This window comes from Phytophthora cinnamomi (assembly GCF_018691715.1).
Source record: "Phytophthora cinnamomi strain GKB4 chromosome Unknown Contig16, whole genome shotgun sequence".
NCBI classification, from domain to species: domain Eukaryota; phylum Oomycota; class Peronosporomycetes; order Peronosporales; family Peronosporaceae; genus Phytophthora; species Phytophthora cinnamomi.
In genome coordinates, this window is record NW_027150949.1 from 1 (window position 1) to 270,537 (window position 270,537).

The window sequence follows — 270,537 nt, forward strand, 5'->3', positions numbered from 1 at the left end:
GGGCTCCACAATCGACGCTGCCGTGCACCGCTTCCCGTTCTGCATCGTGTGGTCTCCCATTCCAATTCTCACGTGGTTCCTTCCCTTCATCGGCCATTTAGGCCTCGCCGACAGTAAAGGGTGCGGTATTAGCCCCAAATGAGCCCTTAGCTGTGGAATTGACCTATATTGACCAAGTTACTACTATTTTTCTGCAGGGTCATCTTTGACTTCTGGGCCACACTATCGGCCGCGACGACTTCGCCTTTGGCGCCCCCACGCGCTACTTGCAGTGCACTGTAGATCCTGAGGACGTGGCCAAGTGGGACGAAGCTGTGGCCGCAGGCTGCAAGATCTACGAGAAGAGGATGCACAACTTGTGCTGCGACAACTGCCACTCGCACGTGGCGGTGTGTCTGGAGCACGCCCACTACGCCGGTCGCAAGCGGTGGAACATGGTGGAGCTCTGCTTCTGGGTGTTCTCCAGGGCCAAGTACGTGAGCATCGCGGGGTTCGTCAAGTCCTGGCTGCCTTTCGTTCGGCGGGTGAGTTCGTGCTACTCGATATGAATTGTCGATAGAGCACCAAGCAGAAGTAGCAGAAGCGACCGGAGCTTGAACGGCCTTAGTCGAGCGACAACTTGAGAAGTTGTGGGCATCGCAATCTCCAGGTAATGCTAAGAAAATATATAATGATTGCATGCAAAGCAGAGGACTCGGTGAGGAGTCCAGTACATATTACGGTGTGTAGAGTTGTTTTCGCTACACCTAGAATTCTGAATACAGCACTTACTCGCTGCGCTCGAGGCTAACGTTGTCGTAGTGCCGCTTCCAGCTGCGAATTTTGTGGCGCTCCTTGTTGTCTACTCGTCCATTCGGATCACGCGCGTTCGCCGAGAAAATAGGAGGCCCGTACGACTGTCCGAAACCAGTGCCGCCTCCGTAGCACAGCTGAATACCGTCCACAAGACAGCAGTACTCGTTCAGGTGGTCGTGCCCGACGAACGCCGCCTTGACCTCGTTCATCCCGGACAAAGTCGAGATTAAGCGCATGTTCATACCTTGATTTTCGGTCCCTCGTACGTCTCTCCACTGCAGCCGTCGTCCGAGTAGACAAACTCCACGAGTGGGATGTGGAAGAACATGACCGCAGGCAGAACAGTTTTCGAGCTGCTGTGTCTCTCAGCACGCCCAGCCTCCGAGAGCTGTCGGTAGTAGTCGATCTGGCTCTGCTTGATCCAGTCGTACTGCGAGAACACGAATGGGTATTCCTTCGCCAGCGCATCTGCCCCTGAATCCAAGAAGTACATCCGGAACACGGTGTCTCCTGCCTCCCCAAGCTCCAGCAACTGGAGCCGTCACGTTGAGCATATAGTTGCCAACACCGTCAACAGTATCCGGCCCCGCGCAGTGTACGAGTGCTTTTTCTCCGACACCATTTCGACGATCTTCTCTCGGAAAATCTCCTGCATCGTCATGGTTCCGAACACCATTCCGTACGGAATGCCGCGGTCCTCGGCTGCTTTGGTCACAAGGTCGATCGCCACTTGCTGCCAGCTCGGGCCGTACACTTGCACGTTGTCTCCCGTGAACGCAATAAAGTCAGGTTTTTCCAGGTCGACCAACTGATCCACAAATTGGTATGTGAGAGCCTCGGAGCAGTTCTCGGCGGCCATGCCTGGTGGCACGCTGTTGCCACAGCCGACGGTAGGGGATCCCAGTACGTGCAGATCCGCAAGTTGAGGATCTTAAACACTAAGGTGTTGTCGGTGCTGCTTCGCGCCTGGATCGGCGCCTTCTGCGCGGATGATGCCCCGCTCAATGCAGCAAGCAGAGCCAAACACCACGTTGGTGGCAGTCTCATCATAGCTCAACTTCCGTTCGAACAGCTAAAATGGCACCTCCGAACAGCTAAAATGGCACTTCCGTTGTTGCTATTCGTTTCAAAGGAGAAGTGATCTCAACGCTGAATCCGAACGCGGCGTGTGACAGTCCTCGAAGACGAGGATAGAAATGAGCGATACTACTCGCCAACTTCACACCAGCACGTCCTGCTACACTTAGCTCACTTTGAGTTTAACCAAGGCTTTCGTTCCTCAGGCAAAATGCCGGCCCGTATTGCAGCCACGGGGCCCCAACTCCCCACCGCGAATACATTGTCTGGGTCTTCAACAGCTCTGACCACCGTTGAAAAGCGGCTGGATGCACTGAATGCGAGACTCGTGGTTCTACGTTCGCCTTCTGCTACTAATGGGTGTTAGCTGGCTCTTCGTAGTGCAGAGCTCGTGCTATTCGCCTTCACTCGACATCTTGTGGCCAGCGATATCGCCATGGGGACCAACGCTTGGGAAATTCTAAGCGTCGGTGTACCTCGGGGCAGCACTTGGCGGACCGCTTTTGGTCTCTTGGCAGACTTTCGAGGTCGACGCTCGGCTCTGGTGCTCGCTATGATTTTATCACTAGCAGGGTTGGCGCTATCTGCTGTAGCTACGACGGACTACCAATTGATCGGCGCGAGAATTATTGCAGGCGTCGGATTAGGTGGAGAGCTACCAGCAGCTATTGTGCTGGTGCAGGAACTCTCCCCAAAATCTATGCGAGGCTCCATGGTGGCATGGCTCGAGGCATTCGCAGGTGTTGGGGGTATTGTCGGCGTAGCTCTGGCGTTTGGATTGGCGCCGACTACCGGGTGGACAAACGCGTATTTGGCCGTCTGTGCCTGCGGGTTGTACGTGGGGGTACTGCGGTGGGCCATTCCAGAATCTCCGCGGTGGCTAGCGAGTGTTGGTAGAGTGAATGCAGCATTTAAGGTTATGGAGAAACTCGAACAAGAGCATGGCGTCCGGCCGCATTACGATACACTCGAGATGCAAAAAGCTCCGAAGCCTGCAGATGTGGAGTTTGTGCCTTCGGTGGCGAAAGCGAAGCCTTCTGCATTTGACAAATCTGTGCCTACGTTGATGATTTGGGTACTGTGGACGGTGATGGCGGTGTCGTCGTATGCGCTGGGCGTGTACATTCCAACGCTCATCAGCTTGACTGGATTCAACATGTACGTAAGTTGGGTTACCATAGTGCTGCTGCATGGATCGCAGGTTGTTGGGTGCATTATTGCTTCGTGGATGCTGGAGACTCGCGGTCGAATGAAATCTCTGACTTGCTTTGCAATGCTGACATCGGTAGCTTCGGTTGTGTTGAGCTACGCGCCGTGGCACCACCTCGTGGTGATTGTGGGGACCTGTTCCGTGTCATTATTGCTGGCGGGGGCGTGGTGCTGTTTGCTTGTGTGGACTACCGAAAACTACCCAACTGCTGTGCGAGCGCGCGGGATATCGTATGCATTTGGTTTCAGCCGTCTTGGTGCCACTGGAGGAGCGATGCTGTACCCTCAAATGTTCGAGGTGTGGCTTATGACGGTATCCTCTATAACCTGGGTCTTTGCTGGGATGTTGGCTGTGACGGTGCTCTGCGTTGCGCCTTCAACCGGCCCAACCGCGAAAACAGTGGCGGGTATCCACGAACACTGTCTTGGCGCCAAGAATGAAACCCGAACGCGAAAACTGCTAGTGGGGAGTGAAACGTAGTTCTGAAAAATTCATGATCCTTTGAATTGTCGCTTATTATATTTGTGTCCATGGTGTCTAACATCTTAGTTAGTTCGCCGCACAGCTCGATCGCATGAAACTCTGAGCCGTGGGATTCCGGTGGTTTCCAGCCTCTTGTCCTCACCACACTGCCACGACGCAGCGAGAGAAAATAGTCGACATGAAACATCCCAAACTGCACCTCTAGAAATAATCGCGTGTACATCACCACCTTCGAGCTCTTATGAGCAAGGACTCAGTCAAGCTTGAGCCAGCTCACCTCTTCATTCTCTAAAACATCGAGTCTCAAGCAAGCTACACTTCCCAGTCTCTCCACCAGGTTGCTCCATCAAGCCATGGTGTCTGCTTCATTCGCGCTCCTTGGCGCTCTGGTGCTCTTCACGTCGACCGCGGACGGCAGTAGACAGTTTGTTCAGAGACTTCCCAATGGCGGCAATGTTGAAGGCTACCAAGCCATTGGGCACACTGACGGTACAGGAAACAACCAAGCGACGAACGCTTTCGGTGACGCCTTCCAGAAAGCTGGAAATAAGTGGTCCCTGGGGCTGTGCCAAGCTGACACGGACGGTGACGGTCAAACGAACGGCCAGGAGCTCGGAGATCCGTGCTGCGAATGGACCCAGAGCTCGGGAAATTCGCCTCGATGGTCAAGTGGCGTCTCACACCCTTCTCTCAAAGACTCGACGTCGAACGCCTCTCTTTGGGCGAACATCAACTGCTCCGCTGTCACAACTATTTCCGCCACGTCTGGAGCGGACAGCTCGCTCACGGTGGAGTCGGCGACTTCCATGTTCGCCCTTGCGACTGGAATTGCTCTCTTATTTGCTTAGATCGTAGATAAAAGGTCGAAGGCATGCACTAAGCTTAACGAGTATAAACTCACACCCTACGTTCGTCGTTGAAGTTTGGCCTATTTCAACTATTTATAATATGCGAGCTCCCAAGTCGGCGTTGAGGTTTTGAAGTTTGTGAGTCACTAAAATTGTCACTCGTAGTGTACAATCGCATTAAAAGCAGGACGTGTCTCGGTTTCTCTTTAGATTAATGTGCCATCTTATGACGCACACCTAAGACTGCGAAACTTTTTTCAGCTTTCTTCGTGTGCAAATCGAGAGCATTCATCGTGTGCACCTGATCGGCCGAAAAGGGACGCCTATATTTGCCACAGGTACAAGACAAGGTTGCCTCTTGCCCTCAGCAGACTGTTGGAAGCACCAATTCACTGCTGTCACAGCAGTGAATCCAACCAGCACATTCGCGAAGTTTAAGTCACGGGCGCAAGTCATTCATTCCTCCGAGCTCCGACCGTCAATGGTGTCAGGTTCGCTCGTGTTAATCAGTAGCATGGCACTATTGATGCCAACAGCTCAAGGGTATAGCTACTACGTCCAGCGCATCCCGAACGCCGACAACGTGGATGGGTTCACGGCCATCGGCCACACCTCCGACAACGGGGATGACCCCCCAAACGCCTTCGGTAACGCATTCAAGAAAGCTGGCGCTAAATGGACGACAGAGTTGTGCCAAGCTGACACCGGACGGCGACGGCCAGACCAACGGCCAGGAGCTTGGCGATCCGTGCTGCGTGTGGACCCAGAGCTCCGGAGACGCTCCACGCTGGACAACTGGTGTCTCCCACCCTTCCGACGCAGCGTTAACATCCGACCCGAGCTTGTGGGCAAATATCAATTGCAATGCAGACACTGCCGCATCCTCTGCGTCGACCGCGACAAACTCGACCACAATTGCGACCAACTCGACCACGACCACGACCACGAACACTACGACGGGCACCGGCACTTCGGGCGTTGGCAGCTTCAAGGCGGCGCAGTCGCTCGCGTCTGCTATCGCCCTTGCCACCAGTATCGCTCTCTACTTCGCCTAGTCACTCTCAGGTCAAGTTGAAGTTGATGTAGCCATCTCCACCCGCTCTCTCTAATAGGTCAAAACTCCTTTCCATAATTTCATCCAATCCCCATCCTTCTCGTCTCTTTTCCTCTCCTCTTCAATTTCCCATACAAAATTCAAACGGAGATGGCGGACGTCGACGCCCCCCGCGATGCGTCGCTGTCTACGGCGATATCTCGCGCCCCAGAGCCGCTGGCGACGTCGCAGGCGATGCAACGCGTAGAGGAGACGCAGACGCATCTAACGCACCAAGAAGAACCCCTCGAGAGGCGCAGCTGGGGCTCCGAGGCGTCCCACAAGAGCGAGGAAGAGGAAGACGACGGCTGGATGGTCACGCCCATGGCTACGTTTGCCGCACGCGCCAGCTCCGAGGACATGACGGCGGCGGAGGAGGCGGACGTGGAGGCCAGCGTGCGCGAGGCGCTGCGGCTGCTGGAGGACTCGGCGGAGGGCGCGGAGAGCGAGGAAGAGCCGGAGGAGCAGGAGGACGAGGCCTGGAGGGCCGGGAGGACGGCGGAGGGCTACCTGGACTTCGTGCACGAGGTGATGGAGGACAGGTGGACGCTGGACGACAGAGGAGGACACTGGAGGACACATGAAGGACATGTGGACTCAGACGAGGAACAGATGGAGGACGAGGACGCTGAAGAAGAGGACAGACAACAACAGATGGACGGGCAGACGGTCCAGAAGGACAAGGTGGAGGACGCTGCAGCTATTTTTGGAGAGCAACACGAGAAGGGACAGGAGGACGAGTGGCAGGAGGCCTACACGGCCAAAGGGAGGGTGTACTACTACAACCGCCGCACGCGCGAGTCGTCCTGGAAGAAGTACGTGGACGTTGGGAGGGTGGGCAGTGTTGGGTGGTAAATTCTGACTTGGTGATTTGCTTTCTTGGGGGCTGTGTGCAGACCGAGTCACTACAATTCGAGCGAGAACCAGCCCCAGCCGCAGCCTGCCGCGGCTGCTACTGAAGAGGGGTCGGAGCTGCACCACTCGGTGCTGCGACAGAGTCTTGGGTACAATCCGGCGGCGTCGGTGGCGGCGTCGGCGTCGGCGCCTGCAGGTTCGACGATGGACCGCCAGGCGACGTTGTTCTGCAGCTTCTGCGGCGAGCAGCAGCCGGGCGATCAACTGGCAGCGCACTTCCATGAATGCGCGTCGGCGAAGTTCCACAAGCGGCGCATGTCGCCGCTGTACTTGAGCTTTGAACGGGCTCTGGACTGATGTCGGAGGATACGACGCTGCGCTCAATGCATTATGCTGCGTCTTTCCGGACCCCACGCCTCATGGACGACCAGGCGCTACGTCGATGCAGGATAGCCTATTGCTGTTACGTCCTAGACGCCGGCGTAGTAGCATGAAGGAGCCCGGCTCGACGGAAAGTACACCGCAGAAGTCGCGTAATGCTCGGAGTAGAATATTTGGCACGGATGACAACAGCTTGAAGAACTCACCTGATCGCCACGTCCAGCTAGACGCTGAGAAAGTGTCAGCTCGACGAGCTACTGATGTCGAGCCAGCTCGCCGAAGAAAGAAAGATGTTGGCAAAAGGAACACAGCACAGCCGAGTTCGTTTGGAGGTCCGGTAGCACAGCAAATGGAAACATGTCGGTACTGTAGCCGAAGCTTCGCAGAAGGTCGGCTAGCGAAACACGAGGCAGTTTGTCCGCGCGTGTTCGGCAACGAAGGCTCCTGGGGGCGCGGCACTCCATCAAACCAGGCTTCCCCGCCAAATCCCAGGAATGCACGAGTTGGAACGCCACCAAGCTCGACAGGTTCAGCGACATCCAAGCTACACAAGCTAAAGGATCATACTTTGCAACAAAGCTACAAGGAGCATCAAGCAACACTTGTGCTTTGCCCTTGCTGCCGTCGGAAGTTTGCACCTTCTGGCGCTCAACAGCATATAGCTATCTGCAAAGGTGTCCAGAACCGTCCCAAGAATCCCATACCGCTACTCCGCGACTACGCCATCGCTGGCTAGTGGATACCTAATGGCAATTGCAGTGAATGGCTTGAGATAAACGGTATGTGGTCATTCATTGATAGATATATAGATGAATGCAACTCAACCCTGCATTTCCTTGACTGCGTTGTTGTGGCCATTGCATTTAGGGTCGGAATCCAGCGTAAGCCTTCTCAAGAATTTCCTTGCGGATCTTTGGATAGTCTGGGTACTGGTCCAGCACCTTGTGGCAAACGTCAACAGCGAGCACAAGTTTCTTTGCCTTGAGGTAGTTGAACGCAAGTTTGAAGCCTATTGCTGCGCTGGCCTCGCCCTCGCAAGTCCAGGCTTCCTGGTAGCACTCAGCAGCGTCGATGTATGACTGTTCCTTCTCCATGACCAATCCAAGTAATTCCCAGGCTTTTCCAGAAGACTTGTTGTGTGTCAGTGCTCGTTTGCACAATTCTTGGGCAAGATCAAACTTGCCGCGGTTGATGTAGATGTCCGCAAGCAGAAGGTAACTGCGCTCGAATTCATCCGCGAGGATTTGATCGTAGTTCATTTTGGCGATGCGTTTGAGCTGGTTTCGGGCTTTGGGCTGCTGCTTCGTCAACATGTATCCCGTGGCGAGCCCAAGCAACGCAGGTACGTAGTCGCGGTCGACTGTCTCGAGAATCTCCATGAAGAGCTGGATGGCTTTGTCCAGCATGCTTTTGTGCGGACTGCAAGTACGGCGTAGGCTTCAAGCACGCGGAGTTTGGCGTCGCGCTCGTTTCGAGCCACGGAAGCTCGTCTAGCAGCGTGTTGGCAATGCGGAGGTTTTCGGTCTGCTCCTTCGTATTGCCTTCATTGCCATCGTTGCCTGCATCCCAGAGATTTTCGTTGTCTGGATTGAGATAAATCTCGATCATGTTGATGAGAGCCCGCTCGCCCCATTCTGGATCACGCCGTGCAAGGTTGAATTCGTCAATGGCTTCCACCACGTTGTTGCGGAAGCGTGCATAGAGCCCCTTGCAGAAGTGAAGTCCAGGCGCATGAGCTACGCGCACGTTGGTGCTGCGTTCTGCCAAGCGCAAGTATCGTTGAGCCAAACTACCATGTTCCTTGTCGGTGGACGAAGTATGAAGCTTTCCAGCACGACGTAGCATGACAAGGAAGCGGCTCAGTGCTGCGAAGTTGTCGGGACGACTGTCGAGAAGCTGCTGGAAGTGATAAATGGCGGATTCATTGTCTTCCTTCTGGAGCAAGATGTCGGCTAGCATGAGTGCAGCTTCTTCGTGAGCCGGGTTGAGGCGCAGGAGTGTTGAGCAGCGCACTTGGCACTGGTCCAGATCACCAATTTGCTGGTATGAGCGCGCTAGGAAGAGCAGTGAAGGTTCATGGGTCTCGTCTGATCGCAGAGCTAGCGTGCAGTATTTCACGACATTCTCGCGCTCTGTGTTACCAGACGTTGAGGCGTAGATGGCTGCGATCTGATAGCAAGTGTTGGCAATAGCGGCGCGCTGCTTGCTGAGAACATCGGGCTGCTCGTCCTTCTGGCGATCCAAAACCACTTTTGAATGGCGTAGGCCTTGAGCAATGCCTGAACGGCCATCTCATCGCTTCCAAGTCCACGGTGAATAGTTGGCAGCACGAGCTGGAGGTCTACAACCTGCAGGAGATGGCTCAGGGACTCGGAATCGTTGGACGGTGCCTGCTGCACGACACGCAGGGCTTGGTCGTAATGGCGCAGCTTGGCGTACAGCTCAGCAAGGTCTTTGCGCAGCACAAGGTTCCCGGAGCGAGCTTCAGCGCTGTCTCGTAGTAGTCCACAGCCTTGAGGTAGTCGTGCTTCGAGATCAGGACACGTCCAATGCGCCCAGCGATAGTTGGGTCACCAGGGCTTAGTGCTTTGGCACGCTCAAACGATTCGACCGCTTGATCCAGCATTTGATTCGCAAGTACGCCTCGGCCAAACTCACGTGTGGCATGGCAAGGGTTAATCGCTACAAGTTCCTGATAGCAGCGTGCGTACAGGTGCTTATCCTTGCGGTACTGGAGGTAGATATCAGCTTTGACCATTTGAGCTTTCGTGAAGGCAGGAGAGCTCACGGGCACGCTGCTGAGCATAGCAATCGCTGCGTCATAGTCCCCGCGTTTGATGGCAAGCTCGCTGTTAGCCACAAGCACGCGAACTTCTTGCGACGTGCCACGGAATACATCAAGCGCCTCGCGCACAGTCTTGGTAGCTTCGGCGATGTCGTTCAACTGCGATAGTACCTGAGCCAGGTGGATATACACGGAGGCCTTGTCGAAAGTGACACGCCGCCAGCGTTGTTCTCAGCTGACTGCTTTTGCCTACGGTTGCTGGTTCCAGTAATCATTGAGCCACCAGCACTCTGAATCATCTTCATCGCGGTTTGAAGCGTTTGAAGCGCCTCGCGGACATCGCCAGCATTCTCGAGAATACGCGCCTTAATGATGTAGTACGACAGTGATTGTCGAACGGAGAAATCGTAGCTGAGTGCTTGATCAAGACACGACGAGGCTGCTCGGAAGTGTTCGCGCTCAAGACTCACGCGGGCCTGCATCAAGTGGGCCTTGGAGTGCCCGGGATCCATTTTCAGGATCAGGTTGGTGACCTGGTAGGCGTCGTCCAGCTTCTGGGAGTCGAAGTATGCTTGTGCCAGCACATACTGAGCTCGTAGGAAGCCCGGGGATTTATTGACAAGTTTCTCCAGGATGCTCATGCCCTTAAGAACAGCATCGGATAAGCTGTCATTGGGGCTACCGGGCTGTGGAGTGTCACCTTGCAGAAACTCTGTAGCCACCTCGACGAGGAAAATTGGATTGAGAAGGCTCATCGTATCGTGGGTGGACACGTCAGGGCCTTGAATGGTCTCCTTCAGTTTGTCCATGTGGATCTGCATGGCTTGCTGCAGCAGCTTCACTTGTCTAGGACGGTCACGGTCTTTCTCCCAGCTTAGAAGTGCCTGAAGGAAGGCAAAGCTAGCACTGGCTCCGATCGATTCCTGGATCACACTGAGGAATTCCATCTGCTGCGAGGCGTCCTCAAGCTGACCTAGCTTGATCTGGCAGTAGATCATGCCATGCAGGGCCATCTCGTTGGACTCGTCCAGCTTTAGAGCTTCCTTGTATGATTCCATGGCTTCCGCATAGTCTCCAAGCAGTCCACGCTGATACCCGCGCTCGGCTCGAAACGCCCCACTGTCCGGGTTCAGCTGAATAGCGTGCTCAATGAGCCCCAAGCTACATTGAAGTACTTCCGAGTCACGATCAGATACGCGAGCTGTGCAGCGCGATATCTCGCAAAAGAGCTCGGGGTTGGCCGGTTCGACTCTTTTCAGCGCCTCCAACAGATCACGAACTCTCTCTGCAGCCTCGCGGGCGTGACCTTCTCGAGACAAGAGCAGCAGAATCGTGATGCGCATGGCCTCAATCTCCCGAGCGTTTTCACTCAACGCTCGCTCCACGCTGTCCATGCACTGGTCCCAGTTGCCCATTTTCAACAGCACCAAAGCCTTCTCGCTGAGTGAGTGCTTGAACCAAGGGAATTGCACCGTGATCTCGTCGAACGACTCCAAGGCGCGCGGGTATGCCTTCTTCATGTCGTAGTACTTGGCCATCCCAAGCACCAGCTCGGCATCCCTTCGCCTGACGAGCAAAAAAACACACACAAAAACATCAGCTAAAAGGTTAGCAATGGAAGAGCTGCACTAAACTAGCACAGGTCATGGCGGTCACGTACTCAGTCACTTGGTCGAAGAACTGGACGGCATTGTCTCGCAAGTCTGCGTCGCGTTTAACTTTGGGGTCGACAGTGAGGTCCACCCAGCCACGGAGAATGAGAGCTCGTTGACGGAGTGCTCCGTCCGAGCTGCTCTTCCCACTGCTGCTCAAGAGTTGGTCGAGGATTTTGCGAGCCTTGGCGTGCTCCCCTAAGTGCCAGAAGAAGGTTGCGCAGAGCATGAGACTCGCGCTGGACGCGTTCTCCTCCGCCATGACCAACTGCAGCTCCAGCTGAGCGACTTCGTCGTGGTCGACATGTTTGCACTGCGAGTGCGCGTAGACCAACGCGTGGAGACACGGCAGCTCCACGTCGCGGCCCGTTCTCTTGAGGTTCTCGAGTTCTCGGATGGCGGACGAGTAGCTGCGCTCCAGCACGATTCCGAAGGCGCGCCAGAACAAGATGGCCGAGTCGCTGCCCTTCTTCTCGAGAATCTGCTCGCATAGTCGCTGGACGTGGTCGTACCAGCCCTTGCGGATGTAGTAGTTGATCAAAGCACGCGGATCCATGGAGCTGCTCATGGTGCTTGGGTGGAGCTGAAGGAGCTTTGAGCGGACGCACGACTCTTGAAGATCACGCTGGACTTGGATCGCTCCTGAAGTTGAAGTTGTCTGCCAATCACGTGTATTAGCTCAGGGTTCGACTCAAACGCTAATGCTAACGCTAACGTTAGGATTTCAGCTGCCTACAATGGCTTGGCAGCCGTGAGGAAGAAGCGCTTGAGGTGGAAGATGGTGCTGCCGTCCCGTTGCTTGGGATACGCGGCAGCGATGAGCTCGCGATACTTCTGCTCGAACTGCGTGGCTTCCGTCGAAGGCTCGCCCAGAGCCTTCATGAACGGACGCAGCCCTGTGGAGCTGGTGAAGTCTGCTACAGGGTTGTCTCCCTCGAGAATGTGCGCGTACACCGTCACCCACACGTCCAGCTCGACGTCTTTATCGGCGGACTTGAACAGATCGTAGTAAAACTCCGGGTCGTGCTCGCACGTGACCGAACGCACTCCAGCCGCGCGCTCGCTCAGACCCAATTCAGCGGCTGCTTGCACCATGAGATGGTAGTTGGGCTGGAGACGCGTGTCTGGGATCTGGAAGGCGAGAACGCCCCCGGGCTTCAAGAACGAATACAACCTCGACATGATGTCCTTGTGCTGGTCCGCACGGGCCCACTGCAGCGCCGCATTGGAGAAGATGAGATCCACAGGGTGTCCGGGATCATACGTCTCGAAGTCGCCCTGCACGTAGCTGAATTGCTGCGAGCGGAGAGAATCGTTCTCCTTGTGCTCTTGTTGAGCTACCTCCAGCATGGAAGTTGCCGAGTCCACAAACGTCACGTGTGCGTTTGGCCACCGCTTTAGGAAGGCTGGGGCCATGTTGCCGGTCCCTGCTCCAAGGTCAATGATCTCGATCGAATCCTCGACAGCCGACGGGATTGAAGACACTCGAGCAAGAAGGTCAAGTGCCGGTCGCAGACGCTGTTGCTGGAACTTGAGGTATTTCTGCGGCTGCCATGTTTGGGTAGCGCGGATAGCACTCTGAGCCATGGCTAGTAGCTCCAGTTGTCGGCCAATTGGTAAGTTTGAAAGTGCAATGAGAGAATAAGCCTTGAGCTAGGACACTAAATCGCCAAGTTGTCCCCTAGTTCATCAATCGCTTTGGTTGATGTACACGTACGGATATCATTTCGTGCTAGTACAGCAGCATGCCTTCAACCAATCCGCTATGTTGTCTTTGGTGCACGCCTTGATTCATTTCGAGCCAACCGGAAGTGTCTCGAATATGTCCCTTAGGCGCGTTATTTGCGTGCAATGGCCATCTTCACTCGAACGTCACCAATGCAGGAGTGAGTTACGTGCGTACCAGACCTCTGCGGCATCGCTATCGACAGAAGTATTGGGTACGCGCTGGTTCCACTGTTTCTTGCGTCGTATTTCTCGTGGCGGCCCCCACCACTCGAGTCGGTGGTGGGGCCACCCGAGGGACTTCAAAGCCGCAGCACGGTACGTCGGCCTCTTCTTGCGGCTAGCATGCTAATGCTGATTATGGAAATTTTGTCCGTCGAAGCTCTCTCAATCATTGCTAGCTACCGAACAGCGTAGTTGCTGTGGCGACTGGGGAAAGTCAACGTAACCATCGCGGGGCTCTCGGTGGCTACGAACGTTCGGGTCGGCAATTGTCTTGGAGCAGTCATGCCCAAGAAAGCGGAGATGGTTAGAAATGTCGCGCTGGCAATGACCTTGTTACTTTCGCGACGTTGCTATACAGCCTCAGTGTTAAACCCCTTTACTGTTTCTCGACCCCAGCGAAAGTGCTGCCCTAGCTCGCACTGACGAGTAATAGTCCTAAAAAATGTTATTATGGGCTTCGATACCGGACGCAAAAAGACGCCCAGACATATGTATTTGTATGAATGCTGGTTACGTCATGTACGGTACTTACAACTTCAACTTGACAGAAGTCATGCACAGGCTTTTCGAAGTTGCCTTTCCGATTCTTTCCCGGTTACTGCGGGTTTCTTTGTGGAACTCGTTCCCCGGATAACACAGGCTTTATTGCGGAAAGCGCTCTGGCAGCGGAAACCTGGGGGCTTTCCGTCGTGGTGTGTTCATTTCCCAAAACGCCCCAAGTGCGAATCGTCCTCAATCATGGCCAAGGTTTCGGTGTTCATCTACGTCGCTGTGGTGCTAGTAGTTATTCTCAACAGCAGCACTGCAGTGGTTTCTCGGTACTTGAGACCGACCGCTGAAGAAAACGCTGCCATGCCGTGCACGATGCACCACCAGAATTCGAGCCTCAGCAGCAGCGACGGCACAGACCACGGCTCATTGCAGGAGGCTGACACGATCTCCATCGGGAGCAAGGTGTTCAACATCGTCGACGTCGACAACGGCAACACGATGAGCATCGGAAACAAGGTGTCCAACGTTGTCGACACAGCTGGCGACACGATGAGCATCGGCAACACCAAACTTAAAATCTCCGCTTAGGCGGACAACACCAAGAAACCAGAAAGGCAATGGAATTTATGTAAAGTTTTAGCGTTTCAATGCATTTTGAACTTACACAACAAGGATCGTACCGTATGTATCGTGTCTTCTAAGCTGTGCCAGACCGCTTCGCCAATGCAGCGAACACGGACTGTGGCCGCGCCAACAGCTCCGATGGAGAACCGAACTCGGCCACGCGACCCGCATCCATCACCGCGATCTTGTCGCAGTGCATGATGGTGTTGATACGGTGCGCGATGATGAGCACCGTCTTGTCCTGGAACGTGTCCTGGATGGTGGTCTGGATGAGCGCGTCCGTGGCCGTGTCGACGTTGGCCGTGGCCTCGTCCAGCACGACGACCTTGCTGTCCTTGAGCAGCGCGCGGCCGATGCAGATGAGCTGGCGCTGGCCCACCGACAGGTTGTCTCCGCCCTCGGCCACCTCGAAGTCGAGGCCCGCCCCCCAGCGACGCAGGTTGTCGGCCATGTGCACCTGCTGCAGCACGCGCCAGATGCGCTCGTCCGAGTACTCGTGGAACGGGTCCAGGTTCTCTCGCAAAGGGCCGCTGAACAGCACGGGGTCCTGCGGGATGATGGCCAGGCTGCGCCGCAGCTCGCGCAGGTTCACGCTCGAGATGTCCACGTCGTCGATGAGCACGCGGCCGCTGTCGAAGTCACAGATGCGGAAGAGCGCGACCATGAGCGAAGACTTGCCCGCGCCGGTGCGTCCGCAGATGCCGACTTTCTCTCCGGCGCCGATATCCATATCGACACCTTTGAGGACGAGCGGGAGTTCGGGTCGGTATCGCAGACACAAGCCTTCAAAGCGGACGGATCCACGCACCGGCCAAGCTGCTGCAGGCTCATTGAAATTGTGGGCGACAAGCTCGCTGGTGCGGCTGCCTCCGTCGTCTTCGACATCGATGGTTCGGAAATGGAGCAGCCGCTCAACACTGGTCATGGCGTTGTCGGTGCGGTCGAAGGAGCGCATGACCCACTGCATAACCGACGTCAGCATGAGCGAGTACGTGAGCGAGAGACCCGAGGTCATGGACCCGACCGAGCCGCGCGTAGTGACGAGGTAGAACGTGACCACGAAGATGACCACCACGGACAGCAAATCGAGCCGCGTGGAGAGCCAACGGTTTGCGGACCAGTACGTCATGAACAGGTTGGTGTTGGTGTCCACGACGTGGCGGTTGCGAGCCGAGAACTGCTCTTTCATTCCGAAGGCGCGGATCGTCGTCAGACCGGAGAGGGTCTCGCTGAACAGGTTGTACACGGGCGTGCGCGTGATGCCCTCCATTCTCTTGACTTCGCGCGACGTCTTCTTTGAAGTACTCACCGGTCCACACGAAGATCGCCAGAATGGGGATGTATGACAGTCCAATCCAGTAGGACGCGAAGGCTGACACCACTAGCGAGCCAAAACCCATGGACACGTTCTGGAAGAGTAGCTGGTACTCGCGAGGCAGGTTGGTGTCCATCTGATCGAGGTCGTTCGAGAAGCGGTTGAGGATCTGCCCCACGGGAGTCACGTCGAAGTATCTTGTCACGGGGGCACGCAGTACAAGACGGAAGAGCTCGTCGTGCAAGTGGTGCGACGTTCGGACGCACGACTCGATCATCATTAGCGCACGACCGACTGTCAGCACTGCGCAAAAGACAATAAGCCCAGCGTACCACAATCCGAAGGTGGTTCCCGAGTACGTGGGGTCAACACCGCGGCGTGGCATGTTGCGAGCCCAGTGTCCAGGCCACCAGTCCGTCGCAGTGCGCGCAGCTTGAGCCACTGCGTACGCGGCACCAAGCACCAGCACGACGACGAATCCATTGAACCCCGTTTCGTCAAAGTAGGCCTTGTACACACGGCTTCCAACAGACCCTTTCACGCGATCTTCCGCTCGGATCAGCTTCTTCGAGGCAACTGGAGCGTTTTCGTCTTCATGAGAGATCTCGGACATGATCTCGTAGGTGTGGTCGTCAATTGACGATAGTTTCTCGATCATAGGCAACAGGTCCGATGCGGGATCACTGTCCATTCGTACAGGCATAGCTTTGGCTGGGTGGGAATGAGTTGGTTCGTCGACAAAATTGCTATCGGTAGATGCTGTGGCCAACTCTGGGAACTCATTCACCACATCGTTGTAGCAACCCTGGGCTGCAATCGAGCCGTCCTGCACCACCACGACGTGATCCGCGCTAGGCAGTAAGTCGTAGTGGCTGTTAAGAACCAGTAAGCGGGTCTGTCTGGCTGCAAGACCGACGATACATTGTTCGAAAATGGCGTGCAACGTGCGGGTCGACAGCGCTAAGTGGGTCATCCAGGATCAAGATGTCGGTCTCTGAGCGGTACATGGCTCGCGCAATTGCAATGCGCGCCTTCTGTCCACCACTCAAGTTGATGCCGCGCTCGCCGATTTCAGTCGCGTCTCCGTGAGGAAGGGCGTTGAGATCCGTTGCCAGTTGTGAAGCTTCAAGCACGCGCGCATATCGTACTGGGTCAAACTCTTGCTCAAATAGAACGTTGTCTCGGAGGGTGGAGTTGCGGATCCAAGTGTCTTGAGTCACGTAGGCAATGCGTCCACCCATCTTGAGTTCACCCGACGTACGAGGCATTTCACCCAAAAGCGCATTGAGCAGACTCGACTTCCCCGAACCAACTTTACCCACGATCATCACGAGCGCACCCCTCTTCACCTGCAGATTCACATTGTCGAGTCGGAAGGCTTGGGTTGTAATGGAGCTGAGCTCGACGCTCGAAAGCTCTACGTCACCGGTAGCACTTTGCGTAGGTATCTTAGACTCAACGAGGACGCCAGGAGTAGCTGAAGGCCAGCAGAAGCATGCATTGCGGGCAGAAATGAATCCGGCTTGCTCGTCGGCAAAAGTAATCCAGCGAGGTTGAGAAATATCAGTCTGCAGTTGCGGGGTGTCGCTAACGATTTCGTCGCTTCCGAGGAAGTCGTCGATGCGAGCGAATGAAATCTTGGCCTTCGAGTACTCGGCAATGGCTTGGGGCAGTTGGTTGAGCGCCGTGCGGCAGATGTTGACCATCGCGATGAGCGTGAAGGACTCGACCACAGTCACAGTGTGGCGAATAAGCACGTACAGGCCCAGCGTAATGCCCGAGAGAAAGCTGGGCGTAAGGAACAGCATGACTGTGTTGATCACCTGGTACAGATGAAACTTTCGGAGAAGCGCCACTTCGCGGATGCGAAGCTTCTCAACACGCTGGGCAAGCGAATCCTCCCACGCGTAGTATTTCATGACTCGAATGCCTTGCAGCGCCTCGGAGGTGACTTTGACGCGCTCGTCGATAACTTCCAGCAGCTTCTTTTGCAGTCTGGCGATGCGGCCACCTTGCTGTACCGAGATGGTCATGACGACGATCAGTACGACAGCCCCTGCCATTGCGGAGTAGAAGTTGAAGAGGATGCCGATGAGCACGACCGAGATCACGAAGGACAGAGGCCCCATGATCAGCCACGGACCGTGAGCGACGAAGTTGAACACGCGCTCCGTATCGACACTCATGAGCGTCAAGATCTCGCCGGTGGTATATTGTTGACGAGCAGCACTGGAGAGCTTCATCGATTTGTCGTACACCAGTGCCATGCTGAGTGAACGCATGTTGGCCGCGACTCGAGACGATCGGAAGAAGAGGTAGTTGAGCGACAGAACTGCTACGGCCGAACTGAGAGTCATCATAGCTAGAAGACCGTAGCCGTTGGATATGTGGAACAGGTTTTCCTTTCCGTTGAGGAACTGCAGCAGCGCCTGAGCGACGTACGATTGCGTTCCCAATGCCGCCACGTACAAGATGCAGCCCACGAAGACGACTGTGAGCTCGCTGCGGAACGTCACCATGTAGGCAATGGCCAGCGGTGAAATCCCTAAGACAGACTTTGCGTTGGGATCGAAGACTCGGCGAAAGCGCTCTTCAAGCGAGTCGCACGAGTCGCTCGAGCACAGTGGCCAGATGTCTTCCATCTCCAAGACGCGTTGACCGCCAAGTGTCACCATCGGCTGCATCCATTGTGCGAGGACGACGGACGGGAACGAAGCCGTATCAAGTGGGTTGGGGAGCTGACTGAAGGTGGTGGTCTCTCGTTTGGGCTTTTCCTCGACCTGGGCTTGAAGCACGACTATTGATGGGGTAGCAGGCGTGCAAGGCCCCTGGACGTAGTCGTGGTGGTCGGAATCGCGAGGAATTGGCATCTTGGTTCACGCTGTAGACGGCAGTCAAATATTGCAGTGGAATGTGGAGTGGCTGGCGTCGACTTTTTGAGTTGGAGGCAAAATGGACAATGGCCAGTTGCTAAAAGTTCTGAGGGCAAACGACAACCCAGCGGAATCACTCGAAACCCCTGTACAGTCCGTCCGGCTCGCCAAGTTTCACGTGAGCCAATGGATAAGCCATCGTCCATCGTTGCAGCGACTGGGGGTAGATTCGTCCAACACACAGTGCAGGGCAAGCTGAGATGAGCCAACTTTAGTCGTGCACACGAACAGAAACCCAAGCAACATATGGTCACCTTGGACCTTGGATAGCGATGAACAACATCCCTTCTGAACTATTCGGTGAGTTCGTGTCCATTACGCCTGAAACGCGCTCTACAACACTGCGTCTGCCATGCAGCCATTGGTATATTGAGACAATCGTCTTCATTCATCATTTCGAAAGTGAACTAAAAGTCGTCGCAACCACTAGTTCGTTACAATTGCGCAGAATATATATCTTCCGCTACTGTGCAGCAGTAAATGGTAGATCAACCCTGGCTTACCTTGGAGATTCGTTTTGCAGCTGCTACGTTATCACCGAGATACTGTTGTTTACGTATGTACGGACTCGGCTAAGCAGTGCGCCGTGTCCAGTATGGACAGGCAGCTGTAACTGGGCGCGCCTGGCTCACAACAACACAAAGCATCGTATCCGATCTTTACCCGAAGCTATTAATTAGTAATGAGCTCTTCAACCTCAGGCACCACGAACACCCTTGCAGATGGTGACCCGAGTCACACGCTGAAGTGGCGGCAACTAGTCCTGGATTTTTCAGTTCTACGACCGAGACCCGCCGGAAGAGAAGCACGATTGGGGAAGCTACCAGCGCCCTCCATGGCTGTGTGGTTCACGATGTACATCCTTAGACGCAGAGCGTATAGCAGAATCATGGCGTGCGTGCGCCGAGCGCTCGTCCAATCCATATATTACCCCGTCTTGTTAATCCACACGGTTTCGCGGCAGTGCTAGTTGACACTGCGCTGCAGTAAAGTGGCAATAATTCACCCACATACGTTTTGAAAGCGATCAATTCTAGGCCCACGGCCGGACCCCTTATTGCCGTGACTCCAATTCGAACTTGCCGAATAGCCTATTTCAGCCTTCGCACGACTGCTCCGGATATGGCTGCACACACATAATCCCAAAGATTTGAAGAAACTGGACGGATCGATTAGTGAATCAAGCTCCTTTTCTAAGCAATACACGTCGTTTCATCTGGGCTGACGAACGTGTTCAACGATGCTGGACAAGCGATCTACGACAAAGCCTTGAAGATGCACAAACGCGAATCTACATGCATGTATTGCAATTGGCACTACTTTCGTGACAGAAGATCCACTGGGATCATGTGCTACGTTTTAGGTCTCGACGAGCCGCGATACGAACAGCGTGATGCTGTCGTACGACATGAAAATCACGCCTTGGCCCGGGACCACTCGTCCAAGTCGAGGGACCACCCCAGAGTAGAAGGAAGGGATTCCTTCTCTCAGAAGCAACTGGCGGAAGCAGTCTAGCGTGCTCGTATATTGCTGCGCCTGTGGTCCCTGCATTCGCGTCTTCACCACATCAAACGCTGCACACACATGTATATACAATGAGCCAAATGACGTACAAAATCACACCACTGCAATGACATCCAGCTGCAACGTACGATTGTTGCCAAAAACGCTGATGAGACCAGCCGTCATTCCACCGAGGAGGCCAAGAAGAGCTCGCTGACCTCCCGTCATGTTTTGGGCATCTCGGATGAGGCCGTGGCGCTCAAGGAACTCAGGGTTTATATGTTTCTGAAACTCGCTGAAGCACATGAAACGAAGGCCTTGGTTACTCGACTATTCGCACCAACAAGCACATGCAACCATCAGCATCAAGTACAGGCTTAATAAAAACGATCGACTGTGCGTACCTGTTTCAGGATAGTGGCAGATAAACCCTGGTATAACCCAAGAAAACCCTCCCTCGCCAGAATCATCCGAGTTCCTTCCCATACCCCGACATTGGCGCTGATCAACTTTGTCTTGAGCGTCTCAACCTGTACAACAAAATTCAGTAAGTATTCGCACATCGCTTTCTTGAGAATGCTTTACGTACTGGGGTCATGGCGAGAGCGGCCTCAACGCCACCTGCGATCGTGCCTGCCGCGAGGTTCCGCACAGTCGAGACTTCACCATTTTCGCCAGCCAGTGCTCGCTTCATGACGTCGTAGGCGCCAAACCGAATGCCAGCTTTGGGGATGGTGCCGACAAGCACGGGGGCGAGACCACGATACAGTGACCCGGCCCCATCCGCCTGTACGTGGTAGCGGAAACCGCCTACCATGCACGTGTACTGCGCACGCATTGTGCCTAGCTGCAGATTGGTCTTGATCATCTCCATGGGCCACACCAAAAGCGTCTCGATCACTCCAGCTACAGCCCCAGCCGTTGTGGCGACAACCGGATTCTTCGACTTGGTCACCATGTTGTTGGGAAGGTTGCTTGTTCGATCACGTGAAGGAATGAAAAATGTCTGCAGCCGGAAGTACTAGTATGTTGCGGTGAGAGGGGCGGGGTCTCTTTGTAGCCATACATTTTGCGATCCGTTTGGTTCGCTCTACGCGACCCGATTTTTTTTTCTTTTTCATGCGTTTGGGTCGTGCGAAGAAAATCCTGTTTTTGCTGTAAGATTCACGCACGATAGTCCGTCCTACCGGACCGCACCTGCGATTGCCATCTCGTGATTGCACTTACGGTCAGATTACGCTGTCCTTATGCCTCCACGAGCCGGAGTTGTTGAGTGTCCAACGGGCCAAAAGCCCAAGATTTGCAAAGCGGTATGGCACACGGGAACACGACGCGAAGTAGAAGTAGTTAACTTTTGCCTCCCCTATACAATTTGATAATTAGAACACTGATGTTGTGCCCGGATAGCTTGTCGAGACTTGACCGTCTCGCCAATCCCAGAGGGACATTACTGTATCGTATTTTCGCAGTGGGCCAATGACACAAGCACACGAGCGAGGTTCAGTAGATTTGTATGTGCCGAACCGACAATTAATAGCACTAAAACCATGTTAAAATACAAAATGTTCCATCTCGATCATCTCGTTTACAGTGTCATTGGTGTTTAAATGTTCCTAAGAAAATAAGAAGCAACGTATCTGGTTTTATTGTCTCCTTTCACCGCGGTAAACCAGGATAGGGGAGAAATTTGGCAGAGATCACAAGAATAGCGTGCGGCATTGTACTTCAAGCCACATCTTTGCTTATCCTCTTATTCCCAAAGCATACTATAAGAAGTGTTCATATTCTGATATTTTTTATCAAAAAGAAATCATGAGCTGCTTTGATGATAGTGGCACAGCTATCGCACCCGCACGCTTGTTTTCGGCAAGCAGAATTTGAATATAGTTTCGGGGCTCGAACTGCATTTTGATCTATTTCACTATTCTAACCCTGTACTGTGCCACAGAGGTCCGCCAATGCAGTATGATATTGAATTGGATCCACCGTCTGCCAGTAATAAAAAATGCAATTTCAAGCTAAACAATAATAAAAATGGCTGCAATTTATATTGTATTGGTACAAAAATGGTATAACTTATATCACTTTGCAGAGGGATACAGCAGTTGAGATCGCAGAGAGTAAGTTCAATCTATTGGTGCTAGCTGGGAGTTGAACGTCGTCATCAACAGGTTCAGGGAACCCCAAGCGGCGCAAAACTGTCCTGAACTCGTCACTATCAAGATTAAATTTGGTTGATCGGCGATAGAGGTGCTGGTAGTGTTGCCAAACGAGCAGCTCAAACAGGGAATGTGTGGGCTGATCGCTCGCTCACGTGGAAATAAATATCGTCCCGGAGACCCATGGCTGTGAGGATGCGCCATAAAACGAGAAGGATCTCACGACGATGGCGCCATTCGTCATGGGCGTCGCGGTCGGACGGGAAGGTCAGCAGCTTCCACCCCAGGGAGCATCGAAAAATCTGGAGCCCATGGTTCTGCCTCAACACCTGGACGGGGTCACACTCGAAGAAGCAATGCGTAGTAGCCTCTATAGCCCGGCAGCCAGCGCACACAGTGTTGCGCCAGCGGTGATACTGCACTCAAGTGACCCTGGTATATAGACTGGAGGTTTATTGGCTAGACTTTCGGTATTTGCCGGTGGGGGCACTTTTTACAAATTTATTGCCAATAATTGGGTGAATTTTATATTGTATTGAGGCCAGTGTAGTCCAGTAAAAAAACTTTATATTGAAAACAACTGATTATTTATTGTATTGTACTATTTTTCCGACCTCTGCTAGTGGAGCCTAATACCCTTCCAGCGATCCCGATCCAATAGTTTGGGATAAAGGTCGTCTTGAATATTTCAACGTTTGCTTCCATTGTGCAAACGACGATTTTGTGATTGCAAACTATCGCAAGAATGGGTGTACAACAGGTATACATTTAAACTCCATTCCTGCGTTAAGCTCACTGTAGGGCCTAAAGTACAGGTATCTACATTCAATAGGAGCAACAAGTTTGATAAACTCCCCCCACAATACTTGTTAACAACAACTGTCTTCCTCAGTCGCGCTGCTAAATACCATCGACATACAGAACATGCTGAAATAATTATTACCTGCCTATGCTGTACCCGACCTCTTCGCCAATGCAGCGAACACGGACTGTGGCCGCGCCAGCAGCTCCGACGGAGAGCCGAACTCGGCCACGCGACCCGCATCCATCACCGCGATCTTGTCGCAGTGCATGATGGTGTTGATGCGGTGCGCGATGATGAGCACCGTCTTGTCCTGGAACGTGTCCTGGATGGTGGTCTGGATGAGCGCGTCCGTGGCCGTGTCGACGTTGGCCGTGGCCTCGTCCAGCACGACGACCTTGCTGTCCTTGAGCAGCGCGCGGCCGATGCAGATGAGCTGGCGCTGGCCCACCGACAGGTTGTCTCCTCCCTCGGCCACCTCGAAGTCGAGGCCCGCCCCCCAGCGACGCAGGTTGTCGGCCATGTGCACCTGCTGCAGCACGCGCCAGATGCGCTCGTCCGAGTACTCGTGGAACGGGTCCAGGTTCTCTCGCAAAGGGCCGCTGAACAGCACGGGGTCCTGCGGGATGATGGCCAGGCTGCGCCGCAGCTCGCGCAGGTTCACGCTCGAGATGTCCACGTCGTCGATGAGCACGCGGCCGCTGTCGAAGTCACAGATGCGGAAGAGCGCGACCATGAGCGAAGACTTACCCGCGCCGGTGCGTCCGCAGATGCCGACTTTCTCTCCGGCGCCGATATCCATATCGACACCTTTGAGGACGAGCGGGAGTTCGGGTCGGTATCGCAGACACAAGCCTTCAAAGCGGACGGATCCACGCACCGGCCAAGCTGCTGCAGGCTCATTGAAATTGTGGGCGACAAGCTCGCTGGTGCGGCTGCCTCCGTCGTCTTCGACATCGATGGTTCGGAAATGGAGCAGCCGCTCAACACTGGTCATGGCGTTGTCGGTGCGGTCGAAGGAGCGCATGACCCACTGCATAACCGACGTCAGCATGAGCGAGTACGTGAGCGAGAGACCCGAGGTCATGGACCCGACCGAGCCGCGCGTAGTGACGAGGTAGAACGTGACCACGAAGATGACCACCACGGACAGCAAATCGAGCCGCGTGGAGAGCCAACGGTTTGCGGACCAGTACGTCATGAACAGGTTGGTGTTGGTGTCCACGACGTGGCGGTTGCGAGCCGAGAACTGCTCTTTCATTCCGAAGGCGCGGATCGTCGTCAGACCGGAGAGGGTCTCGCTGAACAGGTTGTACACGGGCGTGCGCGTGATGCCCTCCATTCTCTTGACTTCGCGCGACGTCTTCTTGAAGTACTCACCGGTCCACACGAAGATCGCCAGAATGGGGATGTATGACAGTCCAATCCAGTAGGACGCGAAGGCTGACACCACTAGCGAGCCAAAACCCATAGACACGTTCTGGAAGAGTAGCTGGTACTCGCGAGGCAGGTTGGTGTCCATCTGATCGAGGTCGTTCGAGAAGCGGTTGAGGATCTGCCCCACAGGAGTCACGTCGAAGTATCTTGTCACGGGGGCACGCAGTACAAGACGGAACAGCTCGTCGTGCAAGTGGTGCGACGTTCGGACGCACGACTCGATCATCATCAGCGCACGACCGACTGTCAACACTGCGCAAAAGACAATAAGCCCCGCGTACCACAATCCGAAGGTGGTTCCCGAGTACGTGGGGTCAACACCGCGGCGCGGCATGTTGCGAGCCCAGTGTCCAGGCCACCAGTCCGTCGCAGTGCGCGCAGCTTGAGCCACCGCGTACGCGGCACCAAGCACCAGCACGACGACGACTCCATTGAACCCCGTCTCGTCAAAGTAGGCCTTGTACACACGGCTTCCAACAGACCCTTTCACGCGATCTTCCGCTCGGATCAGCTTCTTCGAGGCAACTGGAGCGTTTTCGTCTTCATGAGAGATCTCGGACATGATCTCGTAGGCGTGGTCGTCAATTGACGATAGTTTCTCGATCATAGGCAACAGGTCCGATGCGGGATCACTGTCCATTCGTACAGGCATAGCTTTGGCTGGGTGGGAATGAGTTGGTTCGTCGACAAAATTGCTACCGGTAGATGCTGTGGCCAACTCTGGGAACTCATTCACCACATCGTTGTAGCAACCCTGGGCTGCAATCGAGCCGTCCTGCACCACCACGACGTGATCCGCGCTAGGCAGTAAGTCGTAGTGGCTGTTAAGAACCAGTAAGCGGGTCTGTCTGGCTGCAAGACCGACGATACATTGTTCGAAAATGGCGTGTGCAACGTGCGGGTCGACAGCGCTAAGTGGGTCATCCAGGATCAAGATGTCGGTCTCTGAGCGGTACATGGCTCGCGCAATTGCAATGCGCGCCTTCTGTCCACCACTCAAGTTGATGCCGCGCTCGCCGATTTCAGTCGCGTCTCCGTGAGGAAGAGCGTTGAGATCCGTTGCCAGTTGTGAAGCTTCAAGCACGCGCGCATATCGTACGGGGTCAAACTCTTGCTCGAATAGAACGTTGTCTCGGAGGGTGGAGTTGCGGATCCAAGTGTCTTGAGTAACGTAGGCAATGCGTCCACCCATCTTGAGTTCACCCGACGTACGAGGCATTTCACCCAAAAGCGCATTGAGCAGACTCGACTTCCCCGAACCAACTTTACCCACGATCATCACGAGCGCACCCCTCTTCACCTGCAGATTCACATTGTCGAGTCGGAAGGCTTGGGTTGTAATGGAGCTGAGCTCGACGCTCGAAAGCTCTACGTCACCGGTAGCACTTTGCGTAGGTATCTTAGACTCAACGAGGACGCCAGGAGTAGCTGAAGGCCAGCAGAAGCATGCATTGCGGGCAGAAATGAATCCGGCTTGCTCGTCGGCAAAAGTAATCCAGCGAGGTTGAGAAGTATCAGTCTGCAGTTGCGGGGTGTCGCTAACGATTTCGTCGCTTCCGAGGAAGTCGTCGATGCGAGCGAATGAAATCTTGGCCTTCGAGTACTCGGCAATGGCTTGGGGCAGTTGGTTGAGCGCCGTGCGGCAGATGTTGACCATCGCGATGAGCGTGAAGGACTCGACCACAGTCACAGTGTGGCGAATAAGCACGTACAGGCCCAGCGTAATGCCCGAGAGAAAGCTGGGCGTAAGGAACAGCATGACTGTGTTGATCACCTGGTACAGATGAAACTTTCGGAGAAGCGCCACTTCGCGGATGCGAAGCTTCTCAACACGCTGGGCAAGCGAATCCTCCCACGCGTAGTATTTCATGACTCGAATGCCTTGCAGCGCCTCGGAGGTGACTTTGACGCGCTCGTCGATAACTTCCAGCAGCTTCTTTTGCAGTCTGGCGATGCGGCCACCTTGCTGTACCGAGATGGTCATGACGACGATCAGTACGACAGCCCCTGCCATTGCGGAGTAGAAGTTGAAGAGGATGCCGATGAGCACGACCGAGATCACGAAGGACAGAGGCCCCATGATCAGCCACGGACCGTGAGCGACGAAGTTGAACACGCGCTCCGTATCGACACTCATGAGCGTCAAGATCTCGCCGGTGGTATATTGTTGACGAGCAGCACTGGAGAGCTTCATCGATTTGTCGTACACCAGTGCCATGCTGAGTGAACGCATGTTGGCCGCGACTCGAGACGATCGGAAGAAGAGGTAGTTGAGCGACAGAACTGCTACGGCCGAACTGAGAGTCATCATAGCTAGAAGACCGTAGCCGTTGGATATGTGGAACAGGTTTTCCTTTCCGTTGAGGAACTGCAGCAGCGCCTGAGCGACGTACGATTGCGTTCCCAATGCCGCCACGTACAAGATGCAGCCCACGAAGACGACTGTGAGCTCGCTGCGGAACGTCACCATGTAGGCAATGGCCAGCGGTGAAATCCCTAAGACAGACTTTGCGTTGGGATCGAAGACTCGGCGAAAGCGCTCTTCAAGCGAGTCGCACGAGTCGCTCGAGCACAGTGGCCAGATGTCTTCCATCTCCAAGACGCGTTGACCGCCAAGTGTCACCATCGGCTGCATCCATTGTGCGAGGACGACGGACGGGAACGAAGCCGTATCAAGTGGGTTGGGGAGCTGACTGAAGGTGGTGGTCTCTCGTTTGGGCTTTTCCTCGACCTGGGCTTGAAGCACGACTATTGATGGGGTAGCAGGCGTGCAAGGCCCCTGGACGTAGTCGTGGTGGTCGGAATCGCGAGGAATTGGCATCTTGGTTCACGCTGTAGACGGCAGTCAAATATTGCAGTGGAATGTGGAGTGGCTGGCGTCGACTTTTTGAGTTGGAGGCAAAATGGACAATGGCCAGTTGCTAAAAGTTCTGAGGGCAAACGACAACCCAGCGGAATCACTCGAAACCCCTGTACAGTCCGTCCGGCTCGCCAAGTTTCACGTGAGCCAATGGATAAGCCATCGTCCATCGTTGCAGCGACTGGGGGTAGATTCGTCCAACACGCAGTGCAGGGCAAGCAGAGATGAGCCAACTTTAGTCGTGCACACGAACAGAAACCCAAGCAACATATGGTCACCTTGGACCTTGGATAGCGATGAACAACATCCCTTCTGAACTATTCGGTGAGTTCGTGTCCATTACGCCTGAAACGCGCTCTACAACACTGCGTCTGCCATGCAACCATAGGTATATTGAGACAATCGTCTTCATTCATCATTTCGAAAGTGAACTAAAAGTCGTCGCAACCACTAGTTCGTTACAATTGCGCAGAATATATATCTTCCGCTACTGTGCAGCAGTAAATGGTAGATCAACCCTGGCTTACCTTGGAGATTCGTTTTGCAGCTGCTACGTTATCACCGAGATACTGTTGTTTACGTATGTACGGACTCGGCTAAGCAGTGCGCCGTGTCCAGTATGGACAGGCAGCTGTAACTGGGCGGGCCTGGCTCACGACAACACAAAGCATCGTATCCGATCTTTACCCGAAGCTATTAATTAGTAATGAGCTCTTCAACCTCAGGCACCACGAACACCCTTGCAGATGGTGACCCGAGTCACACGCTGAAGTGGCGGCAACTAGTCCTGGATTTTTCAGTTCTACGACCGAGACCCGCTGGAAGAGAGGCACGATTGGGGAAGCTACCAGCGCCCTCCCTGGCTGTGTGGTTCACGATGTATATCCTTAGACGCAGAGCGTATAGCAGAATCATGGCGTGCGTGCGCCGAGCGCTCGTCCAATCCATATATTACCCCGTCTTGTTAATCCACACGGTTTCGCGGCAGTGCTAGTTGACACTGCGCTGCAGTAAAGTGGCAATAATTCACCCACATACGTTTTGAAAGCGATCAATTCTAGGCCCACGGCCGGACCCCTTATTGCCGTGACTCCAATTCGAATTTGCCGAATAGCCTATTTCAGCCTTCGCACGACATGGCTGCACTCACACCATCCCAAAGATTTGAAGAAACTGGACGGATCGATTAGTGAATCAAGCTCCTTTTCTAAGCAATACACGTCGTTTCATCTGGGCTGACGAACGTGTTCAACGATGCTGGACAAGCGATCTACGACAAAGCCTTGAAGATGCACAAACGCGAATCTACATGCATGTATTGCAATTGGCACTACTTTCGTGACAGAAGATGCACTGGGATCATGTGCTACGTTTTAGGTCTCGACGAGCCGCGATACGAACAGCGTGATGCTGTCGTACGACATGAAAATCACGCCTTGGCCCGGGACCACTCGTCCAAGTCGAGGGACCACCCCAGAGTAGAAGGAAGGGATTCCTTCTCTCAGAAGCAACTGGCGGAAGCAGTCTAGCGTGCTCGTATATTGCTGCGCTTGTGGCCCCTGCATTCGCGTCTTCACTACATCAAACGCTGCACACACACATGTATATACGATAAGCCAAATGACTTACAAAATCACACCACCGCAATGACATCCAGCTGCAACGTACGATTGTTGCCGAAAACGCTGATGAGACCAGCCGTCATTCCACCGAGGAGGCCAAGAAGAGCTCGCTGACCTCCCGTCATGTTTTGGGCATCTCGGATGAGGCCGTGGCGCTCAAGGAACTCAGGGTTTATATGTTTCTGAAACTCGCTGAAGCACATGAAACGAAGGCCTTGGTTACTCGACTATTCGCACCAACAAGCACATGCAACCATCAGCATCAAGTACAGGCTTAATAAAAACGATCGACTGTGCGTACCTGTTTCAGGATAGTGGCAGATAAACCCTGGTATAACCCAAGAAAACCCTCCCTCGCCAGAATCATCCGAGTTCCTTCCCATACCCCGACATTGGCGCCGATCAACTTTGTCTTGAGCGTCTCAACCTGTACAACAAAATTCAGAAAGTATTCGCACATCGCTTTCTTGAGAATGCTTTACGTACTGGGGTCATGGCGAGAGCGGCCTCAACGCCACCTGCGATCGTGCCTGCCGCGAGGTTCCGCACAGTCGAGACTTCACCATTTTCGCCAGCCAGTGCTCGCTTCATGACGTCGTAGGCGCCAAACCGAATGCCAGCTTTGGGGATGGTGCCGACAAGCACGGGGGCGAGACCACGGTACAGTGACCCGGCCCCATCCGCCTGTACGTGGTAGCGGAAACCGCCTACCATGCACGTGTACTGCGCACGCATTGTGCCTAGCTGCAGATTGGTCTTGATCATCTCCATGGGCCACACCAAAAGCGTCTCGATCACTCCAGCTACAGCCCCAGCCGTTGTGGCGACAATCGGATTCTTCGACTTGGTCACCATGTTGTTGAGAAGGTTGCTTGTTCGATCACGTGAAGGAATGAAAAATGTCTGCAGCCGGAAGTACTAGTATGTTGCGGTGAGAGGGGCGGGGTCTCTTTGTAGCCATACATTTTGCGATCCGTTTGGTTCGCTCTACGCGACCCGATTTTTTTTTTTTCATGCGTTTGGGTCGTGCGAAGAAAATCCTGTTTTTGCTGTAAGATTCACGCACGATAGTCCGTCCTACCGGACCGCACCTGCGATTGCCATCTCGTGATTGCACTTACGGTCAGATTACGCTGTCCTTATGCCTCCACGAGCCGGAGTTGTTGAGTGTCCAACGGGCCAAAAGCCCAAGATTTGCAAAGCGGTATGGCACACGGGAACACGACGCGAAGTAGAAGTAGTTAACTTTTGCCTCCCCTATACAATTTGATAATTAGAACACTTGATGTTGTGCCCGGATAGCTTGTCGAGACTTGACCGTCTCGCCAATCCCAGAGGGACATTACTGTATCGTATTTTCGCAGTGGGCCAATGACACAAGCACACGAGCGAGGTTCAGTAGATTTGTATGTGCCGAACCGACAATTAATAGCACTAAAACCACGTTAAAATACAAAATGTTCCATCTCAATCATCTCGTTTACAGTGTCATTGGTGTTTAAATGTTCCTAAGAAAATAAGAAGCAACGTATCTGGTTTTATTGTCTCCATTCACCGTGGTAATCCAGGATGTGGAAGAAATTTGGCAGAGATCTCAAGAATAACATGCGTCATTGTACTTCAAGCCAATTCCATCGTATTCCAGACACTGATCGAATAATACACGACAAGAAAAGATAGCACTACTACTTAGCAAATTGAGAAGACCACTAATCGGTAATCGACCATTCTTGTTCTTGTACTTCAAGCCACACATTTGCTTATCATTTTATTCCCAACGCTTACTATAAGAAGTGTTCATGTTCTGGGGTTGACTTGATAAAAAAAATCATGAGCTATTTTGGGGATAGGGGGCACGCAGATATTTTAAAGGGCTCGAACTGCATTTTGAATTATTTCACTATTCTAGCCCAGTATTGTGCCACAGTGGAAACTAATACCAAAGTTTCGATAAAAATCGTCTTGAGTATTTTTAACGCTAGCATCCATTGTAAAAACGACGCTTTTGTGATTGCAAACTATCGCAAGAATGGGTGTACAACAGGTATACATTTAAACTCCATTCCTGCGTTAAGCTCACTGTAGGGCCTAAAGTACAGGTATCTACATTCAATAGGAGCAACAAGTTTGATAAACTCCCCCACAATACTTGTTAACAACAACTGTCTTCCTCAGTCGCGCTGCTAAATACCATCGACATACAGAACATGCTGAAATAATTACCTGCCTATGCTGTACCCGACCTCTTCGCCAATGCAGCGAACACGGACTGTGGCCGCGCCAGCAGCTCCGATGGAGAGCCGAACTCGGCCACGCGACCCGCATCCATCACCGCGATCTTGTCGCAGTGCATGATGGTGTTGATGCGGTGCGCGATGATGAGCACCGTCTTGTCCTGGAACGTGTCCTGGATGGTGGTCTGGATGAGCGCGTCCGTGGCCGTGTCGACGTTGGCCGTGGCCTCGTCCAGCACGACGACCTTGCTGTCCTTGAGCAGCGCGCGGCCGATGCAGATGAGCTGGCGCTGGCCCACCGACAGGTTGTCTCCTCCCTCGGCCACCTCGAAGTCGAGGCCCGCCCCCCAGCGACGCAGGTTGTCGGCCATGTGCACCTGCTGCAGCACGCGCCAGATGCGCTCGTCCGAGTACTCGTGGAACGGGTCCAGGTTCTCTCGCAAAGGGCCGCTGAACAGCACGGGGTCCTGCGGGATGATGGCCAGGCTGCGCCGCAGCTCGCGCAGGTTCACGCTCGAGATGTCCACGTCGTCGATGAGCACGCGGCCGCTGTCGAAGTCACAGATGCGGAAGAGCGCGACCATGAGCGAAGACTTACCCGCGCCGGTGCGTCCGCAGATGCCGACTTTCTCTCCGGCGCCGATGTCCATATCGACTCCCTTGAGGACGAGCGGGAGTTCGGGTCGGTATCGGAGGCACAAGCCTTCAAAGCAAACGGAACCTTGTGCGGGCCACGATAACATTGTTGCGCCAGAGTTCTGATGGTCCTCGGGTAGGAGTTCGTTGATGGTTTTGCCGGTGGAGTCCTCGCTTTCAATTTGGCGGAAGTGTAGGAGACGTTCGACGCTTGTCATGGCATTGTCGGTACGATCTACAGAACGCATGACCCACTGCACCATCGAGGTCAACATTAGTGAATATGTAAGCGAGAGCCCAGAGGTGAGTGAGCCAACCGATCCGGCGGTTGCTACGAGATAGAGTGTGACGACGAAGATAATGAGCACCGATAGCAGGTCCAATCTTGTGGCTAACCAACGACTTGCAGCCCAGTAGGTGAAATACAGGTTGGAGTTAGCGTCGACCACGCACCGATTCTGCTCGATGAAGTTGTCTTCCATGCGGAAGGCTCGAATGGTCGAGAGACCGGAAAGGGTTTCGCTGAAGAGGTTGTACACGGGGGTCCGGGTCACACCTTCGAGCCGCTTGATCTCACTGGATGACTTCTTGAAGTACTGCCCGATGTAGAGGAAAATGAGGAAGATTGGGATGTATGTGAGGGCGATCCAGTAGGAAGCAAAAGCCGAAACGGCAAGCGCTCCGAAAGCCAAAGACACATTCTGGAGCAGCAATTGATACTCCTGCGGTAGCATCGTGTCCATTTGATCCAAGTCGTTCGAGAAGCGATTCAGAATTTGCCCCATCGGAGTCACGTCAAAGTATTTTGTCACGGGCGCCCTCAAGACTCGTCTGAAGAGTTCGTCGTGCATATTTTGCGATGACCGAACGCACGACTCGATGATCATCAGCGCGCGACCGAATGACAGCCCGGAACAGAGGACAATGAAACCGAGGTACCACATGCCGAAGTTTGTTCCTGAGTACGATGGGTCCACACCGCGACGCGTCATGTTGCGTGCCCAATGGCCAGGCCACCAATCGACGATAGTGCGGGCTGCTTGGCCGGCGAGATAGGCGACAATAATGACGACAATCACAACGAATCCATTGAATCCGGTTTCGTCAAAGTAGGTTTTGTACACGTGACCACTTACTTTGCCCTTCACACGATCTTCAGCCCGGATCAGTTGTCCTGACGACTTGGTCGTCTGTTTCTGTTCTTCCGTCCCATTAACCACTTCAGTAGCTTCGTTGGACTTATCTTCCGCTGATCTTTGCGCCTGAGCCCCCGAATCTGACTCAACCGTGGATGCAGTATCGTTTCCACCACTCCCAACGCTTACAAGATCCATCGTCAACTGCGGGAACTGGATCAAAACTTCTTCGTACGAGCCTTGACTTGCAATCAAACCGTCTTGCATCACCACCACGTGGTCGGCATGAGGGCAGCAAGTCGTAGTGGCTGTTCAGAACCAACAAACGAGTCTGACCCGACGCCAAACCCAGAACGCACTTCTCGAAAATTGCATGAGCCACGTGCGGGTCCACAGCACTCAACGGATCGTCCAGGATCAACACGTCCGTCCCAGAACGGTACATCGCGCGCGCGATGGCCACGCGAGCCTTCTGGCCACCACTCAAATTGATGCCACGTTCACCGATCTCGGTGGCGTCTCCGTTGGGTAGAGCGCGCAGATCCATGCCCAACTGCGATGCGTCCAGCACTTGTGCATACCGCTCTTCGTCGTAGTCTTGCTCGAAGAGGATGTTATCACGCAGTGTAGCGTTGCGGATCCAGGTGTCTTGACTCACATAGGCTACTCGCCCGCCGACTTCAAGCACTCCGGAAGTTTGCGGCATTTCTCCGAGGATGGCGTTGACGAGGCTGGACTTACCCGATCCAACTTTTCCAACGATCATCACCAGCTTCCCACTTTCGACCTCGAAGTTGACGTTGTCTAGCTGAAAACCGCGTTTGCTAACGTCGTTTGCCGAAGCCGACGCTCTCGCATTCTGGCCATCAAGGCTGTCGGTAGGTGTTGGAATAGCCTTCACTTGGAGTTCTCCCAGGGTTTCATCGTCGGCCGGTGTCACCACAACGATTTCGCCACCAGTTAAATTTGCTGGCCATTCAAACGCTCCGTCTCGGATGGAGATGAACCCACGACTGACAGTAGAGCATTTTTCGACAGCATAGGTTGATAGTAGCGATGCCTTGTTTGATTCGCTCTGTCCAGTCGGAGCCGGCAGCACGATTGATTTGGAGGGAACCTCGCCACTGGCGAGAAATGCATCGATGCGGGCATAAGCAATCTTAGCCTTTGACAGACCGGCTACAGCTTGCGGTAGTTGGTTGAGCGGTGCACGACTAATGTTGACCATGGCGACAAGCGTGAAAGCCTCCACCACCGTGATCGTGTGCCGAATCAACACGTACACACCCAGCGTTGCTCCCGAAAGGAACGTCGGCGTGATAAACAACATGACCGTATTGATCACCTGGTACGAATGGAACTTCCGCAGCAGACCCACTTCTCGGACTCGCAGCTTCTCCACGCGCTGGGCCAGCGAGTCCTCCCACGCATAGAACTTCATGACTCGGATGCCTTGCAAAGCCTCCGACGTAACCTTGACCCTTTCATCAATTACTCGTAGCAAGTGTTTTTGAAGATCAGCGATGCGGTCTCCTTGTTGGACTGAGATGATCATAACCGCAGTGAGCACGACGGCTCCAGCCAGGGCAGCGTAGAAGTCGAAGAGGAACCCGATCAACACACACGACACAACAAAAGCCAGGGGACCCATTACGAGCCACGGGCCCTGCACCATCGCAGTGAAGACACGCTCCGTATCAACGCTCATTAGAGTCAAAATCTCACCAGTGGTATACTCCTGCCGGGCCGCACTAGACAGCTTCAGTGCTTTGTCGTAAACGAGCGACATGGTAAGCGTGCGCATGTTGGATCCGATACGCGAGTCGACGAAGAAGAGGTAGTTCAGCACACACACGGCCACGAACGAGCTCCCAGTCATCATCACCATAAGCCAGTAACCACTTGAGATGGAGAACACGTTCTCCTCTCCGTTCAGGAACTCCAACAGAGCTCTCGTCACGTATGTCTGAAGGCCAAGAGCCAGCACGTACACGACGCACCCAGCAAGCACAACTGCGAGGTCGGCCTTGAACACCTTCACATAGGCCATGAACACAGGAGACAAGCCGAACATGTATCGGCGGTGCGGCTCGTAGACTTGATGGAAGCGTTTCTCCAGTGACTCGGATTCGTCGCTTGGACACACGGGCCACATATCCTCAATCTCGAGCACACGTCGGTAGCCAAGCGAGATCATGGGCTGTATCCATTGAGCAAAAATGACCGACGGCAACGAGGCTTTTGCCAGCGGGTTGGGAAGCTGGCTGAAGGGTGTAGCCGAGGGCTCCTCCGCCTCATGTGCATCGGGTGCCTCCACGTAGTGACCCTGGTCCATAGTTGTTGACTCGGAGGTGGTCAGCAAACTTGTCAACGAGTGTTGTAAAACGCGAAATCGGAAATGAGTGATCCGCTCAAGTCAAATGACAGCGGCGGGCGGTCGTAAGACGGAAGGCCTACACGAGCATGAGTAGCCTGTCTCGTGGCATGTGTTGAGATGAACAAAGTTATCACTTGAATGGATTAGGAGGTGCCCTCTCTTTGCGCGTCGTTCATCAAGTTTTTGATCATCCTATCGATTTGTTGACGATGGTGTCTTGGGTGAAGGATCAATTTTTGCTGTCGTCGAACCTACATGTTGAGCAGTGCGGACGCCATCTCAATGGCAACCCCGGCTCGCCACTACTGGAGACTCATACGTCGATAATAGAGTTGACGAGCACCAAACCCCGCATTGAAAAGCCGCAAAAAAATGAAGCTAATACTGTAGGTCTATTATCAGGCTAAAACCTACACATCCCACCTACGTGTATGAATCTACACACTACCAGACCTCTTCGCCAATGCAGCGAAAACGGACTGCGGCCGCGCCAACAGCTCCGACGGAGAGCCGAACTCGGCCACGCGACCCGCATCCATCACCGCGATCTTGTCGCAGTGCATGATGGTGTTGATGCGGTGCGCGATGATGAGCACCGTCTTGTCCTGGAACGTGTCCTGGATGGTGGTCTGGATGAGCGCGTCCGTGGCCGTGTCGACGTTGGCCGTGGCCTCGTCCAGCACGACGACCTTGCTGTCCTTGAGCAGCGCGCGGCCGATGCAGATGAGCTGGCGCTGGCCCACCGACAGGTTGTCTCCGCCTTCGGCCACCTCGAAGTCGAGGCCCGCCCCCCAGCGACGCAGGTTGTCGGCCATGTGCACCTGCTGCAGCACGCGCCAGATGCGCTCGTCCGAGTACTCGTGGAACGGGTCCAGGTTCTCTCGCAAAGGGCCGCTGAACAGCACGGGGTCCTGCGGGATGATGGCCAGGCTGCGCCGCAGCTCGCGCAGGTTCACGCTCGAGATGTCCACGTCGTCGATGAGCACGCGGCCGCTGTCGAAGTCACAGATGCGGAAGAGCGCGACCATGAGCGAAGACTTACCCGCGCCGGTGCGTCCGCAGATGCCGACTTTCTCTCCGGCGCCGATGTCCATATCGACTCCCTTGAGGACGAGCGGGAGTTCGGGTCGGTATCGGAGACACAGGCCTTCAAAGCGAATCGTACCATGCGGTGGCCATGACGTCGCTGTCGTGGTGGTTTCCTGGTGATCGTGGGCGACTAATTCGTTGATTGTTTGGCCACCAGCGTCCTCGCTCTCGATCTGTCGAAAGTATAGTAGTCGCTCGACGCTTGTCATGGCATTATCGGTACGATCAACAGCTCGCATCACCCACTGTACGGCCGAAGTCAACATGAGTGAATATGTTAGGGAGATTCCTGATGTCATCGCACCGACTTGACCTTTTGTCGACACGAGATAGAGTGTGACAATGAAGATGATCAGCACGGACAGCAGGTCGAGGCGCGTGGCCAGCCACCGGCTCGCGCACCAGTACGTGAGATAGAGATTCGAATTGGTGTCGATCACCTCGCGGTTGCGCGCGGCAAACTGATTCTCCATGCGGAAGGCTCGAATTGTGGCTAGCCCAGACAGCGTCTCACTGAAGAGGTTGTACACCGGGGTCCTCGTGACTCCTTCCAGCCGCTTAATCTCGCATGACGTTTTCTTGAAGTGTTCTCCAGTCCAGAGAAAGATGATGAAAATCGGGATGTACGAAATACCAATCCAGTACGATGCAAATGCCGAGACAACAAGCGAACCGAGAGCCATGGTCACATTTTGAAAGAGAACTTGATACTCTTGTGGGAGGATCGAGTCCATTTGATCCAAGTCGTTCGAGAATCGGTTGAGAATACGCCCCATAGGAGTTACGTCGAAGTACCGTGTAATTGGAGCGCTGAGCACACGCCGGAACAGCTCGTCGTGGAGATTTTGAGACGTTCGCACACACGTTTCAATCATTATCAAGGCGCGGGCCATCGTCAGCACCGAGCAAAGGACGATAAGTCCGAGGTACCACATGCCCAGATCTAAGCTCGAGTAGCTTAAATCCTCGGCGTGGCGCTTGATAGTGCGTGCCCAATGTCCAGGCCACCAGTCAACAACCGTGCGATTACCTTGGCCGATGCAGTAGACAAGCACGAGCACCACGAACACTACGATGCCATTAAAACCAGACTCGTCGAAGTACGTCTTGTAGACGCGAGTACTCACGGTTCCTCTCACCCGGTCCTCGGACTGTACGAGTTGGCCTGCCGCAGCGCCGTCCTTCCCTTCACTCTCCTTCATATCACCTGGTTTCGCAGAGTTGCCACTTGCCTGCTCAAACTTCGGTTCGGCTTCATCGTGAGAATTCGATGTATACTTTTCAGTGTCGCCACGGCCATCATTCTGTGAACCAAAGTGCGGAAGGCGAGCGACGACATCCGCGTACGACCCAATCGCCGAAATAACACCGTCATCCATGACCACAACCAAATCCGCGGTCGGCAGCAAGTCGTAGTGGCTGTTCAGAACCAACAAACGAGTCTGACCCGACGCCAAACCCAGAACGCACTTCTCGAAAATTGCATGAGCCACGTGCGGGTCCACAGCACTCAACGGATCGTCCAGGATCAACACGTCCGTCCCAGAACGGTACATCGCGCGCGCGATGGCCACGCGAGCCTTCTGGCCACCACTCAAATTGATGCCACGTTCACCGATCTCGGTGGCGTCTCCGTTGGGTAGAGCGCGCAGATCCATGCCCAACTGCGATGCGTCCAGCACTTGTGCATACCGCTCTTCGTCGTAGTCTTGCTCGAAGAGGATGTTATCACGCAGTGTAGCGTTGCGGATCCAGGTGTCTTGACTCACATAGGCTACTCGCCCGCCGACTTCAAGCACTCCGGAAGTTTGCGGCATTTCTCCGAGGATGGCGTTGACGAGACTCGACTTGCCCGACCCAACACGGCCAACAACCATAACAAGAGCACCGCGCTCAATCTCCAAGTTGATGCCTTCCAGTTGAAATCCTTGGGTTTCACTCGGTTGGGGATGATCTTGAATGTCGGCATTTGTGATCGATTTGTCCACGTCATCGTGATTTTGGATCTCTGGAGTAACCACAACGAGACTTTCCAGAGGAGAAGCATCCGGCCATCGATAGCATGCGTCGCGAATTGATATAAACCCAGGTCTGAGAGGTGCCGGGATGTGCGAATGGGGCAAGGCCGCAGACTTGAGGGGTTGAGCGGAAGTTTCATCAGCAGCGAGATATTGATCAATGCGCGCGAATGAAATCTTGGCCTTGGAGTATCCTCCGATAGCTTGGGGTAGTTGGTTCAGAGCCGTACGGCAAATGTTGACCATTGCAATGAGCGTAAAAGCTTGGACGACCGTGACATAGTTTCGAATCAGCATGTACAAGCCCAGAGTGACGCCAGAGAGGTACGTCGGCGTGACGAAGAGCATTACGGTGTTGATGACCTGGTACAAGTGAAACTTACGAAGCAAAGCCACTTCTCGGACTCGAAGCTTATCAACACGCTGCGCAAGCGAGTCTTCCCAGGCGTAGAATTTCATCACTCGGATGCCTTGTAGAGCCTCGGACGTGACTTTAACACGCTCGTCAATGACTTTGAGGAGTTGCTTTTGCAGTTTGGCAATCCGGTCGCCTTGCTGTACTGAAAAGACCATCACGATAACGAGCACGAAAGCACCGGCGATGGACGAGTAAAAGTCGAAGAGTATACCCACGAGCATGATTGAAATTGCAAAACCAAGCGGACCCATGATGAGCCACGGAGCGTGGGCGACAAAGTTGAACACACGTTCGGTGTCGACACTCATGAGCGTTAGAATCTCGCCGGTTGTGTACTCTTGACGAGCCTCGCTCGACAGCTTCAACGACTTGTCGTAGACGAGCGACATGGTCAGCGATCGCATGTTGACACCAATACGCGCCGACAGGAAGAAGACGTAATTGAGCGACAGCACTGCGACCAGCGAGCTGCCGGTCATCATCGCCATGAGCCAGTATCCACTTGATATATGGAAAATGTTTTGCTCGTTGTTGAGGAACTCAAGTAGACCTTGCGCGACGTACGACTGCATGCCCAGTGCTACGACGTAGAGCAAGCAGCTCACCAGCACTACAGTCAATTCAGCTCGAAATGCCACAGCATAAGCCATCGCCACCGGCGAAATCCCGAAAATGTGGGAGTTGTTGAGATCGTACACTCGGTGGAAACGAGTCTCCAGAGCTTGACAGGAATCACGAGCACACAGAGGCCACATGTCCTCCATCTCGAGGATCTTCTTCGAGCCCAACGAGATCATCGGGTAGACCCATTGGGCCACCAGGATTGAGATCAGCGAAGCACGTTCGAGTGGGTTGGGCTGTTGACTGAACGGCACAGCCTCGGTTTCGGTAGTCGACTCTTTCACGGAAATGCCATCGGGTGTCGGAGGTGCCTTCACGTAGTCGGTCATTGGTAGTCGTCAAAGTCCAAAGTGAAGTCGCAATGTTCTCAGTGTGGAGTTCCCGGCAAATTCAGGAATGACCAAGTTCCATTCGGCGGTCATGGCGTTAAGCGGAGGATAGGTCGGCACTTCGGTCGTCGTTCCGTCTATGGCCATTGATTGATCGAGGACCTCGTACATCAAGCGAATCGATTAGATGGCTAGCCATCCAATCAGATACCAATGTCTTACATCAGCAACGACAACTACTGAGAAACGTCATTCGGATGCCTGACTGTACGGAGCTCGAAATTGCAATGACGTCCAGCAACCTTCAACATGCAAGACCCAACACGTCACAAAGCTGCTGGAGCGCTTCAATAACCCCAACAACCATTATTCAAGGATAGAAAATGACGGTTTTTCAACGAAAGCTTTACAAACTACGGCCACTACGCTTGGCTAGAGCTGTGAAAACGGACTGCGGTCGAGCCAACAGCTCCGACGGAGAGCCGAACTCGGCCACGCGACCCGCATCCATCACCGCGATCTTGTCGCAGTGCATGATGGTGTTGATGCGGTGCGCGATGATGAGCACCGTCTTGTCCTGGAACGTGTCCTGGATGGTGGTCTGGATGAGCGCGTCCGTGGCCGTGTCGACGTTGGCCGTGGCCTCGTCCAGCACGACGACCTTGCTGTCCTTGAGCAGCGCGCGGCCGATGCAGATGAGCTGGCGCTGGCCCACCGACAGGTTGTCTCCGCCCTCGGCCACCTCGAAGTCGAGGCCCGCCCCCCAGCGACGCAGGTTGTCGGCCATGTGCACCTGCTGCAGCACGCGCCAGATGCGCTCATCCGAGTACTCGTGGAACGGGTCCAGGTTCTCTCGCAAAGGGCCGCTGAACAGCACGGGGTCCTGCGGGATGATGGCCAGGCTGCGCCGCAGCTCGCGCAGGTTCACGCTCGAGATGTCCACGTCGTCGATGAGCACGCGGCCGCTGTCGAAGTCGCAGATGCGGAAGAGCGCGACCATGAGCGAAGACTTACCCGCGCCGGTGCGTCCGCAGATGCCGACTTTCTCTCCGGCGCCGATGTCCATATCGACTCCCTTGAGGACGAGCGGGAGTTCGGGTCGGTATCGGAGACACAGGCCTTCAAAGCGAATCGTACCATGCGGTGGCCAAGATGGACGGTCGTCGTGAGTGTCCATGGTGACTAGGTCAGTGATCATATCACCACCATCAGCTTCAGTTTCAATCTCTCGGAAATGTAGCAAACGCTCGACGCTGGTCATGGCGTTGTCCGTTCGGTCGACAGATCTCATTACCCACTGCACCACCGACGTGAGCATCAGCGAGTACGTTAGCGAGATGCCCGACGTGAGCGCTCCAACTTTTCCTCGAGCTGAAACCAAGTATGTGGTAACTGAGAAAATGATGACCACGGACAGCAAATCGAGACGAGAAGCAAGCCAGCGACCGGCACCCCAGTAGCTCAAGAAAACGCTGCCGTTCCGGTCCACAACTTCCCTATTGCGAGTCGAAAACGCGCGCTCCATTTTGAAAGCTCGAATCGTGGCTAGACCCGACAGGGTTTCGCTGAACAAATTGTAAACGGGGGTTCGAGTGATGCCTTCGAGGCGCTTGAGCTCGCACGACGACTTCTTGAAGTGTTCCCCCATGAACTCGAAGATGACAACAAGCGGGATGTACAACACAGCGATCCAGTAGGACGCGAATGCCGACACGACCAAAGTACCCACCGCCATCGACACGTTCTGGAACAAGAGCTGGTATTCTTCGGGGAGGACGGCGTCCATTTGATCCAAGTCATTAGAGAATCGGTTGAGAATTCTCCCTACCGGAGTCACATCGAAATACCGAGTTACCGGGGCCCCCAACACGCGGCGAAATAGTTGGTCATGGAGTCTCTGTGACGTACGCATGCATGAAGCTATCAAAGTGAGAGCACGTGCCATTGTCAGGACCGAGCAGACGATGATCAATCCAAGATACCACATGCCAAACGCGGTGCCAGAATATGACGGGTCAACACCGAAGCGAGTCATGTTTCGTGCCCAGTGTCCGGGCCACCAGTCGACGACTGTGCGCACGGCTTGGCTTACGCAGTATGCTAAGCTGAGAACCAAGGCAGCGAGCACTCCGTTGAATCCAGACTCGTCGAAATACGTCTTGTATATATGCCCCCCAACAGACCCCCTCACTCGATCCTCTTCGTGGATTAGTCGTCCAGTAGGCTCCGCCTCGCTTGCTTCAGTCACGCTTTGAATTTCCTCCTCACTTGTCAGCTCATCAGCGCTTACGGTCACGGTCTCCAAGCTTTCTACAGCTCCACTGCTAGGAAATATTCGACCGTGGTCATCAACACTAGCCGAGTTCAAGGTTGTGTCAAGACTGGGGAAAAGCTGCAACACATCTTCGTACGGGCCTTGACTTGCAATCAAACCGTCTTGCATCACCACCACGTGGTCGGCATGAGGGAGCAAGTCGTAGTGGCTGTTCAGAACCAACAAACGAGTCTGACCCGACGCCAAACCCAGAACGCACTTCTCGAAAATTGCATGTGCCACGTGCGGGTCCACAGCACTCAACGGATCGTCCAAAATCAACACGTCCGTCCCAGAACGGTACATCGCGCGCGCGATGGCCACGCGAGCTTTCTGGCCACCGCTCAAATTGATGCCACGTTCACCGATCTCGGTGGCGTCTCCGTTGGGTAGAGCGCGCAGATCCATGCCCAACTGCGATGCGTCCAGCACTTGTGCATACCGCTCTTCGTCGTAGTCTTGCTCGAAGAGGATGTTATCACGCAGTGTAGCGTTGCGGATCCAGGTGTCTTGACTCACATAGGCTACTCGCCCACCGACTTCAAGCACTCCGGAAGTTCGCGGCATTTCTCCGAGGATGGCGTTGACGAGACTCGACTTGCCCGATCCAACTTTTCCAACGATCATCACCAGTGAGCCACGTGCGATCCGAAGATTCATATCATTCAGACGGAAACCTCCAGGATCGATAGAATTGTGCCGAGAGAATGAAGTCTCGCGACCAGCATCCTTGGCTTTGGATTGCGGTGACGGCGCCTGAGCTTCGATGGCTGGTAGAACGACTACGAGGTCGTTTTGATTTGCTACCGGCCAGCTGCAACCCGCGTCTCGGATTGAGATATCCCCTCTGGCGATTAATCCAGCATCTTCGGTGTAGTCGCTCGAAATGAGTGGCTGCAGTTTTGCGTTACCTTCGTCTTCTTCTTCGTCAGACTCGGCTGTGTTTGATAATAGTGGACCATTCATGACAACTTCGTCACTAGCAAGAAAAGCATCGATGCGTGACAGCGAAATCTTCGCCTTACAGAAGCTGGAAATGGCTTGTGGGAGCTGGAAGAGCGCGGTTCTGCAGATATTGACCATAGCGATAAGCGTGAATGCCTCGATGACATCAATAGTGCTATGAAGCAGCACGTAGAGTCCCAGAGTAACCCCCGAGAGAAATGTCGGGGTGAGGAACAGCATCACCGTGTTGACCACCTGGAACGAGTGGAACTTACGCAGGAATGTCACTTCTCGAGCACGGAGTTTCTCCACCCGTTGCGCCAATGGTTCTTCCCACGCGTAGTATTTCATGACTCGGATACCTTGAAGAGCTTCCGACGTGACCTTAACTCTCTTTTCGATGACTTCCAGCAATCTGCGCTGCAGATGAGCGATGAGATCGCCCTGCTTGACTGTGATCCACATAACTACAACCAGCACCACCGCACCCGCCAACGCCGAGTACGCGTCCAGCAACAGTCCGATCATCATGATCGAGACCACGAAAGCCAGCGGGCCCATGACGTGCCACGGACTCTGCAGCATCGCAGTGAAGACTCGCTCGGCGTCCACGCTCATGAGCGTCAAGACCTCGCCGGCCGTGTACTCTTGCCTCGAAGCGCTCGACAGACGCAACGCCTTGTCGAACACGAGCGTCATCGTGAGTGACCGAATGTTGGCGCCTATCCGCGATGTCGTGAAGAAAACGTAGTTGACGGTGCACACGGCAACGATCGAGCTGACGGTCATAATTGCCACCAGCCAGTAGCCGTTGGTGATGCCAAAGATATTTTCTCGGTCGTTCAAGAACTGGAGCAGTGCTTGGGCGACGTAGGATTGCATGGCCAGCGCCACAACGTACAGGACGGAGCCGAAGATCACGACAATGAGCTCTCTTCGGAATGTTTTCGCGTAAGCCATTGCGACTGGCGAGATGCTGAAGATCTGCGGACTGGGGTCGTACACCCGACGGAACCGAACCTCCAGCACGTCGCACGAGTCGCTGGGTCCAATTGGCCACATGTCCTTGAGCTCCAGCACGCGCTCGGCTCCGAGCGACACCATCGGCTGGATCCAATGGGCCAGCACGATGGAGAGCAACGAGGCCTTCTCGAGTGGGTTCGAGCGCCGGCTGAACGGTAGGTTCCGTTCATCATCCGAGTCAATTGTAGACACTCGGCTTGATGGCGTGGGCGGCGCCGAGACGTAGTCGACCACCTCGGCCCACGTGACGTCGGGCATCGTAGCTGCAAGTTGAACGCAGATCGCGAAATGGACTGGTCCAAGATCGTCGTTGAGAACAGCCTTTCGATAAAGAAGGTACATGTACTGGTGAAAAGTCTTGTTCATCAGCCAAGATCGTTGATGAACGCGGTTCAATTAACTGAGCTACACGTAACAGGAGAAAGACCAGGGCACAAGACTGGCGTCAGACTGACGAGAAGCTCCGTCTCGGTATAAAGCCAAACGATGAGGAGTAGATACTAGGGACGCGTGTCATTCTGTCATTTCTAGTGAATCAATGCTCTGCGAGGACCATTCTTACAGTAGCTGACAGTCCACGTGTCTGTACAACCACGTCATCGTGACGTTATCGCTTTTCACGCTATCTGATTGGCTGGCTTGTGGTCCCTTGCAGTACATCAGCCCTGTGTGTGCGATGTACGGGCTTTTGCTGCGAATATCGCCGACGTCGAGTGAACACTTTTGAATTCACTGCTTCCCGGCTCACCATTCGACCATGGCTCAGCACGTCGCGCGCGCCACGCAAACGTGGCAACCGCAGAAGTACCTCAAGTTCCAGCGTCAGCGTCTTCGGCCCGCGCTGGAGCTGCTGGTTCGCGTGTCCGAGCTACCCAGCGACAACGAGTCAGTGGAGATCATCGACCTCGGCGCCGGAACGGGCAACATGGCCCCGTCCTTCCTGAAGCGGTGGCCGAGCGCCAACGTCACGTTTGTGGACTCGTCGGCGTCGATGCTGGAGGTCGCGCAGCGCGAGCACATGGAGAACGAGACGCTCGACACCCAGCGCTGCGCCTACGTGCAGGCGGACTTCGAGTCGTACGAACCAACTCGACCCGCGGACCTCATTTTCTCCAACGCGGCGCTGCAGTGGGTGAACGCCGATAAGCACAAGCACATTCTGCCGCGGCTGTACTCCTTCCTGAAGCCGGGCGGTGTTTTGGCCTTCCAGATCCCGGACACGCGACTGCAGCCCAGTCACCAGCGCATGGTCGACGCGGCGGAAGAGCTGGGTCTAAGTGACCGCGTCGCTGGTGTGCGATGGGTCACTTGCGAGAAGGACCCGAGCTTCTACTACGAGCTGTTCAAGGCTGTCGACGCCGGTGCCGAGATCGACATGTGGGCCGCGGTGTACGCGCAAGTCCTCGAGGGTGAAAACCCGGTCGCCGACTTCACGGGATCCACGGCGTTGCGCCCGTACATGGAGGCTCTGGGGGAGCCGTCGACTGAGGCCACGCAGTTCGAACAAAAGTATCGCGAGATGATCGCCGCCGCGTACCCCAAGCAGAGCGATGGCAACACGATTTTCAACCTCAAGCGCTTTTTCGTAGTGGTCACTAAGCCATAGTGCTGTCGACGTCACCGTTTTTAACGTCAGGTCACCGTTTTTAACGTCGGGCCACTTCGACGTCTGATAGATGTTATTGTTATGCATAGTAACACCCCCATAACACCACCCATTTCAGGCGATTTCATTGGTCAAAACATCGTGAAGAACAGGCTGCAAAATGACTTTACTCTATTTACTGAAATAGCCTCTGATAGTGGTATCCCATCGTTATGACACTGACGTCAACAAGGGTTTAGCAACCTAGTTAATGTTATCTCCGGTAGAAGTATTTAATAACACCTCGATAATCCACGACGTCGGCAGCCCTAGTAAGCCGCTGTAGCGTGCTCGCTGCGACAAACCATGACGTGCTCTTTCGCCGGAGTCATCGTATAGTTTTTTTGGTTGGCGTCACCAATGATGCGTGGATGCTGCGTTCCACTCACCATTTATCAGGGGGATTTAGTACAAGATACGCTAGTTTTGTGGAGGCTGTAGACGATTTTTTTGTATAACGATCGGGGATCGACAAATCCGCACCTAGCATTGTTTACCACACATCTGCAACCAAACGAAGCTTCGCCTGAACGCGTGACTCATACCGCGCAGACGATGTACCTACAAATGTTTTAGTCTCCGACAGACGTTCACTTTTGTTTTGGAGTCCTGAGGCTCAAATGAGCCTGCAACTTTCGCGTCACGACAAAAGTGACATCGGAGAGTCCTTCGTGAGCCTCTCCTCTCCGTCGCTTCCGACAGGACATGAATTCGATCGCTCTGATGAACCAACCCCGCAAACCTCCGAGGAAGTCAAGACGCTGCTCAAGCTCGTCGGTCCTGTGGTAGGCAGATTTTGTCTTGTAAGGACACTTTGATAGTCGTGGTCTCATGAAATTCTCCTTAACCGCAGATGATCACTACGTTTTTGGAATTTCTGCCGGGCTTTATTTCGATAATCCTAGCCGGCAACATCGATTCGCCATACGCGCAGCACTACATCGACGCTGCAACCTTCTCCATCATGGTACGACGCCTTCATTCAGGTATCACTTTGTAAGGATCGCAGTCTGACGTTGTTTCTTAATTTGTGCACCTGTAGCTGCTGAACATCACCTCGCTTTCAGTCGGACTGGGCCTCGCGTCGGCTTTGGATACGCTTTGCTCGCAGGCTTACGGGGCCAAACGCCTCGAGAAAATCGGCGTTTACTTCCAGACCGGAATTGTTGTGCTCACTACGATCCTTGTGCCGATGCTCTTCATCAACTCCTTCACAGAGATCATCTTGAAGTGGCTGGGGCAGGACGCCGAGGTCGCGTATTTGGCCGGACAATTTTCTCGGTGGATGCTCCCAGGTGTGCCATGCCTTTTCCTCTATGAACTCACGCGCAAGGTGCTGCAGGCACAGAACATCATGACTCCTCTCGTCGCCATTGCGGTAGTCGGCAACGTAGTCAACGTTGCTGTCGGCTACGGGCTCGCCTACCACACGTCGATCGGCTTCAACGGCATCGCTATGGGCCGAAGTATCGGCAACTTTTTCCTGCCACTGCTGCTTGTGCCGTATTTCATGTGGCGGCCGCACCACTTGAGGCAGTGGTGGTGCCAGCCCTGGGACCTGAAGGCTGCCACGCGCTATGTCGGCCTCTTCATGCGACTTGGGGTGCCCGGAATGCTGATGCTTGGGATGGAAATGTGGGCGTTTGAGGCGCTCTCCATCCTCGCTGGCTTGCTGCCAAACAGTGTCGTTGCAGTCGCTGCCCATTCTGTGCTTGTCAATGTAGACATGATCGTCTACACAACATTCGCGGGTTTCTCCGTCGCCGCCAACATTCGAGTTGGAAATTGTCTTGGAGCTGACAAGCCGAAGACTGCGAGGATGGCTCGCACCGTTGCGCTCACTATCACTTTTGCTTTGACGTTGTTCTTCACGGGGCTTGTTTTCGGGCTCAGCGGGTACATTCCTCTTCTTTTCCTCGACAAAGGCGAAAGTGCTGACCTGGCTTCGAAAGTGATGGCGATCATGTCGCCCCAGAAGATTGTCGACGGACTAAATGCTGTGACTCAAGGCGTATTTCGAGGTGCCGGCAAGCAGCGAGACGCTGCCATTGTCAACGCGGTGGCGTACTACATTTTCGGAGTTCCTTTCGGTGCACTATTAGCTTTCCAGTGCGGCCTCGGCATTGAAGGGCTTTGGATTGGCATGGCCTCCGGCAATGTCCTAGCCTTCACCACCATGGCCGTACTCATGAGACGCTACTGGAATTGGGAGAGCCTTGCGGACGACGCACGTGTTCGAACCAATTTCTAGACGAGAGTGTACGACACCCAGAAGAATTCGACAAATGTTAACAAAACATGCATCACTAAACTCGACACGAAGCATGTTTCAATCTCAAACCTATTGCTTTGATGACTTCGTTGTGAGCCCAGTGAACACGGACTGCGGCCGCGCCAACAGCTCCGAAGGAGAGCCGAACTCGGCCACGCGACCCGCATCCATCACCGCGATCTTGTCGCAGTGCATGATGGTGTTGATGCGGTGCGCGATGATGAGCACCGTCTTGTCCTGGAACGTGTCCTGGATGGTGGTCTGGATGAGCGCGTCCGTGGCCGTGTCGACGTTGGCCGTGGCCTCGTCCAGCACGACGACCTTGCTGTCCTTGAGCAGCGCGCGGCCGATGCAGATGAGCTGGCGCTGGCCAACCGACAGGTTGTCTCCTCCCTCGGCCACCTCGAAGTCGAGGCCCGTCCCCCAGCGACGCAGGTTGTCGGCCATGTGCACCTGCTGCAGCACGCGCCAGATGCGCTCGTCCGAGTACTCGTGGAACGGGTCCAGGTTCTCTCGCAAAGGGCCGCTGAACAGCACGGGGTCCTGCGGGATGATGGCCAGGCTGCGCCGCAGCTCGCGCAGGTTCACGCTCGAGATGTCCACGTCGTCGATGAGCACGCGGCCGCTGTAGAAGTCGCAGATACGGAAGAGCGCGACCATGAGCGAGGATTTGCCCGCGCCGGTGCGTCCGCAGATGCCGATTTTCTCTCCGGCGCCGACGTCCATGTCGACACCTTTGAGCACGAGCGGGAGTTCGGGTCGGTATCGGAGACACAGACCCTCGAAACGTACTGCACCTTGCGAGGGCCACAGGTGAGTTTTGTCGCTACTTAGGTTAGGATGTGAGGCAGCCAATTCCGTGACTTTCGTACCGCCATCGTCCTCACGCTCGATCTCGCGGAAGAACAGCAATCGTTCGACGCTTGTCGTGGCATTATCGACACGATCCACGGAGCGCATGACCCACTGAATCACCGATGTAAGCATCAGCGCGTACGTGAGTGATAGGCCCGATGTCATCGAGCCGATTTCGCCACGCGTAGACACGAGATAAAGCGTGACAACGAAGATGATCACTACTGACATGAGGTCCAACCGCGTCGCGAGCCACCGACTAGCAGACCAATATGTCAAGTACATGTTCGCGTTGGTATCCACGACTTGACGGTTGCGTGCAGAGAATTGCTCCTCCATACGGAACGCGCGGATCGTGGGAAGCCCTGAAAGGGTCTCGCTAAACAAATTGTAAACGGGAGTACGTGTGATACCTTCAAGTCGTTTGAGCTCACGCGAGGTTTTCTTAAAGTACTGGCCGGTCATGACGAAGATCACCATGAGAGGAATATACGATACTCCAATCCAGTAAGAAGCAAAAGCAGAGACCACCAGCGATCCGAGAGCCATTGACAAATTCTGGAAGAAGAGCTGATACTCCAGAGGAAGAGTTGTGTCCATTTGGTCCAAGTCATTCGAGAATCGATTCAGGATCTGTCCGATAGGTGTCACGTCGAAGTAGCGCGTTACCGGGGCCCGTAACACGCGTCGGAACAACTCATCGTGCATATGCTGAGATGAACGCATGCAGGTCTCGATCATTGTAACTCCACGAATCAGTGTGAGGATCGAGCAGAGCACAATGAGACCGAGATACCACATGCCGAAAGTTGTTCCCGAATATGTCGGGTCCACACCGCGGCGATGCATGTTACGAGCCCAATGACCAGGCCACCAGTCAACTGTTGTTCGTGCAGCTTGACCCACACAGTACAAAATACTAATCACCAGCACCACAACCCAGCCGTTGACTCCAGTTTCGTCAAAATACGCCTTGTACACATGTGATCCAACAGTACCCTTCACGCGGTCCTCAGCTCGAATCAAACGACCTGCCGAACTTTTGACGGCTCCGCCCTTCTTCTCTTCGTTTTCGGTTTGGACCTCTGCGCTTTCCACCTTTTCGACGTTGCCACCTTCTGGTAGTAGGGCATCGATCTCATCAACGTCATTGTCCGCAGACTGCTCTGAATCACGATTGGTGGTTCCTTCCATCGCAAGATGCGGGAACTGGGCCAACACATTTTCGTATGGGCCGTGACCAACTATCGCCCCGTCACCCATAACGACGACTTGGTCAGCACGTGCCAGTAAATCGTAGTGGCTGTTGACCACCAACAAACGGGTCTGACCAGAGGCCAATCCTACGATGCACTTGTCAAATATCGAGCGCGCCACGTGAGGATCAACTGCACTCAAGGGGTCATCTAGAATCAGCACATCAGTACCTGAACGATACATCGCACGGGCAATTGCCACACGAGCCTTCTGGCCGCCGCTCAAATTGATGCCACGTTCACCAATCTCTGTTGAGTCTCCATTCGGAAGTGACTTCAGATCCATCGCCAGTTGTGAAGCATCGAGCACCTGCGCGTACCGCTCCGCATTGTAGGGTTCCTCGAAAAGGATGTTGTCACGCAGAGTAGCGTTACGGATCCAGGTGTCTTGGCTTACGTAGGATACGCGGCCGCCAATCTCCAGTACACCAGCCGTGCGAGACATCTCTCCAAGAAGTGCGTTAAGGAGGCTAGACTTTCCAGAACCAACCTTGCCGACGATCATCACCAGCGAACCTCGCTCAATTTCTAGGTTAACGCCTTCCAGTTTGAAACCCTGGCTTTCAGCAGTGGGTTTCTCCACCGGGGATCCAATATTCGACGTCTTGGGGGCCACTTCCGCGGTTGTGCTTGGTGCCTGGCGTTCGCTTTCATCTTCCTCGGCAGTCGGTGTTACAACAACGACTTCGGTTTGCGAAGTTGCGGGCCACTCGAAGGTTGCGTCACGGATTGAGATAAATCCGCGGCCGATCGATGCACCACACGCTTCGTTGGCATCAGTGAGCAAAGGAGACTTGTTCGTAGGCGTGGCGGCCCCTTGTTCAGCAAAAAGAAGTGACTGGATTGCAACTTCATCGCTGGTGAGGAAGGCGTCAAGACGTGCATACGAGATCCTAGCCTTGGAGATGCCAGCAATGGCCTGGGGGAGCTGGTTCAGCGCCGTTCTGCAAATGTTGACCATGGCAACCAATGTGAAGGCCTCGACGACACTGATCGTGTGGTGAATGAGCACGTAGATGCCCAAAGTCACGCCGGAGACGAAACTCGGCGTGAGGAACAGCATGACCGTGTTTACCACTTGGTACATGTGGAACTTGCGCAGAAGCCCCACCTCCTTCCCGCGGAGCTTCTCGACGCGCTGTGCCAAGGACTCTTCCCACGCATAGTATTTCATGACTCGGATGCCTTGCAGCGCCTCCGATGTAACCTTGACGCGCTCGTCGATGACATTGAGCAGCTTCTTCTGGAAGTCAGCAATGCGTCGGCCCTGACCGGCCGAGATGGTCATCACAACCACGAGCACGACGGCTGCGCCGAGAGCCGAGTAGAAGTCGAAGAGCATGCCAATGAGAACGACCGAGATGATGAACGACAGCGGGCCCATGAACAACCACGGGCCCTGGATCATCAGCAGGAACACGCGCTCCGTGTCGACGCTCATCAGCGTCAGCACTTCACCCGTCGTGTAGTCCTGTCGAGCAGCACTCGATAACTTCAGCGCCTTGTCAAACACCAGCGACATGGTGAGCGAACGCATGTTGGCCCCGATGCGCGAGGCCGAGAAGAAGACGTAGTTGAGCGCGCACACGGCCACGAGCGAGCTGAGCGTCATCATGGCCATCAACCAGTAGCCGCTCGAGATGTGGAACAGGTTCTCCTCGTCGTTCAGGAACTGCAGGATGGCCTGGGCCACGTACGACTGCAGGGCCAGCGCGAACACGTACAGCACGCAGCTCACGAGCACGAACGCGAGCTCCGCCTGGAACGTGCGAGCATATGCGGCCGCCAGCGGCGACACATTGAACAGGTGTCGCCGACTCGGGTCGTACACCTGGCGGAATCGCTGCTCCAGCGACGCGCACGCGTCGCGCGTGCAAATTGGCCACACGTCCTCCTTTTCTAGCACGTGACGTGCGCCGAGAGACACCATGGGCTGGATCCACTGGGCCAGGATGATCGACGGCAGCGAGGCCCTGGCCAACGGGTTGGGCAGCTGGCTGAACGGTGTGGAGCCCTCCGACGACTTGGTCCGCGGCGTGGCCGGCGCCTCCGCGTAGCTCGAGTCCGTGTCGTCCATTGCTCCGCAGGTGACGCAAATCAAGGAATGAACAGCAGCACCCGATGATGGGGACAGCAGTCGACTTGTCGAACGTGGCAGATGTGTGTTCTTTTGACGAAGTGAGACCGTCCATGTTGAACCGTCTACAGCTCTATAGCGTGACAGATTTTGGGATGACACGCGGGTGTCGAGGTGTCGGTGACGTGCATGGCCACCGGAGCTGTTCGGGTCGCCATGAGACGGGGAATTTTGTCGGCTGTAGTAGAGTCACGCCTACTGCGTTGGAAGTGCCAAATTACACCTTGTATCTGTGCTCGATGGTGTATTCATTGCTCATTAGAAATTCTCGCTCACTAAACCACCTGCGCCTACTACCGTTGTCGTAGCGATGGGCTCTTTGCGCCTTTGAGGGCTTGCAGCTAATTGGGAAACCCCAGCTTGCTTCTTTGGCCAGACGCTCGAGATTTTCTCGCGTATCGCTTTGGCCATAGTTGATGATCAACTGCTGCAGCGCGGAGTCCAGTGATAAGGGACGAAAGGCGCCGACGTGAGAATTTCAGTAGTATTCTGTTTCGCCAACGATCGCACAGAATAGCTTTTTGTTGGAAAGTTACGATCAGAAAAACGTGAAATGAGCGACTATAAAACGTTGTCGCACTCAATCAAACACAAGCATCGAAAATTCAGGTGATCATCCGCGAAAATGTACACATTCTTCGCGGTAACAAAAAGTCTTTGCTGCAGAAGCTGGCGCAACACAGACTCTGTAAACTACGAGATGGGGACGCTCTCTCTATTTGCTGTCGGCGATTGTAGCCCGGGGTCGTCCATGCCTATTATCCTAGTCTCTTCAAAATGCTATTGTAATGTCCTCGCCGGAGCCTGCTACATCTTGCTCACCAGCGCCTTGTACGCGGCTTGAATCTTCTTGCGGTCTCCGGTGGCCACTTGCTCCGTGTACGGGCCCGCCAGCTCCGGCGGACAGCCCAGCGACGGCAGAAAGACGTCACGCATGAAGGTCAGGTACTCGACGCCCAGAGCACCAACCAGCACCGCCTGCATGTTGACGATCTCCTTCACGGCCAACATGGTCTGCATGTCGTCCACGTCGAAGTGGCGGAGCTTCGTCACGGCGAACATGGCGCGCGTGAAGTCCTGCACTGCAATCTGCGTGAAGCGCGCCTTGCCCTCTGCTGACAACTCGGCGTGCAGCTCAGCACGCAACGCCACGGACGCCGCCGACGTGGCTGCGGTCGCAGCTCCTGATGCTTCACTCGCCGGAGACGGAGCCGATCCGTTGCTAATCCAACGCTCAACCAGCATGCTTCCGATCGAAAAGCAGGCACGGTTGATATTCGCGTCCTGCACCTCGGCGCAGCCCTCCAGTACAAGACGCAGCATGTTCTCCAGCTGCGCGACATTCCGGGCGCTGATCAGCACCGCGTCTAGTCCGTGCGTGACGAGGTGGAGCAGGAATGTGTATAGATACTTCTGTGTAGCTTCACGCTCGAGCTGCGGGGCATCCTTCGTCTCGCCGGTCGCAAGCGCGCTCCGCTCCGGCATCAGAGCGCACAAGTGCTGCACAAACGGTAACGTAGTCTTGTCTAGGAACCCACCCAGCGCCTGCTTGTGCTTGATAATAAGCTGGTCCACCAGCTGCACGATCTCCACAACTTCGGGTTGCTCACAGCCCATCATCAGCGTCTGCAGAGGCTCCTGTACGTTGCTCAAAAAGTGTTCGCGATCCAGCACAGTAGTCAAGCGGTGCAGCGTGAAAATCACCTTAGAACGCACGCGCTGGCTGCCGGGCAGCGCACGAAGAACGCATGCCGTAGCTGTGAGCACCTGCGTAAACGTCTCCTGGTGGTTCTCCATGCAGTCTGTGCCCTTGAAAGCCTTGAGCACATGGGCAATAGCGTTAAGATGAGAGGCACAGTGCTCAGTAACGTAGTCTTCGTCAGTCAGCGCACCCTTTGCCAATTCATTCAATGTCGTATTCAAACCCTGCAGCAACGGGTCCAAGACAGCGATCGTGTAGCGGTACCGGAGCTCCTTCGCATTCATTCCTGTCTCCTCTGGGGGAAGCACGAGCGAAGCGATGATCTGACCAGCGAGCTCGAATAGATACAATTGGTCGTCATAAGCCAGGTACGTCGGGTTGCGTTGGCTTTCGATTTCTTCACGTTCAGTGGCAATCGCCAGGCGAGGCTGCAACGCTGTTAGAATACTGGAGGCATGCGGATTAACCGAAGCGCCAATCGCCTTCACGAGACGCAGACACAGGTAGCAAACACGAGAGCGCACGTGGGCAGCGGGGTGGGCTAGACCATGAGGTCCAAACATCATTTGCAGCACTGCTGGAATGAGCACTGATTCATTCTGCAACACCTTGCTGTAGCGCACAGCCAGATCGTAGTATGTAAGAAGAACCTGCGGATGCAGTGGCGCAGCACTGGAAGACGCTGAAAGCATGCTGCTGTGAATCTGGACAACCATAAGCGTGAGCGGGCTCGTGGGCTCATTGAATGGAACAGCCACCGCCTTCAGCGCGGCAAGACCTTCCTTAAACCGGTGCACCAACGACAAGAAGCTCTCAAGGTCGCGCGGGTCGATCTCGGCAAATTGGCCCGGCAGACTCTGCGCCAGATTGGTGAGGAAAGCAAGTGTGTCATGCGGTCGTTGGCGCACGATGTTGAGGAAGATGGTGTACAGGCTGCGTCGGTACTCTTCAAACTCGGCAGCGTCAGAGTCCGAATCCTCCGGAAATCGCGTCTGGCGGTAAATTCCGTGTAGGATCTGCGGGACGTACTCAGACGATCGGAACACCTCCGCTTCGCTCTGTGGCTTGCCGGCGGCCTGCGTCTCCGTGCGCAGCATAGCGCCTCCCACGGCGTTCACAATTTCAAAAACTTCCTCGGACACGTCCTTCGACTCATGCGCGAAAAGCTCCCATACCAGTGGCATCAGCTGGCACAGCATCGCGCCGCTGGCCTGAAGCAAGTCCGCCCGGTTCGTGTGCCGGAAGGCGTCCATGCACGTCACGAGCTCGAGCCCCACGGCATTAATCACCTCTCCGATTTCCTCGGCAAACTCGTCGTCCTCGCGAATCGGCAGGGCCGCGAGCATCTCTAGAATCTGCAGCTGCTGCAGCATGGCCAGCTTCTTCTCGGGCGTCATGCCCTTGTCAATCACCTCGAACACGCAGTTGGCCGCTGCGCAGCGGAACGTCTCGCTGCCTCGCAGCAGCTTGATCAGCAGCGGCCAGAGCGTGTCGTTCACCACGAGGCCGATGTCCACCCAGCTGATGTACCGCTTGAGCGTCTCGAGCGCGCTGGCGCTCAGCACGCGCATGACGTCGCTCGCGTCGGCGTTCACCAGCACGCGCGCGATGGCGTCGAAGCTCTCGCGCATGCACGAGCCCTCGCGCATGGCGTCCTTGATGCGCATGTTGTGCGCGGCCTCCTGCTGCGTGCGCATGGCGTCGAACTCGACGATCTCCTCGTTGATGGCCTGGAGGATGCGGAAGTACATCTCCACGATGGACGCGCCCTGCGGCAGCAGCGCCAGCAGCTCTGTGAAGGCCGAGGGCCAGCGGTCCGGGTAGTCTCTCTTGATGAGCAGCGTGACCACGACGGCCAGCTTGGTCTTGAGGTACGGCGCCTTGGCCTCCACGTAGGCCACGTGGCTCTGCAGCCAGGCCAGCAGCTCCACGCGCACGGCCACGGCCACGTCGTCCGCCACACCACCGGCCAGGGCCTCCTGCAGCGCCTGCAGCGCGTAGAACTTGACCTGCTCGTGCTCCGAGTGCTCGAAGAGCTGCAGCTCGGCGCGCCAGCCGTCCGCGCGGCTCTTGACGGCGGCGCAGAAGCTCTCGGCCTGCAGCTTGAGCGTCTGTGCCTGCTGGTCGCCGGCCGGCGCGCCCGCGTACTGGAAGGCGACGAGCACGGCGCGCTCGAACTCGGCCACGTCCGCCATGTCGCTGTGGATCTGCCCACAGGTAGATAAGGTCAGTCGACAGACGTTAGCTCGGGTGTAACGGGGAATCACGGGGTGAAATGCAGCACGTTGCAGAGAGCACACGCAGAGGAAGAGTATGCGCGTGCGGGCCGCCGCGGGCCGTACCTGGCGGGCGAGGCGCGGCGCGGCGAAGGTCGGAGAAGCGCTCGGCACCAAGCGATTCGAGCGAAAATGGCCACTAAACGCTGGCACTCTATGGATGCATGCTGCATGCGCTTGAGTAGGTCGTGAACATGAATTGTGGCGAAATGCTTTCTACTGTAATACACTCGTCGTTGGCGAATAGCCAGAAAACGGTAATATATGTAACATATATTACCGTATAATATGTGTCATACATGTTGAGCAGCTTTCATTCATTCAATACAGTACATGTACATGTACATGTACTGTACTCGCCTGGTTACAAATGCACAACGAGTTGATGTGAGATTTGCGCATGCGCGCGCTCGATGTCGACGCCCTCCACTCGTGAATTGGCCTGGCCGAGCACAAGTTTATCTAGGTTTGCAACCGCGTCGAAGTTGCCATGGGTGGGCGCGATCACTATGTGGAAGCCCCACCGACGCGCTCCAGCGCATCCGCGAAAGCCTCGCGGACCCCGTTCAGCCAAGTGCCGAATCCGCTGGCCACGGCCTCAGTGCCGTCGGTTGTGCTGGCGCAATGGATGCAGCCCATGATCTCGCTGGGCTCGCGGCAGGTTTTGGAGCTCGAGGACATGTGGCCCGTGTGTCCGGCCGACGCCTGCTTGGCGCTCGAGCAACGGTTCCGACGAGTGTACGAGCCGCACCGGCGACAAGTGTTCGGGCTGTCCCCGGTGTTCGTGGCGTACGTAAAGACTTTCCAGGCGCAGATCGCGGTGGTGCTGCTCGCTTGTGTGGTGTACGTGCTGGCTTTGGGGCTGCAGACGTACGTAACGAGGGCGCTACTGGAGTTCCTGAACGGAGAGGAGAATGTGTTCGACATTGAGAGCGGCTACTGGCTGGTGGCGATGATGACCGGAAGCTCGCTGGTGGCGGTGTGTGCATTAAACTACCTGTTCTTCGTGGCGTCGCGGATTGGATCCAACATGCGCTCGTTGACGATGTCGCTGGTATACGAGAAGGCGTTGAAGCTTTCGAGTGCGGCCAGGCAGGAGTACACGACCGGCGAGATTTTGACCCTGATGAGCGTTGATACGGAGCGTGTCTTCACTGCGATGGTGCAGGGCCCATGGCTGGTTATGGGGCCACTGGCATTTGTTGTGTCGTGTGTGCTGATCGGATTTCTCTTCAACTTCTACGCTGCTCTGGCGGGTGCGGTCGTGCTCACCGCTGTTATGGCCATTTCGATTTACCAGGGAGACCGCATTGCAGACTTGCAACGGAGATTACTACAGGTGATTGATGAACGCGTTAAAGTTACATCCGAGACTCTACAGGGCATCCGAGTCATGAAATACTACGCCTGGGAGGACTCCCTGGCCCAGCGCGTGGAGAAGCTTCGAGTCCGAGAAGTGAGCCTGCTGAGGAAGTTCCACTCGTACCAGGTGATCAATACGGTCATGTTGTTTATCACTCCGACGTTCCTTTCGGGAGCAACGCTGGGTGTGTACGTGTTGATTCGGCACACGATCACCGTGGTGGAGGCTTTCACGCTTGTGGCCATGGTCAACATTAGTCGAGCAGCTCTGAACCAGTTACCACTGGCAATTGGGGGTCTGTCGAAGGCGAAGATTGCTTACACTCGCATTGACGCATTTCTATCGAGCAGCGAGGTTGCGAGTATACCGGTGTTTCTCCCGAACTCAAGTAAAACGCTTGAATATACACCGACAAGCAAAGCGCCTCTTCTTTCGGCTTACAATGGGGAGGAAAGTGCCGCAATCGGTCGGGGGCACATTTCCATCCGAGATGGATCCTTTGAATGGCCAGCAAACGTGAATGGAGGTGATGTCATTGTGGTGACTCCAGCAGCAGACGAAATCCAGGGCGAACCACTTGAAAAGGTTGCTCCAGCCCCCAACAGTCCAGGAGCAAGTGACAACCGGGTTGCAGAACAGCAAGTATCTGTGTCCAGCGAAAAGCAAGGTTTCCAGCTACAGGGTGTCAATATCGAGATCGAGCGGGGCTCACTCGTGATGATCGTTGGAAAGGTTGGGTCCGGAAAATCGAGTCTGGTGAATGCCATCCTCGGTGAAATGCCGCGAACATCGGGTATGCTTGAGATCAGCGGACGCGTGGCTTACGTCAGCCAAGACACTTGGATCCGTAACGCTACTCTGCGTGGCAACATCCTCTTCGAGCAAGACTATGACGCTGAACTATATGAGCGTGTGTTAGACGCATCGCAACTAGCGATGGATTTGAAAGCACTACCCAATGGAGACTCGACGGAGATCGGTGAGCGCGGCATCAATTTGAGTGGTGGCCAGAAAGCACGTGTGGCGATCGCGCGGGCCATGTATCGATCGGGGACCGATGTGTTAATTCTAGACGACCCGCTCAGCGCTGTCGATCCGCACGTGGCACACGCAATTTTTGATGAATGTATCGTGAAGTTGGCTGGAGGTCAAACTCGACTGCTGGTGGTCAACAGCCACTATGACCTGTTGGCACGAGCTGACCACATTGTGATGATGCACGACGGAGCAATTGCTGCCCAGGGTTCCTATGCGAGTGTGCTCGCCCAGTTCCCACATTTAGCAACTCACGTCACCAGTGTTGAAAGCGGTAACAAGAACAGTGATGCTGAGCCTGTCGTGGGAGGTTCTTCAGAAACAAGCGACGAAGTATTACAAGTTTCTAGCGGCGAATACCAAGACATAAAAGCTGACACAAGCGAGATTGCGAAGGCTGATGTGGTGCGAGACTCTGAAGCAAAGGAGGGTAAAGCCGAAGGAAAGCTTATCCGAGCTGAAGATCGTGTAAAGGGAAAAGTGGGAGCGCGCGTCTACAAAGCCTACTTCGACGAAACTGGGTTCAACGGTCTGGTTGTGATCTCTGTTATCGTTTTAGCATATTGCGCAGGGCAGGCTGCGCGCACAGTTGTCGATTGGTGGCCTGGCCATTGGGCTCGCAACATGCCACGCCGAGGTGTCGATCCGACGTACTCGGGCACAAACTTCGGTATGTGGTATCTCGGCTTCCTTGTTCTTTGCGCAGTGCTGTCATTCGGTCGTGCGCTGATGATCATCGAGTCATGCGTTCGGTCATCGCAAAATATGCACGACGAGCTGTTCAGACGCGTTTTGAGAGCTCCTGTGACAAGATACTTTGACGTGACGCCAATGGGGCAGATTCTAAACCGCTTCTCGAATGACTTGGATCAAATGGACTCGATCCTGCCGCAAGAATACCAGTTGCTGCTTCAGAACGCATCGTTGGCTCTGGGTGCGCTTATTGTCTCGGCGTTTGCTTCCTACTGGATCGGGGTGGCGTATATCCCGATCTTCCTCATTTTCCTCTACATCGGACAGTACTTCAAAAAGTCTTCGCGCGAGATCAAACGGCTTGAGGGTGTTACGCGGACGCCGGTGTATAACCTCTTCAGTGAAACTTTGTCGGGCCTCGACACGATTCGCGCGTTCCGCATGGAAAGCAACTTCACGAACCAAAACCGACGAGTAGTGGACACCAACGCAAATCTGTACCTTACGTATTGGGCTGCGAGTCGATGGTTGGCCACACGACTGGATTTCCTGTCGGTCGCCATCATATTTATTGTCTCGCTCTACCTCGTAGCCACCGCCGGATCGGTTGGCTCACTCACCTCCGGACTCTCGCTTACATATTCACTAATGTTGACCTCGATGGTGCAGTGGGTCATGCGCTCGGTTGATCGCACAGACAACGCCATGACGAGCGTCGAACGTCTCCTACACTTCCGCCAAATTGAAAGCGAGGACTCCACCGGCAAAACCATCAACGAACTCCTACCCGAGGACCATCAGAACTCTGGCGCAACAATGTTATCGTGGCCCGCACAAGGTTCCGTTCGCTTTGAAGGCTTGTGTCTCCGATACCGACCCGAACTCCCGCTCGTCCTCAAAGGTGTCGATATGGATATCGGCGCCGGAGAGAAAGTCGGCATCTGCGGACGCACCGGCGCGGGTAAGTCTTCGCTCATGGTCGCGCTCTTCCGTATCTGCGACTTCGACAGCGGCCGCGTGCTCATCGACGACGTGGACATCTCGAGCGTGAACCTGCGCGAGCTGCGGCGCAGTCTGGCCATCATCCCGCAGGACCCCGTGCTGTTCAGCGGCCCTTTGCGAGAGAACCTGGACCCGTTCCACGAGTACTCGGACGAGCGCATCTGGCGCGTGCTGCAGCAGGTGCACATGGCCGACAACCTGCGTCGCTGGGGGGCGGGCCTCGACTTCGAGGTGGCCGAGGGCGGAGACAACCTGTCGGTGGGCCAGCGCCAGCTCATCTGCATCGGCCGCGCGCTGCTCAAGGACAGCAAGGTCGTCGTGCTGGACGAGGCCACGGCCAACGTCGACACGGCCACGGACGCGCTCATCCAGACCACCATCCAGGACACGTTCCAGGACAAGACGGTGCTCATCATCGCGCACCGCATCAACACCATTATGCACTGTGACAAGATCGCGGTGATGGATGCGGGTCGCGTGGCCGAGTTCGGCTCTCCGTCGGAGCTGTTGGCGCGGCCACAGTCCGTGTTCGCTGCGTTGGCGAAGCGGTCGGGAACCGCGTAGAATATGATGACTAAAATGCAACTCGGGGTATTACTCCGTGTGTTGTAGGCCGCTTACATCACACGAAAGGGCCTACAACACACGAAAGGGATCCTAGACATTGTTAATGGCTTATTTCGAAGTTCTCTTGGTAGTTTGCCTTAATGTGGATTCTATGAGGTCTCCTAAGATTTTTGTTATTTGTCCTCAATAGGTTCCACTACCTTCGAAATGCAGCACATCCCGGGCGTCCTGAACAAGCACGCCATGATTCTTGCGTTGAGGTTTACTAACCTCTTGTGGGTGGTGCAGAATCCAAAAAGCGTGGGCAAGAAAAAGAAAACTTTGGACAGCGTATGACTCAGCAAATCAGCCGCAAATTGATTCGTGGCGCTACCTAATAAGTTAGCTCGAATATCCGTTTTCAACGAGCACGCTCCAGGATGAGGATCGCCACAAACACTGATGATGCGGTGCTGCATTGATATTTTTAATATATATACGCATCTTGCAACGTGAGCCAGGGCTTTGCCAGCTGCCTGCGGCACTGGACACGATTATGACCGTCCAAAAGTTTTGGACCAAACCAGACTGCACGGATAAAATTGAACGCAGACTCGCGTGTATTTAATACTGTGGCTATCTGTAGATTTTCTTTTCCCAAAGTGCGATATACGGTATACCATATACCCCCTCACCTAGCAGGTGGCTGCGATTTTGGTGGTGCAGCTCCAGGTGTGACCCATCTCAATATTAAAACCAACTGCTGGTGTTTACATGGATCCGCTCGTTCGAACACCACAGGTCCAGCCCACGCCACCTTATCCATCGAGGAGGTGGTAACCGTGTAGGACCAACATCATCGCTGATTCCCTTCGCCATTCTACAATTTGAATTCATTCCCAGACCCCAACTTTACTATCGAAACGCTCTACAAAGTCTACAATATGCCGCGTGAAATCAACTCCAACGACTATTTTCAAGGCCCAGCAACGCCTATGACTCCATCCGTTGCAGTGCTACAAGCACCGATGGTCGATACACTCAAGTCCTGCAAAACCGTGTTCAGTCAGCAACCCAACCCGCTCGACACGGCTTCGTTCCCGTCCGTCGTCCTCGCACAATGGATGCAGCCGATGGTGACACTTGGCGGCCAACGCGTCTTGGAGATGGAAGACATTTGGCCACTGTGCTCGAGTGACTCGTGCAACTCGCTTGAAGAGCGCTTTCGCCGAGTTTTCGATCCCAACGCAAAGTCTGTCTTCGGAATTTCACCGCTGGCCATTGCCTACATGGTGACATTCCGCAGCGAGCTCACGGTCGTCTTCGTGGGCTGCATCTTGTACGTGGCGGCATTGGGGACGCAATCGTACGTCGCTCAGGCGCTGCTGCAGTTCCTCAACGGAAAGAAAAACCTGTTCCACATATCCAACGGCTACGGTCTTCTAGCTATGATGACTTTCAGTTCGGCCGTAGCAGTTCTGTCGCTCAACTACCTCTTCTTCCGATCGTCTCGAGTCGCGGCCAACATGCGTTCACTCAGCATGGCACTGGTGTACGACAAATCGATGAAGTTGTCCAGTGCTGCTCGTCAGCAATATACCACCGGCGAGATCTTGACGCTCATGAGTGTCGATACGGAGCGCGTGTTCAACTTCGTGGCTCACGGTCCGTGGCTGATCATGGGGCCTCTGTCCTTCGTGATCTCGGTCGTGCTCATCGGCATCCTCTTCAACTTCTACTCCGCCATGGCAGGGGCCGTCGTACTGATCGTCGTCATGACCATCTCAGTGCAGCAGGGTGGCCGCATCGCAAGACTGCAGAAAAAGCTGCTGGAAGTCATCGACGAGCGCGTCAAAGTCACCTCCGAGGCGCTGCAAGGCATCCGAGTCATGAAATACTACGCGTGGGAGGATTCGCTCGCCCAGCGTGTTGAGAAGCTTCGCATCCGCGAAGTTGCACTTCTCCGAAAGTTTCATCTGTACCAGGTGATCAACACAGTCATGCTGTTCCTTACGCCCAGCTTTCTCTCAGGCATAACGTTGGGCCTGTATGTGTTTATCCATCACACCGTGACTGTGATCGAGGCCTTCACGCTTATCGCGATGGTCAACATCTGCCGCACGGCGCTCAACCAACTGCCCCAAGCTATTGCCGAATACTCGAAGGCCAAGATTTCGTTCGCTCGCATCGACGACTTCCTCAAGAGTAGCGAGCTGGCCAACCACTCCGCGTTGGAATCGCAGCAAGGAGCTGCTCGCGGCGACATTTTCATTCGGAACGCGTACTTCTCCTGGCCTGACAACTCAATGGTTGCTGGTGTAGTCATCGATCCCAAGACGATTTCTCAGAGTGCTACTGGCGATGCTGACGAGGTTTCCAACGTGAACCCGTGTGCTGGTGCAATGGAGGTATTTCGACTCGACAATGTGAATTTGCAGGTGAAGAAGGGTGCGCTCGTAATGATCGTGGGAAAAGTCGGGTCGGGGAAGTCGAGTCTACTCAATGCGCTTTTGGGAGAAATGCCTCGTACGTCGGGTGAACTCAAGATGGGTGGACGTATCTCCTACGTGACTCAAGACACTTGGATCCGCAACTCCACCCTCCGAGACAATGTCCTCTTTGAGCAAGAGTTCGACCCAGTGCGGTATGCGCGCGTGCTTGAAGCTTCACAACTGGCAACGGATCTCAACGCTCTTCCTCACGGAGACGCGACTGAAATCGGCGAGCGCGGCATCAACCTCAGTGGTGGACAGAAGGCACGCATTGCAATTGCGCGAGCCATGTACCGCTCAGAGACCGATATCTTGATCCTGGATGACCCACTTAGTGCTGTCGACCCGCACGTAGCGCACGCCATTTTCGAGCAATGTGTCGTCGGTCTTGCAGCCAGACAGACCCGCTTGCTGGTTCTTAACAGCCACTACGACTTACTGCCTAGCGCGGATCACATCGTGGTGGTACAGGATGGTACGATTGCAGCCCAGGGTTGCTACAGTATTGTGGTGAATGAGTTCCCAGAGTTGGCCACAGCATCTACCGGTAGCAATTTTGTCGACGAACCAACTCATTCCCACCCAGCCAAAGCTATGCCTGTACGAATGGACAGTGATCCCGCATCGGACCTGTTGCCTATGATCGAGAAACTATCGTCAATTGACGACCACACCTACGAGATCATGTCCGAGATCTCTCAGGAAGACGAAAACGTCCCAGTTGCCCCGAAGAAGCTGATCCGAGCGGAAGATCGCGTGAAAGGCGCTGTTGGAAGCCGTGTGTACAAGGCCTACTTTGACGAGACGGGGTTCAATGGAGTCGTCGTCGTGCTGGTGCTTGGTGCCGCGTACGCAGTGGCTCAAGCTGCGCGCACTGCGACGGACTGGTGGCCTGGACACTGGGCTCGCAACATGCCGCGCCGCGGTGTTGACCCCACGTACTCGGGAACCACCTTCGGATTGTGGTACGCTGGGCTTATTGTCTTTTGCGCAGTGTTGACAGTCGGTCGTGCGCTGATGATGATCGAGTCGTGCGTCCGAACGTCGCACCACTTGCACGACGAGCTCTTCCGTCTTGTACTGCGTGCCCCCGTGACAAGATACTTCGACGTGACTCCCGTGGGGCAGATCCTCAACCGCTTCTCGAACGACCTCGATCAGATGGACACCAACCTGCCTCGCGAGTACCAGTTACTCTTCCAGAACGTGTCCATGGGTTTTGGCTCGCTAGTGGTGTCAGCCTTCGCGTCCTACTGGATTGGACTGTCATACATCCCCATCCTGGCGATCTTCGTGTGGACCGGTGAGTACTTCAAGAAGACGTCGCGCGAAGTCAAGAGAATGGAGGGCATCACGCGCACGCCCGTGTACAACCTGTTCAGCGAGACCCTCTCCGGTCTGACGACGATCCGCGCCTTCGGAATGAAAGAGCAGTTCTCGGCTCGCAACCGCCACGTCGTGGACACCAACACCAACCTGTTCATGACGTACTGGTCCGCAAACCGTTGGCTCTCCACGCGGCTCGATCTGCTGTCCGTGGTGGTCATCTTCGTGGTCACGTTCTACCTCGTCACTACGCGCGGCTCGGTCGGGTCCATGACCTCGGGTCTCTCGCTCACGTACTCGCTCATGCTGACGTCGGTTATGCAGTGGGTCATGCGCTCCTTCGACCGCACCGACAACGCCATGACAAGCGTTGAGCGGCTGCTCCATTTCCGCACCATCGAGGTCGAAGACGACGGAGGCAGCCGCACCAGCGAGCTTGTCGCCCACAATTTCAATGAGCCTGCAGCAGCTTGGCCGGTGCGTGGATCCGTCCGCTTTGAAGGCTTGTGTCTCCGATACCGACCCGAACTCCCGCTCGTCCTCAAAGGTGTCGATATGGATATCGGCGCCGGAGAGAAAGTCGGCATCTGCGGACGCACCGGCGCGGGTAAGTCTTCGCTCATGGTCGCGCTCTTCCGCATCTGCGACTTCGACAGCGGCCGCGTGCTCATCGACGACGTGGACATCTCGAGCGTGAACCTGCGCGAGCTGCGGCGCAGCCTGGCCATCATCCCGCAGGACCCCGTGCTGTTCAGCGGCCCTTTGCGAGAGAACCTGGACCCGTTCCACGAGTACTCGGACGAGCGCATCTGGCGCGTGCTGCAGCAGGTGCACATGGCCGACAACCTGCGTCGCTGGGGGGCGGGCCTCGACTTCGAGGTGGCCGAGGGAGGAGACAACCTGTCGGTGGGCCAGCGCCAGCTCATCTGCATCGGCCGCGCGCTGCTCAAGGACAGCAAGGTCGTCGTGCTGGACGAGGCCACGGCCAACGTCGACACGGCCACGGACGCGCTCATCCAGACCACCATCCAGGACACGTTCCAGGACAAGACGGTGCTCATCATCGCGCACCGCATCAACACCATCATGCACTGCGACAAGATCGCGGTGATGGATGCGGGTCGCGTGGCCGAGTTCGGCTCTCCGTCGGAGCTGTTGGCTCGACCGCAGTCCGTGTTCGCTGCGTTGGCGAAGCGGTCGGGCAATGCGTAAAACCTCGTAAAACGTCATATAGAATGCTAGTTGTGGTCTCGATTATATGAATAACATATAATGGTTTTGAAGTTCTGTGAATGCACCACCACCGTGTTTCCTGGATGTCACCACCTAGGTAGAGACCGAGTATGTCTTGGTGCTGCTCCTGCTGACATCGGAAACCTTGAATGTCTTGCCTCCGACATTAATCGTGCCATGGTCGTCCGTGCTGACGACGTTGAACACCTTACTTCCGATGGACATTGTCCCGGATTCTTGCAACGAGCCGCTGTCGGTGTCGAGACTGCTGTCGAGGGTCGAATGCTGAGGGTGCATCGTACACGGCGCAGCTGCGGTTTCCTTGACGGTCGGACTCAAGTACCGGGAATCCGGTACGGTGTTGCCGCTGACGCCAGCGATTGCGAATGCCAAGGTAATGCAGATGTAGACAGATACCTTGGTCATTTGTGTTGAGAGTTTGGGAGGACGGTGCGCTGATACGGGTGAATCGGAGAATGAACAGTGCTAGCTGAACACACCGGGATGGATAATGCCACAGACAATGTCCTGTTGGAGAACAACTTCCACAATAAAACCCGCACTAGCCGGGGTAGAACGCGTTCTACAAAGAACTATGTGGAGAATCGGAAAAAGGCAACTTCGAAAAAGGCTTCGTCAAGGGCCAATTTTTCTGTCAGGTTGAAGTGTCGAGTACCGTTGATACCATTAAAAACTACTCTACTAATAATTTTGTCTGGGCGTATCGTTTCGTTCAGTACAGTATCTGCTCAAACCGTCACTACGACGGAGCTGGAGCTGCAAAATGGACACCGAGCTGCTGCGGCGGGTGGGCTTCTTCTGCGCGTTGTGGACGTTGCAGAGCTGCGCGGCGGCACTGGGGGCCATCTCTCGGGATGCCATATTCTTGCGGTCGTACGCGGCGTCAAGTGTGGCGGCCCTGACCCTGACGCTGTCGCTCTCCACGGCTTACGCTCTGACAATGGCCACTCAGCTGCTGGAGCGGCTGGCGGCTCGTCCTGTTCGGCCTGGCGTGTACTACGCAATCAGCCCGCTGGTCCTAGGCTCGGTGCTATTATGTCTCACGCTGCTATCCCTAGCCGCGCCCCCATTGGCCCGCGGGACCTCGGTCCTACTGTATCTCTGGCTGGAAGTGTCGACCCAGTGGCTCACCCAGCAGTTCTGGGACCTGTGCGCCAAGGCTTTTGATGTCGCCCAGTCTAAAAAGTTCTTCGGGGTCATCACCTTTGGCTCTACCTTTGGAAGTTTATTGGCGAGCTTCGTGGTCCTGCCGGTTATCCAGAGCAGGCAGCTGCCGACGGAGGTGAACCTGCTGGTGTCCTCCGGGATCCTGTTCTTCATCACGGCGGTCCTGCTGGTCTCGGCCGAGTATTTTGCATCTGCAGGACCAGGACAGAATCCTGTCAAGGCGACGAAGAAGAGGGCCCAGGGGACTGCCGAGCCTGCAGATGCGTCCTCGTCCGCCGCTATCATCGGAGACATCCAGGCCAGGACCTACTTGAAGCACATCTGCTTCTTCGACATGATGGCCACGGTCATGCGAGTTTTGGTGGACAACACGACGCTGTCGGTAGTGTCGCTGCAGCCCGAGGAGGAGGTGAAGGCCTCGCTGTCGATGATCAACGGACTGCAAAGTTTCCTCATGATCCCCATGCAGTTGTTGTCGGGACCGTTCTTCACGCACTTTGGAGTGATGTATGGAATCGCGATGCTGCCAGTGTCGATTTTCCTGTTCGGAGGATCGACTTATGTTTCGAGTGTGAGTTTTCTGGAGTTTGTTTTGAAAGCTGCGGACAAGTTTTTTTTTACATATATATTTTGTTGTGTTTTATGTGTGTGTTGCAGTCTGCGTACTCGCTGATCTTCACGCGAGCGCTGTACAACGCAGTCTCGCAGGCGATTTTCAATCCGGCGCGGCAGTTGCTATGGCTTCCGTTTAACGAGAGCGAGCGGGGTCGTTTCCAGAATTTTGTTTGTGGTCCGTTCCGCTCGCTATCGCGGATTTTCGGTGCAGTTTTGTCGATGATTTTGACGGCAAGCATTGTCGTCCAGTTCATTGGAACGTCTTCTTCAAGGTATGGGACTGCTAGCAATGGCTTATCATGGGGAGCTAGCTGGGTTTAACACGAGCGGGTTTAGTGTGTTGATGATTGCGACGTCAGCAGCATGGTTCGTCGACGCGCTGGCGGCCAGGAAGTCGTATGCGTCGGAGTTCTACGCCTCGTTACGACAAGGCTACCTGGATTTGACCTCTCCGCTTGTTGACTTTACACCGGATCAGGTACGATGTTAAAGGCTGGACTAATTCCTCCAAACTACTTCTGACTGACTGAATGATATATCACTGTGCTACGGCGTCGATTCAGATATTGTTGGTGAAGGAAACGTTAGTGAACGGAGAGCAGAACCAAGCCAACTTTGTTCTGAGCTCGTTATCTCACGAGCATATCGGTCTTTTTTCTCAGGTAAGTCACCTTCGATATCATGGTTTGTTGTCGTGGCTCACGTGTATTATCTCGATAGGAGCTACGAGCGCTGTTTTACAAGAAAAATCGAGACGGCGTGCCTCTCACACTCATGCACACAAAGCTGCGACTGCTGAACCTTCACACAGCCGCGAAGCGCGAGTTTGTGCTGCATGCTCAAGAATCGTATTTGCTTCCTGACTCGAGCACGTTCCCGACCGGAATTTTCAACACGATGGATCTGATGATGTTGGTGAAGGACAAGTCGGTTGCAGTGCCGCGCCAGCTTCGAGTCGCGGCGATTTTGGCATGCGGCTACGAGAAGTTTAACATGAACGCGGATCAATGCACCGACACGCTTCACAAGCTGCTTCACAGTGGTGACGAAGACAAATCGGTCGTTGTGTGCGCCGCTGTGGCGTTGCTACGGCTGTCTGACTGGATGGATGAAGAGGCGAACGTTATCCTTCAGCGTTTACTTCATGAAGAAAAGGTTGACTCTTTCGATTACGGTTATTCCTACCACGAGAACTTACACGTATGTTGACTGTGTATAGGTGCTGGAAGCGCGAGTGGTGGGCCTGAAGATTGTCGGCAAAGAGTTACCAGAGTTGCTAGGTGACGGTTTCCTCGTATATCTACTTCACCACTCGTCCACTCAAATAATTCAGGCTGCGGTGGAGTGCTGCACCAACAGCTCGCGCAACTCTCGAATGCTCATCCCGGCACTGATGAAGCACCTGTCGAACTCAATGCTGCGCTCTCAAATTGTTGCCGCGTTGAAGGGTTTTGAGCCTGCTGCCTTGTGGGGGCCACTTTGCCAGTATACGGAGGAAATGCTGCAATTGGCGACACAAGGACTAAGCAACTATGCGCTAGCTTCTGACCGGATCCACAGCAAACGAGAGGGATTGGCAGGTGTGCTCAAGGTGCTTGACCTTGGCAATTTTCCGTTTGAAGACAAGCTTAACTTCCTGCTACACTTGGTTGAGACGTTGCTGGTGGCGTCTAAGTCACCGGAAGAGGACATCGGTGAGGCAACCAGCAATCCTGATGTCCTGCACCACCTCTTCGGAAAAGATGTGGTCATGGAGGAGCAGGCTGTCGACGCACTACTATCGCTGGTAAGTGTTGACTCGCTGCCTACCGTTTTCGTCGCGGAGTTGTAACATTTTTCGTGTATTTGAACTATGCAGATTTCATCGACGGACGAAAAGACGATGAACTCTTTTTCGCAGCTGATGGATCCTATTCATCATGCGTTGAGCATCAAGATCCGTGAGGCGCATGAAATGCGTCACGTGTTGGAGCTTTTCTTCCAAATTTGCCCGCGTACTGCAACAAACATCGAGGAAACCTCCCCACTGTTGTTACAGCACGTCGAGCACAGCTTGAAGGATACGCTTCGCCTTCTGCTGAAGTTGCTCTCTACAGGTTTTCCGAAGGAATTTGACGTCGCTGTCATTCTTGAAGGTTTGCAGTCTGATTTGAGCCAAGTCCACTCCGCCATTCAGGTATCGTCAATCTTTTCTTGCAATATTTTTGGATGAGCATGGCTGTTAATACTTGTTTCTGTAGGAGGTACTGGAAAATCTTCTTCCTTCCGCCTACAAAGGTTTGGTACTGCCTCTACTGTTTCCGAAGCTATCGTCAACAAAAGCAGCATCGAAGGTTTGTAAAACTTTATCCCGTTTTTTCTGTGCTGTCAGATACTAACACATTGTGATGTAGATGGCGAAGAGCATCGTGGCACTGTTTGGTGGCAAGGATGGCGTGGACATCTTGCTGGACGTCATGAAACACCAGGAAACAGAACTGGAGCTGTCATCCCTTGCCCTCCAGTACTTCCTGCATATTGCAGGCGATCATAGCGAGCACCTCAACGATGCAGCACAGCTAACGTTCCAGGATGAAATCATCCCGAGCTTGCTCCGTCACGAACTCACGAAGGAGCTGCTGATTGAAACGTATCACAGGTACAGTTTTGTGCTTCAGACCTCTTAGCGACGGTAAATCACTCACAGTTCGAATACTCTGTTGCAGTCGCCCGGAAGTTTTACCGTATGAACCTGTTACGGTTCTGAAGGATTGCGAACCCCCATTGCTGTCACGTATCGCGGTAAGAAGACAGGCAAATGTTGTCAAGCAGGAAGGTTTTACACTGACTTTTTTGCGGCAGGTGGCAAATTGCCTGCGAGTGTCGTCGTTATTTGAGAACGTGTGTGCGATCAGTATCTTGCGGGTGATATCGCATCATTTCTTGCCGACGTCTGTGAAGCGCGGAGAAACGTTTGCAGCCGAAGGAGATATAGGTAATGTGCTGTTTTTGCTGCTTCTCTTGAGGCATCACTTGACATTAGGCCCCTGCAGCTTCTGCTATGTACGTCGTAGCTACAGGCACCGTCCAGCTTCACAAGGAGAGAAGGATTCTGGCGGAGCTGGGCTTTGGCACTTGTGTTGGCCAGGCCGCCCTGCTACAACATTCACTTCACGCCGGAACCCATATTTCCTCCGCGACCGCAATTACAGACTGCACTTTGCTCAGCATTTCACGGGAAGAACTTGATGCTTTGATCAAGGAAACCCCGCAAGTGTCTCGAGGTGTACTGAATGCCGTTGCCTCATCTCTTCAGCTCTTGTACTTCGAGGTAAGGACTGAACGGAACTTTGCTGTGCAAGGGGGTGAGTATTTTAGCTAACCGTGCTGGTACCCTGCTTACCCAGCCGCTTCGTGCTATTGCCCAGTCGGGGAGTCTCCCTCGTCGTGACCGAAGGGCGTCCTTGACTGCGGAGACAACACACTCAGACACGGATGCTGCCCACCCGATGCTCAAGATGACCGAGTCGCTGACTACCAACATCAAGGCCGCTCTTTCTGTGGATCGTGCGGCTAAATCGTTCCTGTACAACGTCGGCCGTTCTCGAGCTGCGCCTCGAAGTGCGCCGTTGTCGTTGCCAGGGGCACGAGGCAGACACCGGAGTCTCAGCAACTCGCAGCCAATCGGCCGGAGCTTGAGCTCTGATACCTTGGCGTCCAAAGGACTGCTCACACTGTCAGATCCGGCAGACTACACAACATTCGAGAAGTGCATCCACTTGAAGGCGTCTCATTTGATGAGAAACCTTGACGACGACAAGGTTTCGCGTGTGGCGCAGTTGTCGCGGGTTGTTGTGCTCGGTCACGGTGACGTGCTCTACTCCAGCGGTGCGAAGGTGGAGAGTGTGTTCGTTATCATTGATGGCACAATGGAGATTGCCAGCGCTCAAGGTGATGCAGCGCACACTAGCTCGATCAAGCTCCATGATGGCGACTGCTTTGGAGAAGAGGTAGGAACTTACTGACACTTGCATTATTTACTGATTGTTAGTTAACTTTTAACCGGTGTTGCTGCCTCTAGTCCTTCGTACCGAACGCTACTGCCCATGGCGTAGCATCAGCGGTTGGCCGATGCACGCTCTTCGAGATCACGACCAAGGAGCTCATCGATTTGAGCGAGTTGCACCACGACATCATGCATGTTCTGTTGGCGTGGCTCTCTCAAACTCTAGCCGAGTCGACGAAGACGATGATTGCACCCCTTCTGTCGCCAACGACCCCCAGTACCCCCGCCGTGTTCTGGGAAGACGAAGAAGAAGCCTCGGAGCTCAGGAACCGTACAGGCAAATGGAGGGCGGAAACCGATTAGGTGAGATGTTCTAGGCTGCCCCAACATCGAGATACTTAGATTCAAATAGAAGAAGATTGGCTTCCTCGGTGCAGTTACTCAAAGGAGTGAATCCGACGATGGTTTGTCTTCGGTCAGTGGTGTTAGATAAAGATTTTCGTAGACTGGCAGGAATGATACGAAGTGCTGCAGCAAGTCGAATGTTGGGTCGCAGTAGAACGGAAGGCCGAAGCGGGCGGAGCCAGCGATGAAGATTTCGATACCTTCATCCGTCTTGGACACGCGCCCACCCAGCAAGAACTTGTTGTGCATGTTGAGCTTGCTCATTTGGAGCCCGAGATCCAGCTTTACAGGCGGGGTGGTGTTCTGAACGACCGAGTCGCCACACGCGTCTGCCACGAATGTGCACAGGTAATGGTCGTGCACAGCCTCCATGGAAATCTGCCACGAGTTTTCTTCTCCGTTATCGTCGCGAGTCGAACTGATAGCCTCCACGGTCGCTACTGCCTGCTGATTCATCTCATGCGAAAGCTGGAGCACTCGACATGACAGAGAACAGTCGGTCTCCTGGTGGGTGGTGATCGAGTCTTGCACGAGCGGCACGAAAGTACGGAAGATCTCGTCATTCTCAACGAAATTCCACAACGCTGTAGCTGCCTCTTTGGCTTTTGTCTCGAATTCAGGAGGAAGCACCCGATGACAGCTGAAACCCATGTGGTCGTTCAAGAGCGTCCCCGTCGCGAGATCCCACCCGTGTGACCGGAATTGCAACGGCAACTGGAAGGAGGGTTGGTTTTCCGATGCATCGCGCAGAAGCCTTGACGCGTTTTCTTGGCAAACAATTACTGCCGCTCGCAAGCGCTCGTTCAGTATCAAGCGAGAATGCGTGTCTTCTTTTGATTCCCCCCACCACTCGTGAAGCGACTGAAGACTGCGTAGTGCATTCGCATTAGGATCTTCTTGATCGCCGCCTCTCTCCACAGCCAAGTTGCGAAGCGGTGTTGTCTCCATCAAGCTGCTAACCCGTTGCAACCAGTGATCGTGCTCAGCCAACTTGCGCTTCATGGTGGCAGCAGTCTGCTTCGCTTCAATGCACTTTTTCCCGAGCTCGTGGGTCGACGTTGTCGGATACGAGGCCAGTCTCTCCTTCACCTCTGTGATTTCTTGCTGCAACTTGTCGATCTGCGCCTGGTAGTCGTTTGCATCCACCCTCTGCTTCTTCTGAGCGTGGATGGCTTCTGGCTCATACAACTCCTCGTCCTCCTCCTCTTTCTGCAGCCCAGTGCTGGCGTGTTCCTGCTCAGGTACATTCACACCCGCGACCTCTTCATGAGCTGTTTGCAACGTTTCCGGAGGCAGGCCATCTTGATTGTTCGGGTTCGACGATGACGAGAGATACTCCATGGTCGATCGAGCTGTTCGAGAACTGAGCCCATGAGGTCCCTTTCGGTGTACAGCAGCGATCTCTGGGACAAGCGGCTTGTAGTTGGGACGGGTACAATATCGTCATCGAAGGCTGAGTGATTGATGGACAACTACACCAACGGCTGATTTTGCACTGCAACACGGCCGGCCCCCCATCGTGAATTATCAGTCTCGTTTCGAGTAGGCTTGGTCGAATTCGTCCGGATTCGTCAACGAATGACATCAATCAGTTCATGACATCAATCAGTACAACGCCAACGGCGGCTCCCACGATACAAAGCGCTTTCAAAACTTGTATGCGTGATTCAAAAAGGGCCAAGACCGTCTCCCGCGCTCTCTTTCGATATCGCAAAAGTCGTTGTATGGGATTGCACAATACATCGCCAACTATCATATCTTAACTAATAATGCAGTTACTCGCGTTGCCGGAGGCCGACAGCTTAGACTGCTGCAGCAACTCCTCCACCTGTGCCTTGTCAGTGGCAGCCTCCTCTTCGGTACTAGCGCCGTTGCCGGTTGCATCCGGCGGTTGAGGAGGGAAAAGTTGCTCGATCACGACATTAGCAGTGTCACGTCTTCGATAGAATAATATGTACGCCATCGAGGACACAACCTCCTTCTCGTCGATGTCCTTGCACTGATGGTCATTGAAGCATTTCCACTTGCCGTCATGATCGCTCAGCACGTATGCGAAATAGTGCCCTCCTCCCAAAGCACCAACGTGGTTCACAACGGCATACAAATCGTAGAGAAAGCCATCATTGCCACGAACAGCAGCTGTGGCCGACGCTGGCGCATCCAGCACCGATGACGAGACGCGGCGGGGGCTTCCCGGTCTTGTTCGCTTGGAGCCCTCACTTGCCGAGGGCGAGTCAGTCTTACCTTCACTTGGTTCTGTCTTCAGTTTGCCGCCCAAGAACAGCCAGTACTCCAGGCCAGACAACCGGCCGCGAGCTTCGCGCTTCCGGGCAACAAAGTCGTCAAACTGTAACCCTTTCAGCGGAAAGTCCACCAGATGATGCAATTTGCGCCGCGACACTTGCGTAAAGCAAAATCGCTTCAGATGGATCACAAGCAGCGGAGGCAGACGCCATAAATCCATCTTCTTCGTGGCGGGGCGCAACGTTTTACAGTGCCCGCAGTACGCTTCCGGGATTGTTTCCTTAGCTGTGAACATCGCCATGCAATGTGCCAGATTGAGAGGTTGGTTATCCTGTCGCTGGTGTTGCTGCACAGACGCATCAAAGTCCATTTTACTTGCTTGAATCGGGTCGTACTCTTCTTTAAGAGTACGAATGTCCCAATCAATGGCCACGGTTTCCTCTGCTGATAATGGAATGACGGTCTGGGCGGACGGCATAAGTACGCAGCCCAAACACCCATCGAGCCATTCACAGCGAGAGCAGCCTTGTCCATGAGACGTGACAAGTCGCAAGCAGAACCCAAACTTTGTTAACGAAAGGTGTTCTCCAAGCGCCAGCGACGACGTATCCGTCCGAACACGCTTGCGCTTCAGCGTTTTATCATCAAAATCTGACGGAGGCGGAGGCTGTTGCCAGTTGAAAATGCGGCGTAATCGGTTCCAAACAAGCAAGTACAAATTGTAGGCCGTCGTAACGCGCAGCGATACACGAATGACCAATGGTGCTCCAAATAATCGCGTGATATGCGCATTTGTAAAACTGTCCGTCGATCGCTCCACTCGGCGGTGCACAAGGAATATGAAGGCATCATTCTGGCGACGCTCGATCACTTTCGACAGGGGGATATGATACCGACGGCCACCTGTCGGATATGCAACATTTATCGTGCCCGAATTTGAACTGCTCCCGATCACACGAGCAGCCATCAAATCCTTTGTTTTGTCAACACGGACATACACAGACGTCCCCACCGGCAATACCTCATCTTCATCTTCTTGTTCGCTTTCATAATTCAGCTCCTCTCGAGGCGAGTTTTGAGTAGAAGCACTTCGATTCGCATTTGACGATGCCAAGCCGTTTACAGGTACTTCATTTTCCTTCGTGGTATCGGCGTCCTCTGGGGCATCCAAAGGCATGATCGTCTCTGTGTTTGTTTTGCCAGCATCGCTGGTTCCTTGGTCGGTAATCGATTGCACGCTTTCAGTTGAGCGATCCACTGTCTTCGCTTCTGGTGATGAAGATAGTAGCCGCGGAGGAAGCAGGTCCTCATCACGGTCAAGCTGAAATGCTGTCAGCTGATCTTTCTCATGAATCTGCGTTAACGGCAGTTTATCATCCAAAAGCGTTTCCACAGTGTGCAGATTTGAGGTGCGCGCGATCACAACTCTCATCCAGGCCCCTTCATCGGTGGAATCTTCAGTGTTGTTGACTTCATCATCTGTTAAGTCGGGGTCCGCATTCTCCTTCTCGGTCTTCTTCAAAAATGCTGCCACCTGCTCCTTCATTTGCTGAACTGTGTCACCATTTTGTACTCGCACTGAAAAGCGCAGAGGTACACGGTCGGTACGGAAGATAATCGTCAGCACGATTGACCGCGAGCTGCTTTCAGGGAGGGACAACTGCAAGAAGGTAAACGGTTCGAAGCGTGCTGACTCATATCGACAAATTGAACACTCCAGCAGGCTCTTATACTGCCCAGTGAACAGCGCTACAATCACCGAGAACTCCCGTTTTTGGTGATTCTGCCACCACTCTTCTGCCACCAAAGCGTCCGGCCGACCATCGCTATCGGGTTGCTCGGTATAGGGCTTTTTCACAACTCGATTCAGATCTTCGCTAAGACTGCTGAGCAAACATGCTAGCAATTCCTGTGCGTCATGCTGGTCTGATCCTGCAAACTGCGGGCTGCATTTTGCAAGAACCTTTTTGAATTCATTTGGCGCGAATCTCTTGCGGTCGGAAGTCCAAAGAACGCGAAGCAGCTCGCCGAAAGCTGCAGTCAGTTTTCCGTTGGTGCCGTCACGATTACGCAGATTAATGTCCTTCAGATATGCTTCATTTTTGAAGTATTCAACCAGCAATCTCGTGTGACTCAAACACTGTAGTGCACTGCTCATGTAGCACGTGTTCCCAAGATTGTCAAGCCCCACCAAGCCTGGGCCTTTAAATGCGTCTTTTGTAAAACGTTTTCGAACAACAGGAGACGCAAGGACAGGATCCACTTCAATTGTCGGAGAGCCAGCATCGCTCCCAGGATCTACGTACATACAATACAATTCTGTGAGTTACCGGCATTGTTCCGGTGCTCTCGATGTAGTACCAATAATTGCACGTACCTCGCTGCGCCAAAGTCTCTCCAAGATTGCCTCGGGAACAAATGTCAGAAGTACGTAATGAAGGGCGATGTTCGCGCTGTCGCTTCCGCGAAGCACTGCCAGTTGTATCGTTTTCGATAACACGGCCATTGCCTTGTGTTGGTTGCCGAACACCGTTACTCGACGGTGAAGAAGTAATTGTGTCGCTGGTTTGAGAAAGTGGCCACGATCCATCATCGTCTTGCACTTCAAGCAAAAAGACACTGTCTTGAGTCAACTTTTTCAGTTCGCGCGAGTACTCGTCACGCAGACGAATTTTATGGTCTGGAGTCTTCTCGTTAAAATACCACAGCCGCGCTTTGTCGATTAACTTCAGTAGTAACAATGCACGGCAGGTGGCCTCAAGAAGACTAGCTGGTGTGCTCAATTCGCTGAGCAAAATCTCTTCCCCTGATCGCATGACGCTACCGTTGGCAGGATCAACACGTGCAACTCGCAGTACCAACGGGAACAATTCGAGTTGAAGCTCTGGCTCCGACATTGTAGGAACCTCGATGATAGACCGAACCAAATCAGGTCCGCCACTATACCACGAGAACAAAACTGCGTAGGCCGACGACGGAATCATCTGCAAACACAAGTCAAAAGTCAGGTTCGTTTTATCGATATCACCGCAACATCTCCGTAACGCTTACATAAAAGTCCCGCGCCAGAACAAGCTTCTGCTTAAGTCGCCGACTCCCGCTTTGCATTAGAAGCCCCCAATTTGCAATCGGCCCGGGCCTTGGTGGCCGGTTGCCGCCACCATCACCACTAAAGCTAGCGGCACGCAGGGCAATGTTCCCACGAATATTTCGGGCCACCTCGACGACTGTATTCGGGGGAATTTGCGGTACAGGAAGCGATCCATACGGGCTTCCAATTCTCGGATCCATCTTCACGTAGTCACACCACTTTCTCCACCACTCCGCACCTACTAGGTTCCACGTCTGGCCAGATAAAACAATAATACATGAACATCGCGCATACCTTCGTGGGTCAACTAGCAATAAAAACTCATTCCTGTAAAAAAAAATAAAGCACGTACTTGTCCGATGCCAAACACCCGAGTAGCTTCCTGCCAGTGCCACTCCACTATGCGCTTCTCAAGGAACGCCGACTCCGGCTTCAGGCCAAACACGATGCACGCTGCAAACGCCAACTGGTCAAGCAACCGCTGAACAGCAACAGCCCCGGCCGCCCACTGAGCGAACGCTTCTTCATCCCATCCTGCCTCAGCAGTCTGCGTCGCCGAGATCTGCAATCAAAACCAACCGCGTCAGCTCAACAACCCGAGAGAGAGAGAGAGAGAGAAAATCAACTACTGCAGTGCATCACCTCCTCAACCAGTCGTTCTTCCTCCTGCTCTGCATCAACAGTCGCCTCATTGGCGTCGCAATGCACTCCGACATGGATCAGCTCTTTCATCGCAGCAAAGTCCACCCTCACGGTCGTGCTCCGGTCACTGTAAATGTGGAAAAGGTGGTGCACTTTGCCGTCGCCTGCGCCTCCGCGGCAGAAGTCGGACAGGAACTGGCAGAACTCCTCGAACAGCACGAGTTCGGGCATGGCCGTGCAGGCACAGAACCTCTCCAGCATGGCCTCAGGGAACAGGCCTCTGGCGCTCAGCACGTCCACGAACTGGCTGCTGGGTATCCTGGTGCTGGCGCCGCCCTTGGGGTCGAACATCTTCTGGAACTGCCGCTCGAGGGCCGTGACCTCCGTGAGCGAGAAGCTCGTGGCCTGCGCGATGCGGCGGCGGATGGCCACGGGGTTGTACGTCTTCTCGAGGGCCAGGATGTGCGGGTCGTCCTCGGTGCCGATCCTGGCGGCCAGCACGGCCAGCCACTTGACCAGCAGCGCGTCGCCGCGCTCGTCCTGGAGCTGCACGACGCGGCGGAACGCGGCCAGGTCCAGCGCGGCCCGGCCGTCGAAGATGCGGCCCAGGAAGCGCACGGTGCTGGCGTGCCTGGCCCGCCTGCGGCCGTAGATGACGTCCATGAAGCGCTCCAGCACGTCGCGCGAGACGCTGCCGGCCGCGTCCAGGTCGTAGATGATGAACAGCAGCTGCACCTGCTCCTCGTACGAGCCGTGCTTGAGCCAGGCCAGGCCGCTCAGCACGTTGGCCAGGCTCAGCTCGCCCGAGCGCTCCGTGTCCAGCACCTCGAACAGGCGCTCGGCCAGCGAGTGCGGGATCGTGGTGAAGGCGCCCAGCACCTTGTTGCGGAAGAGCTTCTTGGCCAGCAGCGGCCCGTTGGCGGCGGCCGCGTCGCTGGAGGCTGCCGACCCGCTTAAGTTGCTGCTGTTGCCGTTGGACGCCAGGAAGGTCGATGGAGCAGGAGTGATGGTCCCTCCCGACGAGGACGACGACGAGGCCGAGGAGCGCGGCCCCTCCACGCGGCAGATGCGCCGGTAGCCGTCCGTGAAGCGCTTGACCTCGGCGTCCGACAGCCGCGCCACGTACGCGTCCATGAGGCGCGCGTCGCCCGCGGATGCGCCCGCGCCCGCGCCGCCGAGACTCAGCATGTTCCCCATGGCGGACGTGACTGATCTTTTGTATGAGGGCGCTTCAATACAGGAGGAAAAGAACGGCGTGCACATGAATTTGCACACCAGTTTCGTGTACAAATTGTGTACAAATCTAATGTACAGGTGAGGTGAAGATCGTGTACAGTTGGTGTAATCTTTTTTTTTAACACCTGGTGTTAAAAAAAAATCCCCCATCCAGCCCGAGAGCCTCCAGAGCCTCCCATTCCCCATCGAACCATCGACGTCATGCTGGCTCGGCGAGGAGGACGCGCGTGCGCGCTGCGCGTGGCCAGCGCGCTGCTGCCGCGCTCATCTACAGCCAGCAGCTCAGTCTCTCTCCGAGCTGCGTCGTCGCTGGCGGCGTGGAATCGCCCCGGCAGCAGCAGCAGATTGACAACCTTCACACTGGGAGGATCAGCGTCGGCGTTCGGCGTGCGCTTCGCGTCGCAGAGCCTGGTGAACCCGCACTACGAGGAGGAGGAGGCCGCTGCGACGGAGAGCGACGCAGAGGAGCCGAAGCAGCGCCGCGAGCGGCCGCCGCCGCGCGACACGAGCGCCGTGCCGCTCGAGCGCCTCGAGGACGAGTACCTGACGCGCCTGACCGAGGCCATGGAGCTCTCGGACGGCTCGGCCGCATGGCGCACGGCGCTGGACATCTTCCACGAGATCCGGCACGCCGAGGGGCGCGGCCTGTCGCTCGGAGTCGCGTCCTTCCTCGTGGAGGTGCTGGGCGCGCGCCGCCGCGTGCAGGACTGCATGCGCGTGCTGGCGTACGCGCGCGAGCAGGGCGTGCGCCCACGCATCCAGTCGTACTCGAGCGCCATCGGCTGCTGCTACAAGGAGGACGAGTTCGCGCACGCGCTGCGCGTGTTCGAGGTCATGCGCAACGACGGCTACATCCCGCAGAGCGTGACGTACTCGCACGCGCTGTCGTCGGCGCTCAAGGCTGGCCAGCACGAGCTCGTGCTCGAGATCTTCGACGACATGATCAGGAACCGCCTGGATCTCAACATCATCATCTACAACAACATCCTCAACAGCTGCGCGCGCGCCATCCGCCAGCGCCGGCTGGAGATGACGCAGGCCACGTACCATTCGCTGGCCATCTGCGCCGGCAAGACGGGCAAGTGGGAGCTCGCGCTGGACGCCATGAGCACCATGCACAAGGAGGGCTTCGAGCCCACGGCCACCATCTACAACTCGGTCTTCTCGGCCTGCGCCAAGGGCAAGCAGTGGGACACGGTCGTCGACGTGTACGAGGCCATGCCCGACGAGCTGCGCGAGAGCCTGCGCGGCGTGTACCTGGGCGCTGTGATCATGGCCCACGCCAAGTCGGAGAGCGAGGAGCTCAGGCTGCGCGGCCTCGAGATCTTCGACAAGTACAAGGCCCGGCGATCGAAGGACGAGCAGCCCAACTTCTTCGCGTACAACGCTGCGCTGATCGCGCTGCTGGAGACCCACCAGCTCGAGAAGATGCACCCGCTCGCCAACGAGATGAAGAAGAAGGGGATGAAGTGGGACACCGTGACGTACCAGTGCTTGATCCTGTCCTACATCCGCGCCGGCGCCGTGGAGACGGCCGTGCAAATGCTGCAGAAGAATGCCAAGCGCATGGGCAAGACGACCATGTGCTACCGCGAGGCCATCGAGTTCTACGACGAGAAGCGCAAGAACCCGCGCGAGGCCGTCCGCCTCACGATGCAGATGATGCAGATGAACAAGCGCCTGAGCCGCCTCGACTGGCACAACGCACTGCGCATCGCGCTGCAGCTGCCCGAGCGCGCGCCGTACTGGAACTTCCGCAAGTGGATGGACATCCGCGCCAAGAGCATCATACCGGACATGCCGCCGCACCTCATGCTACCCACGCACGCGGATCAGCACCGCGCGCTCCTGCAGGGCGACGACTCCGGCGACGAGACCAAGCACGTGCAAGACAATTACCACTCGCGCAAACGCCAGCTGAACCGCAGGAAGACCGACTTCGACGACGAAAAGTTCCTGTAAACCGTTAGACCTTTTGCTTATGTTCTGTAACTTGTCTCCGCCTGCAAATTCTCGTCCCTGTTGACGTCGTACCATGTTGAAGTGACATCCTTGACACATGGCTACATGGTCAGTGGTGTCAACCGCGCAGCTTTATTTCGTGGGCTACCCCGCCATCACTGCCAGCATGTGGAACCGATGCCGACTCTCTTATTCCAGCCTTTCTCGCCATGGTTCGCTGCAGCCCGGCTCCGAACATTGAATCGGTTGTCCCCAAGTGAACGCCACCCACGACGCAATTCGAACGCCACCTTCATTTCCAGTTTCGCCTTGGACCCCGCATTTTCCAGACCGACTTCATCCACGCAGGCAAACCGAATCATCGACCATGCACAAAAGCATTGTCTCCTTCGTAGCCTTGACGCTTTGCATTGCGGCGGTGCAAGGGCACAGCTGGATTGACTGTCTCGACACGGACCGCACCGTCGTGTACAACCGCGGACCTGAGTACATCTTCGGCGGAGACAGCGCCAACGGCATGTGCGCCGGCTACATGAAGAACTACCCGGGTCGGGGCGACACCAACATCAACAATGACATGACGTTCAAGATCCTGATCGCCGACGTGGCCAAGAACGCCGCGGTGTGCACGACCGCCGCCTGGGACTATTCAGGCTGGCGACATCGCCTCTCGTTGACTGCCGGAACCACCTTCTACTTCGGCTACACGTCCAATGGCCACATCGTCAAGGAGCAGGCCGCAGGCAAAACGTTCTACGGTGTGTACTGGACAGGTGTCCCGGGCACGAGTCTACAGACGACGTTCGACTTGACTTCGGGCAAGCTCATTGACGGCCAACTCCACAACTTCGACGACGGTAACTGCGGCGAAGCGTACACTGATGAAGCGCGGACGATTCCATCAGGACGCGCTGGAGACGGATACCCCTGCATTGGCACGTTCACGATTCCTGCTGGCACTGCTGCCGGCGTGTACAACCTCGTCTGGTACTGGAAATTCTACGATGCCAACACCAACACTTCGATCCCCACGAGCAGCGGAATCTACGGAGGTGCGGCGTACACGAGCTGCTTTCAAGTTGAAGTCACTGCCTAAGCAACGCAGCCTTTTCACGTTCACGAACCGTGCAGACTTCTATGTCTGCCGAGATAAACTTCGATCAGGTAGTACTTCGTCTAGTGCATTATGCAATAGGTGTCGCTGACACGACCCAGATAATCGAGATCAAATCTAACTATCGTCCGATATGAATGCTGCTCGTCTAGCTCTTGTGAGCCTTGCGCAGCGCGATCACGGCGGCGCAGGTGCAGATGATAACGGCGCCCACGACACTCCAGTAGTTGATGTGCTCGCCAAGCAGCAGGTAGTCCCAGATGAAGACGCACACCACGTCCAGGTAGCGCATCACCGAGGCGATGCCGGCCTTCTCGAGCTGGAAGCCCTTGGTCAGCAGCAACTGGCCCACGAACGTGAACACGCCACTGCCGAACACGCAGAGCCAGACGCCGAGCGTCGACGGCACCACAAACACCCGCTGCACTAGCAGCATGTAGGCGAGCGACCCGAGCATGCTGAACAGCATGAAGTAGTGCACGATGACCATGAAGTCGATGCCCTTGAGCTTGCGCACGGTGATGAACACGAACGCCTGGCCGATGGCGCCCAGCAGAGCCGAGCCGATCGCAAGCCACGAGCCATCCGACTGCGCGGTGGCGTGGTCGTACCCGAAGATGAAACCGGGGCGCACCACGCAGATCAAGCCGGCGAAGGACAGCAGAGCGCACGCGAAGCTGGGGATGTCGATGTGCTCGTGCAGCAGGCAGGCTCCCTGTTGAAAGCACAACCACAACGTGAGTCAATGGCCAGGACACGACTCTAGTAAAGCAGCGCCAACACACCAAGAAGAAGGTCCACACGGGCGAGGTGAACACGATGCAGCTGCTGTCGGCCAGCACCATTTGCGACAGCGCGTAGAAGGCGAACGAGATGGACGAGAAGCCCGCCAGACAGCGGTAGATCAGCATCATGCGGTCCTCTGGGGCTACATACAGCGTCTTACCACTGTACCAGATGCACACCTGCACAGGTATACAGATAAACACCAAGGTCTCCGTTAGTCACCACTCTCCCTGCTCCACCACATACTCCGTCGACCACTTACGTAGTTGAGTGCCATGGCGACAACGGAGCGCCAGAAGATGGCCTCAATGGACGTCATGGTGTACGTGTTGAACTTGACCATGGTTGACATGAGGCTGAAGCACACGGCCGAGAGCGCGACACACGAGATGCCCAGCAGCTTGTGCGGCCGGTTCTCGTCCTTGACGTCCGCCGACGTGGTCGGCAGCAACGGCCGATCCTCCGACACGCGCTTCTCCGTCCCGATCGACATGCTTTCAGCAGATAACAATGCTTTGAGGATTGAGAGGGGGGTATGCGCTGCACGTGGCGGATTGATGAGTGTCGACGTACTTGCTTCGCATCGCGCGGTGACAATCCCAACGGCTGGCACGTTTGGCCAATCAATCCGGACGTGTTCATCGAGCACCTTCGGCGACGAACTGCGCGGAAGAGGGTGGGAAGGTGTCGCAACGGAATGACCGACGGAATAGGTAAAGCTGTCACCACGAGCGGATTCTGATGGTGGCCAAACGGGATGAGCATTGCAGCGTTCCTACATGCGGCTAAAGTTTTGGGTGTTCTAGCGCTGCTTCATCTTGCGCACAGCGATGACCGCTGCGCTCGTGACGATGATGGCGGCGCCGACGACACTCCAGTGGTTGATGCGCTCCTTGAGGATGGCCGAGTCCCAGATGAACACGAACACCACGTCGAAGTAGCGCATGACGGACGCGATGCCCGCCTTCTCCAGCTGGAAGCCTTTCGTGAGGAACATCTGCCCCAGGAACGTGAACAGCCCGCACCCGACGATGGCTCTCCACTCGTCGAAGGCTTGGGGCACGACAAACGTCTGCGCGTGACAAGATAGGAGACACCATGTCAATCAAAGTCAGCATCCCCGTGGCAGGACAGTTGGGAGTCTCACCTTCTGGACGAGCTGCACCCACCCCAGCGCCACGACGGCGCTCGACAACATGAAGTAGTGCACGATCACCAACGCGTGCACGCCCTGCAGCTTGCGGACCGTAATGAAGACGAAAACTTGTCCCAACGCGCCCAGCAAGGCAGCCCCCACGGCGTCCCAGGACGCGCCGGTGATATCGGACGCGTGCTCGGACCCGAAGAGGAAGCTCGGACGCACGACGAACACGAGCCCGGAGAAGGCGAAGATGGCAGAGAGCAAGCTCACGGGGTCAATGCGCTCGTGCAGGAAGCAGGCACCCTTCGATCACGCGTGGTACGGCACGGCACAGCAGCGACTAATTAAGCAAAGGGATCATCATCTCAAGGACCACCAACTTCAACGGCTTCAACTTACGGCGAAGAAGGTCAGGACGGGCGAGATGAAGACGATGGCGCTCGCGTCCGCCAGCACCATTTGGGAGATGGCGTAGAACGCGAAGGCGATGGAGGAGAAGCCCGAGAGGCAGCGCAGCGCCAGCATCAAGCGCTTCTTGGGCGGGACGTAGAGACTCTTGCGCACGGAGAGTACGGTCACCTGTGAAGCTCTTGTCAGTCAAGCTCTACCTCAATATCTATCTACCGACCAACAACAACGCACGAGGTTGAACACGAACGCGCCCGTGGAGCGCCAGAAGATGGCCTCCATGGATGTCATGGAGAAGGTCTGGTACTTGATGAGCGTCGTCATGACGCTGAAGCATAGGGCCGAGGCCGCCACGCTCGCGAGTCCCAGCAGCGAGCGGTTGCCCGGAACACCATTCAGCTTGGTGCCCAAGGCGGCGCGTGGAAGGAGAGGGGCCTCCTTATCGTCCAAGCCGAACTCGATGGGCATTCCCCCTTTCATGCTCGCTGACGTTATTGTGAACAGGGAATCCTCGTCAAGGATATGTTGGTGAAGTGGAGATGCACGTGAGCCGGGCACAAGTCTCGTTTTGCATTTTTTCGATAGTGCGCACGCTGTACAGCTCTGGAGTCTAGCTGAATGAACATCAAGTCCCTGTGTCAAACTGTGGGAATCTAGCCTTGAGTCGGCGTGCGGATCTTGCGCACAGCGATCACCACGGCGCAGGCCAGGATGATCACCGCGCCGATGACGCTCCAGTGGTTGATGTGCTCGCCCAGAACGGTCGAGTCCAGGATGAAGACAAAGACCACCTGCATGTACCGCATAACGGCAGCGACGCCGGCCTTCTCCACCTGGAAGCCGATCGTGAGGCACATCTGGCCGCCGAACGCGAAGATCCCAGTAGCTATCACGGCTCGCCAGAGCACGAACGTCGACGGGATGTAGAAGGACTGTGCAGCACGCAGAGAAATAGTTAGCAGGCATTTCACTCGGGCAACAGCATAGACCAACATAATCTGCTGCGTACCTGTTCAACCAGCGCAAGCCACAGCGCCGCCAAGACGACGCTGGCCACGGCGAAGTAGTGGACGATCACCACCGCGTTCAGACCGCGCAGCTGCCGCACGCTCAAGAACACGAACGCTCGGCTCAAAGCTCCGAGAAGCGCAGAACACACACCAATCCACGAACCATCCGTCGCCGCAGTGGGGTGGTCATACCCGAACAGGAAACCCGGTCGCACAACACACACGAGGCCGCCGAATGACGCAAAAGCGCACAGAAGACTCACGGTCTCAAGCTTCTCGTGCAGGAAGATCGCACCCTAGAAAAAAATAAAGGTGATGCATGTGTGTTAGCACCGATAGATCCACGAAGCACTCGCTCAGTACAACCAGCCTGGAACGTACGAAAAACATTGTCAAAACTGGACTAATGAAGATCAACGAGCTCGCATCGGCCAACACCATTTGTGACATCGCATAGAAGGAGAAGCCCATCGAGATGAAGCCAGTGAGGCAGCGGTACACCAACATCCGACGGTACTCGGGAGGAACGTAGAGCTTCGTCCCAGTGAACAGGACAACCACCTACGAAGCAAAAAGATGCCAACATTAGTCAAACCAGCCAGAACCACTTGCATGTTCTACATATTCACGCACGTAGTTGCACACGAGGACGCCAACGGAGCGCCAGAACGTGGCCTCCATGGCCGAGAAGGTGAACGTCATGTACTTGATGACGACGGCCATCGAGCCGAAGCACAGCGACGCCATCGCGACACACCCGAGGCCCAGCAGCGCATGGTGACTGGACTCGGCTTCGACTTTGCTTGCAGTGGGGTCAGCGGCAGTCGTGGGCAGCAGCGGCGCGGCTTCGGACGGACTCTTCTCCTGGCCGATACTCATGGTCGTGGGTGTGGGCGAAGTCGACGGTTACTTGGCAAGTTAACTGGTCCCGGGCTCTCATCATAAGGTTCCCATCGCGGCTGTGCTCACCACGCGCAGAGGTTGGACGATTTGATTGGCAAGCGACCTGTATGCACCAACTCCACCAAGCCTTCATAGCGAACTTCACGATCGGGGAATGTGTGAGGAACCGACGCCAGTGAAGCCAATTTGTATGGGTTGAACATCTATTGATTGGTTGTCAACACAAATACGCTCGTATCAAATGCGAAACTAAGCACACGACGGTCTCGAGGAGAAGCAGTCGTACATGTATACCTCTAGACATTACATCCGAGACTTGAGGTTCTCGGTAAACTCGGAGCAGCATCCAGTCGTCACTGTATCAGAGAGTTCCGCAACGGCTTCCAGCGGATTGATCAAAACTCCAGAATGCTTCACTCCAGTGGAAAATCAATTTCGCTGTTTGCAAATAGAGGTTTTGCGGAACAGCCCTCAGTGATGCTGTTACTGGGTGATGTAGCTGTAGCAGGTGCGATAACCAAAGCTGTCGCAAAAGCGAACGCGGAGAAGCTGGAGGATGCACTAGGGGTCATCTTGGACAAATGGAAAATGAGATTTCGGTCAGTGTGAAGAAGACCCGGTTGGCGGTAGACTATTCTGTCACGATCTTACCAACAGATTTCCAAAACACGAGCTACACGAATCATTACAATCTAGTGTACTCCGCAGACACGTTTGCGAATTTTACCGCATACCAACTAACTGTAAGTGCCGTTTGCACACGTGTTTGTCCGTTTGCACCAAGCCATAACCTCCAAAGTAGTTATGAACTCGCTGCTTGAGGTCACTAGTTCGTCCATCGAAACCCGTGCTCATGGAAAGCATAGTAATATTGCTGTACAAGCATGAGTCAACATAAATTGTCTATCCTTCACCAACATGTTCATATCCTTCGCTAGCTTTAGGGGACATTCACCCAACTCCACCAACATGTAGTATTTTTTGTTATACACTAACAAACAGTTTGCACACGCTAGCGTTTGCTATACATCCAGTGTCTGTGCGAACACTTGTATTCACAGAAAGGAATCCCACGCCGGTTGGGTGTTCGTCTTTTTGGGTTGGCCTACATTTGGTGGTCGTCTTGTTCGAGGGCCAACTTGTTCTCGGTCGTTTGGGTTCTTGATGACTAGGTGCGCTATCTGCCATACAGCCGCAACGACAATGCTCATTTTATTGATGCTCATTAACGGATAACGGCTGGATTGAGCATTGTTGTCATTTGGAGCTCAACGCCACCGTTTAGCACTCCATCGTTGCTTGCCTACAGTGATTCACTCTACGAAGCACTGCGGTAGAGTATATGAACTAGAACCACGTTCTAAACACTGAGGTAGAGTATATGAACTAGAACCACATTCTACGTCAGGAAGGCTTAACTTCGCATGGCCGTCTGAATCTTGCGTACAGCGATCACCACCGCGCAGGTCAGGATAATCACCGCGCCGACAATACTCCAGTGGTTAATGTGCTCGCCCAGGATGGTCGAGTCCCAAATGAAGACGAATACCACGTCCAGGTAACGCATAACAGATGCGACGCCGGCCTTCTCCAACTGAAAGCCTCGGGTGAGGAACATTTGGCCACCGAACGTGAAGATGCCGGTGCCGATGATAGCTCGCCACAGCAAGAACGTCGATGGGATGTAGAACGACTGACACCATAACGCGAATAGCAAAATATGTCAGTTGAATCACATTTGAACACTGTGGCTCAGCGATCATGTACCTGTTGAACCAGCGCCAGCCACAACAACGTCAAGATGACGCTAGCCAGCGCGAAGTAGTGCACGATCACGAAGACGTTCAGCCCCTTGAGCTGCCTCATGGTCAAAAACACGAACACTTGACTCAGAGCGCCCAACAGCCCCGACGCGACTCCAATCCACGAGCCATCCGTAGCAGCCGTCGGGTGGTTGTAGCCGAAAATGAACCCGGGTCGTACAACGCAAATCAGGCCGCCAAACGCCCCGATGGCGCACAATAGGCTCACAGGGTCAATCTTCTCGTGCAGGAAGAGCGCGCCCTAACACCAGCAAAACGCACAAATGAGTATCCATCACATCACCCCACCACTCTCTCCCATAACGTACGAAGAAGAAGGTCATGACGGGACTCGTCAGCACCAAGACGCTCGCGTCCGCCAGCACCATCTGCGACATCGCGTAGAATGCGAAGCCCATGCACGAGAAGCCCGTGATGCAGCGGTAGAGCAGCATCTTGCGGTACTCCTCGGGGACGTAGAGACTGACCCCCGTCACCTTCACCACGACCTAGGATCAGCATTTACGACACCGTTAGATCAACCGTCCCGTGGACGAGCAGGACACCGAAAACTCACGTAGTTGCACACGAGCACGCCGAACGAGCGCCAGAACGTGGCCTCCATGGACGAGAAGGTGAAGGTCATGTACTTGATGAACGTGGACATGAAGCTGAAGCACACGGACGCCACGGCCACGCAGCCGATGCCCAGCAGCGCGTGGTGAGTTGGCTCAGCATCCACTTTAGCGGCAACGGGGTCCGAGACCGTAGTGGGCAGCAACGGCGCTCCTTCGCTCTCTTTCTTGGGATCGCCGATGCTCATCTTGAAGTCGGAAGCCTCGCAGGTAGGTGGCGTGTTGACGAATGACCCTGGTCGGTCTCAGGAGACGTGTTCACCCTCATCACGACCTCCCGACGGTATCAGCTCTGTTTTGATTGGTGAAAAACGAAATGTGAAACGGCCAGTTGGTGTGACGCACGCAGACTGAAGTTGAAGCCTTGCCGTAAGCTGTGAAGCCACCTTCCTGTGGTTAATTCATCACGTCTAAGGTAAAGATCTTTCTAAAGCACAACGTGGTTTTAAGACTTGGGCGATGAATTGTCGAGCAAGTCCTCCATACTCTTTCGACGGCGCATCGACCTCGACGCCGGTATCGTTCGAAACTCAGACCGAGTCCGCGGCGGCGACGGACTTCCTTGTGCGGTAACGATAGAGTCGACTGGAGATGGCACGCCATTCAACGCGAACTTCACTCTGCCATCATCATGTTTGTCTTCAACTCGCTGGCGCTTCAGTGGCGACGGCGAAACCGAGGATGTGCTATCGGTAGGCGCGAAGAATCGCTCCACGTCGAGTCGGCGGTGAATCACATTGAAAAATCCTCGTCGAGTTCGAAGAAGCCTGGCGTCGCTCACCACAACGCCGAAGTCGTAGTACACATGCGGGAACATGTACGTGAGATCGTCATCTCCCATAACATCAACGTCGAAGCAGCAACGCACTAGGCTATTCGCTCGAGCTGGCATGCGCAATAACTCTTCCAGAGGTAGCCGATGGTACAGCTTCGCGCGACGTTGTATCAATAGAGGAGCCGTCGAGAAGGGTGGATCTGGTGCTGAGTCGTCCAAGTGCTCGTCAATATTGTCGAAATCGACAACTGCCACTGAATTCGCAGCTTCTCGCTCTTGCAGCTGTAGCAGGTGCCGATAATACATGTATTTCACAAGAAGTACCAGCGCAATCAGTGTCAGGATCTCGATAATCACCCGAAAATACGGATAGAGCAGTATATGCACCATCTGAGGTGAAGTGGTGGCAAACCCGTCAATTTCCTCGTTGAATGCGCTGAAAACAGCAGAGCGACCGGGAAAAGTATTGCTGTCAATGCTTTGCTGTCCTTCATCTCGACGTCTGGTTTCAGCAACGCCAAAAAGTCTACTTGTTTCCAACAGCACGGCTAGTACAGTCAACACAAGGATTTCTAAAGGCGTGACAAAGGTGTACTTGACAATATTATATGCCCAGCTCTCGCGGAACCTCGTGAAGCAACCCCATAGCACGTTCACCACGCAAAGCACGAGCATCCACACTCGGACAGCCGATACTACTGCGAACGCTTTGCCTTCAGCGTCGTTGCACCACATGAGAGCAAATGGGAAATTCACGAACCAAGAAGTGATTGCTGAAAAAGTCGTAAGAAGAACAATCGCATCGCTGCGGTACAAAGACCGATACAACAACAGCCACCTTGAGTCACTGCACATATTATCGCGTAAGCTTTTGAATCCAACGAGTGCCTTCCATCCAAACATTCGAGACGAGTCGTACGCAACGCGTGCATGGGCAACCAAGAGCACGGTGTCTATAATGATCATAGCCACATACAGATGCCCGAACGTGACAAAATTGACTGTCTCCTCCTCCACCACGACAATATCACCGTCGTTTTCACGCAGAACGTATTGTGCGCGCGAATTTTGCCTTGACACCAGCTCAAAACCCATGACGTTCAGCTTATCGACCGCTAGACCCGTTAGGTCTTCGTGCAATTCCGCAAACGAAGTCGCATAGGCACCGACAAATGCACTCTCAAAAACGTTGGGGCTTCCGCAGGCAAACACATTGGCCGAATAAAGCCCAGGCCCAGCCGTCGACTCAAACCCTTGCACACAAACCACATCGGACAGTGGGTGACTACGACTGAGCAGGTCCAGCATTTTCAGGAGCTCTGCCTCCGCCATCGAGTTGATCGCGGCCATTTTATCGCGATCGACCTCGCCCTCCGTCCACTGATATCGATCAGGAAACTGCGTGACGACGTTTTCTTGGCAAATTTGCGGCCGGCGATGGAAGAACAGTAGCTGACAACTCGCCCAAGCCACTGAGTCTGCGCGCAGAGTAGCCGACAGTACCAGTTCAGGAACATTGTGGTGTGGAGATAATGAAAACGGTGCGCGGAGATCACAGTCGACAGCTTTAACAATATCGAAGTGGTCGCCGTCGTTAGCGGCGTAGAGATCGCTGCATTTATCGTAAAACGACGCCCATCCGGATGCACGAATCAACTCACCACCGACTTCAACCGGGAATCTGCTTGAATTCAGAAACGCTGGCCTTGGAAGCGGTTCGGTCGCGAAGCTTTGTTCGTGAAGCACCTTGAAGGAGAAGGAATCGGTGGACCCGATCCAGACAACCTTGCCGTAGAGATCCAGAAGATCGAGCGCGTACAGACCCAATACCACCGTGAGTCGAGCTACAGCTGGTATTGAAGTCGGGACCATCTTGAAAAGGTGCTCAAGGATTCCTGCGTCGATTCGAGATGTTAGCACCAAATCCAAATCCGGGCACGAGGTTTCAGTTCGACAAGTTGATTTTTTTCATCAGCGACTGTATGTCAGCTGCCAAATGGTGTAATGATCCTACCACCATATCCTCATTCATTCAGATTGGAACCGAGTCTGTCGACTTCGGTATCTCGACTGTATCGAACGGGGGTAGCGCCACTGTCTCCATCGACACCGTGTCGAAGGGGGGTAGTGCCATCGTCTCTGTTGAAGAAGGGATCGATACCGTGTCGAATGGAGGCAATGCCATCGTTTCCGTCGACGTTGGGATCTCGACGGTATCAAACGGAGGAAGAGCCATCGTCTCCGTTGATGTTGGGATCTCAACGGAATTGAATGACGGAAGGGCCATCGTCTCCGTCGACGTGGGGATCTCAACGGAGTTGAGTGAGGTAGGAGCAGCGACCGTGTCGAACGCCGGAAGCGACACCGTCTCGAAGGACGTCGGGATCTCAAAGTTGCGAGCGCGCTTCGGCTTCTTCGCCTTTGGCTTGGGTTTGGCGGCCCGGGGCTGCGCAGCACTAGAACTCGCCTTTTTGGCAGCGCCGCCGGCCCCTTGGTGCGCTTCCGCGTCCGCCAGCAGCTTCGTCAAGTCGATGTGTTGGACGAACGCATCCACCACCTTCTTGGCCAGTTCGTCTTCGGCCGGCGTAAGGAACACGCCGGGCGCCGATTCACTCTGTCCTTCCTCTCCAGTCTTCTCCGCGATCAGCGCACTGTGCCCGCCATCCGTCAGCTCCGGGATGAAGCCGTAGACGTGCTTGTCGGGCTGGAACTGCTCGAAGTACGCCGTCACGTGCTCCCTGCAGTGCTCCAGGCTGTAAAACCCGTCTTCGGGCAGGCGGTTAAAGATGCCGCCCAGCACTTTGACGCCGTGGCTCTCGAAGAAAGCCGCGTTCAGGTTGAACGAGTCCACGGCGTCGCCCACGCCCTTCTTGCCCACCAGCACGACCGGCGTGCCCAGCGTCTTGGCCACGTGGGCGTTGGACACGCCGCAGATGGAGCCCACGGCGGGGTAGCCCACGCCGTCCACGACGACGACCTTCTTGCCCCTGCCCAGCTCGTCCACCTTCTGCCGGGCCTTCTCCAGCAGCTGCGGGGCCGCGTCCGTCTCGCCCTTGAGAAACTCCCGCGTGAAGCCCTTGTAGAAGAGGATGGGCCCCACCTCGCAGCAGGCCACGCCGCGCTGGCGGCAGAACTTGGTCACCAGCTGCGGCTTCTCGCACTGCGTGGCCGGCTTGATGTACGCCACGTCCTCGGCCGCGTAGCCGGCACGCAGCAGCGCGCCCACCAGCCCCAGACACGTCGTGGACTTGCCCACCTGTGCGCGGTCGCCGCTCACAAAGAGCCGCAGCGGCGCGCGCTCAGCCTCCGCCGGCGTCGGCTTCTCCTTCTCGGCGGAGTAGCGCGTCTCCAGCAGCTGCTGCCGCATCCAGCGCATCAGCGCCGTCGCACCGACGACCACCAGCTGCTTCTGAGGTGTTGTCACGCGCGCGAACAGCGTCGGCGCCGTCTGGTTGGGCAGCGCGTCGGGCTCTTCGTCGTCCACGCGCTCGACGCCCGGCGCCTCGAGCGCCTGCGCCGCCAGCTCGCCTACCTCCGCGGCCGAGACGTGCGTCTCGCTGTGCAGCGCCAGGCCGGCGCCGTACAGCGCGCTGAAGCCGCGCAGGAACGCCAGCACGTCGTCCAGCTCGCGGTCTCCCTGGCGCCCGATCACCTCGCACCGCACTGCTGTCGACATGGCAAAATGCAGAATGAGGCGTTGATCGTGAGTGTGATTGGCTGAAAATAATATTGACCAATCACGACACAAGTTGAAGTGACCTACACTCTTGCTCTATGGAGTGGCAGTCATGTTGACCTTCCGCAATGCGATGAGCACGGCGCAGGAGACGATGATGCAGGCGCCGACGACGCTCCAGTGGTTGATGTGCTCGCCGAGGAGGAACGAGTCCCAGATGAACACGAACACCACGTCCAGGTAGCGCATGACGGAGGCGATGCCCGCCTTCTCCAGCTGGAAGCCGCGCGTGAGGAACGACTGCCCCAGGAACGTGAACAAGCCGCAGCCGAAGACGGCGCCCCAGAACGCGGCGGTGGAGGACACGGAGAAGGACTGAAGAGGATAAAGAGATAGAGAGAGTTAGTCGTAGTGCAATCAGAGTGTAGAGTGGTGAGCAGAGACTTCACCTGCTGGATGAGAGCGATCCACACCATCGCGAACAGCACGTTGGACAGCGTGAAGTAGTGGATGATCACGAACACATTCAGGCCCTTGAGCTGCCGCACGACCAGGAACACGAACACCTGGCTCAAGGCGCCCAGCAGCCCCGAGCACACGGCGACCCACGACCCGTCCGACGCAGCGGTCGGGTGGTTGTAGCCGAACAGGAAGCCCGGACGCACCACGCACACTAGTCCGCCAAACGCTGCGATGGCGCTGATGAGGCTCACGGGGTCGATCTTCTCGTGGAGAAACAGCGCACCCTACGTGCAGAAACACATAGCCACCATTAAGTGAGAGCTTGGCCTCGCGAACGAAGCTTAAGGTTGAAAAAGGCACCATGAAGAACGTGAACACGGGAGAAGTGAAGATGATGACGCTGGCGTCCGCCAACACCATTTGCGAGACAGCGTAGAAGGCGAAACCCATGGATGAAAACCCGACGATGCAGCGGATGAGCAGCATTTTTCGATACTCTGGCGCCACGTACAGGCTTTGGTTTGTCACCTTAATGACGACCTGTTCCACACACAGCGTCGTTCAGTCACTCCGCCAACGCATGCTTAGCATGCCACACAAGACTTAATCTAACGTACGAAGTTGCATGCGCAGGCGACCATCGAGCGCCAGAAGATGGCCTCCATGGACGCCACGGTGAATGTCAAGTACTTGATGAAGGTGGACATGAAGCTGAAGCACAGGGCCGAGCAGGCGACGCACGCCATGCCCAGCAGAGCATGGTGCTTGGGCTCCGTCTCGACTGCGACCTTCACAGCGACTGGTTCGGTTGAAGTCGTGGGCAACAGCGGAGCGTCTTCCGAAGCGTGCGTATACTGGCTGGCCCCCATCTCGTCCCTTGCTTGCAAATGGTCGTATGAGCTGCTCGGCGACCAGCTCGGCAGCATCGGACACACTCATCGAGGCCACGCACTTGTATCACATGTCACACTTGGAGACCACCGGTTATGCATGGAGATCGAGTCAGCGGAGACTTTGAAGCGAGAGAGTTACGATAACCAGTGATGTGGTTCCGATTCCTGGGTTCGCAGATGCTCTACGTTAACCCCGTTGCTGTCAAATTGGCAGCCACCCATCTTGATTTAGCAGAGAAGCTTGCATACTTCCTCGACAGCGCGCCGTGATCTCCAACTTTCATATTAACCCTCGTCTGAATGGCTATAGGGCCACGAAACACCACGTCGTATGTCAAGAGTCTGCTATGAGGGATCAATTGTCGAACAAGTTCTCCCGGCGGCGCATCGATTGCGACGGCTTCATCGTTCGAAACTTTGACCACATCCGCGGTCGCGACGGCCAACCTTGTGCGGTAAATTACCGCTGGTAATGATAGCGTCGACTGGAGATGGCACGCTGCTCAACGCGAACTCCGCTCTGCCAACGTCATGCTTGTCTTCAACTCGCTGGCGCTTCAGCGGCGACGGCAAAAAGGAAATTGTGCCATCGATATGCGCGAAGAACCTCTCCACGTCGAAGTCGGCGGTGAATCACATGAAAGAATCCACGTCAAGTTCGAAGAAGCCTGGCGTCGCTCACCACAAAGCCGAAGTCGTACTACACGTGCGGGAGCACGTGGGTGAGATCGTCATCATCTCGCACTTGGACGACCCAGCGCCGAATCCACCCACCTCGGCGGCACCTCTGTTGATGTGATGCCGCACGATCGGTTACCTCTGGAAGAACTATTGCACACACCTGCCCGCTTGTCCGTTGCTGCTTCGACGTTGACGTTATGAGAACCACAGAATTTGCAGCTCCTCGCTCTTGCAGCAGTGGTAGGTCCGATAATACATAGATCTCACAAGAAGTGCCAGCGAAACCAGTGCCAGGATCTCGGTAATGACTATGGCAAACGGAGACAGCAGTACTTGAAGCATCCGAAGTGACGTGGTGGCAAACCTGTCAATTCCCTCGTTGAAAGCGCTGGAAACAGCAGAGCGACCGGGAAAAGCATTGCTGTCAATGCTTTGTTGTCCTTCATCACTGCGAGTGCAGACACCACAAAAATCTCGAATGGGATGACACCGTTGATAACATTGTACGCCCAGCTCTCGCGGAACCTCGCAAGAAACAACCCCACAATACGATATATTGAGAGCGAATGGAGAATTGACAAACCACAAAGGGATAATTGAAAAGGTCGTACATCAACAGCCACCTTGGGTCACTACATCTTCCAACCAACGGGTGCAAACATTCGAGACGTGCGGCGCACACATGTGCAACAATAAGTACGATGCCAGCGACATACTCGAAGTATACAGGTGTCCGAGCGTGACAAAATTGATTACTTCCTCTTCAAAAAAAGCTACCAACTCGGCCATCCTTTCACGCATGTGTGCGCGAATTATGCCTTGGCTCGAAACCCGTGACGTTCAGCCCGTAAACCGAAGTCCATCCAGGTGCACGAATCAACTCAGCACCCACCTCAACAGGAAACCAGTTCAAATTCAGGGCGCTGGCCTTGGAAACGGTAAATTTCTACTCCATCGAGCAATTCCGGCACGTATTCTGAAAACGCAGACTGTCACACTAAGCACAATCCCCCAAATTTAAGAGCACATATTTACACCTGCATGCACCCTGCACACTGCATCAAACCACTGCGAGGTTTGCAGCGAACATGGCACTCGTCGCGCATCTCACTATATTGCAGAGGAACATGCTGTCAGTACCCATGATTCGGATCTTCAGTGTAAAACAAATAAGCGAACCTGGGTTCGCAATTTTTGCTTGAAATACTTTGAAGGAAAAGAAGTCGGAGGATCCGATCCAGATAACCTAGATCAATGAGATCGAGCGCGTGCAGACTCAGTAGCGCTGTCAGCTGAGCTAGAGCTAGCATTGAACGCGGAACAATCTTGAAAAACTGCTAAGGGTTATCCGTGCGTCGATATATGCATGCATAGGTTCTTGTCACCGGTAGTGTATTCCCTAACACTACCATGTTAGTTATTTTACATGTTAGCTAACTGTTAGTTAGTGTCTAGTATTTTGAGCTAACACGTCAGTAGAAGTTAGAGGGATAAGCGTGAACTCGACGATTAGAAAACTTGAAAGTGAGCTTGTAGTATCCTTTGCTGCATCTAATAGCGTATAATATTCTTCTTTGATGTCATTTTAGTAACACGCTAGCTAGTGAACTGTTAGCCAAATTGTCGCTGAAGTACCGATTACAATTGTTTAAAAGAATTTTGGTTGGAGTGTTCTCCTATAATGAACCAACTAAGCTATTTTATGGCCTCAACTTATAAGTAATTATCCAAGAATATGAAAGACATTGCATATGCAAATATGTCTCACGATGAAGTTAAATCATAGAACGCTCGCAATTTACCTGCACAGATGATCGCAGCTCTTGAAAGAGAGGGATATGGTCAAGTTACATCAAAGTTCCAGGAGGGCGTTGGCGCGACAGAACTAGGTGGAGACTCACTGCCTAAGTAAAAATCCTGCTTCGCAGACTACTTTAGTCAATACATTACTCTTATTGTTATTAACTATACAATACTAACAGGCACTACCATGTATAGTTTTGAACTAACATGTTAGTTAGTGTCTAGTAACACGGACTAACATGTCAGTGGAGTACACTAGTCACCGGTCTTCAATGTAGTTGTGGGCTTACCAAGATGCAAGTTGCGCTTCCTCTTCATCCATGGCTGTTACCGACCGCCAAGGCACGTTAGGTCGCAGCAGACGGATCGATGCGAGGTGGTGGCAATAGTTCGCGCAAGACTCGGAGTAAAGGAGACCGAGCCGTTCAGAAAATACCTGCGCAGGTCTTTGCGATGGTTGACCACCAGACCAAGCGGTTGGCCCAGGATGCTCGGACATGCCACTCGTCACTTGCCAATGTAGGTCAGACCGAAAGTGTGTGTCCAGGACACAGCGTCCTTGCTTCCCGGCTGTACAACAGCACAACGCGGTCTTGAACAAAGGATCGCAGTGCTCCCTCGGGATACGAACATTAGATCATTTTGTCCAGCCTAAAAGTCTTTGTTAGATAAAGTTTTAATGGCATTTGACTGTTATAGCGAGGGGTGCGCCGCGCCGATGCGACTACCACACAAACTCGTGAACGCTGCTGGCACGTGTTGACCTAGCCCAGTCGTGCGTGGCACCTCATTCCGGATTTCTGCTGGCGTCGCAGTATCTCCTCTCGATTCCGAGTACGGTACCCCACTCGAATTTCTGTCAAAGTTTGCTATCACCATGGTGCTGTGCTTGGCGACAAACCGCTTCCCGACCATCCACCTCACGGACGAGGAGCAGCGATGCTACGACCAAGCCAGCAACGAACTGCTCAAGCGAACGCTACACGCATACCATGAGGAACAGCGGCCGGACCTGAAGAAGAAGCAATGGGCTCACGTGCGTCGGCGCGACAAGATGGACGTGTACAGGAACATTGAGGGGTCCTCCAACCCGAGAGTCACGCTGTACGTCGGCAAGGGGCTCATGAGGGGCACGGTGGAGGACATGATGGACGGACTCTATTGTGACACGACGGAGGATCTGCGCAAGGTGAAAACGTTGCTCAACTACAAATTCATTGACGGCGCAGTGTTCCAAGTCAGCCAGCGTCGTTCACCAGACGACCCGTTCCGCTTTGCTGGGATCAAGTGGTTCGCAGCTAAAGCTCCTCTCGGCCCGCTGGTTGCCGATCGTGACATGCTGAATTACGAGGTAGGAACACGAGCCGAGGTTGCGGAGGTGCGAATGAGGAGACGACTTATTAACGTTTTTTTCATCATTGAAGGTAATGGGGCAAGTGATGGACGAGCACAGCAACGAGTTTGCATTCCACAGCTACCAATCCATCGAGCGGTCGGAGTGGCCTGCTGACAACATGAAGAATATTAAGCGTGCGCAGACTGCTACGTGCTACTTGTACCGTCAGCACTCTCCGGAATACGTCGAGTGCTTTTTCCAGGGCGACTTCTTCGCTCGGGGAAAGGTGATGCAGAAGGTGTCGGACTACGCCATGGCGGGCAAGTGGCTCGCCGTGAGCAATGCAATTCAGTGTGCGCATGCAAAGAAGTTTTTGCGTCTGATGGAGACGGCAGATGTGAAGCGGGCCCTACCCAGGTTCGCTTGTTTGTTTTGCTGGAGATCCGAATCATGAGTTCTGACAACATGCTCTTCTGCAATTTAGTGAGGTGTGCGATGTGTGCCATGTTCGCTGCAAAACTCGCAGCGGCTCGATGCAGTGTGCAGGGTGCATGCAGGTGAAAAATATCTGCGCTGAAATTTGGGGGATTATGCTTAGCTGATAGTCTACATTTTGTTGCTACAACCGCAGAACACATGCCGGAATTGCTCGATGGAGCAGAAGATTTACAAGACAAGCGCAAGAACGGGGAAGCCTCTTACCGAGCACTTCTGCATTCCTTGCGTGAAGAAAGTGGTGGGCGGGCTTCCTCCTCCCCGCAAGTTGACCAGTTTCAGTGCAGACGGCGATCGTACCCGGGGAGGAAGCTCGATAACCGATTCCGGCCCGGATGACAGGAACGGTTCGTTTCTTGTGTAGAGAACTAAGAATGTTGCTCCAGAGGAAATATATTGGCGGTGTGGATACAGAAAAATAATTGCATGCAACGAAGTAATAAATGTAAAAAAAATGTAAGTATGGCTCACCGATTGCAAGACTTTTTGTAAAGGTACAATCGATACTTTAAAAGTGCCAAAGTGAAGTCTTGAAAAACTTCAAGGGCGAAGCACAGCCATTTCGGTGCAAGTCTCCACGGGGTGGCAATCGTGATGACAAGGTCGGAAGAGGACTGGTTAAATGTCCCAGGAACTTCCTGGTGAGTCAACAGCCCACAGTTCAGGAGCTGTATTCGGTTTAACCCGCCTACTGTACCGACTCTAATTTCTCGAAACAGTCCGCTTGTTGACGAACGCGCTCGATGAGCGCAGCCACACGTACGGTAAGAAACACGCTGTTGCACCACGACAAACTCGGTGCGACCACGCCACGACATGAGAGCGGCCAGCAGGGTTCTTTGCCGCGTTGCATGATGCCATCGTGGTGACCACATTTTTTCCCGAACAGGAAAAAGCGCGAGACGTAAAAAGTTTGGAGAGTTTCGAGAAGAGATGTTGCGATTGTCATTCCTGTGGACGGAGCCATCTGCGCATTGTCTCTATGGCCGGGCGAGGCGACAATTACTGCGCAAACGATCTTGTTATGGAGACCGTGCGCGAGTCTCCACGTCTCGACGATTGCAGCTAGCATAGCGACGCCGATGACGACAGCAAACAGGAGCACAATCGGCGAGCAGTTGGCTCGGGGCCTTGCTGTCCTTGTCCGACTTGGTGGCCATGTCGTGGCGGTAAGGCTTCGTTCGAGTTGAAGAGCAGTTCGGCCATCCCATCTGTACACAGCAGCGCCACATGGAAACCCCGCGTGTGAAAGCATTCCGGATGCCAGCGCTAGTCGATGACTCGTAGCCACCGACTGTAAACCGCTGTTGGACGAAACTGGAACCGGACATTGGATCCGTTTGTGCAGCGTTGCTGTGTCCGACTCAAGACGGATTTTCCTGTGCGATATGTGTGCGTCTGTCAGGATGTCCTTGGATTCCACGACGTGCGTCATACGCAGCTCAAAAATCGATCGCCGCAAACGAAAATTATCGGTCGATACTTCAGGGTTCGCTTGACGGCTCAAGGACGAAAGCTTTAAGAGCGCGTTGAGATAGCCGAGGTGATACCTGTAGAGTATATCATCGGGGTGGCGGTTGGTGCAAGCAGGCAAATTCACAGCGTTGGTAACGTTAGATCACTTTTGTGAACTTGAAGCCGCCGCTTGATCAATCTACATGTGGTTCAATCCGAGTTGCGGAGTGTAGCGCCCGCAGCTTGCTACACTGCCCCTCCATCGCCGAATAGAAGTCTCCTCGCGTGGGCTGAATGCGAGGTCCTGCGGGAAAAACCAAGACGCAGCCAAATGCGATTGGTTCCCGCCCAGACCGATCTTCTACCGTTCTTGGACCGATGTAGAAGTTAAGCGATGACAAGGAAGGGCGCCGAGCAGCGTGTCCGCCCCGCGAGGCGAGAAGTTCTCTCGATGAAGGTGGCTACATGTACGGACCACATTGAAGTCGCTCTCCGTGTCGACTTGACAAGCCCACTTTCATGTTTGCTGATGCCCATCACAAAAGATGTTCCGCTGCTTTAGAAAAGAGTCGGAGAACCTGTGAGAATCAGTTTACACCCATGTATCTTTTCTGAGTCGATTATAGGACATAACAGGTTTCATAAACAGAAGCTGACTTGGACGAATTTCATTTGCGTCGTTGTTAGCGGCTCTTTATACATTTCGAGAGGAAGTCCGCACGATTGCCGATACATTTCCCCGAGTTCTGGATTTTTATGTTCGAGCGTCGCGAGCAACGACGGTGTACTAATGCTCATTGCCAACTTCCACCGGAGTCACTCGCGCTGCATGGAGGCGTTTGGTTTTGCAGCAGCATTCACGCCTGCATCGTGTCGAGACCCTCGCCGCATCGGGCGAGGTGGCTTCGGATCTCCACATCGGACAACTTTCGCAGCCTCACCTCATCCTTGAACCTGCTGACCGGATCTCTTTCTGTGCGTCTCGGTGGCACAACGTGTCCGTTGCTCGGAACAGGCTGTCGCGAGCCCTGCTTGGTGGGGCTCCCCCATCCACAAAACTCGCGGTCGTGTTCCGGAGACCCCTGCCGCCGGATATGGTTTTGAGATCTGCCCGGCGACAAAAGACGGACGTCCCGGTCTCAAGATTCCACGAGTGAACATTGCTCGTGCACCAAAGCGCCTCTCTGGCAGGCCGCACGACGTCACTTACACTAGCTTCCGCCCCGGATACCTGCAATCTCACAAAGAGATTTGCCGGCTTGGACGCACGTCGGCCCACCACCTCGTTTGCCCCACCGAACCTCGGGGGCCTGGCAGGTCAACCACCTAGCCATGACAGATAAAATTCCGCCGTTCCCACAGATCCAGCTCACGCCCGAGGAGCAGACTCGCTACGACCGCAATGTCACCTCGTTCCTTTGCGATGCGGTGGCCGAGTACTCGTCGCAGGGCGGCCACACCAACGAAGACTCGTGGATCCACGTGCGCCGTCGCGGCCAGCTTAGCATTTTCAAGAGCGTGTACGGCACGAGTGACCCACAGGTGACGCTGTTTAAGGGCACAGGACTAATCCACGGACCCGTGGAGGACGTCATGGACGGACTCTACTGCGACACCACGGACGACCTCCGTGCATGCAAGACGCTGCTTAAGTACAAGCTGGTCGACGGCGCCATTATGAACGTGTCCGAGTACCGGAGCTCGGAGGCGCCCTACCGTTTCGCAGGTATCAAGTGGTTCGCCGGCAAGGCAGCGTGGGGGCTGTCGAAGCACCGCGACGTGCTCGCTTACGAGCGTATGGGCACGACCACCGACGCCAAGGGCAATGAGCTGGCCTACCATGTGCTGCACTCGATCGACCACCCGGACTGGCCGATCGACGCTATCAAGGGCATCAAGCGCGAGCACCAGGTCACGTGCTTCCTGTACCGCAACCGCGACGAGACCAACGTCGAGTGCTTCATCTGGTCCACCGTTTACAACCTGGACTCGGTGGCGCAGCGTCTGGCTGAGTATGTGGTGGCTGGTACGTTGTTGAATGTCACCGAGTGCGTGAAGAGCGCGCGCGCCAAGAAGTACTCGCTGCTTATGAAACACGCGCAGAGCAACAAGTGGCCGGCCAGCTCGCTGTGCCACATTTGCTACGGTCGGTCCTTCATGTCGACGAACCGACCGTGCGCAGGCTGCTTCCAGAGCGTGTGCAAGTCGTGCTCGGACTACCGCTTCGTCTTCCACATCGACGCCAAGACCGGCCGCCCGCACCAGCAGCGGTTCTGCAAGCTCTGCATCAACAACACCGTCATCATCGACGCCCTGAACTTCGAGGCGTCCATCAAGAAATCTCGCAACGCGAACGCAGACACCGACACGGATGTGGAACCTGTTGCGCTTCAGGGCCCTCGATCGACGTCCAGCCGCCAAAACGCCAAGAGCAACATCAACTCCAAGTCCGCAGCTGATACCAGCTTGAGGTCGAACTACCTGGACTGGGCCAGTGACTGGAGCAGCCAGGACGACGACGACGACGAGTATCTCCGCGAACGCAGTGCTGCTGGGCGGGACCGGATGAAGAGCAAGAGCTACCGTAGCAACAACAGCAACCGCAGCAACAACAGCAACCGCAGCAACAACAGCAACCGCAGCGACACCGTGTCGTTGTCTGACCTGGACTCGGAAGACAAGTTCTCGCCGTACCCGGCCAACCCTCACTCGCACAAACAGCAAACCGAAGGACGCAACAAGCGTGTGCAGGAGAACCGCGTGCACAAGAAGCACAGCCCTCCCTCGAAAAAGTATGAGTCGCCGTTGGACCAGTACGCGGCGCCAAGTCGTCGTTACGAGCCGAATTACGCGCAGCAAGGGTATCCAGCCCAGTTGCCTCCATTCAGGTCTCCGTACAATACATCCGAGTCCAACAAGACGTTGAGCTCGACTGGCGGCTATACGATTTCCAGTGACAGCGACGACGGAGCGGATATCGCTACGCTGCCGTTGAGAGAGTCGCATCTGGGCCTGGGTCTGAGCCAATTCGACCTCGGCGTCGTGGAAGCTGCCCCCGTCGCCGAACTCAGCAACCGCGACCCGAGCATGTACTCCGATGACAGCCACCGCACTCAAAGCAGACGAGCTCCCCGATACGGACGCACCAGCCACACGGACAAGGACGGATTCCTTTCGGACTTGTACTCGCTGTCGCGCTCGAGGATCCACGGCGAAAAATATTAATCATTGCGGCTAGCAATGACGTACCATATATTGGCAGTAGGAATGATTTAATGTAAGCGCAGCCCTCAACGGTAGGGGCAGCGCATTTCAATACGAAACGTGAAGATCGAAATCACGCGAGCTCGGTTGCATTAGCAGAGGTTTAGCTGTCTCTACAGTACCTCACGAGATGACACAGTCTGGCGGAGGGTGAGTTTTCTTGCCATTCGTGCGTCTTTTGCTTGGTTGTAACTTCGGCGCGTCCGATGAATTCACGCCTTCTTCATCGTCGTCGTCATCCCCCTCGTCTTCAAATTCGTATTCGCGTCCAGACGGAGCACGGCGCGGAGATTCCTCGGTTTCTCGCGCGATGTCTCGCTCTTCCTCGTTCGAAGCTCGCCTTGAAGAGCTGCGGCGTTTGATTTGCTTGCGTACATTGCCAAAGTCGTTATCATTTTTACGGTTCCTTCGCGGAGAATCGCGTTCTGCTTCGTCTCCGCTATCACTGTCATATTCACGGTCGGTGATCGTAGGTGGAGAGGGAGGAAACGACCTTCCTAAATGCGATTGAGATGTCGGCGACGGAGCCGCTGTTGACGTACGATCCGATTCAATATCCGAGATATCCGAGATCTCGCGCTTCGCTCTGGGCTCCGGCGATGAGGTGTGCCGGGACATCTCCGTGGCCTTCACAGTTTGACTGAGCGTCGAAATGTCAGTGACAGCATGCACCATTTCATCCCCATCATCCCCACTCTTAAGGAATCTTCGGCACAGATAGCGAAAAACTAAACACAAACAATGGAAACATGTAAAAAAAAAAAAAAAAAAGAATGAGGAAATGCGGCGTGCTTATTTTACGAACCTTCGCCGACGTTGACGTTATCTTGTACGCACGCGCGATAGAGCCGCATGTTTAAATGGTCGGCCATGTCCTCGACCTCATCTCGCGTCATCGCCGCATCTTCTTCCAAATCGATCTTGTTCTGTACCAGGACGCTGCAAATTTGACCGCACTCCTCCTCCACCTTGCGCCTCCACTTCGGCAGGTCGTCGAAGGAGGCTCGATCCACAGTCGAGAACACGTAGATGACAGCCCCAGCTCCTAAAGTCGAGTCACACAACCCCCCGTAAAGCTTGTTAGAACCCCAGACACTTTTGAAACACACATCGATAGCCTCCGTTGCTTCCACCTTTGTAGTATCTGCTGGTCAACGTGTCGAACTCTTCCTGGCCGGCGGTATCCCAGATCATGAGATTGATGGTCTCGCCCAGGTCGCGCAGCTCTACCGTCTTCTCCATGAAGTCCACGCCAATCGTCTTCTTGTACGTGCCCGTGTACTTGCCCTTGGCGTACCTCGTGGTCATACTCGTCTTGCCCACATTGCCGTTGCCCACCACGATCACCTTCAGCGTCTCTATCAACACAACCACGTCAGCTCCAGCCCACTAATTCTCTCTCTTCACGCCACTCACTCTCAAAGTCGTCACAGTCGAAGTCCTCCATCTTTCTTCCGTCACTTTAGTTTACTGAGCTCCAGTCCCTCCCAGTTCCCCACAGCCCCCTAAGAATAGTGAAGCCATGTCCACTCCATCCCATGAAACCAACAAAATACAATTCGCCCAGTAATGCAAAAATAAATAAGAAAAACAAAGACAAATTTTGATAGGTAGTTCCCCCTGCATTATTCCATTCTCCTCTCTGCAGAAAGCTCAGCTACCTGCCTACTCCCCTATACAAGTCCCTCCCTCTGTTATCTGATCCCTTGGGGAAGACGATGTTCTTGTTGCCCCCTCTCCTTTAGTGCAGGAGGCCGGCGATGTGGTTGCCGATGTTGTAGACATAGTAGCCCGTGACGCTCGTCACCAGCAGCAGGAAGCTGTCTGTATTGGCACAGAGAGGGCGAAGGAAGGAAGGAAGGACGTTAGAAGGACTGTATTGCAGCCGGTACTGGGCGTATGAAGACGGGGGAACGCACTGAAGACGGCCACCTCCCACCAGCTGAGCATCGTGAGCCCGAACTCGAGCTTGTACCAGCGGTATTGGCGCGCGACGTAGTCGAACATGGTGCTTCCCTCGCGCTCTTGCTCTTCCTGCACTGCTTTGTCTCTAAATGAACAGCAAAAGACCTCGCGATTCGCGATATAAACTTAAACGGGGTATATGAACTTAAGTGAATTAACCTGCGACATGTTGCGTAATATGAAATATTACACCTTTAGCCCTGACAGGTCTATATGTAGCCATTTGCAGGTCCAGCATCAGCATGACGTCGCTGCAGGAGCGACTGCGCTCCATGGTCGAGTCTCCGCGTCGCCGGCAGCGCGGCCAGATCCCGAAGGCTCAGGTGGCAGCGGCGCTCAAATTCCAGCGCGAATTCGTGCACCGGTCGGAGGATTTCAACACTTCCGAGATTTCGGACTGCGCCGAAAGCCTCGAGGCGCTGCGCAATGGCAAGCGCGAGGCTCGCGAGAGCCGGCAGATGATGTGGGAGGACCACTACGCCACCCAATTGCATGCCGAACAGACTCGCGTCGAGGCGGCCAAGCAGCAGAAATTGCGGCAGGAGACGGCCATGCTGATGCAACTCAAGTCCGACGCGGACAAGTGGAACATGGCCATCGAATTGAGACTTCTCGAGTTCATCCAGACCAGCCTCTCGGTTGCGCCGGAAGACGCCAAGAGAGCGTATTTTGTTAGCACGAACAAGGCCGGACTGCCGCCGCTGCATCGCGCGTGCAAGACCAACGACATGCAGTTGGTGAAGCTGTTGCTGAGTCTCGGAGCGGACTTGACCATCAAAGACTACATGCAAAAGGTGGGCTTTGTCTTGGTAGGGTGCGTTTTGAAGGGGTGATTGCTAATTTATTGTTGCTCTACTCTAGAGCGTGTTTCATGTGATGGCGGAGTTCCGGTTGACGGACTTGTTCAAGGTTATGCTGGCGATGTTGTCGAAGGAGAGTGAGGCGATTCTCTTGGGACTTGATAGCAATGGCAACTCGTTGCTGCACATTGCAGCGGCGAATGGTAGCGACGGTATATTGACGGAGTTGCTGAAGCCGCCTCGTCGAGATGGCATGAAGTCGCTGGTGAACCTTGTAACTCAGGACGAGAAGCGGACTGCGTTGCATCTGGCATCGCTACGTGGACATATCGCTTGTGTGGAGCTTTTACTGAAGCTGGAGGGCGCGAAGGCGGACCTGCGTGACAGAATAGGGTCCAACGCGCTGCACCTCGCTCTGCAGCAGACATTTGACATCGATAAACTGGTGGCAGTGTTTCTTACGCACACGCCTGCGGACCAGATATATGCGACCTTCAGCGGTCTGGACGAAGCATCGGGCCAAAGCTGCTTGCACACGGCGATCATCAAGAACTTCAAGCAGGTCACTCTCGCCATGATCGGCAGTGGGAAAGTTCAAATCAATGCAGCTACTAAAGACGGGGGCTGGACTCCTCTTCACTTGGCAGTCATTACGGAAGAAATCGATGTGATCAAGGAGCTGTTGGCTGTAGGCGCAACGCTGGATGCTGTTGATTCCGACGGCCAGACACCGTTGCTTCAGGCTTGTCTTGGGGGACAACTGAAGATAGTGCGTATGCTATTGAATGCCGGAGCGAACCCTTCCCACCAAAACAGGCAAGCTCACAGCCCGCTTCACTATCTCTCAGCCTTCTGCCGCGACCGACAGCTTCTCCGCGACATCATTGCTAACGGCGCTGATGTAAACGCGAAATCCATGAAGCTCAACACGCCCATGCACTTCGCTGCGATGAACGGCAACGAGGTGGCCACGCAGGTCCTCCTGGAGCACGGCGCTAGTGCAAGCGTGATCAACGAGGACAAGCGCAGCGTCGTTTACCTGGCCAAGAAGTGGCGCCACCGCTCGGTGGAGGACCTTGTCCGGCCACCCGAGGACGAATCTGAGCGTGACGACGTCCACACGAGAATGAGCCACACCAACAAACCCAAGTCGCCGGTTGCCATGGCCTCTCGCCAGGCTCAACTACGTTCAATGGGGCATGCTCGTGCAACTTCGCACGCTCGTCCACGAACGGCATTGGTCATGACTACGCGGTCGGAGGAATCCGACTCGGACTCGTTGTACGACTTCGAGGACGACGAGCTAATCCTCCCGCCTTCTACTCCGTGGCCCGTTGCCACAGACAATCAGAGCTCTACCAGCGGCAATAACAACGAACGGGCCAAACCGGCAGCAACCGGTAGCTGCAGGAGCTTCAGTGAGCTGAAGACTCGGTTCATGACCGAGCGGTCGCCGTTGAAGCCCGTGGTGCTCTCTCAGGACCGTCAACGGGGGCTAATGGACGAAATCCTGGCTTCTCGAGCCAAGCGGGAGGAGCATGCTGCGCCCCCAATGGTGCGGTTCACCCGACAACTTGTCGTGGATCCTGTCCGCATTCCTTGGGAGATGACGGTGCCGGTCTCCCATGCATCAAACGCCGACGGTCTATCGAACCAGCGGAAGCTCAAGCCGAGCATCCAAACCAACATCGGCCTGCTTCGAGACCACCTAGCGCATGCACCGCAACTGCATTGGCCACGACACGCGGGCCACCCGGTCTTCCGCAAGGCCAGCCCGTAGTCGGTCGTGTACAGCCACACGTCGTGACTCTGCGGACGTTAGTGCATCGAAAATGAGCGGTCTCCGTTCAAGATCGACGGACGGCCCTTGCCCAAAGGTGGCGCCTCATGCTCTACCAAATCTTTGGATCGCGGGGCTAAGATCGTCGATATGCGGCCCGTAGTGCCCGAGCGGAGACTGTTCCCGAGCACTAGCCACCGTTGATGTCGCGACTGTCAAGTGTATTGTAAGCGGATCGGTCCTGGTCCAGGACTCCTGGACCGGGGCCGGCGTTGGTCGCCAAAAGATCACTTCCCAATTCGCCGTGGGCTAGGAACATCGCGAAAGCTCAGACACCTGCCGGGGAGGAGGCCCTTGTTCTCGTTGATCGCTGGGTGCTAGCACCATGAAGTCTCCCAGACACTACGGGAGCCGCAGTGAAGAAGCGAGCTTCATTCGCCGCGTGACCGCACCCGACCGCCCCAATGCCAACCGCCACCAAAAGAAGCGGCTGGCCATGGCGGGTGCTGCCGCGACGCTGATCGGTGCGTCGGCCGGGGTCGGCTACGCCACGCTGCGGTCCTCGCAGACGGCCTCGGTCGCCATGCCGGCCAAGCAGCAAATGGCCGCGAGTCTCGAGGTGCCCGACTTCGTCGAGGCCATGGGCGACCCGTACTTCCCAAGCTTCGACGAGCTGGACCAGGACGGAGACGGCATCGTGTCCTACACGGAGTACATGGCGGACCTGAACCAGGTCTGGGCCGACGACAGGCAGATGATCGCCAACTCGGCGCTGCCTGACGTCGTCAAGGAGGACCTCAACAGCCAGCTCGACGACAAGATCACCAGCGACACGGCCTGTGTCAAGAAGGCCATGATCACCGTACGCACAGGTTTTCGACACAGCTCGGAGTAGTAGATTGGTACTGACAGTGTGTGTGTTTCTGGTTGTGATCAATCGCCCTACAGAGCAAGAAGAGGCAGTTGACGTTCAACCGCAGCACCATCGACTCACTGTACTACATGCTGGAGGTCTTCTGCTTCGACACGCCGATCGAGGTGCCCCAGAAGTACATCGATATGTTCCCGGACACCCAAGCACCAGTGGCCACGCCGGCCCCTGTTGCAGCCACCCAGGCCCCGCAGTCTGGCACAACTGGGTCTCAGTTCACCAACCAGGCTGCGCAGTCTGGCAATGGAAACCAGTACAACCAGTACAATACCCAGGCCCCACAGTGGCCAAGCCAGAACGGTGCCGCTTCTCAGCAAGGCCAGCACAGCCAGAACGGTGCCGCTTCTCAGCAAGGCCAGCACAGCCAGAACGGCGGCGGTGCTTCTTCTCAGCAAGGCCAGCAGTCTGTCGACATCAACACTTCGCAGGGGACGGCGACCGTGACGACCGATGGCCCGGTGATCAATGGCAAGCAGGACGTGACGATCACGACCTCGGACGGCAGCACCACGCACACGACTGCGGACGTGTTCCCGACGTCTGGTAGCACGAACACTTTGGTGATCACGAACCCCGGCGGTGAGGTCACAACGGTGACGATGCCGCAGACTAGTTCGCAGTCCGGCACTGGAAACTACAACGGAGGTGCTTCCCAGCAAGGCCAGCAATGGTCAAACCAGAACGGAGGTGCTTCTCAACAAGGCCAGCAATGGTCAAGCCAGAACGGAGGTGCTTCTCAGCAAGGCCAGCAATGGTCAAACCAGAACGGAGGTGCTTCTCAGCAAGGCCAGCAATGGTCAAACCCGAACGGAGGTGCTTCTCAGCAAGGCCAGCACAGCCAAAACGGCGGCGGCGCTTCTTCTCAGCAAGGTCAGCAATCTGTCGACATCAACACTCCGCAGGGGACGACGACCGTGACGACCGATGGCCCGGTGATCAATGGCAAGCAGGACGTGACGATCACGACCTCGGACGGCAGCACCACGCACACGACTGCGGACGTGTTCCCGACGTCTGGTAGCACGAACACTTTGGTGATCACGAACCCCGGCGGTGAGGTCACAACGGTGACGATGCCGCAGACTAGTTCGCAGTCCGGCACTGGAAACTACAACGGAGGTGCTTCCCAGCAAGGCCAGCAATGGTCAAACCAGAACGGAGGTGCTTCTCAGCAAGGCCAGCAATGGTCAAGCCAGAACGGAGGTGCTTCTCAGCAAGGCCAGCAATGGTCAAACCAGAACGGAGGTGCTTCTCAGCAAGGCCAGCAATGGTCAAACCAGAACGGAGGTGCTTCTCAGCAGGGCCAGCACAGCCAAAACGGCGGCGGCGCTTCTTCTCAGCAAGGTCAGCAGTCTGTCGACATCAACACTCCGCAGGGGACGACGACCGTGACGACCGATGGCCCGGTGATCAATGGCAAGCAGGACGTGACGATCACGACCACGGACGGCAGCACCACGCACACGACTGCGGACGTGTTCCCGACGTCTGGTAGCACGAACACTTTGGTGATCACGAACCCCGGCGGTGAGGTCACAACGGTGACGATGCCGCAGACTAGTTCGCAGTCCGGCACTGGAAACTACAACGGAGGTGCTTCCCAGCAAGGCCAGCAATGGTCAAACCAGAACGGAGGTGCTTCTCAACAAGGCCAGCAATGGTCAAGCCAGAACGGAGGTGCTTCTCATCAAGGCCAGCAATGGTCAAACCAGAACGGAGGTGCTTCTCAGCAAGGCCAGCAATGGTCAAACCAGAACGGAGGTGCTTCTCAGCAGGGCCAGCACAGCCAAAACGGCGGCGGCGCTTCTTCTCAGCAAGGTCAGCAATCTGTCGACATCAACACTCCGCAGGGGACGACGACCGTGACGACCGATGGCCCGGTGATCAATGGCAAGCAGGACGTGACGATCACGACCACGGACGGCAGCACCACGCACACGACTGCGGACGTGTTCCCGACGTCTGGTAGCACGAACACTTTGGTGATCACGAACCCCGGCGGTGAGGTCACAACGGTGACGATGCCGCAGACTAGTTCGCAGTCCGGCACTGGAAACTACAACGGAGGTGCTTCCCAGCAAGGCCAGCAATGGTCAAACCAGAACGGAGGTGCTTCTCAACAAGGCCAGCAATGGTCAAGCCAGAACGGAGGTGCTTCTCATCAAGGCCAGCAATGGTCAAACCAGAACGGAGGTGCTTCTCAGCAAGGCCAGCAATGGTCAAGCCAGAACGGAGGTGCTTCCCAGCAAGGCCAGCACAGCCAAAACGGTGGCGGTGCTTCTTCTCAGCAAGGTCAGCAGTCTGTCGACATCAACACTCCGCAGGGGACGACGACCGTGACGACCGATGGCCCGGTGATCAATGGCAAGCAGGACGTGACGATCACGACCACGGACGGCAGCACCACGCACACGACTGCGGACGTGTTCCCGACGTCTGGTAGCACGAACACTTTGGTGATCACGAACCCCGGCGGTGAGGTCACAACGGTGACGATGCCGCAGACTAGTTCGCAGTCCGGCACTGGAAACTACAACGGAGGTGCTTCCCAGCAAGGCCAGCAATGGTCAAACCAGAACGGAGGTGCTTCTCAGCAAGGCCAGCAATGGTCAAACCAGAACGGAGGTGCTTCTCAGCAAGGCCAGCAATGGTCAAACCAGAACGGAGGTGCTTCTCAGCAAGGCCAGCAATGGTCAAACCAGAACGGAGGTGCTTCTCAGCAAGGCCAGCAATGGTCAAACCCGAACGGAGGTGCTTCTCAGCAAGGCCAGCAATGGTCAAACCAGAACGGAGGTGCTTCTCAGCAAGGCCAGCAATGGTCAAACCCGAACGGAGGTGCTTCTCAGCAGGGCCAGCACAGCCAAAACGGCGGCGGCGCTTCTTCTCAGCAAGGTCAGCAATCTGTCGACATCAACACTCCGCAGGGGACGACGACCGTGACGACCGATGGCCCGGTGATCAATGGCAAGCAGGACGTGACGATCACGACCACGGACGGCAGCACCACGCACACGACCGCTGATGTCATTCCGACCTCGGGTAGTACGAATGCTCTGGTGATCTCCATGCCTGGGGGACAAACTACCACGGTGATGATGCAGACCGGTAGCCAGTCTTCGCAGTCACAGTCCGGAGGAGACTTCGAGCATGTGGACCATTTCCATTTCGATGTCCCTCAAGTTCCCATCGAGACTGTCAACGGCCTGGTGACGATCTTGTTCGACGGCCCGATCGTTGGATCTGAGCAAATGGTCACGATCATTAACGTGGACGACAGCTCCACGACGTTGAGTCTCCCGGTTACTGTCAACGCCGACGGCAAGAACGAAGTCGAGGTCCCGACAGGCCCTGGCGACGAAAGCACGATGATCGAAGTGCCGGAGTGGCCCGCGGACGACAGCTTGCCAAAGATCCGTCACGTGAAGCCAAAGCGGCAACATATCGCTTTGGACACGCCCGATGGCCCCGTCACCGTGACGACCAACGGCCAGGTCACTGACGGCAAGCAGCAGGTCACGATTTCGGACAACAGCGGTGACACAACCACCACAATGGCGAAGGCTACGTCGACGTCTGACGGCAAGACCGACCTTGAGATCACAACGAGTACCGGACAAACCACGATCGTGACAGTCCCCCAGGATAGCACTCAGGCCCCAGCTATCAACGTGATCACTTATGACGGCCCCGTGAAGGTGACGTTCGATGGTTCCGTTCATGACGGCAAGCAGGACATCACAATCACGACCTCCGACGGCAGCAAAACGCAGCAGACCGTGGATGTGACGGCGACTTCGGACGGCAACAACCAGTTGGATATTGGTTCCGGGAGCCAGAAGACGACGGTGACGGTGCCGCAGGCCGTCGTTCAGGATTCAACGCCTCAAACTCCTAGTGAGAACGGCGGCGGCGGTGGCAGCGGTAGTGCTCAGCAGACCGACAAGGTCATTGCTATTGACACTCAGGATGGTCCTGCTGTAGTAACGTTCGACGGCCCCGTTATCGATGGCAAGCAGCAAGTAACGATCACGGACAACCAAGGCAGTTCAAACACGATGCTGGTTGATGTAAAGCAGACGGCACAGGGAGCCACGGCGGAGGTTCCTACGGGCAGTGGTAGTGATACGACTACGGTGACAGTGTCGACAGGTGACAACCTAGCGGCCTCGCAAGCCAGCGCCCAGGGACCATCAGAAATGCCACGCTCGGTCGATTTCGACAATGCGCTGGGTCCGGGGACAGTGCTTTTCTACGGCCCAATCGTGAATGGCATGCAGAAGGTGACGGTGCTCAAGTTCTATGGCAATTCTGTGCCGGAGACGATCATGCTTGCAGTGACGCAGATGGCCGACGGCCGAAACACGGTGGACGTCCCGACAGGCCCAGGAGACCAGACCACGAGGATGGATGTTCCTCCGTACGAAGGATCTGACTCGAGCGGACAGCCACCGCAGACGATCGCCGTGGATACGGCACAAGGCCCAGCGACGGTGACTTTCAATGGCCCAGTCGTCGATGGAAAGCAGGACGTCACAATTACGACCACCTCCACTGGCGCCACCACGCAAACTTCGGTGGACGTCATTCAAACGTCGAGCAGCTCGAACACTGTTGTGATCCCTACGGGTCCCGGAGGGCAGACCACGACGGTGGATGTTCCTCCGTACGAAGGATCTGGCTCGAGCGGACAGCCACCGCAGACGATCGCCGTGGATACGGCACAAGGCCCAGCGACGGTGACTTTCAATGGCCCAGTCGTCGATGGAAAGCAGGACGTCACAATTACGACCACCTCCACTGGCGCCACCACGCAAACTTCGGTGGACGTCATTCAAACGTCGAGCAGCTCGAACACTGTTGTGATCCCTACGGGTCCCGGAGGGCAGACCACGACGGTGGATGTTCCTCCGTACGAAGGATCTGGCTCGAGCGGACAGCCACCGCAGACGATCGCCGTGGATACGGCACAAGGCCCAGCGACGGTGACTTTCAATGGCCCAGTCGTCGATGGAAAGCAGGACGTCACAATTACGACCACCTCCACTGGCGCCACCACGCAAACTTCGGTGGACGTCATTCAAACGTCGAGCAGCTCGAACACTGTTGTGATCCCTACGGGTCCCGGAGGGCAAACCACGACGGTGGATGTGCCAGCGAATACTCAAGCTCCATCGGGTGATACGTCCGCCAGCGTCGACAACGGCGACAAGGACTTCATGACGAAAGACGATTTCCAGCTGCAGATCGGCACCCACTTCGCCGAGAAGATCATGGCGCTCAAGGATCAGGCCCGCGCGGAGGACACGGAGACGGACACGCTTCTCAAGCAGCAAAAGCAACTTGACGACTGTATTCTGCAGGCTTCGAACAAGGTATGCCGTGGCTAGTTCATTTGGTGGGGATCGGAATATTCTAACTAACGACGATGTGTGTGTGTGTGTTTGTTCACGTAGTTCGGATACTATGGCGTGTACGAACAGGCCCCACACTTCGACGACGCCGTGCACTGGATCGACAACGACTGCTTGAACCAGTAAGTGGAGCAAGTGAGACTTCGGATGGTTGGCAACTAACAACATCAGCAGTGTGCTGTAAGTGGCTTGCATATTTTTCATTTTCTTTCCGTCCATACGCTTGTAGTTAGCTGTAGCAGCAGCGATCCTGGTAATAGTCACGTCTTACATTAACTGCTCGCTGCGTTCAACCCTTGACTTAGCACTGCAAGCCGCAGGTAAATCGTACCCGTAGCTTGGATGACTCTATTGGAGGAGTCATCTTTCCCCTCTACTTTGGCGTTTTTCCTTGAGCTCTGTTGATATCGGAGACCTACAGCTCGCGCTAGAGACCCGATCACTGATCGAGACTCCTGCTGCACCAGTGGCACATCGAGCACATACTCGCTGGTGGCCATGGGCAGCTGGACACTGGCTGTTCCACCTGATCCCATGACCACCACAATTTCTGCGTTAGTGTCCAAAGGAGATGATTGTAAGCGCCATAATACTTACGCAATGCCTCTCGTTGGTACTTGTCCAAACTCCAGACCTGCGGCGGCAATCGATGGCATCACTGTTAAAAAATTATGGAGCCGTGAAGCAATTCGTCGTACCTGGAACTCCAATCTCGGCCAACAATTCCATGCACTCATGCTGGTTAGAGCAAGATGCAGGTCAACGGGGTGAGCCCACACAGTGTCCATCTTCGGTAGCAATCTACGTTCCTGGTTCGTAGTTCCATGACGATAAAGATCCGGCATTGCCAGACTCCCGCCACTTGACGCAGCATGAACCTGCGTTTGACCCTGCGTCTCTCCTTGGACGACTTTCCACGACGGTTCTTCGTGCTGGAGTTTGGCCGGATCGTTGACGACGAGTCTCCATTTGCAGAAGTAGCTGAACTCGGACGACGGGTGCAGCGAAAGCAGGTCGGCCACATGCGAGACAGAAAACGCTTCTTGATCTCCCGGGCAGGACAGGCCAGAGGCCCCCAAGATCTCGCCGACAACATACACCGAGGCCATCACGAATCCTTTTTGCTGCTACGCAGCGACGCTTTGCAGAAACGAGCTGCAGACAAACCTAAGACTAACAGACACGCCAAGAACAGATCAAAGCTCCCAAAGCATACACGGGGATGAATTAGCAAATAGAAATGGCTAAGATGGTGGAGTCTGGACGCCATCGTGCAGCAAGTGCGCGTCTAGGAGCTTGAAGAGCTCAGCAGCGGCACGTGGTCACCTCTCGAATTGTCGTTCACTCGGCCTATCGGGTCGCCAATGACGATTCCCATGGGCGGCTCCTCGGATCCGACAGCTCTGTATGCGGGGCCGTCGCTGCTTCGCCGCTTCATACTGGACAAGTCGTCCTCATCAATGCCTGCGCCAATCCACAGAGCGCGGAAGTCGCCGTTCCTCTTCGACGCCACGATCAACGTACCAAGCGTGGTTGGAACGAGATACATGAGCGCTGGTTGGCCCATTTCCGTGATCATGACGGCGAGGTTGGCCAGCGCGAGGCCCACAGCGTACCCAATGGCCATGAGACGGAAGTAGTTTGTCGATCCCTGCGAGTAGTCGAAGCGGAGCGTAAACGACAGCAGCATGCCTGGCAAGATGATGTCGCCGAGTCCGAGCATACTGACCCCTCCAGCCCAATCCAACACGCGGGGTAGCACCAGCAGCATCGGCATGGGTTCAGGGTCGACACATGCCGGGTACTTTGGATATCGCTCGCAGTAGTCGACGCCAGGGTAGCCACTTTTCGTGTAAGCTGCCGGTCCGCCAGTGGCCACATCCTCCATCACGCTCGAGCCGAAGAAAATCGGCGAGAGGAACACGAAGAACACGTCGTAGCAGAAGGCTAGCGTAAGCAGTACCGTTGCCACTTTAAGGTTCGGCAGCTGCACCGTTCGCAGGAAAACGAAGCAGAGTGATATCCCCATGATGTCTTGCAGCGCCCAGAACGTGCGTCGATGCAGGTACCACACCACAGCGATCGTTACACTCGGAATAAGGCCAAGCACCTCAGATAGACGTGTTGTGTCGCCTAGCAACGGAATAGTGACCTCCCGAATCCCCGAACTCGGCATTAGCCATTCCACCGCAGGCATCATCACCACCTGCGTAAGTGTAGCGGCACCAGACACCGCAAAAAGCACAGGAATCGCGCCGCCAATCTTCACGTAGTAAAACACCGTCAAGAAAACCCCAGCTAGAGCGATGAACCCGACTGCATGTCTGGCATCCAGCTCCCAGATATCGTCGCGGCGGTCGCGCTCTCCTTCCTCCTCGAGCTGCGAGTTCGGTTCATCACGCAACTTCCTCTGCTCACGCGCTGCCACAGTCTCATTCTGATGTCTCAGTGAGCTTGCCGAGTAACACGTCGCCCCCAGCGCCGTGACCACTCCAATTGCCCACAACAACAGCGACGACACGTCGATCAGGGGCGGCTCTCGTCGATAGGTCCTCGCCACCAGCGACGTCGGGTATTTATCCATCGCCTTCTGCAGCTTCTGTCCATTGGCGATAGTCACATAAACCACCGGGATCGCCAGCTCCTTGGTCACCGACCGGTTCGTGGCGCCCATGAGCACGAACGTGTCCCACATGCAGCACACCTGGTGCTTCTTGCTACTCTCCTGCATCACCGTGTGGCCCGTGAGCACACACGACCTGGATTCACACCGGTGGTCGCCACTGCACTCCTCCGCGTCGGTTTTCCACACCGGATCGGCCAACCGGTCGACGAACGCCTCTCCTCGACCGCAGTCGAACTCGAACACCGGTTTGGTCACCACCGCCAGATTGGCGACACCCGGTGCCCCCGCCGCGTTGCCGCTTGGAACGGAGCTCGCGTTGGTCGTGTTGTGACTGATCACCGCCTCGTACACCGCTCTCTTGGTGCCTCGCACGATTAAACCCTTGGCGCCCGCCGCTTGGGCCTTTTGGGCTTTGGCGACGAACGAGCAATTGCCCCGGTCCACGACCACCACGGTGCCGTGCACCGACGTTGCAGCATCATTAGGCAGCTGGTAGGACGCACACCCGTCGCGATTCGCGGCCGGGAGCTGCATCAACGTCTTCCAGCGCGAATCGTGGCGGGCAGGCAGCGCGACCCCCCACCCGGCGGCGGCGCTGGGCGAGCACAGCTGCTCCGCGAAGGCCGGTGGCTCGTGCGGCGTCTGCGGCAGCAGATCCAGCGACAAGACGCCCGTGGGGAGCACGCCCCGCGCGCCGGGCAGCGACCGCAGCAGCAAGAGGAGGACAGTCGATGATATACCGGGACCCCTCATCCCTTTCGTGCTGAGGATTGGATACTGAACTGAGACTTTGCGAGGAGACCGAATTATCTATTTCGAGAGGTTATTTTTAGAGATTTTATTTTTGGGCAAGCGCCCAAAACTAAAATCGTGGCTTTTGCACGTACCGTAAGTTGAAGCGCGTGAAGGAGTACTTCAAGTAGTAAATTACTATTGAACTACGTGATGTTGTCATCGTCCGGTGAGGAGAAGGAGCGGGTGATGAGGAAGAGGCAGGCGCTGAGCGCCAGTATTTCCGCCGATGCGTTGCTGATGCATGAAGAGCAGCTGAAACCCTCGCGACGACCGGTTCAGTTTGCCATCACGGACATTTTGCCTGGAAACCAGAAGACGAAGGCGGAGACGATGACTTTACCGGTATCGCCGCCTGCGTTAGGACCGCTTTCACTGCCTAGACCCGGGAAGAGTGATGTGTTGTCACCGACCAACGGGGTTCCTCCTGCTGCGCCGAAGTCGGTGAAGAAAGACTTGGCATCACCAGTGCAGGTGACCCCTTCGTTGGAGAGTTATGCGGAACGACTAGAGCAGGCGGAGAATACGGAGCTGTTTACGTACACTAGCGCGCTTTGCCATCGAGTGACGGGCCGGTATTTACCGCGCGCGTTGCTGCAGAGCGACCCTGAAGCTCAACAGCGAGAGCTTGAGCGTGTCCAGCGCGACCCGGAGATCCTCCGAGCTATCGATTCGGTGCGCGTACTGTCAGCGCAGTTCAAGGATGTGGCACAGAATACGATGGGTCATCGTAGAGAACTGGGGCATTCTCTTTTTCGCATCGAGGAGAGCTACCTGAAACTCTTTGAAAAGCTGCTGGAGCTCTCGTTGAGGCTTTACTGGGAGTATGAGCAACGAACTGAGGCGCAACGCAGAGAGGATCGAGCGACAGCTGAACGGTGGCGAGAGAAGTACGAGCGAAGGTGTACCGAATGCGTGGAAATTAACAAGAAGATGGCTGCGAGGGAGATTATCCATCGCGCGCGTGAAATTGAGCTGCAGGACTATCGAGAGCAGATGAAGGAGACTGAGAAGGAATTGGGTAGTCAACGTGAACTAGAGGCACAGATTCTCCAGCTACAGGATGCATCCGCTCTGCAGAGAGTACTGGAGCGCAAGCTACGAGATGATTTTGCCCAGCTAACGGTGAGCTTCTCTCAGAGCTTTTCACTACTGGTTTGGTGATTTGTTTTGATAACGTAGCATTTTATTTACCCAGAAAACTCATGATGAAATGCTCGAGTACCAGAAGCAGCTTCGAGAAGAGGTACGCTTTGCTTGTAGTGTACTATGATTTTCGACCGACAGCTAATATGAGGAAGTGTTGTAGTTGCAAGCTCAGCACAAGCAGCTCATTAACGACCTTCGGTTCGTTGTCTTGGCAAAAACTCTAACAGTAAATGTTTTTCTACTGACGGCATTCGCTTGGATTAGGCGGACCGTTCGTGAGAAGGACCGATGCATTACCAAACAAGAGGTTACGCTTCGCCAACTAGAGGAGATTGTCGCGGTTCCTCCGACAGTCTACGAATCTCGGTCCTCACAAACGGAAGTGGACGACGATGGGCTATGGGATGTCCAGGTCAGAGCTAAAATTGTGATCCAACGTTGCAACAGCATTTACTGACGATCAGTTTTCTCGTGAACAGGATGGAATACCGCGGTTTGTATCAAAAAGCGCCTTGCACAAGATGATGTGGCGCCGATTTAACGCGTTCGTCACCTGCAAGAATTGCGGGGGTCGACCCATTCCGAAGGCTGCGAAAACAAATCCCTTTGGGAAACATTCGCAAGATGAGAGCAATGAGGTACGCTACTGCCTCAACGTCCGAACTGTCGTAAGCGCGATCTGACTACCCCCGGTGTATGAACAGGATGTCGATGTTTGGTCTGTTGCCAAGGGTAAGAAACACACAAAGAAGATGGCTAAGCGAATTGGTCGGATTGAGCAACAATGGTGGGTGCTACATGAATGCAGTGAAATGGAAAGTATAAACTCTTAACACCTGTGCTTTATCGCCGCTGTAAATTGCACCAGGGAGTTGCCGAGCCACACGGTGCTATTTCTCTCAAACTTGCCCAAGTCGGTGGTAGCATTTCCCTTCTACTCGCTAGAGAAGGTGATTTTGCAAATTGAGGCAATCTACGACGACAAGTTTGTATCTGACCGAGCGGATGAAGCTGATGGGGTGGCACGAGAAGAACTGGCACGATTAATCTATGGAATGTTTTACAGGATTGGTTATGCTGATCTCTTTTTTGGTTACTTTTTCCCATAGCCTCGGTTTATCTGCGAGTACTTCCTGAAGACGCACGGTCTACGCCAAAGCGCTGAAATCGGTTTATACCGATTTTTGGTGTCGGTCAAGAACACGTATCAGCGAAACTCGCATGTCCGTTTGTTTGCCCGCTTGTCAAACCTGCTAAAGAGCCCAGAAGAAGAATCTCCAGATGAATATCAGACCGAGTCACTCACAAAACCCGATCCAACTTACAAGAAGAAAACAACTCACAGCGCTTCACAGACGACAAAGTCTATCAATGACCCCACTGCTAAGGTTACAAAACGCTATGGATACTTAGATCGAAGTTTCCTTCACGTGTTCTTAGAAGCTAGACATTATTTATTGCGGCCACCACCTCGAGCTGCTCCAAAAGGCAAGAAAGCTCACAAAAGCGAGATCGGTAGCTCAGACGCAGGTGGGTCTGTAAAAGCTGGAGAGCATGTTGTGCAAGTTGAGCCGACAAAAAAGTGGATACCACTGGATCATGCTATCAACGTGTTGCGGTGGTATATTAGTTGCCTACCCGAGGATAGCATTTCATCTTACTGCCGCCAGGTAAGGCCTTAGGTATCGGATCGTGCATCGACTTACCACGTTGTTTTATACACTAACGGGTTGGCACTGGTAGGTCGAGCACAACACGGCAATGTATGACGGCCATACCATCGTGGAAATATCGGGCAATCGTCTCGCAGTACGAGCCGAGATGCGGCGCGTTATGCTAGCAAGTGAAAGTCCTGGCGTCTCTGCATCTTCTTCAATCCATGCACCAGAATCGAATATGAGCATGCAACGCCCTTTACCTCCTCGAATTGTGGTGGATGTGCACAAAGTGCTCAAACTGCTGATGAATGCGCTCGAGCAGCGACGCGATGGGATCAAGAGGGACTTGACCGTGCTCTTTGATGCTGTAAGTACATGCAACACTCCAATACTTCACTCTATCTGTAAGATGATGTTGACGATGCCTATGTAGGGCGACGTGAATCACGATTGCGTGTTGACTCTGGATGAGTTTGGTGCCATTATTCGACAGCGAAAGCCGCACTTCAGCGATCGTCGCATCCTGCGCATGTTCCGAGAGGCTCTAATGGGTGGAGTTGATCAGTCATTCGCTCTATCCATGGAGGCTTTCGTAGTTGTATGCAACGACCATGGTTTGGTGTCATTACTCCCCGATGATCGCATGGTAGACCCTTTTGCAGTACCTAAGCCCGCCCCTGAAACCAGTCGCAAGCCTCCAAAGCAGGAAGCAGAAACAAGATCAGAAATTGCGAGCTTTGCGAATTCATCTGTGAGAATCGAACCAGGAATTCCTGAAGATATTGTTGCATGCGATGACAGTGAGTTACCATCCGCAAGAGCGGAGGAAGTAGAGGAAGAAGGCGAAGACGGGTGGGAACAGCCTGAAACGGGTAGTGTTGAGCAGTAGCGAAATAATGTTTAGTGCTTTAATGCTGCTAACTAATTATCTCGAGCCTGAGCTGCCATTGCTACTCGTCCGCTCTTGTGCTGCGCCTGTGGCCTTCACGTTGTTGTCCGGCAATGATTTGACCTCGGCGCCCGTAGCAGCGCTAGAAGTGTCGCTAGTTCTGTCGACCGCTGCCACTTGACTCCGGTGCTTGGCTCGGTTAGTGACGTGGATCGCATGAATGCGCTGCATGCTTATGACGGTAGCAATCTTGGCCAACAAATTCAGGATGAGCGTGAACAGCGCGAACTGGTTCGTGCTGCACCCCGGGAAGTGATCTGTCCCACCACCACAGCTCACAATTGAGACAGCACTCGCGTTGCAGAACTGGTCGAAAAATACCTTCCCGGACACCCACAAGCTCATCCAGATGATGTCTGTTGCCACCGAGACGCTGATAGCAATCATGTGCAGCGGAACAAGACGCGTATACTTGGCACTCCATGACGGAGTGCACGCCAGCAAACACCACAACGCCAGCGAGAAATTATACGCGGGGAACGCCACGTAAGAGAGTTGCATTAACAGGCTGCAGCCAAGTTGAAATTGAGCAAGGCGACCAACTGCTCGCCACCATTTCTGCTCCGGGGTTAGCACTGTTAGCGGGCCTTTGGCAGCATTCTTCTTGGATTTACGCGTTGGGCGAGAGGTTTTGCCCGTCATTTCTCCGATGTGTGTGGGTTGGCGTCGATTCCAGGCACACGCAAAAAAATAGCCTTGAAACCTCTTTTTGGAGCGACTTGCTTCTGTGGCACAGTTTCATGAAACACGGTCTGCGTGTGCTCAATCACGGCTAGGAATTTCCGTAGTGCCCAAGCTCTCGAGGTACTCCACGTACTGAAGAGAGCGATCTTCCAGGTTGGAATCCCGGGTTTTTCGTAAGTGAATCGAAACCAAGGTATCCAGATACTTGAGTTGTTGCGTAGTTACACCTTCTTCTCCACCAACGTCGTCATGAACGTGCTCCGAGATGGAAGACGCAGCACGGTTTCCGTTCGAAAACGTGGAGCCCACGTGATTAACCCCAATTGGTGCACCGCTTTGAAGGTCCCAGCCGCGAGCCTTGGCCCACACCGAGCACGCAGTAAGTTTATCATCCCTTCTCCAAAGTAGCAAAACGAGGTTGAACTTGATTGCAAGCGACTCCGGATATTGCTGTAGCCCATCGCGCAAAATCGAGATGGCAGAGTCAGCGCCACTGCGGCAAGCCATGACGACAGCTAGATTGTTTACCAATTGCACGTGGCATGCTGCAATTTCGTCGGAGATCGTATCAGACACATCAGCTAGCTTCGGCTGATGCACTTGCTCTTGGATCTTTGGCTCGACGATGCGCTTGAGATACTCGTAGCATTCATCGACGCGCTCCAAACACAACAGCGCGTCTGCTTTGTATAGGTGCAGTAAAAGCACTGAGACCATCGCCACGTCTTCTTTATGGCTTTCCCCGCACTTGAGCAGATAATGCGCGCATGTACTGAGCGCCAGTGACGGAAGTTTACACTGAATGCATCAAGTACACAGATATGTGAGCCACACAGCCAGTTCCCCAGTTATCGCCTTTGAAGCAACGGAAACGCATCTTTTACCTGCAGCAGCACGTATACATAGTCCCTAGCAGCCTCTGCAACTAGAACTGTAGGCTGGGTCAGTTCTCCTTGACGAAGGAATTTTTCGAAGTGCTTCTTGGACTCGAGCCAATTGCCTAGAGATCGCAGAAAGAAAGGCTTAGACACCTCCCCAACGAAACGTTCTCCACACAATACTCACCATTTTCCATCGCAGCGACTGCCAAATGAAAGTGAATCTTCGATGAGCTCATACTTGTCAATTTAGAAGGAAACAGCGGCATCAGTGCAGTTTTGTCGAAAAGAGCTGCTGCCGAATCTGCCACGTTGGAGACGGCAACGATACCACGAGGCTGTTTCCTCTCACCAGCACCTGTACAGGACTCCAGTGCATACTCCAGCAACTGCTGCTGCGCTTCAAAGTTCTGCATTCGCTCCATCAGCAGTGCGTAATTGAAAAACGAACTCGCCTGCGAAAAATCAATCTCCAGCGCGCGTTGCAACTGCTCCGCCGCCGCATGGAAATCTCTCGCTTGCAAATTCACCAACGCCTGAAGCGATAAGCACGCCCTCGGCTCATAATTCGCCCGGATGCACTTGTCCAACGCAGCACCAGCTTCACTCGACAGTCCACACTGAATCAACGCCACTGCGTACCAGTAGAAAAACACTCCATCCTCCTCTCCGCACTTGTCCACCACACCCCGGAAGCACTGCAACGCCTTCTGATACTCCTTCCGCTCCACCATAGCCACCATTCCCAGCAAGAACAGCGGCCACTTGGCCAGCATCTCCACCTGCTCGTGCTTGAGGCAGAAGTCGCTGCACCCTTTGAGCAGCTTTTCCACTTTGCTCAGCGTCCCCACTCGATCATATCGTAACCAGCAACAACTCAGCAACACACACAATTTTGCCATGATTGCCACAGCATTAGCTGCTTGTTGCGGTGTCTGTGACGTTCTCCAAAGCTTTTGCAAGAGCCAAGTGAAGCTGCTGGAGATATCCCACCTGTCGGGTATTTCCACCTCTAACTCCCCCTCTACTGCACCCCCGGAGCTCGCGATTGCCGTGACAGCACTCGCCACTGCCGTCTCCAGCAGAATAACGTGCTTGTGCCATTTGACACTCGCTGGAATGGGTCGACGATGCACCAAATACTCCACCACCTGACTGGTCACGTGACATACTGCGACTGCAGCCGATTCTGGGCGGATTTCAGCGCTTCCAACGCGTTGCAACTGGTTCCTGACGCTCTCGAGACGACGCACGAGGTCGCTCTCGCTCAGATTGGCGCTGTGGGCGCCGGCAGCGGCGTCGCGCACGAGCTGCAGCAAGGCCCAAGCGGACTCCATCAGATTGGGTGAAACCTGTGATAGATGATAATGCGAATTATTTACTTTGAGCGGGATGGGTACATGTACATGTTGCATGTTGCAGTCAAGATGGTTTGTGAGTGTCAGCATTTTACTTCGAGCTAACCAGTACTTCAGTTATGGCTGTTGTGGGGTGGATGGAGTCATGGGCAATAGGAACAGAGGTCACCGGGTGCTGGCGGCGTTAGAGTTGCTTCGGTTTCTTCGGGCTGTCGGGCGCGCAGTCCTCCACGACGATGGTCTGGATGCCGAGGCACGTCTCGTGGATGCGCACCTTCTTCTGGAGCTGCTCCATGCGCACGTACTGCATGAAGATCGGGCCGTGGTACGTCGAGATGCCCATGAACATGTGCCACCTACAGCATTCACCGACAAATAATGAGCACAGCACTCTTCCAACACCAAGAAGCTCAAACTAAACCCCTCCTTACCAGGCGTGGCCCTGCGGGTTCACCGGCAGTCCGCGCACAATGTGGCAGTAGTGGTAGTCCATGAGCCAGAAGGCGAAGCCGATAAGGCTGGACGTGACGTAGGACCTGGCCACCGCGCGTGCTCTCGGGTCCTTCACCTCGGCGTAGTGCACACAGAGGCGGCCAGCGCCCAGCACTGCCAGGACACCGAAGAAGACCTGGAACACCGTCGTGAAGCGGTAGATGGCGTGCACCACCGTGAAGATAGCCCCGATAGTGGTCAAGAAGGCGATGACGTAGGTGCTGGCGTTCCGAACCGGGATCTGCTCGATCTCGTTGTTGTACACAATGTAGATCCACGCCAAGATGGACCAGACCATGGGCGTCTCGTCGCACTGCTGGTACACGTGCTGCAGCGTGCCGTGGAACATGGCGGAGCCGAAGCCCGTGACCATGACCCCGATGAATTGCAGGTGGAACCGGGGCTCGAAGCCCATCTTGACGGACCGGTAGAGTCCGTAGAGCCCGAGCAACACGAACAGCGAGTTGCTGATGGTATTCCAGAACTCGGCGATGTAGAAGCTGTGCTCGTAGTTGGTCTCGCACCAGTCGATGGTGGAGGTCGGAGGGCCCCAGAAACCCACAGACGCAGCTGAAGACAAGGGACGCATACTGCTGGTCGCCATTATTGAGCGATAGTGACTTCTCGGAGACGCTGCGAAAACTCGAATGGCTTCGGATTGGGTTTTTGGCGTTCGGCTGGTCGTTACGATCGTCTTCAACCTTAGCGTGCGCTGCGAAAGTATCGCTTAGATGGATTGCAACTTGAAGTTAGTATAGAACCGGATAAGTATCTGCTGCAGCGTGCGCTTGGAAAAGTAGCGTAGAAACGGCTGGGGAGACTCGCGATAAACATGTGGCTGTCGTTTTCTTGCCAAGGACATACGTGGGCATGTCCGACGCAACGGCTGCAAGTTTTGCACGACGGACTTCATGGAGCTCATAACTTGCTAGGTCGATATTAATTAACGCTAATAGGGGGGGCGACAGCGACGTCATAACTGGAGTCTGCCTTATTGCTCTCTTGGACACGAACTCTCGAGGGTTTTTACAGCTGCTTGGGCTTGTGCGGACTGGCGGGGGCGCTCTCCTCCACCACGATGGTCTGGATGCCGAGGCACGTCTCGTGGATGCGCACCTTCTTCTGGAGCTGCTCCATGCGCACGTACTGCATGAAGATCGGGCCGTGGTAGGACGATACGCCCATGAAAATGTGCCACCTGCAGACGAATCCCCCGACAACGTCAATGACAAGTTAGCTAGAAGCACAACCACCACTAAATAGAGACAACCGACGTACCAGGCGTGACCCTGCGGGTTCACAGGCAGTCCGCGCAGCGTGTGGCAGTAGTGGTAGTCCATGAGCCAGAAGGCGAAGCCGATGAGCGCCGACGTGACGTAGGACCTGGCCACTGCCCGCGCCCGTTGGTCCTTCACCTCAGCGTAGTGCATGCACAGGCGTGCGCACGTGAACACCGCCAGGATGCCGAAGAAGACCTGGAACACCGTCGTGAAGCGGTAGATGGCGTGGATGACCGTGAAGATGACACCGATAGTGGTCAATAAGGCGACCACGAGGCTGGAGGCGTGCGGCACGGGCAGCTCCTGGATCTCGTTGTTGTACACGATGTAGATCCACACGAGCATGGCCCAGACCATGGGCGTCTCGTCGCACTGCTGGTACACGTGCTGCAGCGTGCCGTGGAACATGGCGGAGCCGAAGCCCGTGACCATGACCCCGATGAATTGCAGGTGGAACCGGGGCTCGAAGCCCAGCTTGATGCTGCGACAGAGACCGTAGAGCCCGAGCAACACGAACAGCGAGTTGCTGATGGTGTTCCAGAACTCGGCGATGTAGAAGCTGTGCTCGTAGTTGAGCTCGCACCAGTCGATGGTGGAGGTCGGAGGGCCCCAGAAACCCACGGGAGCGGACGTGTCGGCCGCGCGCATGCTGGTCATCTTGGTCTTGTCTTGAGGCTGCTCTGTGGAGTCTGCGAAATGGAGAGTGACAGGAGGAAGTCAGAGGCTGACGCAGGTTCTGACGGTGCAGGTTGGCGCAATCGATTGCATAAAACACCTAGGGAACGACATAAAAGACACGAGCATCCACTGCGACACGAAGAGATTGCGAGCCGCTGTCAGCGACTCGCAATCTCTTTGGCTCATGTGTCCAGACGCTGGCAGACTCATACTGCTTCCAGCTGCGCGGTGCTCGTCGCGGAATGGAAGATGTTGGGGAAGATGAGAGCGCGGTGAGGGTGGAGGCGGAAGGAAGGAAGGAGCTGGTCGCGGAGTGCACTTTCAGCTTTCTCTTCGTGGGAATCAGTAATCGTGATTTCGCTTTTTCGGTCTAGGTGAAGTTGAGGGCGTTGCAGGTCTTTTGCGTGGCTCATGCGCCGAACAGGTGAGTCTTGCTTCATTTTTGAGCGACATGTAGCTACTGCCGCGGGTGGGAGGCAGCAGTGTACAAGGGGCTCACCGTAATACGGCATACGCGAAATTCCACGGCGGAATCTCCTACTCGAAAACGAATATGGTCTTTGCCTTATATGTAGCAGGTGAGCAGGTCCTCCGGCAGCGGATCTCGTTTTTTGCTAGTCGCCTATGTCGGTATGCTGCCGATATATTCAGAGCAGAGCTTGAGGCTGTTTACTCCACGTCCCCCGCTTCAGCGTCCTCCGTTGTGGCCGGCCAACGAGCGATGCAATCACTGTTGTGCGGTTACCAATGAGAAGTCCGAGGTCCTTCGAGCTCGCCCAGGCAGCTTCAGACGACTTCCATGGACCGGGGCTAAAGGTTTTGACCCAGGTCCTTGGCTCAAAACTAGCCGACTTGTCCAAGAAACAGATATGGATAACTTTGTCTGTCCTCATCACTTTTTCTACCTAGCTTCGAGGACGTTGTAGCCTTCGCTCAAAAATTGCTGTCGTGGCTGCCATTCCGGTCTCTGCCTTGACAGTTAACCTTGGCCATCCACGCATTCAATTTGCATTATCTGGCAAACCAGAGTAGTAGCTGTATAGAACACCCCGCCACGCACTTGCAGCCACGACTCTCGTCTCCGATTGGTCCTTCCCACTTTAATGCCCCCTCGCTGCACTGCCCATACAATTTCCCCGTCGGAATCCACGTGCGTCGCTTCCTCACGTACGTAGATCCCAAGTGTGACCATGGCGCTGAGCAAACCTATGGAGATGGTGGCGGCCGCCACGGCCGCGGGCGTGGGCGGCTTCCTGTCCACGAGCATCCTGTACCCTCTGGACACGCTCAAGACGCGCATCCAGTCGGGCGCGTCGCTGCTGCCGGACGAGGAGGGCGAGGGCGAGTCCACCGACGCCAAGCCCAACCGGCAGCTGGCGCTGGTCAAGTCGCTGTACCAGGGCATCCAGTACAAGGCGGCCGAGTCCTCCACCTCCAAGTTCCTGTACTTCTACGCCTACACCATGCTGGCGCAGATGGTGGCGCCCAAGGACGGCCGGCCCATCGGCACGCTCACGGACCTGGGCATCGGCTACCTGAGCGAGCTGTGCCACCTGCCGGTCACGATGCCCATGGAGCTCGTGGGCACCCGCATGCAGACGGGCTCCGAGAGCGGCGGCATCCTGCAGATCCTGCGCTCCATCGTCAAGGAGAGCGGCGTCGGCGGGCTCTACAAGGGCCTGGGCGCCTACTTCGTGCTGTGTCTGCAGCCGGCCATCCAGTACACGGTCTTCGAGCGGCTCAAGGGCCTGTACCTGCGCAGGTTCAAGCAGGCGTCGCAGGCGCTCGGCGCACTGGAGGTGAGTGGAGGATGAAGGAACTGGGGTATTGTGTGTGTTGGAGGGTGGGTCGTCTTACCGCTGCTGGATGGATGAATGGTGCAGGCCTTTGTGCTGGGAGCGGTGGCGCGGTCCATCGCGACGCTCGTTCTGTTCCCGTACATCCGCGCCAAGGTGCTGATGCAGGCCAACAAGAAGAAGCAGACCGCGGTGGATGACGCGGAGAAGGGCACGGCGCAGACCTGCGCCGAGCCCAAGAAGGAGACCATCGCCTCGACGCTCCAGCGAGTGTACTCGGAGGAGGGCCCGCTCGCACTCTACCGCGGCCTCGGCCCGGAGCTGACGAGGGTACGTGTGGCCATTAAGTTGTTTCTTCTTCTTTCTGGTGGGACTAACGCTGTTACTGCTTGTGATCCGACGCAGGGGGCGCTCTCGTCGGCGCTGATGCTCATGATCAAGGAGAAGATCCAGATGTACATCACGCTGCTCATGATGATCGTCAACTCGGCGTAAGGCGGCGGGCGAGTAGCAGACACCTACATAAGCGCTGCTGTCCACACGACCTTCATTCACTTGCACTTGCTCTCTTGCCGTCCTGATCTAAACCACGCAAGTATCTGCGAAAACCCGCGCGCGAAAAGATCGTTTTTCGCAGACTTAAGTCGGCTTACGCATCACACGTTGAAGCGGCATAGTGCGGACACTTCAGCGTCCTCCGCCGAGCGACGCCAAAAAGATTGCACCGAAGCTGAAGTTCCGCGGCAACGGAGGCGAGATCGCCTCGCATTGCTTGCTTGCTGTGTGTTGCCATTCCTCAGCCGCTCGGGGCGCTTCCACGACCCAAAGCCGCAACTGCGGCAACGGCCCGCTGGCAATCAACCAGCAAGTCAGCCATCGTTTCTGCGATCAAAGACGCGGCTTTCCCATGTTTAACACACGGCCCAGCGTCGACCGGGATAAGAGGCCGACGTCACCTCGGCCGTCGCGTCGAGCCCAGCAGCTCGGCACGGCTTGCGCTGCCTGGATATGGGTCGCGCGCTCGCGCCGCGCTGCGCGTGCCGAGGAGCGTAAACGCCCTGCATAATCCGGGACCCCTTCCTTGCACTTTTGGAGCGGTGGCCGACAAGGCCGGACAACGCCGTCACTCTGGCCCGCGCCTATTATACATGTGCTGCACGGTGCATCGGCGGCGTTCGTGTCAGCGCCCCGATGGCTGACGAAGAGAGAGGGCTTGCTAATACGGAGCCCATGCATGCTTGTTGCCGGCAAGCGTTAGGTTATTGCCGCTGCTTGTCCTGGTTGCACATTCCGTCGAAGGTTTGGGGTCAGAGAAGAGCCGTGCGACGACCGGACGACGCCCCAATAGAGAGCGCCAGTGAGCCGCCCGCCAGTATACATTCACCCAGACACCTGGTGCCCGCGGAAAAGAAGCTCGGAGCAGCAGAGCAGAGCAGAGCGGAGCGGAGCGAGCGAGCGAGAGGAACCCGCAGCCAGCCAGCCACAGCCACAGGAGAAGCAGGAGAGCAGAGCGGAGCGAAACGCACCGCAGCGCTCGAGACGACCCCCAGGAAGCAAGCGGAGCGAGAGGGGAAGAGGCGGTTAGCACTCTCTAAACAGCCCCACCCACCCGAACACAGGCCCCCCGAGTTTTACCATTTCCCCCCTCATCCAGGTTAGCACCACTTAAAGCGACAGGGAGCCGCCATGTGCTGGTGGTGTTGCATGCGCGTGCTGGAGAAGTGCCTGCCGCGCAACGACATCGTGCGCGAGCTGGCGCCGTACCTGCAGCACGTGCACCAGGAGGACGCGCTGGACGAGGACCCGCGGCGCGGCGGCGAGCAGGGCGGGCCCTGGGTGCGCTCGCAGAGCCCGCGCGGGTTAGATAAGGACTCGGCAACTTCCAGCGACTCACTGCGACACGTCAACGCAAATTACCCGCTGCGCCACAGCTTGGACTGCGAACTGAGTTTGCAGCAACAGGATGTGGTGGGGATGAACCCGACCCGCCCGCTCGGCAAAATGAGTGTTAAAAAGCCGGACGGGGGCAATATCCAAGACGGCGGCAACTACAGCGACTACGCTACTGCCAGTGTCCAGAAGGAGCAACTAGCCTCCAACGAGATCGCGGCAACTCAGGACGGGCTGCGCCCCGTGCGCACGCAGGGCAACTCACAGAAGCAGGATAGAGAGAACATCACTCTGCTTCGCCTCACCCGGTTAGAGGCGGAGAGCGGCGGTGGCAGCAGCACGCAAAGTGGGGAAGTTTCCGGCTCCGAGTACTCGGGCGTGGGCTCAAATGGCACCATTTTGGGCAAAAAATCCGCCGTGAACAAGATTAAAACCGACCTGGGGGACCTCACCCCGGTCCGGTGGGAGAAGGTCGTGATCGTGCAGGTTTCCGTGCAAGGTTTCCGGGAGATGATGACGCAAGCAAAGGACCTCATGGAGGACGCTAAGTTGCTCTACGAGCACACGGTGCTGTCCAGACTCGCGTCCGAGTACGGAGGACAGGAGATTTTAAGCCACTCACGGTCCGGGCTGTTCGTGATTGCGTTTGCGTCCGAGTTTCACGCGGCCAAGTGGTGCCTATCGCTGCAACTTAGTCTCGTGTACGCGGCGTGGAACGATAAGTTGCTGAAGCAGTTCGAAGACATGAGGGAAGTGTCGGTGACCACCAATGGCAAGACCAAGAAGAACATGTTGCTGTATCGTGGATTCCGGGTCAGAATGGTGATCCACACGGCAGACCCGGATATTTCACCGGAACTGTCGTTGTGTGAAGCAGTCAAGTGGACACAGACGGTGAGCGAGTATGCACATGGAGGACAAATTATCCTGAGTGACAACGTCTGGGACCGGTTAAAGGAACAGCTCGTGCAATTGGGCAACCCTGTGGTGGAAGATTTGGGCTGCCATGCTGTGCTGGGTGATGAAGTGCTGTTAATGTTGCTACTGCCGAGAGATTTGGAGTTGCGACGGTTCCCGAGCTTGAATAGCCCTCACCAGCTCTCGCTTGGTATGCGTGACGCCCCGTCGGCGCAGAAGCCGGTGACGATGGTGTTTACGTTTATTGAAGGCGCTCGGCCACTGGTGCGGTGTCATGCGGAGGAACTTGCTGATCGCATTAAGACGCTGTGCATGGTGGCGCGCGAGTTGCTGCGCAAACACAATGGTTACGAGTGTCAGGAGTTGCAGGGAGATTTCATGCTGGCGTTCTTCACGCCCGCAAGCGCCATCTTGTGGTGCGGTGAGTTCCAGCTTCGCATCCGACAGAAGTTCCGCGAGTGGAATATGGAAAACGAGAACCAGGAATTGCGCTTTTCGATGTCCATGGGTATTGAAACTGGTGTGCCGGCGAGTGTAAGTCCGCACAAAACCAGTGGACGCGCAGATTACTTTGGCAACATTGTGAATCAGACGGCGCGTATTGCTAAGGCTGCGCATGGTGGTCAGGTGCTTATCGGTGGTGACGCCTGGAGTGCGTTCTGTGCTGCGCAATCGGTATGCTCCAGCCAGCAAATCATCACAAAAACGGAGAAGATCAAGGATGTACCAGGCTCAACCGTGTTCCAGTTTAAGGCACATGGTTACTACAGCTTCAAGGGTATTTCGAAGCCGATCGGCCTTATCGAGGCAATTCCAATTGACGTGCAATCACCGATGCTGAGCTTGGAGCTCGTAACATTAGTTCGTGGTCGTGCGCCCAAGTCGAAGCGGATTGAAGATGCTGCACTTACAAACCAGGCGAAGACGGCGGTGCCGGATGTGCCTTTGGAGCTGGTGCGGCTCAGTCACGGTGGCGAACAGCCCAACAACTCGATTCGTGAGACAGAGTTCGATTTCAACCTCTCGTGGGACGACAGCATTTTCGTATTCGAGGACATCGACGAGGAGGACGGTGAGACGGAAGGCGAAGGCCACAGTCGCGGTTCGGCTAACCAAATGGTGTGCGGCAGCGTGGCGCTAGCCATGCGGAATAGCCAACTCAACCATTCGCAGCTGATGGCATTGATTCGATCATCGAACACGGATGGCTCCAACACACCCTCACAGCGCAGCTCCGCCACCCCCACGCGGACTGAAGACATGGATAGAGTATAATCACAAGGAACCCACCAACTTAGCTTGCTGCTCGCTTGTGGTGCCTCGATGCTCGGTTTCGGGGGACATCGCGTCTTTATTCTTCGTTTGACTTCGTAGGAGATGAGTCGCAGTGTCTGCACTGAAAAGGAGGGACGCTCACGGTGACGTGGTAAGCTCAGTTTCATTATGTCGCGCCGCTAATAAATTAAAATGCATTGATGTTGTTCAACATTGTCAGCGGAGTGTGGCGGAGCTTGGTGTCATTCAGGTACAGTGCTTGGCTTGTCAGCGGGGACTGCAAGCACTGAGGGTGAAAACACGGTTGGAGATGCCAAGAGATTCCTCTGTGTGGGCTTTTTCAAAATACTGTATCTTGGAGAGGGTGAAAGTGAAGGTGGAGTCGATGGGGCTGCACTACCAGACAGAACTGCTGCCCCCGAGAACGAAACAGAAGGTCGCCGAGGAGAGATATGAGGCGATTGCAAGCGGTGCTCTTGCTGACGCGTGACGAGCGCTTTCAGTTCCGGATCGGCCTCCAAAGTGAGTTGTACACCTCGCCGCACAAGTGCCTCCATCGTCTTGGCTCCGTTGGGGTCTGAAAAGAGCAAGAAGCACGGTGGTGGATTCATAGCCCGGCTAACGCTGCTGGTACGTGTCATGCTCCGACTACTATCCACGGAACTCTGCACGATAGCGCGAGCTTCCTCCAGCTTTACTTCTCTGCAACCCCAAAAGCCAGTAGTTTGGTTAGCACTAGCGTAGTTGTGTCACTGAAGCAAAAAGAAAAATTCTACCTGGCGTAACTTGCACAAAGCATCATCTCTTTGTAAGCTTGCTGCCTGCGTCTGAAATCTTTCCTTGCGTTGGAGAGTAGCTCTGTCAGAAGCCGCACCTTGATGCTGATCGATAAAAGAGAAATTAGTCCAAGCACCTAAACACATGATAGTAATCGGTTCTTTTACCTCTTGGGAATTTTTACAACGTGGCCCAAATTTTGTTGTAGACGCTGAAGCTCGATGGGTGTGAGAAGCATTTGCATGGTGGCCAACTTCTCGTCCATCCCTCCCAGTATTGCGATCGAGCCTGCTTGTGAGAAACTTTTTCTGTTTGAACCGGCAGACCCAGGAGCAGGCCCAAGAAGGTTGCGGCCGGAATCCTTCCGTGTAGCAAGTCGTCGGCCATCGTCGATGTTGCTATTCTGCTGGCGATCGACACGCTGCCGCTCATGGTCCACTTCGTCCCACCAGATCGATAAAGCTTGCATTCGAGCTCGATTGCAGCTGATAAAGGACCTTTAAACAAAGCAATTTAGGTCAACCAGTGTTAGTCCCAAGTATTTTTTGTGCCTCATTTCGGCAAACTTACATTCCAGCCTTTTGAGCGCGGATGACTTTGCTGCGCCACTGGATCATCATCCGGTTGAAATTTCGCGTGGCATGGCTCTCAGTGAAGTGGTCAAGCATGAACTGCCGCAACAGCATTGCATGCCGCGCCTTGCGACGACAACGCACTCGCAGCAGCAACTTCCACATGCATTTGCGCAACCAGGTGTAGATAACGACTGTGTGCTTCGACGCATGCTGCCATTTCCATCTACGCCAAATGCGCTGGATTGTAGATGCAGCTGTGCGCTTGATCCGTGCCATCAACACCACGTGTTTGGTTTGTAGAAGTTGTTTGTGCCACCGATGCGCGATCGCAGCGAAAGACACAACGTGTAGCCACATCTTGCGCCGCCGATAGCGAACTGTCAACTCAAGCTCGGCAGCTGATAGCTGTCGTGTAGGATTGACTCGCCGCAGATAAGCCTCGCGTTTTGCTGCCAATCGCTCGTATTCTAGTTGAACAATCTGCTCGCGCTGTCGCTGAGTACGCTCCATTCTCTCCGCCGCTTGTTTCTTCCTAGCACGCCATGGTAGGTGTCGGAGACGGTCAGTTTAAAGGAATTGTAGGCTGTGTGGAATAGATGAGTACCAACCTGAGCTCATGCGCTTCTAGTGATCTTGGAGTGCTAGCGCGCTCCTTGTTCTCTCGAATTTTCTGTAGCAACGAGCTGAGTAAGCTGGAGCAACAGACACCGAAAGACAAGCTAGCTTACATCTCGCGTGTAATTTTTCTGTTTAAAGAGCAAAAATTGAGTTAAGAAGTCAAATTCGAGAATATACAGCAACAACTGGTGCATCTTACCAGGCGATGTTGGTGATGAATTTGCTCGACATCGCGCTGCAATGCAATAACTAAGGTAAAACTCAATGATTCTCCAAGCAATTCATTCAGAGGCTAAACTTACTTGGAATGCTGCCCATAGACTTGGATCGGTACGGAGTTCAGCTATGAACTTGTGGATTCTGTCACAGTATATGCACGGTCAATTATCCCAGCCACACAACGGTCGTAATTTATATCCGAGCTGCGTACCTCTCTTCAGACCGCGGAGTCACCCGCGAAGCTCTTGGACTTGATGGTGGAGATGAGATGTAGGTTGCGCCAATTGTACTCCCGTTTCGGCAAGGGCTTGAAGCGGATTCTGCCCTTTTGCTGGGACTACGAGGAGGAGACGGAGCTCGAGGAGATGAAGGATTCTTGGACGGTTTAGGGGGCGCAAGTGCGAGTGCGTTGGATCTGGCACAATGCCACTTCGGTTAAAACGAACACAGAGATTGGAAAACTCTACAGAGCAACTTACAAAATGCGACGAACACGTTCAATTTCGTCTTCCTCGTTCCGTACAGCTTCCCATTCCCCCGACGGCCTAGAAGCAGGGTTGCTACAAAGACAACTTTGTCAGCGAGCAGTAGAATTTACTGGTTTGGTAGATAGCTATTAGGTGGAGACGTACGCCCACGACGATGGCAGCACAGATTGACGGATAAAGTCGAGAATATGCTCGCGAGGTAGTCCCCAAAGGAACAGCGGCGAATCTTTGTCCTCCCCGTGCTGCTGCTTTTCCTTCATATTGTGCAACACTTTTGTTCGATCGATGCGGTTTCCCTCGACACAGGGTTGCTGTCGATCACGGAACTGTGCGCGCCACAATTTCTCGACGCTTTCGTCTGGTTCGTGCCTCGGGGAGCTCAATGCCGCTTCTCGATCAGGGCGAGGTGACTGCACGGGCAGCAGAGAACACATTTCCTGCCCCGCAGCTACTGTCACCGAGCGACGTGAAGTAGCCACCCCGCCTTTTAACCTCCGAGGTGTAGCGGCCGATGGTCGAGCGATTCGAGCCGACAAGGGGGCGGCAGTGGGGGCTTTCGGGGCTGGCAACTGGATCACCGTCTCCTTGGCCAGGTCGGCATTCTCGATCTGCCTCACCATCCATCCTTCGAGCCGGTCTTGCTGCATGCCGCCCGCCCCCCAAGCTAAAAGCGAACTGGCGGTGAGGTGGTGCAGCGCAGATAACTTGGCAGCAAGCGTGGCCTGCAGTGATAAATATGATAAATGGCGCCTAAAAATATGAAAGCCCTAGGTTCCGTCGAAATCGTCATGTCTGCAGGCACGGAAAGGTGGACAACCACCGTTCACTTCAACTTGAAGTGCATCTCAATGCAGTTGAGGTCCACCCGCGGCAGACGAGCTGCAGGTAGACAACGCACACGACAAAGTGGCACAAAGGTTAGACACTCGCAGACAACATAAGACACATCGGACACGAACGCGGGACTGATCGGCACAACTCATTCAACCAATATGTAGCCGACGCGCACGCACAGCCAGACAATCAAAAAGGCGCGCCCATGACGGGGTCGCAAAGCCTCCTCTCTCGCCTCCTACCTCGCTCCTAGTGAGCGATCATAACGGGGACAAGGACGGCGCTGGATCGCTGAAAACTGACGAGTTCGTTGCTGGCGTCGGGAACGTCTTGGGGAGAAGCGAGCGGTAGTAAGAGAGCGGGGAGGGTTTTGGCTGGAGGCGTACGTGGTGGAGCTGCGGGGACGTTGGTTGAATCGGGCTGTCGCTGTGTGATCGGTTTCCATTCTTCTAGTAGATATTGCAAACACGGGGCTTATTCGGTCAAGCCCATGTTGACCTCGCCGTTGAAGATGGCGGCGGCGGCGGCGAAGCGCTCGGCCTGCTGCTGCTGCAGCTCCGTCATGGCCATGAGGAAGGCGGGCTCCTGCTGGTACTTCATCATGGCGGCCTGCAGCACCTCGCGCGTGAGGCCGTGCTTGGCGTGGATCTCGGCCGACAGGTTGTCGGCGCGCTTGACGTACCGCTGGTTGATGGCCTCCTCCTTGTTGTCCGGGTTGAGCTCCTTCACCTCGAGGCAGACCTCCTCCATGGCCACGTTGAGCGACTCCATGGTCTCCTGCATGATGGCGATGAACTTGGCGAGCGTGAGCTCGGCGGGCACCTCCACGTCGCTGAAGCCGCCGCCGGTCATGACGCGGTAGAGCTCCTGCAGCTTGGCCACGGCGTTGGCCACGTCCTTGTCGCCGTCCTCCTCGAAGTACTCGGTGGCCACCTTCACCTCGTCCTCCGTGGTCTGGAACTTGGCGTAGACCTGCGCCTCGATGGCCTTCATGGCCTCCTCGAACTGGCCCATGAGGTACGAGGCCAGCTGGTCCTCGGGCAGCGAGCGCCCGCTCTGGGACGACTCCTGGCGGATCTTGGCCTCGAGCTTGGCCAGCTGCATCACGACCTGGCCCATCTGCGTGCAAATGGTCTCCAGGATGCTCAGGAGCTGCTCCTTGTGCAGGTTGGGCACCTCGCGCACGCCGTCCTGCTGCGCCGCGGACTGCTTCTTGGCGGACTGCCGGCAGAATGCGCACAGGAGTGATGGTCAGCTGACAGCCATGAGAAAAAACCTCAGGTGTACCATTCCGCATGGTACACCTCCATTTTGCATGTATTGTATCTCCACCACCAGAAGACTGGTGCTGGAGCTGTTGCCAGTTGGCTGCGGCTACGTACGCTGGAGCTGCTGCCGCGCGCGAGCGCGAAGGCGAGGAGGGCGGCGGCGGCCACGGCGGACACGCCGGCGATCACCAGGGGCTTGGACACCTGCACCATGCTGGCTGTGGAGGGGGAGGACGAGAGGAGGGGAGAGGCCGGAGCGTTCTCGTTTGTGTGTGGATGTAATGGCGCGGTTTGAGTGGTGACACCCGAAACCGAGAAAAACCTCGGGGTCGACGCGGCGACATTAAACCTCGAAGTTAAATAAGAGCGGCGGCGCCATAAATTGGAGCGCGCTCTGGTTGGTCGGTTGAAGGGTCAGCGACAAAAACAAGCGGGGCGGAGCTTCAGCTCCCACAAACAGCGTTCTGTTTGTGGCGGCGATGTCAGCGTGTGTATGGCGAGCGGACGACTGCGGTTTGTGGCAAACGGCCAACGACTTCAACTTCTCACGAACGACTCGATGTGCACTTGACAGATCTGAAGACAGCAATACTAACGGTACGTAACGCGAAACACGCCTCGTATTTTTTTCTTCTTCTCTTTTTATCTTTCTTGAGCAGGCAAGGAGTTCGTCGAATGCTCTACTTCAATGCCAAGATTTGTTAGTATGAAGGAGTGCAAGCTGACGACAAGAGAAATTGCCTAGAAGATTGAAGCATTCCATCCATCGGGCTGCATACTTGAGAGTGTATCGCTGGAAGTTGCTTTTCAGTCTTGCATCCAATTCTTCACCCAGACCTTGCCACCAGTAGGCAGCCAATACACAAAATTCTACACAGTGTTTCACTAACACACTTCGGAAGCATCAAAACACAGTAGAGTGCACATGCGGGGTGCACCAATAGAACTACAACCAGCAAAACTTTGTACATTAAGTACCTCAAGTGTAAGAATCTCTTCTTTTTGATGAAATGCAGCGTAGTAGCAAGATTTGTCTTTGCAGAAAGTTGCTCTTCCGTGGCAGGTTGAAGCGCGAGTATGTAGCTCTTCCTTTCCTACCCATCGAACACATGTCCACGAGCTGTTTCTTCAAGTCTGATGAGTTCTCGAGATAGTTGTACCCCGGCTCTCAGAGATTCTTCTTCGACGCCAAGATTTGTTGGTACCGTTTTCTCGGGAGCAGGTGCGCGTCTACAGTTGACGGCCCAAAAGGCAAATGGCAACACGCGCATTGAGTTCTTTCTTCAACACAACCAGAACGCGAATACCGCGCAAACTTTCGCCTCTGAATCCAAACGCGGGGTCTCCTAGCCGGTAGTTCACGTTCAGTTTGTTTTCTTCATTCAGCATACTCTCGGCTGCCTGTGGACGCTGGTGCTTTTTGACAAGTTTATATTCAGTGATGGTGCTCTGTAGCCAAGCGTGTTCGGACCCACCTTTCGCTAAGTACAGCGTGAAACTCGCGACAGGCATATAACAGATTGTCTCTCTAAGCTTTTCAATTAATGCAGTTACATCTGTGATGTGTCATGGGCTTCGATGACAGTGAATTCCTTCAGGGGTACGTATCATCCTGCCTGGGGCCCCAGTGGTGACCTTCTTATGAGTGACTACAGCAACAAAAAGTGCGCTAAATCGCAGCCACGAACGTCAGCACCTTCTTCACGTTCGGATTGTCAGGCATTCGGGGATCGCCGTGGATTCCTATGGAAACGTACACATGGCGGATAAAGGCAGCTGCACTATGGTCAAGCTCACTTCGAATGGCAGCGCCAGCACCTTCACCTCGACCGTCTTTGATGATGGCAACCTGTACGTCACTGGCTCAAACAACCACTGCATTTGCAAAGTCAACTTTACCACGAGAGAGGTTACCACGTGCTATTGATGTTTGTCGATAGATATACCCGATATTTGTGCACTTAAAATATTTGTGCACTTAAATCAATGACGATAAAAGTCCGATCCAGGAGCTGGAACTTTTGCTACTCGAATGTTTTTCTTTCTTGATACAAGTTGGGGATTACTCGAGACGTACTTCATCAGCGTGCGTTGGTGAAAGTTGCTTTATCGGGACCAATACCTTGATTTGATCAGCCTGAACACCTACGATTGCATTGGCTAGTACGTTGTGCTTGTCAGTAATTGGGTTGCCAACGATGTCAAGTTGAAATTTTCAAGGCTTCCATTTCCTTTTCCATGGTCGGGCGTTGTTCTGGAGCTGGATCGCAACATCGAGTAATTAGCTTCCAGGCGCTGTTGCAAATTTTTGGACAGGCAACTCGAAAGCAAACTTGTGCGTTCGCAGCGTGCGTGATAAGGGTTGGTTAGGGTGTCATTCCGAAAGAGTAGAGGTCGGATTTACTATTGGGCAGCCTCCCTTCCACACATTCCTGCGCCAAATAACGTATGACATCCGTGATTTCGACCCCCTGTGTCTTTCACGAGACACTAGTCTTTTAGCACTCTCCAGTCAAACTGCGATCAGAATCGCAAACTTTTGCTTGCGGGATGGCACCTACGGGCAGTAGAATGTTATCGCCACAAACATAACTTCGAATGCATGTTGAAGATTGCTCGAGCAGGACCTCAATACTAATCATGTACCGATCGACCCCTTCTACATGTAGTCCGAGGTATGTATCAAGTGACCCCAACTCGCAGTACTCCATCATGATAAAGAAGTTGTAAAGATCCGGCAGACGTTGCTAAAATGGCTCAAACGCACCAAGCCTTCATCGTGTTGAAGACATTGTGTTTGGAATTTTTCTGACTTGTTCACATTCGCGTTAAAATCTTGGCCGCCACGGGGATGTCATCTTCAACCATGCCTTTATAGATTTTTTTCATCTCCGCCGAACCCAATGATCGTCGACATGTCGATCTCCACCTCGTCCTCCGTATCAGTCCGTGAGGTTCTTGATATCACCTTGAATGGACGCCTCTAGCTTGCCCACTGCTTCTCCATACGTAGAGGACAACGTCGTTAGAATCTTCACCGTGGCATCGTTGCGCAGACCTCTCGTTCTGGTTGTCGAAGTCATTGATCGCCTAATAACTTCCGGAGAGTTTCTGAACTTCATCTAGCGTCTGGTTCACTCCTCGAAGTGGTCGACTTGGCTATAGGTGCAGTAGTTTATTTAGCGCTGGCGCTGGTGGCGTCCAAGTCGTTGCGAACGAGCTACTACGATGTATGGCTCCGGGAAAAAGGATGCCAAAGAACGCTACCTGACTTACTCCATCACCGTACGCCCGGCCGACAAGGAGAAGGGTGTCGAAGAAGAGGTGGTGACGAAGAAGATGCCCAAGTTTATCGACGGCGGGCCGAAGGACTTTCTGGAGTGGGTGTACCACTTTAAACAGCTCGGCAACACCAAGCACTGGAACGCGGAGGACAAGTTTCTTAACACGACATTACTACTGGAAGGCGATCTCCGCGATGCCTTCGACGATGCCTCTATCACCGACGATGACGTGCGTATGGAAGACGAGTTTTGGAAAACTCTCTACACCGCGTCCAAAGTCATCCTGCCCGTGGACTACAGTGAGAAGCTCCAGGAGGAGCTCTGGGAAATCAAGAAGACCCGCGGCGAGTCGCTCGCTGAGTACAGCAAGCGCTTTCGAGCGTTGGCACGAATGGAGAACACCCTAGCTGGACTGAGTATGAATTCCCCCATGTGCGAGGACGCACTCTGTCGTTTGTTCAAGCGCGGTTTACCCTATGATTGGCAAAATAAGTACGACGCCAGTGGCCAAGTGTATACAACGGTCGCTGCGCTTGTTCCATTTTTCGAGCGCATTGAGCAGGGCGAACAGCGTCTGCACCGTGCCAGTGGATCTAGTGGCCAAGAGCGGAGGAACAACAGTCATCACAACTCGCGAGGCAACGGGCGTCGAAGCAACTACAATACTCGCAACAACAATCGCAACAACCAGAATCGCCAGCAAAATCGGGGTGGCAACAGAGGCCGTGGAAGTAACGATGGCAGCGGCAACAACAATACTAGCAACAAGTATTGCAGCTTTCACCGGACTACAACGCACAACACGCAGGACTGTCGCGCTCTGCAGCAGAACAACCAACAAGAAGAACACCAGCAAGTTGATCACCAGCATGGCAACAACGCTCAACGTCACGGCGGACACAGACAAGTAGTTCGCCGTCAAGCGCAAACTCGAGTGGAACAGCGTACCCACCGTAGCGACAGTTCCAGTGACGAGGAATACATGTTTCTCGGTCTCAACGCTCAGCGGCCCGCTCAAGAACCGCCCATGAGAATCACGATCAAGCTAGAGCACGGTAAAACCCGCTACCACGCGCTCTTGGATACGGGATGCTCGCGAAGCATCATCCGCAGCGACTTTATGCAGATACTCCAAACCCAAGGCGGCAAACTGCAAGATTCTCGTGTCTCGTACCAATTGGCGCAAGGGAACACAAGCAGCACCGGACGAATGACTGTTCGCTTCCGCATTCCAAATCTCAAGCGCGATTCAATTATCATTCACGACTTCGAGGTATTGCCCAACCTCCGCGACGAAATGGTGATTGGTCGCGATATAATGTCGGCGCTGGGGCTAGTTGTGGACTTTGGAGCAGGAAAAGTGTCTTGGGACAGAAGTGAAATGACTATCCAGACCGAGGAAGGTGTGAAACCATCATCTGGTGCACGCGGACTAGTGGCTGTCGCCACCGACGAAGTGGATGAGCTATTTGCCGGAGATGTCCATGACTTGAAACCTGCTGACCTGCTACCAGTGCATCTCGAATCAGCTATCCAGCACTGCTACCTCAAGGTCCTCGAAGAATTTTTCGATTTGTACAACGGACGCCTCGGGAGAATTCGCTTGCCGGACTATGTTTTGCCACTGACAAAAGATTACGTGCCTTCACACGCAAAGCCCTACTCGATCGCACGCAGCCAAGAAGATGCAGCTCGACGGGAGATCCAGCGGCTCCTCGAGCTCGATGTACTGGAGCAGATTTATGACTCCGAAGCAGCAGCGCCAGCATTCTTCCTGGTCAAGCCAAGTGGAGATTTACGGCTTCTAGTGGACTTTCGTCGTCTCAACCGTTTTCTTCGCCGCTCGCCTTACTTCGTGCCAAAGATTCGTGAAATTTTGCTGCGGCTTGGAAAAGCTAAGTGTATGAGCACACTTGATGCGAATATGGGTTATTTTGCACGATGTTTGGCCCAACAGAGCCGCGCGGCTACCGCCTTCTGTCTGCCTTTTGGCAAATTTCAATTCAAACGGCTTCCGATGGGGATATCGACAGCACCAGATGAGTACCAGGCAGCCATGGAGCGAATTCTTGGAGATCAACCATTCGTCATTGTGTACCTGGACGACATCCTGGTCTTTTCGGAGAATGAAACAGAGCACCTGGAACATTTACGCATTGTGTTCACGCGTCTTCGCCAGTACGACGTCACTTTGAATGCCAAGAAGTGCCATATTTTGCGGGAATCTGTCGACTATTTGGGCTTTACTCTCACACCTAACGGGATCCAGCCACAAGCAAAGAAAGTCGATGCCATCCTGCAAATTGCGGAGCCACGCAGCAAGAAGGAGCTACGGCGGTTCCTCGGTATGGTTTCCTACTATCGTGAAATGGTTCCTAACAAGTCAGCCCTTACAGCGCAGCTCAATCGGCTGACTTCGAAGAACGTGCCGTTTGTGTGGACACCAGAGGCGTCAGCAGCTTTTCACGAGATCAAAACCGCACTGGCTCGCAACGTGTGGTTGGCGTTTCCTGACTACACCCGCACATTTCACGTTTTCGTTGATGCGAGTGGACGGCAGATTGGCGGAGTGGTTATCCAGGGCAGGCGCATTATTGCTTGCTTCTCTCGTTCCATGACTGATACCCAGCGCAAGTATTCCACGATGGAGTGGGAATTGCTCTCAGTCGTCGAAATTCTCAAGGAATATAGGACCATGTTGCTCGGATTTCCAGTCGTCATTCATACGGACCATAAGAACCTCCTCTATCCTCAAGAAACCTCGCTCCGAGTGAAGCGATGGAAGTTGTTACTGGAGGAGTATCGCCTCTCGATCGAGTACATCCCGGGAGAGCAAATGTTGCAGCAGACGCGTTCTCGCGTCTTCGGTACGACTACGTGAAGCAAGCGATCGAAGATGAACTCTATGCAGTGGAGGAAGAAGACGTCGCAATCGACGGAGCAGTGATAAAGAAGCACCAGCTTGCGGATCCGACGACTAAGGAAATTATTGTTCGACTAGAGCAAAACTCTGCAGATCCAGAATATTCACTACGGGCGGCACTCGGTACCGTCCTGCTGCACTTCCGAAAACAAGTTGTAGTTCCTGCTTCTCTCCGTGACGATTTGGTGGAGCTGTACCACGACTATCTCCTACATCCCGGTGGTGAGAAGCAATTTCGATCCATGTCCACCTTCTGGTGGCCTGGGATGGAGACTGCGGTGAAAAAGTACGTCAGCGCGTGCCGCCAGTGCAAGAAAGCAAAATTGCATGGTGGAAAGCAAGCCTACGGACACCTTCCGCCTACTCCAATGACCAACGACGATCGCCCATTTGATGTGGTGCATGTGGATCTCGTTGGACCGCTACAGGACGATTTCTACTGTTTCACGGCCATTGAACGTCAATTTCGCTGGCTAGAAGTCTTCATACAGCGTGGGCGCACGTCTGCTACGACGGCACTGAGTTTCGAGCGGTGCTGGCTGTGTCGCTATCCCCGACCAAAACGTGTGGTCCATGACCGAGGCCCTGAGTTTACTGGAGACGAATTTCAGCTTCTGCTCAAGTCTATGGCGATCAAGTCAAAGCCGATCACGACAAAAAAATCCACAGGCCAACGCTATATGCGAGCGTGTTCACCTGGAGCTACTCAACATTATCCGCGCTCGACCCGATCTCAACGACCAGCTTGAAGTTGCACTGGACTACGCAGCCTATGCAATTCGAGCAAGCTACCACTCAGTACTGCGCGCTTCACCTGCACAGTTGCTATTTGGCGAAGATTTGATTACCAGACAGCTCCATTTCGCTAACTGGAGCTTTCTCTCTAAACAGAGGTTCGCTGCGATAATGCAAGAGAATGAGCGTGAAAATATCAAGCGGATCCAGCACTTCTACCAAGTCGGCGACCAAGTGATGCTACGAGTTCCTGCTCGTGACCGCAAGAAGACCGAGGAAGTCGCACGTGGACCCTTCCTCATCAAGTCCGTTTACGATAATGGCACCGTGACACTGGACACCGGATCGACGGAATCGCGCGTGAACATCCGTCGTATTTTTCCTTGTTGAAGTGTGCTTCGCCATGGAGGAGAATGACATGCCAACAGTCATCCATCTCACCCACTTCACCCTGTTGCGTCTGGGTTCAACGGATATCAAGACTCACCTACTTCACTAGGTTGAATAAGATCTTTAGGGTACGCACGACAGGGGTGCATATCATTCGTAAGAACAGCGGAGCGCTAGCCGCTGCATCTCAATATCATTCAGTTCTCAATTTGATCACAAGGACTCAAGTGGGTTGTCACATGTAGTGACTCACTAGCGCAAAGTGAGAGCCAAGCCGTTTCACATACTCAAACGCTCGGATCGCTCTACGACGGAATACGAAGTTAAACGAGCGATTTTCCGATGGTGAACAGGCATTATAGCACTAGAACTCGTTCTCCTTACACATACACTATCGGCAAGGCTTTTCCACTAAAAAATATAAAATGTGAGATTCCAGCCGCCAATTTATTGTACTGGACGGATCAGCCACTAAACTTTGGGAATCCCCCACTGTAGAGCTCGCAGACGAGATGGAACTGTGCCAAGAAGACTCGGCGGCGTACTGGAAGGGGCTGTGGCACGGCCTGCTGCTCACGCTGCCGGTGCTGACCTTCCTGTACCGCAAGTGGAGCACGGCCGCGGAGAAGGCGGCGGTGCAGCAGCCGGTGCTCGGGTACGAGCGCCACATACAGAGCATACTGTTGAGGACGAGGGGGCTAACGTTGATGCTTTGCGTGTATTGTATTGTATTGTTCTTCTTACCTATGCACTTGATGCACCCACAGAACGTACGTGTGGCTGTGCTATTGTCCTATGGAGAAGACTGCAAGGGCTAATACTGTATCTGCTTCTGTTGCTGCAGGTCCTTCATGAACGAGCTGTTCGCGTTCGAGGTGGTGATGGTCGCCGGCGCAGAGCTTAAGGCCGTGCGTGACCAGCTCCAGAGCGCCGAGGAGGCCACCCCCGTGAACGACAAGAAGGTGCAGGCGCTCAAGCAGCGCCGGCTGGACGTGGCCACCGTGCTGCAGAAGAAGCTCGAGACCATCACGCCCATCGTGTCCTTCCTGCTGGAGCAGAGCGTCGGCGTCATCAAGGACCACCACGCCGACAACACGGAGAACGCCAGCGACGAGTCCAAGAAGGACAAGTAGAGGCAGCACCCTAACATCCACAGCTACAGCTCACAACAATAGAAGACGAACACATCGAAGTAGAAGACGCAAATTGCTTTCTTTGTATTGACGCCGCCCAGGGTCGACACCTACGCACCGTAGCGTCGCCCCGACGCTCTCCCCGAGCCGCAGTCCGTACAAATGGGGGAGGTCGACACCGTCGCACCGTAGCGCTTCAGATCCACGCTTTCCTCCCCCGCTAAACCAAAAGGTGCATCCCCCCATTGAAAAATCGTCCGTTGCTTGTGTTCAGAACAGAGTGGAGCTGCCGAAGAGGCCGCTGCCAAGCAGCTTACTTCTTGATGGCGGTCTTGGCCAGGAAGTCCGTGTGCTCCTGGTACGGCGACGGGCCGAACGTGTGCTGCTCCCAGAGGTCCGGGGTCAGGTACGCGTACGTGGCGCGCAGGGCGTAGAACGTGGCCTTGACGAAGTTGCCCAGCGTGCGCGTGTGGCCGCGGGCCGAGGTGTAGCAGTCCTCAATGCCGGCCATGCCCAGCAGCTTCTTGGGCACGGGGGCGGCACACAGACCCGTACCACGCGGGGCCGGGATGAGGCGCACGCGGACGGAGCCGCACTTGCCCGTCACCTTGTTGGGCACGGTGTGCGGGGCGCCGACCATGCGGCCCCAGTAGCCGCGGCGCACGGGCACCAGCGAGATCTTGGCCAGGATGATGGCGCCGCGGATGGCGGTGGCCACCTCCTTGGCGCACTTGACGCCGAGGCCGATGTGGCCGTTGCTGTCGCCCACAGCCACGAAGGCCTTGAAGCGCGTGCGCTGGCCGGCCGTCGTCTGCTTCTGCACGGGCATGATCTTCATGACCTCGTCCTTGAGCGACGACTCCAGGAAGTAGTTGACGATCTCGCACTCCTTGATGGGCAGCGAGAAGAGGTAGATCTCCTCCAGCGAGCCGATCTTGCCCTCCTTTACCAGGCGGCCGAGCTTGGTCACGGGCACCCACTCCTTGGACTCCTCACGTCCACGGCCACGGCCGCGGCCGCGGCCACGGCCACCGCGGCCGCCACGGCCACGGCCAAATCCTCCACGTTCTCCAGCGGGCGCAGGCGCAGCGTCAGCCATTGTCTTCAGTAGTTCCTCTGCTTCTTCGGGGCGAAATGAACGAATACCGTCGGTGACGAAGCCGTGCTACAAGAGCTCCCCACATGACAGGCTCTCCTCCAGTCAAACTCGGTGGTGTGGCGTACGCAAGACTAGTGTGCGAAACATAGAATACTTCAAGTTGCGTTAAGACCAAGCGGAATGATGGTGTCCGCAACGTAAGCCGCCACCGCCGGTATAAATACGATATCCTTAATAATACATACCCGCTAGCTAATCGATATTTACTGAAACCAAGTTAAACGCGTACTCGAGACGTGATAACCGTTGGGATTGGATATCCATGGAGGGATGAAGTAAACGCAGTTGACTGGGCAAAATTGTGGGGCTGGTGTTATTGGATAAAGGGGGCAGTCGGCCAGCAGTTCCGTAGACTCCCCGCGAAGATGATGCTGGCGACGACGTCGACGCAGCGGCTGCGGCGCGAGGCCGCGGCGGCGCTGCGCGACCCTCGCCAGGCCCGGCGTCTGCACTTGCTGCAGCAGGTACGTCGCGCCGCCAACTCGCGCTGCGGAGGAAGATACTTGCGCGACAAGAACCCGTCTAACCTGCGCTTTTGTGCCTGCCACAGCAACTGGGAAGCTCGCTGCAGCGCAACGGCGTGCGTGGCGTGCTCCGTGGCGCACAGCAGCACCCGGCAGCTCTGCGTCGGGCGCTGCAGTCCACGCGGCCGCACTCGTTCCGTACGTTTAACACCAATTCCGACGTTAAAACTTCGGTTGCAATGGTGTTAACCGGCTATTTCGTTGCTGTGATGGCGCTGCAGTGCGTAAACCCGTGGCGGATAAGCCGCTGAGCTGGGCGACGTGGCTCCAGGAGAACATCCCCAAGGGCTTCGGCCGCTTCTACCCGAAGAACGGCGGCGCTGGTGGCTCTGCTGGCAAGGCTGGAGGGCCGCCCAAGACGGCGCCCAAGACAGGTGAGAAGGGCGCTGCAGACGTGAAGAAGCTGAGCTCCAAGACGGCGGAGAGCAAGACTGGCGGCAGCGGAGGCTCGTCGGGAGGCAGCGGCGGCCCCAGCGGGAAGGACGGCATGGCGTACTTGGTCCCCTTGGCTGTGGCGGCGCTGTTCCTGTCGGACCTGGCGTCGATCGACAAACCCATGCAGGAAATCACGTACCAGGAGTTCCGGAACACTTTCTTGGAGTCTGGCCGCGTGGAGAAGCTCGTGGTGGTTAATAAGAAGTACGTGAAGGTCTTCTTGAACGACATGGCGGGCGCTGCGTCGGGAACTAGCTCGGTGCCGGGCGCTGGAAATGATTTCTCGGACTGGCAGGACCCGAATGCTAAGGGACAACACGAATACGACTTCGGCAAGGAGCCCGAGCACCACTCCGGTAGCAGTGGGCGCGGAATTAGCTTGTCAGGATCGCGTGGCGGCGCTACTGGCCGTCCGATCTCCAGCCCTACGTACTACTTCAACATCGGCAGCGTGGACGGCTTCGAGCGCCAGCTTGAGCACGCACAGCACCAGATGGGCATCCGCCCGCATGACTACATCCCGGTTCAGTTCAGCAACGAGATCAGCTTCACGCAGGAGGTGGTGAAGTTCCTGCCGACTATTGTGCTGATCGGTTTCCTGCTCATGACGATGCGTGGTGTTGGTGGCGGTGCCGGCGGCGGCGGTGGCGGTATTGGCAACATCTTCAAGGTCGGCAAGAGTCCGGCCAAGAAGATCACTAAGGAGGACATCAAGATCTCTTTCAAGGATGTGGCTGGTGTGGACGAGGCCAAGAAGGAGATCATGGAGTTTGTGGACTTCCTTCGCAACCAGAAGCGGTTCACGGAGCTCGGTGCGAAGATCCCCAAGGGTGCTCTGCTTGTCGGCCCGCCCGGTACGGGTAAGACTCTGCTGGCGAAGGCCACGGCTGGTGAGGCCAGCGTGCCTTTCTTCAGCATCTCCGGTTCGGATTTCATCGAGATGTTCGTCGGTGTGGGTCCGTCCCGTGTGCGTGACTTGTTCAAGGAGGCGCGCGCGAACGCCCCGTGCATCGTGTTCATTGACGAAATCGATGCCGTGGCCCGCGCTCGTAGCAAGGGTAACTTTTCGGGAGGCAACGACGAGCGTGAAAACACGCTTAACCAGTTGCTGGTCGAGATGGATGGTTTTAACTCGAGTGAAGGTGTGGTGGTGCTGGCTGGTACGAACCGCGCGGACATTCTTGACAAGGCCATCCTGCGTCCCGGTCGATTCGACCGGCAGATCACGGTGGACGTCCCGGATATCAAGGGCCGTCGCGAAATCTTCAAGGTGCACCTCAAGGGCCTGACGCTGGACGGCAACGTGGACGACTTCGCCCGCCGTATGGCTGCATTGACGCCCGGTTTCGCTGGTGCCGAGATTGCTAACATCTGTAACGAGGCTGCTATTGTGGCTGCACGACGGAATGGTAACAACATCTCGTTCAAGGACTTCGAGCAGGCCACGGACCGTGTGATCGGTGGACTGGAGACGAACCGCATCATGTCGCCCGAGGAGAAGAAGACGGTTGCCTACCACGAAGCTGGCCACGCCGTTGCTGGCTGGTTCCTGGAGCACGCCGACCCGCTGCTGAAGGTGACCATTGTCCCGCGTGGCAAGGGTTCGCTCGGCTACGCGCAGTACCTGCCGAAGGAGGTGGCGCTGCACAGCAGCGAGGCCCTGACAGACATGATGTGCATGGCTCTTGGTGGCCGCGCGTCGGAGTTCGTGAACTTTGATGGCCGGATCACGACGGGCGCTTCCGATGACCTGCGTCGTGTGACGCAGATCGCCTACTCGATGGTGCAGTTGTACGGTATGAACGACCGCGTGGGACAGCTCTCGTTCCCCAAGGACGAGGGCGCGTACCCGGACAAGCTCTACAGTGACAAGACCTCGGAGATCATGGACGAGGAGGTGCAGAAGATCGTACACAACGCGTACGAGCGCACCAAGCAGCTGCTGCAGGACAAGCAGGCCCAGCTACACGAGCTGGCCGAGGAGCTGCTGCAGAACGAGACCATCAACCACTCGGACATTGTGCGCGTGCTGGGCCCGCGTCCGTTTGGCGGCAACAAGACATACACCGAGTTCGTGGAGGAGTCCTGGAAGGACGCCGACAAGTATGAGGCGGACAAGGCCAAGGCGCCCGAGGCAACAGCCGAGGCGACGGCTGAAGCCAGCAGTAGCGACAAGGAGGAGGCATCCGAGGCGACGCCGTCCAGCGAGGACGACGCCAAGGACGCCGACAAGGAGGACGGCGACAAGAAGTAGCTTCTTCCAGCCAGTCAACCAGCCCATAAACGCTCCATGCAAATAAACGCCAACGAGGACTTGTGTTGTACATGCATTTGCGTCGCGTTGCTCTCCTCGCACGCGGCCTATATACAGCTGGCACTTCGCGCCATCGCTTAGAATATCCTTGGTATTACACTAATGAGGGCGTCGAGCGCCACTGCAGCCTTGGTCAGCCAAGCCTTCGCCTTCATCTTCACCTTCATCACCTCTCCTCCTCTTCCCCTCTCTCCCGCCTCCTTGAACCTCCTAGTTGAATCCTTATAAAAAAGCACATGCAGTCGGCCTTGGGGTTCTTCGTCCGGAGGGTGGTGGGGTAGAGCATCTCTTCTTCTTCGTTTTTTTTTCTCGTCGTCTCTACCTCGTCGTGGTCTCTTCTTCACATGGAGTTGCGGTGCTGGAAGCCGTTCCGGAACGTGAAGGCGCGCTCGAGGTGCGACGACAGGTTGAGCGTGCGGATGACCTCCTTGAGCGGCATGCGCGTCACGTCGATGTCGTTGATGGCGCACAGCACGCTGCCCTTCTTGACGAGGCCGCTGTTCTCGATGGTGCTCTTGCGGCCGTCGTACTTGCGCACGAAGCCGTCCACGACGGGCGCGCCGGAGTCGTCACGGTCCACCTGCAGCACCAGGCCACAGGGCCCTGGCGGCACGATGATGGTGATGAGCGGGTTGGCGCGCTGCTTCCAGTCCTCCTCGGTCACGGACTCGTCGTCGTCGTCCAGCGAGCTGTCGCCCTCCTCGTCCGGGAACGAGTACGAGTTCCAGGCCCGTCGTTTCCTCCTCCTGGCCTCCCCGTCCTGCTCCTCGTCGGAGCCGCTGCTGTCCGTGGTGGCGAGGCTGCTGCCCAGCGCCAGGCGCGAGCTCAGCAGGTTGAACTTGCTGCGCGGACTCAGCGGCGGCTCCTGCAGCTTGGCGCGGAAGGCGTCCGCGTACGCACGAGCACTGCTGCCGTGGAGAGCGTCCTCTCCTCCCTCGTCGTGCGCGTCGTCCGACAGCGCGTACGTCTCGCCGCGGCTCAGCAGCAGCGAGCTGTGCTCCGGATGCTGCAGGTGCTGGTACTTGGGCGGGAAGGCGCCGTACTTGCCCACGACGGCGGCCACGCGCCCGGCCTTGAGGCTGCCCAGGCGGTCGTAGCCCAGGCCGTTGAGCCCCTGGTCCTCCGGCCCGCCGCACGAGCACAGCGCTGCGCCCATGAGAGTCTGCGGGGCGCTCCAGTCGCTAGGATCTCGCTTCGGTTATGCGGCCGGCCGCCTGGCTTCACCAAGGCCTGAGTCTGGAGCTGTTGAGTTCGCAAGAGGTGCATAGAACTGTCTTGCACCCTAGCCCTGGAGGGATGTTCATTGGCTGGAAATAGGAGGCGGCGGTTTCTCGACGCTATTTTTAGGATAGTCCCAGCGGCGCAGGTCTATATGCCCATACACTTCCAGGGCGCTGGGGCTTATTGTTTTGGGGAAGGTGGGGGCGTTGACTTTGCTACAACGCTGCGTGAGCGGAGCTGGTTGACATGGGACACCGGGTCCCGGTGGGCTTGTCCACGCTGCGGGGCCGGAACGGTTCAGGAACGCGTTTTCAGAAAGGGCGGACCAAATTTGTGATTTGCGCAGAAATGGGCAGAACTGTATTATCGAATACACTGGGGAATATAAAACGTGTTTTAAACACATTTATGAAAGTGTCTGTATGATGGGGTACCTTCTATATCGCATGACTGCCGCAAGTCTATACGTCTATGCAATGTTGCTTGATCCGTTGTCGCGCAACATTCGCGGTTGAAGTGGGCGCCCAATCGGACCGCGTCGCAGTCGCCGATCGCCAGCCACCGCTTTTCAACAGCGCGCTTGCGGACTCGGCAATGCCGAGACAAGTTGTCTCAGACAACAGCACAACGCACCGGAGAAGGGAGCTGCAATTGCGAGTGTTGAAGCTGACGCGCCGCAGTGCGATGGAGACCAATATTTGAACAGGAAGGCATCCGGAGCAGTAGACTGGAATGGGGCCGTCACTTGAGAACTCCTGAACTGGACGTTGGCCCTGGATGTGAAGGTGCCAACCGGTACTCCGACGAAATGCAATGACTCCAGTTTCATTGGGGAAGTACTTTAAGTGGCTAATGTATAGACACTTGCTGCTGCGGTGTACCGGTATCCTTGGCGCTTATCGCCACACTGGGAACGGGTGCGCTTCTGTGTTGAAGACGACCTCGTCGAGCGGCAGAACGTCGTCGTCCGAGAAGAGCAGGAACAAATACTTAAGCGTCTCTGCGATGAAGAAGGTCTCCATTCCGCCCTGCTTGGTTGTCGGCGTGCCGTTCCAGACATTGATGGTGCCGCGGTATCCACCCTCTGGAACCTAAGGTTGGCATGCGAACGCAATAGTTTCATTAGGTTGGATTGCTCACATCAGTCAAGAGCCATTTGTCTACATGGCCGCCGCACCGTACCTTGCTGTGCTTCTCAAAGGCCTCCATGATCATCCGTCCATGCTCGCGGTAGATTTCGTCGCCTGTGACTCGGTAGAGGATCATCAAACTCTCCACCGTTTCAGGCCGGAGGATGTTGTAGTCCTGTGTCGGGAACGTGAACAATTCGGGGTATGTTTTTTTATTGCCTTCGGGGTCGACTTCGGTGACAAATTGGGTAATCTCCGGCGACAAGTGTGACGCAGAATGCAGATACATCTAACATGCACAGTTCGCGTGAGTAAATCTGTATTCCATCTAAAATGCATGGATCGGATCTCTAAAAACGTACCTGGACACAGGTTTCTGTGAGTTCTTTGGCCAGCTCCAGATGGGAGCTCGGCATCCCGTGCAAGTACCCAAGCGCAAGCATCCCAGGCACGAAGCAAGTTAAATGTTCCATTGCAGGGTCGAGCTCTCCGGTGATAACGCGTTTGCCGATGAACGCGTATTTTGATGGATAGGAGTATCCTACCAGCTCAGTCTCGATCCCAGCCACAGCCGTCACGTACATATCCCTCATTTGACTGTCCTTCTTGCCACTGAGTAGCCATTGCTTCAGAAGATACTCGTAGTAGCTGTCACCTAAAGCCCCAACAGATATAACCGAGCCTGGCTGGCCTCTGTGCATCAATATAAATGGTAAAAACACGTATATCCACAACAACAAAAGCATAAGTTGTGAACTTACATCATACTATTCCAGTCCATCATGACAGGAATCAAGCCATTGTTGTAGCGCTTCTTGACTACATCGATCATCTTTGTAGTAGCACAGTGTATCGATTAGCTCAAAGTAAACGTCCTTGATCCTCATCATCACTCACGATGCTGTTAACGTGATTCACTTCGACCATGAACGAGTCGTCTTTTGTAGCGTGCGCGAGGTACGCGAACTCAAGCTGAAAAGTTCCCATTTCGGACAACAGCGGTTCTTCATAGCTCAAATATCCCTGCAACAACACAGAATTCCAGTCGTTAGCCAGTCATACCCAAAGCAAACAGCCGTCCATGGCGTGATAACTGTTTATCAACCTCGTCAAGATCAACAGCACGACAGGGAACGTGATTTCCGCACGTAAAACCCATCTGAAGAGCTTTCCCCAGGCTCGTAGCGATATCTAGAAAGTGCTGCTCGCCTGAGAAGTAGTACGCGGACAGCAGACCCCCGAGCGATCGGATCGTGGTTTCAAAGAAGCTCACAGTCCCCCCTTGGAACATGGTCTCGCTCAAGTTCGCCTTGACCCACGCACTGGCCTCGTCAAATTCGTCGTGTAACCCCATGAGAAAGAGCGTGTCCAGTGAATCGACCGTCGTTAGCGCCATGTCGTGGCTGTAGATGCTTCCTGACTTGAGGTCCGGCATGCTCAAGTAATCGTGCCAGCCTGCGAATTTGCGGTATCCTTTCCACGCGTGCCGCGTCATGTCCGCCACCTTCTGCTGGTCTTCATTGAAAGTCTCGGCGTGTATCTTGTACGTCTCGCGCAGATTCACAGTAAACCGATGGTGTCCAGCACGGAGGAACTGACGGTATCCCCCTTCGCCAGTCATCGCCGGCAGATAGATGAGGTGCGAATACGTCAGCAGAACGAGGCTCAATGCCGCCACCGCTGCTATCATCGACCACAGCAGCCTCTGGGTAGCCCCGCGCTTAGAGTAAACCAGCGAACCATTCTTCATGTTGCCACGTACGTAGTACATAGTGTCCCTATTGATTAATGCCCATAGATTTAACGCGACGTTCCAATTGAACTGCCCCTCGACCGATCTTCCATCGCTAGACTTGAAAATTGTAACCCTCGCGCTTCAACATGGGCAATTAAAGCTGGACAACGCGCACTGACCAACACTCCTGCAACTTCAACTTGCCGTTCTAATTGCGGTTGTACTATTTTCTGCGCCGTGACATGCTTGACCCATTCCCACAGGCCCCTTACCACCCTCCGCGATGACATCCGCCCGCGAAGGCTCGGGAGCTGGCGCGATGACGGCCCGCGCTCGAGACCTGCACCGAAAGCTGCTGGAGCGCGTGCTGGTGCGCAGCGACTCGCAGAACGTCAAGGACGTCTTCCGCCGCTACGACCGCGAGCGTGCGGGCGTGTTGACCGTCGACCAGTTCCGCGCGCTAGTGCGGGACCACGACTTCCTGGACGCGGACGCGGAGCTGCTGCTGCGTCACTTAGGCGCCAAGGACCAGCAGAGCGTGTCCTTCCACGCCTTCATGGGCGACGTACAGCTGGGCGCAGAGCAAAACTACCCGTCGAAGAGTATCGCTGCCTCCAATTCGCCTAAGAAGGTGCAGCAACTCACGCAGCTTGCGGAGACGCAGCAACAGAAGAACGCCCCACAGCCACAGACTAAAGGCAAAGCGAAAGCTGGGGCGAAAAAAACGGCGGTGGAAATGATACAGGACCCCATGGAGGCGATCCGGACGAAGCTGCGCGAACGAGTTATAGGGCATAACAAGTCGATTCGAGAGGTGTTCATGGAGTACGATACGGACGGGAGTGGATTTCTGGACCATGAAAAGTTTGGCCGCTTCATGGCTAAGTACAAATTCACACCTGATGAGACGCAGATCATCGTGGACTACCTTGACCGAGACGCTTCAGGAACCGTCGATTATGACGAATTTGCAACAGGACTCCTTTTCTACCGTCCACCTGTACCAGTACCCGTAGCTGCAACGCAGACAGCCGCTTCGCCTCCAAAGCGTTTAGAGAAAACATCGCCCTCGAAAGCAACATCACAGCAAATGCAGGCTCAAGGTACAGGAACGTCCAGACCCACAAAGCAAACCGACCTCCGGCAGATTTTAGACTCGATTCGAGGCAAATTCGGTGAATCGATGAAGAGATCAAAGCAACGAAGTGGCCGGACACGTGATCTGAAAGCAGAGTTTGAACACTATGACATTGGCGGCAGTAGTAGCCTGGATCGCCAGGAATTTGGTGCGCTACTTGTAGGACTTGGAATTAAACTGAAAGCTCAAGAATTGCGAACGGTGCTGGAGGAAGTCGATCCCGACGAGGAAGAGAAAATTGACCTCCAAACAATTGCAAACCTGTTAGGCATCCAAGAAATAGCTCCAAGAAGTAATAGAGGAGTGTCTGAGGCCCAGCAGCGTCAAAAGGCAATACCCAAAGAAAATGATGCTGCACTTGCGGTGTTTAACAAGTATGATCGCGATGGTAGCGGCGAATTGGAGCACGAAGCGTTTCGACGCTTGATGCGCGAATCGGGAGTGAAGGACGACAAGGAGATCGATGCTTTGATCGAAGAAATAGGTGAAAATGGTAGTGGCTCCATTAGTTTCGACGAATTTGCTCGCGTATATGATCGAAGAATAAAGCGCTCCCCCAAGGCTAGCGATGAGATACAGGCTGCGTTTAGCAAGTACGGCCGGGACGGCAGCGGCGACTTGGGTTATGACACGTTTCGACGAATAATGAATGAACTTGGCGTAAAGGACAAAAGTACGGTTGATGCACTCATTGATGAAATCGATGAAGACGGAAGTGGTTCTATCAGCTACAGTGCATTTACCCGAGTATATGATCGTAAGATAAAGTCCTCTACGAAAGTGGATGAAGAGGCAATCGCCACATTCAACAAGTACGATCGCGATGGCAGCGGCCATTTGAGCTACGAAGACTTTCGCCGCATGATGCACGAATCGGGAGTGAAGGACAGCGAGGTAATTGGCGCACTGATCGATGAAATGGATCGAGACAGGAGTGGGACTATCATTTTTCATGAGTTTTCCCGTGTGTATGATCGTAAGATAAAGCCGTCTCTGCAAAGCTCCAGGCAACAGCGAGAACAGGTTTCTGGGCGATATAAAGGTACTAATAGTGATGCAAATACGCGACCAATACAGACAATGCGGAAGACTTCCCAAGCTGAGAACGAACAGAGCATAAAAACACGACTTGCAGCGCTGCAAGAGCAAGAGTTGCAGTTTATGGAGAGAGTGCTTCGCCGCCACAACTCTATAGAAAATGCCTTCCGGGAGTTCGACCAAGATGGTCGTAACGAGATGGACTTTGAGCAATTTCGCGATTTCATGGGCCACTATGGTATCACAGATGAAGCGAGCATCACCATGTTGCTGAAGCGGTTAGACGCAGATAACTCGGGGACGATCGATCTCCAAGAGTTCCTGTCAGTGTTCAACGAGCAGCGCCTTGCTCGTCATAAAGGAGGTGCGAAAGCCATTGCTCGTGGAGTCGAACGTCAGAATGCTACTGTTAAGGATGAAGGCCAACGTGCAATCAAGAGAGGTGTAAGATCGGGAACGATCCGCAATTTAAACGAAGTACCAAATGTTAGCAAAACTAACAAGGCCGCTCGATTGCGTGGGCTCGAAGAAAAGTGGATTCGTGGTGCTTTGGCAGAACATGACTCTTTGCGATCGGCGTTCTCAGCCTTTGATCGAGATCAAGACGGTGAGCTGACCCACGACGAATTTCGGCAACTAATGAACCAATTTGGGATCCGCGAGGAAGAGGACATTGCGGCGTTAATGAAGAAGCTGGATGCCGACGGCAAGGAATGCATCGAGTACGAAGAATTTGCTACTACCTTCCACGAAGCTCGTGTGAACAAAGATCAGGATAGACGTCAGAGCTCTACCGCGGTCGTTCCTCCTCGTAGTTCAGTGACCAAACCTACTGCTCCTACCGTCGAGTCAAAGAATGCTCGCGGTGCGAGGCTGCGAGACCTTCAAGTTAAGTGGATGAAGCGTGTGCTTACTTGCCATGACTCCATTGAGAACGCGTTTTACCGGTATGACGAGGACGGCAATGGTGAGCTGGACCACGACGAGTTTCGCCACTTTATGAAGCGATATGGCATTGTGAAAAATGAGGATATCGACACACTTATTCGAAGACTCGACACGGACGGTTCAGGAACGATTTCGTTAGAAGAATTTTCCGTCATATTTAATCCGCTACGCGTGAATCCGGGTACTACAGCTGAAGGAATCAGCGCTATGGTGGCCGCTGCTCCTGAAGAGATTTTTGATGAAGAAGAACTAGAATCAATATTGGAGATCGAGCGCGAGTTGGCGCAAAGGATGGCGCATCAAACCCGAGATCTACGCATCGCTTTTCGCAAATTTGATACGAACGGTAATGGTTTGCTAGAGTACAAGGAGTTCCGGAGCGTGTTGAAGTCATACCGTCTTCCAGAAATGGAGATCCGCAAGGTTATTCGCCACCTTGACCGTGACGTCTCAGGTTTCATCGACTACAAAGAGTTTATCGCTGGCTTCGGGTCCTTTAAAGAGAGTGGCGCAGCAGCTGGAGGCTCCACCCAGAAGAAAGCTGGTAAGCGTGCGTCTCCAGGGAAGGGGTATTCGAAGTCAAAGACTCACTATCGCCGTTCACCTGCCAAGCCACAGGCCCAATCCAAGATTCCTACCCTCGAAACACTCAAAAAGACGATGCTTGAGCGGATACTCGCGATTCATGGAACCGTTCAAGGCGCCTTCCGCGAGTACGACCTGGACAAAGAGGGTTGTTTAAACGAGGCCCAATTCGTGAAGTTGGTGCTGGATTGCAAATTTTCACGAGACGAAGCCGCTCGGTTACTCGGCGCTTTCGATCAAGACCAGTCGGGCACGGTGGAGTACCAGGAGTTCCTGGCCCAACTAGTTGTAAAGGGGAACTCCTGACACAGCGTAATAGAAGCAAGTGAAGTGTAGTACGAGTCACACGTGGTAAGATCAGTGTCGTCCCAACCAAACTGTCTCATACAGCTATTTATTTTGAAGTTAGTATACCCCACTTCAACTTGGGCTTTTTAAAATCGGACACAGAAGATCCTAACGACGCGAAAGGTTGCATTGATAGTAACAGCGCGGTGGGTCTGGAAGGAAGTGTCCGCGTATGCATAATGGCGCGGGAGGACGCTACAGCATGGCACCGCAAGTGGCTCGTGCTGCTTGGGTTACTAGGATGGCTGTTCCTGTATCGGTACCGAGCGATGGGCTGGCTGCTGTCCAAGGCGGTGACGTTCCAGCTGTCCAAATCTCGCTCGCGTAACTCGAAGCTGGCCCCAGTTATAGTCAAAGTGGAGCGGGTGTCTCTGCAGCCTCTGTGCTTCTTCAACGTGGAGCTCAGTAGCAGCGGAGCTACCACCTGGCGCGTGATACTGACCAAAGTGGCAGTGCAGAGCCACGTGAAGAAGTTCTTCGAGTCTTTCGGACTGGTCAAGATCTGCATCTTGGTGATCGACGAAGTGGTGGGGGACGTTGACAAAGTCGATGAAGAGCTACTAAGAGAAGCTCTTTTGCCGAAGAAGACGGCAAGCAATGCGGCTGCTACGGACACTCGAAGTGAGCGCTGCTTGGAAATGTATTTTGTAGCTCGTCAACTAACTACAACATGTTTGATGCTTTAGCCAAGACGAATCCAGTCTGCTACATGCGCTTTGTGGATCTCAAGGTGAATAGCATCAAACTCCGCGTCAATTGTTTGGAGACCACGACGCGGTTTCTGTGTCAAGAGCTTTACGTTGGAATCACAGATGTCTTTGTACAGCGTGAAATGTTGCAACTGAAAGTGCAGGCGAAGTCGACGGTGATACAAAGTGGTCTCCAGCACGAAACTATAGCAACGGAGTGCGGTGCTAGCAGAGATCGCGAAGAAAGTGACGGTAGCGATGGATTACGCTTGGAGGTTCCGGATACCAGCATTCTTGTGGATCTCAAATTGCGGGACCAGAGATTCCTTGGATGCAAAGTGGTAGGGTGTGAGGAGAAATCGACAAGTTTCGTCATGTCAACTGCTTTTGTTGACCGTGTGCTTTCAGCCAGAAACGAACACATACGTAAAGGTCTGGCAGCCGTTGGCGATGTGAAATCGGTTGAAAGTCTTCGCTCTGGAGAACCATCAACTGCGCAGTTACCAGTGGCAACGTCCCCATCAAAGGTTGAAATCACTGACTTCCATGTTAGCATCACTACTGTGCACGAGGTGGAAACTATTGGATGTGTTCCGCTTCAGTTCCGCGCCAATATTCGAAGAATAATGCATCTAAAAGAGATTGAGACTTCCAACAAGACCTCACTTGAAGATACCGTCTCCGCTACCGAAGCTAGTGTGAATAGAAGTCATGGAGAGGTAAGGGTGCACATAGAGGCTTTAATTCAGAACGCAAGTATTCACAACCCAGCTTCAGACAAAAAGATTTTGTTTGTATCCAGTATCGAGATGCGAGCAAAACAGACAGAGAAAACTCGAGGAGTTGTCACTGGCGCGTTTGAAAAAGTCGAGGTCTTCTTGAGTCACCGCTCAGAAAAGATTTTCCGCTCCTTAGTTTTGGCGCAAAAACGAGTGGAAAATTGCCAGGTCGAAGCAAAACAAATGATAAAATCTGCTCAAACGAAACGACCTAGTGGCTCAACAGCTGATCGTGTTGAAGGCGGCCGTGTTAACTGGGAGGCTGAAATGGAGGTATCTTCGTGGATCTTGTCATTCAAGGCCGTTGCTAAGGATGGTGGTACGGACGATTTTACTGCTTATGGTACAGCTACGTCCATTCAGATGCCGCTGGCTCCTGTTCTGGGCGAGAATGGCTCATCGTTCACCAAGCGTTGCATTGTGGTCCAGCACATTAGTGTCGACATTCTTCCAAGTGGGCTTAGCCCACATTCAGCAGCATTTGGAGGCGCTAAGGTGACACTGAGTACCAGTTTAGTTCCCTGCCAGAACACCAAAACAGTCGGGATGTCGGTGAAGTTTGAGTACGTCTCAATTAATGGGCTCCTGCCAGAAAGCGATGACAAACCCAGTCGATTTCCAGCCATTTACCTTCATGCCGTCAAGGTCGATCGAGAGGAAAAAGCGACAGCTGAAGTCACTGAAGTTGATATGGATATTCACATTGACACTACGAATGTAAAATGGCATTACCGCCAGCACAAGACATTTTTGCTGGAGTGGGCTGCGACAAAGAATATCATAGGTCAACTGGATTTATTGCTATCGAGTTCATCATCTTCCAAGAAGAATCGAGTACCAGGAGGTGGTAGCCAGGTCGACCAAGCTGCACTGAAAATCGTGGGAATAAACGTTTACTCGACGGACACAACGATAGCCGTGGTGGATATCCCAGGGGTGACAGAGCTGACAACGTTTCGCTTGGGAGATGCCAAAGTATCACACCGAGAAACGCAACTATCGGTCACTGTGGCGTTTAACTGCGCGAAAGCCAAACTGCAGTGGGGTGAACTGCTATCGACTATAGAGGTGACCGATGCGGCATTCCAGAACAGAAGCACTCTTGGCCGACAACGCTATCTAACCAAGGTCCCTATTCAGAGTGACATCCGCTGCAACGTGCTGAAGATACACCTTCGTCCACAGAGTCACATGTTGCTGTTGTTTTTGCGTCTCGATCAGCTTACCAGCGGTTCCTCGGAAAAGGGGGACGGTGCAAAACGTAGCTCCGTTCAGGGAATATCCTTGGCTTGTAAGTCATTTGCCATTACAATGGAGGGGACAAAGCAAACGGACGAGACGGCTAGCATCGAGATAGCTACGCTAGGAATCAAGATGACGCGGTGCACCCCACGAGAGATCACTGAGACAATGGCTCACCTCGCTCAGTGTCTGGGGAAGGAAGGCCTAGCTACACGATCGTTTGCAGAAGTAGCGCACAAAGTTATGGTTATGGAAGGAACGGTTTCTGCCGATGTGATGAGCGCCGCGATTCCTGCAAAGCCCCTAATTCAGCTGCAGGGTACAGAGCTCCACTTCGCCACTACAGATGTGGAATGGAGTCAATCCTTATCGTGGGATCAGCCTGACCAAGAAGGTTCTATTGTGTCGCGCACGTTATGCTTTGATCTAAGCATGCTGACGGAAAATCTCCACTTCGCGGCGGAAAGAAAATCCTTTGCGTCCCTGTTGCGCCAGATCCCGATCCTCCAGGAAGCCTTTGACACGAAAGAAGCGGATAGTGATAAGATGGTGCCAGAACAGCCTAACTTCCGACTACGCTACGTTGGCAACCTCGACATAGCGTTTCAACACGCTGAGCTAACTTATCCCTACGGCGACACAGGCGGCCGCGAACAAATCGGAAGCAAGGTTACTCGGGTGCTACTCGGCGAAGTTGCATTTAATCTGCGTCAATTCCAGACGCTCGGCTTTAAATGCTCACCGCTGAGAGTCGTGCTTGAGGATGCAGACTCAGTTGAGAATCACGACAACGGTGTCGTTCATCGAGGCGAAGATTCGTTACAGTTCCTCTTCATACCTGAAGTCACCGTGAATGCGGTTATCCACTGGAAACATGCAATCCATTTCGCTGGCCAGCTCGAGTACAGCTTGTCGTTTGAAATTGCAATCGGAAACACGCAGTCGTACGATCAACCGACTCACGTCCCTATTGCGAACGAATCCCTCGTAGCCATGAACTGGGATTGTGTTTATCCGTGGCTAATTTACATGACAACCGACGACGATGACGAATACCCAGCTGATAAAGCCATGAAAGCGAGCTCGGCTGAGCCTGACGACTCTAAGCGAGTACAGTGTATTGGCGTGCAGTGGGACGTGTCCATTAGTCTGATGCAATTTGCCTGGTGGGATACCGCAACGCAGGACATCGGGATGCTTGTACTTACCAATGAGTTTCTTACCCATGGTGTGGTAAGGACTGATAGGTCCTTAGATTCGGAACAGGCCAACCGTCGGCAGTGGAAGCTTTGGGAGGCGACAGTCTATTTGCATTTATTTCGCGGATATCTACTTCAAGTTGATGATGATTTTGCGTCTGCGGAGGAAACAATTCCTGACGTGCTTCCCTTTGGATCGGAACTGATCTCCAACTTCTCACTGGAAACGATCGGAACTAGTTATCGAAATACGTACACACCGAGTGATACGGAAGATTGGGATATCCTTGATGACGACGTCACGGCGATGTTTGCTCCATCAAACTCAACCTTTTTTGACAAAATGCACGAAACTTTCACTCTGGTCGACTATGAGTTCGGAATCGTCAAGACTTCGAAAGTTACAAAGCAAGAAACACCAGTTGGACGGCTACCAATGTTGCAGGTTCCAATATCGGTGAGAACATCCTCCGCTGCAATTTCTTCTCCGAAGTCGCCCCGTTCCGCGAAGAATTGGACACAAAATATCAAACAGAGATTGTCGCGACTTAAACGCCGATCTGCCTCGATGGATAACCTCTTCCTAAAGGACGGTTCGTGTCCAATTCAGGTTGATTCGATGAGGCTTCTGTGGACGCTTCAAACTCGAGACAGCGTTTTCTATATGGTCGCTACGACTGTCGAGAGTCTTCAACTGCTTTTGAGTGCCCAGCGCGATGCCAACAAGGAGCAATTTGAAGCGGCACCGCCTTCACCTTCCTGTCTTGAAAAGGGGAGCAGCGTTCGATCTGCTTCCTTTGTTTCTGAGGTCGAACCAGTTGGTGGTAACTCCGAAACTCCCCGGCTCTTGAATCGCCGAGGAAGTACTCGAGACACGCTGCTGGACTTGCTGCAACAAGGAAAACTAGGGATGAGCCAGGACTCCGACCGTGACATGTCCTCTAAATCTCTTGGTGAGGATAGTAGTTCTTCGCGTGGAAGCCTCGGTGAAGACACTAGTGACTATGATGCGCCAAAAGTGGCGATTGCTATGAAAGCTTACACAGTAGACATACATGATACGCAGATCAATGTGCGCGAGGAAAACACGCGAAGCAACATGCTGTTAGCATCCAAGCACATTCACTTTGAGATCGGCACTGATGCTGGCGAAAACAACACGGTCGCAAATCTGACCTTTGACAACGTCACGGCCCATGTGGCTCCGATTGATGTCGACATTTCAGCAGGCGTATTGTGGTACTCACATTCGGACATGAGTTCGCCATCGACGTCGGGATCAACTCTGCTGAAGCAGATTATGGAGGAGTGCAGTCTTACCACTTCGTACACCCATGCGCGAGTTACGAATGCCACCAGTACGGAGGTGGATCTGTCGTTCTTACAGCTTTCAACTGATCGACATCAGTTCTACCAACTCATGAACGTAATCCGACATGTACTGCTAGCACCACCATCAATAGCAAGACGGCCGAAGCGTACACACACCCCAAGGACCTATTCAACCGAGACCCCGCAGCAGCTTGAAGGAAGCGATATAACAGTTTTCGTTCCATCTTCCTCCAACTTAAATGCTGCAGTAGCGTCCACCTCCACGAAGAAATTACACGTTCTTCTTGAAGAGGAGCTGCGGAATCGAGAAGTTCGTACGCGAGGCGCATCCTTCCGCTCCAAAGCCACCACGTTGAAAGCGATTTCTTTCAAAGTTGTTGGTATGCAGTGGCGACTGCGACTGAGTCCAGAAATCGCAGGAGCTGACCACGAATTCGTTAGTATCCGCATTCAAGGATTTACGGGTTGTCACACGTACTTCACGAATCATTGCACGAAGCTCACGTTGAATCTCCAATGGCTCGAGATCAATAATCTGCACCCTGGCCCTACCTCTGCGCCGTTCGAGGACCCAACGGCGGTGTTGAAGGCGAAATTACTCGTTGATAAGCGGTTTGACAGCGGCTCCAAGCTTTCTGTTGGTAACCAGAAGGGGATGCTGGTGGTTCGCGCTGAAAGTGGACCGATCGTCCGAGTTCACGGACAAAAGCTTCGCGTGCTGGAAGTTCTGGAGGTCAGCATGTTCCCAGAGGTTTCGAACATGATCGTTATTCAACTTGCTGCAGATTTCTACGAGCTCATTTATAAGTTCTTCTTTGAGAACACTACTCCACCCCCTGCCAGCTCGCAGAACTCGGAACAAGTCTTTTTCGGTCGGAAATCAACGCACGGACCTGTTTCACCAACATCGGCAAGTAGTAGCACTCCATCGTGTCAGAGAGGTTCCATCTCGCCGTTTACGAAGGCTCGGGTGCCTCCAGGTTCTCCACTTCCACAAGCCACAATCAAGCCGCTGAAAAAGAGCAACTCCGCTGGATCAAGCAGCAGCATGTTTATAGAATCCAGCAGCAACTCCTCGACAACCGGTGGGCCGAACTCGCCTACCTCTGCTTCTAGCTCCGAGGAAGTGCCCGATGAAAGTGAGTCCCCGGCCACAGACGACTGCGAACTATTTTACGTCAAGTACGTCAGAGTGGGCAATGTGCGCTTGCGGATCAATTGTAACGGCTTCTTCGTGAACTTGAGTCATTTTGACCTGGACCTGCCACCGTACATTTGCCAGAGCAAGCTTTGTACGACGAAGAAGCTGCTCCAGAAGTTTGAGTCACATCTGAAGTGGTACATCACCAAGGAAAGCGCATCGTCAGGACTCTCGCAGTTCAAGAACAAGTTGTTAAAGTGGACACCGTCGTCCCCATCTTCTGATGGCAAGAAAGACAAAAACAAGAAACAAGAGGAAGATATTGCCGCGGCAAACGCACAAGTGTTGTTCGGTCCATATTCCGGGAAATCTTCATAGAATACGAGAAAAAATGTATGTGAAATTAAGCGGAAGCTGAACGAGCTAGACAAGTTAGCGAAAACGAATTATGCCATTCGGAAACTGTAAGGCGGACATTGCAGTTATTGCTGTTGACGCCACCAACCGTCCAAAGTGGACACCGTCGTCCTAGAAAGACAAAACCAATAAACAAGAAGAAAATGCTGCCGCTCCAAATGCCCAAGTGTTGTTCAGTCCATATTCCGGGACATCTACATAGAATTGTGAACAGCAATTAGAACGGGAGAAAGCTGGTACTTGAAACAAACACATTCGCCGCTGTTCCAATGCAGCAGGGCGACAGTGTCTCCAACTCGGAATTACAGAATGCATTCAATGCATTCCTTGATGCGCTGGAAGAAATTGAGAACGCCAGTATCGCGAGGCTTAAGAGCAAATAAAAAGTTAGAGAGAAGCAGTAAAGAGTCAATGGCACGCGCTGAATCTAGGTACCTCGTTGAATCCGCTGTCCTTGCGCGTCTGCATGACCTCGATAAATTCTTTTGTAGACAGGAGTCCATCGTCTACAAAGTATGGCACAGTACGGCATTTAGCTGAATTAGGCCAAGGTACAAATCTAAGTAGGGCCCCGAATCAGGCTTACGGTCCAGATCAAACAGTGCAAACAGGATGTCGATTTGCAGAGGAGTGACCGGTTTAGTAGTCTTGCTTCCACGCAATGCAGCCCTCGTAGCGCGCTGGAATTGGTCTGCACACAATATCATACATTGTCAGCAATGACCTCCAGCCTGCAAAAACTGCGCATACCTTTGTTTACACCGCGCTCTTGCATGACAAGATCCATGGCCACCTTCAATTCGTCAAGGTGCTCCAGAAAAACATTGAAATCCATGAACTCTTTTTCCGTGATGTGTCCCTTTAGTTCATACCAGCAAGCCAACGATTAGATTATGATCTTTGGCTCAGCCATTACAATCACCAGGACACGAACCTTCAAATTCTGCAGCTTATCGACACGGTCAACCCACATTTCGATGTGGCGCTGCAGTAATGACAAAAGACATTGTTATCCAACAACCTAAACACGTTTTACAGGGGGGAAACTTTACCTGGTCAACATGCGAAACCAAGAACATGCCAAACTCACGTGGCGATAGGGTCCCATCGCCGTCAACATCATACTGCTCGAAGTAATTCGACGTTAAGGAAACCAATTAAAGCCACACACACAACATACAACCCTCTAACAATGATAGGAAGGTGAAAAGGATATCTGAATGCGCATGATCTCCTGCTTCAGGTCACGACGGAACGCGCAGAATTCTTCGTAGGACAGCGACTCCGTGGCCAGTTCACCAAACAGGTGCTTGAAAATCGGCACGTCGTCGTCGTCATGCAGCGAGCGGTCCTGACGACCAGCAGGCGTGCGCAACCGCATCAGCTCCATGATCTAACCATAACACCGACAAAGTGAAAAAAACAACAACTAACCGATCCATCCAAACTCACATCCACCACCATCACCCACCTGCTTGAACTCCCTGTGGTCCAGCTTGCCATTGTCGTCCGTGTCGAACATCTTGAACGCCAGCTCAAACTGTCTCTCCGGAACTGCACCACCACAACAAAAACTAAGTCCCCAACAACCTCATCACCCCATTCCACGCACACCTCTCACTCACTCGCCAACAGCGTGTTGAAGAACATGTACTCCGGGTAGCTGATCAGCCCGTCGCCGTCCGCATCCACCAGGTCAAAGAACGTCTTCTCCCGGGGCTCACCGCCGTGCAGCTGCAATAAAACCCAATAAAACCCAAAACCCATAAATAACCACCCACTCAGCCTCAATCCAACCACCCAAAAACACCAACTCACCACCACAAACTGCTCGAACTCGGCGTTCGTGACCTGCAGCGCGTGCAGCGTCCGCACGTGCGTCTCGAAGTCCACTTGCTGCTGCTCCTTGAAGGCCAGCAGCTCCTGCACGTCCTGGTTCGTGACGTTCTCCTTGTCGATGAGCAGCCGCTGCACGCGACGCAGGTACTCCTCCGCCACGTCGGGCGAGTTCTTGTCCTCCCTCGCTCGGGCGTTGAACTTTGGGTTCTTGGAGGCCAGCGGCGCCCCGTGGCGGTACGTGTAGGGCGTGACAGCCCGCGCCAGGTCGTCGCGCGTCATGAAGAACTGGCGCTCGATCTCCACGCTCGAGAAGTACTCGAACACGCGCTCGGGCGCGCTGAACTTGCGCAGGCGGTTCTCGTAGTTGCCCACGGTGCGTTCCGAGAAGGTGGGCTTCTGCGTGGCCTCGAGGCGGGCGGGGGAGGGAAGTAGGGGCAATGCACTGGCGGCAGCCACGGTGTCAGCCTTAGCTGTAGGCCGTCAGTTTCGAAGTGAGGGGGACTGCAGTGGCGGTGCCACGCGTCCTCCTCCTCCTCTTACATCCCTCGGCAGGTTGTGTGTGGTGCACACAAGTAGGTGACCTGTACTTTTCCTATTGGCTAATTTAATAGTATATTAAGACCCAATTAGAGTGCATCATATCTTCCTATCATAACGACATCATAACACTCCCACTAAAAGTTCTGGCACATCTCAGATCGCATCTTGTGTTCACCACACGGATTTCCATCCTTTCTTAAGACGGCTGTTAGCCGATCCTTTGTTTACCTAAGATTACTTAATTTACTTGATTTCTTAGGTCACATGGCATTACAGCGTCCTCTTTCATACTTTTATTTACAGATTTCCCGAATTTATTAGGACGGCTGGGATCTGCATCGTAACTTACCCATTAGAAATAAATTTCTAATACTTTTCTCACAGAGCCAGAAAAACATATTTTTGGCTCATATGATCGTTCACTATATTACAATATTTCGGCATATCACAAGATGTGATTACAGCCAAAACATACGTCAATTCTGAAAATTATAATTCTGAAACCCCACTTTTCATATGACTTCCTGGATTTCTTATGACTTCTGCCTATTACTTAATTGCTTCTGGGGCTCGCATTGGCCTCCTTGTTGGCCTTTCAAGCTCTCCACTCTCCTCACTTTCAATTTTGCTTTAAGGTTTCGGTTCGACTTTGCGCCTATGGCCGCAATTAAACCTTCGGGGGCTAGGACAAACATGGTTAAAAGCCCAGGAGCAATCCTGTGGCACCACCATCCAGAGGCCGAGGCGCGCGCGTGGCACAGTTCCTATTCGCCGCATAACCTCGGCTGCGGTCAACGGTGGCTCTGGCTGTGCTTGGACCAATTCATATTGGTTCGTCCTAGTCTAGTCTTTAACCAAAAACTTTAGCATTTGAGAGTCTTAATAATACGATAACGTTGCGTCTTATTGTTTAGTCTTATCGCATAAGTCTTTGTCCTTTACTTGTCCTTGGCTCAAACGTATCTTTGCACTTCAACTTGAAGCCGGCTGGCTTGAACTTGACCACATGGTGGATCTTAAAGACATACTAGCGAAAGATCGCAGACCCGATGGTTTCTCACAATCAAGTGATACCAAAAGATCGCAAGTCACGAGTTACCCATGCTATGTTGCCGTGGTAAGGGTAGGCTTAGGTCCTTAACCCCATGAGGTTCCTCAGCTTCTCAAATTGAGTTTGAGGCAGTGCCTTGGTGAGGGCATCTGCAACCATATCATTTGTACTGCAGTATGTTACTACTATTCTTCCATCGTCATGTACTTCTCTCGCATAAAGCCCTTTAATATCAATATGTTTTGTGGAAGCATGGTTAGCTGGGTCCTTTATTATACTAATTGCTCCTTTATTATCACACCAGCATACTATCGGTTGTTTTTGCTTAAAGCCCAGTTCCTCCAGTAGGTACCACAACCATTCGCTCTCTTTTATTCCCTCACTTGCTGCTATTAATTCAGCTTGTGCTGTGTGGAGACTGACTGTATCTTGCCTCGAACTTTTCCATGTAATACAGGCATCGGCCATAATACTCACATACCCAGTCACTGACTTTCGATTCTCATTAGCATTCGCGAAGCTCGCGTCTGTGTATATCTCATATAATACTTCTTTACTTTTTCCGTCGAATATGAGACCATACGTCGACGTTCCTTTCAGATACTTTAGTACTCTCTGTGCTGCCCTGTAGTGAGTTTTGTTATAACAAGACAGGAACTTACTTAGTTCTCTGACTGCGTTTGCAATATCAGGGCGCGTACCACGGACTAGATACATCAAAGACCCCACAAGTCCCCTATAATCAAATGGCTGAGCTGCTATTTGCTCTGGGCTCATACTAACTTCCTTTTCGAGGACTATACTTTTGGCTTGAGGTGTTGGCTCTGCTACACTCTCAGTCATATTAAACTTCTGTAGTAAGTCCATAATATACTTGTGTTGGGACATACTGAGAATTTTGTTTTTCTTATCTCTTTTTATCTCCATTTTGAGGAGGTAGTGGATCTCGCCTAGATCTTTCATAGTAAATCGTGAGGCAAGTTTGGCTTTCACCTTATTCATAAGTATCATATTACTTGCAGCGATAGTAATATCATCTACGTATACGCATATGAGTACTATGTGTTTCTCTCCTTTTACCTCCCACTTTTGCCGGTACAAACAGTACTCCTTTTTGCACCGGGAAAACCCTAATTGAAGTAAGAACTTATTGAGAAGCGCATACCAGATGCGTGGTGCCTGTTTGAGTCCATAAAGGCTCTTCTTTAGCTTACACACTGTTGAAGCGTTCCCATGCCGAAATCCGTGAGGTTGTTGCATATATATATCCTCAAATAAGGTCCCATTGAGGAATGCAGTGGACACATCCATTTGATGGACATACAAGTCCTGTATAGTTGCTATGGCTAAGAACAATCTCAGCGACTCATACCGTGCCACTGGAGAGAAGATCTCATCATAGTCAATCCCATATATTTGTGTATTACCTCTGACGACAAGTCGTGCCTTAAAACGATCAATTGTACCGTCAGGGTTGTATTTTACGTCAAAACCCAATGACAGCCGAGTACCTTTCGGCCTTTTAGGTAGCGGGACGAGCTCCCAAGTTCCATTTTAACTAGTGCCCGGTACTCAACTAATAATGCCTCCTCCCACTGTTTGGCATGAGGTCCCTGCCTTGCCTCTTTGAGTGATCTCGGAATTGGTATTAGTTTAATGCTCCGCGTGACCGTGTTAATTGCCACCACGTAGTCTTTTAGCCGAGAATTAGCCGTCCGTTTTCGACGAGGCCGTGGAATTGGGGTACGCCTTCATTAGCCCCACATCTCCCACTGTCTCCGTACTCATTGAGGGCAATGGCGACTCCTCTGTTCGTCTGTGCTTTGTTGGAGCGTGTGCAACCGCATCCCGTGTCCTCTTACCTAGCCCACACACCTCGTTTATGGTTTCTTGACTGACCTCAACGGTTCCCGATGGAAACGACTTGGCGATTAGGCCTGCAGTAGACGTGACGTCAAACCTGACGTCTCGGGCTATGAGGTATTTATTCTCTTTCACATCAAGGAGTCGGTATCCTTTGTAGTTGTCAGAGAGCCCGAGTAGTTTACACTCGACTGCTCTATCGCTAAGCTTTTGGTTAGCTCGTTTAGATTTTGGAATATGAGCGTAGCAGGTACTACCCCATATTCTCAAGCTTAACCCACTAGGCTTTTCCCATATAGCGCTTCATACGGTGTTTTACCCTTTAATCTGACTGTTGGTACTCGATTGACTACGGAGGTCATATACATCAACGCCTCTGGCCACCACTTTGCAGCCATACCAGATCCTACCAAGGCACACCTAACGTTACCCATAACGGTCTGATGTGCTCGTTCGGCTGAGCCATTTTCTTCTTGGGATTCAACATTTGACTGTTGGAATATCAGGCCCTTCTTAGTACAGTACTTTTCACAACTGTATTGAGAAATTCTGTACCACCATCCGTCCTTATCCTTTTGACGGTATATGGAAGTTGCTTTTCTAGTTGTGTAATGAGAGTTGTTAATTTCGCTCCCACCTCCTTTAGTGATTTCATCACAAAATACCATTTATAGGCAGTGGCGTCGTCCACAACGGCCAGGGCATACTTAAAACCTGCTGTGCCATATAAACCAAGGGGTTTTATCTTTCCTAATGAGTCCATATGAAGTGTATGCAGTGGTTCAGTTGCTTTTGCCCCTATCATGTTTCGGTATGACATCCGACGAGATTTAGCCAGTGCACATGTGCGACAAAGAAGGCTATCTTTGCCATGTCTTTTCGTTCGAGACAAGGCGCACCGTCAATTACTGCACTGGACAAGATGCTCATCAACCGGTCCTTTCCAACATGACCTAGTCGCAAGTGCCATTCTTTCATTGCGTTATGAATGAACTTGGGATTAATACTTTTAGCCGATAGTACTTTAGTACTATCTCCCATTCTTTACTGGGAGGTAGTACACCTCGTCTATTGCTACTGCAGCAAATACGAACCGATTATTCTTATCCAGAAAATATAGGTACTCCCCGCTCTTATCCTGAATGTGCCAATATCCCTGCGTTGCAAGGTAATATGCACTTAACAAATTGCTACTACACTCCTTATCAAAGGCAACATTCTTTATTGAGATATCACTGTAATACCCTTTTGGTTTGAGTATACTAAATCTCACCGTGCCTTGTAGCGTACTCAATGAGGTGCCCCGGTTTCCGTACTCAAATGTGTGAGGTTGGCCTCGTCCAAGACTACTGAACCAGTGTCGACTTGGGCTTACGGCGTGTCCTGCGCCAGTATCGACAACCCACAGATCATCAGTTACCTCTAATTCCTTTAACATAGATAAGTACCTTCCATAATGCTTCCTTACCTCAGCATCGATGTCCATTGGGTTGAACACCTTGTCCTCGGTTTCTTCGCCTTCACTCACCGGAACATTCTCTTCAAACGCAAATTCGTCGGCGTCCTCAATCGCCTTTGCCAGTTGTTGGTCGTAGGCGTGGGCTTCCGCCGTCGTCATCTCCGAGCCCTTTTCGCTGGCTGCTTTCTTCTTCGGAGTGGGTCCCTCTTCACCGCCATCAAACGTTTCTTCTTCGCACTCGGAGCAGCCCGGATGTTCGAGCGGAACAACGCTCCACCCGGTCTCTTCGGATCGCGATCTTTCGCCATAATCAGGCAGTCCTTCTTACGATGACCGTCCTCAAAGCAGTAGAAGCAGCTGCCAGGCTCAGCACTCGTCGCTTCAACTTGGTTGCGCTTCTTCCCCGTGAACTTCTTCGCCACATTGATCATGACGGGACGCTTCTTTTCCGTGAGCATGTTGATTTCCTTCTTGGAGCGATCACCAAAGACGCGTCGCAAGCTTATTTCGACATTTTCGATGGAAAACCATTCCGCCGTCATGCTGATGGAGCTTCCCCAAAACTCGCTGGGCAGCTGAGCCAGCACCTCCATGCACAGCCAGTGTTCCGTCACAATCTCCTTGCCAACCAATCCCGTCATCTTCCGGTTCATGTCGTTGCGGAGCTGCTTCAACTGGGCGAATAGGGTCCCCAAGTCACTCCAGTTCGAGGCGATAATCCGATCCCACTTTCGGCGTAGCTCGATTACACCTCCAGCGTCCCCAACCCCATACGTCTTCTCCAGCAGCTTCCAGATGTCGCAGGGCCTCATGCTGGACACCGGGTTTGGAAGTCCCGAGAGGAACATGTTGGTCACCGATTGGTTGAGCAGGTTCAGCATGGCCGAGTTAGCCCTAGTCCAATGCTGGCGGCGCCAACGCAACTCCTTTGCCTCCTCCCTTGTGGTGGCTTGACCGACCGTAATGATCGGTTCTTCCGGATGTCCATCCAGGAAGTCGACCATCAACACAGAGGCGGGGCTTTCGTCCTTTTCCAAAAGCCCGCGCTCGTAGATTTGGTCCTGTTCCTTAATGTAGGTAAGGAACTTGTCCTTCCACATGGTGTACTCCCCCTCCTTGTTCCCCATGAACTTCTCCAGCCCAAGAGTTGGAGCGCCCCCATTGCGACCAGAGCTCATAGTGCGTGGAGATTGAGCACGTATCTGAAATGTCAGCCTTAGCTGTAGGCCGTCAGTTTCGAAGTGAGGGGGACTGCAGTGGCGGTGCCACGCGTCCTCCTCCTCCTCTTACATCCCTCGGCAGGTTGTGTGTGGTGCACACAAGTAGGTGACCTGTACTTTTCCTATTGGCTAATTTAATAGTATATTAAGACCCAATTAGAGTGCATCATATCTTCCTATCATAACGACATCATAACACACGGCCAGCGCCGCCGCGGGGGGAGAACGCAGCGAGCGCAGCAGCAGGCGGGACATCGTGCTTGAAGAGATTGTTTGCTTAGCGTAGCTCTTCGACTGATTGTGACAACAACAAAAAAATTAGTCGATTGTGGCATACGTAGAGCAAGAGGAATGGAGTGAAATAATTGCCGCGGATGCGTGTAGCCATGTGGAAAAAAGAGATGGCTACAGTGCGTGAAGATCATTGTTGTGCTGCAACAGCTGAGAATGCGAAATCGACGAGTCCAATTCGTCTATTGGACAAGTGCAAGGCGGACGTCCTCATCGTCGGTGTTGACTATAGACCTAACTGAGAAGTACCTCAACGACTCAAGACAGATAGGATCATGTTGTTTGGTTGAGCTGCGCATGGAATTGCAGCGGCCCTTAAGGTTACGGATTCGCTAAATAGGATGGACAGGGATGTCAGCGCTGGAAAGCAGCTCGGAGCAGAAGGTCTTGGACACAAAAAATTGCTGCACGCGCGCCCCGTGGTGACTTGGGTAGATAGACGACATCTTTCAAACCCGCCTCAGTCCACATCCATGTCCACCGGTTCGTCGTTGTCCGAGGGCAGCTCCTCGAACCGCACCCGGTTGTCCTCGTCGCTCTCCGATGCAGCGTCCGTCTCCGAGAGCGTCTCGTCCTCCACGAGCTCCACCCGCGGCTGCGGCGACAAGTTCATGGACTGGTACGGGTCGAACACCACCATGGCTCTGCACGAGGCGTCGTTCGGGATCTCCACAGGACCTTCAGCACCCAAGAACTCCTCTTGCCGTGACACCTTCCACGGCACCTCCACACCCTCTGTCACCGCTGGTGCGAACACCAGCGGCCGCTTCTTTCCCGTCTCAGGGGCTGCCGGGACGATGGCCTTGTTGGCGCGCCACGTAGCGCGCGGCGTGGCCGCCTCCTCGTCCGTCATGTCCGAGTCCACGTCGCTCTTGGGCGACGACAGTCGCATACGCTTGACGCCGTCCAGCACGGGGCGCTGTCCTGGCCGTTCGTCGTCGCTGCTGTCGCTGTCTTGGTCGCGGGACCGCTTGAGCGCTGGGCTTATGAAGCCCCGCGCACGGTCGAAGCGGCGTTGGCGCAGTGCGTTCTGGCTGCGCTCGAAGAGGAAACCTGCCTGTCCGTTGAGTCCGTAGGCGCACACGCCTCCGCCGTTGAAGCTGCGCATGGAGATCGTCGCTGAGTTCCGTCGGTGAGCTGGTTGATACGTTGACAATTGAGCAATGGCCAGGAATTGATGACATTTTCGCTGCAGCTCTTCAACTGCCGCTTCGAGGTGCAGCGCCGGGGCGGCGGTATAGTGAGCGCAAGTGTGGCTCGATTGCGTTCGAGACACCTTCGAGACACATCCACGCGACGAGGCAGGCAGACCTTCTCGAACAATCGCGAAGTACCATTTTATCGGTACATGTCCTCGACCCATCAAACAGCCTAAACCCTCGTCCACTATTGAAAAAATAGGCACTCCCAACTCGTGCACATGGGACGGGACAGGATGGAGTTACGACACCCAAGCAGCACCCATCCCAACCCAGCTGTGACCGTTTGATTGTTTGTGTAGTGGGTCTAACTTGACTCACTACTTTAGCTTACACGTTGCGCAACGTGTATGAGGAAGCGTAAATACTTAGTATTTACTTAGGTTAATTATATTTGAATACACAAATATAAGTTAAGTAACAAAAGGATTCCAAGTGACTTAGATTAGGTAAAATGAGAACTGTATTGTTTGTTAATTGATCTTCCTCCTAAATCTGCTAAAAACTGTTTATCATCTATGAAAGGGTTGACAGCGGCTGGCTGTCAGAGCCCCGCTAATATGCATGTCTCTGATTGGTAGAAAGATGCTGCTTTCTACCAATAGGATCTCTGGGTATGTGTGGACCACTCACTGTGGTGTCCCACTCCAATGTATCCATTGGTGTGTCTTACACCAAGGTGAGGAAGTATCTAAAACTTTTAACAGATATCCTATCTGTTAAATTCACAAGTGACTTGCAGCCACTTGTGCGTGTAACCCCTTTACCGTTTGAGCACTGGGTCAGACACCGTCTGGTAGCATAGTGATCATCTGCTGTGCCACAGCACGGATAGTGGTAACGTAGGAGGATGCCATCGAGTCGTTGCGTACACTCTGCCTTTCTCCAAATTCATCAGCACAGCGCACCAGTGGTTGTTGTTGCAGTTAATTGGAAACAGCACTTTCATCTTCTTCGTAGTTCCCACCAACGCCCGTTTAAAATGCACACTGTCTGTCGTTACAGCTCCAGTTACAGCTCCATTTGAACTCCCCAGGTTAGACGGATCGATCACTCGAACACTAGGATCCGCACCAAATAGTTTGTGTAGGATCATCTGCATGACTTGGGCGCTAAGGGTTTCCTTCGCAGCCAGGTCCACCATGTCTGCATACTCGCTCGACAGAATTGACAGACCTTCTAGCAGCGTAGGTATAGTGGGGTCCTCCTCGACGCAGAAACTAGAGTTTCCGTGACGCGTGAAGTCTAACCGATCAATCCAGGTCAGCGCTCTTTTGATCTTCTTGACGAATTTTACTGTTGTGTGCCACTTTCGCATGATCGCTATTGTAGAGTTCGCGAACACTCCAACGCCAACGATCTCAAGTGCCAACAGCATCTCCAAAGTTCTTTTTTTTGCTTGGTGGGCCGTGACCTTGGATGTGCACTTGTTAATTAATTGCTTGGAAAAGATTCGCACCACTTCTTCTGGTCGCGTCAGGGGTTTGGTGAGGGGTGGTTTGGTTACCTCGCGGGCGATGGGGGGTTTGAGCTTGTTGGCGAACACGAACTCCTTGAACTGCAGCAGCTTCTCGTGTGTCGATTTGTAGTTGGGTTCACCATCAAGTAGTTCGTAAACTGTCAGGAGACTCATTTGGCGCTTGTGCATGCCCCAGTCTTCCTGTACCATTGCGATAGCCTGATTCCGCTTTGCTTTGAAAGTCCGTGGCTTTTGCTTGCTCAGCACCCACGCCTTCTGGCTTTCTTGGGATTTTGGTTTTGTGAGGTATGCCATCGTGGCAGTATTTACCCTCTTTTCCCTGCCAGGCGCTCATGCACTCGTCCACGCAAATAATCTCCCCGGGTGATACTACATCGCGACGGCGTGAATTAAATCCATCTATCAGCGGCCTAATAGATTTCCATGGGTCATCTGACGGTACATCATCGGAAAAAGAGAGCGCGGCCGAAATAGTTTCAAAGGCATGTCGGGTAATGCAGTAGCGCTCGCCAAAGTTAGCGGCTGTACCAACCATGCCCTCAGGGACTGCTTTTTCCCAGTAGGTCCGCAAGGGACCGCGTCGAGGCTCGACTGTCATCGCAAGACGAACTCCTAGAAAGCGAAACAAGTCGCCTTCAGCAATTGGGCGCTGCTTACGCTCCACCAACCTGGTATTCGTGTGCTGTAGAGTTGTTTGTATAGTTGACCACGGGTACATCAAGTAGAAATATTTGGCGAAGGTTTTTTCTCCTAATGCTAGCGTCGATGGCCAACGAAAAAACGTTTTGCGCTTGCGTTGCAGCGTTGCAGGGTCGACAAGAAGGTCGGAGCAAAATTCCCAGATGCGGTTGTGGGCAAGTACTTTTCCGTCGTTAGAAATACCAGAGACCATCGTAGACGTAACATCTACGCTATCTTCTTCATCTTCCTCCTCCTCTGAAGACGATTCCGACTCAGAAGATGACCAGTCACCCGAGCCAAGCCCCGAATCAGCACCAGCTAACAGTAAAGCGGTCATCGACTCTAGAGACGCCGTAGGCTGGTTCCGCGTGGCTGCATCGCTATTGAGGGGCTGTAGTAGCTGTATTGCACGCGCCGACACTGCCTGTACTGATCCATCGCCCCACTGAACGCTGTACCATGGCTGGCGTTTGCTGTTGTCGATCGACAGAACGACACCCTCCTTGCCCAGTGTCCCTTTAGACTTTCCTTGAACACGATTTCCCACAGCGAGTTTTACCATTATGACAGCTTCGTTTGTGACCGAAAAAAAAGCGCTGGATAGCTCAGACCTTCCTCTCTATTTTTAAACGAACTACGTACACTAGGTATTTGCAGTAGCTTCGAAACTAATATTTATAGGTGGGCCCACGCGTGGGCTCCACAGCCCACGCGTGGGCTCTGTGGGGAGTAAAGGTTAAATTCACAAGTGACTTGCAGCCACTTGTATGTGTAACCCCGTTACACCATCCCCCCCTTAAGGTTAGACGCGCGGGGTCCCCGCACGTCAATCTTTGGAATTGACCATTCGTCAATTCTTCGCGTTTGGAGAAGAAATCCGCGCTCATTCAACGATGAGCGCGCCTCAGAAGAAGACCTCGAAGTCGGTGTGGAGTCATCTCTCCATCGACGACTACTTCGAACGCCAGAAGGCGAAGTATGGCGACGTCGTCGACTTCGACGACGACGATGAAGATATGGAGGGTGAGGAGGACTCGCCCTCAAAGCGCAAAGACTCGGTGTCGAGCGAATCGCTCGACCCTCACGCCAAGAACGTTCGCCCGCGTGAAGGGGACGACTCGGACGCTTCGAGTTCGAAGCCTTCACGAAGTGAGAGTGATACACCACTCGCTTCCGCTGGGGCTCTCAGTTCTCCGCGCGCTGCAACTGCAGTGCGTGATTCCAAAGCTTAAGGCTCTCCGCGCGCTGCAGGCGAAGCGCGCGATCCATGGATGCCGTCCGCGTCCGAGATCGCGGACCGGTATGGGAACTCGGTACCTCCGAATGAGGTGCCGCTGTACGTATGCAGCGCCATCAAAGATGACGCTGTGGCTGCCGAGCTGCACTTTGATGCGGAAACGCATCAAAGGCGCAATTATTATATCGGACTCTTCCATGAGCTCCGATGTTTTCAAAGCAAGAAGACACCTTCTCGCAGCAACGTGCCCGAATGGCAGGCACTTTGTCAAAGTTGGAACGCTTTTGTTGAGAGCTTCAACAAGAAGCCGAGTGCTTACCGTGATCGGATTAAGCAAGCGCGTGATCGCTTCGAGACGTACTCGAAGCGTGGAAAGTTGGAGCAACTCCACGTTGCTACGGAGGAGGCGAATGTGCCGTGCGCTGTGCCCGAGGGCTTTCAGTGCACGAAGTGCTTCCCAGGCGCGGTCCGCTTGAGCGACCGCGACCTGAACGGGTACACGTCGTTCCGTGTGCCCGAGAGTCTTAAAGTGCTCCGTGCTGAGTTCTTAGCACGTGAGGGTTCGGGCGCTAGCGATGATCGCAGCGCTCGTATTACTTCCGCTGTGCCAGCGCGTACTGCTCCTCGTACGCCCTCACCATTTCCGGAACGTCCTCCAGCAAGACGTTCCGCGGCTCCCATGTATCTCGATGGGGAGGAAATCCTCTCCAACGAATACGAAAACGAGCCCCTTGAGGGTTCGTTTTCGGGATACTATGGTCAACAATCCGCTCAACAATCCAGCGGGTTGAGCCGCGGGCGTCACGGATCGGCGGTGGCGGGGGTGGGAACACGCCCCGGGTATGATCAGCCCCGGGCTGATCAGTATGCGCCTCTCCACGACCGGGTGACCGCCGTGGAGCGTCTTCAGGGCGCTGAGTACGCCGCCCTGAAACAGGAGCTGGCGAACCAGAAGGCCCAGGTCGCGGCGGTCTCGCAGACCGCCTCGAATATCCAGGTCGAGCTGGGGACCCAGATGAAGGGGTTGCTCCAGCACCTCCGCGCGCTGGAGGAGAGGCTGCTCGTCGCCGAGGCCAATGCTTCCGCTTCTGCCTCGGCTCCTGCCGAGGCTTCGGGTCAGCCGAGCTAGATTGCTCGTGCTACAGGTATGGCTTCAGCCGTCCGACGTAAAAGGTCGGATGGAGGCGCATGCTAGACGGTATGTCTAGCGTGTATGCGTTGCCGTGCCGTGCCAACACAGTGAACGGCCCGATGAAGCGCGGAGCAAGCTTGCTTGCTCCGAAATCCGAAACTGCATGTCTAGGCAGGTTTTGTGTAGCTAACAAAACTAATGAACCAACTTTGAATTCATTTGTGTTGCCTCTGCCCACATTGTCTGCGTTCAGCTTCTGTTGATCAACAGAAGCTGCTATTGTGTCTTAGACAAACCGAATTACGGCTTGTCTTTTGGCGATGAAATTGATTGCATCCAAGCTGAAGTCATTCAACTCGCTCTCCGCTAGAGGCCCGGCCTCTGCGTGGTTCTTTGCGGTCTCTGCGCCCTGCGCAGACCCGTGGTCGTTGGCCTTGTTGGTGGAGGAGTCTGCGCCCTGCGCAGACTCATGCGTTTTCTTCGCTGTTGCAGCTGACACTGCGCAGGTGTCGGCGGTTTTCTTCGGCTGCTGTATTGCAGTCGTAGATCCTCCCCCACTTAAAGTGGGAGCCATCACTCCGAGTAACCTCGGTAGACGTGGATGCCGCATTGCATTCACGTAGAACGGTGTATGCCCGGTCGAGGCATGCACTGAGTTGTTGATGGCAAACTCTGCCATCGATAAACACTCGCTCCAATATTGGAGCGAGTTAGCATAGCTCTTCAGAATGTCGACAAGCACGCGGTTCATGCGCTCGGTTTGACCGTCCGTCTGCGGATGATCCGCAGTCGACGTTGAAAGCTGGCTCTCAAGAAGTGTAAACACTTCTTGCCACAGATTCGCTGTGAAGCGTGGGTCTCTGTCCGACACGATGTCGGTCGGCATGCCATGGTGTTTGAACACCATGTCGACAAGCAGACGGGCCGTCTGCTTCGCGGTCACCTCTGCCGGCACCGCAGCAGGACGTACCATCTTGCTGAAGCGGTCGACGAAGACCACAACACCGGTATTCCCTCCGCTGTCCGGGGGAAGACCAAAGATGAAGTCCAAAGACATGGACTTCCAACACTCCGACGGAGTCGGTAGTGATTGCAAAGGAGCCTGCGCGAATGGCGCAGGATTTACACGTCGGCATACCTCGCAAGCACGGACGTACTTGCGCACTCACTTATACTGGTGGTGCCAGTAGAAGTCACGCGTGAGATGAACGTATGTCTTCTCACGTCCGAGATGTCCCGTGGTCGGGGCATCGTGATATTCGTACATGATCCTGAGTCGCAGGTCATGGTCATTCGGCACGACAACGCGATCCACGTTGTCGTCGACTGCATTATAAAGAAGCAGTCCGTCGTGCACCCGATAGCGGTGTGCATGCGCACGAAGGTGTTTGGGCAGCTTCTGACGAGCCTTGTCAGAAGTTGCTGTGCCGTAGGCCAGCAAGAGTTTCGCGTCCGCGTCGTGCGCGAACGCGGCCTTCACGTCGTCCAACAGAGACGACGTGGGCGTGCTCGTTCGCATGGCGTCAATGGCATTGACGTCAGCAACTTCTGCATAATTCGACCGACGTGACAACGCGTCGGCCACCACATTCAATCTTCCGGGTTTGTATTCGACCAGGAAGTTATACTCCGCAAAGAATGAGAGCCATCTCGCCATTCTTTGTGATATGTGTGGCGACTTCACTGCGGTGCGCAGTGATGCATGGTCGGTGTAGACCACGAACGGTCTACTTCCAAGTAGATACACTCCGAACTTTGCGAGTGCGTATTTCATGGCAAGGCGTTCCTTGTCATGCACCGGATAATTACGCTCAGCTCCCTTCACCTGACGCGACTGGTAATAGACGACACGATCACGGCCCTCGTGATCGTGCTGCATCAACGCGCATCCGATCGCGAAGTCGGATGCGTCACATACGACGTGAAATGGACGATCTTGGTCAGCCACTGCCAAGATCGGTGCCTCAGTCAAGCCTCGCTTGACTGCATCGAATGCCGTTTGGCAATCGGCTGTCCAATTCCACACAGCTTCCTTCTTAAGAAGCTGTGACAGCGGACGGATCTTGCCCGCGTAATCCTCCACGTATTTCCACAAGTACGTGGCCAAGCCAAGGAACTGCCTCGGTTCCTTGACACTTGAAGGCGTTGGCCATTCATTTATCACTCTGACCTTTTCCGGGTCAGGGCGAACACCATTTTTCCCTACGAGACACCCGAGGACGGGTGTCTCGCTCGCCCCGAAGATACACTTCTTCAGGTTCGCGTAGAGCTTATGCTTTCGCATAAGCTCAAGTAGCTGCCGGAGATGCACCCTGTGCATCTCTACGTCGGTCTTCCCGTCCACAGCCCGGCTGTGGATGAACACATCATCGAAGTAGCTCGAAGCGAAGTCGCGCACCGAGCGCAACAAGTGCGTCACGCACCTGTTGAAAGTCGCAGGGGCGTTCTTAAGCCCCTGTGGCATTACTAGCCATTCCCAGAGCATGCCGCTTGGCGTGCTCACTGCCGTGATAGGGATATCACTCTCACGCATTAGGATCTGATAGAATCCGTCTCGCAAGTCGAGAGCACTGTAAACGGTGCTCCCGGCCATCGAATCGATGATAACATCTTTTCGCGGTATCGGCGTCTGCGCCGGTACCGTCGCATCGTTCAGCTTGTTGTAGGCATGAACGATGCGCCATCCGCCTTGTGGCTTTTTGACACAGAACGTCGGAGCACTGTGCGGGGACATTGATTCCCGCACTTGTCCTGCTTTGCGACGACTTTCAAAGAAGTCGTCGATCGCTTTTACTTGCTCTCGCGGCAGTGGCCACTGCCGCGTGACACAGTGCTTCGTGCCCGGCACGAGATCAATCTCGTGCTGAATACCCTTATCCTGCGGAAGCTCCGCAGGAATCTCTTCCGGGAGTCAACAGTTCGTAATAGAGACTCGACTTTAACGAGTCCCAACCTTGTTCCTCGAAGCGCTCTCGCTTCGTCTTCGCACTGAGAGTGTCTTCACTCTCAGTGGTACTTCCCATGAAGAGCTGCCTCAGCTCTTCGCTCTCGCTCTCCATTCTTTCGCTGTTCGAAAGAACGCAGACCTGCTCGATGCGTCCATCGTGCAAGTCGCGCGTGAAGCGCTTCCAGCTCATGGCTGGAAGCGAAGTCAACTCCGACGCCGTCGGAGGAGGACTAGCGAGTTCCATCCCACGATACTGGAATCCAGTATCGGTGCGCGTCAAGACGCTCAGCGTCTCGACATCCGACGTCACCGCCTCAGTCTGCCCAGCAGACTGCTCTTGATGCGTCTCGGTCCCGGACCGAGACTTGCGCAGCGTTCTCCGCTTGCGCCGTCTTCTTGTTGTGCGGAGACCGGCTCCGCACAGTTGTTCTTCTGGTCCAGGCCCGGCCGTGGACAGTTGTTCGCCGGCGGACCCTGTCCGCGGGCGCGCGGTATCAAGCCCGGCTTGACCGCATTTTCCCTCGTGCAGCCCGGCTGCACGGTAATGTGTCTTTTCGCCGGCAGACCCTGTCTGCGGGCGCGCGATATCAAGCCCGGCTTGATCGCATGGCGCTTCGTCGTGCAGCCCGGCTGCACGACAGCATGCAAATTGCGTCAGTGCGGTACGTTTGCAACCGTCCGCACTGTTTGCAGCGTCAACTCCCGGAGTTGACACGCCTTCGTCACCTCGACGCCATTCATTGGCGGAGCCCCTCACCACCGAGGGTGCGTCGACTCCCGGAGTCGACGCGTCGTTGTCGACCTGACTTCTTCGGGTCAGGGACTGTCCCATGCGTACTTGAACGCTCCCGGAACCGACACATCCTCATCTTCCGACGTCGGCAGCACCGCCGACGTGGATCCCACTTGTGCGCATCCTCGCGCACCCCTTGGGCACTCCGGGACAGCAGCATTAAGCGCTGTCTCGACTGGTGAGCCGCGCGCACGTGCTGGTGCGTGCGCTGCGGTAACAGGGCCATCGCTCTCTGTTCCGCTGTCGCGGCCGAAGCGCACGAGCGTGCGCTTCTTCCAGTCTATCACCGGATCATGCCGTGCAAGCCACGGCATGCCCATTACTACGTCGAACTTATCGTCCAGGTCCAGGACGATAAAGTGTTCGACAAACACTCGTTGTTTGTACGAGAAGCGCACGTTCACGACGCGCTTCTCGGTTTTTACGATCGCACCTGTTGCCAGTCGTACCTCCAGAAGACTTCGAGGTACATTTACCTCCTCGAAGTCAAGACTCGGAAGGTTCCGTAGTCGAAAATGTTGTTCGACGCGCCTGAATCTATCAAAGCTCGAAGAGAGTCACTCGTTCTCTTCGAGTAAACCTTCAAGATGACTTGGTTCGGCCTGTCATCTTGTTTCTTGCAGTGAGAGCTGGTCTCACTGGGGGCTGCAGTCCTCAGTGTCGCGTGCCCGATGTCGGCACGCGCGACTGCATTACCAGTAGGGCGCCCCGCGTCTACTGGATGTCCGCGTTTTTTGTTGGTCCGTGGCGATGCTAGGCATCGCCACGACGGCCACCTCCAGGGGGCATGGGAGCTGTGCATTCCCGTGCAAAGTGACCGATCCTTCCGCAACGGAAGCATCGCACGTTGCCTCCCTGCTGCTGGTAACCAGCCGTTGTTGCGTTCGAGAGGTCCATTGGTTCCGGACCTCCCGTCCTTGCTACCGGGCGCGGTTGCGGCCTCGGTACGTTTACATGAAGTTTAGCCTGCCGCAGGCTAAACTCTTCTTGCATGGCAAGGGTGATTGCAGCTTCGAGAGTACTCGGGTACTCTCGGAAGAGATAGGTCTTCACGGGCCCATCTCTAAGTCCTTTCATGAACGTGACGACCTTGGTCGCCTCGTCAATCGGGTTAGTCACGATATTTGATACCAAATATCGTGCGCGCTGCGCGTAAGCATGGACGTCATGCTTACCCTGCTGAAGGTCGAGGAACTCCGCCCTCGACCGGAACTCGTTTTGCGGGGGCTCAAACGCTTGTCTGAGCTCCTCTTTGAATATCTCGTACGTGCTAAAGCACGTAGGATCGGAGAGTCGGCGTCCATACGCCCAACTCCTTGCGCGTCCGCCAAGGCAGGACATGGCGAACGCGACCTTCGACAGCGGGTCGACGATGCGTCGAGCCGCTATGGCTGTGTCGAGCTCGACAAGCCATCGGAGGAGAGGCTCGCCCTCTCTTCCCACGTAATTGCTTACGCTCAACTTTAATGGTTGAGCACGCGGTGTCGTCCCTGACGACGCCGTCACTGAGGAAGCAGCATCACGCTGCTCCTTCATGATGAAGCCCAGAGCAACACCATGTTGCTCCGTCGGCGATAGCGTACACAGCATCGTAGCTATCGCCGCTTCTCCAATGACTGTTGACAGTCGTTGGAGGGCTTCCCACTCTGGGTCAGACAGGTGGGGGCAGTCAGCGCGTGCAACATGCGTTGCAGGCGTGTTGGAGCTCTCCACGGGCACCTCCGTGCTCATGTGGTTCTCGGCTCTGCGTTCGTACACCGCGTACGAACGTCAAGCAGTCGGTCGTTGGACGGATTACAAAGTGCTACCAGGTGTAGTGGGTCTAACTTGACTCACTACTTTAGCTTACGCGTCGCGCCACGTGTATGAGGAAGCGTAGGAGTTATTAATAATTTGAAATTAATAATACTTGAGTCCACAAGTATAATATAAATGAAATAAAACACCAAGTAGCTAGTTTAAGGTAAAATGAGAACTGTATTGTTTGTAAATTGATCTTCCTCCTAAATCTGCTAAAACTGTTTATCATCTATGAAAGGGGTTAGCAGCGGCTGGCTGTCAGAGCCCCGCTAATATGCATGACTCTGATTGGTAGAAAGATGCTGCTTTCTACCAATAGGATCTCTGGGTATGTGTGGACCACTCACTGTGGTGTCCCACTCCAATGTATCCATTGGTGTGTCTTACACCAAGGTGAGGAAGTATCTAAAACTTTTAACAGATATCCTATCTGTTAAATTCACAAGTGACTTGCAGCCACTTGTGCGTGTAACCCCTTTACCGTTTGAGCACTGGGTCAGACACCGTCTGGTAGCATAGTGATCATCTGCTGTGCCACAGCACGGATAGTGGTAACGTAGGAGGATGCCATCGAGTCGTTGCGTACACTCTGCCTTTCTCCAAATTCATCAGCACAGCGCACCAGTGGTTGTTGTTGCAGTTAATTGGAAACAGCACTTTCATCTTCTTCGTAGTTCCCACCAACGCCCGTTTAAAATGCACACTGTCTGTCGTTACAGCTCCAGTTACAGCTCCATTTGAACTCCCCAGGTTAGACGGATCGATCACTCGAACACTAGGATCCGCACCAAATAGTTTGTGTAGGATCATCTGCATGACTTGGGCGCTAAGGGTTTCCTTCGCAGCCAGGTCCACCATGTCTGCATACTCGCTCGACAGAATTGACAGACCTTCTAGCAGCGTAGGTATAGTGGGGTCCTCCTCGACGCAGAAACTAGAGTTTCCGTGACGCGTGAAGTCTAACCGATCAATCCAGGTCAGCGCTCTTTTGATCTTCTTGACGAATTTTACTGTTGTGTGCCACTTTCGCATGATCGCTATTGTAGAGTTCGCGAACACTCCAACGCCAACGATCTCAAGTGCCAACAGCATCTCCAAAGTTCCTTTTTTTGCTTGGTGGGCCGTGACCTTGGATGTGCACTTGTTAATTAATTGCTTGGAAAAGATTCGCACCACTTCTTCTGGTCGCGTCAGGGGTTTGGTGAGGGGTAGTTTGGTTATCTCGCGGGCGATGGGGGGTTTGAGCTTGTTGGCGAACACGAACTCCTTGAACTGCAGCAGCTTCTCGTGTGTCGATTTGTAGTTGGGTTCACCATCAAGTAGTTCGTAAACTGTCAGGAGACTCATTTGGCGCTTGTGCATGCCCAAGTCTTCCTGTACCATTGCGATAGCCTGATTCCGCTTTGCTTTGAAAGTCCGTGGCTTTTGCTTCGGGCGCCCCTTGGACTTTGGAGGACTCATGATCTGGAAATCGTCGGTCACGTTTGCAAGGGTAAGTGTCGAGCCGTAGTCGTCTTTTTCGTGAGGAGTCTCGCTTTGAAAGCTGGACTGTTCGGCTTCCATAGCAATCGATGTCGGATCCTCTTCCATTTCGTCACCACCCGTGTACGTCTCGTTCCCAACTGAACCAAACTCGTCACCACCTGTGCCCAGCTGCTCATCCCCGGTGCCCGAATCCGGTGGGTCTGCGCAGCTTGAGCTTGAGCGCTCTCCAGCGAAGAAGCAGACGACACAGTTTGGATTACAGTATCCACTTGTCTAGACGGGATATCTTGAACTACCTCCGTTGCCTCGGTCACCAATTCGCGGTCTGTAGTCTATTGACTCACGCCACCAGTCGTGTCCATATCCTCACCACTCAAGCCGTCTTCGTGTTCGCGACCACCAGCTATCTCAGTGATGGTACTGTACTCCCCATGCCTGAAAAGTGTGGCAACGCCTCGCAAAGCCTTCATCGCTGCCCGGTACTCTACCATCCCCAATCCACACAAGTGCTCACTAATCGAAGTTGCCACGAAGTTTGCTTCGCGGAATTTCCGGTTGGAATCCCAATACGTATTGGCCTCCTTCAACACTCTTGACACGCGAAACGGTGTATCGGACAGCTGGGGCAATTCGGATTTCACCCGAAGCAACGATAGTAGCCAGCGAGAATCCAGAAGCTGAGTAGGAATAATGTTCTCAAAGTCGAGTGCCTTCCGAATGAAGAACACATGATGAGATGGCAACAAACGCGAAGCCATGAACAAACACGAGCAAGACCAATTCGATTTCGTGACAGAGTACTCGCTGCGCGGCTCATCCAATGAGTCTTCATCGTCTGTATTGCACTGGATCAAGTATATTATATTCGTGGCCGCCTCGTGAAAATTATACTTTGCCGTAGTGATCGCAAAGCTGTACTGCTCGTACACAAGCTCACACGCGTGCTCGCTCACCAACTTCGAGAGAAAATTCATCTCGTGATGGTACTTCGGATGATGCACGACAGATAGTTTGTAGACCGCGTCCAGACACTTCCTCTCCGCCTGGGCTTGGTAGACCATTATCGACACTATGCACTCATCCACTTGCATGAAGGAGTCCACAAGCTCTTTCAGCTGCTTCCACGAAGATTCGAGACGGTTATTTATGTTGTTGCCCAGGGTGCAAGCATTCTGCCTTTCAAACGCGCACCACATGTGACGACAATTATCCCAGTTTTTCACAAAGTACGCCTCAAACGAGTGCTTGCACTCATCACGCGCTCCATCAACTGTGCCCAACTCCGTCTGACGGGTGCCCAACTCCGCCCGACTGATGCCTAACTCAATACCTCCAGACCAAGCCGACACAGCTGACACTCTACCAGTCCCGACATCGATAATATGGCGCATGTACTCGCGCAGTCGCAAGTACTGCCGCTCTGTCTTTGCGTACACCAGCAAGTTGATCAATCCGTTTAGTTGCTGCTTCTGCCATGCGTTGAACGCATAGTCCTTTGACGCTATCTGCTCTCGCAGATATTTCAACACGTGAAACTGACACAACAGCAACGTCGCGTCCCGGAAAGTTTTTTCAGCACGCTGATCTCGCCGAAATCCTTGTCGATCAAAATGCATTTGATGCGACTCCACGCCGGATTGTAGAGCTTGAACTGCTCTAGGGCTGTCAAAAGCGTGGGATTGCGGTCGTTCTGAATGACGGCATGCTGTACGAACTGACCCTTGCCGAATGCGTCGTGAGCCATGATAGAGAAAACCTTGTACTTCGACAAGTTGGTGCCGTGCGTGGCGTCGATCATCACGACCTTTGGGAAGCGGCGAAGAGCTCCCGCATGTGCTTCGTCTGTAACGTGATACAGGTAGCAATAGTCTACAATACAAGAACAAGTTAAACGAAGGATAACCAAGCAGCAGTTGCAATAGCATTCGCACCTTATCATGGACGGTGTCGACGAAGATGCCTCCAACATTCCCTGGCTCTTGCGTGACCTCGGCCATCCATTGCTTCAATCCTTTTGCGGATGTTTGAGCAGTATAGGTCTGCTTCTTCAGCCTGCGCACCAAATTGTGTACGTCCTGGCTCGTTGGGTTGCAGCTGGAATTCTCGTGGATGAATTGTAGGATGCGTTTCTTTTTGGCTCCGGCTTTAACAAGCTCGCTGACAGTCCTCGCCAGCTCAGGCTCGAAAGAAGTCCGGTTGTGCGGATAATGGTCAAACATATGTCTAGAGAGCGGATGGTTATGCTCCAAACGTGCCCCAGTAATTCGCAGCACGAACGTGGGAACAGCTGCCGCCGAATCGACCACTTGCACGCATGCATTGATCTACGAAACGATACAAATCCCACATGAGCCCATGAACGACCACCCAACACCCAATTGTACACCATTCGAACCCATGTGAACCCAAACGAGCCCAAGTGAGCACCATACATACCTGCACGCCACAATCAAGAGATCGCGACTCTTGTCGCTTGGCCTCGCGGCTTATACCTTCCTGCGTGGTTGCAGACGAATGTCTTCGAGTAGTGAACCCACTCCTCAGGCACAAGCGGCTTCGTGGACCCGGAATCTTGAATCTTCTTGTTTCGCGTCTCGACCTTGTTGTTTGTGCGAACACGGAAGCTCTGCATGAAGCAGTTGAATGAATAACAAGTTAGAATATGCGAAACCGCTGCAGTTGTCCTATTCAGAACAGCAAACGTTACCTGGTACGTCTCGGCTGAATATCCTTTTAGATACTCGTCCAACGCTCCCTAGGAAACAAACTCGGTCATCTCGGGGGACGGCGCCATCACAACTGGCTGTTTGTCGCTCTGCATTGTCTGGAGACGGTCGAAATCATCCGAACGACGCTGCTTGGACGTGGAGCTGACGACTCCGCCGACGAGTCAACCCACTCCTCGTCGCTGTCCACAACTACTTCCCTGTCAGTCGACCACCCGTGGCGCGGCGGTCGCACCACCGCTTTGACGCGCGGCGCCATGGCTTCCTGGCTGCTGGTGATTTTCCCGGCTTTAAAAATGAGTGGGGGAGTACCGCTGTACGCTAAACGACGTATACCCGCAGGACGGATACGGTTTCCAAGGGTTAGGGAAAACTGGGTCCTGTCCCATGTGCACGAGTTGGGTGCAGCACTCACTCTCAAAAAAATATTATAAAATGGCTGAGCCTGTGCTTCCCTTGGCGGCGCCGGCGGCGGCGCTGCAGCCGTGGCGCGAGCGCCTGCTGCGCTCCAAGGTGTTCATGCGCTACGACTACGCCTGGTACGCTCTCCGCGCTGTTTTTTCACGTCGGTTGCTATGCGTTTACGCAGGTCTAACCCGCTGAATTCCCCGCAGGAAGGAGGTCGAGTTCCAGGACGCAGACTCGCGCATCTCGGGCGTCGGCTGCCGCCTGCTGTACCTCCACGCCGCGTGGGTGGAGACCTACAACCACTGCGTCCCCTCGGACGTCTCCACGCCCAGAACCAAGGCCTACATCGAGCCCAATGGCTTCGTAGAGTTCCAGGAGCGGCTGCGGAACGCCTGCGAGCTCATGGGATACGACGTCGTGGCCGACCCGATGGCCGCAGACTTGCTGTTCGTATACGTGGCCCCTCCCGCTGAGCAGCGCAGTGCGGAGGGCCAATTTGAGACCTTTAAGAGCGTCGTAGAGCACGCTAAAGACAAAAAACCGGACGAAAAGCCCTTGTTCTGCTTCCTCTTGGGCGACGCGGACTTCCTGCCGCTGCCCAAGACGGAGGAGGCCGAGAGCATGAGGAGCTTGAGTGACTTTGCCATCTCCCAGGAGTTCGCGCCCATTGCGGGCGAGGCGGAGTACGGATCGGTGGCTCAATTTGCCGTGGAGTTTGTGCCCGAGAGCGTGGAGAGCTTGAGCGACGAGTTCAAGGAGGACAAGACGAGGAAGCTCGACTCGCTCATGAGCAGGTTCGGCTGCGTGGGGCAGAACCTCATGCATCATACGGAGAAGTGGGAGTTCTACGCGCCGAGCGAGAGCGTGTTTTGCCACGGAGAAGACGACCCGAAGGGGGTGACCCACCCGAGTGAAGACGACACCATGTTCTGGTTCAAGGAGACCAAGGGCAAGACCTGCGACCAGTGCCACGCGCCCAGTGAGAAGCTGTCCAAGTGCGCGAGGTGCCGAGATGCGGTGTACTGCTCGAGGGAGTGCCAGAAGGCCGCGTGGAAGCTGCATAAAAGACTGTGTGGGAAGACCCCCGAGGAGATCAGCGCCCCGAAGGAGGAGAAGAAGTAACACGCAGTAAAGTAATGCATACGGAGTAGATGATGCATCAATTTTGGCTTGCATAGGAATGTTCGATGACAAAAAGAAATGGGTTTGCAAGGCTAACATTATGCGAATATGTTCGTGTACAGACGTATTGAAAATGCTGGCAGCTTCTACCTGTATCAAGTGAAGATAATGCATCTGAGTTGATCAAACTGGTATCAGGTTACCCACCCACTGAGTTCCGTGCTCTTCGTCAGCGGGAAAATACCCTTTTACCGGTAGTTGTCTTTAATCCCCCAAGCGTAGTTTTGCTCACAAGAATCGATCAAAACGATTTCTTGTTATGATAGATGGTGGCGACGTTCTTGGAGGTCCTGCCGGGATTTATGTCGATCATCCTAGCCGGCAGTATCGATTTCCCACTATATTGACGCTGTAACCTTTTCCATCATGGTATGAATACGGACTTCGTATTAAAGTGACATTTTGGTGACTGCCTGTGCAGTTGCTGAACGTCACAACGCTGTCTGTTGGGCTGGGACTAGCCTAAGCTTTGGACACGCTTTGCTCTCAAGTTTACGGAACGCGGTTTGAGAAAATCAGCGTATACTTTCCAACTGGAGTTATTATCCTCGCTGCAATCCTCGTGCTGATGCTCCTCATGAACTCATTTATGGAGCATATCCTAAGGTGGAAATATTAACAAGGTTGCTGCGCTTTGGCTGGTTGCACATTACTAGGCATATTTGACCAAATCCCAACCCATTTTACTACTCAGCGGTTCCCGATTGCTTTATCAGCGGTCCACTTTGATGACGGTGGATTGACTTCGGCGTCGAGTCGATTGACACTGACGCTGTTAGTCCCTCAGAGTGACTAACGCCTCTCGTAACGCAGACCCAGAAGCTTGTCTTCCAGTCCAATGGGTCAGTAGCCAACAAAATATGAAGTAGAGGCGCAAATGCCTCGAAGCAGGTCCTGGACGTCTTCAGAGCCTCAAACATCTCGCCCATGTTCGCTGGCAGCTCGCCCAGCTCTTTGATGATGTTAGGGGCCTCCTCCGTTTCTTCCGTGCCCCCAGTGGCAGCAGGCGACATTCCTACGCTACTTTCCTGCTCAGCTGAACTCTGGGTCTCAGTAGGAAAAGTAGTCTTTTCCTCCTTGTTGACGTCAGGGGCCGGTTCAACAGGTAAAAATGAGGATACCGCAGTGAACTCCGCGTTTAAGATGCCAACTACAGGCAAGGCGTCAATACCCTTCTTCTCAGCAGAGTTTATGGTTTCTACACCCGACAGTTGGCACGATTTAATTTCTTGCAGGATAAGCAGTAGCGCTGCACCCCAGTGTTCTTCCATGTCCCTCTTTGAGCAAGTGGTGATGTGTTGCTCTTTGAGTTTTTTGTAGGCTCGTTCACAGAGCTTGAGTGCTAGACGCGTGAACGAGTGCTTCTGCAGCACCTGCGCAAATGCTTCTGAACTAAGTGAAAGCAAGTCGCAGGCTCGAGCTGTACGCACGGTGTAGGCGCTGATTGTTGAGCCTAACAACCCTCGCTCGCCGAAGTAGCTGCCATCGCGAAGGCCAAGCGGGCGATGCTTTAGCGACCGACTTTGCATGGTGAGATGGCCCTTAATCACGAAGTACATGGCGCGAACGATGCTGCCTTCGGTCACGACGTTTTCATCACGAGGATACGTCTCGAATCGCAGTCTATCAGCGAGCGAGAGGGTCAGCGCGTCGATGGATTCGTCGCCTTCCCAACAAACTGGGGTGATGACCTTCATAACAAACCACTCCAGTGGCTTCTTGGATACATGCAGTACGCAAGAAGCTCGAATATCCTGTGGCATCTCTTCCAGAAGCTCCTCGTAATTGACACCCGCATGCGACGACCACAACGACGTCATAAACGCATAGGTTCGAGATCGAATGTGCTCGCTAATGCGCAAGCGTGTCATGTAGAGCTCGACGGCAATGTGGTTCTTGCGAAAACCAACTTCTAGTCCAATAAAAGAGATAAACAAACTCGCAAGCTCGCCGATCGCAAATGACATGGCTATCAACCCCGTAAATGAAATCGCGATGTGGAACGCGTACAACGAAGCCGTGTCGGGATCAGGGCTGTATCCTTTCTTGACAAACATCGTAGTTGCGAAGAAGAGTCCACGTAGAAATCGTCGAAACAATTGTGTAGCCGACGGGTCGTGAGGATCCGTAATGTTTAATTCCTCCGATGGGAGCCAAGAATCCCATTGCGTGCCAAACCCCGCCTCCGTGGCCACAGCCAGATACGCGCAAGCAGTCCAGTACATCATGAGCAAGTACAGGACCCACACGTGCCAGAAGCGTTTGGCATCGTTGGCGACGCCTCGGCGATTCAACTCGTCAAGGTAGCTTAAGATATTGAGAATCTTAATGCAACGCAGTAACTTGAGCCACTTGATGCAGCTAAACAGAGCCACCAGATCATAGAACGGAATAGCAGCAAGGATATCCCAGGCCATGCGTTCCTTCTTGTAAACGCTACGCAACTTTTGGTCATAAAGCTCCATGGAAGCTGGAGATTCTTGGACGTGCCAACTGAACCAAATGTCCACGACAAACGTAATCTCGCATAGTAGCTCCAGTAGTTTAATAATTGTCACAACAACTGTTACCCGGCCCATAGAATCGATAGAGAGCTCGTAGGGTATCATGATCGCAGCATACACGGTGCAAGCCACCATAAAGCGTAACCAACCAAGATGGAATTTGCTCTGGACAGCAGTGCCGTGAATGAGGCCGTTCCCCAATTTGAGAAGAGGTTCCAGTGCATATTGATCCAGCAAACGGATTAAGCTAAGGTTGCTGTGTGTGCTGTTACTGCGGGCGTGATATCGTCTCTCTTTCAAACCTTCAGCGCGTTCATTCATAATATCGGAACGTGATACAACCAGACCAGTGGAAATAGTCATTCCTCGACCTTGCACATCGCGCGAAACCTGTTGGAGCCGCCCTTGTTCACGATGAATGCTAACTAACTGAAGTACCTTCTCCTTCCAGTTCGGGTACCTGTCGAACACAAGTTCTAGAGATTCACGAGATAACTTATACAAGATGCAGGAAGTCTGTGCCTGGATGTGCGCATTTCGTTGCGCGTTAGTGAAGAGTCCATTTTCGCCAAAGTAGCTTCCCGCAGCGAGTTCGTTCACTTTCTTCGGTTGATTGTGTACGCTGTGTTTTTCGCTGTTGCTAGTAACCACCGTAACGATATCGTCCAATCTCGGGCCAACTCGATGCGATGTGGCATTCTCATCGCCAGTTTTCTTGACAGTCAAAGCCTCGACGGCTTCTTTAAATGTAGTTTTGTTACGATTCGCGACCCGCAATGGTAGAAGTACGTTCAGCACACCCGTGAAAACGAAGTACATGTCACTGCCACTCTCGCCATACCTGATGACATACTCGCCTCGCGAGACAAGCACTTGCGTGAATTGGGAGACCAACATTCGAGTAATCGATCTTTCCATGCCTGTGAGAAAAGCGACTTTCTCAATCATGGGCATGAGGTACACGAATCGAATATCTGTGAGCAATGGCGGTGGTAGACAGTTGACCAGAATATGCTCCTGTGTAATTGTGTGGAACCGCTTGAAAAGCAAAAACGTTTTCACGCGCTTTCGGAGAGATCCTGGCATCTGGAAGTGGTCGAGCATTTGGCAAACAGCGTTCATTTTGGCATTGAATTCTTTCGTCTCGGAACCTGTGAGCTCAATGATATCTGTAAAATTTCCAATTACGTAAGCGAACAAGAAGTACCCTGCTGTCATCGTGATAACACTGAACATGGCTTCAGCAATCGTAAGGGGTGACTCGGACGACCCTGAAGACGACATCAGACCAAATGACCAGTACAATGAAGCAATATACTGCAGGATGCGGGATCCATTCCCCAAGTCTTCCGAAGGAAGCCAGGGATCTTCACCAAATGTGGTTGTCTTGCTACCGGAATAATTGGGAGTTGCTTCATTCGAAGCAAAGTTAAACCACAGGCATCCAAGGATATGAGACAGCATGAACGTGTAATAGAGTAGCTTAAATATACGCAGCTCTGTCGTCCGTTTTAAATATCGCTCCTCCAGTGCAAAAAGTTGTTTCGGAACCTTAGATAATCGCAGCAATTTGTTGACGTTCAGTAAACCCCATCGCTCGCGGGCGGGTACGTTCCAATTCACAGCGTACAGTGGTAGGAGCGCTACAATGTCTAAGGCAAAGGCCCCCGACCTTAAATACTGACGTTTAATGCGCTGCATATCCATCGTCTTGTTTCCGTACTCGTAAAATCCTAGTCGTGATCGAATCCACATGTCGTAAACGAAAGAAAGCTCCAAGAAAACCATCAATGCGTCAGCAATCCAGTATCCACCATCCAAAGGAAAGCACGCTTCAAATACGACTAGAGCCCATTGCACCGTCATTACCGCAAAAACCCAGGTTTCCCAGCTCAAGATGAAGAACGAGTCAGGGTCATAAACAGTTGAAAAATAGCTCTTTATCCCAGCAACTATCTTGAACAGTAGTGACGATCGTTCGTGCCCAACACTCACATCTTGATCGTTGTCTGTACTCATACTCGCCAGTCTCTTTCGTAATAATCGTTGATCAAGCGCCAGAAGTTCCGATTTGAATATGGGGTATATCGTTTCCATAGCCTGCAGTTGATCCCGCGAAACAAAAAGTAGGACGCAACCACTATTAGCGCTGACATGCTCAGTATACCCCTCTCCTCGCTCTTGCTGTATGAGAGCTGCCGCGCCGAAAAAGCCCCCCCGAGATATTTCCGTTGGCGCATCCCCCATTTTCACGACACACACTCCTCCCTCAAGAAGAAAGAATAACCCTGTAGCGTAGTCACCATGGCGATACACAGTCTCACCTTGACCGTACAGAACGAATCGGGCGTTTTCAACCAGCAGTTCTTCTAGCTTCTCTCGCACAGGTTGCACGCCGTCTAACAGTGCCAGCGTCTCCAATATTGGCTTGCAAATGCTCCGCAGCAAATCAAGCCGAATGGATCGTGGAAGGTCAGCGAGCAACTCGTTAATCACTGCACCGCGGTGCGATGACCACCAATAGTCCAGAAACGATTTAACTCGATGATGAATGGTCAATGGGGCCTTTTGGCGGCGTAAAAAGCGCTGAATGCGAGTACTAGCCTCGAAAAACAGTTTTTGCTCGAAAGCTGACGCGGTTAAACGTTTTTGCACGTTATCCACGACAACAGCAGAGACCAAGAAGCCGCCAAGCATGAGAATAAGGGCCGCAACCAACTGAACGTCACTTGTAGGCTCCAAGCTACTACCCGGTGCAGCGAGTATTGTAACAGCAAAATACAATGACCGAGAGTACTCCATAGCAGTTAAGTCTTGCAAGATCTTCCGGTCAGCGCTCACATGATAAATGGTGTCGTTGCAATTCGCAAGATACGTTGCATTCAACCTCCGCAGACAAAGACTGGTAGGGCATATCCAAGCGTCGTTTTCGTCCGGGTCGAACCCCTCGAAGTACGAGATACCAAAGTAAATGCACGCGACGACGTGAACTATCATGAATAAAAGAATTCCAAGAAGCACAAGCTGTCGTTTGCCGTTCAAAAATATGAAGTGCTCGATCTCGTTAATGTGATTTCTCAGCCGCAACACACGCAAGAGACGTGGAAGCCGCATCAGTCCGTAATTTACCATACTAAAATATTCGTAGGGGAACGCCCACAGTATGTCAAACAAAAAGCCATCGCTCAAATACCTTCGTGCGCTCCGATTCGTGTCCATGATTTTCTCGGAGTTGTCCATGAACGACAAATTCAGATTTAAGAATAGATCAAGTATTAAGCCGAGATTGGACATGGTGTCAACTGTCAGGGTCGTCCAGGAAGGTTGCTGCCAAAGCGGAAAAAACACTTGGACAGGGACCATGAGCCAGCAGTAGCAGAGGTTTGATAGCAGCAACAACAGCCACCACTTGCGCACACGCGAGTGGTGATCAATGCACTTTCGAAACAGCAAGAACCCCAAAAAACCGCAATGCCTTTTGGGTCCTGATATCCGGGTTTGCTGGTGATTGTATGGCCTTCCTCCTATATTTCGGTCGCTACTCGCTCTGGGTCCAGACGCCAATACTGGGTCCTCACTTGGTGTTGAACGCCCTGTTTCTCGTGAAACTTGCGCGCTGGTGTTACTTTTGTTGTTTGACTGTGATTGTGAAATGACTGGTGGCGCAGGGCCTACAACATTCTTTCTCGAGTGACGTCGGGATAACGATTTGCGTGGAGAAGAAAAAATATCACTCCCCTTCCTTGTCAATACCCTCACGAGAGCTGATGCCCCCGCTACGGCCCCTGCTGCAACAGAAGCATTTCGTAGTAGTGTTCGCTTGCTGGTTTCTGCGGGAGCAACCACACTCGTGGGCCAAATCTTGCTGCCAACGACATGCTCAACGTTATTTAGCTGGTGTAGGATGGCTTCCACGTGAGAGTCAATTGACGATGCACAATCTGGGTAGCCTTCAAGTACTCTCTCGCAATGAAACCGCGACAATCTATACAAAATTGCATACGTCGCCGATATGACTGTAGCTGTTCGCGGCATCGAAGAAAATACAGATATCTCGCCGAAACATGACCCTTTTCGAATTTCTCGCACCGTCACAAAGTTTACTACAATCGTGAGGACTCCTGAGTGCACAACATACATAGCATCTCCGTAGTCCCCTGCTGAGAACAGCGTTGTCTGAGCAGGTACGGCAATCATTTCCAGCAAACTTGTCAATGCCACGATAAATTGGTCACTACAGCCGCTAAAAAGCGAAACGTGGGCGATAGTCGACTTCAACAGCTCCACCTGGATATCATTGGCGATCGATGGGCACAACAGTTTTGCAGTCTCACGGTCAGTTGACTCGGCATCTGTGTAATATCGCTGTACACAAAAGTGTCAGTTCCTACAAAAATCATAGCCGTTGAAAAGCAAAATACTACGCACTTTGAGGTACTCGATGGCTTTGGCTTGCTGCTTCTCCGGGACGCGGTGGAACGAAAGTACATGCACGAGTTGATTTATTCGTGCCCCCATTGCTTCGGCGTTATCGCTCTCGCACTTGGAAATAACGAATATTGTAGCACACAGCGTCGTGAACATTGCAAACCCGCACAATGCGACCAAGATCGTAAACAGGAACTCTGTCGCGCGCTTGGGCAATTCTCCCTCGAAAAGTCCCGTCATGATCCCCACACTCCAGAACAACGACACAAGATAGTGCCTATGCAACGAATTATCATGCGCTGAGCTTTCCGAGCTTTCGGGTGGTAACCAACTGTTGCTGTGACTTTTATCCTCTCCAAAGCTGTAGCGAATGCAAGCCAAAACGTGTGCTAGGTACACCGTGGACGCAAGAACCTTTAGTAGCTTTAGCACAACAAAATGCCTGGCATAGAACTCGTCCAGGTTCGACACCAAATGTGGAAATCGTGACCATCGGACCAGCTTAACGAATAAGAGCTTCACTACTTCATGTGGATACCACGCAACAAGCATCTGTGTCGGTAGAATCGCAATAACATCGAGCGCAAACTTGCGCGAGCGCACATACATCTTGATCGTACGCTTTGTGTCGCGAATGAGGTTGCCGTCCGAGTGGTAGCCCGTATGTGCCCGGACGTACAAGTCCACAGCGAACACGACTTCACACAGAATGACCACCACAAACAGCACGGAGACTTGCTCGAAAACCCCAGGCTGGAATGCCAGAAAGTATGGCAACAGGAATGATTCGTGGAGCAGACAGAGGAGCAGCACTTGTTCCCATACTTTCACGAGCGTTGAGTTGGGGTCGAAGGCGTCCTGGCGGTCCTCGACCACGACGCTGGCCAACCTAGTGTGAAGACTAAAATTGGTGTGCACACGCCCGACAGACCGGCGCCCAAAAGACAGCATTCTCCACGATAGAACCTCGCTCCCTTTGCTGCCTTTGCTGCCCTTGCTGCTCTTGCTGCCCGTGCTGACGTCGCTCGTCTTCATCGTGGTCAGCGAGGCATGCAAAAAGCCGAGACGGTGTGTCTGTCTACCTTGTGTCCCAGATAGCAGATTAAATAAATAGCCTTAACACCACGCAACCGTTAACCAACAGAGCGTTCACTAGCTGCTCCACGCATCGGCAAAAATAACAACTGCGCTTAATCAAGGGCTCTGACGAAAAGCTTGCCCAGTAGCCCCTCTTACATCCGTACCTTTGGACCAGCTCTTCCTCGCAGATCACACTGCTTCACTTGAAGCGTCAGACACAGGTCACGACAAAGGCACTCTGTGTTCTGATCCGGTTCCTAGCTAGTAGATTGGATTTGCTCAAGATGGTCTACGCTGGTGTTGTTGGTTTGTTGTCTCCGTGACGTGCAGCGCGAGACTGAGGTTCCAGTTCTCTTGTTTGACAGTATTGAGCTGTTGCAGCAGCTCTTCGTACCGAGAGAGCTCTTTCTGACGCTGAGTCTCGGTCTCTTGAATCTGCCTCTTCGCCAGTGTCTCCTGCTCGTTCGCGGTCGCCAACGCAGCCAGGAGCTGCTTTTGACGTGCTGATAGTTCTGCAACCTCCTGCTCCTTGTTTGCGAGCGCCCTCTTTAAGGATGAAGAGGAGCCCTTTGTAGGAGGAGAAGAAGATGGTGGTGTCCGTGTCGAGCTACCTGCTTGCCGTCGTTTCTCCACACGCCTATATCGTCGCTCTTTGGAGTCGATCAAGGCATCCAACTCGTCGATACTCGGTTGGTGAGTGCTGTCGGACGACTGCGATTCATCCTCAGAGGATGAAACCCGCGATGATACGGACGACGTCGACTGTTGCCTTGTCAACTGGGCTGCTGCTTTTTCTTGCTTCACGGTAATTAGTGCATTCAAGCGATTCTCTTCAGCGCTGCGATCTTCCATCAGTTTTTGAATTTGTTTGTCTCGCTCTTCATGGACTCGTGCCTCTGCTGCTAGTATCTGCTTTGCTAGTGATTCCTCCATCTCACGAATTCGATACTCGTGCTCGGTTTCAAGTGATTTCTTGTCTGTCTCGAGCTCCTTGCAGAGGTTCCTCAGAGTTGCTCGTTCCCTCTCCAATTCACCCGCTGACGACTTCGATTGCTGCACTTCAGCCCTTAATCGCTCAACGGCCTCCTCACTTTTGTACGCCCGTGTTAGTGCGTTTTGTTCTCGTTGGAGTATGGCTTCCATGCGTACTGACAAATCTTCAGTTTCGCGCTGCAGAACCGCTAACGGTTCTTCGTGTTGTTGGTGAGCGCTCGCTACAAGTGCCCGCGCTTTCTTTTCGAGCTTGACTTTCTGCTTCACTAATTTGAGCTTCATTCGCTGGAGGTCGCGCTCCAGCTGATCACACTTTAGTTCACCAGCTTTGCACGCTACTTGCGCAGCTACACGCTGCCTCGCGATCTTCATGTCAAATTCACGCCGGAATTGTGCCATCTGCTGCTGCATCGCGGATGTAGCCTGCTCGAGCTGCCTCTCAGCGTTGGTGATCTGCTTCGCGCATCTCTGCTCAGCTCGCTCTTCGCGTTCATGTGCCTCCTGTGCCCACTGTGACCTAGCCGTCTCCAACTCGAGCGTGAGCTGTGCTACCTTGACGGTAAGATCGGCTTTCTGCTGCTGGAGGGTCATATTCTCCGACTGCACTCTCGAGATTTCTTCGCTGCCCTCGTTGCAACTGTTCTCCTGTAGTTGGCCAAGAAGTCGAGCCGTTTCGCGCTCGAATCGGCTTCTCTCCTCTGCTAGTAGCCTTACTGCGTCAGCGCCACGCTTGCTTGCAAGCTGAAGTCTCTCTTCCAGTGACTGAATGACGCTATCCTTGAATGTTATCACGTCTTTGGCCTGCACCATTGCCTCCTCAAGCCGTGCCGACAAAGTGTGAAGCATTACACGATCATTGTCCGACGCAGCAGAATCCTGCATGTCCTCGCGATGAGCGGAGGTAATTTGGCTAGCTTTCAACGCTCGAACTTCTTCTTGCAAGCGTGACACTTCGCGTCCAACTCCATCAAACTTAATGTTGAGGTCTTGTAGCTGAGCTTCGGCCGCATGTTTGGCTGTCAAAGCTTCTTGAAGCTGTTGCTCGTGCTCTACGACCTGGCAGCTCATCATCTGGCTTAGTCGCGAAATCCGGTCGACGCACTTGTCCTTAATAGAAGTCTCGTGCGCCAACGTACGTTCCAGTTCACTTTGTGACGCGCATATTTGCTCCAATTTTGTCTGAAGAGTCAACTCGCGTAGCGTATCACGTGGAAGATGCTCCAGCATTCCATCTAGCACAGCATGAATTGAAGTGTCGTCCTGGTTGGAGGTGCACCCGAACGCAACATTCGTCTTCGCTGGTGAGCTGGTGGCAGCTTTGGCAAGTTCGTACGCCTTTCGCACTCGTCTTGAAATGTCCGATTCCCTATGGTACTCTTCACTCTCACAACTCGTGCTTGGACTCAGGCTGGGTGATAGCGGAGGTGCTTCAGCGACGAGGTACGATGGAGTAACGGAAGGGGGCTCGCGCGTAGAATCACTAGACGTAGTAGACCTATCAAACAAACAAAAAACAAGGCCACCACAACGATTGGTAAGTTGATAAGATAAAGAAGCGCCAGAGTTCGTCCTATGGACTGACAGCGGCGGTGACGCTGTTGATAATACTAAATCAGAAAAGAATGCGGCTCACCGATCAGTTGAGACGATGGAACTGGGGGCCTCAGGCGCGACAAAATCCTCTCTGCAACCTGGTGCCTGGTTTCCAGCTACCACCGGTAGCTGCTTTTGGCTTTCTATGTGTTGAGGACCGTTCTTCCTTTCAACAAAAGCTTCCAGGTAGTTGACTCGACTCGAGTATTTGATCTCCTTCGCCTTGCACGCGTACAGCAGCGACTGGATAGCCTGATTCACACAATAGGAACCATCAATTAGCCCACCTACAACCTCCCACAGTATCTCACGCCAAACTCCTGCTCACCTGCTGCTGGAATTGCGCCGGCGTCTGAATCGCCACCAGAATGTACGTCGCGCTCGTGCCGCCCACGAACGCGCCAAACCCGGCACTGAGCGCTTCGTTCACGGGGAACTGCGCGTCCAAAAAGTGCTGTCCTCTCTCCTTCTCCTGCTTGTTCACCGTGTCTCCTCTCGGCTCAATGATGGAGCCGCCCTGGATATCCACAACAACGAGCCGTCCCCGCCTCGCCTCTCCACTCGGAGACAGCGTCTCCACGTGCAGCACCAGCACAAAGTCCTGCTTCTCCTGCTGCTGCAGCGTCCCCAGAGCTCTGGAGTACAGATGCACGGCCTCCGCAGCCGTCCCGGCCGCCACCGAGCGGTCCAGCAGCATTTCCTGCACGTCTTGCACTGAAACACTCGTCCCGGGCGCTAGAAGGTCCGTCAGAGCCTCATTCTTGCTGGAGTCGACGCCCCAACAGCTCAGCAGCACGTTGCACCGCCACCCGGCGCTTAATTTGCGCTCTAATTCACTGAAAACTCGCCTAATTGCCAGCGTAACGAGCCCGAGCTGCGTCTGTCCAGTGTGTGGCTTCTGCTGGTCGCCATGGCACGAGAACGACTTGCCCGAGCGCGCCGCGCCCGTGACGACCAGCGTGGCGGCCCTGCCGTCCACTGCGGCGTCCGCTGCGGGCGCTAGGCTCGTCTGGAACACGCAGATGTTGCCGTCCTGCGCGCCGAAGACCTGCTCGAAGCTGATGCTGGCCACGCCCGGAGACATGTCGCTGTGCTCCAGACGCACGCTGCTGGCGCTCGTGCGGCTCAGGCCGCAGGCGGTAGGAGACGAGGCGGCGGCCTCCTCGTCCCGGAGACGCACCAGCACGTGGGCGCGCTGCATCCGGCGCAGCAGCAAGAGCAACTACCGCTAAAAGGTCGTTGCGGGAAATAAAATATAAAAAATGAATTGGGCCCAATATTAAATATTTCAATAAATAGAAAATATGGGTGATGCAATCATTGTGAAACGCGCTAGTAGTCAGGGATTAGTAGTAATATCGATTTCATCCCCCCTCCGAAGTAATATTAACAGGCGTTGTTACCCTAAAAGTAATATTGATAAATTGGGAGACGGTTTTGGTTTACGAACTATGTGAATGTTACTGATTGGGTGCATGGAAAGTGTGATATTACTACAAACAGTTGCTAATAGTGAAATCAAACTACGAGAATGGCCTTACCACAGATTGCGCTCGCATTTCCTCATCCGCTTAATCTTTTCGTCGTTGTGATGTAGAATTAGCTGACGCTGCGCTCGCTCATTGCTCGTACGTGTGCGGAGAGGGCTTATTAGAAACGAGAATGTCGAAAATACTCGCTATTGAAAAGCTGTTGAGCAGCAACGCATGCGAATAACACTCCACACGGCATACCGAGCTTGGGGAGGGTTGTAATGGCCAATATCAACCGGAATCCCAACACCAGATTTACGCCTCGCTGTTGGTTGCGAGATTAGCTTCATCCACCCCCGTAGCCTGACTCGACACAGATATCCCTTGACTTCTTGTTAGGGAGGGCTCACCGTCCGGCTCTCCTGAACATCACGCCCGCTTTTTAGATCACCGGTTTCTACATTTTCAATAATAAGAAATAGCATTTAGGAGATTCTTATTCATTTCTGATTGTCGTTGTTTCGTAGGCAGTATCTACGTCTTTGTATTGGATCGTAGGATTTTTGGCCTACGTTTTTGCTGACATCGTAAGTGGGGAGAAGGCGAATGACTTGACGTTTGTATTGCTGCTGATTTGTGAATGAGTGGAGTGTGTTTCGTCGGAATAATATTCGACGGGAAATAGTCGACAGCGATTGGCACAAACGCAAGCACCAAACGCCAAGCCAACTTCGCGCACTTCTCGCACGATCCGCACTCGCAGCATGCAGAATAGCCTCTCTCCCGACTCGTCAGTCACCTTCCACCCCGGCAGCACTCCCAAGCGCTTCTAGACCGCAGCAACGGCCCCAAAGGACGCCTCAGTGTCCGCAGCAGTCACCCGTCGCTCAACGACCAGTACGCACTCCCCCAACACCGCCACAGCTGCCACTTCGTCTTCTGTAGCTTCCGCCTTGACTGCTGCTAAGGACGTCAATGCCATCGCCACTCCGAGCTCGAAGCCCACGAATCGAGCCCCCGTGCTCGATGACGCCGGTGATGTGTCTCAAACGTGTGGCAAGCCGAGGCCCTGTAGCAAAGGAACAAAGTGCACCTCGGGCGTGGACAGCACTCCCACTACAGCGGTTGCTACAGGAGCAAAGGAGCCTACGACAGACTACGTCTACGAGTTGGCTGGTCTTTAGGTGGTGTTCAAGACCGGTATATTCGATGCGGATCAGCTGGAGATCTGTACATTGGGCGTGTTGTTGCTGGGCTCCCGCTTAATCGTGCGGATTTTTCAGTCCGTCCTCCCCATTTTGAAGACAATCAAGATTCTAGTATGCGTAACTGTGTAGATGAAATGTTCCCCGCACTTCACACGACTAGCACCTTCAAGATAACTTAAATCTGTGCGGAGAACCTCTCGTCTGTCATGCTAACCACCACGGGGAGACATTGCCAGCTTCTCACCCGCTGCTTTCAACGTTCTCGTTTCGGTATGGTGACGAATTGAGTCAACTACGATCTAGACTAGTGGTGGGTATGTCTTCGCGGATGAATCCAACGCACATGTAGACCTGTACAAGCAGCTGCATGCAATGCAAAACTCTATTGACAACTTCTCACCAGTACTTTCGGAAGGAATCAGCAACCTAATTGAGGAAAGGGGAGTTGCAGCTGGAAATATTACCAAGGCGCAGCTCGAATCGACCATTGATAAACTACTTGCACGCGCAGGGATGGCGCATCCTCCAGCGATAGCAGCCTCTAGTGATGGGGACACAAACACTCGCCGAACAGTACACCACTATGACCGGGAATTTCATCTACTTCCGCAGTTTTTTAGTTTTTAATCCTGGTCCATTTAGAGCATGGAAACTGTGGTGGTTCGCCGATTCCCACAAAGACTATCCTCCATTTAAAATTATTCGAGCACATGATCTAACTGGACTGTCATGATACGGCACATTCAAGCAGCGGCCGTGTCGGCTGGATTGGCTATTCCTCCGAGTATGCCTGAGCAGCAGGTAGCGGAAGTTTTACGTGTAAGAATGGACTAACTGGCACCTCCGAAGAGAAGAAGACGCGTAGCAGAGTTGCCAGTCACTGCTATCGTTCAGCTTGTGAGGGAGGCGCGGCAACAGCAAGATCGGACTTCTTCAACATCCACACCAGAGCACGAACAGCAACGTCCATGTTAATTTTGACCAATAAATTCCTTTCCTTCATCGGAGGATTATTGTCCAACGAATTTGTCAGATAAGTGATTATCGATGTAGCTAAGCCTGCCAGATGCGAAGCTGCGTTGGCACGCACTGGAAAAAAACAAGAGCGCCATATAAACTCGTCCAAGCGATCCTTCGTCATACCGCGCATGTGTTTGATGTGGCACTTGATGCGCGTTTCCCAGTGCCATGAAGGCACTCCATAGCCTAAGCTTGGACCGCTGGAGAACGAGTTCGTCAGCAAGCCCAAACGACCCACCTTGTCTGCAGCATGATGCGTACGGCGGCGGCAGCGCCACCGCACTCGCTCGAAGCTGAGCCGCATGGGCCATACTGCGTAGTGGAGAGATCTTGTGGCTAGCCGAACTTGTTCTTGTCTATCAACCCACCTCCTTGCATCACTCCGCGCAGTCAGCCTCCTCGCTCGTGATCCCCGTCACTTTGCGAGTGAAAGGAGGCTCTAATTGTCAACGTGGTGCTGATGCGCGGTGGCCAAGGAGGCGGGAGGCGGGGCTTCTGCGTGGGGTGGGTGGAGGGGGGGGGATGGCACTTGGTGGTCGCGTGAGGGCGGTCGCGTGAGGGCGAAGGCGCGAAAGCTACAGTGAGACTATGCGGAGGACAGGACTCCGCGGGTGTGTATTTCCATTGCATAGTAAAATCTAGTATAGCGCAAGATAGCTCTGTCCGGAAATTGGCACAAAAGCGGGGTAGCGTGCCTGGTGAGTGGCGTGGCGACGATATCTGGATGTGTTGTGTGCGGACACATCGTATTGTGTTTATACACAATTTCAGTTCCACCCGTTTACGATGGTTCAGATTTAGATCTGAAGATTCAAATTAGAAAAGCGGGCGTGTTGTTCAGGAGAGCCCACCGTCCGGTTGAATGTCATCACTGAAGGTTAGAACGCACCCTGGACTGCAAAATCTACGAATAGAGTTGATCGCGTTAGATGCAAGCAACCAAAAACCCTAGTAGTGCTAGCCGTACCGTTTGGATAGATCAGCCTCACCCCAGAGTTCATCACTGCAGACGTGACGAACAAGACGGCCTCAGATGCAACACGGCGCCGTATCCGTTACATCAGGCAAACAACAATCGGCCATGGAGCACCTCATTGGACCCGGTTGCGATCTTCGGGGAGGAAAACGCAAAATGAGCAGGAGAATTCGACAGAACAGTTCGGCAACCACCCGTTTGCCACCCATTACACGCGTTCTTTGAAGATATTGACCTTGCATTCTGGAACTTAATAGAATTATTTGTAGTTTTTTCTACTATGTATATGTTAGTACTAATGACTGTACTTTTACTTTGTACTAATAGTACTATTGTTAGTACTATAGTATGTAGTACTAGTCGTGATTTTACTGCCAATCCCTGGTTTTAATATATCACACCTGCGGTTAGGCAGGAGCTCAGTCTGATACTAGTCAATAGTAGAAATGAGGTTGTCGACACGATTGGAACGAAAAATTGGCGAAGTTCATCGGTGTTAGTCGTTCGATGCGGTCCACGCACCTTGAAAAGCACAGTATGTTTATACTGGGAACACCCGAAGAATGAGGGGGGGGGGCAGTCCCAACGGATTAATTGCGTGCGCGTAACTCGCCTTGGCGCAACCTTCGCGCCACATCAGCCTGAATGATGTCGACCCAGCAACTTCGATAGATAATACTACATGGTCGACGATAGATACCTCCTGTTGTCACAGCAATAACAACAAAAAGAAAAAACTGTACCAGTGCCAGCAGCAACTCTTTACCGCACTGGTGTTCCCAGCCAAGTCGCAGACGACCTAGTTTTTCCCTCAAATTTGTGTTGCGGTTGCACGATTAAACAGGAGCAATAACGAAGTCAGAGAAATCTGCTCCAGAAGTTTTATTTTTTTCTGTTCCACGTCCGTGCCGAGTTTTCATTCGCCTCTAACGTCGCAAAAGCAGTTTTGTTGAACGTGCACGCATCCAAGATCGAACGCCACCTTCGCCCAGCGAACGGCTTTGTTACCATTACTCTAAACTTGTAAACGTGAGGAGGATCAAGTTTTCTTTTCAACCGGTCGCAACTAAAAACTAAAAACGCGCTGCAATACATTTAGAAATGACGTTTGTAACGACTTCCCCCCCCCCCCCCCCCCCAATACGCGATTCCGTCGCAGCACTTGAGGCAGGGGGCTGACTGCAGTCAAGCAAGTAGTGCAGCAACCAGCAGACCTTGAGGAATTTACACCACTGCATCCTCGCCCACGAGTATGATGGATATGGTACAGTCCGCAGTGGTGACCACCGCTAATGTTGTCCTTCCAGGCTCGGGGGCCATAATCAACAGCGCTTTTGAGTTCGGCAAAATTTGCTACCAGGTCGGCCAGGTGCTTAATGGAATGCAAAAGTCCGCGCCCTCAATCAAGACACAACGCGACAATATCGAGGACGATGTGTCTTACTTCAGATGGGTCCTGGAGGTGTTGGAGCAACGCGCGCAGAATCACGAGTTATTCACAAGCGAGCTGCAAAAATTAATCTCGAGATTCGAGACTGAGGTCCAGGAGTACGGCCACGTGATGACAAAATTCTTGAACAAAAATATCCTAAAGCAGCTTGTGTTCCATAACGATCTAGACGATGTAAGCACCAGGACAAGAAAAATCGCAAAAGATCTGTGTGAGCGCATCAACACTGAAAGTTCCATCAGTGCAAGTACCATCTTCGTACAGCACCAAGAACGATCCAACCGGTACAGGAGGTTTATCGACTCAGCCGAAGTGATGAATGCGATGAGCGACGCCGACAACCAGAAGGAAATCCTCGCGATTCTCGCTCGCATGAGTCGGCGCAACGAAGCCATGATGCAGAGTCCACTGGAAACCAATGACCTGGTTCTCAACGTAATGAAGGAGAAACTGTGGGCGAGCTCGAGCCGCGCCGTTCAGGACGATGTGAAAAACCTCCCGGACTGGTACATCACCGAGGACGAGGTCGAAATTGATATGTCGACGATCATTGGGTTTGGCGGAGATGCCAAGATTTATAAAGGCATGCTCGAAGATGGCACACCTGTCGCAGTGAAGGTCTTCAACGCCAACGTGAAGAGGTCTGACGAATCGAAAACCAAGTTCTTCAACACAATGAAGCTGTGGGTACGCCTAGGCCATTTCAACAACATCTGTCGTCTCCACGGTGCGTGTTACTTCACGGCGACGCCCTTTATCGTCATGGAGTACTGCGAATTGGGATCACTCGACACGTACCTCCGACACGAAGGGGTCGATCGATACAGGGTTAGCATTGACGTTCTCACGCAAGCTGCTCGAGCGATCGTTAAGATGCATTCGAAGGGTTTCGTCCACGGTGACTTGAAGTGTGATAATATTCTCGTGACCGGCGGTGCTAACCCGCAAGCGAGGCTATGTGATTTCGATCGCAGTTTTGACTGGAGTGCGCTAAAAGAGAAACGTCTCATGAATGGTACGGCAGCAGATGCGGGCATTGAAATCACAGATGCTGTGCGCTATTTGGCGCCAGAATGCGTGGAAGGGATGCTGCCCAACAGTAAATCCGACGTCTACTCTTTCGGAATGACACTCTACCACGCGCTGACTGGGGTATCACCATATTCCGACATCAGTAGTGAGGAAGAGCTTCGAGTGTGCAAATTAGCTCGCGAATTGCCTTTCCGAGATGGACCGCGTATTAACGATGATGCCTTGGAACTTATTAGTCACTGCTGTAATCCTGCCATAAACGAACGCCCTACGATGGAAAATGTTCTGAGTGGACTAAAATTGCTGGCGGCCGAGATGCCGACCGATGGAGCCGCAAACGAAATACTTCCGTTTTGCAGAGAGTCGATAGCAGGGCTTGTCAACGAGGCGATAGATGTCAAAACCAATGTTGGTCATGCACTTGTGTCGACAGACCGAGATACAAAGCAACTTGCAGCAAAGCAAGCCGGCGATACGGCAGTAAAATCTCGAGGAATTCCACGAGAGTACAAGTTGTTTGGGGCTGTATTGCTTGCTACCGTGGTAGTAGGTGTTGCTGTTGGGCTTGTTCTTAATCCACACACATCACCGAGTACGAATTCCGACTCTGGATCGAGCCACTCATCGGGGGATGGTGATTCAACTGGTTCGAATTCCGAAACTGGATCGGGCCACTCATCGGGGGATGGTGATTCAACTGGTTCTACACCGACTCCGACACTCCTAGGCACACAAGTATCGACGCTCCTGACCTACAATACCGGTACGGACAGTCTGTGGGGCGTCGCCGTGGCTTCAGATGGGCATGTCTACCTAGGTGTGCAAGGCCAAATTCTTCAAATGTCCGATGGCAACACACCTACCTGGTACGCGGGCAGTTCGTCTAATTCAGGGTACCAGGATGGTAGTCTGCAGCTCGCGACGATCGGAAGTGCGGGACCTCTTGCGTTGGGCCCTAGCGGTGATCTCTTTCTCTGTGATGAGTACTTCATTAGTGTGCGGAAAATCACTAGCACCGACGTTAGCACCTTAGCTTCGCTCTCGTCGGCGATGTCCTTGCAGGGAATTGCTGTCGATTCCAGTGGGAACGTGTACGTTTCAAGGGTTGATCAATCCGATGTGGCCAAGATCACCCCAGATGGCACCATCACTACATTCGCAAACTCGTCCATGGTCACACTTGCCATGGGAATCGCGATCGACTCGGCCGACAATATTTACATCACCGACCAACATAGGGTGCTGAAGTTCACGTTAGCCGGTGAAATGAGTGTGGTGGCAGGCGGGACGAAGGGGTTCTTAAATGCAGTGGGAGAAGCCGCGCGCTTCAGCACTCCCTCGGCGATTACTATCGGTTTGGACGGTGACCTGTACGTCGTTGACTCCGATAACAATTGTATTCGTAAAATTGATCTCACCACGAGGGAGGTCACCACGTACGCGGGCATTTGCGAGACATCAGGGACTACAGATGGTCTCGCAGTGAACGCCACGTTCGAGATGCCTTTGGCGATTGCAGCAGCACCCGGGAACGTGTTTTACGTGACGGATGGTCCATATGGACAGGGTTTGCGCTTGCGGAAAATCTTCACCGTGTAGATCTCGGGAGAAAAAAAAATGCATATGGATAGCGCAAATGCATTTAGGTTGCAAATACACAGGGCGGGCGTCCCAAAAACGCACCTGCTACTGGGTAATCCAAAGCAGAAATGTCCCTAGTCGTGCTATGCTACCTTGTCATGCGTCAAATGAAGTTAACCCTGCGCATACGAGGCGACTGTATAAAGCAAAGCTGTACAAGCAACCATGTCGGCATAAAAAAACTACTAAGTCGCGAGAAAATAAAACTACCGCCTTGTCAGCGAAAATACGTAAAAATGACCACACATCCGTAACGACCCCAGCGGGAGGAAAACCGTTCCTTTCTCGCACTCGGTGCTCGGTGCAAACCGCATTCCTCTCGCTGACTCAAGCTGCAAAGTTCTTTGTCAGTGAAGACGTCCAAAACGATGGATATGGTGCAGACTGCCGCGGTGGCTACCGCCAACGCGGTCCTTCCAGGCTCCGGTGTCATCGTCAACAACGCTTTCGAGCTCGGCAAAATATGCGCTGAAATCGCAGAGCTGCTGGCCGGAATGCAGGACACCGCGTCCTCCATCAACACGCAGTCTGCCAACATCGAGAAGGACGTGGCGTACTTCCGCTGGGTGCTGGAAGTGCTGGGACGCGTGCAACACAAAAACAAACTCACGACGGAGCTGCAGAAACTGATCACACGGTTCGAGACAGAAGTCAAGGAGTACGACCGCGTCATGAAGAAATTTCTAGAGCAGAACATCCTCAAGCAGCTCGTGTTCCACAACGACTTGGATGCCGTTAGTGCCAGTGTGAAGGAGACCGCTGGCCAATTGGTCCAGTGCGTCACCACTGAGTGTGCCATCAATGGAAGTGTCACGTACGGTCATATCGACCAGTCCGAGGAGCGCGCCAACAGGTACATGAAGTTCATCGACTCACCCGAAGTGATGAATGCGATGAGCGACGCCGACAACCAGAAGGAGATTCTCGCGATTCTCGCTTGCATGAGTCGGCGCAACGAAGCCATGATGCAGAGTCCACTGGAAACCAATGACCTGGTTCTCAACGTAATGAAGGAGAAACTGTGGGCGAGCTCGAGCCGCGCCGTTCAGGACGATGTGAAAAACCTCCCGGACTGGTACATCACCGAGGACGAGGTCGAAATTGATATGTCGACGATCATTGGGTTTGGCGGAGATGCCAAGATTTATAAAGGCGTGCTCGAAGATGGCACACCTGTCGCAGTGAAGGTCTTCAACGCCAACGTGAAGAGGTCTGACGAATCGAAAACCAAGTTCTTCAACACAATGAAGCTGTGGGTACGCCTAGGCCATTTCAACAACATCTGTCGTCTCCACGGTGCGTGTTACTTCACGGCGACGCCCTTTATCGTCATGGAGTACTGCGAATTGGGATCACTCGACACGTACCTCCGACACGAAGGGGTCGATCGATACAGGGTTAGCATTGACGTTCTCACGCAAGCTGCTCGAGCGATCGTTAAGATGCATTCGAAGGGTTTCGTCCACGGTGACTTGAAGTGTGATAATATTCTCGTGACCGGCGGTGCTAACCCGCAAGCGAGGCTATGTGATTTCGATCGCAGTTTTGACTGGAGTGCGCTAAAAGAGAAACGTCTCATGAATGGTACGGCAGCAGATGCGGGCATTGAAATCACAGATGCTGTGCGCTATTTGGCGCCAGAATGCGTTGAAGGGATGCTGCCCAACAGTAAATCCGACGTCTACTCTTTCGGAATGACAATGTATCACGCGCTGACTGGGGTATCACCATATCCCGACATCAGTAGTGATGAAGAGCTTCGAGTGTGCAAATTAGCTCGCGAATTGCCTTCCCGAAATGTTCAGCGTATCAGCGAAAGTGCCTGGATGCTGATTACTCAATGTTGTGATGGCGCACCAGATCGACGCCCGACTATGGAGAAGGTCTTGGAAGTGTTGAAATCGTTAGTGGGCGAACTACCGTCGATCTTAACGCCTGTCGAAACGCTAGTCAATGCTACGATGGATGTTCAAGTTGATCAGATCAATGTACTTGTCCCGACACATACTGACGGAACACTAGTAAAATCGTCGACGAAAGCAGGCTCCCGACGAATTTCAAGAACGTGCAAGATAATTGGGGCTGTGATATTTGCTGTTGTGGTTATTGGGGTGGTTGTTGGGATCGTGGTTGGTATCAAGCCAAAACCGGCAGCGACCACGAATTCCAACGCTGGATCGGGCCAGACGTCTCCAAACAGTGGTTCAAATGCAGGTTTGTCCTCATCGGTGAGTAGTGAATTAAGCGCTGGTATTACGTCGACTCCGACCCCAACGCCGGCACCGACGCTCGTAGGAAAACAAGTGTCGACACTCCTCACCTACAATACGCACACTCTATGGGGCATTGCCGTGACCTCAGATGGACATGTCTACTTAAGTGTGCAAGGCCAAATTCTTCAAATGTCCGATGGCAACACCCCTACCTGGTACGCGGGCAGTTCGTCTAATTCAGGTTTTCAGGATGGTAGTCTACAAAACGCAACGTTCGGGGATGAGGGGCCACTTGCGTTAGGCCCAACCGGAAATCTCTTTCTTTGTGACGATAGCTATCTCAACGTGAGAAAAATTACTAGCACCAACGTCAGCACCTTAGCTTCGCTCTCGTCGGCGACGGTTTTGCAGGGTAACGCCGTAGATTCCAGCGGCAACGTGTACGTGTCGAGACTTACTGAACTCGACGTGGTCAAGATCACCCCAGATGGCACTATCACTACATTCGCAAACTCATCCATGTTCACACTTGCCATGGGAATCGCGATCGACTCGGCCGACAATATTTACATCACCGACCAGCACAGGGTGCTGAAGTTCACGTTAGCCGGTGAAATGAGTGTGGTGGCAGGCGGGACGAAGGGGTTCTTAAATGCGGTGGGAGAAGCCGCGCGCTTCAGCACTCCCTGGGCGATTACTATCGGTTTGGACGGTGATCTGTACGTCGTTGACTCCGATAACAATTGCATTCGTAAAATCGATCTCACCACGAAGGAGGTCACCACGTACGCGGGCATTTGCGAGACATCAGGGACTACAGATGGTCTCGCAGTGAACGCCACGTTCGAGATGCCTTTGGCGATTGCAGCAGCACCCGGGAACGTGTTTTACGTGACGGATGGCCCAAATAGACAAGGTTATCGCTTGCGGAAGATCTTCACCGTATAGATTTCGGAAAACAACTTGAATTGCACGGGTAGATTTTTTCCTCTTCAATGTAGTCCTCTTTTCTTACCGTTGCAATTTTGTTTGGAGCAGTAGCAATTCTATGTCACGAACGTGTAATTATGCCTAGAGCTGACAACGTGTTTTACACGACGGAACCTATAGGCTAGGATACCGGCACTTTTGAATCGGAAGATATCGGAAAGAAAAATGATTAGTGCAAACCACCTCGGTAAGTTTTGTTAGTAAAAGCTCCACAGCACTACGAGTGGTCTGCAAGCCACCAGTAGCACGAGTTGTTCCCAGGTTAATTGGTTCGTAAATGCCCACTTTGCACTGGTTATGATGCGTAACACCTAAAAGCGTCCTAAACCTAATTATCTGTCCTAACAAAAATTTTTAAATTTGGTCAGTCAATCTATAGTCAAAACAAGATGGATATTATAGTGTCTCCTTGGACTATCCGTGAATTTTAGGACGGATTTGGAGATTTGTGTTAGGACAGAAAATTAGGTTAAGGACGCTTTTAGGGCGAGCTAACGGAAAGCAAATACAGTACAAGGAATACACAATAATTCAACAGCAAATAAATAGAAATCTCAAGTATGATGCATGGCTGTAACATACACGTCGGTCCTGCGTGATCCATACAGCTCGGTTGAAGTGTATGCCCTGGCTCAGTCAAGCCCCCCGATCTGGACGCCCACGCGGCAACTTCTTGCTTGAATTAGCCTGTCTCTGGCATGTGGACACGCATGTAGCCATTTCAGATACTGCCACCGGACGCAACATTGAGGCGTGCGAAAAAACTCAGGCCCAGTGCAACCCGCCGTTTATGGAGGCTGTCGTCGACAGCGTGGGCCAATACAGGATGCGCCGAAGTCATCAAAGGCACAATGCAACGACACCGCAAGCAATGCAAACTGCACGCACAACCATCGCAGAACAAACTACCAATACGGTACCAAACCTCTCGAGCAATGAAAACGCGTATCTCTTAATAAAACAAACTACCTTCTTCTCCGACCTGCTTCAAACGCGTCCAGCTACTCGTCGTCCACCACACGCAGCACGCTGCCAACAGTCATCCCCCGTTTCTACCCACCACCAACCGTACAAATCCCCGCCCCGACTCGGCGGTCCAAAGTGCGTGGCGCTCATTCCGCAATCCGCCGAGTCGAGCGCAAGTCGAGTGAGTGTAGCCATGACGGACGCGTACGTGGTGGTGGGGTCGCTGCTGGCCGTGCTGGCCACCGCCGTGCTGTTCCTGCGCGAGCCCAAGCCCAAGCAGGACAAGCTGGCCGAGGAGATGCTGCGCATCGGCCAGCAGATGAAGATGTACAAGCAGGCGGCCGAGCCGTCCACTTCTGTCACCCCCTCTACCTCCTCCTCCGTCCCCACTGAGCGGAGCTCCGAGCTCCCCGGCGGACGTGTAGCCATCCTCTTCGGCTCGCAGACCGGCACGGCCGAGGGCTTCGCCGAGGTGCTGAAGAAGGAGGGACGCAAGGCCGGCTTCCAGACGCACGCCGTGGACCTGGAGGACTACGACGCGGCGCAGCAGCTCCCGCACGAGCGGCTCGTGATCTTCGTCATGGCCACGTACGGCGAGGGCGACCCGACGGACAACGCCGTGGACTTCGTGGACTTCCTCAAGGACAAGCAGCAGGCGCTGGGCGACGATGCGCTCCGCGGCGTCCACTACACGGTCTTCGGCCTCGGCAACACGCAGTACGAGCACTACAACGAGATGGGCCGCCTCGTGGACCGCCTCATGGAGCGCCACGGCGCCCAGAGGATGTTCCACTACGGAGAGGGCGACGACGACGCCACGCTGGACGAGGACTTCGACGACTGGAAGGAGCCCCTCTGGAAGGCGCTCCGCAAGCAGTTTATTGCTGGAGAGGAGGACCAGCAGCAGGAGAGTGGAGCCGAGAAGGACGTGGATGGAGAGATGCTGACTGCCCCCGAGTACGAGTACGAACTGGTGGAGATCCGCGCGTCCGAGGCCGAGAAGCTGGCGGGAGCGACCAAGGACGTCAAGATGAAGGCCTCGACCAAGCACTTCTTCACGGCCAGCAGTGCCAAGGTCGTGGTGAACAGGGAGCTGCGTCCGTCCACGGATGGAGGCTCGACGGTGCACGTGGAGCTGGACCTGCGCGGGACTGGCGTGACGTACGAGACGGCAGACAACCTGGCTGTGCTGGCGGAGAACGAAACGAGAGTCGTGCAGCAGCTGGCTAAGCGCTTGGACTATGATGAGGAACAGTGGGTGTCGCTCAAGCCTGTGGGCGAAGACCTCAACTGCGAGTACCCGTTCCCGTCGCCTTGTACGGTTGGGGAGATCCTCACGCGCTATTTGGCCATCAACAGCGCTCCGCGTAAGGGCCCGCTCAAGCAGCTGGCGTTCTTTGCGTCCGACCCGGCTGAACGAGCGGAGCTTGTGCGCTTGGCCTCGAAGGAGGGCAAGGACGAGTACCAGAAGTGGATCCACGAGGACGAACGCTCGTTCGTCGACGTGCTGGAGCACTTCCGCTCGGTGAAGGTGTCGGTGCAGGCGCTGCTGCACATTGTTCCGTTCCTGCTGCCGCGTTACTACACCATCTCGTCGTCGAGCCTCGTCAACCCCCAGCGTGTGCACGCCACTGTGAGCCTCATCGAGAGCAAGAAGGGCGATGGTCGCGTGTTCCGCGGTGTGTGCTCGAACTACCTGGGACGACTGCAGCCTCTGGAGGCCCACACGGACGACAAGAAGAAACGCGATAGTCGCCCTGGAGAGCAGGGTTCTAAGAAGCCGCGCGAGTGGCCCAGCGCTCGCATTTTCATGCGTGCGTCAACCTTCCGTCTGCCGAAGAACCCGCTCACGCCTATTATCCTCATCGGACCGGGCACAGGCATCGCTCCCATGCGCGCGTTCCTGCACGAGCGTGCCAAGCAGAAGGAGGATGGTATCGAAGTGGGTAAGTCCATTATGTACTTCGGTTGCCGCCGCCGCGATGAGGACTTCATCTACAAGGACGAACTCGAGCTCTTCCAGGAGAGCGGTGTGCTGAGCGAGCTGCACTTGGCGTTCTCGCGCGAGCAGAACAAGAAGGTATACGTGCAGCACTTGCTGGTGCAGAACGGCCAGGCCACCTGGGAGCTCGTTCGCGACCATGATGCGTACATTTACGTGTGTGGTGCCACGAGCATGGGCAACGACGTCAACAAGGTGTTGCACGAGATCATCGAGAAGTTTGGCGGCCAGTCTGCGGACGAAGCGCTGGCTACGCTTAAGAAGCTGCAGGACGACCACCGCTACATCCAGGAGCTGTGGGCATAGAGGTATAAAGGATAAAGATGACCGCGACGTGAAGATAGCCGAGAGGCGAAGAAATTCGGGTCCGACAGAGAGCAGCTTGCACCAGCCTGTCTCCTTCCGAGGCTGTGCTGGACTAGAACACGGCAAGTGATGCTAACATGCATGCATTGATTTACACGTCTGTTGTATTAGCAGTGGGCATCTATCCTGTTTCCTGTTCTCCGCTTCTTACTAATTGTCATACTTGTATGTAGGCGCAGCCACAGCCGCAGTGCTCAAGCGTCTGCCGTAGGCTGACTATCAATGGACAGCGTGTGGTTCTCGTGTTCGCTACCGGGTTGCTCGGACAAATGGTGTTTTGTCATCGATGGAGGTTCCGGTGATCTTGACAATTCGTTGTTGTTGTTGCCGTCATGATTCCTGCTGGTCCTGCTGATGCTTCCGCTGCTTCGAGAACGTGGAGACGCGAATCGTTGAAACGCCCTACTTGACGGAGTCTTCTTCAGTGTACTTGCATCTCCAGCTGCTGTTGGGTTACCATGATAAGCTGCTGAATGACCGGGTGGTTGATCGTCCTCAGATTCTGCAATGCGTCCGAGCGATGTTATCATCTCTGACGATTTTCCGCCGGGAAGGCTTCTTCGCGCTGTCGATGGCATCGGCAAAGGCGACACGGACGGACCAGTGGCTTTTGTTACCTTTGCCAACTCTGCAACCCAGCTGAGAACTCGCACAGATGCTCGCCACTGTCGCTCATTTTTCGGGCTTCGAAGCAATCTCGCCAGCGCTGCATCCAGCTCCGGAAGAGGTCTCCATGCTTTCGGCATTGACTCTTTCCGCCTGAGAATATCTCGAAGCAGCTCTTCCAGCAGTATGAAAACGAAGTTACATCGCTCGTCGTTCAGCAGGGTACCGATTGAATCCAATCGTGGTGCTTCGTTCATCTCCGGCCCGGCAGGTTGCGGCAAGCATGCCACGAGAACTTCCAAGCTAATCTTCAAGCCATCAAATTCGGAGCCACCATCCTCCTGTTCCAACGTGTACAATGCTGGAACTAATGTCGCCATGAACGTGGATGCCAGCTTGCGCGTACTCGCTCGTTCAGACAGGACAAACTCGGGCTTTTGGAGCAGTCCCACAACTTGATCGAAAGATGCAGAAGTCCCAGTGGACTGCCAGAGCACTACCAGGTCGTCGCGAGTAAAGCAATCCGAGTAGGCCTTCTTTCTTGAATTATCTACTTCCACCGACGGAATGATGAGTGCAGGGAGTAACGCAAGTGTGCAGATCACGAGCTGTTCACGGATCGATACACCGAGCAAGTCGCGCGGTACCAGCAAGACCGCTTTCCGCAGCATTTCCAACGCTCGCGCACGGCTGTCAAATCCATCGTCAGAGTAAACGCAGCGTACAATTTCCATCAGAACGGAGTTGCGAGCGCTGGTGGATTCCCACTGTGCAGGTCGTGTGCCTCGAATTACGTCAGGCACGACGGAATGACTGGAGAACGGAGTACGATCCCAGAGAATCGACAGTACCTCCAAAGCTCCGTCATGCAAAGAGAGACTGCTAGCCGCCGAGCTGTCACGTTGTTGGCGACAATGCGTAAGAAGTGCAAGCGCTACCCAGAACACTTGCGGATACAGCACCAATCTGGACATCGGCATGTTCCGTATCAACATTGCAAGCAGAGCTAGACATTCTCGAGCAAGTGACAATGATCTCGACACCCGATTATCCTCTACACCAGCAGTGAGCGTTTGCCGGAGTAATGTAAGTGCCGAGAGAAGAACATCCCCTTGAAAACGCGGCGACAACTGAATGTAAGCCACCAAGGCAAAGCGGATGCATATTTCATGAGGTGGTGAAGGCCGCCGTAAAGTCTCCAGACTCTCTGATGAAGTCGCCTCCAGTGAAATGGTCAACACTATCTCTTGGACGCACAGCTCGCTCCAGATTTGTGTTTCGGTGGTTGATAAACACACAGCAAGAGCTCGCAGAGCCTCTAGAAACTCTTCGCGTTGCCCGAGAGAAGCTTTCGATGAAGACAGTTTTTTTCTCTCGTCGCCTTTTGCTCCCGTCGTCGAAGCTTTGATCAGAGCTAGAGCTGCTGCCAGTAACCCGCGTGGTGCTTCCAGAAGCGGAAAAACGGAGTGGAGAAGAACGTGGCAGTGCTGAGTAATGTTGTGTGATACAATTTCGTCGATTGTGTAACTTTCCAACAACGCGAAAAGTGTTGTGAGTGCGACATGCACCAGATGCACAGCTAGAGCTCGCACATCGGTACTGGAAGTGTTTACTCCATTCTGAAGAAGGTGACAACTGGTGTCACTAGCCAAAGTCACAAGGGCTGCCAGTTCATCCAACGCAGTCGCAACTTCGCTAGGATCTGGTTCTTTTGCAGCCATCAGTGGAAGCTGAAGCAGCAGTAAACGGAGCACATCTGGCGCTGCATCTTGCCATCTACAAAGCCACCACATGATTGTCTTCGCCGTGTCAGAGGGTAGCTGACTTTTACGCTGCTGTCGGAACAAGAAGTTAACAATTTCTCCGAGATTCGTGTCATCACCTCCGCTGTTTCCAAATGCCAGTGTAAGCCAGATATGGTCAAGCTGGTCCCCACAACTATCTCCGAGGGCGGTGGTGAGACCAAACAGCAAGTCCAGTAGCTCCGCGGATCTATTGCTCGATTCATTGGGCGTCCAGAGCAGTACCTCGGCAAGCCAGGGCAACACAGCCCCTAACATTTGTCGTAGTTCGGATATGTCGTCACGATTCTGGAGGGAACAAGCTGGCATCGAACGCAATACTGCAAGACTCACACGTAAACTCAGCACGGAAAATCTTGACGCCAGCAACGCTGACACGCTAACTTGCAGCCGACCAACGACCTGTTCATCAAGGCTCGGACTATAGTATCCCTGCAATCCCCAACGAGTAGCTGCAGACTCGTCATCATCATCATACGCACCAGGTTCACAAACGAGCACAGCGACCATGTCGAGAGCTACCTGACGGTGCTGTTGTACCAACTTATCATCATGATGAACGCCCGCGTGGAGCAACAACACATGAAGGAGACGCACGGCTAGGTAAGACTCTTCGCTATCTCTAATGTCACCACGGCGTTCTTGCAATCGAAACAAAAGTGACCGAAAGAAGCTCATAACCTCACCAGAGGCTCCGAGCGCCTCAAGATACCGTCGAGCTACCCGGAGCGCGGACTTGTCTGCACTTGAGCATGAATATGTCGCTTTCTCAAGACAACGCTTGACCACGTGGTTGAATCGGGCGCTTCCAGGTGGTAACTCCAGTAGAACACGTAATGCGCGTTGTGCGAGTTGGTGGAGGTCGTTAAAATGAGAAAACGTGACGTCGTCCACGCTGAAACATGCGTCGAGCCATGTTGCTACGCTGTCACCATCCCAAGTTCCGGTTCCATCTGTGGATTTTAAACTACTACGCAGCAGTTCTGCCAGGGTCGAAAACGCTCGGTGACATATGAAGTACTGAGCCACGCTTCTAGACGCCACACGTTCTTCACTGGCAGATCCACCCGTTCCCAGTAATTGGTGTTGGTTGTCAATCCATATCCATGGGAAGGTTATTTTTTCGTCAAGAGCAGTGTGGACATCGCACAGCTTCATCCAGTGTGAGTAAAGCTCGCATCCTGTTGTTGAAACCACGAAGCCTGCATGGAGATTTCCTGCTACTGCAGCAGCTACAAGATCCCTATCAAACGACCCAGACCAACTGAGTAGCAAGGCTGCTAATTTGTCGTGGGGTAGCTGCAATACTGGTTTGGCGGCGGCATTTGAGTGGAGCAGCAGTGCTCGTAAGAGTGCTATGAAATCAAGCTGCACCATCAGCAGCACCGGGTTTTCCTCCAATACTTGCGCTGATGAATTGAAACTCAGTGAACCATCACTTGCCTCACTGTGGTCACCGGACGAAATTGTGGCGTCTTCAAACGTTGTCATCATCCTCGCTAGAAATGCCGAGACAGCCCGCCGAAGACGCTCCGCCACGAGCCCCCCTGGTTCAAGATCTTCATTATCACCATGTTCACGTGTCCGGGACTCCAACAAAATTCGGTAACATCGACCGATTGCCCATTGCAGACTGAATTGTGTGATCCGTGCATGTTGTAGCTCAAGCAATTTCTTCTTGGGTAATTTTGCCGGTCTGGGGCTGCGCATGCGCTGTAGTGGATTTGGTGACAATGGATTCGCTTCGGACGAGTCGTGTTCCCCGTTGCTCGATGGTGCAGTAAACACTTCCCCTTCAAGTCGAGCTAGAACTTCCAATAGCGTTGGGAGGGCCACAGAACCAGCATGACCTAGAGCTAGCACTGCAGCATTTCGTTGTCCGATATTGGTACTACGAAGGTAGCAAGCGAGTTGGCGTACTAAGGTTGCTACCATTGCGGATGGAGCCACGCTTGGAGGTTCGGACGGACACGACGACGCGTTCTCTGAGCAAAATGAAGACAACTCCGTTTTGCGAGTTGGTGACTGTAAGATTGGGCATGCTGATACCGTCGCCAATAACGCCAAATTTCTCCAGCGAGCAAGCTCTCGCTGATTTTGCTGGAGCAAGTCACCCGGCACCGGCGTCACAGAAAGAACGGGCTCCATCTTAGCAACCTTGTCAACCACATCGATCCAAATGTACGCGACCACGTCAGGTGCTCGCCTCGCTAGACTTCGGAAAGTGCGCGCAAGACAGAGAGACCATCGAAAACTGTGACGTTCGGTGGTGTCGAAAATTAGACGTCGGAAGACTGAATACTTGCTAATAGGCTGGCCTTGTTGTGAGTCTTCGGACGTCTTCGGACTGAAAGTAAAGAATGCAACTTTCAAGTCAGAGTCGAGGTCACCGAGTAGTGTCCATACGCTTGGGCGGTCAACGAGTGGAAGCTGTACCGAGTTTTTCAATGCAGGCTGCTCGCAGCATGCCACGCGTGCTTCATGTGCGACTTCGAGCGTGTCCAACGCAGTGACCCGCAGTAATTGTTCGGCTTCGATGTTATCGTCTCCACGAGCAAGAAGGTAGATGGCTACAGCCTCCACTTGGATTAAGGCCGCGTATCGGTCTTGGAGGCTTTCCCAGCGTGTTGTAGTGGCTCTAGATGGTTCAAGCAAGCTACTAAGTAGCCTCAAAATGACGATCGCTCCAGCTGCGTCGCTACCCGCCGCGGGATTGTTTGTACTCGTCCGCATGATGTGATCGGTCAGCTCACGTACAACCATTCCAGCTCCAGGTGGAGGTGGCTCGCTCGAGTGAGAACTTTGTGGGCCAACAAGAGCACGGAGAGCTTCGTGAGCTCGACGATGCACTGCTGGTTCAGCATTGATACTGGTACGAACCAGCAGACGCAACTTCTGCTCATTACTCAGAGCTAAGTGCGCGTAAAGCGGTGGCATCAAAGCCAGTGCTGCCGCGAAAGTCGCCACTGCAATAGCCTCTGTCGGATTTCTCCAGTGCTCTTCATCATCATCGTCACCATCATTGTGCCCCAAATTTCCAGGTTGTAATTTATCCCTGTTCTTCACCGTGGCGGGGACCTCGGTCAGCAATTTGTGTCCAATCTGATTGCTGCACGCCAGAAGCACGCGACTTACGAGTTCACCGATCATTTGTCTGCTAGCAAGAAGGTCGCTGTTATTCACTCGGAACGATACACGACTTTTATTGTCTTGATCGTTTCGCGAAAGAAGGTCAGCGAGGGCTTCGAGTCCGATCAGCATTTGTGGGTCACCGACACGTACGGGCTCCGAGAGGAGAGGACGTAGATGATTTTGTACCGTGCAGGCCATGTTGTACGAAGCAATGGCGCGTGAAACGTGCACCAAAACTGGTAACGCTATCGTTTTGAGAGCAGTGAAGCTGCTGGTACTGGCACTGCTCGGAGCCTGTGGTCGTAAACGCGGGAGCGAGAAGAATACCCAGGCCTGGGTTGTGTTGATAGTTCCTTCGCAGTCTGAAGCGGATGGAGCTCCTGTTTTTGACGCCCCGGAGTCACGCAACAAAAAGTGGCGGTGTATCATGTACGTGAAACTTAAGTCCAGACTCGGTAAAACGTTGTACGTTGTGGCTCCTCCAGCGTTGGAATCCTGGTTGAGCTGCTGCTGCAGCTTTAGCAACGCGAGGATATCATCATTCCAGTAGCGTGTGAAAATCTCGCCTGGGGTGAGCGCTAGCACAACAGCTCGAAGAGACCAAGACGAAGCTTCGAGATGCTGTTGGGCACGACCTCTTCCCTTCTTTTTGGCACAATCGGTCAGTCGTAGTGCGGCAGCGTGGAGGTCACTGATACATCGACTCCAGTCACTGCCCGTGGACGTGTATAGCACGCTGAGTTCAAGTCGATCGAGCAAGTAGAGCTCTCGTATGAGCATCTGAGAGATAAGGTGCGCGCAAGCACTACGTACGTGAGACCGATGTGGTTTGAGTAGCAACGGCATCACCACTCTTAACCAGCGAGCAGCATCTGACATTCGTGAACTCAATGTTGCATTTGGGAATGCTTGACTGGGTGCGAGGCCGAGTCGAATGTGGCTCAAGTACTTTAGATACGGATGCTGAGCAATGTCAACACTCCCTGTTGATGGCTTGGTGGCATTCCAAACAGCAGCACGAGCTAGAATCTCGTTTTGCAGCTTCACTCGAGAGACATCCGGTGCCAGACAAACTGCAAGTCCAAGAACATGACTCCAGGCAATCCCAGCTTCTGTCGTGCAAGTCAGACACGCAGCCAACGCGTTCGCAGGCCCAGAACTGCTCTGAGACTTCAGTTTAGCTTTCCGCATCGTCAGGTACGAGAACAGAGTCCCCGAACTTTCAGCTCTAGCTCGACGTTGAGCCTCTTCATCAGCTTGCCATGCACGCTGAAAGGCCAGGAAGCATCGACCCGTTGTTTGGGCCACTACTTCATCGATTGCCGCACGTTCACTAGAACTGATCGCAACGTTCGCACTCGTCTGAGGTGCTCGAAACGCTATCCTCAGTAATGTCGCTACGAGCCACGACGCCACCGGATCAATTGGCGATTGCTGCTGAGCCAGTTCTGCCGCTCGTGCTGCTTCAGCCGCAGACGGAGGAGGCGACGCACCACCGACAACAGCACTCGATGAAGCAGCAGCAGCCGCACTGGAACTCTCGACGGCTTGCAACCATGTCAGTAGCAATCTCACCACACTCACGATGCTCGCGGGTCCTCGACTTCGTCGGGTGCTGGTGATCACGGAGCTCAAGCACTGCAGTCGCTTCAAGTCCCGCTGGAAGTTGGCCATCTCCGTTGACGCTTCCTTCTGCATTGAATTGGTCTCTCGGTCGACAGCACCGTCACTTCCGTCATCTTCGTCCACGAACGGTTTGTTCAGGTCCCCGACTTCTCCAACTCCGTTCTTGGTCGCGATAGTCGCAAGTGCATGGGCGGCGGTGGCCACGTGAGTTGCCATGAAGCCATCCAGAGCTCGCTCCAGCTCCCGCAGAGCAGCATCGCTACTGGAATCACGTGCGGTGCCCCGCTTCATCGAGTACTGAGCGATCCGTCAGACGCCCCCAACTAACTAATTGGGGAGGAGGCGCTAGCGTCCGAGCCACCAAAGAGACGCAAAGGCGTAACGAAAGCTCGGGTGCTGCTGGTGTCGCTACGACGGACTCGCATCGTGTATTCAAAGGACGCTCGGGGTCATGAGCACGCCGCCAACTCGACCCTTGCCACCTCCAAGAGTGGACGACAATGATCCGATTCTGCTGTCGCCGTTGATGACCCTCATGCCCACGGGGTATCGCAACATCCAGCCCTTCCAGAAAGGCAAAGGTTGGCACACGAACGGCAGGACACCGCGACATCGCGTTGCATCGACGCAAGCATCGGATGATGCAGATATCGACCAGCACGGATCGGTCGACGAAAAAGAGCGAGGCGTCGTGTTTCCGCTGCTGCCAGGCCATGAACACCTACGACCTGGTACCCGAGGCCCCGACGCAAGTGCAGTCGAAGGTGCAGCAGCGATTTTGAGCTACGGAGATCAGGCCGATGACCGACAGGAGAAGGACGAAGCTGCGACCGTGATATCTCCGAGGGCACCTTCGACTCCACCAACTAATGGGGCACCTCGGCGACCATCGAGATCCGATACCCGAGCAAACTCTGGAAGTTTTCGCACGCGAGCGTTGTCTGGATCCCCTAGCAATGCGTCTCGACCTACGTCGCCTGCTACGATTACTGCGGACGAAGACCTTAAAAGTCGAGGGGCAGAGGACGCCAAGGCTGTACCAGGACCAGATCCGGTTATAATGCAGCAGCTTTGGCAGGAATATGCGGCGCGTTCGCACGCTTCGAACCGACAAGTTGATGTTGCGGCATACCACGAAAAAATGCATCGTCGCTATGGAGAGCAGCGAGCGCTGAAGGAACGAATTGCTCAGCTGGAACAAACACTGGAATCGATAGAGCACGAGCGAAACCAAGCTCGAACTCAAGCTGACAACGCTGTAAAACAACTCGAGCTTCTTGTACAGGATCGCTCAACGTCGGAGTTTTCGGAGGTCGGTCCAACTTCACCGACGCTGAAAACAGTGCGAAGCTCATTTATGAAGCCTCCTCAATCAGGTGAACCAGCAAATGCTGAGGAGAAGTCGTACAGGGAACGCAGTTTTGCTCTTGAACGAGCCTTATCGCAGGCGAAGGTTTCGCTTTCGGCTTTGCAAGAACAACTTCGACAGCAGACAGCTCAAACTACAGAGCGGGCACAGGCACTAGAGGCACAATTGGTATTGGAACGGAACACAAGTCTGGAGCTCGCGCGTCAGCTACGCGAAATCTCCGCGGGGTTTACCCGTGCATCGGCAGAACTGGTGGAGACGCGGGTGGCTCTCGAGCGCGAGCAGCAGCGCTCACAAGATGTTATTGAGCAGGCACGCTTGCAAAATGCACAACTTCTGTCCGATACGCGACGGGCTCAGCTCGAAACTCGACTGAAGCTTGCTGTGCGTTCGCTCGGACGTGAGGCTCTCAGGCACAAAATGGAGGCGCTGATGAGCCGCACAATGCGCGCCGAGCAGAATATGCGCGTCGCCCAGCTCGAGATGGAGCGAATGTGTCGAGAACGTGATGCCACGCGCGTGCAGCTAGAGCAGGTTTTAAGCAGCCACGCCCTCAAGTATCACTCGCTCGGCGCTGCAGGTGGCATACCGGGAATTTTGAAGCGAAGCACTCAACTCACGACCGGATCGAGGATAATCAGTGACCAGTTGTTGTTGTTGCAAGTACTTTATGAGGAAGCGGGGGAGCCGGAGGGCCCGGACGATGGTTTCAGTGTGCACTTTGTAGCTTATGAACCTCGTTCAGCGCAGGATGACTTCCTCACGTTCCATCTTCGAGACATTCAGCGGCTCATTCCCAACCACGACAGCTTTTTATCGCTGCATTCAGTACGGCGTCACGAACGGCTAGAAGCGCTAGCTGAGCTGCTGCTGGACCATGTGCACGCTGGATACAAAAATGGTCATTTGGTGTTGTCGGAGATCAGTGGTCCTGAGGCAGCTTCGCGACATCCACGTGAACAACTAACGGCACAGCAAGACCGGCATTCTACGCAGCAGGTGGCGGTGTATAGAGGAACGCGATACCTCTCTGTCGTTGGGTCTCATGAAGATAATGCGGTCCTCGTGGATCTGGACGTGACGGAGGCTTTCGCTGCAGCAATTTCACAGGTGTGGTGGTTGGAGGTTCGAGTTGTAGTTTTGGGTGGAGAGGGTGATTGCGACAGCGAGGACTTGACGACCAAGGTGGACCTGCGCCAATTGCTGACATTCTGCTCAACGTTTGGCAGCTATCGGCCAAGTCAAAGCCACGACGGCGGCAACATTGATGACGCTGAGCTATTCGCCGTGCACGAGACATTACTAGAGCCGTTGTTTGACAGTCTTCGAATTGTGCTGTCGGATGAAGATAGTACAGCAAAGCTGGTAGTGGTTGGTGTTGATGATGAAAGCCGACCGTCAACGAGTATTGACCAGCAGAACCGACGACGAAGACTGTCAGTAGAGAACCAGGACAAGGTTGCGCTTGGGGGTCAGAGGAGAAAGAGTCCGAATCTGATCAAAGCAAGACATCCATTCCGAGTACGCTTGCACATCAGTGTGTTGTCAACGTGGATGATGTATTTTACTGTGTGCGACTGCAAGAACTTTGGGATGGCGAGTTACTGCTGGACATCACCATGGACGACCCCGAGTCGCAGCAACATTTCCATCGAGTACTATACGAGCCGCAGCTAGCAGAATTAGCTGAGCGACTGGTGCGTGATGGAGCTCTCGATGAATCTGGTGAGGATAAGGACGGTGATTTCGAGGAGCGGAAAGCTGCTGCGTTGCACGTGAAGTATGGTCTTGCTACCGCTCTGCACCGCCCACTATGCAAGCTTGTGAAGAGCAATGTTCGACCAGTTCTTCCCCATCCAAGCCAGCTCAACAACAACAAGGCTCCAACAGAGGCTGGAGTTCTCTCACTTGGAGGTCTTTTTGATGCTGAAGAGAATGTCGAACCGTTAGTCCATGCAGGAGAGTACGAGACGCGCGTAATGATGCTCGATTCCTCTGCGTATGCATCGTTAGGGTGGCATCACGATCGTGAAGTCCGTGTCATCTCTGCTTCACAACATGTACTACCAGACGAACGCGCTGTACATCAAGTGATTCAAGGCATTTTGACAATCGGTAGAGAAAGTGGCGGGGGCTCAGTTGCTATGCAGGTCAGGCGACAGCGCACTGGTGTTCGACTCCAAGGTGTTGCGGGTTTTTCTCTCGTTCAAACGGTCTCTGCTCACCTGGCATATTGTGGAGACGTGGCAATTTTCGATGTCCTCTCGTTGACGTCAGAACATGATGGCCCGAGTTATCTACCGCTGGTTTTGGTGGTTGAAGACCCGAGGGTTGAAGCTTCACCATTGCAACTAGTGTTTGACGCCCTTGGGATCGAGGAGGACAGCACAGAGTTCACTAGAGACGTATTAGTTAGCAGTCGAACAGGTAGTCGAGCAGAAGATTTACTGGAGCAAGAGGTTCAAAGTACACCGCCGTAAAATGCAACTACTTGAGGTAGCCTCCGCCTCGTTATTTCTCGCTTTCGATTCAACCGCATGCAGCAGCGACTTCTTCGACCCACGAGGTGACATCGTAGACTTCTTCGCCACCTGGATCCCTCTTGCATCGCGGTGCTCTTCAGCAGCTTGCGTCGCCATTTCTTGCATGAAAGAGAGGTGGACACTCGCACTGCTTGCAGCATTTAAGCTCAGGTCGTGTTCACTCGCCCATCGCGTCCACCAGTCCACCTGCGCTTCCCAATATACGCACTTGTCCTCCGCTCGTTGCAGACCTGATCGCTCATCGCCATTTCTTTCTCTTTCATCTTTCTCCATCATCCACAACTAGAAATACCAAGGGTGCCCTGGGACGTGTACATGTACCTACCTGCCTTAAAGCCATCGAGCACGTACCAGTTTTCCTTTGGAAACTGCATCTGACATGGTAGGGTCATTGTATTTATTCAGGTGTATGTGTGGGTCTGACGAGCAAGTAGATGGTCGAAGTGCAATTACTGCCGCTACGCACATGTCGTTGGAAGACAAGTTCAGCATCTATCCCTACGTTATATGGTGTAGATCTTCCGCAGACGTTGCCCTTGAGGGCCATCGGTCACGTAAAAAACGTTATTCGCTGCCGCTGCAATGGCGTGGATGTTCTCGAACGTGGCATTCGCAGCGAGACCGTCCGTAGATCCTGACGTCTCGCAAATGCCCGCATACGTAGTGACCTCTGTTGTGGCGAGATCGATTTTGCGGATGCAATTGTTAACGGATTCTGCGACGTACAAATTGCCGTCCGAGCCGATTGTCAACGCCCAGGGAGTGCTGAAGCGCGCGGCCTCTCCGATCCCATTCACAAACCCCTTCTCCCCGGATCCTGCCACCACACTCATCTCTCCGGTTGATGTGAATTTCAGCACCCTGTGCATGTCGGTGAGGTAAATATTGTCGGATGAGTCGATCGTGATACCCATGGGAATGGGGACGGTCGATGCATTTACGAAAGTGGTGATGGTGCCATTTGGGGTGATCTTGACCACATCGAATTCACTTAGTCTCGATACGTACGCATTCCCGCTAGAATCTACGGCGAGACCATGTAGGACGTCAATATCTTCCGAAGACGTGAGAGAGACGAGGGTGCTGACGTCCGTGCTAGTGATCTTCCGCACCTTCGTTTTCCAATTGTCACAAAGAAAAAGATCCCCCGTTGGGCCCAACACAAGAGGTCCCTGGATTCCAAACCTTGCCTGTAGCAGTCCGCCGTCTTGGTACCCTGAAGTGCTACTACCCGCGAATACGGTAGGAGTGCCATCATTGACCATGAGAAGTATGTAAGTCTGGGCACTTAGGTAGACAGATTCGTTCGATGCCACGGTGACGCCCCAAAGACCGAAGGTCGTATACACTGTTGACACTTGTCTCCCTGATAGTGTCGATGTGGGAGTCTGTGTTTGTACTGGCGTCGGCGTAGACCCAGCGCTTGAATCACTACTCGCCGAAAGGACACACCCACGCCAGCATTTGAACTACTGCTCGAAGACGTCTGGCCCGACCCAGTGTTGAAATTCAGACCCACTGAAGGTTTTGGCTTTACACCCCAACAACCACTCCAATAGCCACATTTGTGTAGTGGCGGGCTATAGGACCAAGCCTTGTCCACGAGCACTGGGCCGCACAGAACGTGAGGCCAAGCTGGTATAGGTGTTTAGAGGACGAGGAACCTTCTAATGCTGTAGGAGATACATTGTAGCAAGATCAGTTAGTTTACATTCTACTTCGTAGGAGAGAAGCAATAGAAGAAGGTTTACCTGGAAGCGCCAGCTTCCCTCACGTGTGTTCAAGACCGGAACCCACTACAAAGATATCTTTAGTTGCAAAGGTTGCGACTGAACACGAAAACAAGAACAATGGCTTCGACCCAAGTGAATGAAGCGCAGAACGCTCGTCATGCTGACGAGCAAACCGGAAACGGGGGTATGGTGGCTTCGGCCAGGATGACGACCGTGCCTCGCGTGCCCCAGCCCATCTTTGCCATCGTAAATCCGCCACTGATCACCGATGTGTCGCGGGAGGCGCTGTTAGAGTGGGTGAAATTGCGAAAGGAGTACGTGGCTGTCATCGAGGCAAGGTGCAAGGCGGCCAATGAAGAAGTAACGGCTGTCTTGCGTTCGGTGCGTGATTCCTTCGACACGAACCTGCTCGAGACAATGTGTGAGACGCGTTGGGATGTGGACCTGGAGCATGTGAACGATGCGTTTCTCATGGCGAAGATCACGGAGATCACGGCCAGCTTCAAAAACAGGGAACTACCAGACATGGACGACCTGTTTTGTAGTGGGTCTAACTTGACTCACTACTTTAGCTTACACGTTGCGCAACGTGTATGAGGAAGCGTAAGTACTTAGTAATTACTTAGGTTAATTATATTTGAGTACACAAATATAAGTTAACTTTAGACAAGACTCCAAGTAGCTAGTTTAAGGTAAAATGAGAACTGTATTGTTTGTAAATTGATCTTCCTCTAAAATCTGCTAAAAACTGTTTATCATCTATGAAAGGGTTGGCAGCGGCTGGCTGTCAGAGCCCCGCTAATATGCATGTCTCTGATTGGTAGAAAGATGCTGCTTTCTACCAATAGGATCTTTTGGGTGTGTGTGGACCACTCACTGTGGTGGTCCACTTCAATGTATCCATCGGTGTGTCTTACACCAATGTGAGGAAGTATCCAAAACGTTTAACAGATAACCTATCTGTTAAATTCACAAGTGGCTTGCAGCCACTTGTACGTGTAACCCCGTTACACCATCCCCCCCTTAAGGTTAGACGCGCGGGGTCCCCGCACGTCAATCTTTGGAATTGACCATTCGTCAATTCTCCGCGTTTGGAGAAGAAATCCGCGCTCATTCAACGATGAGCGCGCCTCAGAAGAAGTCCGCAAAGTCGATGGGGAGTCATCTCTCCATCGACGACTACTTCGAACGCCAGAAGGCGAAGTACGGTGACGTCGTCGACTTCGACGACGACGATGAAGACATGGAGGGCGAGGAGGACTCGCCCTCTAAGCGCAAAGAATCAGTGTCGAGCGAATCGCTCGACCCTCATGCCAAGAACATTCGCCCGCGTGAAGGGGACGAATCGGACGCTTCGAGTTCGAAGCGTTCGCGTACTGAGAGTGATACCCCACTCGCTTCAGCTGGGGCTCTCAGTACTCCGCGCGCTGCTGCTGCAGCGCGTGATGTTAAAGCTCAAGGCTCTCCGCGCGCTGCGCCTGCAGCGCGCGATCCATGGATGCCGTCCGCGTCCGAGATCGCGGACCGGTTTGGGAACTCGGTACCTCCGAATGAGGTGCCGCTGTACGTATGCAGCGCCATCAAAGATGACGCTGTGGCTGCCGAGCTGCACTTTGATGCGGAAACGCATCAAAGGCGCGATTTTACTACATCGGACTCTTTCATGAGCTCCGATGGTTTCAAAGCAAGAAGACCTCTTCTCGCAGCAAAGTGCCCGAATGGCAGGCACTTTGTCAAAGCTGGAACGCCTTTGTTGAGAACTTCAACAAGAGGCCGAGTGCTTACCGTGATCGGATTAAGCAAGCGCGTGATCGCTTCGAGACGTACTCGAAGCGTGGAAAACTGGAGCAACTTCATGTTGCTGCTGAGGAGGCGAATGTGCCGTGCGCTGTGCCCGAGGGCTTTCAGTGCACGAAGTGCTTCCCAGGCGCGGTCCGCTTGAGCGACCGCGACCTGAACGGGTACACGTCGTTCCGTGTGCCCGAGAGTCTCAAAGAGCTCCGTGCTAAGTTCTTAGCACGTGAGGGTTCGGGCGCTGGCGATGATCGCAGCGCTCGCTCTACTTTCCGCTGTGCCAGCGCGTACTGCTCCTCGTACGCCCTCACCATTTCCGGAACGTCCTCCAGCAAGACGTTCCGCGGCTCCCATGTATCTTGATGGGAGGAAATCCTCTCCAACGAATACGAAAACGAGCCCCTTGAGGGTTCGTTTTCGGGATACTATGGTCAACAATCCGCTCAACAATCCAGCGGGTTGAGCCGCGGGCGTCACGGATCGGCGGTGGCGGGGTGGGAACACGCCCGGGTATGATCAGCCCCGGGCTGATCAGTATGCGCCTCTCCACGACCGGGTGACCGTCGTGGAGCGTCTTCAGGCGCTGAGTTCGCCGCCCTAAAACAGGAGCTGGCGAACCAGAAGGCCCAAGTCGCGGCGGTCTCGCAGACCGCCTCGAACATCCAGGTCGAGCTGGGGACCCAGATGAAGGGGTTGCTCCAGCGCGTCCGCGCGCTGGAGGAGAGGCTGCTCGTCGCCGAGGCCAAGTCCTCCGCTTCTGCCTCGGCTCCTGCCGAGGCTTCGGGTCAGCCGAGCTAGATGGCTCGTGCTGCCGGTATGGCTTCAGCCGTCCGACGTAAAAGGTCGGATGGAGGCGCATGCTAGACGGTATGTCTAGCGTGTATGCGTTACCGTGCCGTGCCAACACAGTGAACGGCCCGATGAAGCGCGGAGCAAGCTTGCTTGCTCCGAAATCCGAAACTGCATGTCTAGGCAGGTTTTGTGTAGCTAACAAAACTAATGAACCAACTTTAAATTCATTTGTGTGCCTCTGCCCGCATTGTCTGCGTTCAGCTTCTGTTGATCAACAGAAGCTGCTATTGTGTCTTGGACAAACCGAATCACGGCTTGTCTTTTGGTGATGAAACTGATTGCATCCGAGCTGAAGTCATTCAGCTCGCTCTCCGCTAGAGGCCCGGCCTCTGCGTGGTTCTTGCGGTGTCTGCGCCCTGCGCAGACCCGTGGTCGTTGGCCATGTTGTTGGGGAGTCTGCGCCCTGCGCAGGTTCCGTGGTCGTTGGCCATGTTGTTGGGGAGTCTGCGCCCTGCGCAGACTCATGTGGTTTGTCCATTGTTGCAGCTGACACTGTGCAAGTGTCAGCGGTTTTCTGCGGCTGCTGTATTGCAGTCGTAGATCCTCCCCCACTTAAAGTGGGAGCCATCACTCCGAGTAAACTCGGGAGGCGTGGATGCCGCATGGCATTCACGTAGAACGGTGTATGCCCGGTCGAGGCATGCACTGAGTTATTGATGGCAAACTCTGCCATCGATAAACACTCGCTCCAGTATTGGAACGAGTGAGCGTAGCTCTTTAACATATCGACGAGCACGCGATTCACGCGCTCGGTTTGACCGTCCGTCTGCGGATGATCCGCAGTCGACATGGAAAGCTGGCTCCCAAGAAGTGTAAACACTTCTTGCCACAGATGCGCTGTGAAGCGCGGGTCTCTGTCCGACACGATGTCGGACGGCATGCCATGGTGTTTGAACACCATGTCGACGAGCAGACGGGCCGTCTGCTTCGCGGTCACCTCTGCTGGCACCGCAGCAAGATGTACCATCTTGCTGAAACGGTCTACAAAGACCACAACACCGGTGTTCCCTCCGCTATCCGGGGAAGACCAAAGATGAAGTCCAAAGACATGGACTTCCAACACTCCGACGGAGTCGGTAGTGATTACAGTGGAGCCTGCGCGAATGGCGCAGGCTTTACGCGTTGGCATACCTCGCAAGCACGGATGTACTTGCGCACCCACTATACTGGTGGTGCCAGTAGAAGTCGCGCGTGAGAAGGACGTAAGTCTTCTCACGTCCGAGATGTCCCGCAGTCGGGGCATCATGGTACTCGTACATGATCCTGAGTCGCAGGTCATGGTCATTTGGCACGACAACGCGATCCGCGTTGTCGTCGACTGTATTGTAAAGCAGTAGTCCGTCGTGCACACGAAAGCGGTGTGCACGCGCTCGAAGGTGCTTGGGCAGCTTCTGACGGGACTTGTCAGAAGGCGCTGTGCCATAGGCCAGCAAGAGCTTCGCGTCCGCGTCGTGCGCGTACGCGGCCTTCACATCATCCAACAGAGATGATGTGGGTTTGCTCGATCGCATGGCGTCAATGGCATTGACGTCAACAGCTTCTGCATAGTCCGGCCGACGTGATAACGCGTCGGCCACCACGTTCAATCTTCCGGGTTTGTATTCGACCCGGAAGTTATACTCCGCAAAGAATGAGAGCCATCTCGCCATTCTTTGTGAAATGTGGCGACTTCACTGCGGTGCGCAGTGAAGCATGGTCGGTGTAGACCACAAATGGTCTACTCCCAAGCAAGTACACTCGGAACTTTGCGAGTGCATACTTCATGGCAAGGAGTTCCTTGTCATGCACCGGATAGTTGCGCTCAGCTGGTTTCAGCTGACGTGATTGGTAGACGACACGATCACGGCCCTCGTGATCGTGCTGCGATAACGCGCATCCGATCGCGAAATCGGATGCGGCACACACTACGTGAAATGGGCGATCTTGGTCAGCCACTGCCAAGATCGGCGCCTCAGTCAAGCCCCGCTTGACTGTATCGAATGCCTTTGGCAATCGGGTGTCCAATTCCACACAGCTTCTTTCTTAAGAAGCTGTGACAGCGGGCGGATCTTGCCCGCATAGTCCTCCACGTACTTGCACAAGTACGTGGCCAAGCTAAGGAACTGCCTCAGTTCCTTGACACTTGAAGGCGTTGGCCATTCGTTAATCACTCTGACCTTTTCTGGGTCAGGGCGGACACCATTCTTCCCTACGAGACACCCGAGGACGGGTATCTCGCTCGCCCGAAGATACACTTCTTCAGGTTCGCGTAGAGCTTATGCTTTCGCATAAGCTCAAGTAGCTGCCGGAGATGCACCCTGTGCATCTCTACGTCGAGTCTTCCGTCCACAGCCCGGCTGTGGATGAATACATCATCGAAGTAGCTCGGTGCGAAGTCGCGCACCGAGCGCAACAAGTGCGTCACGCACCTGTTGAAAGTCGCAGGGGCATTCTTAAGCCCCTGTGGCATTACTAGCCATTCCCAGAGCATGCCGCTTGGCGTGCTCACTGCCGTGAGAGGGATATCGCTCTCACGCATTAGGATTTGATAAAATCCATCTCGCAAGTCGAGAGCACTGTAAACGGTGCTCCCGGCCATCGAATCGATGATAACATCTTTTCGCGGTATCGGCGTCTGTGCCGGTACCGTCGCATCGTTCAGCTTGTTGTAAGCATGAACGATGCGCCATCCGCCCTGTGGCTTCTTGACACAGAACGTCGGAGCACTGTGCGGGGACTTTGATTCCCGCACTTGTCCTGCTTTACGACGACTTTCAAAGAAGTCGTCGATCGCTTTCACTTGCTCTAGCGGCAGTGGCCACTGCCGCGTAACACAGTACTTCGTGCCCGGCACGAGATCAATCTCGTGCTGAATGCCCTTATCCTGCGGAAGCTCCGCAGGAATGTCTTCCGGGAGTACGTCTTTGTACTCCCTCAACAATTCGTAATAGGGACTCGACTTCAGCGAGTCCCAACCTTGTTCCTCGAAGCGCTCTCGCTTCGTCTTCGCACTGAGAGTGTCTTCACTCTCAGTGGTACTTCCCATGAAGAGCTGCCTCAGCTCTTCGCTCTCGCTATCCGTTCTTTCGCTGTCCGAAAGAACGCAGACTTGCTCGATGCGTCCATCGTGCAAGTCGCGTGTGAAGCGCTTCCAGCTCATGGCTGGAAGCGAAGTCAACTCCGACGCCGTCGTCGGAGGACTAGCGAGTTCCATGTCGCGATACTGGAATCCAGTATCGGTGCGCGTCAAGACGCTTAGCGTCTTGACATTCGGCGTCACCGCCGCAGTCTGCCCAGCAGACTGCTCTTGTTGCGTCTCGGTCCCGGACCGAGGCTTGCGCAGCGTTTTCCGCTTGCGCCGTCTTCTTGTTGTGCGGAGCCCGGCTCCGCACAGTTGTTCTTCTTGTCCAGGCCCGGCCGTGGACAGTCGTTCGCCGGCGGACCCTGTCCGCGGGCGCGCGGTATCAAGCCCGGCTTGACCGCATTTTCCTTCGTGCAGCCCGGCTGCACGGTAATGTCCTTCGCCGGCAGACCCTGTCTGCGGGCGCGCGATATCAAGCCCGGCTTGATCGCATGGCGCTTCGTCGTGCAGCCCGGCTGCACGACAGCATAAATTGCGTCAGTGCGGTACGTTTGCAACCGTCCGCACTGTTTGCAGCGTCAACTCCCGGAGTTGACACGCCTTCGTCACCTCGACGCCATTCATTGGCGGAGCCCCTCATGACCGAGGGTGCGTCGGCTCCCGGAGCCGACGCGTCGTTGTCGACCTGACCGCTTCGGGTCAGGGACTGTCCCTACACGCTTGAACGTGGGTGTTGGTTCCCGGAACCAACACATCTTTTCTTCCGACGTCGGCAGCATTGCCGACGTGGGTCTCACTGTGCGCGCCCTCGCGCACTTCCTGAAGCACTCCGGGACAGCAGCATGAAGCGCTGTCTCGACTGGTGAGCCGCGCGCACCTGCTGGTGCGCGCGCTGCGTAACAGGGCCATCGCTCTCTGTTCCGCTATCGCGTCCGAAGCGCACGAGCGTGCGCTTCTTCCAGTCTATCACCGGATCATGCCGTGCAAGCCACGGCATGCCCATTACCACGTCGAACTTATCGTCCAGGTCCAGGACGATAAAGTGTTCGACAAACACTCGTTGTTTATACGAGAAGCGCACGTTCACGACGCGCTTCTCGGTCTTCACGATGGCACCTGTTGCCAGTCGTACCTCCAGAAGACTTCGAGGTGTATCTACCTCCTCGAAGTCAAGTCTCGACAGGCTTCGTAGTCGAACAAAGTTGTTCGACGCGCCTGAGTCTACCAAAGCTCGAAGAGAGTCACTCGCTCTCTTCGAGTAAACATCAAGATGACTAGGTTCGGCCTGTCATCTTGTTTCTTACAGTGAGAGCTGGTCTCACTGGGGCTGCAGTCCTTAGTGTCGCGTGCCCGATGTCGGCACGCGCGACTGCATTACCAGTAGGGCGCCCCGCGCCTACTGGATGTTCGCGTTTTTGTTGGTCCGCGGCGATGCCTAGCATCGCCACGACGGCCACCTCTAGGGGGCATGGGAGCTGTGCACTCCCGTGCAAAGTGACCGATCCTTCCGCAACGGAAGCATCGCACGTTACCTCCCTGCTGTTGGTAACCAGCAGTTGTTGCGCTCGAGAGGTCCATTGGTTCCGGACCTCCCGTCCTCGCTACCGGGCGTGGTTGCGGCCTCGGCACGTTCACATGCAGTTTAGCCTGCCGCAGGCTAAACTCCTCTTGCATGGCAAGAGTGATCGCAGCTTCGAGAGTACTCGGGTACTCTCGGAAGAGATAGGTCTTCACAGGCCCATCTCTAAGTCCTTTCATGAACGTGACGACCTTGGTCGCCTCGTCAATCGGGTTAGTCACGATATTTGATACCAAATATCGTGCGCGCTGCGCGTAAGCATGGACATCATGCTTACCCTGCTGAAGGTCGAGGAACTCCGCCCTCGACCGGAATTCGTTTTGCGGGGGCTCAAACGCTTGTTTGAGCTCCTCCTTGAATACTTCGTACGTGCTGAAGCACGTAGGATCAGAGAGTCGGCGTCCATACACCCAACTCCTTGCGCGTCCGCCAAGGCAGGACATGGCGAACGCGACCTTCGACAGCGGGTCGACGATGCGTCGAGCCGCTATGGCTGTGTCGAGTTCGACAAGCCATCGGAGGAGAGGCTCGCCCTCTCTTCCCACGTAATTGCTTACGCTCAACTTTAATGGTTGAGCACGCGGTGTCGTCCCTGACGACGCCGTCACTGAGGAAGCAGCGTCACGCTGCTCCTTCATGATGAATCCCAGAGCAACACCATGTTGCTCCGTCGGCGATAGCGTACGCAGCATTGTAGCTATCGCCGCTTCTCCAATGACTGTTGACAGTCGTTGGAGGCCTCCACTCTGGGTCAGACAGGTGGGGCAGTCAGCGCGTGCAACATGCGTTGCAGGCGTGTTGGAGCTCTCCATGGGCACCTCCGTGCTCATGTGGTTCTCGGCTCCGCGTTCGTACACCGCGTACGAACGTCAAGCAGTCGGTCGTTGGACGGACTACAAAGTGCTACCAGGTGTAGTGGGTCTAACTTGACTCACTACTTTAGCTTACACGTTGCGCAACGTGTATGAGGAAGCGTAAGTACTTAGTAATTACTTAGGTTAATTATATTTGAATACACAAATATAAGTTAACTTTAGACAAGACTCCAAGTAGCTAGTTTAAGGTAAAATGAGAACTGTATTGTTTGTAAATTGATCTTCCTCTAAAATCTGCTAAAAACTGTTTATCATCTATGAAAGGGTTGGCAGCGGCTGGCTGTCAGAGCCCCGCTAATATGCATGTCTCTGATTGGTAGAAAGATGCTGCTTTCTACCAATAGGATCTTTTGGGTGTGTGTGGACCACTCACTGTGGTGGTCCACTTCAATGTATCCATCGGTGTGTCTTACACCAATGTGAGGAAGTATCCAAAACGTTTAACAGATAACCTATCTGTTAAATTCACAAGTGGCTTGCAGCCACTTGTACGTGTAACCCCGTTACATGTTTAATGATGAATTGAAGCTCGACCTAACCATCTCTGATGTGGAAGCTCGGGTTACGGCCTATTTTCACCTCGCTAACGAGATCATTAAGCGCAATGGTGTGAGTGACCTTTTCCTTGGTGAAGATGGGACTAAGCGCAAGTGTAAAGTGTTGGTCAAGTTCCTGCCAGGACCACTAAAGAAGAAGGTGAAGAATGAACTAGAGTACCGCAGCGGCGAAGCAAAGATTGTTGTGCGCAAGCTGTACTCAGTTGTGAGCAACTTAGCGTTGGAACTGGAAAAGGAGACCCGAGCCGTGAAGAAAGTGAAGGCCAAGGAAGCCAAGCTCGGCAAAGCCTTCGCGAAAGGTGGATCAGTAAAAGCTTTTGGCAAAAAGCCTGTGGTGGCGGTTGGTGTTGCCGCTGGTGTCAAGAGAAGTGCTGGGGCTGCACCGAAGAACGGGGACCAGCGTAAATTCGCCCGTCCGCCCCATCCTAAGAAGTGCTTTCATTGTGAAGGAGAACATGAGTACATTAACTGTCCGACAGCGACCGAAGCTGATAAAGCGGCGATCAGAGACAAACGCCGTGCCGAATACAAAGCTCGGCTGCAATTCGGATACCAGCAACGGAAACAGAGCTAGACTTTGCAGGATTCGCGAGTGCTTCCCGCCTAAAGGGGGTACAGTATTACTGGAGGAAGTTTTGGTTGTCCCGCTTTGTGCAGATAGTGGAGCGACGCAGACCAGCATGAGTGAGCGTGTGTTTCGACAGTTGAAAGATGTGTGTCCGGATATTGAGTGTGTGGAATTGGAGAAGCCTCTCCCGTGCATTACGGTGGGTGGAGAGGTGGAAGTGAGGCGAGCAGTGAATGTACACGTCACGCTGAGGACGGCTGCAGGTCCTGTCTCTATTAGTTCGCCGGTGCAATGCTTGATAGTGCCAGGTGACCTAGAGGAGTTCCTCCTGGGAAAGGAGATGCTGGCTGCTTTAGGCATCGACGTGGACAGAGAGCTCGAGATGCTGGCTCTACTGAGTCATGAAGAGGACAGTGATGAATTTGATGAACCGGACGTGAGTCCAAGAGCAGAAGTAAGTGATGAACTGTTGGAGTTGGTAAATGCACTGGTGGAAAAAAGCAAGGGGTCGAGGTTTTCCTGCCGACTACCTGGAAGAACTGCGTAGAATCTCCACGCGCTTTGACCTGTTCAGATCGAAGCTGGGTAGGGACCCTCCAGCACGGGTTCCACCAATGCGAATCCGACTGAAGCCAGGCGCGAAGCCCTACAAGTGCAAGGCAAGGAAGTATCCTCCCGAGGTCAGACGCTTCATGGAGGAGTTCAACCAACAACTTGAAGAGCTTGGGTGGATCTACGAAAATCCTAACAGTAGGTGGGCTTGCCCAGCCTTACCTGTGAGGAAGCCTAGCGCCGATGGCTACCGCCAGACCGCAGACTACAAGCCGGTCAACATCCAAGTCGAAGGCATTGTGGGGTGATGCCAAATCCGCAGGTTGACTTGGAGCTGGTTAAAGACTGTGAATTTTTCGGGTTGTTTGACTTTATTAAAGGGTACTGGCAAATTGCGCTGGATGAAGCGTGTCAGGAAATCTTGTCGTACATGACCGATCGTAAGATCTACACACCAAGACGTGTACCGCAGGGCTGCTGCGACGCTGCACTATTCTTTCAGGCCACTGTGGAGAAGTGCTTGCAGGAGCTGTTGCATAAGCACCTCTTGGTGTGGATAGACGATCTGATGCTCTACGCTAAGGACGTGCAGACATATTTGGTGAAGCTAGAAAGACTGTTTGAGCTCTTAGATTTCTTTGGCTTCAAGTTGAGCGTCACCAAATCGAGTCTGTACGAACCGCAAGTAAAGTGGTGTGGGAAAATTATCTCGGGTAGAGGTGTGAGTCATGACCCCGAACGCATCAAGGCGCTCACCACGCTGCCCTACCCGACCAACGCTGGCGAGCTGCAGCAATTTCTGTGCGCAGCGAATTGGATGCGTGAGAGCGTGATTGACTTCGCCAGGGTGGCAAAACCACTACAAGAAAAACTGAATGAAGCTCTCGCGACTGCGACGAGACGCACGAAGCGAGTAGCATCAGGCATTGCACTAGACTTGGGAGGCAGTGGTCGACAGGCGTTTGACGAGCTCAAGGGCAAGCTGCAGAACGCGGCCACCTTGGCATTCCCGGAGCCACACGCCGTGATGTGCCTCATCACCGACGCGTCCGACGTCGGTTATGGTTTGATTGTGACACAAGTACGATCGTGGCAGGCCAAAAAAGCCGGTTGCAGAACAACAGCACGAGCTACTAGTGTGCGTCAGCGGCACATTTACTGGTTCGAAACGCAACTGGAGCGTGATTGAAAAAGAAGCGTACCCGATTATTTGTGCGTGTGATCAACTGAGTCATTTGCTTCTTCGCCCACAAGGATTTAGGTTGTTTTGCGATCATCGCAACCTAATTTACGTGTTCGCGCCTGGCAAGGAAGTGAAAAAGCATATCAGAGGCAAGTTACTCAGGTGGGCGATGAAGCTCATGGAATATCGGTACCACATCGAGCATATTGAAGGATCGAGTAACGTATGGGCTGACATGATATCCAGGTGGGCTGGAAACAACAGTGATACTGTTGCGCTGCGCGCAATGGTGCTACGCAAGCGGGGGTGTCGGGAGGAAGATAGGACCCAGCGTACTGAGCGCAAGCGCCGGCGAGGGGAGGAAGATAGGACCCCGAAGGCCCGAGGCAAGCGTCGAAGAGGGGAGGCAGACAGGACCCCGTCGACTCGGCGTGGGCGCTACGCACTCAGTGACGAGACGAGCACCGCTAAAAAGATGGCCATCCGACCATTCGATGACCCGGATTTCACGTGGCCTACACTGGATGAAATCGTTTCAGCCCAGGAACGATATGTGCATACGGTAGCTAGCAAATTCTTGGTCAGAGGTGATTCTGGTCAGGGCTGGTACCACAACAAGAGACTGTGGATCCCGAGCCAATGCAACAACCTGCTTCAAAGACTCATGGTGATTGCTCATTGCGGTGCGCAAGGTCACCGCGGCCGCGCTGCTATGATGGAACACTTTCAACGTTACTTTCATGTGGACTATTTACGCAGGAAGGTGGACAGATTCCTGGCTTCCTGCCTACTGTGCCACCATGTTAAAGGTGGAAAGGTGGTACAACGTCCATGGAGTGAAACTTTCCGCTGTCATGAGCGTAATAGAGCACTGCATTGGGATTTTCTTACAGTAGGTGAATCTTTTGGCGACGACAAGTATCTACTAGTATTGAAGGATCATGCGACACACTACTGTGAACTTGTGCCGTGTGCCACGCCGTCTAGTGCGGTTGCAGTGGCTGCGATATTAGATTGGCATGGAAGATTTGGTATCCCGCCAATTTGGATCAGCGATCAAGGTACCCATTTTAAAAATGAGGTACTCGCGGAAGTTTGTAAGCGGCTCAAATGTGAGCAGAAATTTACGGTGGCCTACAGCCCATGGATCAATGGTAGCATTGAGCGTGTCAACCGTGACGTGATCCAAGTTCTCCGAGTGATGTGTCTGGAGTACAAAAAAGGACATCCGAGACTGGACAATGTTTGTTCCGCTACTGAGAGCAAGCATCAACCACACACCTGTACCTTCGCTGGGCAACAAGGCACCTGTAGAGTTGTTCTGTGCACTACCACTGCCATCCCCGCTCGAGTTCTGCGTCAACTTGGAGCAGAGAGAGGTGTTGGAGTTGACTGAACAGCCCGAATTGATAGAGCAAAAGCTGCAAGCGCTACGTGCTAGTGTCCAAACTATGCACAAGGCGGTCGACGAAGAACGAGATCGGCAAACTCAGCGCAACAAAAGGCCAACGAGGTGCGAAAAAGGCCAACTTTAGTGTGGGGGACTACGTGCTGCGGTCTCGTGTTGACCAAAAGCACCAGGACAAACTGCTAGTCACGTGGGTTGGCCCCTACCAGATTGTGAGAGCCGATACGCACTCCTTTGTGGTCAGACACTTGGTTACGGGAGCCGAGATGAATGTGCATGGTTCTAGATTGAAGTACTATGCAGACAAGGACTTCGAAGTAACAGAAGAAGTTCGAGAACACGTAGCATCCCAAGGAATTGTCCTGGCTGTGTCTGTGTTGAAGGAGCACCGCTGGTGTCCAAGGAAAAAGGACTACGAGGTTTTAGTGGCTTGGAAAGGGTTGGAGGCGATCGAGGACTCATGGGAGACTGTACGGTCCTTATTTAAGGATATCCCAGTCTTGCTGCGAGAGTATGTGTCCCGTGCGGCAGACACAGGGTTGACAAAGTACATTGAAAGGGCATCAAGATTTGCATCAAATTGAAGTTGCAGAGTGATTAACCGGAGTGATGATCACGGCAACGTTTACATTCGGAAAACATTCGTGCAACATTATGTCTTGGCCCGACGACACAAGTCAAGCCAGATGTGGCCAAGGCTTGACGGGGCGGTGTAGTGGCGGGCTATAGGACCAAGCCTTGTCCACGAGCACTGGGCCGCACAGAACGTGAGGCCAAGCTGGTATAGGTGTTTAGAGGACGAGGAACCTTCTAATGCTGTAGGAGATACATTGTAGCAAGATCAGTTAGTTTACATTCTACTTCGTAGGAGAGAAGCAATAGAAGAAGGTTTACCTGGAAGCGCCAGCTTCCCTCACGTGTGTTCAAGACCGGAACCCACTACAATTTGTAAGTATCACAGCTCCAACTATCTTGTAAGATCTTGGGAATTACTCGAGACCCTGCTTTTGGTTTCACTGGTGCTCCGTCAGCGTTTGTCTTCGGCATAAGTACGTTAATATGATCAGTTTGAACATCCATCGCGCATTGACGAGCATTTCAACAGGCGTTGCGATGGATGATAGTTGGCCTGTTAACAATTTCAACGCTTCTAATGCTTTCTACATGGTCGGACGTTAGGATTGCAACATTGACTAATTAACGTCCAGGTGCTATCGCTAATACATTGCGTCGGGAGTTTGCGAGCCAACTTGCTGGTGCATAGCTCGTCATCGCTACTGATGTCAGAATACGGCGATGCTCCTGCCAACACGTGGTAGAGTGTCACACCAAAAGAGTCGACGTCGGACTTACTGTTGGGCAACATTCCTTCTACACACTCCGGTGTCAAATAGTGTACCGCATCCGTGATTTTGATGCCCGCATCTGCCGCCTTGCCATTCTCAAGGAGTTTATCGTTCAAAGTACTCCAGTCAAAACTGCGGTCAAGATCACAAAGCTTTACTTGGGGGTTAGTACCTGTGGATACCAGGATGTTATCACACTTCAGGTCGCAGTGGACGAAACCCTTCGAATGCAAATGCATCTTGATGATCGCTCGAGCAGCTTGTGTGAGGGTCTGGATACTAACACTGTAACGATCGACTCCTTCTTGGCGGAGATACGTGTCGAGTGACCCCAATTCGCAGTACTCCATCACAATGAAGGAAGTTGCGGTGAAGAAGCAGGCACCGTAAAGACGGCATCGTTGTTGAAATGGCTCAAACGCACCCACAGCTTCATTGTGTTGAAGAACTTCTGCTTCGATTCTTCCGACCTCGTTACATTGGCGTTAAAACTCTTGACTGCCACAGGGGTGCCATCTTCGAGAACGCCTTCGTAGCAAACGCAACATGTCGACCTCCACTTCATCCTCCGTAATGTACTATGTAGACGGGGAGGTTCTTAACGTCATCTTGAACGGCACGACTAGAACTTGCCCACAGCTTCTCCATCATGACGTTGAACACATGGTCAATAGGTCCTTGGTTTCCAGGGGGACTCTGCATCATGATTTCGCTGTGCCGGTTGTGGAACGTTCTCCCCTACAAGGCACTTTTTTGCCGACACAAGCGCTAACTTGTGGTACGAAGGAGGTCTCCTCCACACCTGCAAGCACTACAGACAGAAAACAACCTGAGGATTTTGTTAGCAAGCCTTTTTTCTATTTATATGTACTGTTTTACAAAGCTGCTAACGGGAGGCTATGATCATCAGATCATTGTCGTCATTTCGAGCGACTTGGTTGTAAATCGTTGTGATCAGCCTCGATAAATACTGAATGTAAATGTGCACTGAACTTGAAATTGTATGGTCCATAACTCCCCAACTGGAGGTGGTGAAGGTGGAGCATACGCACCGGTACTGTGGTCGTCATGTAGCTCGATCTCCATTCTATTTTCCCTTGAAAATGGAGCAGACTCACTGGAACCTTGTTCATTATATAGCTCCATGTTATCGTCTACAGCCGAACGAATCGATTGAATCAGAATACCATTGTCCACTTCGGAAGGTTGTCGCTCCCGGGTTTGCTGTCGGAGAAAGTTGACGAAGCTGCCAACAATCCCGTAGCGACGGGGGATTTCGAAGAGATCCTGTTCAATTGGGTGAATGGTTTCCCATGAACCATGCTCACGATGTTGTTGCATACTCATGCTCTCATCATTGATCAATAAGTGTTGATTGACAGCACGACGGGCTTCGATGTCTTGGGCAATGCAGAGTAGATAGCTGCGGACAACTGCGGTGAGGCCATACTGTCTAGGGATTAAAATAAGGTCGATCTCGGTCTGATGCAGCCAAACCAATAGAGAGGTGGCAGCAGGAAGACGGGGGTGATACGGTGTTCCAGCGATCATGATAACGGTTGGTTGTACAGTATTTGGCGGTTGTGGAGCCTGGCAGACGATTGCAGACTGACAATTCTTCAGCAAGCGACACTGGGCGCCTTCCATAAACGGTTTTATGGAAGCTTTTTTTATGCGGCTTTTAATGCTAGGGTTAGGTGACATAGACTGCACAGGTTGGCACCTGTGCCAAACTCGTACTACCGAAACCTCACTACAACTCGTTTATTCTGACCGCTTCATATTGTCACATTTGTACAGCCAGATGATCCAGAAAAGGGCTCTCCGCCTGGGACAACGTGAAGGATTCCGACGGGGTGGCTCGGATCTTCAGAAGGCGCGAAGCTAATCACGACAGACGAACGCCATGCCACACGCTGTGATGCTTATGGCCTTGGCGACGCACTTGAAGACACGGGAACGCATGGTCGAAGCTTTGACGGTACTGCGTCGCAAAGTGCATGAGGAGCAGGCACGAGACGTGCGCCGGAGGTCGCTGCGGGTTCGGCAGTGACCAGTTGTTGTTGTTGCAAGTACTTTGTGAGGAAGCGGGGGAGCCGGAGGGCCCGGACGATGGTTTCAGTGTGCACTTTGTAGCTTATGAACCTCGTTCAGCGCAGGATGACTTCCTCACGTTCTATCTTCGAGGCATTCAGCGGCTCATTCCCAACCACGACAGCTTTTTATCGCTGCATTCAGTACGGCGTCACGAACGGCTAGAAGCGCTAGCTGAGCTGCTGCTGGACCATGTGCACGCTGGATACAAAAATGGTCATTGGTGTTATCGGAGATCAGTGGTCCTGAGGCAGCTTCGCGACATCCACGTGAACAACTAACGGCACAGCAAGACCGGCATTCTACGCAGCAGGTGGCGGTGTATAGAGGAACGCGATACCTCTCTGTCGTTGGGTCTCATGAAGATAATGCGGTCCTCGTGGATCTGGACGTGACGGAGGCTTTCGCTGCAGCAATTTCACAGGTGTGGTGGTTGGAGGTTCGAGTTGTAGTTTTGGGTGAGGAGGGTGATTGCGACAGCGAGGCCTTGACGACCAAGGTGGACCTGCGCCAATTGCTGACATTCTGCTCAACGTTTGGCAGCTATCGGCCAAGTCAAAGCCACGACGGCGGCAACATTGATGACGCTGAGCTATTCGCCGTGCACGAGACATTACTAGAGCCGTTGTTTGACAGTCTTCGAATTGTGCTGTCGGATGAAGATAGTACAGCAAAGCTGGTAGTGGTTGGTGTTGATGATGAAAGCCGACCGTCAACGAGTATTGACCAGCAGAACCGACGACGAAGACTGTCAGTAGAGAACCAGGACAAGGTTGCGCTTGGGGGGTCAGAGGAGAAAGAGTCCGAATCTGATCAAAGCAAGACATCCATTCCGAGTACGCTTGCACATCAGTGTGTTGTCAACGTGGATGATGTATTTTACTGTGTGCGACTGCAAGAACTTTGGGATGGCGAGTTACTGCTGGACATCACCATGGACGACCCCGAGTCGCAGCAACATTTCCATCGAGTACTATACGAGCCGCAGCTAGCAGAATTAGCTGAGCGACTGGTGCGTGATGGAGCTCTCGATGAATCTGGTGAGGATAAGGACGGTGATTTCGAGGAGCGGAAAGCTGCTGCGTTGCAGGTGAAGTATGGTCTTGCTACCGCTCTGCACCGCCCACTATGCAAGCTTGTGAAGAGCAATGTTCGACCAGTTCTTCCCCATCCAAGCCAGCTCAACAACAACAAGGCTCCAACAGAGGCTGGAGTTCTCTCACTTGGAGGTCTTTTTGATGCTGAAGAGAATGTCGAACCGTTAGTCCATGCAGGAGAGTACGAGACGCGCGTAATGATGCTCGATTCCTCTGCGTATGCATCGTTAGGGTGGCATCACGATCGTGAAGTCCGTGTCATCTCTGCTTCACAACATGTACTACCAGACGAACGCGCTGTACATCAAGTGATTCAAGACATTTTGACAATCGGTAGAGAAAGTGGCGGGGGCTCAGTTGCTATGCAGGTCAGGCGACAGCGCACTGGTGTTCGACTCCAAGGTGTTGCGGGTTTTTCTCTCGTTCAAACGGTCTCTGCTCACCTGGCATATTGTGGAGACGTGGCAATTTTCGATGTCCTCTCGTTAACGTCAGAACATGATGGCCCAAGTTATCTACCGCTGGTTTTGGTAGTTGAAGACCCGAGGGTTGAAGCTTCACCATTGCAACTAGTGTTTGACGCCCTTGGGATCGAGGAGGACAGCACAGAGTTCACTAGAGACGTATTAGTTAGCAGTCGAACAGGTAGTCGAGCAGAAGATTTACTGGAGCAAGAGGTTCAAAGTACACCGCCGTAAAATGCAACTACTTGAGGTAGCCTCCGCCTCGTTATTTCTCGCTTTCGACTCAACCGCATGCAGCAGCGACTTCTTCGACCCACGAGGTGACATCGTAGACTTCTTCGCCACCTGGATCCCTCTTGCATCGCGGTGCTCTTCAGCAGCTTGCGTCGCCATTTCTTGCATGAAAGAGAGGTGGACACTCGCACTGCTTGCAGCATTTAAGCTCAGGTCGTGTTCACTCGCCCATCGCGTCCACCAGTCCACCTGCGCTTCCCAATACACGCACTTGTCCTCCGCTCGTTGCAGACCTGATCGCTCATCGCCATTTCTTTCTCTTTCATCTTTCTCCATCATCCACAACTAGAAAGACCAAGGGTGCCCTGGGACGTGTACATGTACCTACCTGCCTTAAAGCCATCGAGCACGTACCAGTTTTCCTTTGGAAACTGCATCTGACATGGTAGGGTCATTGTATTTATTCAGGTGTATGTGTGGGTCTGACGAGCAAGTAGATGGTCGAAGTGCAATTACTGCCGCTACGCACATGTCGTTGGAAGACAAGTTCAGCATCTATCCCTACGTTATATGGTGTAGATCTTCCGCAGACGTTGCCCTTGAGGGCCATCGGTCACGTAAAAAACGTTATTCGCTGCCGCTGCAATGGCGTGGATGTTCTCGAACGTGGCATTCGCAGCGAGACCGTCCGTAGATCCTGACGTCTCGCAAATGCCCGCATACGTAGTGACCTCTGTTGTGGCGAGATCGATTTTGCGGATGCAATTGTTAACGGATTCTGCGACGTACAAATTGCCGTCCGAGCCGATTGTCAACGCCCAGGGAGTGCTGAAGCGCGCGGCCTCTCCGATCCCATTCACAAACCCCTTCTCCCCGGATCCTGCCACCACACTCATCTCTCCGGTTGATGTGAATTTCAGCACCCTGTGCATGTCGGTGAGGTAAATATTGTCGGATGAGTCGATCGTGATACCCATGGGAATGGGGACGGTCGATGCATTTACGAAAGTGGTGATGGTGCCATTTGGGGTGATCTTGACCACATCGAATTCACTTAGTCTCGATACGTACGCATTCCCGCTGGAATCTACGGCGAGACCATGTAGGACGTCAATATCTTCCGAAGACGTGAGAGAGACGAGGGTGCTGACGTCCGTGCTAGTGATCTTCCGCACCTTCGTTTTCCAATTGTCACAAAGAAAAAGATCCCCCGTTGGGCCCAACACAAGAGGTCCCTGGATTCCAAACCTTGCCTGTAGCAGTCCGCCGTCTTGGTACCCTGAAGTGCTACTACCCGCGAATACGGTAGGAGTGCCATCATTGACCATGAGAAGTATGTAAGTCTGGGCACTTAGGTAGATAGATTCGTTCGATGCCACGGTGACGCCCCAAAGACCGTTAGTCGTATACACTGTTGACACTTGTCTCCCCAATAGTGTCGATGTGGGAGTCTGTGTTTGTACTGGCGTCGGCGTAGACCCAGCGCTTGAATCACTACTCGCCGAAGAGGACAAACCCACGCCAGCATTTGAACTACTGCTCGAAGACGTCTGGCCCGACCCAGTGTTGGAATTCGTACCCGCTGAAGGTTTTGGCTTTACACCCACCACGATCCCAACAACCACCCCAATAACCACAATTGTAAATATCACAGCTCCAACTATCTTGTATGATTTTGGAATAACTCGAGACCCTGGTTTCGATTCCACTGGGGTTCCGTCGGCGTTTGTCTTCGGCATAAGTACCTTGATATGATCAGTTTGAACCTCCATCGCCGCATTGACGAGCGTTTCGACAGGCACTGCAATGGACGATAGTTGGCCTGCTGACAATTTCAACGCTTCCAATACTTTCTCCATAGTCGGACGTTGATCTGGTGCAGGATCGCAACATTGAGTAATTAACGTCCAGACGCTATCGCTAATACATTGCATGTTTCGGGTCGGGAGTTTGCGAGCCAACTTGCTGGCGTGCAGCTCTTTATCGCTACTGATGTCGGAATATGGCGATGCTCCTGCCAACGCGTGGTAGAGTGTCATTCCGAAAGAGTAGACGTCGGACTTGCTGTTGGGCAGCATTCCTTCTACACACTCCGGCGCCAAATAGCGCACAGCATCTGTGATTTCGATGCCCGCATCTGCCGCCGTACCATTCACGAGGAGTTTGTCTTTTAGCGCACTCCAGTCAAAACTGCGATCGAAATCACATAGCCTCGCTTGCGGGTTAGCACCACCGGTCACGAGAATATTATCACACTTCAAGTCACCGTGGACGAAACCCTTCGAGTGCATCTTAACGATCGCTCGAGCAGCTTGCGTGAGAACGTCAATGCTAATCCTGTATCGATCGACCCCTTCGTGTCGGAGGTACGTGTCGAGTGATCCCAATTCGCAGTACTCCATGACGATGAAGGGCGTCGCCGTGAAGTAACACGCACCATGGAGACGACAGATGTTGTTGAAATGGCCTAGGCGTACCCACAGCTTCATTGTGTTGAAGAACTTGGTTTTCGATTCGTCAGACCTCTTCACGTTGGCGTTGAAGACCTTCACTGCGACAGGTGTGCCATCTTCGAGCACGCCTTTGTAAATCTTGGCATCTCCGCCAAACCCAATGATCGTCGACATATCAATTTCGACCTCGTCCTCGGTGATGTACCAGTCCGGGAGGTTTTTCACATCGTCCTGAACGGCGCGGCTCGAGCTCGCCCACAGTTTCTCCTTCATTACGTTGAGAACCAGGTCATTGGTTTCCAGTGGACTCTGCATCATGGCTTCGTTGCGCCGACTCATGCAAGCGATAATCGCGAGAATCTCCTTCTGGTTGTCGGCGTCGCTCATCGCATTCATCACTTCGGGTGAGTCGATGAACTTCATGTACCTGTTGGCGCGCTCTTCGGACTGGTCGATATGACCGTACGTGACACTTCCATTGATGGCACACTCAGTGGTGACGCACTGGACCAATTGGCCAGCGGTTTCCTTCACACTGGCACTGACGGCATCCAAGTCGTTGTGGAACACGAGCTGCTTGAGGATGTTCTGCTCCAGAAACTTCTTCATGACGCGGTCGTACTCCTTGACTTCTGTCTCGAACCGTGTGATCAGTTTCTGCAGCTCCGTCGTAAGTTTGTTTTTGTGTTGCACGCGTCCCAGCACTTCCAGTACCCAGCGGAAGTACGCCACGTCCTTCTCGATGTTGGCAGACTGCGTGTTGATGGAGGACGCGGTGTCCTGCATTCCGGCCAGCAGCTCTGCGATTTCAGCGCATATTTTGCCAAGCTCGAAGGCGTTGTTGACGATGGCACCGGAGCCTGGAAGGACCGCGTTGGCGGTGGCCACTGCGGCGGTCTGCACCATGTCCATCATTGTTACTGTTGATTTTCACGTTTATCTAGGAGGACAAGTTGAGCGCGATGACGCTAGGAATCGTACGAGGGCAAAGGAGATGGTAAACGTTTGCGAATGGTTGTATAAGTCCACAGACTGTGGAAGTGGGAGGAGTTTTTCGCTTCGAGAGATTGTCTGGGGGACGTCGCAGTCGTTACAGACCGTTAAAGTGCAATGTCTTGCGCATTCGCGTTTACCGGGTTGTCGTTTATTTTTGCTGCCACCGAGTCTTTGCATTCATAGCTGGCAAATGTGGTGAGCTTAATTGAATATCATCCAGCTTGCTTAGATGTTGTGAAAGCGGACTGAGGAGTCATTTCAGATGGTCAACAAAAGCGCTTTCGTGGTTTTTAGTACCACTTTCCCCTATTACTTGTGTTACTTGAAGTATTAAGCTAGTTGATAACCCGTGACGGTACAAAATCTCAGCGCGCCCAAGACGAAGTCTTATTTCCAGCAGCGTTTCTTAAGTATCTCAAATCTTAAATTGAAGGTCGTTCGTATAAGGTACCGGAACATTACCCTTCCTGAGCTGTGAAAACAAAATCTTGGTTTCTAATGCATCGACTCATTCATTAAACTACAAAACCTGACGTAGATTCTCTTTCTTGCTGATCGGAGCGTATGCTGAACAACTTTTCGCGTCCACGAACACACCTGTGGACGAGGAGTGTCCTGTTCGGACCTCAGGTATGATATGGTTCGGAAGAGGGTCTGCACTCGTAACTGCTGGCGCCGCTGAAGAAGTTTACCAACGATTTAGGACAGTGGGAATGAGCGATAAGAATGCGGTGTTGTATCGCATTACACAGCTAGACGATCTCAGACACTGCGGTCGTGTGGAGTGCCGTTGGTACAAGCCATACATGTACCGGCGAGCAGTCGAAGTTCGAAGGTCACGAATGTCGGGGTCAAATATACTACCCAGAAACTTAGCTTACTTGCCCAGCAGTTTTGGGCTTGTCAGCAAAAGAAGGTTTCAAATCTAATTACGGGATGAACCTTTTTTGGAACCCATATCCAAAATAGGTTCCATTTTCTTTTTACGGAACGGACCTTTTCAGAAGAGCAATTTTGACAGAAAGAGGCCTATTTCCCGAGACCCATTCCAAGCGGCAATGGCTGGCCTGGGTCCTCGCGTGCTGCAAGTGCTCGAGTTCGCCAACGTGCGCGCGCCGGAGCTGCAGGCGCTGCACGAGCTGTCGCAGCATGGGTCCGTGTCCTGCGCCGCCGACGCCAAGCTGGAGGCGCAGAAGAACCAGCGGCGGCGGCGCGCCAACGCCTTCAAGTCGCACAAATTGCCGCAGCGGCTGCGCGGCGCTCCAAAGCTCAAGCCCAGCGACGCCTTACGGTGCCGCAAGCACGAGCGTCGGCCGCACAAGTTGCTGCAAGAGCGTTCGAGTGTTGCAGATTGCGAGCGGCCATCATGGCTACCTTCGCACTTATGGCACGCCAAGCGCATGGCGATGGCAGAGCAATATGGCTACATTTTGGCATTGCACCGTGCGGACAAGAGCGTGTCCGCTGCGCTCCAAGCTACGAGGAGCAAAGCCACACTGCATGACTGCAGCTATTATGGAGTTATCGAGCTCTTCGGACTGCCCCAGGTGATCCTGGAGGCTCTGCAGCTCGTGTCGGACCCCAACGGCTCGGACTTCCACGGTCTCCGGTTCCTGGCTGGAGCGGAGGAGGGACGCAGCATGCTGCACCATGAAGGCCAGTTCCCGCGGGGTGCAATCGCACCGGTGACGTTCATGTGGAGGCCACTGGAGAAGGACTACGAGACACAGGAGTTCCAGCTGCACGGCGACTGGCAGAACTCCAAGAGACAGCTGTGGCTATGGGTGCACCCGGCGGCGTACATGGAGGCCGCGACGGCGATCGCCTCGGCATGTCAAGCGGTGGTCGGGGAGGATGAAGAGGGCATTGAGATGCACGACCGACGAGGACAGCTGTGCAGGTTGAAGCTGCGTGGAAGGACGGCGGATGAATTGGTGGCAGGTCTGGCAGGTGGTGAGGTGAGTGTTAGTGAGGATCAGGAGATGCAGGAGGAGGAGTCGGACCATGAAGACGGCTTTGACGAGAAGGACACAGTTGCTAACTGCCGGAGTGGCAACCGACAGAGCTTGTTGCGTGCTTTACGGAAGAATGGTAAGAAGGAGGAACAGAAGGACGGTATCTACGCTGTTGCCGTGAACGACCCGCGTCTTGCGAGGTGTAAGGATGGAAAGCTCTGTCATCTTTCGGCTCGCTCGGAGAACGGCTTTTCGCTTTTGAATGAGCCACCTGCCGCCGAAGTTCCGGAGGTTGGCACGAGCGTGATTGAGAGTCCGTTGTCTGGATTAAGTCTTTCGTCGCTGGGAAAAGATGCCGAGGAACCGGAGTCGAAGATGATCCTCAAGGAAATGCAGGCACTGTTGGCCTGGACAACCAGTGCTTCAAGCCCCGAAAAGCCTGGTAGTGTCAACTACCCGAACACGATTGCTGAGAACGACCGAAGTGATTCTAATGTTGCAGAGAATAAAGACGCTATGGAAGTTCAAGCAACTCCCAGCTCGTTGCTGTGGTCGTTTTCCAAGAGGCGTAAAATTGAAAGCAAGTTCGTAAAGGATCACGAACTTAACGATGAGGTATACCGCCAACGGAAGGAGGGTATGGTTGTTGATGGCTCTGATGAAGTGCGTGCGAAGTCCTCGTCGCCTCATCTACTGGTTGTCAAGAGGTGTGAGCCATATCCGCATACGAGTGGTTGGGATATCATTTGTTCTCCGTCGAGTGTGCCCGGTTTGCTGAAGGCGTTGGTATTTGGCGGTGCGCTGGTCGTTGGACTGGAGGAAGATGCCGCTCTGTCAACGGTACTGCATCAGCCCAGGTACGCAACCCGGCGTCGGGCGCTAACGCGGAAGGTATCTGATATTGTCTGCCTTGGTATTGTTATTTTTTAGTTTCCCTTCGGATTACCCGGACACACGAGCGGGACAGACATACTGGAAGTCTCGGGCGCACGACCTAGAAACTGAGCATGCTAAGAAACCCAACTCAAAGCGCTTCAATTACGAGAAACGTGGCGTAGTGTCACCGTACCAACCACGATGGGAGTCACTTTTTGACGCTCAGATCGTGGAAGGTGAAGCGGAAGATGAGGATGCCCAGGTACCCTGCGTTCTCCGCGGGGAGAAGTATATGGAGCCCTTTTGCTTCTACAGTGTGAAAGCCTCCGCTACGAAGGGAGACGAAACAATGACTTCTCCAGCACCCGAGGCTGATTCGATTGTCCCGGTACCGATGCCCACTCTTGTTCGCGTTGTTGTCGTTGTCCCGAGGCGAGGCAACCTTGATGTGAATGCCATGGTATGTGGAAGATCGTATGGTTGGTGGTACTGCTGGCATTGATCTCACCACTTGTTGTTTATCGTTGCAACTAGCTTTTTGCGCCGTCTCCAGAAGATCATGAACAGTTCCGCAATGACAGCAGCTGGAAGGGCTATGATATTGGTCAGAGCAAAGCCAAGAAATCCGAGACGGATGAGGTGAGAGACAGCTAATATTTCTGTTGCCAATAATGATTATAGGAGCAACGAGCTGACAAACTGTTGTTACGTGTTTTGCCAGCGACCTCTCATCGGCTACGTGACTTCAGCCGTCTACGATCGACCGAAGGGTGCATTCCGCGCCGTCGGGTTTATCGCTTGCGAACCACTTCAGAAACTCTTCGTGGCAAGTCAACACCAGACGTATGGAAAGCAAGGCCACTATGCTCTTGCCATGCTTCGGTCCCCACAAGGTCGAATGGTTCGCCCTGTGCTCGTCCACGCTGAGAGTTGAACTTACGGACCGTAGCCTACAGTAGCATGAAAGGTGAACTATGTAGATAGCAGGATTGAAGGTGCTGGTACGGAACACGCTCGTTTTGAATAGAAGGAAGAATGCAAGACTCAGCATATCTACTTACAAAACAGGCTCGAGCATATCGCGTGTCTACGAATAGTGTTCCGAGATCGGCCCTGGCGGGCCTCATAGTGTGTTTCGCTCCAGGGTATGTCAATATTGACAGGGATGCCCAACTTGTGCTCAGCCGTAGCGCTGGGTTACAGGAGAATGGGGTGAAGCAGGGCAACAGCCGTCTTCACCCTTGTGATTAGTTGTACATGATGGGGGTAGCATGTCTGCTTGGCTGGGCTCGATGAAAGCGCCGAATAGCGACTTGATCTGCTCCCCAATATATGAGCGCAGAGCTCGATTGGTGGGAACATGCAGGCTGCACGCCGTTCAATTGTCATCAAAGCTTGAGGTTCTTAGCAACTCGTTGCCACTCCCCATCAACTCGTCTTGGTCGTCCTTCGCAAGCTCGTCCATAGGTGGTGATTTCTTCTCGTCGTCTGCATCCATCGCAACTGCCACAGCATCGGCGTCTGCATCCATGTCGCCTTCACCGCCAGTTCCTTCCTCGCTAGATGAGCTGCTGCTTTCGTCGTCGCTTGAACTGCAATATGTGGACTTAGCGCCGTTGAACATATGCCTTGACGGAGGAATAAACTCGAATGACAGGGGTCGAATGGTGCTTGAAGATATCACGGGAGGCGGCGGGAGGTTTGACTGACCCAGAATCACCGGGTCAGGCTGTGGAATCTCCCATCCGAGCAACCGACACAGCTCTTGCACGATCTCGTCTGAATATCCTAGCAGTTCTACGTCAAACTTGTGTGGGCGGCCAACTGGTTCTCTGTTGATCAGGATCATGGGCGTGTCCTTTTTGAAGCGACCAACGATACTACGTACAGGGTTCACCTTGAGAGAAGATCCCATGACGAGCACGAGGTCGGCCTCGCCTTCGTCACTTTTAATGGAGTCGTGAAAGCGCCGAGGAAGGGATTCTCCGAAGAACACAATGTCGGGCTTGACAATTCCGTCTGGCGAGTTGCAAGACTTGCACATGGGCACCTGTTGGTTAAGTACATCCTCGCGAATAGCGTCGTTCGGGTACGTCCGCTTGCATGCCAAACACGTCGCTGTCGCGAACGATCCGTGGCATAGCACTGCATGCTCGTGAGAGATTCCCGCCGCGTGCTCTAACATGTCGATATTCTGGACGAATAACCACAATAAAATCATTAGTTGGTGTCGTCAATGGGCTGTCGACAAGAAAAAATATTTACTTGGCTGTAAATTCGGAGAAGCTTGCCCTTCTCCTCCAACAGTTTCAAGAAGTAGTGGCTTCGAGACGGCACAAACGTAAAACCACTCGACTTGGGGAACAACTCCTTCGCAAACGCGAAGAACGGGCGTGGGTTTGAGCGGAAGAATTCGATGTCTGAGAAGCAAAATAAGGACAGAATTAGTCGGGTCCTCCACAAGCAGCCAGGTTTTGTGCGTTCTCGATTTACGTACCGAACATGCATTGCGGGTTTGGCAGGTTGTACTCGCCTAATCGCTGTAAATGCACAACAATACACCGAGTCAGAGGTCTTCACCACCATCACTTATACACTCAAGGCCCTGCAGTGACGTACACTATAGATGCCGTTCTCTGACCGGAAGTCAGGGATGCCACAGGACACTGAGATACCTGCACCCGCCAGCACCACAATCTTCTTGCTCGAGCGCAGCAGTGACGCCACGTCCTGCAACGTATTTACACTGTCCAACTTCTCACGCGGCCTCTGCAGTAAAGAAAAAGAACTGGTCAAAACTCAAAATCTCACACCGCACCACCAAAAATTCACCAACCTACCGTAGCTTGCGGCTTAATCAGTCGGATGCCCATGGAGAACATGGCTTCCCACAGTTCGTCATCGTCCACGGCGACACCCTCGGAGACCCCTAGGCCCAGTGCGTCCAGCATCTGTCCAGCAGGCATCCCGGCCGTCTTCTGGTGCATGAGCCAGCTCATGAAGGCCTCCTCGTTCGCGTCGCTGTCGTCGGAGGACGAGTCTCCGTCCGCGCCAAAGGGCGGCACAGGAGTCGGCAAGGACGAAGACCCACTGGAGTTACTGGAGCCCGCCTGCTCTTCCTCACCATCAGGTGCGTCCGTCTCGTCGCTCACTTGGTCCCGAGCTTCGCCCATGGCCGCGGCAGAGTAGGGCGACGTGGCCACGGGGGCCGGAGGGGGCGTCGCCTGCTCGTACTCGTCGTCCGAGGCGCGCTGCTTCTTGCTGGGCGGTGCGTTCGAGTGCATGTTCATGCTCACGCTGCGGTTCCGGTTGCCCATGGCGCTGGGGCTGCCGCCGCCGCTGCTGGTGCTGCCAGGGCTGCTCGGCTCTACCGTGGCCGGTGGGGGGCTATTATTCACAGCGGGTACGGTACTGCTGTCCGCAATTGATTGCTCCATTTCTCCGCGCGAGGGTCTTGGGACTGGCGGTGAGCGGGGTCCGATGGGGCAGGCGGTCTCTTCTCGGCGTGTGCTTGGTAGTCGCTCGTGTTGGCTGCTTGGCAGCGGCGGACTCGCTCGTGGGGGGCGCCTACACGCAGGACAGGGGAGGGCACAGCACCGCCGCTTGTTTCGTTCTGGCCCGAAGAAGGCGGGAAGCTTGCAGCGCGAGCGCTGATTGGCTGCCAGCAGGGTAAAAATAGACGTACCGGTTCCGCTGACAAACTGAACCGCCGAAACGTTTCTGCATTATATAACTTGTAGAGGTTGAATTGGGGGTTGGAGGTATTTGTTGCATCATAATCTCAGGCTGCTATCTGCTAAGTACGATAACCTTCTTAATATGATGCGTAGTTTGAAATTATTTAAGTAGGCTATCGGGTGTTTGTGCGCTGCAGTTTCTCAGCGGGAGTTGTCCAGTTGGTGGTGTGCGACACACGAATTAGGTGCTGCTCGTCTCTGCTGACGTTGAAGTGGGGTGAGCACCACTGCGATGGGAACAAAATCTCGTGGTGTGGCACGGAGTGACGGCACCACCACCAGCATCGCTGCACTCAACTTGGAAATGCATTCCACCCGCTGTGATTTTCAATAGCGATCGACGGTGTGAGACCGAGGGCGGGGGTGTAATCAGGACTGATCACGCGAGAGCTTTGCAGCACCGCACTCGTCTACAGTGGCTACATTTTTCGTCTACAGTGGCTACACTTTTCGTCTACACACGGACATCATCCCGAAATATCCCGAAATACCGGACCCTTTTATGGTTGCGCGTCCAAAACGACCTGCCTGCACTACGTCGTTTTTGCCTACGCCATTGCGCCTACGATGCCAACGTCTCCATCCCCGGTGCGATCCGTGAAGAAGTCGTCCGCCAGCCCCGCCCATGGCTCGGCCCCGTCCCCCGCTGTCTCGCCCACGCGGTCGGCCAAGAAGAAGCAGCAGCAGCAGAGCAGCCACATCGACCAGCAGCTGCTCGTGCTCGAGCACGACGACGGCAAGCGCCACTCGCGGGAGCTCACGCTGTGCCTGAACGAGTACGCCAAGAAGATCGACGATCTGCAGGAGAAGAACCGCCGGCTGGAGGAAGAGGTATGTGTGCGAGTCTGCCAGCTGTCCATCCATTCCTCCTCTCGGCTCACGTCATGTCGTTCGGTTGTGTGTTCAATGCAACGCAGCTCTCGTTCGATGATCACGTGGCGCGGGACGACCCGTTCTTCAACGAGCAGACGGCGGAGAAGCTGTCCAATTTGTACTTGCAGGGCAACAACTTCATGATTCGCCTGGAGCTCGAGCGCAAGGAGGTCGCTCGGTTGAACGCGCTCATCCAGTCGCACGAATCCGTCCTCGCGCAGCAGAAAACGAAGCTGTATGAGCTCGCGGCGCTCGACCACAACCACGCCATTATGCTCGGCCGCGTCCGCAAGATGGAGCACGATATCGACCGCCGTCTTGTCAAGATGAACGAAAAACTCAACCGCAATCGCCAGCTGCGAGAAGTGATCGACGCTCATCGAACGGAGCGCGCTCGCATGGACGATATCTACACGAAGATCTCTACCGAAACGCTTTCGAAGCGACAGAAGGTGGCTCGAGTGGGTGAAGAAGTGGAGAAGCTCCGTCAGGAGATCGAAGCCATTGAGCAGGAGATCGAAGATGTGCGCCAGGAAGGTGAAGAATGGGAGATGAAGTGCGATCGGAAGGCAGCAATTTTGCTGCAAGAGCTCAAAGAAATCGCGCTGCACCAGAAAGATCCGGAAGAACTTGTCGATGTGGAGAAATACAAGTTCTTGGGAGAAAACGACATCATGAAAAATGTGTCGAAGGCACAAGAAAGTGAGGTACAGTCGCGTGCCAAGCGCAGTAAATGGAAAAGCGGCCAAACCAAAGTTTCCTCGGATGCGATGCTGACGAAGTATCAAGAAAACCGCACGTACATCGAAAAGATCCACGAAGTCTCCGGAACGAAGACGGTCTCGGAGATGATCGACGCCTTCAACAACCAATATCCTTTCCCCCGCGCTATCATGCGGGCTCCCGACTTCATATCGAAATTGCGCTATGTTGTTATTCCTTAACCAGTTCTCGATTGCTGCTTGTGTTTTGTTTGTCTGGTTCTGTACGGAAGCAGAACACTTCGATCGCATCCAGCAAGTGAACCAACTGGCTGAGGAGATTGAACATCACCGACAAGTCAGCACCAAGCTGCGCGAAGAGATCGGAAAGTAAGTATCGCCTCAGAATAAAAAACATATCGGGTACTTCGTATCTTACCACGTTGCTGTGTCACCTTGCTCAGGCTGAAACAGCGCAAAGACTCGGTGGATTTCCAGCGGATGAATCGAGTTGAAGGGCTCCGATCAAAACTGCAGCACACAAATGAGCAGAAAAGGCTGAAGGAGGAGGCAAACCGCGAGATGCAGGCATTCTTGGAGGCAATAAAACCAGCGGTACTGCTTTTCCACTCGCGAATCGGGTGCTCAGACGTTCACAGTATGCCTCGCCATCCAATTATAATTCCGGTAGAACCTTGCATCTTAGAGATCTCTCATGACGTTCTTGATGTTGTTAGGCGATGGTGGCATGAAGCAGGTGCTCGGAGACATCGAAGAGCAGATCGTCTCGGTACTACAAGCATATCATGCCAAGGTCGAGTCCACCAAGAAAGATGATCCTGTGCAAACTATCCCCATCACCAATCTGTCACCACAGCAATCACCCTCAAAACGTAAGGCTTCTGTGGCCGCGCGTGTCCGTCGCAGCAGCATTGGAACACGAGCCGTGGTCGAATTCATCAGCGGAGGCGAATCCGCGCGAGTTAGCTCAGCAACCTCTACCTCAACAGGCAGTCCCAAACCTACACAACAAGGACCTCAACCCGCTGCCAGCGTTGTCGATGGTATCAAATCGCCCAACACGAAAACCATCAGGGCAATGTCGTCAAAGCAGCAACCGTATCGTTACGCAGGTTTGCGACCACCTCACATGTCAATGGAGGAACTGCGCAAGAAGGATAACGTGGAAGAGGAGTATCCGCTTACGTACCATGAACTCAAGGTCAAAGTCTGGAACGGCGACACCTCCCAGTAACGTCCGCCAGCAAGGTGACAACCTCATTGTGCTAGAGCAGGATTGTACGCGTTGCCCCCAAGCATTCTATTACGCAGAATATATATGGAGCGGGGATTCCTGTCTAATACGCGTTTGCTTCACTTACTCCGTCTTAGCCTTCTTCGCCTCCGGTTCCTCTGTCTTGTCTATTCCAAATAAAAGAAGCACACAGGCCCGATTAGATCAATGCATGAATGGCAAGATCATAGCATTTTCACTTGGACAACTCACCCTCAGGTTTCTCAGCAGGAGTCACGTTATCAGCCCTGTTACCCACGGCACGCGCCTTTGGACCCCAGTTCGGCTCCGGGTTAAGAGGGAAACGCAGCGCCTTAGGTTTCTCATTCGGGCCCGGGCGCTTGGAAGAGAAGTTGGCCTCGAACTTGGGCTCCGTAGCAAGGATGCGGCTGCCCGGGGTTTCCTGTCCGTCACGCTTCTTGTTCAGTGGGTGCTTCTTCACCCAGCAGCGCATAATATCCCAAATAACGTCATTCGGCGCGGTGGTCTTGATAGCCTCAGGGACCTTGTGGAACTGAGAGACTTCATAGCCAGCGTGGCGAATGGCACCCTGGATTTGTGACATACGTGGGTTCGAGCAGTGGAGGACCTTGCTCAGGCCAGGCAGAGTGTAGTGCAGCGGGGCATCCACAAGCTCCTCGGAAATGGTCGTCAACAGGCCATGCAGACGAGGCTTGGTGGGGAACTCCGTGGTGCTCTTCTCAACACGCTCGCGGATCTTCAGCACGACATCGCGGCTGTGGAGAGGCGCCGACCAGATCGGGCCGGCCATCTTGTACTTGCCCTTGCACTGGTCGCACTCCTGTCCGACGATCGGGCCGCGAGAGGCATGGTAGCTGTTTCCGCTCGAGACACCCAGCGGCTGCAGGTGGAAGCTCTCGCATTGCACGCACTGGTAGACGTACGAGAGCTTGGTCATGGCCTTTTTCACGTTCACGGGCGACTTGAACACGCGCACGAACACGCGCACGTAGAAGTCGATGCTGCACGACGCGATCGGCACAATGTGGCGCGCGTAGCGGTTCGCGGACGACTCGATGGTCTGCAGCACCATGCGCAGCGCCATCTCGTGCAGGTAGTGCGACTTGTTCGGCAGCGCGCCGTAGCGCGAGAAGCACACCTCCGGCTGCTTGCCCGACAGCACGGGCATGTCCGTGCACGTGACACAGAGCAGTCCGCCGTTGGCGACGCTCTGCACGGCGCTGTCCAGGAAGACGGACGCGGATCCGTACGGGTCCAGGTCAATCACGTCGAACTGGTCCGCGGGCTTCCTGTGGTTGTACATGACGTCCGTAGCGTCCGCCTCGTTGGGGATGACTCTGTCCAGCGGCAGCTCGTTGAACGCCACGTTGCGCTTGATGGTCTCCACGGCCGCGGGGTCCATGTCGTTCACCAGGACGGACTTGACGCCGGGGATCTGCTGGAAGTAGCGGATGGAGCGCAGCCCCGAGGCCGAGAGCGCCTCGAAGATGCGGATGCCCTTGTCCTCCGCCGTGTCCTTGAGGTGCTGCTCGATCTCGTCGTCCGAGTACTCCTTGGGCACGAAGGCGGCCGCCTGGCCCGCGGCGGCGGCCTCCTTGCGCGCTTCTTTGACCAGCTGTTCTCTCGCGCGCGTCCTCGCGAACTCGGAGATCATGGCGATGCTCAGGTCGCGGTTGAGCACCTGCACGGGGTTGTAGAAGACCTGGTTCTGCTCGGGGAAGATCATGACGCCGTTGCCCTCGCGGATGATCTTGTGGCCGGCCGGCGCCGGCTTGTTCTGCAGCGTCTGCGCCAGCGAGGCGGCGGACGAGGACGTCGACGTGGCCATGGCGCGAGAGAGAGCAGGAGAGCGGCGGCGCTGCAAGCGGAGACCAAGGCGCATGCACAATGAGGCAGTGAGGCCGCGTTTGACTGGCTCATGGGTCAATACCACGTCTCGTCATACCGCCTGATGAACCTGTCTACATGCATGCACGACTACGGTATATCGTTAGGTACCGGTATGGCTCTCTCGGCCCATGCGAGAAGGAACTGGATCACACACCATGAGTTTGGCTCCGATATTGAACAGGGACGTCATACTAAGTACGATTGCATTGACCGAAATTAGCGGTATTTACTGGTATTTACCGGTAGTGATTTAACGATGCGCATCGACTCCGCCTTGGTTTTATCTTGTCCAATATTTGAAATTACAAGTCAGCCTACCCTCCACCGCCAGCACTTGACAGGCAGCGGAGTGTGTTGCAATTATATGATGTTGGGTGTCCAGAAGACACCAATCGCAATTCGCGGCACATCGGAATGCTATGAGCATAACAATCCAGTTCATTTGACGCAAGCATTTGCGTTGCGCTGTGTACTTTGTGCTGAGGCGTGTTTTGATTTGGTTGAGCCAGCAGCGAGTTATTGCGAATTGCGCTCATTCGCTGCGCTTTGAGGTAACTCAGCGTGTCCCCGACGGCTGTGTTACAGTGTATAGCGTCAAAATTCAAGGCGGCGATTGATCGAGATGTATTCGTAGATAAAATATCTTTTTCTGAGAGATGTATATACTCTAAAACAATGTGTATTCGTATCTCTACGTTGATTTCTCGGTTTCGGGGTTAGGGCCTTGTGTAGACCCGAGACCTTGCTCCGTCAGGTTGCTACTCCCTCAGAATAGCCACATTCCGTCCACCAAACTACACAAACGAAGGGAAGTTTTACACCCAGCGCAACTTGCAATAAAGCAAACTTACACAAATTTTTCGTGCATCATAGCTGTATCTGGGGGAACCTTCACCATTATGTCTGCGTGTCTCAACCTTTCCGGTAATTCGAGCCTCGTGTTGCCGCTTGTGCTCTCCGATCTGTCAGTATACACACATTTTTATGCCCTCTCTGACGCGTTGCACTAGCAGATCCACGACCTCTTCCAGCGTAATGATGAAAGCGCTCACGAGGATATACCAGTTGGTCGATTTGATGATAGCCTTCACGTCAGCGAGATTACCAGGTCTGTCCAACAAAGAACTTTCCCCTAATTTCTTGTCGGGAGGTAAATGACGGACTCTCCAGTAGCTTTTAGCGGTGTCCATGGAGACAACATGCTACTTCGAAATATCGGTCGTATGGAGGGAACATAGTGCTGATTCCCACGCCTCTCAACAGCCCTATCACAATTCGCTCTCGCTGGGCCAGCGGGTACAAATATTTAGAGATAGGAGGGCGTAGCGGAATACAGGGCAACTTGTAGTAGGCTGGGTGTAGCGCGGTGATCCACCCCAGGGCCTTGATAGGCTTCGGTTCCCGCCATATGCTGGTGAGTTGGTATCTTAGGATGGGGAGGCAGGAAGTAACTTTTTTAAGTAGCTACCACGACCTGCACGGTGATTCGTGTCCAACTCGGAAAGCGTGGGGCCTGTAGGGTTGAACTGCAGCGGTGATTCGCAAGGCAGCAGAACGTCGGGAGACCGTAAGTGGTTTAGGTCTACAACCCAACGGCGGTTTTCTTTTTGGTGGTGGGGTGCTTTATCCGGGTGCTTGAGCTCGGTCGAGGGGGGTAGGTGGGGTATTAGGTGTGGCACTACTTGCGCTCGGCGCCCCCGCAGGTGCAGCAGCACATCTTCACTGTAGCTTTCCAGAGCATTGCCGGAGAAGTTCGCCGACCCCACCGCGACGTGGAAGACGTCCGCCACCACGTACTTCCTGTGAATGAACTGGCTGGTGGCTCTGCGGTAGTCACCTCGATCTTGTTGTTCTCGATGAACATCACTGGGCAGGCCGAGTACATGGTCACCAGCTTGTAGTCCAAGTAGAACTTCACCTTCACCCCTCTGTTCGCTGCAGCGACCACCTCCGCCACCAGCGTCTCGTCCGAGAAGCAGTAGATGGTGATGATGAGCGTGCGTGTGGTGCCGCGAACGATACGGAGCAGCGTCGAGAGCAAGGGAAAGCTTCTTTTCCTGTTTTTTCGTCTGCTCCTCCGTCTCTTTCTCCTTCACCGTAGTTGGCGACAGCGTTCTCCATTTCTTCGTTGTCGTCCATGACGTTGTCGGGGGGGGGCATCCTTCCACGGCGGATGAAAGATGATGCCGAGGACAACTACGCCCTCGGCACGGTGCGGCGGACGTTGTCCCTCCTCTTCCATATGCCTGCAACCGTCGACACGGAACTTGGACGCCACTGCGGTGAAGATGATGGTCTTCCGGTCCTTTGAGTACTCGTCGTCGATCTTGTGTATGATCTCAAGTAGGTCATGGATCGAGATCGACCGTCTTTGGCGGTGCCTGCACTACACCACCCCCGCTTGCCTCTGCTGATTCTCCCTCGCCACCCGATCCGCGAGGTCCCTCCCTATCATGACGCTCCGCCCGGCCACCCGCGAACGTGCGGCCTTCTCGCGTCCTCCACCGTAGTCGAAGTTCTAGTGACCTTTCGACACCTTCAGGCCACGGACCAAGTACGGTTCCGATAACGCTGATACCCGCCGAGGCGTATGAGACGCCCGTGGCACCAATGCACTTGCCGCGAGATGAATTGTACATGGCGATCGAGGTCCGGTTGGCAGATGCTTCTCAAAGGGGGAGTCTCGCACCAACGACAAAAGTAACGAGAAGAAATTCCTCTTCGGGGTCATGGAGACGTATGCAGACATCTACAATAAATGGTCGACGTCAGCCTTGTTGCAAGCACGTCTCACGGCGTACTTCAGTTGAAGCCCCACCTACCCGCCTGATAGGACATCAGGCTTAACGGAAATTTACACGGAAAATAGTGGTATGTCCAAATCATAAGCCTTGGTTGCTTCGTCGGTCTGGGATTACTTCTCTGCCCCACGAAATTAAGGGTAATAGATGATAGCTACTTTTTCAGGTCATAGACAGGTCAGGTCATAGCGACAAAATAGTAAAAACATACAGCAGGACAAGGCTAGCACACATGGTATAAGTGTGCCACACAGATAAGACGCGGATTCGATGCCGACCCAGCGGGAGGACACATACTATCCATCCCGCGGCCGGCCACGCAGCCCACCCACCACTGCCATTCCGGAATCCTCCTCATCCAAGAAAGACACCACAAGCAACCATCAACAAAGGGCGCGGCCTGCCACGGCCCGCGCGCCGGATCGGCGGTGCCCCCCACCCCGACACATCAACGAAACGGCGCGGCGTGCCACGGTCCGCGCGCCGGCTCGGCTGCGCTGTCAGCAAGGACGACAGGGGTGACATGGACGACAAGAGCAGCGCGGCCTCGGTATGCCCTGTGCTGTGTGTGATTGGCGTGAGGATCGGAAACTTGTGCGGAGCGAGTTGAGGGGTCTAGGCCCCGTACTGATTCAGCTGATGACTTTCGGTCCCCTAGTACTAGAGGTTCGCATAGCTCACATGAATACTTCAACCTTGCCGTTGTTCACATATTGTGGCAGCTGAGCCAAGCGCTGTCTTCGCCTCGAAACCTCGCTCAAGGAGGCGGTATGAGCCGTCACGGAGCGCGACCATTAGAATGACGCCCCATTCAAGAAGGCTGCGGCAACTACGCCCTGCAAGATTCGAAATGGTCGGAGTTTTTCCCAGTGCAGGCAAAAAAGAAACGAACGTCATTTTGACGTCCGTTATACTTGGCAATGGACGCGGAAGTATGAATAGATGTGAATCGTAGCATACGTATTCGCAAATCAACATTTGACATAGGCAGATGGCTACCATGTCATGTGTTTTGAAATTGCCCAAACTTATCTGACCTGTAAATGACCTGTGTTGCGCACTTCCGTAGTTCATAAAATATGCAATATCTTGGCTTCTGCCTAAAAGTCTTGAGCAAGTGAGCCCTTGTTGTACAGCTTATCGACAGGCGATCGCTTCAGAATTTTGCTGTTAGCATCCTGCTAGAATTGAAGCGGGTGCACACTTTGTCTTCATCAAGATTTTGCTCAGTGTAGTCTTCTTTTATTTTCGTAATTCGAGGTGGAGCTTCCACTACTCTTGTTCCCACCATATTTGCGGCCACGCTGGCGTGACGTAGAACAACGAGGTCCTTTCCCATTACTGTGAGTCTGCTGTACTGCATTTGTCTGTGGCTGAGTCGGGAGTCCATGGCTGCTGGCAGCTCTGCTGCTACCGGACTCACGCTGCACGCGCCGGATTTCAGCATTTTCCTGTCGTCTTCGTGCATCACGAACTGTATAGCTGTAGCTAGGATCACGACGTAGCATTTCAGTGACCTCGTCCGCAATGACCGGGTAGACAGCATGTGCCTTGGTGAGCACGATCTTGGCGAGTCGAGAGTCAGAGGTCGGGTATTTGTTTTCCGCCAGATCATGCTGCATCTGCACCAAGTCCGCAATGTACTCACGTACAGGCTCGTCAGGGTGAAGCATCCGTCCGTAGAGTCGCTTCCATATCAACACTATGTTCACTCCTCGGCCCTGCCCGAAATCCTCCTTCTGGACGCGCCACAGTTTCACGGGATCGACGAGATTCGCCACGTCCTGGCAGTGGATCAGGATTTCATCGGAGATAGCTGAGACCAAAAGGCAATTTGCCTTGCGACTGCGGCTGAGCCAACACTTACGCTCGCCGGCCAACTTTCGTTGTATGGCTCATTGCCGATGAGGAGCTGTGTCATGTTCGATACGTTGAGTCCGGTGAGGAATCGCAGTCGCCATGCAGGGTAGCGGTCCGGCTTGGAGAGCTTTAGGTCGGCCTGCAAGGTCACCACAGCTGCAACGCGGTTCATCTTCTCTTGCTCCTGCTCTAGGTTGTCGCTGCAGTGGTCGAGGCTTGCTGCTGTGCTCGCCACACTGCTACCAAAGCACTCGCCTCTAGCGACGGCGATCGATCTCGAAAGGAGCGAACAGCCAGTTGCCACGTTGTAACGGGGTTACACGCACAAGTGGCTACAAGCCACTTGTGATTTTAACGACATAAGGTTAACCGCACATACAAAATAAGGAAATGCACAGAGCCAGATACGTTAAATCCACAGATACGCAATACGCTGTACTGCGTCATCGCCCTAAGTGCGATGACGCAGTGCCGCAGCTCAGCAACTCTGGCCCTCTCACTTACCTTTCTCCACCACGGCGCGCACGCGTTTTCGGTCCTTTCCGGGACCCGCAGCCCCGCGCTCGCCGCCAGCCGCCGCCGCCGCCCCGCACTCGCCGCCAGCCGCCGCCGCCCCGCACTCGCCGCCGTCAGCCGCTGCCCCGCGCTCGCTGCTAGACGCCACCACCACCGCCGCCTCGCACTCGCCGTCGTCAGCCGCCGCCCCGCGATCGCTGTCAGACGCCACCGCCGCCGCCGCCCCGCACTCGCCGCCAGACGCTACCGCCACCGCCGCCCCGCACTCGCCGCCGTCAGCCGCTGCCCCGCGCTCGCCGCTAGACGCCACCGCCGCCGTCGCCCCACATTCGCCGCCGTCAGCCACCGCCGCCTCACATCGGCGACGCATTGTGGCGCGTCGCAGCTGGCGTACCGTCCGCCGCGCATTGTGTCACTGTTGGAGGCGGAGGTTTCGCTGTCGGTTTCCATAGCAACCATTCACTAAACAAGTTTTTTTTATCGAAGAAGTATGGTACTGGGTTTCTCTATGGGGGACTTGGCTGCCTTCTGGAAAGTTGGGTACACTTTCAAACGAAAGGTCTTTCGTGGGTCGTTCTGCGATGAGGCTCTACATGAAGTTGAGCATTTGGACTTCGAGCCTGTATTTCGCAAGGTGTATGCGAAGAGGCTTGACCCCTATCGGGGCCAAGCGAACTTAGACGTGAATAGCGATGGTTTGGCTAACATTCGCAGCGTGGTGGCCGGACTTGTGGAGGCAGCTGATACCCAGTGGGAAGTTAATGAAGGTACATGGCACGCAATGAAATCGCTACCAGGAGGTTGAACGCAGGCACCGCATCAGGACTTTCCGACTTTTGAGATCACGCGGGCATTTTTACGCCATAGAGTTGTGCAAGGGTCGGTGATCGTGGCGTTAATGGATAATACAGCCATACCTGTTTATCCGGGTTGCTTTGGAGGTCCAGTGGAAAAGGGTGGAAGAGTTACGTTGCTACTAAGCCGAGGCGATCTTCTTTTGTTCCGTGGAGATCTCGCTCATGCAGGAGCCAAGTACGAAGAGGAGAATATCCGTCTTCACTGCTACGTACGGGTGATATGTATTCCACAAAAGCCAAATGCAACGGAGGTTGTTCTGTTTAAAACCCACGGCTGCAAGAATGGCATGCACATGTTTTATTCTCGCCGCGACCGTAGAGAACACAAGTCTGCGTGCACTACCCGAGGGACATTTCCCTGCCATTACTGCGACAGCAGCTACAACATTCAAAACTCCCTCACAAAGCACATTGGTCGCGAGCATCGCAATGAGCATCAGCCCCGCTGAGCCCGCGCACGTGATGCAGAGGAGGGCGGAGAGGACGACAGCGAGGACGGAGTGGACCACAACGACGACGAGGAGGATGACGATGAAGAGGACGATGACGACGAGGAAGATAGTGACGACGAGGAAGACAGCGATCTGAGTGAGATCGACGAAAGCTCGTCGGAGGAGAGCATGGAAGAAGAGAGAGACGAAGTGATGAACGGCGCAAGCGGCAGTGAAATGAGCGAGGAAAGCGAAGACGAGATGGACGACGAGTTCGATTTGTAGGGTTGAGCTTCGGGTAAACAACAGCATTTAGCAGATAATTTCAATTAATTTGCTGAACTGGACTAGCGAAGGACTAATGCATTTAGGTGACTGACATAAAATTGGTGACCGGCAAAAAGTTGGTGACCTGCATAAAATTGGTGACCGGCAAAGAGTAGGTGATCGGCAAAAAGTTGGTGACTGGCACAGAATAGGTGACTGGCATAAAATAAGTGACCGGCAAAAAATTGGTGACCGCCAAAAAGTTGGTGACCGGCATAAAAAAGGTGACAGACGGAAGTAGGTGACCGGCAAAAAGTTGGTAACCGGCGGAAAATAAGTGAACAGCGATACTAATAACTACATTACCTATGCAAAGTAGGTGTCCGGAGAGAAGGTGAACACGGTTGCAGCGATTAGACCACACGAACACTACAAGCTCGATACACGAACGGATGGCATGAATTAGGAAAGGGTACTAGCTTTGGCATCGGTGCTGCTTCCTATCCTGTTTCGCTCCACCCAGACGGCAAACAAGCCCATGTATCCGTGCAAAGTATATATTGCACATCCAACGCGCGTGAAGCGAGCAGTGGACGCCCTCGACTCGGATCTGTAAGCGTTAGTGCTTGAGCGTCCGTAGCGTGATCTGGTTGTGTTTGCTTCTGCTTCTTTGCTGATGATGTGGGTTTAGCCTTTCTAACTTGTCGGTTGAAGAGCTTTTCCGGCTTATTCTCGACACCAGGGCGCGAAAGTCGCTTCGCTTTTCGGCCGACAATGATGTGGCAGCACGTCTTGAACTTGGTGTAAAATTACACCCACAGACGCACTTCTCAACACCTACAATCCACCCATCTTCAGGCATCGTGGCAGAGTGTGCAAACCATAAAGACCACGTGACCACGTTGTTGTACAGACGCGCAGCACGACTGCGTTGCTCTCGAACAAGAAGCGCGTATCCTACACTGAGTTCGGCTTCATCTTTCTCCGTCGATTCAGCACCGGTATTAAACGGGCTGTCAAGCGGGACGGAGAGATCCTCTAACTCTTGTACTTCGTTGTCGTCGGCTTTAGGTAATTGCTTCAAACGGCACAAAGTCGGGTTGTCGGCAGCATAGACAACAATACGCCCGGTAGCAATCATTGATGCTGCAGCTTTCGACGCTGCAGTCGTAGGTGCGTGGATTTTGGTATCCGCAGTTGGTGTATGAATGTTTGCGTCCTGAATGACTGTCATGGTGACCGAGAGAAGACGTTGCATGAAATATCTGCGACGTCCGGTATACTTCTTCAAAATAGCGTTGAACGTCTCGCAGGGATTATTCGTAGTTGCACAGCCAACGGGCGTATGAAAAACTTGCCACCGCCAATAACGATTGTAGCCATTGTTCCTTAAAATACTTTGTAAATTTCGTAAGCTCTGGAATATCTTTTCATTCTCCTAAAATTCCATCCTTCAAGGCGTAGTACGCGTTCATGCTATCTGCTTAATGTATTTTCACAATCCCATCCATAACAGCTCTCC

At 54.0% G+C, this 270,537-nt stretch overlaps 72 protein-coding genes across 79 annotated transcripts; 32 read left to right on the top strand and 40 right to left on the bottom strand.

Moving 5' to 3' along the window:
- Nucleotides 1-212: 212 nt before the first annotated feature.
- On the top strand, nt 213-548 carry IUM83_02265 (transmembrane protein 222; the record flags this gene model as incomplete). The annotated part of the gene is made up of 1 exon (XM_067926168.1): nt 213-548. One exon carries the CDS (start codon nt 213-215, stop codon nt 546-548), a length of 336 nt encoding a protein of 111 aa, XP_067796652.1.
- A 219-nt stretch (nt 549-767) lies between these two features.
- On the bottom strand, nt 768-1,654 carry IUM83_02266 (Calcineurin-like phosphoesterase; the record flags this gene model as incomplete). Its single annotated transcript, XM_067926169.1, has 3 exons — nt 768-929; nt 1,040-1,327; nt 1,415-1,654. 3 exons carry the CDS (start codon nt 1,652-1,654, stop codon nt 768-770), a joined length of 690 nt encoding a protein of 229 aa, XP_067796808.1.
- A 2,264-nt stretch (nt 1,655-3,918) lies between these two features.
- IUM83_02267 (atp-binding cassette superfamily) lies at nt 3,919-4,413 on the top strand (the record flags this gene model as incomplete). Its single annotated transcript, XM_067926170.1, has 1 exon — nt 3,919-4,413. One exon carries the CDS (start codon nt 3,919-3,921, stop codon nt 4,411-4,413), a length of 495 nt encoding a protein of 164 aa, XP_067796528.1.
- A 1,204-nt stretch (nt 4,414-5,617) lies between these two features.
- On the top strand, nt 5,618-6,718 carry IUM83_02268 (Zinc finger C2HC domain-containing protein 1C; the record flags this gene model as incomplete). Its single annotated transcript, XM_067926171.1, has 2 exons — nt 5,618-6,321; nt 6,403-6,718. The coding sequence occupies 2 exons, from the start codon at nt 5,618-5,620 to the stop codon at nt 6,716-6,718; spliced, it is 1,020 nt and encodes a 339-aa protein (XP_067796613.1).
- An 887-nt stretch (nt 6,719-7,605) lies between these two features.
- IUM83_02269 (Tetratricopeptide repeat protein 21B) lies at nt 7,606-9,548 on the bottom strand (the record flags this gene model as incomplete). The annotated part of the gene is made up of 3 exons (XM_067926172.1): nt 7,606-8,161; nt 8,223-9,021; nt 9,182-9,548. 3 exons carry the CDS (start codon nt 9,546-9,548, stop codon nt 7,606-7,608), a joined length of 1,722 nt encoding a protein of 573 aa, XP_067796509.1.
- A 134-nt stretch (nt 9,549-9,682) lies between these two features.
- Nucleotides 9,683-12,595, bottom strand: IUM83_02270 (Tetratricopeptide repeat protein 21B; the record flags this gene model as incomplete). 3 transcript variants are annotated; one of them, XM_067926175.1, is made up of 4 exons in its annotated part: nt 9,683-11,093; nt 11,188-11,589; nt 11,692-11,751; nt 11,916-12,595. In XM_067926175.1, the coding sequence occupies 4 exons, from the start codon at nt 12,593-12,595 to the stop codon at nt 9,683-9,685; spliced, it is 2,553 nt and encodes an 850-aa protein (XP_067796744.1). The 3 variants fall into 3 exon arrangements, with proteins under 3 accessions (XP_067796744.1, XP_067796745.1, XP_067796743.1); XM_067926174.1 differs by having other exon boundaries at nt 11,188-11,751; XM_067926173.1 differs by lacking the exon at nt 11,916-12,595 and having other exon boundaries at nt 11,692-11,747.
- Nucleotides 12,596-13,867: 1,272 nt separating this feature from the next.
- Nucleotides 13,868-14,209, top strand: IUM83_02271 (uncharacterized protein; the record flags this gene model as incomplete). The annotated part of the gene is made up of 1 exon (XM_067926176.1): nt 13,868-14,209. One exon carries the CDS (start codon nt 13,868-13,870, stop codon nt 14,207-14,209), a length of 342 nt encoding a protein of 113 aa, XP_067796409.1.
- A 109-nt stretch (nt 14,210-14,318) lies between these two features.
- On the bottom strand, nt 14,319-14,909 carry IUM83_02272 (multidrug resistance protein ABC superfamily; the record flags this gene model as incomplete). The annotated part of the gene is made up of 1 exon (XM_067926177.1): nt 14,319-14,909. The coding sequence occupies one exon, from the start codon at nt 14,907-14,909 to the stop codon at nt 14,319-14,321; it is 591 nt and encodes a 196-aa protein (XP_067796408.1).
- Nucleotides 14,910-23,102: 8,193 nt separating this feature from the next.
- IUM83_02273 (Multidrug resistance-associated protein 9) lies at nt 23,103-29,371 on the bottom strand (the record flags this gene model as incomplete). Its single annotated transcript, XM_067926178.1, has 5 exons — nt 23,103-23,658; nt 29,078-29,103; nt 29,178-29,204; nt 29,262-29,303; nt 29,363-29,371. 5 exons carry the CDS (start codon nt 29,369-29,371, stop codon nt 23,103-23,105), a joined length of 660 nt encoding a protein of 219 aa, XP_067796407.1.
- Nucleotides 29,372-31,103: 1,732 nt separating this feature from the next.
- Nucleotides 31,104-40,734, bottom strand: IUM83_02274 (Multidrug resistance-associated protein 9; the record flags this gene model as incomplete). The annotated part of the gene is made up of 3 exons (XM_067926179.1): nt 31,104-31,659; nt 35,755-36,252; nt 40,202-40,734. 3 exons carry the CDS (start codon nt 40,732-40,734, stop codon nt 31,104-31,106), a joined length of 1,587 nt encoding a protein of 528 aa, XP_067796781.1.
- Nucleotides 40,735-44,773: 4,039 nt separating this feature from the next.
- On the top strand, nt 44,774-45,429 carry IUM83_02275 (Trans-aconitate 2-methyltransferase; the record flags this gene model as incomplete). The annotated part of the gene is made up of 2 exons (XM_067926180.1): nt 44,774-45,357; nt 45,417-45,429. 2 exons carry the CDS (start codon nt 44,774-44,776, stop codon nt 45,427-45,429), a joined length of 597 nt encoding a protein of 198 aa, XP_067796677.1.
- Nucleotides 45,430-46,281: 852 nt separating this feature from the next.
- On the top strand, nt 46,282-47,912 carry IUM83_02276 (Multidrug/Oligosaccharidyl-lipid/polysaccharide (MOP) Flippase Superfamily; the record flags this gene model as incomplete). Its single annotated transcript, XM_067926181.1, has 3 exons — nt 46,282-46,446; nt 46,515-46,628; nt 46,704-47,912. The coding sequence occupies 3 exons, from the start codon at nt 46,282-46,284 to the stop codon at nt 47,910-47,912; spliced, it is 1,488 nt and encodes a 495-aa protein (XP_067796406.1).
- A 90-nt stretch (nt 47,913-48,002) lies between these two features.
- Nucleotides 48,003-52,121, bottom strand: IUM83_02277 (multidrug resistance protein ABC superfamily; the record flags this gene model as incomplete). The annotated part of the gene is made up of 3 exons (XM_067926182.1): nt 48,003-49,684; nt 50,024-50,436; nt 50,809-52,121. The coding sequence occupies 3 exons, from the start codon at nt 52,119-52,121 to the stop codon at nt 48,003-48,005; spliced, it is 3,408 nt and encodes a 1,135-aa protein (XP_067796742.1).
- An 867-nt stretch (nt 52,122-52,988) lies between these two features.
- Nucleotides 52,989-56,276, bottom strand: IUM83_02278 (putative exportin-T; the record flags this gene model as incomplete). The annotated part of the gene is made up of 2 exons (XM_067926183.1): nt 52,989-56,090; nt 56,226-56,276. 2 exons carry the CDS (start codon nt 56,274-56,276, stop codon nt 52,989-52,991), a joined length of 3,153 nt encoding a protein of 1,050 aa, XP_067796741.1.
- Nucleotides 56,277-56,787: 511 nt separating this feature from the next.
- On the top strand, nt 56,788-58,025 carry IUM83_02279 (multidrug resistance protein ABC superfamily; the record flags this gene model as incomplete). The annotated part of the gene is made up of 2 exons (XM_067926184.1): nt 56,788-57,891; nt 57,978-58,025. 2 exons carry the CDS (start codon nt 56,788-56,790, stop codon nt 58,023-58,025), a joined length of 1,152 nt encoding a protein of 383 aa, XP_067796766.1.
- A 2,200-nt stretch (nt 58,026-60,225) lies between these two features.
- IUM83_02280 (multidrug resistance protein ABC superfamily) lies at nt 60,226-61,155 on the top strand (the record flags this gene model as incomplete). Its single annotated transcript, XM_067926185.1, has 2 exons — nt 60,226-60,711; nt 61,108-61,155. The coding sequence occupies 2 exons, from the start codon at nt 60,226-60,228 to the stop codon at nt 61,153-61,155; spliced, it is 534 nt and encodes a 177-aa protein (XP_067796592.1).
- Nucleotides 61,156-65,237: 4,082 nt separating this feature from the next.
- IUM83_02281 (Multidrug resistance-associated protein 9) lies at nt 65,238-65,828 on the top strand (the record flags this gene model as incomplete). Its single annotated transcript, XM_067926186.1, has 1 exon — nt 65,238-65,828. The coding sequence occupies one exon, from the start codon at nt 65,238-65,240 to the stop codon at nt 65,826-65,828; it is 591 nt and encodes a 196-aa protein (XP_067796593.1).
- An 805-nt stretch (nt 65,829-66,633) lies between these two features.
- Nucleotides 66,634-72,000, top strand: IUM83_02282 (ATP-binding Cassette (ABC) superfamily; the record flags this gene model as incomplete). The annotated part of the gene is made up of 14 exons (XM_067926187.1): nt 66,634-67,608; nt 67,695-67,924; nt 67,989-68,130; nt 68,216-68,314; nt 68,373-68,807; nt 68,872-69,438; nt 69,511-69,828; nt 69,893-69,985; nt 70,046-70,290; nt 70,358-70,433; nt 70,494-70,626; nt 70,685-70,962; nt 71,039-71,641; nt 71,713-72,000. The coding sequence occupies 14 exons, from the start codon at nt 66,634-66,636 to the stop codon at nt 71,998-72,000; spliced, it is 4,482 nt and encodes a 1,493-aa protein (XP_067796590.1).
- Nucleotides 72,001-72,078: 78 nt separating this feature from the next.
- Nucleotides 72,079-73,383, bottom strand: IUM83_02283 (uncharacterized protein; the record flags this gene model as incomplete). The annotated part of the gene is made up of 1 exon (XM_067926188.1): nt 72,079-73,383. The coding sequence occupies one exon, from the start codon at nt 73,381-73,383 to the stop codon at nt 72,079-72,081; it is 1,305 nt and encodes a 434-aa protein (XP_067796591.1).
- A 418-nt stretch (nt 73,384-73,801) lies between these two features.
- IUM83_02284 (Ubiquitin-specific protease) lies at nt 73,802-75,832 on the bottom strand (the record flags this gene model as incomplete). Of its 2 annotated transcripts, none has more annotated exons than XM_067926190.1 (1): nt 73,802-75,832. In XM_067926190.1, one exon carries the CDS (start codon nt 75,830-75,832, stop codon nt 73,802-73,804), a length of 2,031 nt encoding a protein of 676 aa, XP_067796596.1. The 2 variants fall into 2 exon arrangements, with proteins under 2 accessions (XP_067796596.1, XP_067796597.1); XM_067926189.1 differs by having other exon boundaries at nt 73,802-74,764.
- A 718-nt stretch (nt 75,833-76,550) lies between these two features.
- On the bottom strand, nt 76,551-79,216 carry IUM83_02285 (Ubiquitin-specific protease; the record flags this gene model as incomplete). The annotated part of the gene is made up of 6 exons (XM_067926191.1): nt 76,551-76,584; nt 76,664-76,681; nt 77,149-77,270; nt 77,338-77,631; nt 77,730-77,939; nt 78,020-79,216. 6 exons carry the CDS (start codon nt 79,214-79,216, stop codon nt 76,551-76,553), a joined length of 1,875 nt encoding a protein of 624 aa, XP_067796779.1.
- Nucleotides 79,217-79,456: 240 nt separating this feature from the next.
- Nucleotides 79,457-81,217, top strand: IUM83_02286 (Pentatricopeptide repeat-containing protein; the record flags this gene model as incomplete). Its single annotated transcript, XM_067926192.1, has 1 exon — nt 79,457-81,217. The coding sequence occupies one exon, from the start codon at nt 79,457-79,459 to the stop codon at nt 81,215-81,217; it is 1,761 nt and encodes a 586-aa protein (XP_067796594.1).
- Nucleotides 81,218-81,584: 367 nt separating this feature from the next.
- On the top strand, nt 81,585-82,313 carry IUM83_02287 (Pentatricopeptide repeat-containing protein; the record flags this gene model as incomplete). The annotated part of the gene is made up of 1 exon (XM_067926193.1): nt 81,585-82,313. The coding sequence occupies one exon, from the start codon at nt 81,585-81,587 to the stop codon at nt 82,311-82,313; it is 729 nt and encodes a 242-aa protein (XP_067796595.1).
- A 166-nt stretch (nt 82,314-82,479) lies between these two features.
- On the bottom strand, nt 82,480-83,610 carry IUM83_02288 (Drug/Metabolite Transporter (DMT) Superfamily; the record flags this gene model as incomplete). The annotated part of the gene is made up of 3 exons (XM_067926194.1): nt 82,480-83,046; nt 83,117-83,296; nt 83,380-83,610. 3 exons carry the CDS (start codon nt 83,608-83,610, stop codon nt 82,480-82,482), a joined length of 978 nt encoding a protein of 325 aa, XP_067796598.1.
- A 309-nt stretch (nt 83,611-83,919) lies between these two features.
- Nucleotides 83,920-85,146, bottom strand: IUM83_02289 (Drug/Metabolite Transporter (DMT) Superfamily; the record flags this gene model as incomplete). The annotated part of the gene is made up of 4 exons (XM_067926195.1): nt 83,920-84,189; nt 84,265-84,561; nt 84,658-84,837; nt 84,901-85,146. 4 exons carry the CDS (start codon nt 85,144-85,146, stop codon nt 83,920-83,922), a joined length of 993 nt encoding a protein of 330 aa, XP_067796599.1.
- Nucleotides 85,147-85,319: 173 nt separating this feature from the next.
- IUM83_02290 (Drug/Metabolite Transporter (DMT) Superfamily) lies at nt 85,320-86,555 on the bottom strand (the record flags this gene model as incomplete). The annotated part of the gene is made up of 4 exons (XM_067926196.1): nt 85,320-85,598; nt 85,676-85,972; nt 86,058-86,237; nt 86,310-86,555. 4 exons carry the CDS (start codon nt 86,553-86,555, stop codon nt 85,320-85,322), a joined length of 1,002 nt encoding a protein of 333 aa, XP_067796403.1.
- Nucleotides 86,556-87,993: 1,438 nt separating this feature from the next.
- Nucleotides 87,994-89,204, bottom strand: IUM83_02291 (Drug/Metabolite Transporter (DMT) Superfamily; the record flags this gene model as incomplete). Its single annotated transcript, XM_067926197.1, has 4 exons — nt 87,994-88,272; nt 88,347-88,643; nt 88,711-88,890; nt 88,959-89,204. The coding sequence occupies 4 exons, from the start codon at nt 89,202-89,204 to the stop codon at nt 87,994-87,996; spliced, it is 1,002 nt and encodes a 333-aa protein (XP_067796816.1).
- A 2,619-nt stretch (nt 89,205-91,823) lies between these two features.
- IUM83_02292 (P-loop containing nucleoside triphosphate hydrolase) lies at nt 91,824-93,467 on the bottom strand (the record flags this gene model as incomplete). The annotated part of the gene is made up of 1 exon (XM_067926198.1): nt 91,824-93,467. One exon carries the CDS (start codon nt 93,465-93,467, stop codon nt 91,824-91,826), a length of 1,644 nt encoding a protein of 547 aa, XP_067796405.1.
- Nucleotides 93,468-93,563: 96 nt separating this feature from the next.
- IUM83_02293 (Drug/Metabolite transporter (DMT) Superfamily) lies at nt 93,564-94,798 on the bottom strand (the record flags this gene model as incomplete). The annotated part of the gene is made up of 4 exons (XM_067926199.1): nt 93,564-93,842; nt 93,917-94,213; nt 94,290-94,469; nt 94,547-94,798. The coding sequence occupies 4 exons, from the start codon at nt 94,796-94,798 to the stop codon at nt 93,564-93,566; spliced, it is 1,008 nt and encodes a 335-aa protein (XP_067796404.1).
- A 3,385-nt stretch (nt 94,799-98,183) lies between these two features.
- On the top strand, nt 98,184-99,501 carry IUM83_02294 (START-like domain; the record flags this gene model as incomplete). Its single annotated transcript, XM_067926200.1, has 4 exons — nt 98,184-98,657; nt 98,731-99,059; nt 99,127-99,199; nt 99,274-99,501. 4 exons carry the CDS (start codon nt 98,184-98,186, stop codon nt 99,499-99,501), a joined length of 1,104 nt encoding a protein of 367 aa, XP_067796725.1.
- Nucleotides 99,502-101,924: 2,423 nt separating this feature from the next.
- Nucleotides 101,925-103,817, top strand: IUM83_02295 (START-like domain; the record flags this gene model as incomplete). Its single annotated transcript, XM_067926201.1, has 1 exon — nt 101,925-103,817. The coding sequence occupies one exon, from the start codon at nt 101,925-101,927 to the stop codon at nt 103,815-103,817; it is 1,893 nt and encodes a 630-aa protein (XP_067796812.1).
- Nucleotides 103,818-104,068: 251 nt separating this feature from the next.
- On the bottom strand, nt 104,069-105,303 carry IUM83_02296 (Ras-related protein Rab-23; the record flags this gene model as incomplete). 2 transcript variants are annotated; one of them, XM_067926203.1, is made up of 5 exons in its annotated part: nt 104,069-104,301; nt 104,399-104,584; nt 104,662-104,901; nt 104,990-105,214; nt 105,273-105,303. In XM_067926203.1, 5 exons carry the CDS (start codon nt 105,301-105,303, stop codon nt 104,069-104,071), a joined length of 915 nt encoding a protein of 304 aa, XP_067796815.1. The 2 variants fall into 2 exon arrangements, with proteins under 2 accessions (XP_067796815.1, XP_067796814.1); XM_067926202.1 differs by having other exon boundaries at nt 104,990-105,212; nt 105,273-105,278.
- A 760-nt stretch (nt 105,304-106,063) lies between these two features.
- IUM83_02297 (Serine/threonine-protein phosphatase 6 regulatory ankyrin repeat subunit B) lies at nt 106,064-108,401 on the top strand (the record flags this gene model as incomplete). The annotated part of the gene is made up of 2 exons (XM_067926204.1): nt 106,064-106,615; nt 106,683-108,401. 2 exons carry the CDS (start codon nt 106,064-106,066, stop codon nt 108,399-108,401), a joined length of 2,271 nt encoding a protein of 756 aa, XP_067796813.1.
- Nucleotides 108,402-109,002: 601 nt separating this feature from the next.
- IUM83_02298 (putative storage protein LPV) lies at nt 109,003-114,869 on the top strand (the record flags this gene model as incomplete). Its single annotated transcript, XM_067926205.1, has 4 exons — nt 109,003-109,263; nt 109,350-109,594; nt 114,524-114,704; nt 114,786-114,869. The coding sequence occupies 4 exons, from the start codon at nt 109,003-109,005 to the stop codon at nt 114,867-114,869; spliced, it is 771 nt and encodes a 256-aa protein (XP_067796724.1).
- Nucleotides 114,870-115,044: 175 nt separating this feature from the next.
- On the bottom strand, nt 115,045-115,852 carry IUM83_02299 (B9 domain-containing protein 2; the record flags this gene model as incomplete). Its single annotated transcript, XM_067926206.1, has 4 exons — nt 115,045-115,050; nt 115,163-115,269; nt 115,341-115,377; nt 115,442-115,852. The coding sequence occupies 4 exons, from the start codon at nt 115,850-115,852 to the stop codon at nt 115,045-115,047; spliced, it is 561 nt and encodes a 186-aa protein (XP_067796787.1).
- A 179-nt stretch (nt 115,853-116,031) lies between these two features.
- Nucleotides 116,032-118,122, bottom strand: IUM83_02300 (putative signal peptide peptidase-like, aspartyl protease family A22B; the record flags this gene model as incomplete). Its single annotated transcript, XM_067926207.1, has 1 exon — nt 116,032-118,122. The coding sequence occupies one exon, from the start codon at nt 118,120-118,122 to the stop codon at nt 116,032-116,034; it is 2,091 nt and encodes a 696-aa protein (XP_067796515.1).
- Nucleotides 118,123-118,314: 192 nt separating this feature from the next.
- Nucleotides 118,315-119,767, top strand: IUM83_02301 (EF-hand domain pair; the record flags this gene model as incomplete). 2 transcript variants are annotated; one of them, XM_067926209.1, is made up of 4 exons in its annotated part: nt 118,315-119,286; nt 119,360-119,407; nt 119,471-119,508; nt 119,575-119,767. In XM_067926209.1, the coding sequence occupies 4 exons, from the start codon at nt 118,315-118,317 to the stop codon at nt 119,765-119,767; spliced, it is 1,251 nt and encodes a 416-aa protein (XP_067796513.1). The 2 variants fall into 2 exon arrangements, with proteins under 2 accessions (XP_067796513.1, XP_067796514.1); XM_067926208.1 differs by lacking the exon at nt 119,471-119,508 and having other exon boundaries at nt 119,575-119,589.
- A 2,126-nt stretch (nt 119,768-121,893) lies between these two features.
- Nucleotides 121,894-122,559, bottom strand: IUM83_02302 (uncharacterized protein; the record flags this gene model as incomplete). Its single annotated transcript, XM_067926210.1, has 2 exons — nt 121,894-121,909; nt 122,087-122,559. 2 exons carry the CDS (start codon nt 122,557-122,559, stop codon nt 121,894-121,896), a joined length of 489 nt encoding a protein of 162 aa, XP_067796512.1.
- Nucleotides 122,560-122,679: 120 nt separating this feature from the next.
- Nucleotides 122,680-124,816, bottom strand: IUM83_02303 (Tetratricopeptide-like helical; the record flags this gene model as incomplete). The annotated part of the gene is made up of 3 exons (XM_067926211.1): nt 122,680-123,399; nt 123,486-123,601; nt 123,667-124,816. 3 exons carry the CDS (start codon nt 124,814-124,816, stop codon nt 122,680-122,682), a joined length of 1,986 nt encoding a protein of 661 aa, XP_067796511.1.
- Nucleotides 124,817-125,021: 205 nt separating this feature from the next.
- On the bottom strand, nt 125,022-125,933 carry IUM83_02304 (alkaline phytoceramidase; the record flags this gene model as incomplete). Its single annotated transcript, XM_067926212.1, has 2 exons — nt 125,022-125,193; nt 125,269-125,933. 2 exons carry the CDS (start codon nt 125,931-125,933, stop codon nt 125,022-125,024), a joined length of 837 nt encoding a protein of 278 aa, XP_067796519.1.
- A 422-nt stretch (nt 125,934-126,355) lies between these two features.
- On the bottom strand, nt 126,356-127,266 carry IUM83_02305 (alkaline phytoceramidase; the record flags this gene model as incomplete). The annotated part of the gene is made up of 2 exons (XM_067926213.1): nt 126,356-126,527; nt 126,608-127,266. 2 exons carry the CDS (start codon nt 127,264-127,266, stop codon nt 126,356-126,358), a joined length of 831 nt encoding a protein of 276 aa, XP_067796518.1.
- A 1,211-nt stretch (nt 127,267-128,477) lies between these two features.
- Nucleotides 128,478-129,578, top strand: IUM83_02306 (Mitochondrial Carrier (MC) Family; the record flags this gene model as incomplete). Its single annotated transcript, XM_067926214.1, has 3 exons — nt 128,478-129,086; nt 129,171-129,413; nt 129,489-129,578. The coding sequence occupies 3 exons, from the start codon at nt 128,478-128,480 to the stop codon at nt 129,576-129,578; spliced, it is 942 nt and encodes a 313-aa protein (XP_067796497.1).
- Nucleotides 129,579-130,769: 1,191 nt separating this feature from the next.
- Nucleotides 130,770-133,166, top strand: IUM83_02307 (adenylate guanylate cyclase domain-containing protein; the record flags this gene model as incomplete). Its single annotated transcript, XM_067926215.1, has 1 exon — nt 130,770-133,166. The coding sequence occupies one exon, from the start codon at nt 130,770-130,772 to the stop codon at nt 133,164-133,166; it is 2,397 nt and encodes a 798-aa protein (XP_067796600.1).
- A 499-nt stretch (nt 133,167-133,665) lies between these two features.
- IUM83_02308 (Dehydrogenase/reductase SDR family member 13) lies at nt 133,666-136,490 on the bottom strand (the record flags this gene model as incomplete). 2 transcript variants are annotated; one of them, XM_067926216.1, is made up of 12 exons in its annotated part: nt 133,666-133,743; nt 133,826-133,868; nt 133,943-134,047; nt 134,111-134,440; nt 134,514-135,050; nt 135,127-135,188; nt 135,247-135,264; nt 135,336-135,371; nt 135,439-135,496; nt 135,567-135,770; nt 135,835-135,915; nt 135,988-136,490. In XM_067926216.1, the coding sequence occupies 12 exons, from the start codon at nt 136,488-136,490 to the stop codon at nt 133,666-133,668; spliced, it is 2,055 nt and encodes a 684-aa protein (XP_067796522.1). The 2 variants fall into 2 exon arrangements, with proteins under 2 accessions (XP_067796522.1, XP_067796523.1); XM_067926217.1 differs by lacking the exons at nt 133,666-133,743; nt 133,826-133,868; nt 133,943-134,047; nt 134,111-134,440 and having other exon boundaries at nt 134,986-135,046.
- A 661-nt stretch (nt 136,491-137,151) lies between these two features.
- IUM83_02309 (Dehydrogenase/reductase SDR family member 13) lies at nt 137,152-138,158 on the bottom strand (the record flags this gene model as incomplete). Its single annotated transcript, XM_067926218.1, has 2 exons — nt 137,152-137,898; nt 138,060-138,158. 2 exons carry the CDS (start codon nt 138,156-138,158, stop codon nt 137,152-137,154), a joined length of 846 nt encoding a protein of 281 aa, XP_067796498.1.
- A 7,631-nt stretch (nt 138,159-145,789) lies between these two features.
- Nucleotides 145,790-146,410, top strand: IUM83_02310 (uncharacterized protein; the record flags this gene model as incomplete). Its single annotated transcript, XM_067926219.1, has 2 exons — nt 145,790-145,932; nt 146,122-146,410. The coding sequence occupies 2 exons, from the start codon at nt 145,790-145,792 to the stop codon at nt 146,408-146,410; spliced, it is 432 nt and encodes a 143-aa protein (XP_067796582.1).
- A 313-nt stretch (nt 146,411-146,723) lies between these two features.
- Nucleotides 146,724-147,509, bottom strand: IUM83_02311 (40S ribosomal protein S2; the record flags this gene model as incomplete). The annotated part of the gene is made up of 1 exon (XM_067926220.1): nt 146,724-147,509. One exon carries the CDS (start codon nt 147,507-147,509, stop codon nt 146,724-146,726), a length of 786 nt encoding a protein of 261 aa, XP_067796817.1.
- A 425-nt stretch (nt 147,510-147,934) lies between these two features.
- On the top strand, nt 147,935-150,782 carry IUM83_02312 (Cell division protease ftsH; the record flags this gene model as incomplete). The annotated part of the gene is made up of 3 exons (XM_067926221.1): nt 147,935-148,033; nt 148,120-148,231; nt 148,315-150,782. The coding sequence occupies 3 exons, from the start codon at nt 147,935-147,937 to the stop codon at nt 150,780-150,782; spliced, it is 2,679 nt and encodes an 892-aa protein (XP_067796769.1).
- Nucleotides 150,783-151,182: 400 nt separating this feature from the next.
- IUM83_02313 (uncharacterized protein) lies at nt 151,183-151,998 on the bottom strand (the record flags this gene model as incomplete). The annotated part of the gene is made up of 1 exon (XM_067926222.1): nt 151,183-151,998. The coding sequence occupies one exon, from the start codon at nt 151,996-151,998 to the stop codon at nt 151,183-151,185; it is 816 nt and encodes a 271-aa protein (XP_067796584.1).
- Nucleotides 151,999-152,959: 961 nt separating this feature from the next.
- Nucleotides 152,960-154,964, bottom strand: IUM83_02314 (family 47 glycoside hydrolase; the record flags this gene model as incomplete). The annotated part of the gene is made up of 6 exons (XM_067926223.1): nt 152,960-153,154; nt 153,246-153,482; nt 153,556-153,886; nt 153,955-154,025; nt 154,091-154,216; nt 154,299-154,964. 6 exons carry the CDS (start codon nt 154,962-154,964, stop codon nt 152,960-152,962), a joined length of 1,626 nt encoding a protein of 541 aa, XP_067796818.1.
- A 247-nt stretch (nt 154,965-155,211) lies between these two features.
- IUM83_02315 (Calmodulin (EF-Hand superfamily)) lies at nt 155,212-155,944 on the top strand (the record flags this gene model as incomplete). The annotated part of the gene is made up of 2 exons (XM_067926224.1): nt 155,212-155,880; nt 155,936-155,944. 2 exons carry the CDS (start codon nt 155,212-155,214, stop codon nt 155,942-155,944), a joined length of 678 nt encoding a protein of 225 aa, XP_067796548.1.
- Nucleotides 155,945-159,164: 3,220 nt separating this feature from the next.
- On the top strand, nt 159,165-159,671 carry IUM83_02316 (uncharacterized protein; the record flags this gene model as incomplete). Its single annotated transcript, XM_067926225.1, has 1 exon — nt 159,165-159,671. One exon carries the CDS (start codon nt 159,165-159,167, stop codon nt 159,669-159,671), a length of 507 nt encoding a protein of 168 aa, XP_067796773.1.
- Nucleotides 159,672-164,608: 4,937 nt separating this feature from the next.
- Nucleotides 164,609-165,745, top strand: IUM83_02317 (uncharacterized protein; the record flags this gene model as incomplete). The annotated part of the gene is made up of 1 exon (XM_067926226.1): nt 164,609-165,745. The coding sequence occupies one exon, from the start codon at nt 164,609-164,611 to the stop codon at nt 165,743-165,745; it is 1,137 nt and encodes a 378-aa protein (XP_067796585.1).
- Nucleotides 165,746-166,903: 1,158 nt separating this feature from the next.
- Nucleotides 166,904-168,061, bottom strand: IUM83_02318 (Calcium uptake protein 1; the record flags this gene model as incomplete). The annotated part of the gene is made up of 5 exons (XM_067926227.1): nt 166,904-166,908; nt 166,976-167,177; nt 167,256-167,338; nt 167,410-167,518; nt 167,603-168,061. The coding sequence occupies 5 exons, from the start codon at nt 168,059-168,061 to the stop codon at nt 166,904-166,906; spliced, it is 858 nt and encodes a 285-aa protein (XP_067796809.1).
- Nucleotides 168,062-174,507: 6,446 nt separating this feature from the next.
- IUM83_02319 (Cellulose synthase 4) lies at nt 174,508-175,155 on the bottom strand (the record flags this gene model as incomplete). The annotated part of the gene is made up of 1 exon (XM_067926228.1): nt 174,508-175,155. One exon carries the CDS (start codon nt 175,153-175,155, stop codon nt 174,508-174,510), a length of 648 nt encoding a protein of 215 aa, XP_067796775.1.
- Nucleotides 175,156-189,962: 14,807 nt separating this feature from the next.
- On the top strand, nt 189,963-191,057 carry IUM83_02320 (calcium-binding atopy-related autoantigen-like protein; the record flags this gene model as incomplete). Its single annotated transcript, XM_067926229.1, has 2 exons — nt 189,963-190,066; nt 190,142-191,057. The coding sequence occupies 2 exons, from the start codon at nt 189,963-189,965 to the stop codon at nt 191,055-191,057; spliced, it is 1,020 nt and encodes a 339-aa protein (XP_067796554.1).
- A 746-nt stretch (nt 191,058-191,803) lies between these two features.
- Nucleotides 191,804-199,084, bottom strand: IUM83_02321 (Cyclic nucleotide-gated cation channel alpha-3; the record flags this gene model as incomplete). The annotated part of the gene is made up of 3 exons (XM_067926230.1): nt 191,804-193,610; nt 197,760-197,986; nt 198,050-199,084. 3 exons carry the CDS (start codon nt 199,082-199,084, stop codon nt 191,804-191,806), a joined length of 3,069 nt encoding a protein of 1,022 aa, XP_067796627.1.
- A 67-nt stretch (nt 199,085-199,151) lies between these two features.
- Nucleotides 199,152-202,916, bottom strand: IUM83_02322 (Kinesin protein 3; the record flags this gene model as incomplete). Of its 2 annotated transcripts, none has more annotated exons than XM_067926231.1 (5): nt 199,152-199,164; nt 199,294-199,323; nt 199,524-201,617; nt 201,756-201,967; nt 202,044-202,916. In XM_067926231.1, the coding sequence occupies 5 exons, from the start codon at nt 202,914-202,916 to the stop codon at nt 199,152-199,154; spliced, it is 3,222 nt and encodes a 1,073-aa protein (XP_067796631.1). The 2 variants fall into 2 exon arrangements, with proteins under 2 accessions (XP_067796631.1, XP_067796630.1); XM_067926232.1 differs by lacking the exon at nt 199,152-199,164 and adding an exon at nt 199,202-199,205.
- A 5,240-nt stretch (nt 202,917-208,156) lies between these two features.
- IUM83_02323 (NHL repeat-containing protein) lies at nt 208,157-210,472 on the top strand (the record flags this gene model as incomplete). The annotated part of the gene is made up of 2 exons (XM_067926233.1): nt 208,157-208,528; nt 209,936-210,472. The coding sequence occupies 2 exons, from the start codon at nt 208,157-208,159 to the stop codon at nt 210,470-210,472; spliced, it is 909 nt and encodes a 302-aa protein (XP_067796629.1).
- Nucleotides 210,473-210,882: 410 nt separating this feature from the next.
- On the top strand, nt 210,883-213,675 carry IUM83_02324 (T9SS C-terminal target domain-containing protein; the record flags this gene model as incomplete). The annotated part of the gene is made up of 2 exons (XM_067926234.1): nt 210,883-211,770; nt 213,139-213,675. The coding sequence occupies 2 exons, from the start codon at nt 210,883-210,885 to the stop codon at nt 213,673-213,675; spliced, it is 1,425 nt and encodes a 474-aa protein (XP_067796567.1).
- Nucleotides 213,676-214,876: 1,201 nt separating this feature from the next.
- On the top strand, nt 214,877-216,991 carry IUM83_02325 (putative NADPH-cytochrome P450 reductase; the record flags this gene model as incomplete). Its single annotated transcript, XM_067926235.1, has 1 exon — nt 214,877-216,991. One exon carries the CDS (start codon nt 214,877-214,879, stop codon nt 216,989-216,991), a length of 2,115 nt encoding a protein of 704 aa, XP_067796549.1.
- A 2,386-nt stretch (nt 216,992-219,377) lies between these two features.
- Nucleotides 219,378-224,508, bottom strand: IUM83_02326 (uncharacterized protein; the record flags this gene model as incomplete). The annotated part of the gene is made up of 2 exons (XM_067926236.1): nt 219,378-219,433; nt 224,085-224,508. The coding sequence occupies 2 exons, from the start codon at nt 224,506-224,508 to the stop codon at nt 219,378-219,380; spliced, it is 480 nt and encodes a 159-aa protein (XP_067796552.1).
- A 4,124-nt stretch (nt 224,509-228,632) lies between these two features.
- IUM83_02327 (NHL repeat-containing protein) lies at nt 228,633-229,043 on the bottom strand (the record flags this gene model as incomplete). Its single annotated transcript, XM_067926237.1, has 1 exon — nt 228,633-229,043. One exon carries the CDS (start codon nt 229,041-229,043, stop codon nt 228,633-228,635), a length of 411 nt encoding a protein of 136 aa, XP_067796551.1.
- A 17,175-nt stretch (nt 229,044-246,218) lies between these two features.
- On the top strand, nt 246,219-247,140 carry IUM83_02328 (uncharacterized protein; the record flags this gene model as incomplete). The annotated part of the gene is made up of 2 exons (XM_067926238.1): nt 246,219-246,821; nt 247,060-247,140. 2 exons carry the CDS (start codon nt 246,219-246,221, stop codon nt 247,138-247,140), a joined length of 684 nt encoding a protein of 227 aa, XP_067796558.1.
- A 952-nt stretch (nt 247,141-248,092) lies between these two features.
- IUM83_02329 (NHL repeat-containing protein) lies at nt 248,093-250,894 on the bottom strand (the record flags this gene model as incomplete). The annotated part of the gene is made up of 2 exons (XM_067926239.1): nt 248,093-248,701; nt 250,004-250,894. The coding sequence occupies 2 exons, from the start codon at nt 250,892-250,894 to the stop codon at nt 248,093-248,095; spliced, it is 1,500 nt and encodes a 499-aa protein (XP_067796557.1).
- Nucleotides 250,895-252,033: 1,139 nt separating this feature from the next.
- IUM83_02330 (Ribonucleases P/MRP protein subunit POP1) lies at nt 252,034-254,740 on the top strand (the record flags this gene model as incomplete). The annotated part of the gene is made up of 4 exons (XM_067926240.1): nt 252,034-253,787; nt 253,861-254,266; nt 254,341-254,445; nt 254,528-254,740. 4 exons carry the CDS (start codon nt 252,034-252,036, stop codon nt 254,738-254,740), a joined length of 2,478 nt encoding a protein of 825 aa, XP_067796793.1.
- Nucleotides 254,741-255,184: 444 nt separating this feature from the next.
- Nucleotides 255,185-257,123, bottom strand: IUM83_02331 (NAD-dependent histone deacetylase sir2-like protein; the record flags this gene model as incomplete). Its single annotated transcript, XM_067926241.1, has 5 exons — nt 255,185-256,000; nt 256,072-256,226; nt 256,304-256,346; nt 256,426-256,575; nt 256,647-257,123. The coding sequence occupies 5 exons, from the start codon at nt 257,121-257,123 to the stop codon at nt 255,185-255,187; spliced, it is 1,641 nt and encodes a 546-aa protein (XP_067796794.1).
- A 987-nt stretch (nt 257,124-258,110) lies between these two features.
- On the top strand, nt 258,111-259,360 carry IUM83_02332 (Outer Dynein Arm Docking Complex; the record flags this gene model as incomplete). Its single annotated transcript, XM_067926242.1, has 2 exons — nt 258,111-258,374; nt 258,461-259,360. The coding sequence occupies 2 exons, from the start codon at nt 258,111-258,113 to the stop codon at nt 259,358-259,360; spliced, it is 1,164 nt and encodes a 387-aa protein (XP_067796791.1).
- A 1,135-nt stretch (nt 259,361-260,495) lies between these two features.
- On the bottom strand, nt 260,496-262,221 carry IUM83_02333 (N2,N2-dimethylguanosine tRNA methyltransferase; the record flags this gene model as incomplete). The annotated part of the gene is made up of 2 exons (XM_067926243.1): nt 260,496-260,539; nt 260,625-262,221. 2 exons carry the CDS (start codon nt 262,219-262,221, stop codon nt 260,496-260,498), a joined length of 1,641 nt encoding a protein of 546 aa, XP_067796792.1.
- Nucleotides 262,222-263,961: 1,740 nt separating this feature from the next.
- Nucleotides 263,962-264,324, bottom strand: IUM83_02334 (phospholipase D-like protein; the record flags this gene model as incomplete). Its single annotated transcript, XM_067926244.1, has 1 exon — nt 263,962-264,324. One exon carries the CDS (start codon nt 264,322-264,324, stop codon nt 263,962-263,964), a length of 363 nt encoding a protein of 120 aa, XP_067796797.1.
- A 3,116-nt stretch (nt 264,325-267,440) lies between these two features.
- Nucleotides 267,441-267,830, bottom strand: IUM83_02335 (uncharacterized protein; the record flags this gene model as incomplete). The annotated part of the gene is made up of 1 exon (XM_067926245.1): nt 267,441-267,830. The coding sequence occupies one exon, from the start codon at nt 267,828-267,830 to the stop codon at nt 267,441-267,443; it is 390 nt and encodes a 129-aa protein (XP_067796798.1).
- A 649-nt stretch (nt 267,831-268,479) lies between these two features.
- Nucleotides 268,480-269,033, top strand: IUM83_02336 (uncharacterized protein; the record flags this gene model as incomplete). Its single annotated transcript, XM_067926246.1, has 2 exons — nt 268,480-268,492; nt 268,786-269,033. 2 exons carry the CDS (start codon nt 268,480-268,482, stop codon nt 269,031-269,033), a joined length of 261 nt encoding a protein of 86 aa, XP_067796795.1.
- Nucleotides 269,034-270,537: the final 1,504 nt, after the last annotated feature.